The sequence below is a fragment of the Staurois parvus genome, unplaced genomic scaffold, assembly GCF_062004578.1.
Source record: "Staurois parvus isolate SC_StPar_1 unplaced genomic scaffold, SC_StPar_1.0 ptg000287l, whole genome shotgun sequence".
Classification (NCBI taxonomy): Eukaryota; Metazoa; Chordata; class Amphibia; order Anura; family Ranidae; genus Staurois; species Staurois parvus.
Window position 1 is genome coordinate 30,452,574 of NW_028318083.1, and position 264,699 is coordinate 30,717,272.

General features: G+C 40.7%; 1 protein-coding gene across 2 annotated transcripts; it reads left to right on the plus strand.

Moving 5' to 3' along the window:
- Positions 1-27,019: 27,019 nt before the first annotated feature.
- On the plus strand, positions 27,020-241,083 carry MBP (myelin basic protein). Of its 2 annotated transcripts, none has more exons than XM_089682358.1 (8): positions 27,020-27,085; positions 86,773-86,860; positions 188,600-189,018; positions 218,637-218,771; positions 219,340-219,375; positions 220,779-220,808; positions 226,766-226,897; positions 239,646-241,083. In XM_089682358.1, the coding sequence occupies exons 1-8, from the start codon at positions 27,035-27,037 to the stop codon at positions 239,688-239,690; spliced, it is 936 nt and encodes a 311-aa protein (XP_089538484.1). In that variant the 5' UTR covers positions 27,020-27,034; the 3' UTR covers positions 239,691-241,083. The 2 variants fall into 2 exon arrangements, with proteins under 2 accessions (XP_089538484.1, XP_089538485.1); XM_089682359.1 differs by having other exon boundaries at positions 188,603-189,018.
- Positions 241,084-264,699: the final 23,616 nt, after the last annotated feature.

Below are 264,699 nucleotides of genomic sequence, written 5' to 3' on the forward strand. Positions count from 1 at the left end.
TTTATGCATTGAAAGTAGCCTAAGACTGCAATACCAGTGATATACAGTGCCTTAAAAAGACATTCTTACCCCTTGAAATTTTCAACATTTTGTCATGTTACAGCCAAAAACGTAAATGTATTTTATGTGATAGACCAACGCAAAGTGGCACATAATTGTGAAATGGAAGGAAAATGATAAATGGTTTCCAAAGTTTTTACAAATATCTCTATTCAGCCCCCTGAGTCAATACTTTGTAGAACTACCCTTTTCTGTAATTCCAGCTGCAAATCTTTTTGGGTATGTCTCTTCCAGCTTTGCACATCTAGAGAGTGAAATGTTTGCCCATTCTTCTTTACAATCTGACAGAGCTTGAGCTAATTTGCATTGTCTGTGAACAGCAATTTTCAAGTATTGCCACATATTCTCAGTTGGATTTAGGTCTGAACTTTGACTGGGCCATTCTAACACATGAATATGCTTTGATCTAAACCATTCTATTATAGCTCTGGCTGTATGTCTAGGGTCATTGTCTTGCTGGAAGGTGAACCTTCACCCCAGTCTCAAGACTTTTGCAGACTCTAACAGGTTTTCTTCTAAGATTGCCCTGTATTTGGCTCCATCCATCTTCCCATCAACTCTGACCAGCTTCCCTGTCCCTGCTGAAGAAAAGCACCCCCACAACATGATGCTTCCACCACCATGGTGTGTTCAGGGTGATGTTCAGTGTTCTTTTCCGCCACACATAACATTTTTCTTTTAGGCCAAAAAGTACAATTTTGGTCTCATCTGATGAGAGCACCATCTTCCACATGTTTGCTGTGTCCCCCACATGGCTTCTGGCAAACGCTAAACGGTACTTCTTATGGCTTTCTTTCAACAATAGCTTTCTTCTTGCCACTCTTCCATAAAGCCCAAATTTGTGGAGTGTACAACTAATAGTTGTCCTGTGGACAGATTCTCCCACCTGAGCTGTGGATCTCTGCAGTTCCTCCAGAGTTATCGTGGGCCTCTTGGCTGCTTCTCTGATTAATGCTTTCATCACCCGGCCTGTCAGTTTAGGTGGACGGCCATGTCTTGGTAGGTTTGCAGTTGTGCCATACTCTTTCTATTTTTGTATGATGGATTGAACAGTGCTCCGTGAGATGTTCGAAGCTTGGGATCTTTTTTCATAACCTAACCCTGCTTTAAGCTTCTCCATATCCCTGACCTGTCTGATATTCTCCTTGGCCTTCATGATGCTGTTTGTTCACTAATGTCCTCTAACAAACCCCTGAGGGCTTCACAGAACAGCTGTGTTTATACTGAGATTAAATTACACACAGGTGAGCTCTATTAATTAGGTGACTTCTGAAGGCATTTGGTTCCACTAGATTTTAGTTAGTGTTATCAGAGTAAAGGGGGCTGAATACAAATGCATGCCACACTTTTTGGATATTTATTTGTAAAACAATTTCAAAATAACATCCTTTTCCTTCCACTTTACAGTTATGTGATACTTTATGTTGGTCTATCGCATAAAATCCCAATAAAACACATTTGTTTTTGGTTGTAACATTACAAAATGTGGAAAATTTTAAGGAATATGAATACATTTTCAAGGCATTGTTACCCTATGCTCTTTTTCCACTTTCCTCAAGATTTCCTAGATCTATCAGGGGACACAGGGTAGGAGGTGGTATTGTTCCCATTGAATTCAGACACCTGCTGCTGCAACAAGAGAATATGGAATTCAGTGGGGAGATGTTACTATTGGAGTTACCAAGAGATACAAATCTGCAGAGCCTTATTTAGCTTTCTAGATGTAGCAAAAATGTGTGTCCATTTAAATTGGTTAGTTGTTTAGCAATAACGTTTAAGTTCATGCACATAAAAGTCATGCTTTTTTAGTTTTGAAAGCCTAAGTAATTTTTAAAACAAACCTTGCAAATTTAAATGAAATACTAGGTTTGCTGTAACTACACATTCTGTGGTCTACCACAGAACAAACCTATGTTTTTATTGTTTTAAATGCTCAGATTCAACTTCTACACCATTCCACCCACTCATCAAATACTACTTATCATTGCTTACACAAACTTCTTCACAAAATTTACTACCTCAGCCTTTAAAAAACTAACAGCATTGTTGGAAGATATTATCCTCTAAAAACATTTTTTGGGGGACACAGTTTGTGTCACATAGAAAAATGACACATAGGTAGCAGGTGGATGTGGTCCTAATAAGTATGATTTATAACAACCAAAGACAATGTATTGATTGAATGAGGTATACCAAGGGCTAAACCAAAATTAGGATTATTACTGTTCTTTGTGTAGGTAGTGATATGTTGGAGAATGGGATGAACTTAAAATATATGTTACCCCAATATTTCATATTCCTGACTTGCAATCTAGTGCATTATGTACTTGTATGAAAAGGTATCCTGTTCTCTTTGTGTTTCTTGTTTGTGAAATACTTGGTGATCCTGCCAATTCCGCTGCTTTTACCATTTCAAACTGACCATGTGAGGTAGCACATCGTTCCCTGTGTGGTCAGTTTCCTTTCTTCCATTTTACTTGATAACACGGCTTGCCTGTACTCCAGTGGTCACATTTATGCTGAGGACAAAAAAATGTTAACACAGCATATATGGTAAGACTCCTACATGAGATGGAAAGAAAAAGGGAAAACTCCCCACTAAGCAATAGTGAAAACCTAAATCCGTGAAAGTGCTGCACTATTCATATGTATATGATGCAACCAAAAAAAGAAAAATATGGCACAAGTGAACAAATAAATGTGTAATGGCAATAACGTGATCACAAATGCATCAAACAGACACATAGGAAAAAAACAACGATAATGAATAATAAAATGAGTGAATCACAGCAAAAGGAAAGTGACATATATCAGCTTTATAAAAGTGACAAACCTGCCACAAAAACTAACTTAAAATTGATAAGTTCAATGTATCTCATTGGGAGTTCAATAATATGATTCCGTGCACAACTTTGATAGGTGACAGATATGGTGATCAACTTAACAAGTGTATCCATCACCGGCTAGCATGCCCGCTCACCTCCACGCTGCGACCCCTAAGGGCCAAAACACATCAAGCAAGCACTCAGCGGAGTGGTCTAAATCCTGTTGGGGCTTTTAGCAGCAATCCGGAAACCGTTAGCAATAGTGGTGGTATCCCCTCCTAGCGATGGTAAATGAAATAGCCTCTTCAGCAATCACCATTAACCAGTTGCCGCCCAGCCTATAGCCAGATGGTGGCCGGGCAAACAGCTCGTCCCTCCAAGTGGATGCTATATGGCGTCCTGTCTGGAACGCGCAGGGCCACACTGCAGTGCGATCTGTCCCCGGCCGTGTACCTCGGACACGGCCGATGACAGATCTGTGTACTGGCCCCATTGCCAGTACCATGTGACCTGCTGTGACCAATCACAGCAGGTCACATGACAGTTGTATACAATGGATGACTTCCTTTCGTGCCATCCATTGTATACAAGTGTGTCTAGCTGTGAATGGTAACAGTGGTCACATGCACAAGCTGGGCCAATCACAGCCTTGTTGTGTCATGTGATTAGCCGTGGCCAAATCGCAGCTAATCACAAAAAAAAAAAAACCCCACAATGAATCGATTTTAATTCAGTTAAATGCTTGCTTATAGCAAAGGAATTCTTTGCTATAAGCAAATTTGTGTAAAAAAAATAAAAAATAAAATATTGATCTCTTCCCCAAAGTAGTACAATGTTACTATGGTAACATTATACTACTTTGGCCATAGTGCAGTATGAAAAAAAAATCTTAAAAAAAGAGTAAGAAATTGAATAAAAAATAAAAAAAACATTTTTTTCATTCATATATATATATATATATATATATATAATTTCAAAACCTTGTGAGAAAAAACGAGATCTGCAAAATACTCACCATGCCTCTTTTTAAAGTTATGCACCTTCAAGCTTTCAAAGTGGTCAGATTCCTGTTTTTCAGACTCCTGTATGTGGCTAGGCTCCCAAAAAGTCTCACGTGGTATCCCCATACTCGGTAGAAGTAGCATAATGTATTTTGTGGTGTAATTCCACATATACCCATGGCTTGTGTGAGAAATATATAATTTAAATGACAACTTAGCATAAAAAAAAAGTGTTTTTTGTCATTTTCCAAAAACTTGTGGGAAAAAAAAATAAATCTTCCATGGACTCAATATGCCTCAAAAGTGCACAGGTTGATCAAATACCACCGAAAGAAAGCTCTATTTGTGTGATAAAAGGACGTAAATTTTGTTTGGGTACAGCATTGCATGACTGAGCAATTATCAATTGAAATACTGCAGCGCCGAATAGCAAAAAGAGGCCTGGTCATTAAGAGGGGTAAATCCTCTGGAGGGCAAGTGGTTAATAATAATATAAATAATATGTATTTGCTTTTTTTTTTTCTAAAAAATTCTTTTGCATTTACTTTTGAAAGTTTCCACCGACTGTGCTGATGCACATCCTATTCTACATGCTCCGCCTGTGTCACAAAGACCAATGGAGTCCCATAGGATTTCCCCTTTTATGTGCATGCTCCAGTTCTGTACTGCAGCGTTCAGAGCGCCACACACCAGAGGCTTAACTGGGACCTTCAGGGCCTTGGTGCAAGAAACCATAAAGGAACCCCATCTCATGGGACCTTGCCACTAGTCCCAGTGCCACTACTCCCAGAACCCTTTCCATCAGTCCCAAGGCCTTTTCTTTGGTCCCGGGGGGGGGGGTGCCTTCCCACTGATCCCAGGGCCTTTAACTCCTATCACAGGGCCCTTTCACTTGGTCTGCAGTGGCCCCCCTTCCTGCTGGTTTGGGCCCCCCACTATGGTGGCAGAATACAAGTGCGACCTTTGCAACACTGGTAGTTTACACTTAGAGGTGCTGTGTCCTTTGTCTCCACCACTGACCTTCCTATTAGTAGGGAGGCATTCTGGAGGATGTAAAGGGCACTCTGGAGGTACTAAAATAGTGCTTCCAGAGTGCCCCCTTGGTGTCTCCAGAGTGCCCCCTTAATACCCCCTTGGTGCCTCCAAAGTGCTCCTTACATCCCCCAGAGGAGTACCCCCTGACATCCCTCAGAGTGCCCCCTAGTGCCTCCAGAGTGCTCCCATAGTACAGCAGTACTAAAGGGGCACTCTGGAGGAGGATGTAGGGGGGCACTCTGGAGGTATTAGTACCTCCAGAGTGCCCCCCTACATCCTCCTCCAGAGCTCAAAAAAGAGAATCAGGAATTTGTGCTGTCAGTATGAGCAATATTAGTGGCTATATAGTCAAAAGTCCAGGCGCTCACCATTCATCTCTTTGTCACAGTTTTATTGTGGGCTTTGGCTTTCAGAGAGGCAAGCAAGTGCAGGGATTGTGTTCGGTTGGCCGCCCGCAACTCACAAGTGGCCGGGCTGGTGGTAAAGAAAACATCCTTGATGGAGACGGACAACTGCGCATGTACAGTTCCGAATTCAGACGATTAGTGTACTGCCGAGCTTGGTCTCTGCTCGTGCATTGGGGGCATGTGAATATAAGCCACAAGCTGCTGTCCAATCTGAGGCCAAGCCCGGCAATTAGCTAATCAGCTGCTTCTGGAACTGCTCATGCACAGTTCAAAGCCGCTGACAAGGACATTTTTTTACAGGCACTTTTCTCCTGTAAACAGAAAAGAGAAAAGTGCCTGTTAACACTGCACCAGACACATGTCCGTCTGGGGCCCCACCATGGTGGCGGTACACCAGGGCCCGGTCCTAAGTGTGTCCTTTGCAACCCTGGTAGTGCAAGAGGGACATGGCAATGAGTCATACAGACATTTCTTTAAAAGGTTAGAATTGCAACAGATGCTGTGAATGGTACGTTTCCTTTAAAGAGTAAAAAGTTCAGCGAGCGCTAGATAATAGAAAATGAAGCAGCAAATGCACTAAAAGGAAACCATAAAAACCTTCTAAAATACCATAAAACACAAAGCGCAGCGCTAAAATATAAAACATATAAATGAATATAAACACCTGAGGCTCAAGTGATAAACCTTAAAATAAAGGTGTACTCGATAAATAATGTCCAAACATATGCAATAAAAAGTTCAATAGTGAGTAAAAGAAGGTATGTTCAGGATGGTGACTCCAAGTAGTGACTCTAATAATCCCAGTAGGCAAATGATTGACGTGACGTGCAGACACCAGCAATGACAGCCTCTGAGATACATCTGAAGTAGCAGGAATGAACCTCGCACACCGCGATACCACAGCCGGCAGTCTCGAGGAGCGGGATTCACCTGATTTGGATGTAAATACCCTCAAATTAAAGCTGACAGTCTGCAGTTAAAGCACATCTTGTTCATTTAATTTCAAATCCATTGTGGTGGTGTATAGAGCCAAAAATTTTAGAATTGTGCCGATGTCCCAATATTTATGGACCTGACTGTAGCTCTGGTGAGTCCATTCATTTCATTTGGTGGTGGATTTTTGCACGGTGTTTTTTTTTTTATTTATTCAGGATCCAGAATTTATTATCACTTTTGATGGTGGTTGGACTTATTTAAGCATTATGGACACTATTTTGCATTTAATTATTATAGTACTTTTCTCTGTATTGTTATTTATTTAGCGCATTCCTTCATTTACTTATATCACGTACCATTTTTTTGGTTAGGATTGCAGCTTTATTTCTGATTTATTTATTGGCGCTTTTTTCTATTACCATTTCAACTTTGTGTTTTATGTTTTCTTTAACCACTTGTCTGCTGGGCGCTTATACCCCCTTCCTGCCCAGGCCAATTTTCAGCTTTCAGTGCTGTCGACAATTGCATGGTCGTGCAACACTGTACCCATATGAAATTTGTATCATTTGTTTCACACAAATAGTGTGTATTTAATTGCCACTGGATATTCTATTTTTTTGTGCTACAAACACAAAAAAGAAAAAAAAAAGTTTTTCTTTGTTTCTATTATAAAATTTTGCAAACAGGTAATTTTTCTCCTTAACTGATGTTCGTTGATTAGGCGGCACTGATGATCACGTGGTAAAAGGCTGTTGTGATTGACCGTTTACCGTATCATGTGATCAGCTGTGTCCGTAGAACACAGCGATCACTGGCATGCCGGGTGTGTGACACATGGGGCACGCAGGGGGCGTGTTCTGGAATGATGTCCATGGACATCCTCCCAGAACTAGACAACCGCGCTGTAGCTGTCTTTCGACTTTAGCGTGGTAGGAAAGAGGTTAAAACATGTGGTGATTACTACAGCATGTGTAAAGATTTAACTGTGGAGTTATCCTTCTCCAGTAGTGATCATTCAGTCTTCTGGTGGTTATGTATGATAGATTCAGAGAAAGAGGTTCTTCACATAAAGTGATAAGAAGAGCCAAAAAGAATGAGCGGTCAAAAAGAAGAGACAGTTTGATTAATTCACCTCCCCTTCCTGTAACAGGTGAGGATTTGAAGACTCCAGTTAGAATTATTACGAGGCTTGGAGCACAATGGGAACAAGTTCGGGGCATATTTACTAGGCATTGGAATGTACTTACTAATTGCTGAAATAGAAGGCACATGCCCTCAGGTGGTGGCACGACAAGCTAAAAATCTGTGGGATTCTTTTGTCCACTCAGAGTTTAGTAAAAAAACTAATAAATACCTGGCTTAATAGACTTCCCCCTCCAAAAGGTATTTACGCCTGCAGCCATTGCGCAGTCTGTAAATTTGTGGAAAAGACAGATGATCAATCAAGGCATTAGAAAATTAAAGAATTTATAAAATTGTTCAACAATGCGCCTGGTATATATGCTGGAATGCCCATGCAAAAAGTATTATATTGGAAAGACTAAGCGACAGCTTCGAACACGTATTGGTGAACACATCCGTAGTATTAAAAATACTAAAAATAGTAAAAAAAAGTGGCCTAAAAGTGAAGGCAATTTATTTAAGGTTCTAGTGCTAGACTATTGTACATTTTTCCCCTCTAGCCAAAATGTCTATTGTTCTGTGAAATACATAGTGGCCCCTTTAATGGAAGATGAAAGAATATATCTATTTTATGAATCTTTAATAGATGATTTAAAACTCTGTAGCTTGGCTCAAGGCACTGTGCATTGACAAGTGTGTGTGTAAGTGTGGATAGGCGAATGTGGGTGACATCTTGTGGCTATTTACACCACAAGGTATAAATACACTGGATTTACTGGCCCCGTCTATCCCTGAAGAATTTGGGCAAAATCGCAATGGGCCGAAACATGTAGGATTGCATGCTCTCACGTACACTACGTATGTGACGTCCCACCATTCTACACATGTGCTAACAAGCCTCCCGAGCCTCATATGCTACCGCGGACCATCCATACTTCCATTCGATGTGGACACTGCTCCAACAGGAATGGCCATACATGACGCCATCTGGCGAGTGGCGGGATTACTTCAATATTGCGAAGGACTGCCAACATGGATGAGGAACACGTTTCTGAAGGCTGGCTGAACAGTGAGCAATGACTTGCCTATATTGGTGGTGTTACAGCCCTATTATGCACTATATAGGAGGTCTCTGAGGCGATTCTACTGTGGTAATATACTGTGCACTATTAATACAGTACTCAAATACTATTCTGTATCCAGATTGCTGTTTATTCCAACAAACGTTCTGTTCAACTACAATATGGAGGCGGGCCATACATTTAGGCGTTATTTTTGACTGCATTATCTTATATGTCATTAAATTATGATGTGTCCGGCCTGACCTATACATCAGCAATTCACATTTCAGGATACGATAAAAGTGATACACCTTTATATAACCACTCTGGATGATATCCACTATTTACTGTATTGTCCTCGGAGGCCTCTAGTAGCTCTGTCATACTTTATAATACACCTTACCACCTTTCATGTATGAATGTGGCCGAGTGAGCAGCTGCTTGGGTGACAAGACAACGTTGTCTATTTCATTTAGTGTGGTGGCAGTTAGTGGTTTTAGCTCACTTTAATACAAAATGGCTTTATTGAAAAATAATAAATTATGTACAAAACTGCATGGTCTCATTTGAAACTTCCTTCCAGGGGTATCCCTTTACCTTTGATTGTTGCAGGATTCATTGACGAGTTTTGGTGACCGCACCTATTTACTTATTTTGGGTGGAGACAGCAGCAATTTGGCGCTTGATTTGATTGCAGTTATATTTGCATCTATCAATTTTCTATACTTGCTATAGAGGCCCTTGGCATACTCTTTTATAAATTGTTTGTTTAATTCTTCTGGTGCTTGGATTGTTGTCCCATAAGCTGAAAAATCTCTGTGTTGGGTAAGGCTGAGCGTGCAATAGTCAGTTACAAGGAGTGTTGCAGAAGTGTCTAATTCCTGCTTTCTGATGAACAAAGTAAGCAACAAAAGACACATGTACAGAACAGGGAGCAAGGAGTAAATGTGATATCCCCTAGTTTTATAATGTGGTATAAATAACAACAACATATTTAGTACCCTGTGTATATTGCACTACTTAAAGTGGTTGTAAACCTCAGAAATGAAACAAAACATACCTTTCTATAGTGTGTTATTGTCTCATTCCAGAGCACTAAGTGTAATTTATTTCCACTGCTTTGTTCCTCTGCTATCTGCATGAGTCACTTCTTCTGACAAGTTTTCCTGACACCAAGAGAAAAATGGTGATGGGAGAGAGCTCCTGCACAGAGCCTTTTGACAGCTTCAGCTCTGTTCCTGTGTGCTGTGTGAAGCGGGTATGTCTGTTCCCTTTGATCAGCTGTCTTCCCCCTGCTTTCTGAAAGCACAGACACGCTTTATAAATTCTAGATTTTGTACGGTTGTAGAGAGGATAATACTGCAGAGAGTCAGGCATGATTTATATAGGAGAATTTGTTTCACCTCTGTGTATCCCCTGAGGTCATTCACTTCACTGGGTTTATGTAAGAGTTTACAAACACTTTAAAGCTTAAAACTGCACAAAAACTTGCTAAGCAATCATGGGTTCTCAGAGATTAAAACTATATTTAGTTATTAATGCTATAGTGCTCTTTGCTTATATTAGCAGCTGGGCACCCACAATAAAACATAAAATAATAATATAGCTATTAACACATTTACAGCAGCATGGTGTACCAAAAAACAGACTGAAAAGTATATGGCACAAATATGCTCAGTAAGATAACTTGGCTGTGTCTTGCAATATTTCCGAATTTTCTCAAGGTTATACCGCAACGGAATTCTTGTTACTGCTCCTGTTCTGTGGAGCATAACAATGAAAAAGAAAAACGTTTGCCCACTGGATTCTAGATTGGACTGCCCAGCTCCAGAATTGTGAAATATTTTGTCCGCTTCCATAGCTTCATAATGGTGTTAACAATCTGTTTATTGGCAGAAAGTATTGTGTAATCAGAAATATTATATGTGAGATGTAGTCAGAAATATAATTCTTTACAGTATATAAAATGGAAAATGTAGGAATCAGTACATACTACTTTGAACAAGAAAAATGGTGGCACGGACCTATACAGTCACTTTGGTTATTTTCTTTTCTGTTATTTGCCGTCCCTTACTGCTATGTTTATTTTTTTTTTTTGTGTCAACAAAATACTTTTAAGGCAGTGGCTACCATTGGTTACCATGCACAGCTGCACCAGATTTTGCACTCCCCAGTTTTAGTAAATCAACCCCACTGTGTGATGCTTACGGCTATCTCATTGAAGTTATGGCCCTATACACTCGTTCCATCTAATAATACAGATGACATCATATTACATATGATGTACTGTATGTCATTTCTGCCCATATTATGACATCACTGCGCACTATTGTGCCGTTCGGAATACCTCACAAATTTGTTGGTTCTGTGAAAATTAAACAGATTATGCAAAAAAAAAAAAAAACTACAAACTACAGTTAGTCAGCAGTTTGATCAGCGGGAGGAATGTAACAATAATAAATGAAAGGCAAACCCCAGTCAGAAAAAATAAGTGTGAAAGTTTAAACTGTGTTCAATCCAAATGCAAACATTATTATATTTGAGCTTGCCAATTCCTACATGTGGTGGCTGTATTAGTTTTCTTCTGGCTTTCTTTCTCCTATTTTCACCTGTTGACCAGGCCAAGAAGCCAGGAAGCCTGTTGTTTATCAAAAGAACAAGCTGTCCTGCATTTTTAACAGTAAGAGGGTGGAGAGAAACCATTTAACAGCTTTTATTTATTTATATAAAACCTTTATCTCAAAAAGAAAAAAAAACAGCTGGAACTGCTTATGAAGTGTGAGTTGTTTTGTCTTCAAGGTGTTAATTATTATACAGGATTTATATAGCGCCAACAGTTTGCTCAGCGCTTTACAATATAAAGGGAGACAATACAGCAACAATACAGTTCAATACAAGAGGGTTAGGAGGGCCCTGATCCTGGGAGCTTACAACCTAGGAATGTATCTAAATCTGCCAGTACAACTAACACTCACCTTTCCCCAGACTGTCAGTGCTGCAGTCCAAAGGTGTCTTTTTTTTTTTTTTTTTTTTTTTTTTTTTTCTTACTATTACCTACTAGTAAATCGTTTCTGTACAGCTAGTACTTGTTAGTGGTACTCATACCATACTGCTGATTTACCCTGAAAATAGTTTGTCACGAACACTGCAGAGCCTCCATGTTCTTGTACAGCTCAGAATACACCAGACTAGATTTTTTTTCTAACATATGCATCTGTTTATTAAATGCCAAGAGCGTGTCTTCTCTTTTACCAGGCAGATAAAAATGTCAAGCCTGTACTGTTATGATAAGCGGCGTAAACTGTGTATGAATGTAATCCCTGTAATATAGTGGAAACAAAAGATTGAGAGGCCTAGTATTGTTGTGAATGATGTCAGCAGGCATACTGCTGTCATGTAGGAAATAAGCAAACGTATGGCTGGCAGTTTCTTACAAATGTAGTGATTTAAAGAGAAAAGAACTGTTCATGTAGAATACCTCATTTATCAATGTTGTATTTTACATGTGATGCCTGTTGTTTTAAAGGGTAATCGATGAATTTCATGATAACAATTTGATCTCAAGTCATTTCACTAAAGGCCCAAATACGTGGCATATTTAAAGGTACCTCCCTGTCAGTGACTGTAAATCAAACAAACTTGGGGCACCGCTCTAAGCAGTCCTGTAATGCTTTGGTGACTCACATCAATGCTGGGTGTCAGTGTTGAAAGAGCCCATCTTGGCTCAATCCACACACACAGAGAAGTGAAGATAGAACACTGCACTTCAAAAGGAAAAACTCAGATGTAAAGAAAGTGAAAGCAGCTTTAGCCCAATTCCTTCCTGGCCAAGGCTGACGTGTTTCACCTCTGCCACCAATGTCCACGAAAAACTGCCGTTTTTCATGGATTTTCCAGCATGACTGATAAAAATAAATGTGAAGATCCGTGAAAAACGGCCGACAGGCTGGCCTCACTTAGTGCTCGTTCACACTTGGCTGTTTTACCAACGCTTGCCAAACGTCTCTATAGCATTTGGCAAGCGGTGGTCCGGCGTTTGTGGAGTGTTTTTTAACGCTCGGCAAACGCTCCGCAAACGCCGCATGCGCGGTTTAGTGGCGGTTGCTAGGCGTTTGCCGAGCGTTAATAACGCCCCACAAACGCCTATAATACAGTTTGAGTGGTGTTACCGCTCCACAAACGCCCCGCAACCGCACCGCAAACGCCGGCCGGGCGTTTGCGGAGCAGCACCATGGACGAGAATAGGAGGCTTCAAAGCCTCCTGACTCGACCAGAGGCGTCCGTTTTGCCGCGACGCGATGCAAACGCTCCCGTTAGAACAGCACCATGTGCTGTAATGTGCAGAATTGGCAGAGGCGTTTGGGAAGCAGTAAAAACGCTTCCCAAATGCTTCTCTGCCGCCTGCACACAAGGCTAGTGTGAACGTAGCCTAACGGCGTGAATATCGGCCGATTTTTCATTGGGACGTAAATTTGGCCGATAAACGACCCGTCTATGGCCTGCATATGTCATAGTTGATTATCAGAATTTTTTAAAAATGGCATGAGATGCAAATGTGAACAGTGGCCGTTCTGCCTAGTATTTAGAGTGGTTCATTTAGACATTGGTGTGCTCTATCAGCCCACTGTCAATGTAATGATACAGGAACACATCTGCCGTGGATGCTGGAGCACCCACTGCAAACTCCTTGCTGTCTCTCAGACACAGAAGTCCTAATATAGAAAAAAAAATGCCAGTTTAAGTTCCTAAGAGCTCTTTATCATATGCAAGCCTTTCTTAGAAGATGGAATATGTTTGGGAACACAAAGCGGAGTGAGGGGAAGTTACACATCACAGGTTCTAGAAAGCATAATGCTACTATTACCTTACAAACACTTTATTTTACATGTTGCAAGAAAGCCAGACTTTGGGGTAACAGCTAAATACAAAGAAAAAAGCACATGTAAGAGAGCTGTTTTACCTGAACAAAAAAATTGCATTTCTGTCTATCCAGTACAGATATTTATACAGCTCTGCCATACAGCCCAGCCCCATCTGTCAGGGCAGGAAACCTGATGTTTTTCTCTGCTGTAAGGCATAACTAAAGTCAAAACCTTTTGTTTAACTGGATATGGTGGAGGGGTCTAGATGGATTAGAACAATTGTCAGGTTTTTATTGCTGTATGTGTCTCCAAAGAGAGATTCACCCTCTTTGTTTGCCCTGCTTACTGCTATCAGTGAGCATGAAAGCAAAAGAAAATGACACATTTTGGCCTGTCACCTGAAAAGGAATAGAAGGGACATATTCCAATAGGAGCACTAGTTCTGGTTACCCTGGTGACAGCCATGGATGGATTTTCTTTTACTTCTTGTTTTGGCTATGAGACAAAGTGAAGGGAAGCAGCACAACTTACAAGCCTACACTCTGCTGTACAGTACTTTGCAAGAGTACTTAGTAAGTGGTGTATTTAGATTTTGTGGTGCCCTAGGCAACACAAAAATGTTGCTTCCCCCCTCTCTCCCTCTCTTTTTCTCTTCTCTCTTTCTTCCCCCTCTCTCTCTCTTCTCCCTCTCTTTCTCTTCTCTCTCTCCCCCTCCCTCTATCTCTCTCCTCCCTCTCTCTCCTCCCTCTCCTCCCTCTCCCTCTCTCTCCTCCCTCTCTCTCCTCCCTCTCCCTCTCTCTCCCCCCTCTCCCTATCTCTCCCCCCTCTCCCTCTCTCCCCTCCCTCCCTCTCTATCCTCCCTTTCTCCCCCCCTCTCTCCTCCCCCCTCTCTCTCTCTCCTCCCCCCTCTCTCATCTCTCTCTCTCTCCTCCCTCTCTCTCCCCCTCCCTCTCTCCCCCTCCCTCTCTCCCCTCTCTCTATTTTCCTTTTTCGAACTACATTCGTCCATTCATCAAACATATTTTTCTATGAATATGCTCGTCCAAAAATACATGCGCATGTACGGTCATCATGAGAAATTTAATAGATAGATAGATATATATATATAGATATATATATATATAGATAGATATAGATATATATATAGAGAGAGAGATATAGATATATATACTAAATTTCTCATGCTGACCGTACATGTATTTTCGGACGAGAATATTTGTAGAAAAATTCTCTGTATGTTTGATGAATGGACAAATGTAGTTCCAAAATTTAATTTGCTTTTAATATTCAGTTTTAAAATGAATGTCATTTCTGAACAAAAACCACATACACTGTCTGAAAATTGGTTTGATCGAGAGAAGTTTGCTGTTCTGCTCCTTTGAATTTTCCCATCACTGTGGTCAAAAACGAACGTCCATTTGACCCAGGGGCGGACTGACAACTCATGGGGCCCCCGGGCAATAGGGGATCATGGGGCCCCTGTGTCCTTGCCCAAACTCAAAAAAGCCTATGAAAAAGGTACCAGGGGCATCTTATGGGGCCCCCTACTGACCCCGGGCCCTCGGGCAGTGCCCGAGTTTCCAAATGGTCAGTCCGCCCCTGATTTGACCCCACTAATGATTAGAAAATCAAACTTACGTTCATAAAACTAAAATTTGCTAAGGAAAAATTTGTATGGCCAGCATAAGTGACAGCAGTCGCAGGTAGCTTGTATCAAGCTTACCTGCCTATGACAAGGGAGTATGCCATGCATAATATTATATTACAGTCCTGTCTGAAAATCTGCAAAACAGTCTTTTAGATCTTTTTACTTTTTTTTCTTTAAATAAAAATTTTGATCTCTGGGTTTTATGATATGTACCAGATTCAACCTCAAAGGCCTCATGAGTGAAGTGAGTTTAGGAGCTTTTATTATTTTTTTGCCAAAGCCCCTAAACTCAACTCAAGAAAAGCCCACGTGTCAGAGTACACATAGGCTTTTACCAAAGTCCAAAGTTTAGGAGTAGCAGAGTTTATGGGCAGTTGGGCTTCATGCACACATGATCTCTCCTAGACGTTTAGCTCTTCTAGCAGCAGAAAAACGCTAAACACGGCAAAAACGCATGTACACGCGGTACCACATTTAGCACTTGGATCTTTATTCATTAGATTGGCCAGAATATTTTACATTGACATGAATAAACGGACTAGCGATAAACGTGGCTAGCATTCAGATGCGTATACATGCATTTACACATGTTTTTTTTGGCCAGAATGTGCCTCTCCTGAACATAATTCTTCAGCATTCAGGACAGGGACATTTAACTGCCCCTAAACTCTGCTGCTCCTAAAATGCCAAAACTCACATTTAGGAGCAGCAGTGTACATGATGCCTTAAATGGCCCTCTTCTGAACGCAGAAGAATCGCGATCAGGAAATACGTGTAAACGCAAGTTGCGTTTAGCACTTGTGCGTTTGTTCATGTCAGTGTAAAATACTCTGGCCAGTCAAATGAAAAAAAAGTCCAAGTGCTAAATGCGGGTAAACACGGTACTGCATTTACATGCCTTTTTTGACGTGTTTAGCATTTTTCTGCTGCCAGGAGAGCTAAATGTCTAGGGGAGTTCATGTGCACATGAGGCCTAACATATAAGCCCTGGTTCACACCAGCATGACTTGTCATGCGATTTGACAGCTTCAAATCACATGATAAGACGCACCCTATTGTCAGCAATGGAACCATTCAAATACAGTCATGGCCGAAATTGTTGGCACCCTTGATATTTTTCCTGAAAATCAAGTATTTCACACAAAAAAGGTATTGCATTAACACATGTTTTGCTATACACATGTTTATTCCCTTTGTATGTATTGGAACAAATATAAAACAGAGGCAGAAAAGCAAATATGACATAATGTCACACAAAACCCCAAAAATGGGCTGGACAAAAGTATTGGCACCCTTAACTTAATATTTGGTTGCACACCCTTTGGAAAACATAACTGAAATCAGTCGCTTCCTATAACCATCAATAAGCTTCTGACACCTCTCACCCGGAATTTTGGACCACTCTTCCTTTGCAAACAGCTCCAGGTCTCTCTTATTGGAAGGACACCTTTTCCCAACAGCAATTTTAAGATCTCTCCACAGGTGTTCAATGGGATTTAGATCTGGGCTCATTGCTGGCCACTTCAGAACTCTCCAGCGCTTCTTTGCCATCCATTTCTGAGTGCTTTTTGACGTATGTTTGGGGTCATTGTCCTGCTGGAAGACCCAGGATCTTGGACGCAAACCCAGCTTTCTGACACTGGGCCCTACAGTGCGACCCAAAATCCTTTGGTAATCCTCAGATTTCATGATGCCTTGCACACAGTCAAGGCACCCAGTGCCAGAGGCAGCAAAACAACCCCAAAACATCATTGAACCTCCACCATATTTTACCGTAGGTACTGTGTTTTGTTCTTTGTAGGCCTCATTCCGTTTTCGGTAAACAGTAGAATGATGTGCTTTACCGAAAAGCTCTATCTTGGTCTCATCTGTCCACAAGACGTTTTCCCAGAAGGCTTTTGGCTTACTCAAGTACATTTTGGCAAACTGTAGTCTTGCTTTTTTATGTCTCTGTGTCAGCAGTGGGGTCCTCCTGGGTCTCCTGCCATAGCGTTTCATTTCATTTAAATGTCGACGGATAGTTCGCGCTGACACTGATGCTCCCTGAGCCTGCAGGACAGCTTGAATGTCTTTGGAACATGTTTGGGGCTGCTTATCCACCATCCGGACTATTCTGCGTTGCAATCTTTCATCAATTTTCCTCATCCGTCCACGACCAGGGAGATTAGCTACAGTGCCATGGGTTGCAAACTTCTTGATAATGTTGCGCACTGTGGACAAAGGCAAATCTAGTTCTCTGGAGATGGACTTGTAACCTTGAGATTGTTGATATTTTGCCACAATTTTGGTTCTCAGGTCCTCAGACAGTTCTCGTCTCCTCTTTCTGTTGTCCATGCTTAGTGTGGCACAGACAGACACACAATGCAAAGGTTAAGTGAACGTCTCTCCTTTTTATCTGCTTTCAGGTGTGATTTCTATATTGCCCACACCTGTTACTTGCCCCAGGTGAGTTTACAGGAGCATCACATGCTTGTAACATTCTTATTTATCCGCAGTTGTGAAAGGGTGCCAATACTTTTGTCCAGCCCATTTTTGGAGGTTTGTGTGACATTATGTCGAATTTGCTTTCTTTCCTCCCTTTTTTTGTTTTGTCCCAATACACACAAAGGGAATAAACATGTGTATAGCAAAACATGTGTTAATGCAATACGTTTCGTGAGAAATACATGATTTCCTGGAGAAATATCAAGGGTGCCAACAATTTCGGCCATGACTGTAGGTGCAACTCCGACTTTGCGGTACTGCACCAATTTGAAAATAAAAGGTTCATGCACTATTTTTTGCAATTTCAGGTGCGACTTGCATGAAGTTGCACAGGTGTCAAGCCAGTCACACCTGAAATCGCACTGACCTGTAACTTTGAAATCCTGTGACTTCAAGTGCAGTCGGATACAGTGTGAACCTAGTGTAAATATCTCTTTTGTCTGTTATTCTCAGAGTGCCAACTAATCAATTATAAAAATAATAGTTAGTTGCAGCCCCAATCTTGTTACAAGTTTCCAATAGGTGATATGTAAAATCTTCCATTTATGTTTGGAGTCTATTATGGAGATTGTTTTTATGTATTTGGTACAATTTTTAATCTGTACAAATAAATATTGATATTTTAAACGTGGTAGGTTGCCTTCAAAATCCCAATAGAAGTACAATTGTTTGGTTTATATGATACAGGGATGGAGTCACACAAATCTATTCATACTTGCACTTTTAGCTTTTAGTGTTTTTATTGGTAATGTGATCCGATGTGTCTGGTCACCCTTTGAGCCGCGCAGGAGCCTCTGATGTGGGCTAACATACAAGTACGTTAGCCCACATTGTGCTCGGCAAAGCTTCCCATTCTCCATCTACAGGCAGTGGGCGGATAGGTAGTGGTTAAAGTGTTACTAAACCCAGGACCATTCACTATATCTGGTCTCCCACAGTGCACAGAACTTGGAAATGCAATTATTTTAGTAAATATAAACTGATAAATACCTTTTCTCATCAGCAGTTAGAGCAGTCTTGTGACTTCAGCAGAGCACTGGTTATAGCTTGTAGGAGGAGTTTTCTTTCTGCTCTAGGAGGATTTGAAAGTTCGGACCCTCTGTCTGGACATTGCTGATTGGTCCTGTGTTGATCACATGCACTCTTCCAAGAAAAAAAAAACTTCTCTAGCAATACACACCAAACTGAGCATGTGCATGTGACTACAAATTCAGTCTGTATCAGGTGGTCATTTCAACAAGAGGAGGGGCAGAGAAGAAAGGATCAAACAGCCTTTTTGCACAATGCAGAGAATTAACCCCTTAGTTTCCATAGTGAGTATAACAAGTATTACTGCATATACAGACTGTTGTGGGTTTATAACACTTTAAATGCAATATTAAATATTGTCTGTGGGCCTGATTTGAAATTGCAGTACGTGGGTTTGCAGCAGTGATCATCGTAAACTGAGTAGAACTACAGATCATTGCATTCAGCTGTGTTTAAATATAATGTTTGGAATTTATTTAAATGTATAGATGCTGCTTGGTCATGTTTTCGTTTGTCTTCTGTTCTTAATGAAGTTTGGTCAAGTTGCTTAAAATGTTTCTAAAGGTAAAACATTTTGTACTTTAATGAGTTCTCTGCATTAACCACATCCCCGCCGCTCTATAGCAGATATACTACAGGGCGGCAGGGGCGCGCAAAATCACGTGTGTGTGTGTGTGTGTATATATGTCATTTTGTGTTTCCGGGTAGGGGGCGTGCACAAGACACGTGAGTCACTGGGGATGTCAATGACACCAAGTCCTTTCCTCCCAGTATCAGAATGTCTACAGCAGTCCCGCTCAATTCGTGGGAAAAAAGGACGTAAATTTAATTTGGGTGCAGCATTGCATGACTGCGCAATTGTCAGTTAAAGTAACGCAGCGCCATAACGCTGGTCAGGAAGGGGGGTAAATCCTCAGGAGGGCAAGTGGTTAAAAGTGTAAGGGATTGTAAAGGATCACTTTTTTAAAAAAAAATTACAAACATGTTATACTTTTGTTTTGCAAAAGACTTTACAATCACTTTAAGATCTGCCTACACAGTGCAGTCATGGTTACTTATGGCAAAACTGCTGACCAGCCCCTCATAAATAAAGAGAAGAAGTAAGATTTTACAGTGCTAGAATTTCCAGAACAGAGTAGGTAAAAAAGGTAAGCTGCAATTGATAAATATTTTAGAGTAGGTGTCATCCCAACTGGGCTCCAAAAGTGAAAATACACTTTCAGCTGGACATACAGTACAGGCATCACTAAATGGCGGACCAAGGTCCGAGTCTCTGTCCCATCCGGACCCATGCAGTCCTGCCATTCAAGAGCTTTTTCTTACCCCCAGCTGTCTCGCGGTCATCACAGAGCTGACAGTGGGAGGCAGGGCAGTTCTGAATGGAGGGTGGGAGCTGCCCTAAGTTAACAAGCAGGTGATTGGTTGCTAGGATGAAGGGCAGTCCTAGCAATCAACCACTGTCTGTCAATCACTGTTTAAGGTAGGAAAGTGTGTGTGTGTGTGGGGGGGGGGGGCGAAGTTAAAGGGGCTAAGGACATTAGTGTGAAGGGGGGCCAAGGACTGACTATTGGGGGGCTGAGGACCGTGGTGTGTGGGGGCTGAGGACATTAAAGTGGGAGAGGCTGAGGACAGTAACATAGAGAGGGGCTGAGGACAGTAACTTGGGGGGGGTCTGGGGATAGTAATGTGGGGGGATGATGTAAGAAGGGGCAGAGTACTCTTCAATGAAGGGGGCAGAGGACAGTTTTGTTGGAGAGGTGGGGGGGGGGATTTTGATGTCAAGTGTGAGAACATTGCTGTGAAAGGGGTGGAGGGGGGTGATGTAAAGGGGGAGCTGAGGACGCTCATCAAGAGGGATCTTGCTGTGAATGAGGAGGGGACTGTGATGTGCAGTGGGGATTGAAGACACTGATGCAAGAACAGGTTCAGATCTGTACATGTGCCTTTGGTGCACATGTTGTGGATAGGCCAGCTGCTAGAAACCTGAAGAAGTCCCCGACCTTTTTTTTTCCAGAATTGCGCTGCAGCAATACGTGGTTTTACGCACACGAAAATGCACCACAGGGGCCTACATGAGATTTAGATCTCTGATGCATGCAAATTTTACTGCCTGGACCTTGGTGAATTTTAATTCAATACCCCTGGTATATAAGATTTCTTTTGTTCATGAAATGAACGAAATCTGATTCCTCCATCCATGCAAATGACATAGATGGACAAATCCCCTACTGAATTCTGGTAGCTACTGACATTGGCTGTCAGAATACCCAAACAATGCCTGCAGCTGTCTGCATTCCAGGCAGTGTTCCGCACTGTTCAACCAACAATTTTCAGTCCAGATTCTTTGGTTGATTGATTAGTTATCTTACAGTGCATCAAGCTGGCAGTGACACCCACCATTGGAATTTAGAGAAGATTTCTCTGAATCAGCCAAATAGGTCTTTTGTGTTAAAGGATAAGTTCACCTTTTGGAACACGTTACATGTTCCACCCGTGTTTAGGATGTAACATGTTCCAGCAGCTGCAGCCTCTACCTCTCAATGACAGCGAGGGACCTTCTCCCTGCACCTGCTGTCACTATTTGAAAATAACATGGCTGCATCATTCATTCACACTTTCCAGTGAATGACTTGAACTACAAGTACTGTTGGCCTTTGCGGCTGGCAGCTTGTAGTTTTGAATGGACTGAGGGGTCGCTGATGACTAGCCATGTAGTTCATTCACAAGCCCTGCAGCTTATAAACAGCCAGCCGCTGTGCAGATATAGGCTGAGAGCTGCGGGGCTTATCTGCAGAAGTTTGATAACGGTGCAGTGCTTTACAGGCTCCTTGGGGAAAAACATAATGAGTGCAATTTTTTTTTTTCCTGCAAAAATATGCACATTTATTGTTTCTCCCAAAAGGTGCACTTATCCTTTAAGTCACTGCCTGATACCCAGGTAGCCACTAGAAGAAAAATCTACAGTACAGTCTTGGAAATTTGCAATAGCATGCCTCTGTAATTTGAAAATCACATGAAGATTTTACTTTTAGGTAAGTGTCATAGGAAATTGAAATGTATATTCTACAGATATTTTAGTTCCCATGCTCTCAAGTGCTTAGGATCTGTGTCATGGAGCAGCTGCCGCTTGGATTTCTTAAGTGGGTCAAATAAACTGCTAACCATTGGAATACAAATGTCTCTGGTTTTACTGGTTCACCTTCAGCACTTCCCAATTCTCTCTGGGGCAGTGTTCCTTTTTATCAGGCTCATTTTGTGTGATCAACAGTCTAGATAACTATGAGCACGTTCCCTCTGAAGAGTGTCTAAAGGATCCGGCTGTTATTGGAGCATGAGCAAATCAGGGCTGACAAACCATTTGTGGTGAAAAGTGGCTTAAGCCTCTCGCCCACTGGGACTGAAACCTTAATGCAGTGTCCATAGCAACAGTCAATATGGATTGATCTATCCTAGCTGCTATAGCAACATTGTCTGCTTTATGCCAAGACCTTTGGGATGTGTGTCACTTTGTCCTGTACATTTATCACTCACTGTGCATTACATTTGCCACAAATTGTTGCTGAACCAATGTTTTACCAGCCTCAGGTCTCTCTTACTTAGATGCTTCGGATAGAAATAGGCTGGGAATTGTTTACTAAACGCTTGCTCTGATTTCAAACTGTGCTTTCTGGATTTTCTTAGTTGCCATCAGTGAGTTGTGCTAATAGCTTGAATATGCGGCATATGAGGTTTATATAATATGATGAGAGAAAAATGGTTGACCTATAATTACTAGCTTCAGGTAAGATGCATCATTTAGAATTGGCTCCTGTGACTTAAAGTATATCTGAGTAATTGTTTGTTTAATTTAATTTTTTTGCTTTCTTTGTCTCATTGAAAAGATTTTCCTTTACATCCTGTCCTGGAGACATTACAGGAAGGGAGAGGAAATTCATCCTAAGGGAGGGGAGATCCCCTTTTAGACATCACTGGGACAGGTGTCCCCAATATTCACACTCTTTGTTCTGATGAAAGCTGTAAAAGTTTGGAGTGTCCATCATTTTCTGTTTTAGTGACAATGGTCACCAGGGTTATTATTATTATAATACAGGATTTATATAGCGCCAACTGTTTACGCAGCGCTTTATAACAAAAGGGCAGACAGTACAATTACAATACAAATACAGGAGGATTCAGAGGGCCCTGCTTGTTAGAGCTTACAAACTAAGAAGGAGGGTTGAGAGACCAGGTTAGTGATGTAACTAGGGGCTGAGTTGTGGATGGCTTTATAAGTTGTTGAAATTATCCTGAATGTTATTAGTTGGGTGAGCGGGAGCCAGTGCAGGGACTGGCAAAGAGGGGTAGCAGGCACTGAACGGTTGTTAGGGTGGATGAGTCTGGCAGTAGCATTCATGATGGACTGGAGGGGGGACAGCCTATGCAAAGGCAAGCCAGTGAGGAGGGAGTTGCAGTAGTCAAGGTGGGAGATGACCAGGGAGTGAGTTAGAAACTTTGTGGTGTCATTGATTAGAAAGGGGCGTATCTTGGAGATGTTGAGGTGGCAAGCTTTGGACAGCAATTGGATGTGGGGCCGAAAGGATAGTTCAGAGTCCAGTATTACACCTAGTACCCTAGCACCTCTCTATTTTTTGGCACTGTGCTTAAAATGCGGACAGCCTAAACATTTACTGCTGCTCAGGGTCTCTGAGCTTCAGCAAATGGCACCCTCCAGGAAGAACAACAGAAATACAAGAACAATGCTGGAGGCAATTTACGGCACACACTAATTTTGGTAGCAAAATTATTCATGTGGAATGTATGTTCCATGCTAACGATTTATTTTTTATCAAGTTGTTATGGGTAGAGTTCGTCTTTAACAAGTAGAGATTATTTTGGTTTCTAGACAATAGACAGTGACCCAAGACAGTTGCCAGCACAGTTACCATTATACAGAAGTTTGCAGCTATGACAGGATCCTTCTGTAATTACGTTATCAACTAGCGTTACCAATCACAAATACGCTTAGGTCACCTTAAAAGAGAAATTTGGGTTTTTTTCCAATTATACTTACCTAACTGGATACAGCATTGATCCCTAACTGGCTCTAAGGATGAGAACTTAGAGGCACTACTGGTCACTCGGTTCTCACTGCCGCTCTGTGTAGAGAGCGGTGGCTGTCGTTCACCGCCATCTGCTCTGGCCCCCCCCCCCCCAGCGCTCAATAAAGCGGATTGCTGAGAGGCTGAGCCAGCTGCTGGTCCGGAGATCTGGGTGGATCTGGACTTTAAAATTTGGATCTTTCCCCAGCCTGGACCGGCTGAGTGATGTCAGCCAACAGTGGGCTTTAGCCTGTTGTTGGCTGAAAATGAGTCACAGAAGTGCAGAACGAACTGCACTCTTGTGATCCACAGGAGTACAGCCAAATGAACTGTGGCTGTACTTCTTTAGCCGTACATAAACATGAGATGAAAGTTGCCTGAAAAGCAATTTAATGGCCATAGTGGAATGCAGCACACTGGCTGACAGCTTTTAGGAGAAGATTCGATCGAATAGGTTAGAAAACCGGTCCTGATCTCTCTTGTTCTCTCCTGAGATATGCTATGTAAGCACACCTCACCTATTTCCTTGTGCCTTAACATAAACCTGCTGCAGCAGGTATATCAACTGTTTAACTTTTTTGAAGGGCTTTGTGGCACTATTATTTGCTGCCTTGTGCTGGCCATACACTAGGTAAAACTAGGCCATTTTATTGCTTTCAGTCACAGGAATCAGCAATCCATATGCTCCATACACACAATGAGAATATCGAACAAATGGTTGTCCATTTTTTATTTTGCATGGTAGTCTCATACCAAAAATGAAGAGATTACCAAAGTTACGGAAATTCTCGTACAACAGAATACAACTTCAGAAGCAATATAAGGTATTGTATTGCCTTTTTAATGTTTTTTATTTTTTTTATTTCCGAGAATGCGTGGTCTTGGTCTATCGATTTTTTTTCGGACAAATATTTTACTGTTTGAAAGGAAAATCTTTTGCTCTGTTGCACGAAAAAAATATTCATGCTTGTCCTTTCGGATATTGTCGCATGAACTGTCGTGATTGACTGTCAAGAGCTGTGTACTAATGATCAGATTATCATATGATCCCTCCGAAAGCGATTTTTTTACATCCAGTTTTCTGATCATGTGTACTAGGCATTAGTTTCAGTTTTCCCAGATTGGATGACCAAATTATCAAAATTGGAGGTGCCTGGAACCTGGCATGAAGCAGCTTGCTGATTCTCTGGTGGGTGCTCAGATGTGGATATGAAATGCCATGAATGCTTTGAAAGTTTAAGGTGTAGTTCCCACTGGCATTGAAAGCAGGTGTTTGATGGGGCATTTTTAACGCTCCTCAAATGCCTATGCAAATGATACTATGGGCAATACACTGTGCATTATCAAAACATGAAGTGTTAGCGTCCCTTCAAAATTGAAGCCTCATATTGAGTCAGGAGGAGTTGGAAGCCTTTCAGCGCCTTCCATTCAAGTCCATGGTAACGTTCCCCAAACACCCTGGCCGGCATTTGCAGGGCATTTGCTGTGTGGTTGCGGCTCATCAATAACATTACAGTTTATTATAAGAGTTTGCGGTGTGGCTTTAATGCTTGTAAAATGCTTAAAAACTGTACATAGGTCGTTAACGCTTGTAAAAAGCCAGTGTAACGCCCATACTAAAGCTCATTAACGCCTGTCTAATGCTCATACTAAAGCTCATTAACGCCTGTCTAATGCCCATACTATAGCTCATTAACACCTGTCTAATGCCTATACTAAAGCTAAAGGAGCTTTTAGTAAGAGGTAGAAATTTAGTCAAGTGTGAACAAGCCCTTAGGGTGTGTGGCAGAGCTTGCTGAGAGTACTCGGGACCTTGATGGAGTGTTCTCTCCATAAATGAAGCACATTATATATTCCACATGGCAGCACTGTGCATGCTGTGCTCTGTTGTATACTTTACACCTCAAATAATTACATTGTTGTAATATTAATAGAAATAATTCATACTACAGGGTCTTCCAAAGTCTACCCCATTCAGTAAACAGGCACACTTTTAATAGCTATGTAAATGGTAAAACGTATGTGGTATATTTTAGGTGTCACTAAAGTCACTACTTGAGTACGAGTCCTGCCCTGAAAATGCCTCTGATGTGTATGTACTACAGATACATTTTCCTTCATTCTGAGACGCATAAAATATCTGACCATATTTAACAACAAAGGGGATAATTTGCAGACAAAGCTGTTTCTTTTCGGTATGCTTCATAGCAAAATGATTGCTGAAGACATGGGAAACTTCTGATAGCAAGTGGAATACATACTGGAGAGATTATGAAACAAAATCCAAAGTAGAATCATGTGAAGAATTATTGAAGCCAAATGCTTTTGACCTTGAACAAGCTATCCATGAGTGCCTGAAGCAGCTAAATTGTAACTCGTATATTCCTTAAGGCAAAGATCTGTACCTGTAACATTTTGTACTGATGTGCTGCAGTCTTTACAATACTGGAAATGCAGAGCACCATTTATATGGCTAGGAAAGAAAACAGAATGAAATGAGCATTTATTCAGTGGGAACATGATTGGTCAGTGGATGTCAGTGGATAAGGCCCACTTAATAGCTGTTTCATGTAAAGGATGCGGGGTTTGTTTTTCTTTGGTACATTATGCTTGATATGTTGTAAATAAGATTGAAACAAAATAATCTGGAAGATAATCCAAGATGTTGGCTATAGCATCCAATCAAAGTTTAATTTTTCTTTTTTCACAGCATAAATTTTCTCTACTTTTCATGCAGTTATATTAAGACACATTTTACTGTGACTTTACTATAAAGGAGCCAATGTGTAAAATGTCACTTCCATCAAGAGGCAGCAATGGATTATGCTAAACACACCCTTTATAAGTAGGATAGTGTGGAGCGCTGTGCACCAGATTTGACTCTGCAGTGAAAAAAAGTATGAGGATCAGTGGGATAGCAGATGGAGCTAGCTTCTTGTCAATGTCGTTATTTTATACTTTTCTATATCTGTATTTAGAGGGGCTTCTGTGCTGCAAAAATGCAGTTTGTAGAACAGGCTACTTTCATGCATTAGTCCTAAAGTGCTCAAAGGTTTTGCTGGTCTTTTAACGTGACATTGGCAGGGAAATGACTAGAGGTTTTTTTTGTGAACTGTGAACAGTTGTATTAAAGTTCTATGGCCACGTCCCGAGTTTTCAGAAGCCAGTGGATTATTGAACCTGCTTGATTTTGCTCTAGGGTGAAATTATCCTTTAAAGTTTTATCTTTTATCGAACACCTTTTTAGAAGTCTGCATACTTTTGTTTGACATAGTATTTAACTGACCAAGAACTAAAAGCCCTGTATGAATAATATTCACCAGCATTTCCGTATGCCCTTGTACAATCAATGAACACTACTGTTTGCCCTCTTCTAAGAAAAAGGTGCAATGTTGCAACATTAGTATCCAAAATATGTGTTTGCATGTTATACTTATACTACTTTCCTCTTCCATGGAAAGGTCTTGAATTTGTTGGTGGAGCACCATGGGAAATCATGTTGGAAAAAGAGACCATAGTGATGAACAGCATGCTAAGGTAAGCTTAAATTTCACTACTCTTCCCTTAAGAATCTGAAAAACTGTAACGATCTAAGCATTTTGTAAACGTGGGCAATTATATACATTCAGGTTTTTTTAGCACCCACTCTCTACTTTTAGTTCCTAAATCCAGTGAAAAGGTCTGTGTTTCCAGCTACTGCAGCCATAATAAGCAGATCCAACTTCACCTCTTGTCTTCTGTAGAGGGGCAGAAGCGCACAAGGATATTTTTTTTCTATTTCACTAGAACGTAAAGAAGTTCTAAAGGCGGACGTTTTTTTTTTTTTTTACCGTAAAGAATTCTGTGCATTAGGGTAAAAAGCCTTCTGGGTGCAGGTCCCTTCCCCCCCCCCCCCCAGCCCTCCCCCTTTATACTTACCCAAGCCCAATCCAGCAATTTACATGAGAGTAGCACATCTCCCAGGTCTTTCTCTCCTCATTGGTTCGTGCTGCTGCCATTCACAAGGCTTGCTATTGTGAGCACTCAGCAGGGGGGAGGAGCCAGGACTGCTTGGGGGGGGGGGCCCAATTAGAAGAGGATCAGGGCTGCTCTGTGCCCAACCATTGTACAGAGCAGGTAAGTATAACATGTTTGTTATTTAACAAAAAAAACTAAAATTACGACCTTTAGAATCACTTTAATCTGTTTGGGATCTGCAATGTTTAGTCATTGTAATATTTTCATGGGTGTTTTTACAGCGCTAGGTGACAAGAAGAGAAATATTTGACAACTGTTTTCACAGGCTGTCATAGAGAAACAACTAGGAGTGGGAATTTGTCAAAAAATGGAATCTGCATTGTAGATTGTAGTATGTTTTAATAGTGCAGTCTTACTTCTCAAGGATTGGGTGCAAGTACTTTTTTTCACTTGCACTTTCTTCTTGTCAGAGAAGAAATGTCAGGCCATTTGCCATGAAGATTGACCTATCCCATGTTTAAGCTCAGGGATAATAATTGAAACTGGCTAAGCTACTGAAGGAGAGACCGATAACAAAGCCTCTAGGTTTTACTCATGCAATTCTTAGTGTCCAGGATTTATATAACACCAACAGCTCTTTACAGTACAGACAAGAGGGTTAAGAGGGCCTTGACTGTGACAGCTTAAAACCTAAAAGCAAGTGAAAAGTGATACAAAGGGTAATAACTATGTGGGGTGAGTGATGGAAGCTCAGTTAAGTGGGATAGGCTTCCCTGAAGAGATGGGTTTTCAGGGATCACATAAAGACAGACAACGTAGGAGATCGACACAGATATTGGGAGCTAAAGAGAGCTTCCGAGGATGGGCGAGGCTCTGGAGAAGTCTTGTAGGTGAGCATGGGAGGGGAGGGGGTAGATGAGATAGCTAGAGAGCAGGAGGTCTTGGGAAGAGCAAAGAGAATAATATGGGTGACATTTTGAGATGAGTGTGGTGATGCAAATCAGGGCAGAGTTGTAAATACAGTCATGGCCGAAATTGTTGGCACCCTTGATATTTTTCCTGAAAATCAAGTATTTCACACAAAAAAGGTATTGCATTAACACATGTTTTGCTATACACATGTTTATTCCCTTTGTATGTATTGGAACAAATATAAAACAGAGGCAGAAAAGCAAATATGACATAATGTCACACAAAACCCCAAAAATGGGCTGGACAAAAGTATTGGCACCCTTAACTTAATATTTGGTTGCACACCCTTTGGAAAACATAACTGAAATCAGTCGCTTCCTATAACCATCAATAAGCTTCTGACACCTCTCACCCGGAATTTTGGACCACTCTTCCTTTGCAAACAGCTCCAGGTCTCTCTTATTGGAAGGACACCTTTTCCCAACAGCAATTTTAAGATCTCTCCACAGGTGTTCAATGGGATTTAGATCTGGGCTCATTGCTGGCCACTTCAGAACTCTCCAGCGCTTCTTTGCCATCCATTTCTGAGTGCTTTTTGACGTATGTTTGGGGTCATTGTCCTGCTGGAAGACCCAGGATCTTGGACGCAAACCCAGCTTTCTGACACTGGGCCCTACAGTGCGACCCAAAATCCTTTGGTAATCCTCAGATTTCATGATGCCTTGCACACAGTCAAGGCACCCAGTGCCAGAGGCAGCAAAACAACCCCAAAACATCATTGAACCTCCACCATATTTTACCGTAGGTACTGTGTTTTGTTCTTTGTAGGCCTCATTCCGTTTTCGGTAAACAGTAGAATGATGTGCTTTACCGAAAAGCTCTATCTTGGTCTCATCTGTCCACAAGACGTTTTCCCAGAAGGCTTTTGGCTTACTCAAGTACATTTTGGCAAACTGTAGTCTTGCTTTTTTATGTCTCTGTGTCAGCAGTGGGGTCCTCCTGGGTCTCCTGCCATAGCGTTTCATTTCATTTAAATGTCGACGGATAGTTCGCGCTGACACTGATGCTCCCTGAGCCTGCAGGACAGCTTGAATGTCTTTGGAACATGTTTGGGGCTGCTTATCCACCATCCGGACTATTCTGCGTTGCAATCTTTCATCAATTTTCCTCATCCGTCCACGACCAGGGAGATTAGCTACAGTGCCATGGGTTGCAAACTTCTTGATAATGTTGCGCACTGTGGACAAAGGCAAATCTAGTTCTCTGGAGATGGACTTGTAACCTTGAGATTGTTGATATTTTGCCACAATTTTGGTTCTCAGGTCCTCAGACAGTTCTCGTCTCCTCTTTCTGTTGTCCATGCTTAGTGTGGCACAGACAGACACACAATGCAAAGGTTAAGTGAACGTCTCTCCTTTTTATCTGCTTTCAGGTGTGATTTCTATATTGCCCACACCTGTTACTTGCCCCAGGTGAGTTTACAGGAGCATCACATGCTTGTAACATTCTTATTTATCCGCAGTTGTGAAAGGGTGCCAATACTTTTGTCCAGCCCATTTTTGGAGGTTTGTGTGACATTATGTCGAATTTGCTTTCTTTCCTCCCTTTTTTTGTTTTGTCCCAATACACACAAAGGGAATAAACATGTGTATAGCAAAACATGTGTTAATGCAATACGTTTCGTGAGAAATACATGATTTCCTGGAGAAATATCAAGGGTGCCAACAATTTCGGCCATGACTGTAGCTTTGTATGTTGTTGGTACTTTGAATTTTGTTTGCTAGGTAAGCAGAAGCTAGTGAAGTGATTGGACAAGATGAATGCAGGACATTGAGCAGTTGGTGAGGAGGATGAGTCTGGCATTAGCATTCATGATAGACTGAGGGGGGATAGCCTGTGTAAAAGTAGAAGTCTTGGAGATGAGCTGGGAAGTCAAGAGATTTGGGTGTCATCAGCATAGATATGGTATTGAAAGCCATGACAGGCTATCAGCTGATCAAGGGAAGAGGTGTAGATCGAAAATAGAGTGGATCAGAGAACATAGGCTTGGCCCAATGGAAAGCGTAAGAGGAGAAGATGGAGTTATAGGTGACACTGAAAGAGCACTTAGAAAACCGTAAAGAGCAGAGTAGGCTAAGGGAATGGAATACTTTGAGGAGAAGCAGGTAGATAAAAGGCAAAAGAATGGTTTAATAGTATGAGTAGGGAATAGCGAGCATTGGTTTAAGCAGTTAGTAAGTCGTAAGAAAGATTTAAAAGGAAAGCTTCTGTGTAGAGTTGGGGGTTAAAGACAGACTGTAAAGGGTTGGGAGGCTGCAGTTCAGGCAGTTTTAGACTGTGTTCTAGGATTTTGGAGGTAAATCAGACAGAACCTTTGATGTGACTTTTTTTAATTCTGTTATTAGCGCAGAGATCAGTTAGCAAACAGGACAGTCTTCCAGCCTGACACTCAATCTAACACTTCTGCTAAGAAAGGGAGAGATTGAATTTAAAATTTAAATCATACCTGATAAAGCTATACTTTAACAGTTCAAAAGTTGTTTCCAGTTATTTCCGATGTCTATTGCAAATGGATACTCTTTGAGCTGCCTTTCTGTTTATGTGAAAGGAAAGAAGTAGGGCAGAAGAATGTCTGTACAGACAGGAAATCTTGAAAAAGAGAAAGTACCCTGTGTGATGTTCCCTGCTATAGTTGTCATCCAGCCAATGTTGCCAAACTCAAACAGACATGAGATTATTGCCCAGTCTGTGCAAAAAATGGCAACTCTCCTTTCTTATTTATGAGCAGCTTAAACAACTATGTATCTACAGATTTTGAAAGTGGCACATGACTGATTAGCCACTTTTTGCCATCAAATAAGTTTCACCATATTTGTCATGCTATGAAATCACACTCTGTGGGTACGTTTGCCTGCATGATTAATTAGTGGAGCCACATTCACTAATATGTAACCAATGTCTGGATTTCCAATTTTTCAGTGGGAAATCTAGGTCTCTGTAACATTTATAATATTTATGTTGCCTTCATAGCACCAATCATGTACATGTACAACTTCTAAAAGGGAATCCATATATTTTATTGTCAGTTTATCAATGTCTCTATTCACTGCACTTTTTTACGCACTGCAAATGACTTTGTTTTGAATTGTAAAGTCAAGTAGCACAGCTGATCACAGCTGACCTGATGTTGATTATGTTGATTATTCCGTTTTTTTATGTTTTTGAGGCAATTGCGCAGAACATCTCATAATTTTGAGGGCACGAGATCTCTAAAGGGATTTGATTAGGTGTGCATAAATGATTTTAAAAAGACCTCTAAACATATCAAAATGGCCCTCTCCTACAATAGAAATTATATTATACTCACCTCTCTGGCAGACCGTGTCTCCTACTTCCCCTGTGTTCTGTGTTTCAGCATTAGTCAGTCTGTTTGACATTCAACATTTCCTAAAGTGTTGGATGCTTATGTCACAAGATACATGTGGTGGTTTCTTCCTTCAAACTCTGTCAGACTTACTGTAGTAAAGACAGTAGTGGGGTCAAAGTAAGGAACCACCTAGGACAGTGGAGGATACAGGCAGGAAACATAAAAAAACCGACAGAGGCTGCAGTGCTGGAATTAAATAAAGGTAGGACACATGGACTGCCAGAGAACCGATTTATACTAGTTCTATTGCACAGGAGGGCAGATTTCATATGTTAAAAGACCTGACAGGGGTTCTTTTTAAACATAATTCTCTGTTAGCAGGAAGGGAAATTGACTTTTCTCTTTCTTTCATTGAAGGACAAGTGGAGATCTTTAGATCTTGACTATTGGGTTATAGCACCACTTGCTGGAGTAAAACGGTAGGCAAAAAACAAAAGCACAGCCTAGGGGTGGACCATGCTGTTGGCCACACCCCCCCATCTGCTAGAGCTGACTAAGATTTACTAAGTAGTAAGAATCTTAGAATTGCTTTGTGAATGTTGGTGATTTTCTCAGCCAGCTGGGTGCCAAACTGAGTATACCTGTATATAGTTTTGTGAAACGCATGCAGTTTCTCACCAGTCTGGCTACAACAACTCTACTCTTCAAAGGGACACATATGACCAGCTGGTGCTGACCACCCAGTTTCCTTGTTCCAGCCAGAGATCTCCCCCCCTAGCCTGGAGGTTTTGGCCACATTGAAAGCGAGGAACATTCTACAGAGGCTATCCCCCACTCCCTCCCAGGTGATATGTGCTTTTGTGTACTCTGCTGTACTGCGACCTGTTTGATTTCTTTTGGTGTTGCTCAAAGTAGAGGTGAAAGCGCATCCCTGTGTCCCAGGGCATGCAGGGTGCAGGCTTGTCCGAATACCAGTCCAGAAGGATAGTAAATATACAGAGGAAAGGAACGCTGCTACTCATTGGGTATGTAAGCCCTTGGTGGGTGGGGTGAAATGCATCAGTGTGTGTGGTTTACCCCCCCGGTCACATCAAGCCCGACTTTGAAATCGTGTGACTTACAGTGAAGTCGCACGATTTCAAAGTGTTGGGTGAAATGCCAATTTCAGATACGATTTTCAAGACATCTGACACTGATGTCTATGCAAATCGCACCAAAAGTAGTACATGTACTACTTTAGAAATTGGTGCTGTTCCGACCAAGTCGGAACTGCACCGATTTGACCACTCTAATTGCGGACAATAGGGTGCGACTTGACAGTTGCACCAGCTGCTGCCTGTGTGGTCATATTCTGAATGGGTAGCCAGGGCAGTCATATTGTGAGTGTGTGGGCAATGACACTCACCACTCTTCTACTGTTCTTGCGATGCAGGGGGCCTTCCTACTGGAGAGGACCCAGTACTCCTCAGCTCCTTTTTCTGTGTTCATTTAAGGACACAGCACCCTCCTTTCTGATTGTTAGGTCTGTAACTTGTGGTCCTGTATGTAATACTTTGTGATTAATTGAGCTGCCTTTAGCAAATGGAGAGAGCTTGTCTACCAACAGGAGCTACACCTAGGCTGTGTTTTATGTTTTGTGTCTACTGTTCTAATACTGCAGGTTGAAGTATAGTCCAACAGTCAAGATGTGCCCTTTAAAGAACGCAGGGAAAATAATTTTACAATAAGAACAAAAATAAATGTTTCCTACAAAAATGCAAGGTCTGCATATGTAGCACTGAGTTTTGGTGCTGATAACTTATGTGAATGTACATGCAGGCATTGAAGATGTCGGCATGTTTTATGGTGCTAGTTAAAGTGATACTAAACACACACTGTCTAATTTACATTGTCCATTCTCTTTCTGTATGTGCGTGATGACACTAATTATTTAAATAAAAAAACACCTAAGTACCTTTTTTCTAATCCATATACAGCTGTGACATGACCCATCTCTTTCCCAGTCTGTCTGCAGGGAAACAGTGACAGGAAGAGCTACTAATCCTCTGCTACTGGTCACATGTTCAAAATTAAATTAAAAAAAAACAGCTCACTAAAAACTGAGCATGTGCAGTAGCTGTCAACATTCACGAAATCTACAATATTGGACTGCGCCACAGATATAAATGCCAAGGGTTTCTAATTTAATGGGGAAGCAACTATTTTCTCTTTGTTGAACACCCAAAGAAACAATTGTGCAAAAAATTTTTCTAAACTGCGCTACCCAACACCCCACCAACCTGTCTTATTCAGACATAAAATATATATACCAAAAAATGTCAAGTGCTACAGTGCAAACAATGCGTCGGGAATCAACCTCAATAATTAACTCAAAGTGCTATGTGCAAACGTGGGGCCTATATGTGACGTCACCACGCACGGCAGGTTTGAGCTTGTGGCAGATTAGTGGCTGCCGGAGACGAGCCAATCCTGAGTTTTATGCTGTATACACTTGCGTCAGTGGCAACACTTGTCAATGTGAGTTGAATGTAATTGTTTTTACGAATAAATTGCTTTTAACGGTTTTACAATATGGGAGCTTCCCTTTTTTTTCCCTCCTTCTGGGGATTATATGAGTTAAGAGGAATGTCCAGTGGAAGGGGTGTCTGAGGAGGATTGTTACAACTACAGATTCATTCTCCCAGAGTCCGTGCGCTTATGCTGGTTTATCACATTACCAGCCTGGAGATCTGGTGAGTTTAATGCATCTGGTGGTGGAAGAGCACTCTTTGGTTGATATATGTTAAAAAAGACACATGAATCTAGAGATTGATTTTGTGGTGGACATTTATGCACATAGATTTATTGTTCTGCTAAATAATTGTCAGATGTTTTTTTAGTTATTTATTACCATATGAATTGGACATTTATTTCATGGCACAGTTGCACTTATTTTATATATTTTGCACATATATGAATTATTTATTTTATTGCACTATAGCACTTTTTTATATATTTATTTTGCACATAGATGTTTGCACATAGCACTTTGAGTTATGTATTGAGGTTAATTCCTGATGTATTGTTTGCACTGTAGCACTTTAATTTTTTTCGGTAATATGTTTTATGTCTGAATAAGACAGGTTGGTGAGGTGTTTGGTAACGCTGTTTAGAAAAATGTGTTTGCACAGCTGTCAACACTGGTCTGCAAAATCCCCAACTGCATAGGGGACATAAACTGAAGGTGGAGATGGAGAACAGCAGGATCAACCAGGTTTTTTGTAGAATACAGAAAACAAATCCCACAGTGACTGAGTGAGTATGAACAGCATGTAATTGAGCATTTATTGATAGCTTTTGATGATGTGGGTTTAGTGACACTTTAAGGTGATTGTTAGCTGATTTTATGCACTGACATGTTTTCTGAGTTCTGCTGAAGATACACATAAAAAATCTTTAAATATACATTGTTAATGACCAAATAAAAGTTCAGCACAGAGCTATATAAAATCTGTTATTATTCTATAACGATCTACTTCTGCTTTTTATGAGGTGACACTCCTCGTACAACTTGTTTAATGCACATGTGACATCTCTGCTTCCTGTATTACTAATTGTTGTATTAATTCATCCGTCTAGGCTTTTAGTCTCACTTTTTGCATAATCAGCTAAGCAGTTTTCCCTGCCAAACTTTGTTAGCTCACCCAGTGAAATGAGTGCAGGTGGAGCCGTTTTGCTTGGCTGCTCAATCAGTGGGCACTAGAAGCTTATCACAAACATTGTCATGCAGGTTAAGAACTATGGAGGCGGAATGTGTACATTATTGAAAGGTAACCTACACTCGGTAGGGTACATATTAGAGAGCTCTTTAGTTTGATATAAAAACCATTAAAAGTGCCATTATCTCAGTGTCTGTGTGACTCCTTAAATTATGGAATATTAGAATGAATAAAGCAAAGCATTGTACACAAACAAAAACAAATATTTACTATACGAAACACACAGATCCTACATTTTCTGGTTGGTAACTGCTATTTCAGTGCAGTTCACTTAAACATTATACCCAGTATAACAATGTTATCACTTTTTTCTAATAAGAAAGTTCAAACTGCAGTAATTAATAGCAACCAATTTTAATTCAGTTTGGCATAGTTCAGTGGTCTCCAAACTGTAGCCAGATGAGGCCCTCTACTTGTCTTTATCTGGCCCTTAAGACAATATTCTTCCCACTGACACCATTGATGGGGCACCATTTCTCCTAATGATACCAACAATGGGACAATATTCCTGTAACTAAAACCAAGGATGGGGCATTGTCTACTCCCACTGGCCACAGGCGGGCCCCCTGAAGCCAAAAGGACATAAACTTTGTTTAAAAGATTTGGAGACCCCTGCATTGTACAATGAATGCTGAAGATTTGTGGCATGGAAAAATGAGGCTCTATTCCGTTCTATAACAACGTCTAACCTTTAATTATGCAACAAAGCAATAAAAAATATAAAGACAGATTTCAGCTGGTCATATTGGCAATATGTTCAGATACAGCTGTGACAATGCAAGAACTGGACCAAAGAATGTTTATAGGATATAAAGTGGACCTGTCCGTAAACGTGTCTGCAAGAATAATATCTTGAAGTGTCACAATATACAGCAACAGGAACCTGACAGGGTGACTAACTAAAAAATAGAAATTTTTTGATTTCAGATAGGGCTATAAAGTATATCGCCCCTCATCCCCCTCTAACCCTTCCTCTTTCACTGGGCAGCCAAAACAGGTTGTACTGGTTACAGAGGCAGCCATGGACACCCAAAAGAGTGACCCAAGCAGACAGTGCCCTGGACACCTGTAAGAAGGAAATAAACAAGCCGAAGGACCCAGCTGATAACATCACAGGTCTGTGGGTTTTAAATTTCAGGTCCTGCCTCCTCATACTACAAGAGCTATCACTAAGTACTGGTGGTACTCTTCAGTGTCTCCTTTACCTGAATGTGAGTTAGGGAACTTAGATTGTAAGCTTCTTGAGGGCAGAGATTGATTTTAATGTATAATATATATATAAATTGACGGTGCTATACAAGTACCTGCAATAAATAAATGCACCTCCTTGCAGAGAAAGAAAGCAAAATCCACTGTGGACAATAGGTGAGGTAATCTTCATATAAATCTCCAGATAAAGCTCCTCCAAGTGAAAAAGACACTCATTGCTCCCACACCAGTGCCCAAATGAAACATCTACACAATCTGTACATGTGATGTCGCCACTTCACTCCACCATATACATCATCATCCACTCAGGGGAATCTAAAGCAAGCATGCATGATTATGATGAGTGGAGAGAAATTCGACCTTCATCTCCAGTGCCATTACGGGGATTGTGTGACTTGCCTGTGGTCCCAATCTGGTCAGACAGTAGGCATTGCTTGATAGCTGAATCCTGGGAAAGCCCACATTCAGGACAGGTAGCGACATTGGCCGGGTACAGGGGAAAAGGTTGGCAACAAGGAAATCCAAGATAATAGCAAATCTGGGCCAGGCAAGGAAACAATCATAAGCTATTATCATGGACTCCCTTGTTGCCAACCTTTTCCCCTGTACTCATGTTACTCTTTGGATTGCCCTCCTGGACTTTACCTTGAATAGCATACTGGACTACACTTGCGTACCACCTACCCTGACCCTGGAATTATCTATTTGATTATACTTCTTTGGTATCTGCCCTGACCTCAGAACTGTTTTTGACTATGCTTGCTTGCTACCTGTCCTGACTGTGGACTCTTCCAGGATTCCGCTACCAGCTGATGTCTACTGCCTAAAAAGCTTGGAACCAGAGGCAAGTCACATTGACATCCACTAGTAGTTGAATTCTGGGACATTCTAGAGACCTAAGAAGCTAATGAAGAACTCCGCACTGCATATTCTACCCATTACTGTTGGGTAGCCTAACCCTTTAATATAACACATTTCCCTTGAGATGATAATGATGCAGGATTTCCTCTGGAAAATAGTTGTCTTAGAGCAGCCTTTTCAACCATTTTAACACAGAGGAACCCTTGAAATAATTTTCCAGGCTCAGGGAACCCCTACTAATATTTACTATATTAAAGGTTCACAGTACACTAGTGTGATGGTCAGTTATAAGAATACTTCTTACATACAGTCAGGTCCATAAATATTGGGACATCGACACAATTCTAACATTTTTGGCTCTATACACCACCACAATGGATTTGAAATGAAACAAGATGTGCTTTAACTGCAGACTGTCAGCTTTAATTTGAGGGTATTTACATCCAAATCAGGTGAACGGTGTAGGAATTACAACAGTTTGCATATGTGCCTCCCACTTGTTAAGGGACCAAAAGTAATGGGACAATTGGCTTCTCAGCTGTTCCATGGCCAGGTGTGTGTTATTCCCTCATTATCCCAATTACAATGAGCAGATAAAAGGTCCAGAGTTAATTTCAAGTGTGCTATTTCCATTTGGAATCTGTTGCTGTCAACTCTCAAAATGAGATCCAAAGAGCTGTCACTATCAGTGAAGCAAGCCATCATTAGGCTGAAAAAAACAAAACAAACCCATCAGAGAAATAGCAAAAACATTAGGCATGGCCAAAACAACTGTTTGGAACATTCTTAAAAAGAAGGAACGCACCGGTGAGCTCAGCAACACCAAAAGACCCGGAAGACCACAGAAAACAACTGTGGTGGATGACTGAAGAATTCTTTCCCTGGTGAAGAAAACACCCTTCACAACAGTTGGCCAGATCAAGAACACTCTCCAGGAGGTATGTGTATGTGTGTCAAAGTCAACAATCAAGAGAAGACTTCACCAGAGTGAATACAGAGGGTTCACCACAAGATGGAAACCATTGGTGAGCCTCAAAAACAGGAAGGCCAGATTAGAGTTTGCCAAACGACATCTAAAAAAAGCCTTCACAGTTCTGGAACAACATCCTACAGACAGATGAGACCAAGATCAACTTGTACCAGAGTGATGGGAAGAGAAGAGTATGGAGAAGGAAAGGAACTGCTCATGATTCTAAGCATACCACCTCATCAGTGAAGCATGGTGGTGGTAGTGTCATGGCGTAGGCATGTATGGCTGCCAATGGAACTGGTTCTCTTGTATTTATTGATGATGTGACTGCTGACAAAAGCAGCAGGATGAATTCTGAAGTGTTTTGGGCAATATTATCTGCTCATATTCAGCCAAATGCTTCACAACTCATTGGACGCCGCTTCACAGTGCAGATGGACAATGACCCAAAGCATACTGCAAAAGCAACCAAAGAGTTTTTTAAGGGAAAGAAGTGGAATGTTATGCAATGGCCAAGTCAATCACCTGACCTGAATCCGATTGAGCATGCATTTCACTTGCTGAAGACAAAACTGAAGGGAAAATGCCCCAAGAACAAGCAGGAACTGAAGACAGTTGCAGTAGAGGCCTGGCAGAGCATCACCAGGGATGAAACCCAGCATCTGGTGATGTCTATGCGTTCCAGACTTCAGGCTGTAATCGACTGCAAAGGATTTGCAACCAAGTATTAAAAAATGAAAGTTTGATTTATGATTATTATTCTGTCCCATTACTTTTGGTCCCTTAACAAGTGGGAGGCACATATTCAAACTGTTGTAATTCCTACACCGTTCACCTGATTTGGATGTAAATACCCTTAAATTAAAGCTGACAGTCTACAGTTAAAGCACATCTTGTTTGTTTCATTTCAAATCCATTGTGGTGGTGTATAGAGCCAAACATTTTAGAATTGTCGATGTCCCAATATTTATGGACCTGACTGTATGTGGTCATTGGGAAAACTCTCCTGCTTACAGATAGCTAAAAAGATCATTGTTCATAGAGCTAAAAATGGCAGAAGTTGCTTACTGGTCAGGGACCCCCTACCAACCCTGAAGGAACTCTAGGGTTTGCATGGAACCCCAGTTGAGAGAGGCTGTCTTAGAGGTTAGTGGTCCCCTTAATGATCACATCTGACTTTGCTTGGGTTTTCATTCATCCATTTGGCTGATTTTGCTGCCTCACAACACAGTGACATTTCTAGGCCCAAATCATACATTTGGTAACATGCCTGCCTATATATGTGAGTTATATATTTCGGCAAGAAGCGTTCGCTAATGCACATGTCCATAAAATGTGTCCAGTCAGCTTGTGTTTATCTAATACACATGGGGTCTGTGAACCCATGTAGGTGCACTGACCCTAATTTGAGTTAATTCAGTAGGCTTGGTCTTTAACAAATGGTGTGAATTCTTTTATGAATGGTCCTTTAAAGTTTACATATACTCAGATGGTATCAGTGCTATGTTGAAGCTGAACTTCAAGCACATTCCTCAATGGCCACAAAGGGTATAAATCTGATTTGTGAGCTTCAAATGCTCTTGCAAATTCAGATATTACATTGTAAAAGTAGAAGTGACGTAGCATCATCACTGTGCGGCATAGCAGCCTACAGTGTCTCCAGCTGTCTCTCCCAGAGCAAAAAAAAGCTCTACCCTTTGGCCTGGCTAGCTCAGTTGGTAGAGCATGAGACTCTTAATCTCAGGGTGGTGGGTTTAAGCCCCGTGTTGGGTGTATGACATTGTAAAGTTTTGGGTGGAGATTATTTGTCCAGGAGAGAGAACTGATGACACTGTGGACTGCTTCAGTGAGTCATCCCAGCATGGCTACACTCATCTAGCTGCGGCAGCTGCTCTCTGTTTATTGAAGGCACATATCTCTTTCAAATTACATTGTGAGTGTAATATTTGTATTTATTAATAAAGGAAAATAATCAGTGAGCACTATGACGGTTCTTCTTTTTAGTTGAGCTTGAGGTCAAGAACCTATGTGAATCACTAAATATGAAGAGGGGCTGCTGGGGAGTGAAATCCTGAAAGGAATACTGTGTGCAGATAAAATCCATCTAGTAGAATTAGGGATTCTGTGTCCTATGTGAGTTCGACCTTTTGTAGTGAAGGTCAAACTACAAAGTCAGAGTACACCTTTGGGGGACCCATCTTGTGTTCAACTTATTGTGGCTTTTCACCCAGAGCACTGGTTATGATTATGGTGATTGTGATAATTTTTCACCATTTATTTTGCATGTTACTCTATTTATTGTGTCATCGTCACAAACTACCAAACATAACTTCATATACCGTAAATAAGGGGTGTCCAAATTGTGGCCGACATGCCAGATGTGGCCTCTTGCTTACCTTAATTCGGTCCATGGGGCACTATTCGTTCCACCGATACGAGGCACTATTCCTTCCATTGTAACCAAAGACAAAGCACTGTTCTTCCCACTGACACCAACAATGGGGCACTATTCCTCCCACTGACCCCAATGCTCCCACTGACCTCCAAGCCTATGGCATTGTTTAGTCCCACCGATGTCGGGGCATTTTCTACTCCTACTGGCCACAGTCCAGCCTCCTTAAAGTTTGAAGGGCACTAAATTGGCCTTTTGTTTCAAAAGTATGGAGACCCCCGATCTAGTGGCACAGATTAGGTTCACTTCTGCAGGGAATCGAGGGATGTCAGGTTTCATCTATGCTTTTTGTACCTTCAGGCTGCCCTTAGTGACCTCTAGAGAAAGAAGGGAGCCACACAGACACTATGGACTTTTTAGTTTTCACTTTTATTTTTAATTTTTCCAACTGAATTCTAATTAGAATATGTACTCTGCTGGAATATGGTAATGTATAGCTAAATGCAAAACCCATGAAGTTTTATGCTGTATGTGTCTCTGTTCAGGAGGTTCACCTTCTCTGTGTGTCCTGTTTACCTTCATCACTGAGAGTGTAAGTGATGTAAGTGATGAAAGAAAATTTTGGGTTTTACCCGTAACAGGTATAGAGGGGAAATAGTTCTGTTGACACTGGTAACAACCAGAATTCCTTTTCACTCCCTGTTTTGGCTTCGGGACAGGAAGTTGAACCAGGGATTCCTTTTCACTCCCTGTTTTGGCTATGGGACAGGAAGTAAAAGGGATATCCCCCCCTCCCAAGGCGACATGTAAAAAAACTGAGCTGCGTTATAACCCTCCTTTGCACCATCCACAATCCACAACATATGTTTCTCCAGGTACCCCACCCCACTTGTTTTGACTTCTGTTTTTTTTTTTTTCCCTAAGAGGTTTATTAATGGAAACAGGAGTATAACCATACAATATAGCAGACTCACAGAGTCCATGTACAAGTGTCAAAGCATAAAGATACATATTATACATTTATAAAGTCTGCGCACAAACTCAAGAAGGAACTAGTAATCAGGCGGTCAAAGAATAGCAGCAGTAAACCGAATGTAGTCAACCAAATTAAAACGAATAGTGGTATCCCATCAGAAACTCACATATACAGGACACAGGTTGATGTTACGGAGTAGAGTCACTGGCAGGAGAAATTCCGAAGAGGGAGAAAGAGATAAAAGGAGTGGAAGGTGGGGAGGGAGGGGAAGAGGAGGGTAGGGGAACGAAGGACAAGGTGTAGGGTTGAGGGTAGGGACTTGGGGTAGGAGTTACCATCTTGTTCTTTCTCCTACCCCCTGAATTTAGAAAACGGGTCAGTCCAGTTGAGTTTCAGAGTCTAAGAAGAGGGCTTCAAAGAATGCGGCAGTGATAGACCATGTGGACCCACTGCACCAGCCTGCCCCCTACTTTTGTGGGCACAGATCTTGATAAGCTGTAGCTGTTTTAAAGTGAGTCCAATAATAAAAAGTAGAAGAAATTTAGAGTCGTTTTTGCGAGATCGCAATAACTTCTCTATCTCTTCCATTTTGTCTATTCTTCGTAACCATTCCTCTATTGTTGGAGTGTTAATGGAGCACCAGTGGCAGGGAATACAGTATTTTGCTGCCATGTTCATTTACCTCTTTAGGGATTTACTGTAGATTTTCCTAGGAATAGAAGTGTAGTGCAGGAAGTATTGTGCCGGTGAGAATTCTAGTTCTGTTGCCGTGACAGTGGCTATAATTCTGTGCACTTTTTCCCAGAAGGGCTGCACTTTGAAGTACAACCACTAGACATGAAGTGTAGTTCCTTCCTCTTGCCTGCATCTCCAACAGAGATTAGATACAGTGGGGTAACACTTGTGGAGGAGCGATGGAGTCCTGTACTGACGCATGTAGATCTTATAGCTGCATTCTTGCGGGGCTATGTTCAGGGAGCCTTTGTGAAGGAAAGTACACACCGAGCCCCATTCACCGAGCCCTATTCTTCAGAAGAGAGGGAGACACTCAGGTCGACTTCTGGTTTTTTTTTGTTTTGTTTTTTTCTGTTGCATTTACAATTTTGCAATGCATTGCTCTGATAATTGTTGTTTGATTCATATCTGAAAGAAGTTCAGAATAAAGAATGTTATAATAAAATAAAAAAATGCAATTGGATAAATGTATGAATCCTGGGTGAAAGGTATCTGAAAATTATAAGTAGATACATAAGTGTAGAGCAGTACATTTTAGATGTAAACACTGCTTCCTATGGTCCCATCTGTAGAAAAGCTGTAATTTCGGTAATAGGCAACTTCCATGTCATATGCAATGACAAAACAAGTTATTTCTATGGAAAATAAAAAGCTTTGGCTCAATATAAAATTTAGCAGGTGATGTAGGAAATGAAGCAAAAATACACACAAAGCAAAATATTGTCATCAGAAAGTGTATAGACCATTCAATCCAAACTTTTCAACATTAGGACATGACAGAACATCTTTCTTAGCTAAAGGGCACAGCTCCGGGTAAAATGTAAAACAATACATTTGTAAACATGAGATGTAAATCTGAGCTATTCGGTGTTCTGCGGGGATATAGAAAATAAACAAGACACCTAAACTCTAAGTACCTTGCGGTAGCAGGAAGAGAAGTTCATCTAGGGCTACAAATCTTTCACCTGCTAATGATTAGTACATTTATCTGTTTCATCATGTCCTTCTCCTGCAGACTGGGGCGGCATGGACTTCATGCCGAATGGCTCTGCATTATATCAGTGGCTTATGTTATTTCTGTATTTTGTCTGACATCAGAGCCTGCACAAGGTCAGATAAGAACATTTTCCCTTACTCATCATCATTTTCAGAGCATTGTCTTAAAAGCAATTTACTGTAATTGTGCCCATTATTTATTTTCCTCTGTATTTTATGCAGTTTACAAAACTATGTATGTCTGTGATCGTATTTTTTATAGAAGCAAGATGATCAGATTTACAGCTTCTGTACTTATAATCATTTTTCAACACAAGGACCTTATGACGTCTCCATACATGTGTGGTTAAGCTACATTTTTACTGCCCCTTTAAGCAGCAATGGGAGCCAGGCTGGGGTGCACATATTCCACGGCCACAATTCTTTGCTTTTTGGTCATAACAAATTATCCCAGTGTGGTACTGCTCACCAAACATGACCCATTCAAGTGAATGGGGCACACCGCAACTGCCATGTGGTGTGGCATTTACAGTGTTAAAACAGGTGACGAGGAGGCAACATATTGCCTCCTCGCCACCTGTCAAACAGCTCTGCAAAGCGACCTACCTCAGACTTTCAGAGGTGTGTCAATGTTAGTTGCACATCTAAACTTAGACCAAAAGTGTACCTGTGCTTTGCCCATTTACATTGCCTGTCCCCCTCTTTCATTCTTGTATTTGTCATCCATGGAGAAGTATGGGACAAGTGTGACATTTTTAATTAATACAAGTCATTCTCTCATTGGACTAGTTGGAGATTGTGACATCACCACCCCTCCTCTCCAGCTCATCCAATCAGAGAATGCCTTATATACAACCCCAATTCCAAGAAAGTTGGGACGCTGTGTAAAATCTACATAAAATATGGGTTTATGTGATTTGCAGATCACGGCATTCTATTTTTATCAACAATCAAAATAGAAAACATATCAAATGTTTAAACCAGGAAATTTCTTTCTAACAAAAAAATAAGGTAGTTTTAAAATTGGTGGTAGTAACATGTCTCAAAAAAGTTGGGCCGGGCAACAAAAAGCTGGCAAAATACAACTCCATTTCCAAAAAAGTTGGGACAGGACCATGTTTACCATGGAGTAGCATCCCCTATTCTTTTAACCAGTTCTTGCCAGGGGTGCGCATATATGCGGCCTCTTGGTGGGTGGGTTTTACCAGTGAGCAGCCACATATATGTGTCCCTATGTAAACACATTACTGTGTTGAGAACACATTCCCTGTGCATTCCCTGCACAGTAACTGGCAGGTACCAGAAAGCTCCTGATGCATACTTGCGATCGGGACCTTTTCCAATCATGTGACCACTGTGACTGCCAGTCACCTGGTCAAATAATCGGAATGCCTACCTCCCCCTCCCGGCAGAATTAATACAATTCTGTAAACATCTGAGAATGGAGCAGACCAGTTGCTGGAGTTTTTGAAGAGGAGTGCTGTCCCATTCTTGCCTGATATAGAATTCCAACTGCTCAACAATCTTGGGTCTTCTTTGTCGTATATTTTGTTTCAGGATGGACTAATTGGTTAATGGTCTGGACTGCAGGCAAGGATGCGGTATACAGTTTAGCATTGTCCTACTGAAACTTGAAAGATGTTATCTGGATGGGAGCATATGCTGCTCTAAAACCTGGATACATCTTTCAGCATTGATGGTGCCTTTCCAGATGTGCAGGCTGTCCATTACATATACATTAATACACTCCATACCATCTGAGATGCAGGCTTTTGATCTGAGCACTAATAAACCTGAATGCCCCTCTCCTCTTTAGTCTGAATGACGCAGCACCCATGGTTACCCAAAATGATGACAAATTTCTATTCGTATGACCACAGAACAGTTTTCCACTTTGCGTCAGACCATTTTAAATAAGCTTTGGCTCAGAGAAGATGGCAGCATTTCTCGATAATGTTCAGATATGGCTTCTTCTTTGTATGATACTGTAGATCTTTAACTTGAATTTTTGGATGGCATGACTGTGTGTGTTCGCAGACAGTAAATTTCGGAAGTATTCCTGAGCCTATGCATTAATGTTCATTTTAGAATTATAAGGACATTTAAAAAGGCACCACTAACGTAGGCGCCACAGGTTAATATTCCTATACATCGTATATATATATAGCAACCAGCCCTTGTGGATCTACAGGGCTCAACAAAAGTAATTCATATGGCAATTTATAAAGCAAATACTTATAAAAACAAAGGAACTGCATTATAAAATACATGATTGACTAAAATAACATAACGATGATCACATATAGCATTCTCCTAGATAAAAATGATTTGAAGTAATCCATTATTGATGAAAACACAAATAAAAATAAAACATTGTGCACTGACATCAGTTCATTTTGGATGTGGAAATTCTATATAAAGCACAAAAAGAACACATAGGTATTGAATGAATTTATTTCCATTAAAGATGTTTTAAGGTCTGCACTTAGTCACTCCTCCTTTCTTTTGGTTGTCTGTCTCTCATGACAGAATTATGCCTGTTTTTTTAATGCAGTGCTGTCTGAGGGCCCGAAGATCACAGGCATAAAATATTGCAATTCCGCCTTGTCCCTTGCTCACAGAGATTTCTCCAGATTCTCTGAAACATTTCATGATATTATGTACTGTAGATGATATATTAGTTTTTGAAATTTTACATTGAGGAACCGAAATTGTTCAAAATTTTTTAGACACAGTTTTTCACAGATTGGTGGACATTGGTGGCCGTACTTCACTCCTTTTATTCCCAATCACGTTACTGGCCTGTTGCCAATTAACCTAATTAGTTGCAAATGTTCTTTCATCTCTTCCTTGTTAGTACCACTTACCTTGCCAGTTGTTTTTTTTTTCTTTGCCCTGCCCCAACTTTTTTGAGACCTGTTGCTGTCATCAATTTCAAAATTACCTTATTTTTTGCTTAAAATGGTACATTTTCTCAGTTTCCCAGTTCCCGATGCTGTCCAGAGCCTTTTTTCAAACATATGGTATGTTTTCTATTGTGAATAAAGTATGGGTTTATGAGATTGAAAATCATTGCATTCTGTTTTTTATGTAGATATTACAGTGTCCCAACTTTTTTTTCACTTTTTTTTTTTACTTTTTTTTTTTTTAACTCTTCCAGTTCCCGATGCTGTCCAGAGCCTTTTTTAAACATTTGGTATGTTTTCTATTGTGAATAAAATATGGCTTTATGAGACTGAAAATCATTGCATTCTGTTTTTTATGACGATTTTACAGTGTCCCAACTTTTTTTTGACTTGAGGTAGTACACTGAAAAAAATACAAAGCATTCTATGAATGGCATTGGTGTTGATTGAAAACATCCCTGTGTTCTATGTGCAGAGGGGAAGCTGCTTTTATAGAACTTAAGCAGGACATGGAAGATTGCAACTATTACTGTAGTATCACTAACTGCTATAGTGATTTCCAGCATCCCCAGCAGATCATCAGGTATGAGTAATACATACTTACATTGTGCCAAACTGTACCAATGTAAATGTGCAATAAAGATCATTCAAAGAGATCTGCTTTAAAGTGAACCTGTCAGTCACATAAAGAACTCAAGATGGATCTCACTCGCAGTAGAACAGCTCACATCTCTGTTGGACCATGTCTAATACCTTTGTTCCATTCTACCACTACAGCCTCTGTTGTACTCTTCACCATTTAACACTTCCGGTTGTGTAGGATGCTTCTGTCCACATCATATGCCAAGATTGAATTCTCTGATCCCTTCATCACTAAATAACACAGCAGTGTCACATGAATCACAGGATGGAAAAGGAAACAGGCATTTGAAACACCCAGAAGTTTAGAATGCTGGAGAGTCTGATGGAGTCTGCAGCACTGGAATGGAAGAAGTGAGGGGAGTGTAATATCTGTTCCATTGCAGTGAACCCATTTTGGATTTCTGTATGTGACTGTAAAGGTTACTTTAACCCTCTATAGGCTTTGTAAAATTATTTATATGGTTAAGTTGTGTAGAAGTGTATAGATTTAGGGCTCATGTACACTGCAGCTGATAAACTCATATTTAGGAGCTGTTCAGCGGTTTTTTCAGCAGTCCCTGAACTCTCCATAATGTTTTCCTATGTACACATCTTTGTTTACAGCCGTTTTTGCATTCAGCAGTCGATTTTATCAGCATTTCAAACGCAAAATGCTTGTAAATGCGGCAAATCGCATTTATAAGTGTTTGAGTTTGAAACATTTTTTTTAACTCTTCCAGTTCCCGATGCTGTCCAGAGCCTTTTTTCAGCATGAAAAATGCATGCAAAGCATTTTCAAGGTACTCAAATGGACAAAACACTGAACACAGGATGTTCCTACCAATCTTGTCACACATTGTAATGACCAATCACACCTCAAACCTCTCCCACCCTTAGAAACAAAAGATATGTTAATGACCATTCACACTTCAAATACCTAATGAAGACCCCCTGCCAGGTGACCTTAATGACTCACTCCACCAGACACCTTTCCCATTCTTGGAAACAAAAGAAATGTTAATGAGCAACTCACACCTAAGCTAATCTCAACACATACTGCTCTCTCTGCTTCTACTCTCTGTATTTCTCTGAAACAGTCTGAAATAGTTAATAATTTACCACTTTTCAGTGCATGCTGGGCATTTGGGAGGTCCTCCTTTGCTTATCTTTAAAAACCACTTCTAAACGCAAATGTGCATAAACGCGTTATGCAAATGCGGCTAAACAGACTTTTTTTAACCTACATTTTCCAGCAGTCCGTTTCCATCATTCAGAAGTGTCCCATGTACATGGGGCCTTAGACAGAAAGCAGAAGTATGTGTGTTTATTAAATAGGTTGAAGAATTCTACTTCAAATAAATCTTGTATGGAGTAACCTAAATACGGTTGTAACATGGTGCACAAGGTGGAGTTAGCCTTTAAGCTGTTACAGTAGAAGGTTTTTTTTTCTATTGGGATAAAGGTTTATATAAATGAATAGAAGCTGACCATTGTGAGCACCTGTCAGTGTTGAAGGGTTTGTCCAGTCTCTTTTGCTGGACAGCTTGGCCTGTTAAAGGAATCTGAAAAAAAAAAGATCTATACATGTAAGCTGGTTAATTAGGAGAGAGATGATTATTTTAATGGCTAACAGTGGCAATGACATTGGAGGCAATGTCTGTACTTGCTAGCGAAGGTTAGGCAGGTACCGGATAGGTGGGTTGGGGCATGCCTATGCAAATAACCACTTGGAGAGGGCACCATGCTGCGATGAAGTGACAGATCTTAGGATAAAAGGTATGTTTTTACAGCTTGTGCTGTCAGTTTTCTATCAAAGCTGTTAGTTTACTTGTTTAGTGTTTCCCAGAGGTCCGTCATACAAGGGAAGATCTTTTGCAAAAATAACATATAATCAATATTGCTTGTTCTCCTGACAGTTGTCAAGCACCAGTAGAAATTTCTTCAGATGCAAACTCTTTTTTATTTATCCTGGTACTCTTCAGTCAAAGTTTAAATCTTCTCTGGCTGTTTTACTATCGAACAAATGTCCAGTGATTGCTGCTTTTGCAAACTGCAATAACACTCAAGGACGCTGATCTCTCAATAGACTCAATAGACTCCACACCCAAGCAAAAAGCTTTTATTAGAAAAAAGTTTTGTAAGCAAAAAGGTTTTAAAGCCTGCAACAAAATCTGTTCAGAGAGAAAAAAACAGCTAATGTACCAGTTGAACATTCACTGAAAACACATGAAGGACATTGAACAAATAATTAAAATAACATTTTATTAATGATCTTTAAATAGCGGTTTGTATCGTTCACAAATCTAAAAGCATGATGGCATACTGCTTAGAAACACATTTGTTGGATCTTCATGATGTCCTGCATGCATTAAGGAAAAATACAGCCAAGATTAAAAATCCAGTATTTAATAACTTTAAAAAAAACGCTGATTACCTGTTTGTATTTTTAATGTATGAATAGGGTGGTTGAAATTTCTTCATAGTTGAGGGCATGACACTACCTAGCTTTAAAGCAGTAGTAAACTCCATTTTGTCACTTTTTTACCTACCTAAGCTTATAATAAATCTTACCAGTACGTAAAAGAATATCTCCTAAACGTGCACTATTTCACCTGTTTTGCAGCCGGTGACATCCCAGCTCATTTGCACTGCGCTCTGAATTGGGGGCACATTGAATGTGTCGTCAATCCAGAGTGCTGGCCACGGCTGTGGATCCCACGCGCATGCGTGGTAGTGATATCACGTTTCTGCCATTCATTTGGCCAGTGTCTACAAAACCCAGAAGGAAGACCGGGTAAAGATGGATGCCCTGACAGCAGTGACAGCACTGTGCTGAAGGAATCTGTTTTACAGATACAACTTTCAGATTGTGCTAGTATGTGATGCAAACTAGCACATTATCCCACTAAATTGCAGGGGGGGTGAGTCTTTTAGTTCAGGACTTAACTACCACTTTACCAGATCAGACAGTGCAGTTTGATTCACCAGTGAATATAACTTTCTTTACCTGAATTAAGCGTGAGGTTTGGGTTCAGTAATACTATGGTTTTGCAGCAAATCCTGTGTGTTCGAGGTTCATGGATTCGACAAACTAATGCAGGAATTCACTGGCCTGAATTCTTTGTAAATATAATGCACTGCATGGCCTTTGAATTTGAGTCAGTTGGCTTAGAAGGGCCAAAAATGTAGGCTTTATTATGGGCCAGCTCCCTCACTTCGAAAGAGTAGGCAGCCATTTGTCAGTGTTTGTTAGACTATTTTATGGAAAGCTAATAGGTGCCATACAGTGCTGTATTTTGCTAAAATTCTTTTCTTTTTTCTGCTAGGTATAAAAAAAAGTTGGGGGTTTAATGTTTCAATTTTTTTTTTTTTTGAGCATTTTATTTCATTTTATTTTGCTTTCTAATATGATTGTTTTTGTTTAATGTGAATCAAACCATTGGGCACCATTATTACCCCTAATTTTTCTGCTATTTTACTGTGGAATGGGTTAGCTGAGGATGTGATGCTAAAATTCAGCAATGTTACCCCCTGTTTGAGTCCTTGGATTCTTCCTTGGCTCTGTTAGATGTGGCCCCCTCCTCGGTTCTATCCCAGGAGGATTTTATCACAGTTATGCAGTTTTTTTATGGGAAAAATTGCAACTGTGATTGCCTCCTTGCAACAGAATAGTTCTCTGATCTGCCTGTGGTCTCTGAGCCTTCTGCCAAGAGGCTGTGTCTAGCTGACTCTCAGAAATCTTTAACAGATGAAATTGCCGTTAAGGAGTCGCAGGCCATTGCCATTACTTCCAGGCTTAAAGACTACTTCAGCCCTTATTGATATGGAACACACCACTTTTAAACCTTTTGGTCTGCCTGCACTACTTGACTGAAATCTCTTAGAAACCCTATACCTTTCCAGTGCACCTACTAGTCCAAGATGTCCTTTATGGGGATTGGGAAACTCCTGATAAACAGTTCACACCTCCAAAATCTTTGGCAGCATTAAACCCTGTGGAGGAGTCTTCTGCTAAGAAGTGGATAATTCCCAAAATGAATCCCCAAAGGCAGCCCAAAATGTGGCATTTTGTGGGGGTGCTGTGTAATAATATTTTGCCACATTTCCTAATGTTGGCAGGATCCCCTGTGATGGCCTACGTGCATTTGATCCACTGATCCCAGAAAGGAAGAGCAACAGTGGTAGTGGCTAACCCAGCGCCACTTTTAAGAGTTTTTTTAAACCACATTCAGATCTGGCTTCCTGCAGCTTTCATAGGCAGCACATGAACCACATTATTGCTGATAACTTTGGGTCCATGGCTGATGCGGGCACTTTCAGAAGTTAGGACCCCATGAATTATTGAATATCCAGGCTGAACCACTGACCCATACTTGTACAGATTGTGATGGAGATTCTGGTTTGCCCTGCAGGCATTATGGTATTTAAGATGTCCTTCAATACAGCAGGCGATTATCATACAGAGAAATGAAGCCACCTGCAGTGTGGACTGGCTGTTTTTCATTAAAATGAACCAGCCTAGGCGTATTAATGACTACAAAACCCATTCTGCTGATACTTCCTACAAAATTTTAAGTTCATTTGCACCCCCTCTCCAAATAAAAGTGCCACACAATGTTACCTCACCTTCTAAATTTCTACTATTTGCTGCAAGGTAAATCCTGCATTGTGCCTTGAAATTTGCAACCTTTTCCAGTGCTGTGACACTGTAAAGGTGCCACTCAATGTTTCTGTACGTAGACCTCAGCTGCCAAACTTCCAATGTTTGCTGCAGAATAAAACCAAAATTGCACTTTACTTTTTGCAGCCTATTCTAAGTGCTCCAGCATTCAAAAATATTTATGGCTATCATCTCAGATAATACATTGTATTTATTTCAAGATAAAAGGTGCCTTGTCTGCCTTTCTTGTCTTGCAGCCTAACCAAGCTGCTTGCTGTCTAGTTACTGAGCAATATGTCTGGTTTTTGTCTGTCAAAAATTTCAGTTTCAAGATAAAACCTGTCTTGTCTTTTTCTGTTTGCTGCCTGTTTGGGTGCTCTTCAATTGCTTCGATTCAAATGCCAATAATTTACTGTTGTTTTTTTAAAATGTCCTTATGCCTAGTACACATGATGAGAAAATCAGATGAAAAAAACTGTTTTCAAGGCAGTTCGATAATCTGATCATTAGTACACAGCTTTCGAGAGCTGAGCATAACAGTTTATGCAAAATTATCCAAAGAGACCAGCAAAAACATTTTTCTCATAAGATAACAGAACAAACGATTTCCGTTTAATCAGTACAGTATTCATCTTTAAAACTAGAATGACCAAGACTGCGCATGCTCGGAAACTAAAGAATACATTACAATACATGAGATCATCGCAGGAAGTTGTATTCTGTCTTATGAGAATTTTTGTAACTCTACTAACCTCTTTATTTTTGATATGAGACTAGTATGCAAAAAAAAAGTGGACGATCATTCGTCCAATATTCTCATTGTGTGTACTAGGCATTAATCTTCCTTTATCTGAATTAGATTGGACATGTAATTCAGAACTGGAAGAAATATACATTTTCTATACAGTATAATATGTCCTAATCTGCTTTACTGAGCTGAAGTAGCCGAAGTGATTATGTAAGAAAGTGAGGCTTTTATAAAGTAATAGGCAGCCACTTATACAGGCAGTCCCCGGGTTACGAACAAAATAGGTTCTGTAGATCTGTCCTTTAAATTGAATTTGTAGGTTGGAAAAGGTAAATTTTTTTTAAAGTGTAACTCGAGCCAAATATAAATAATTTTTCATTTTTTGGATGGCATAGGGAAGGAATAACACCCTTGTAATGTTTGTTTTGCGGTCTGTGCCCTTGTTCAGAAGACTTCAGCTCACTTTCTGTCCCTGTGACAATTGGATTTTGAAAACTCTGGGTTGTCTTGGAAACAAGGATTGGTATTAAACCTTCAGTGGAGACACCTTTTTCCCATGATAACTCTTATAGGAGTGAATTTCCCTTCCTAGGGTAGATTTGCTCTCACTCTGTTCGTAAGTGCAAGTCGTTTGTAACTTGAATGTTCGTAACTCGGAGACCGCCTGTTTATTTCTAAATGGAACGGAAACTGCTTCTATAAATATATACGGAAACCTAAATACATATTAGTGTTGCGCCTATAGCATTATCATTTTAGTTTATACGAAAATATAAACTAAAGTTGAACCTTTAGGAAATTTTAAAATCATCGCTTACTTTTGTTTACTCCTTCGTTTGCAATCACAGTGTCTCTAGTTATTAGAGTCTGCCTTACTCTTAAAAGGAAGGCTCCTGCTATCAAACTCCAGTGCGAGAGACCTATCTATAGGGCCTGAATGTTGCCACTTAAGAGGCAGTGGAGCATCCTTCCTCCCAAATAATGAAGAGGAAAATATAAGGCTAAATCCTATCAGCGAGGCACTGCCTGTTCACAAACCCACTGCAATCAGATTGCAGCTTAGTGTACAATTTTGGCACCCACTGAGAGTATTGAAGTGCACATGCATGTAGGTGACCTTATCTCAGCCCAGCTGATGAAAACAGGTGAAGATGAGTATTTGTAAAAACACTGGCCAAAGATGTCAGTAGCCAGTAAGGGTGCCCCGACACTGCAGCATTGAAGTTGTGCTAAGTATAGTTTCACTTTATGGACACATGCACCTGGGACGTTTTGGAAACTCTCCTAGAAGCTTTTCTTCCTGGCAGCAGCATTTTAGGAAAAATGCCTGACACTTGTAAAAGTATCTAATTCTTGTACAAGCTTTTGGGCACATTTACAGGCCATCGAAATGAATTATCGCTCAAGCCATAAACATATCTAGAGATAACGTGTTCAGACGCATTTAGAAACGTCAATTATTTTTGCTGCCCCTGGCTCACTGGCAGTGTTTTTTTTTTTTTTTTTTTCTTGCCTCTAAACTCTCCTGCCACTAAAAGCTGCTAAATGTCTAGGTGCGCATGGACACACAGATTATGTTAGAGGGGCATTTAGAAGCAGGGAAAAAAATGTCTGATGCCCCTAAAAGTGGCAGTAAAAAGTTTTACCTTTTGTTGTAAAGTTCTCCTAAAAATAGAGGTGCTGTTCCTGGGCCTAATCCTTCCCAGGGCCTAGGCATTCCTGTCCCTACACCCTTTTTTCTCTATATCTGTAGTGTGAGATTAAGCACTACATCTCTGACTTCTGGTCTTATGTGGAAACTTGGTAATGTGACTATTGTGCTCCTTATGGCTTGCTGATGAGAAAACTGTAGCTGATGACCTGCAGTGCAAGTATCCTTGCTTCATTTATTTTGTGAATGTCTGCTTCCTTAACCTATTCTGCTGCTTTTTAAATCTTACCCCACCAGTCATCAGATTACCATTCTTCAGGCACCTCTGACATAAGAAAGCAAAGCTCTGCCTCTATCAAGATGGACACCACTATACAGAGACCACTATACAGAGAGTGTGGAACATTGCATGGCAAGTCCTTACAGAAAAAAAGATCAGCTGCTGGAAGTCAATATGCAATACTAGTGATGTAATTTGCCCTGGGGGTTTTTTGGGCACAGCTTCCACAGTTCTTTACAAAGGCCCCACAAAGCCTTGCTGTCATGGGAATATGTTTATTAGGTTGGGACAATATGGTAATTTACTATTCCAACATTAATATGCCAGCTTGTCAAACTTTTAAAAAGGTCACATAACTTTGGTAGGAGAAGAGTGCCTATTGAAGACTTTAATTATTTGCTTTAAATAGAGCTTTATCAACGTGATTTTGTATGGTAGCAAATCATGCCTTCATTAAGACAAAATAACCTGTCAGTAAACTATGTTGGAACATTTGGAGCATGCTGTGATGAGCATGTTAATAGACGGCATTATCCTGCTAATGTGTGCTCCATGGTGTACTCATCTTCATATTTGATGCAATAATAATAGAGCCCATTTATTAACCGAAATGCATTTGTGGTAACATGTTAGTAATAATGAATGCTAATATAAAAGGTAATGTTTCTCGTTCTTTGCAGCATTAAAGAAAATAACATCAAAAGCAAAAAATATCCTAGCAACACCAGGCAACTTAAGTTCACTTGGTAATATGTTTCATGCTGATATATATTGAAAATGGACAAAATATGCACATTATAAGGGTCCCAGGACATGCTCAAAAAAGGTTTTCAGGATGCAAGTAGTCCCCTAGAGGTGTTTGTTCTATACTGAACAGTGGCCCTCGTAACATGGAAGAACAGCTTTCCTTTAAAAGAGAAGTGTGGCCAAAGCTTTTTGGCTATGCTCCTCATGTGGGTCACAGGAGTGCACTTGCTTGTGCTCTCCTTTGACCCAGAATCAGCAAACAGCGGGCTAAAGCCTGCTGTTGGCTGATGTCACAGATCTGCTGCAGATTCTGTAGGGATCTCAACATTACCCAGATGCCTTACAATCAGCAGGCTCAGTGCTGCTGAGAGCCTGAGCCAGATGTTCCTGCTCTTTAAAGCTTAATTCCAAGCACAAAAACCTTCGCTGAAAAATATTTATCAATAGCCACATTGTGTGCACCAGATTTCTTTTCATAACCAGATATTATTTAGTAAAAGTGGCAATGACTTCATTGTGCTGTACATAGCTTGTGCAGAGAGTGGCACTTTCAGAGGCACTCAGCAAGCCCTACCTACTACAGGCTGCCTGCAGAAAACTACTGGAGGTTTCTGATACAAGACCAATCACCCTGCACAAGGAAAAAGAGCAGCAGTAACCTGTCTTTATTACAGGAAGCTCCCTTTACAAAGGCAAAGTTTCAAAATACAAAGCACACCAAGATTCAAAGAAGAATACACAGGCCTCTTGTATGAAGACAATATTTCCTTATCCTAACTTTAGGTATTGATAAACTACAATACAATACATACTTTTTTTGGTTTTAATACAGCTTTAGCAACCTGTAAATGCTAGAACTCAGTTGTGCATGCAGGAATGATGCAACTGTCTTCATGCATCTGTTCTGGCCAGCTCATAATGAAACACAAGCTGTGTCCCGAGAGACTGTGTGTCAGCCGATCACGTAGGACAAGAGTGACACTGAAGACAGCAGCAGCTATGGCACATCAAGAGAAAATCATTCTTTATTGCTCTGCAGTTTTTCTTCGGTTTCTTCGGTTTCTTCTTTTTCCTCCTGGAATTTTATCTGCTCTTTCTAGCCTGCAGGCTATTCACAGCCTCTGCATTATCTCCTGGATTATACATGTATCCCCCAATCCTTATTTCCATCATAATATGGTCATATCTTCAGTGTATCATTGCACTCGGATAAGGCATTTGTCTTACACCATTTACCCACAAATCTTTTAGAGAGTGCAGGGTCTAGACTAAAACACAGCCTCAGGGTTGTGGTATTCAGAAAGTTAAGAATCTGCTCATTTCTTATTTTAACCGCTTCAGTTTTTACACCTGTACACCACCTACAAACCAGAGCACCTTTTCTGCTATGGGCCTGTTTGTGTCATTCACTTTCTCATTACCTAGCAATCCCTGCAATTCATAGACTGGCGCAGACAGATTTAGCGAATGTGTCTCGCATGCATTCTGACAGTGGTGCAGCATGAGCCAAATATATGTACCTGTCTACAACTGTCCATGCATTTGGCATATGCTGCTCCACTTTTTGAATGTATGCAAGTCACTTTTACAAAATCTGCCAGTGCCATGGTCTCTTTCTGCACCATAAGAGAGTTGGTTCTAAAGTGATATGTTTATGTGAAAGGCAATTAAAAAAAAAAAAAAGTTATTCTTACCTGCTCTTTGCAGTGGTTTTTCACAGAGCAGCCCCGATCATCCTCTTCTCAGGTCCCCCTCTGGTGCTCCTGACCCCTCCTCCTGCCGAGTGCCCCCAGAGCAAGCAGCTTGCTATGGGGACACCCAAACAGGCTCACTCCCGAGCCACTGCTGTGCTTGTTCACACACACACAGCCGAGGCTCAGCCCCGCCCCCTCTCTCTTCATTGGCTCACTGGCTGTGATTAACAGCAGCAGGAGCCAGTGGTGTCCAGTGGACAAATCACAGTGATCACAAATGAAACAAAGGCTGTATACCTGCAGTAGTTGAACTGTTTTCTGTCACAGCCTCCAATGCAGCAGTCAGTGTCCCTGATCAATAGCCACAGCAGTACAATGCTCTCCTTCATTCCTCCTACCACTCCATCCCCCACAGCCACTTCCTCCTGTACCACTACCCCCTCCCTCCCAGATTGTAAGCTCGAAAGAGTAGGGCCCTCTTACCCCTCGTGTGCTGTTCGTAGCTGCTGTAATGTTTCATGTATTGTCCCCCCCTCTATTGTACAGCGCTGAGCAAACCCTTTGGCGCTATATAAACTCAATGTAATGTAATGTAATGTAATGTCACCATAGTGATACTGATTTATTCTGGGGACAGTATGTTAAAAAGTCAGTGCTGCCAGCCATCATATCTGATCATCGCCAGTAGTTCACCAGACCAGTACAGCTAGTTAGTGTCCCCAATCACCACTGCATCAGTCACAATGTCCCTAATCTCCGCCATCCCATTCAGAGTGTCATACCATGTTCAGAATTCTCTTCAGAGAGCATTTGACAGGAGGCGAGGAGGCATTATATCACCTAATCTCTGCCTGTTTAACCCCTTAGACCCAGCACAGGCACCCGCATTCACTTGAGTGGGCCGCAGTCAGTGGACATACAGGGAGTATAAATGCTGCCAAGGCTGCAAAGCATCATCACCACAGCATGTGTTCACCCCTAGCCCCAGGTGCAGGTCGACATGGCGACTAGAACTTGCGTCCTGGTACCTGGGCTCAATGGCGTAGCGTGGGGGGGCAGCACCCGCCCGCGGATTTCACTTTTCACTGTATGGGTGGTCGCACCAGCAGGGAATTTGTGCGAGTCCTGCAGCAGCACCACCCACATAGGTGTGAACCTAGCCCTAGCCTCCATGGGAAAGTATATACCACGTAGTGTATTTATCTTTTCATGAAGATTGTCCCCATTGGCCCCACCCATACAGCATGAGAGCACCGCCCATCTTGTGTAGTTTCCTTCCAGTTCTGTTTCCCGTGAGGACTATCATCTGTAAGTATTATGGGGAATAATAATAATGAATCTCCCGCTGTCCGGTGAGAGAGTTAGACTGGGGGGGAATAAAATAAAAGCCATAAATTACTTATAATTGCCCTCCTCATGGGATGGGCAGGGTGAGCATAAGTAAATTAGAGCTTTTATTTTATTCTGCCATTTTATACTCGGTACATAAACTTCCATGCTTCCCTGTGACACATACAGGCTTACATTTAAAAGAACAGAACTTAGCATATTTAAACTGTAATAGCAGTGAGGGATAGTCAGAGACTGGAGACTGTCACTCACTTTTTCCAATTTTGAATGTACTAAGTTCTTAAGGATGTTAATAAGGTTAATAGGCAAAAGCTGAGAGGCATAACTGTGTGTAAACCTGTGCCATGCATCTGTAAAGATACACATCAGGGCTACATAAGAGAAGAGGTTTTGTCATTGAAAATAAAGCTTTGTTAGTTGAAAAAAAAATGGCTCCAAACTTTTTAAGCTCCTAGATTCAAAGCAAATTTGTTAAGCCCTGAGGTACACTGTTTTGATACAATTGGTTTATTTGTGTGATACACAGGATACAATGTCTGCTAAATAAGTCTAAACATTGAAAATGTCTCACATATGGTGTTCCCGTAATAGGAAGCAATAGCATAATGTGTTGGGATGTAATTCTAAGTATGCCTATGCTGTGCGAAAAATAGCCTATTAAATTGACATGTATAAAAAATTATTTTGTTCTTGCTGCATTTTCCAAAAACGTTGCGAAAAAATTTTCAAAAGACTCTCTATGCCTTCTGAAATAAAGCTTGGGGTGTTTATGACCTCAAATCTAGTCATTTTGTGGGTGCTTCTATCATACTGGCTCTCCAGGGCCTCCAAAAATGTGAAATATGGTTAGGAAATTAGATGTGCAATTTATGCACCCACTGTAAAGCCTAATTGCCAACATTTTAATAAGGCTTCTAGGGACACTTTTTTTTCAGTGTGGTGGAAAAACTTCTGTAGGTCGGCAGTTCCTTTAATTAGGGGCAGAGCATTTATATGTTATGGGCATGGTTGTAGCCATGGTGGAAAGTGGGAGTGGTTTAAAATATGCCAAATATTGGGCATGGCTTGGGGGGGGGGGGGGTTAAATAGAGTTTGAGATGACTTGCAGAATATGCAGAATGTGGTAATGTTAAATAGGAAATGTACAGTGCAGAATGAGGGAGGATGGAGATGACTGTGTGTGTGTTTGTATAGGATGGGAGTGGCTGCATGGTGGGCCTCTAGGCTGTAAAAATTCTCACACATGTGGTATCCCCATACTCAGGAGGAGTACCGTAGTAGAATGTGTTTTTGGTATAGTTCTAAGTATGTCCATGTTGCATGTTATAAATGTCTGATTATTTGACAAATGTGTGTAAAAACAAATAAAAATAAAAAAAAATAAATTTCTTTCCTTCAATTTCCAACTTGTACCAAAAAAAATTCAAGACACTCATTATGCTTTTCAAAAAAATAACCTGGGGTGTTTGCAATTCAAAATGTCATTTCATAGGTGTTTCTCCTGTCCTGGCACTTCAGGGATTCAAGAAATACGATAGGTAGTCAGGAAATTAGACACGTAATTTATGCTTCTTGAAAGCTCAAATGCGGTCCCTGGATTTTAGGCCCCTCTATGCATCTAGACTGTAAAAGTCTCAGATACAGGTTGTCCCTATACTCGAGAGGAGTAGCAGAATTTGCTTTGGGGTGTAGTTGTAAGTATGCCTATGCTGTGTGCAAGAACTAATTTGTTAAAATGACATCTTTGCGAAAAAAAATTGTATTTCTTTATTTTCCAAAAAATTGTGACAACAAATTACAAATTCAAAAAACTCACAATGCTGCTTGCTAAATACCTTGGATTGTCTACTTTCCAAAAACGGGTAATTTGGGGGATATGTACAGTGTATATAAAAATTCTACACACCCCTGTTAAAATGTCAAGTTTCTGTGACGAAAAAAAAAATTAGACAAATAAATAATTTCAGAACTTTTTCCACCTTTTAATGTAACCTATAAACTGTACAACACACTGAAATTTTTTAGGTGGCGGAAAGTAAAAATAAAAAACTAAAATAATATGGTTGCATAAGTGTGCACACCCTTAAACTAATACTTTTGTTGAAGCACCTTTTGATTTTATTACATCACTCAGTCTTTTTGGGTATGAGTCTATAAGCATGGCACATCTTGACTTGGCAATATTTGGCCACTCTTCCTTGCAAAAACACTCCAAATCTGTCAGATTGCAAGGGCATCTCCTGTGATCAGCCCTCTTCAAATCACCTCACAGATCAGCATGGCACATTTTTTTGTATTTCTTTTTTATTGTTATTAATTACATTATACAAATACCAATACATTACTAACACAAATCAAATAATATTCATAACAAATTTTATTTACTTTTCAACTCCCTCTCCCCCCTCACCCCCCACCATCCTTCTTCCTGCTTCCTATTCTCTTCTTATTTCAAAAATGCTCACTGATTATGATAACCTCTTCTCCCTATTTTTCCCTCTCCTTATTCCCTTTTCCCTCTTAGTTCATCAGTTCAGCGAATCTCCGTGTAGTCCTAAATTCACACCACCTTTTTCAAATTTTCATGAACTTTTCCATTTTATCTTCTCCACTGTGGTATACCTCTTCTTTCTTATAAATATGTTCTACCCTCTTTATCCAGTCTTTACCTGAGCCTTCCAAAATTTAGGGATCAATCCTTTTGCTGCAATTCAATTCTATTTTTATATTGTTTCACTGTGAGGTTGGTATTATGAAATACACACCCATGGATCCTTTATTATACTTTCTCCCGCTATTTCTGATATTTGTTGTACTATTATCTGCAAGAATACTTGTATTTTGGGCATTCCCACCATATACAGTGGGGCAAAAAAGTATTTAGTCAGCCACCAATTGTGCAAGTTCTCCCACTTAAAAAGATTAGACAGGCCTGTAATTGGCATCATAGGTAGACTTCAACTATGAGAGACAAAATGAGAAAAAAAATCCAGACAATCACATTGGCTGATTTGGAAAGAATTTATTTGCAAATTATGGTGGAAAATAAGTATTTGGTCAATATCAAAAGTTCATCTCAAAACTTTGTTATATATCCTTTGTTGGCAATGACAGAGGTCAGACGTTTCCTGTAAGTCTTCACAAGGTTGGCACACACTGTTGCTGGTATGTTGGCCCATTCCTCCGTGCAGATCTCCTCTAGAGCAGTGATGTTTTGGGGCTGTCACTGGGCAACACGGACTTTCAACTCCCTCCAAAGGTTTTCTATGGGGTTGAGATCTGGAGACTGGCTAGGCCACTCCAGAACCTTGAAATGATTCTTACGAAGCCACTCCTTCATTGCCCGGGCGGTATGTTTGGGATCATTGTCATGTTGGAAGACCCAGCCACGTGTCATCTTCAATGCCCTTGCTGATGGAAGGAGGTTTGCACTCAAAATCTCACGATACATGGCCCCATTCATTCTGTCCTGTACATGGATCAGTCGTCCTGGTCCCTTTGTGGAGAAACAGCCCCAAAGCATGATGTTGCCACCCCCATGCTTCACAGTAGGTATGGTGTTCTTTGGATGCAACTCAGCATTCTCTCTCCTCTAAACACGACGAGTTTGTGTTTCTACCAAACAGTTCTATTTTGGTTTCATCTGACCATATGACATTCTCCCAATCCTCTTCTGGATCATCCAAATGCTCTTTAGCAAACTTCAGATGGGCCCGGACATGTACTGGCTTAAGCAGGGGGACACATCTGGCACTGCAGGATCTGAGTCCCTGGCGGAGTAGTGTGTTACTGATGGTAGCCTTTGTTACGTTGGTCCCAGCTCTCTGCAGGTCATTCACTAGGTCCCCCCGTGTGGGCCTGGGATCTTTGCTCACCGTTCTTGTGATCATTTTGACCCCATGGGGTGAGATCTTGTGTGGAGCCCCAGATCGAGGGAGATTATCAGTGGTCTTGTATGTCTTCCATTTTCTAATTATTGCTCCCACAGTTGATTTCACACCAAGCTGCTTGCCTATTGCAGATTCAGTCTTCCCAGCCTGATGCAGGTCTACAATTTTGTTTCTGGTGTCCTTCGACAGCTCTTTGGTCTTCACCATAGTGGAGTTTGGAGTGTGACTGTTTGAGGTTGTGGACAGGTGTCTTTTATACTGATAACAAGTTCAAACAGGTGCCATTGATACAGGTAATGAGTGCAGGACAGAGGAGCCTCTTAAGAAGAAGGTACAGGTCTGTGAGAGCCAGAAATCTTGCTTGTTTGTAGGTGACAAATACTTATTTTCCACCATAATTTGCTAATTCTTTCCAAATCAGCCAATGTGATTGTCTGGATTTTTTTTCTCATTTTGTCTCTCATAGTTGAGGTCTACCTATGATGCCAATTACAGGCCTCTCTCATCTTTTTAAGTGGGAGAACTTGCACAATTGGTGGCTGACTAAATACTTTTTTGCCCCACTGTATGTACCAATGTACCTTTTTCTCCCACAATCTCTCCAACAAAGTGAAGAGTTCACTGAGTAATACTTATGAGCTTTACTGGGCATAACATACCATTTTATCAGGAGTTTTAATTCATCTCAACTGTGTACATATCCATTGCTCCCTGTGCAATCCTAAATATTTTCTTTTTCTGTTGCTCATTCAGTTGTGTCCCCAATTAATTTTCCCATTTCTCTATATACCCTAATGGAATCGGATATTATGGTAAGTGTCTTATACATACGTGAAGTACAATGTTTATGTATCCTTTCTAAACTCATTGAGTGATCTAGTGGGTTAACGTTTTCCATCCGTCTTATAGGCTGTGGAAGTGTTGTGAAAAAAAAATTTTAGTTGATAATACTGCCATTCATCCATCAAAGAAAACATGTTCTTTTTATGTTTCAGCTCTTGTAAGGTGCATATTTCTCCCATTTGCATAATATTTTTTAAACCTACATTCTTATCTTTTATCTACATCCCTGAAATAATACTCTTTCCTGGTGTGAAATAATTTGTTCCTACTAATCATTGCTGAATTATATTCCCACCTCATTTGTTTATATATTAAATCCCATATCCTAAAAACATTTTGTGTCAGAGTGCTAGTGTTTTCTGCAAACATACGGTATTGTTGTGGAATCCAAATAATTTTATCTAATTGTACTTCACTTAGTATTTTTTCAATCTTTACCCAACCTTTCCCATGTTCATTATATACCCATTCCATTATTCGTGATAAATCTACTGCAAAATAATAGCTTTTAAAATCCGGCATATTTAAACCCCCATCTTTTTTATTTTTACTTAGGATCTCCTGTTTTACCCTTGTTTTTTTTCCCCCATATATATATATATATATATATATATATATATATATATATATATATATTCTTTTCAATACCCCTAAATTCCCCCGTTGCAAATATATAGGCAACATTTGGAATATATATATATATATATATATATATATATATATATAAGATATTATATTTTAGGTAATATCACCATCTGAACCATATTTATTCAACCTATCCAAGAAAGTGATCCTCTTGAAAGTTTTCTCAGTTCCTCTTTTATTGTATTTATTAATGGGATATAATTTGCGTGGTATATTCCCTTCAATGATGGTGTTAACTTAACTCCTAAATAGTTTCATTCTTTATCCCACCAGGTAAAAGGGAATTTCCCTTATATAGCCTGTCTTTGTCTCTTTGGTAGATTAATATTCAATATCTCTGACTTCAAAAGATTAATCTTAAAGTTTGACAGCTCTCCGTAGTGTTTTAATACTTTCATTAAATTTGGTAATGTTAGTCTAGGATTTACCACAAAGAATAATATATCATCTGCATACGCTGCTACCTTATGCTCCACGTCTCCAATTTGAATTCCTTTTATATCTACACTATTTCGTATAGTAGCAAACAGGGGCTTTAAAGATAGTATAAACAGGAGGGGTGACAATGGCCACCCCTGCCTTGTTCCATTATGCATTATAAATGGTTGCGATAATGTACCATTAATCTTCACTGCTGCGGAGGTGTGGTTATATAGATTTTTTTTTTTACCCATCACTTCAATTTAGGTCCTAATACTTCTAGAGTACTTATCATAAATCCCCAGTCTACCCTGTCAAACGCGTTTTCAGTATCTATCGACAGGAATACCACTGGGGACCTCTCCTGGAGGACTCTTTATCCTGTGAACTCTGTAAATTTTCAGTTGTTCCGTTATAGGTCTGTCTATTAGTGGATTAAATACTTTATTCATTACATAGCCCCCGGATCCTCAGATTCTTCCTTCTAATTCTGTTCTCTTGATCTTCCATCTTACAAGACAGTCTCCTCTGTTCATGTCGCATATCCTTCAATTGGCTTTTGAGCTCTGTTATTATTTGGACCTACTTTATTCAGTTTTCCTTCCGATTCTTCAATCCGGGACAACACCTGCCCCAGATCCTTGTGTATTATTGCCATATCATTTTTTAAAGAGTATTCTAATTTTGCGTACATATCTGCTATTTCTGTTCTTGTGAGCATCAGAGTTCCTGCTCCTTGTTCTTCCGAATTCCTTATTTCCATCTCGCTTTCCATATTTAGGATCTCTTTGCGTTAATTTAAATCAGTTATTTGTATTGATCAGCTGGACTGATCTCCACTGTTGTTTCCTGATATTTGCCCTCCACTTATTCCTCTCAGGAGTCTAACTCCCTGGACTTTTCTCCTACAGAGGCATATATTTTCTTTACTGTACTATTACTTGTCTTAGGGGTTTTTATCCCTCCGCCTTTTACTGATTTGCTCTTCATAGTGTTGTTTATTACTTGTAACTTGTACTATATCTTTCTCCCCCCTTTAATTCTGCTCTCGGGCAGTATAGAGTGTGGGCAAGTGTGGCAAATAACCTTTTTCTTGAAGATAAACAACTTATATGATATCTCCTACTTTCTCTTTCCTTTTCAGTGCTCCACCAGTCTTCCAACTTTATCCTTTAGTACTCTATTTATCCTTCCCCTGTCGACCGCCACTCACTTCCGCCGATCCTCCTCTCCTTCCCACTCCGCAACACCGGACTGACACTGCTCAATCGCTCCGGGCAACCATGGGAGCACTCCCCCAGGACCGGGGAACTCCGAACAAGTCCCAAGGTACTATCAGCATGTCACATCTTGACTTTTTAGACTGATTTTAGATCGGATTCAGGTCTGGGTTCTGGCTGAGCCATTCCAAAACTTTAATCTTCTGGTGAAGCAATTCCTTTGTTGATTTGGATGTATGCTTTGGGTCGTTGTCACGCTGAAAGATGAAGTTCCTCTTCATGTTCAGCTTCCTAGCAGAAGCCTGAAGGTTTTGTGCCAATATTGACTGGTATTTGGAACTGTTCATAATTCCCTTTACCTTGACCAAGGCCCTAGTTCCAGCTGAAGAAAAACAGACCCAAAGCATGATGCTGCCACCACCATGCTTCACTGTGGGTATGGTGTTCTTTTGGTGATGTACAGTGTTGTTTTTGCGCCAAACATATCTTTTGGAATTATGGCCAAAAACTTCAACCTTGGTTTCTTCAGACCATAACAAATTTTCCCACATACTTTTGGGAGACTTCAGATATGTGTTTGCTAAATTTAACCAGGCTTGGATGTTTTTCTTCATAAGAAAAGGCTTCTGTCTTGCCACTCTACTCCATAGCCCAGACATATGAAGAATACAGGAGATTGTTATCACAAGTACCACACAGCCAGTATATGCCAGATATTCCTACAACTCTTTTAATGTTGCTGTAGGCCTCTTGGCAGCCTCCCAGACCAGTTTTCTTCTCGTCTTTTCATCAATTTTGGAGGGACGTCCAGTTCTTGGTAATGTTACTGTTGCGCTAAATTTTCTTCACTTTATGATGACTGCCTTCACTGTGTTCCATGATATATCTAATATCTTGGAAATTCTTTTGTACCCTTCTCCTGACTGATACCTTTTAACAGTGAGATCCCTCTGATGCTTTGGAAACTCTCTGCGGACCATGGCTTTTGCTGTAGGATACGACTAAGAAAATGTCAGGAAAGACCTACTAGAACTGCTGAACTTTATTTGGGGTTAAACAGAATCACTTTAAATGACGGCAGGTGTGTACTGACTCCTATTTAGCATGATTTTTAATGTGATTGCTTAATTTTGAACACAACTATATCCCCTGTTTTAAGTGGGTGTGCACACGTATGCAACCACATTATTTTAGTTTTTTATGTTTACTCCACACCCCCCCTAAAAAATTAAGTTTGTTAATCAATTGAGTTGTACAGTTCATAGGTCATTAAAGGTGGAAAAAGTTCTGAAATTATTTATCTGTCTCCTTTTTTTTTACATCACAGAAACCTGACATTTTAACGGAGGGGAGGGGGGGTGTAGACTTTTTATATTCACTGTACAATGTCCTGGCATTTTAGGGCCTCAAGAAATGGCATGGCATTCAGTACATCAAGACTGATCAATTTTCACATATACCATGGTTTGTAACCTCTGTAACCTTCACAAAGGCTAAATAATATGCAGTGATCTGTTTTTTTTCCACCAAGGAAATGTAGCAGAATACATTTTGGCCTAAATTTATGAAAAAGAAAAATATTTATTTGCAAAGTTGTGTAAAAAATAGTTTAAATATTTTCAGTCTTTTTTCCTTTATATAGCAAAAATAAAAATAAAAAAAAACAGTGGTGATTAAATAGCACAAAAAGAAAACTTCATCTGTTTAAAAAATGATATATATTTCATATGGGTACTGTGTTGCATGAGTGATTGTCTTTCAAAGTGTGACAGTGCTGAAAACGGCCTGGGTAGGAAGGGGGCTTGAATTGTTAAAAAAAAATGTTTTTTTTACTATAAATGGAAAACATACATTTTATTCTATAATTTGTCCTGTTTAAAATTACACAAAAGTATGATTCTGGTAACAAATATTGCAATGTTATTTACAAATTAAAAAAAGGTTTATTTTTTCAATGTTCGCACTGTATTTTAATGCTATTAAAAATGTGTGAAAATAATATATGAATGAAAAAAAAATTGAAATAAGAAAAATCATGAGAAAAATAATAGTGAAAGGAGAGAAGGTGTTAATTGGCGCTAAATAGGGTTAAACTAAGGCTTGGGGGGTTTAAAAAGGAACACGTTTTTTATTTAAAGAAAAAAGTGATTTCATCTTATTTTCTATCTAGTGGACTGTGGTCACAAGCACAGATATTTCAAATGGGAACACAGACACTCATGGAAACGGAGTTTTAGTAGGAAGGGTTAGGCCCTCTGTTAAGTCTTTATTTTTGTCTCCTTCAAAGTTTTCTGCTTATTTACTGTTCAGACAAAATGGTCACAGGGACATATAAAATATATTTCTCTTGTGACATGTGTGAGACTCTGTCACCAGAACCATTCATTTCAACAAAAATCTGTATGTGCATGTTAAATGAAACACAAACTCATGGTCCATGCTAGAAAAAAACATGTCCACCACTTTGTGCCCATGATGACATCATTTATAATGAAACGTAGGTAGGGTAGGACTGCAGATCGAGACATCACCATGCCTGCGTGGCCGCCAGTGGGAATCCGGGACTGTATTATTATTATTTCAGGTACTTATATAGCGCTGCCAATTTACGCAGCGCTTTACACATATATTGTACATTCACATCAGTCCCTAACCCTCAAGGGGTGTACAATGTAAGGTCCCTAACTTACATTCATACATACACATATTAGGGCCAATTTAGACAGGAGCCAATTAACCTACCAGCATGTCTTTGGAGTGTGGAAGGAAACTGGAGTACCTGGAGGAAACCCACGCAGGCACAGGGAGAACATGCAAACTCCAGGCAGGTGGTGCTGTGGCTGGGATTATTGAATGCTGTTTTCTCTCTCAGGAGAATGTGAGTGTGTTTAACCATTTTGAATAAACCTTTTTTCATTCAAATTCACACAGTTTGTTTGCTCCCTTTCTTTATATCTTTCTGAGCACTTAATAAAGCTGTCAGAGGAGTGCTGAGTGTTCATCCATGTGAGGCTCTGGAACATATAATCTTCCCATAGAGCGTGGTTTAACTTCTATGGGAAAGTGCAGAAAGGTGCCTCATTGCGGAAAGCGCATACATGTGCTTTGGTGGAAGGAGCACTTGGGTGTTTTATGTGTTGAAGAGCACCATCTTTTGGAAAGGACTACACAGTGGTGGACACATTTTTTTTCTTGCATGGACTTTGAGTTTATGTTGGACTTTCATTTATACTGATCATTTTATTCAAAAGAATTAAAAAGCCTATTTAATTCAGACTGAGCATATGGTAATGAAAAGCATAAACATAAGTTACCGTAAGTAAAGACTGCATATCAAAGCAAGTCCGTGTTCCCAGAGATATAAGTAGCTGAAGAAATAAAAAAAATTAAAAAAAAAACATGTTTTCTATAATGTTTTCTGTTAGAATGCAAACCATAGCCACTCTGTTGCTGAATATGGGAAGGCCTTCCAGAGTGGGAAGTTGCTGGAGCAAAATTCAAGATTTGCATATAATTTTAGCTGTTTCTATTGGAAGTTTTGAGATGTGGTTTTCAATAAAGCAACCAGTGCATACGCAGTTTCAAATTCTACTGTTTTTTTTTTTTTTTTTTTTGGGGGGGGGGGGGGGGTTTTACAGACTTATTTTAAAAGGATTTTGTATACTTAGCTAGAAGTTTATGCAATCCTCTGAAATTTAAATATTATGATGCCAGTTGCTACTTGAAGTGGGTTTTCAAGCTACTGCTCATGATGTTAAGTCCCTTTTTTTTTTTCCCTTTTTAGATTGTGATTTTCCCAGATGGTTGTAGGCAGCAGCTAAACGCAAACACTGTTGATGGACTTCCTATGTTTTTTATTTCTCCCTTTCAGCCAGTAAAGTGATTAAAAAACACATACCATTATCCTTTCTCTTTCTGTATGTGGACAATGGCCCTGTAATTATTTTAATTAAAAAAATATATATAAGTACCCTTTTTCTTAATTGATATACAGCTGTCATATGACTCAATGCCTTCCCAGCCTGGCTGCAGGGAAATAATGGCAGGAGAAGCTTTTAGTTCTCTGCAGCCGGTCACATGTTTAAAAAAAAAACAGCATTTGGGATACAGAGTAAAAATTAATTAAGATCAATAAACTGTTAAAGATTTGACTTCATGTGTATAACTGTTTTAACAATTTTTTAAATATTTTTTGGAAACAACATGGTGTGGGCAGATGTCTGCCAGTCACAGGCTGTGTCACACCCATCCAGCCTGTGTATTAGAATAGCAGGGAGGTGACGCCTCCATCAGTCAAGATATAATATCCCACCCCATTGTGTTTAGCTGGTTAGTGGGCAGGGAGGAGGAGTGAGGGAGTGGGTTGTCCTTTACCACTGTATTAAGTCAAATGGACTGCTCAGATATGATAGGGAGGAAATGCTCAGGGTAGAAATACATGGAAAACTGTGCATGTGCAGTAGCTGCAAACACTGCTCTACAACATCCCCAACTGCAAAGGAGACATGGACAAGAAGGGAGAGATGGAGAACAGCAGCATGAACCAGGTTTTTTGCGGGATACAGAAGATGAATCCCATAGTGACTGAGTATGAACAGCATACAGTACAGCATTTAGTGATAGTTTTTATTGATGTGGGTTTAATGACACTTCAGTGGAAATGCATCCCTAATGAGGCTGTGATCACCCTCCCACAAGCAGTGTATTTGCTATGGTAACATTTATAGGTAATTTAATGCTGTTGGGTAAAGGAGCCTACCAGGTTGGATTAAAAATTGCAGAAAATTGGTCCATTTGTTTAATCAGCTTATATCTTTATTCAAATAAAGGTAAACACAATACAGATGTCTAATGTCTAAAGCAGAGGTTCGCAAACTTATTTTGGCCTACCGCCCCCTTTTCAGAAAAAAAAGATTGTGCATACTCAGAAACTATATAATACATTACAATACATGTACAATACAATACAATACATGACATTACTTACTAAGTTGTATTCTGTCATATGAAAATTTTCATAACTTTATTAACCTCTTCATTTTCGATCTGAGACTAGCATGCAAAAAAAAAAAATGGATGACCATTTGTCCAATATTCTCATCATGTGTACGAGGCTTAAGAGAGCGCAGCAAGGGGCTGATCTGTCTAAAACATTTTGTGAACACAGCCAAGAACTACATGGGTCCAAAAATTTACAGGTACCAGAATATCAGTCCAGGACATAAAGGACATGGGCATCCCTGTTTAATCTCTGAAAAAAGATGGGGCAATCCTTATGGAATAAAAACAGATAAAGGCATTGTCAAGAGAGTGCTGTGATCTAAAGGAGACCCATACAGTTTTAAATAGGAATGAAAGGTGAAACATTTGTATATAGATATAACAAACATTATAAATACCTCTTTTTCCCTGTTTTATAAGTGATCACATAGCCTTTGTTCTCGCCTGCATAATGGAGGAGAAATACGATCACACACTGAACTTCCCAATGAATGGCTGTGTGGGGAGGAGGGGTGTCAGGACAAGTCTGATCATTGAAAGAAAGCAGGCTGAGTTCCCAGCACAGCTAGAGAACTGACCATGCTGTGCTCTCATGCCTAGTTTGGTCAGTTTTTGATAGGAAAGCAGAGGGACTGGCAGGAACACCAGGGATTTCACACAAATTACATGGTACAGCAGGAACATATCAGGAATATAAAATGTGGGGTTTACATATTCTTTAAAACATTATTTAGCATGTATGCACATAACATGAAATATATATTTGAACCTCTTAAAGCAGTATTAAACCCAACATCAAATATTTATTATGCTCCAGTTTACCAATTCTTAGATGTGGAGGCTGCATTAATTTTCTTTTTTAGGCTTTCTTTCTTTTATTTTCCCCTGGTGATCCAGCCAGTAACCTGTTGTTTATTAAAAAACAAGCTCTGTATCAGTTTACAGGGATGGGACAAACCATTTACCACTGACAGGGGTGCTTACAATGGTCATCTTTTTTTTACGTAAAATCCTAAAAGGAAAAAAACCAGTGCTTTAACGGGTTATAAAATGTGAGTTGGAGTTTGGTTTCAATTTGTAATGTATCTAAATCTGCTAGTACATGTAAAGCATACATATATTTAAAGTACCGTGTAAAACAACCAATTCAGTTTAAAATAGAAATGAAAGGCAAAACATTTATGTATAGATATCAAAAACATCATAAATATCTTTTACATGTGATCACATACCCTCTGTTCTCAGCTGCATAAGGAGATAGAGAGCCTGGGGGAGAGACAACTGATTGTCCCTGTGAATGACTGTGCAGTTGGGGGGTTTGTGAGCAGAAGTCTGATCACTGGAGAAGAGCAAGCGGAGTTCTCAGCACACCTAGACAACTGACCAGGCTGTGCTTTCATGCCTAGTGTGGTCAGTTTTTAAAAGAACAAGGGAAAAAGAGGAAAAAATTGTGCCACATCCCTAAATATAACATATGATCAAAAAGCAGAACCAATAGAGTGGGACTTTTGAGGCACATTATACAATAAAATTCATATTATATCCATATACAAAAAAATATATCATATCACAACGTGAATTTCTCTACAAATTGTTGATACAGTTTAGCATAATAAAATACATATTTTACTCAAAATGGTCAGTGGTCAGTTTTTAATAGGCAGAGGACTGGCTGGAACACCTTGGATTTCACACAAAGGAAGCAATACAAGAGAGCAGGATACCTTTTCATACAACTACATGGTACAGCAGGCACATCTCAGGAATATAAGATGTTGGGTTTACATATTCTTTAACACTACCACCAACCCCCCCCCCCCCCCCCGACTGACAATGCTACTGTCTGCTGTGCCTCCTGTACTCATTCATCCAGAGTGGGGACACTCTAATACAGGAGGTGTGTTACTGGTCAGATTGCAAGTTTAAAACAGAGGGAGAGCCTAAAAAAAGGAAACTGGTGAAGCCACCACATTTAAGGATTGATATTACATTTTTGGTTTTGGGTTTAATACTGATTTTTTTTTTCTATAATTTACTTTTTATTGATTTTTAGAATGCTTACAATAAACAGAGGCATAGAATCACAAAATAACAAGCACAAAGCAATAAGAGAACAGACAAATAGGCTCATCGGTGAGGAACATGTAGGTACATACAATGTCAGTACATATCAGCGAATTAGCCATCAATAGCAGACAATGGAGTTAACAAATCAGAATTGGAAATGGAAAGATGGATAGAGTTAGCATGCAAAGCAGCGAGGTACTCCATTCTCCTAATCTCCGTTATAACCTTCACCAATTCCGATCGTGTAGGAGGTATAGTAGAAAGCCAATGCATGGGAATGGTTCTCCTGGCTGCTGTTAAAACATTAATAGTTTCTTGGCAAATTTGGAGAGGCCTGAAAAAGGTAGTCCCAACATAAATAGATGGGCTCAAATGAAATAGGAGCCTGTAAAAGAAGCTTCAAAAGATTAAGGACCTCTCTCTCCAAAAAGGTGCAATGCGCTGGCAAGTCCAGAAAATGTGGAAGAGAGTGCCAGTTTCCTCGCCACATCGCCGGCTGGCAGAAGAAACACTCTGATTGCGAGCATGAAGAACCTCGGGTGTTTTATACCAAAACATCAGTATTTTGTGTTTTCTTTATATACTACACACATAGAAGATCTGGAGGCAGATTCCCAAATCCCACTCCATTGATCCAAAGCAATATCACAATGGAGGATCCGGGGCCATTTATGCATATAGAGGTGTGTGTCAATAGAAAAGGGGCAGGCCTCTTGAAGCAGCTTATAAGTAGAGGAAGTAGAGGCCTCTGGGACCTTGAGGGCTAATGTGGAAAATAAAGACAGCACATAACGCTGAAGATGGAAGTCAGAGACCGTTTCGGAGGTGCCACGAACCTGAAAATTCTGGCGGCGTTCCCTGTTTTCCAGGTCTTCCTGCTGGAGCTGTAACTGGGACACAGTGTTTCAGGTTTATAACATAAAAGATGCGGCGCTATAGCATAAATAAAATGTCCAAAATATCAATATGGTGATTGAGTGATTGATGTGATGATACAAACATTATATCACAAATAAAATGACATGCGGTGCAAAACCAGTCCTTGTGACAGTTATTTTCTTTCAAAGTGCTGCTTCCATGCAGTGAACGTGAAAAGGATAAGGCTGTGCACTCACCAGATGCACAGTGTAACTGCGCATTTAGAGATATATTATCTCCACTAGATCCACAAACAGCTTCAAGAGATCAGGTCAGGCCAGATATTCCTCCACCCGTTGGATGTTGCTAGTACTCCACGGTCTCTCTCTTGGGTGGCTCTATAGGTGATAAGTGACTCACCAAGGGCCACAAAGAAAGGAGACCAATAGCATGATACCGTTTTAAAAGATATTTATTATATATGCAGTATGGTAAGGTGAGGAAAACAAACAATCACTGACCATGAGGTGAATAAGCAGATGGCCGCCGGGACCTCCGTGGTGCCGGCGGCAGAGAAATAGTGACGCTGTAGCTCCTACCCTGACGCGTTTCGTGCTAACCGCACATCATCAAAGGGGATAAGCTTCAGCGTCTGCTCCTGACTGTATCCATTAAATATCGTAAATGGCGCATGCGCATTACGAACGCGCCATTTTCCATAGGAAATATGTCTCCATATCGGGCGCCATTTTGCCGGAGACCGGCCCGATCTAACATGTGCGGGCGCCATTTTTAAGACCACAGGTGTGTGTCACTAGGTCACCAGGGAAACCGAATATATAAATATGAAATGCTAAGAATTGTCATTAAAAACACCCAAATGAGCAGTGCCAGAACTCAATCCATAATAAGGTCCACACCTGAGAATGGGATTGGCAAATATCGTCAGAACGGACCACTGCGCATGTGCAGGATAATGCTGGGATATATATAGGGAACTGTTAATTCCTTATCCCCATATAAAATCGTAATAAAATCTGATGATACCCGTGACACATACTTTACAATAAGATGAATACAATCCAAACATAGGTATAAATAAACTCATGAATATAAATAAAAACAATAATATCTGCAAAACACATATTATAATCCAAATAATGATATACATGTATTGTCCCTAAATTGTAAATACAAAATATCACCACTATACATTCGATATCATAAAAACACATAAATCTTAAAATTCTAAAAATCGCAATGACCAAAAACTACATCAATATATATATTTATGTATAGGTATTTTTCAACATGATTAAACCACTTGGGGCAAATATATAAAAAATATATAAAAAAATTTTTTATTTAAAAAGGGCACAAAGATAAAATATAAAAGCATGTGAGTCCGTGTAAGTTACATATGGAAACCGATAAAGGTAAAGATAGGGAATAAAACCTGAAATCGAAAACGTGATTCAGAAGTTTCAGCTGTTGTCTATAAAACAGTTGATATCTATATCAACATTTAATCCTCGGGGATACATAGACCCCATCTCAAATATCCACTTAGTTTCTAATTGAGAAACAGCCCTTTTCTTATTAGTACCTCTCCAATGATGATGTACAACATCTATGGCTGTAAATTTAAGTGACGATGGGTCTCTATTATGGCAAAGCCTATAATGTTTTGAAAGAGAGTGTTCTTTAAATCCACGTTTTATATTATATACGTGCTCGCGTAAACGATCTCGCAATCTCCTAGTAGTGCGACCTATGTATTGTTTAGAACACGGACATTGGAGTAAGTATACAACGTATCTGGTATTACATGATATAAAGCTCTTAATATCGTATTGTTTGTTAGTGGAAGTAGAAATAAATTGATCAATTTTTCTCTTTCTATGGTCGCTACAGGTACAGATAACACATTTATTACATGGAAAGAAACCCACTAAGCCATTAAAAAACTGAATCTTGGGGGGAGGGTCAATTACATTAGGTGCTATTCTGTCTCTCAAAGGAATAGCTCTTCTGAATGTGATTTCAGGTCTTTGTGGTAAAATTTTTACAAGTGTTTGATCTGCCATAAGAATTTTCCAATTATTCCTAATGATTTTTGTAACACTTTTATATTGGGATGAAAAGGTTGTTACAAAAGGACATGCTTTAGTAGATTTATGTCCCGTGTTATTACCAAGCATCGTGTCCCTGTCCATATTGGCAACTGATGTTAAAGTGCTTGAAAGTGAGGATTCATCATAACCTTTTTCGACGAATCTCTCCTTTAGTATATCAGCTTGAGCAAAATATGTCTCAAGATCTGTGCAATTGCGACGGATCCTCAAAAACTGGCCTTTAAAAGGCCAGTTTTTGAGGATCCGTCGCAATTGCACAGATCTTGAGACATATTTTGCTCAAGCTGATATACTAAAGGAGAGATTCATCGAAAAAGGTTATGATGAATCCTCACTTTCAAGCACTTTAACATCAGTTGCCAATATGGACAGGGACACGATGCTTGGTAATAACACGGGACATAAATCTACTAAAGCATGTCCTTTTGTAACAACCTTTTCATCCCAATATAAAAGTGTTACAAAAATCATTAGGAATAATTGGAAAATTCTTATGGCAGATCAAACACTTGTAAAAATTTTACCACAAAGACCTGAAATCACATTCAGAAGAGCTATTCCTTTGAGAGACAGAATAGCGCCTAATGTAATTGACCCTCCCCCCAAGATTCAGTTTTTTAATGGCTTAGTGGGTTTCTTTCCATGTAATAAATGTGTTATCTGTACCTGTAGCGACCATAGAAAGAGAAAAATTGATCAATTTATTTCTACTTCCACTAACAAACAATACGATATTAAGAGCTTTATATCATGTAATACCAGATACGTTGTATACTTACTCCAATGTCCGTGTTCTAAACAATACATAGGTCGCACTACTAGGAGATTGCGAGATCGTTTACGCGAGCACGTATATAATATAAAACGTGGATTTAAAGAACACTCTCTTTCAAAACATTATAGGCTTTGCCATAATAGAGACCCATCGTCACTTAAATTTACAGCCATAGATGTTGTACATCATCATTGGAGAGGTACTAATAAGAAAAGGGCTGTTTCTCAATTAGAAACTAAGTGGATATTTGAGATGGGGTCTATGTATCCCCGAGGATTAAATGTTGATATAGATATCAACTGTTTTATAGACAACAGCTGAAACTTCTGAATCACGTTTTCGATTTCAGGTTTTATTCCCTATCTTTACCTTTATCGGTTTCCATATGTAACTTACACGGACTCACATGCTTTTATATTTTATCTTTGTGCCCTTTTTAAATAAAAAAATTTTTTATATATTTTTTATATATTTGCCCCAAGTGGTTTAATCATGTTGAAAAATACCTATACATAAATATATATATTGATGTAGTTTTTGGTCATTGCGATTTTTAGAATTTTAAGATTTATGTGTTTTTATGATATCGAATGTATAGTGGTGATATTTTGTATTTACAATTTAGGGACAATACATGTATATCATTATTTGGATTATAATATGTGTTTTGCAGATATTATTGTTTTTATTTATATTCATGAGTTTATTTATACCTACTGTATGTTTGGATTGTATTCATCTTATTGTAAAGTATGTGTCACGGGTATCATCAGATTTTATTACGATTTTATATGGGGATAAGGAATTAACAGTTCCCTATATATTTCCCAGCATTATCCTGCACATGCGCAGTGGTCCGTTCTGACGATATTTGCCAATCCCATTCTCAGGTGTGGACCTTATTATGGATTGAGTTCTGGCACTGCTCATTTGGGTGTTTTTAATGACAATTCTTAGCATTTCATATTTATATATTCGGTTTCCCTGGTGACCTAGTGACACACACCTGTGGTCTTAAAAATGGCGCCCGCACATGTTAGATCGGGCCGGTCTCCGGCAAAATGGCGCCCGATATGGAGACATATTTCCTATGGAAAATGGCGCGTTCGTAATGCGCATGCGCCATTTACGATATTTAATGGATACAGTCAGGAGCAGACGCTGAAGCTTATCCCCTTTGATGATGTGCGGTTAGCACGAAACGCGTCAGGGTAGGAGCTACAGCGTCACTATTTCTCTGCCGCCGGCACCACGGAGGTCCCGGCGGCCATCTGCTTATTCACCTCATGGTCAGTGATTGTTTGTTTTCCTCACCTTACCATACTGCATATATAATAAATATCTTTTAAAACGGTATCATGCTATTGGTCTCCTTTCTTTGTGGCCCTTGGTGAGTCACTTATCACCTATAGAGCCACCCAAGAGAGAGACCGTGGAGTACTAGCAACATCCAACGGGTGGAGGAATATCTGGCCTGACCTGATCTCTTGAAGCTGTTTGTGGATCTAGTGGAGATAATATATCTCTAAATGCGCAGTTACACTGTGCATCTGGTGAGTGCACAGCCTTATCCTTTTCACGTTCACTGCATGGAAGCAGCACTTTGAAAGAAAATAACTGTCACAAGGACTGGTTTTGCACCGCATGTCATTTTATTTGTGATATAATGTTTGTATCATCACATCAATCACTCAATCACCATATTGATATTTTGGACATTTTATTTATGCTATAGCGCCGCATCTTTTATGTTATATGGTCTGTAAGGTTCTTTGGTATCCTTTTTGATGCTGTGGCTGCTTTGTCTGTTTTCATAGCGCTCACAACCCCTTTTATAAGTGTTTCAGGTTTGCATTATCCTCTTCTAGGACATGGACATATTGCACCAATTCGTCAAATTTTGACTCAAGGTGATCTGTGCGGTCCCCTAATTGGGTAATCTCCCCCCTACGCTCCTGAGCAAGTTTCCCAATTTCAGCAGAAATAGTGTGGGTAATATTTTGTACTAATATTTGCAGTTTTTCCTCCGAGGTATCCAACGTCAAAGAAGGGATGGGAAGCTGAGCAGCAGGGATGTCGGTGTCCATTTCAGCGGACCCTCCGGAGCTCTCATTTGGGCCGCCGCTGCTTCTCGAGGCCAGGGATGCAGGCCTAGTGAAAAATCGATCTAGCATGGAAGGCCATGGAACCCGGAGGCAGTGGCGTGGGCAATTTCCAAAGCCCAATTTTTTTTCCCATTGAGACGTCGAGGTGTTCCTAACTTGGTAGAGGGCTCTCCCAGATCAGTAGATGCAGTAGAAGCGGAGCGGGAGGGCCGGGAAAGCTGAGGATCAACGGAGCTCACCTGTTATGCGGCCACCATCTTGGATCGCCACACATGCGCCAGTTCAATACTGATTTAAAGCTCCAAAAGAGAGTTCTTAGTGTTCACTCCTCAGCAAGATTTTTGCATTGGCTGTAATGGCTCAGTATAGATGAGCAGAATTGGCGTTGTATTGCATAGCACAGTGTCCTCTTTTAGTGCTAGTAGATAGTGTGCATACAGCACCCATGTGTGAACTTGGCTTTAAACATGCTTTCCATGGTATTTTAGTCTAGACTTGTTTAAAAAGGTTTAATCAGTGGTTTATCTTAAAGTGATCCCTTTTCCTGAGCATTGCTGTGAGGTTTTCTCTGCTTAGCTGCAGATATATCTACAGTACTTCAGGCTAGTTAGGTTTGTTCTTGTGAACACTCATTAGCTATATATAATAACAAGGTTCCTACTCCTCTTGGCTGATACAGTGAACAGATGAATATTAGAGAAATGCTTCTTCAGTCACATAAATAATATACAGATGCCCCCACATTCCTCCTCCGCTTTCCTTCTGGCATTATGCGGCTTGGCTGTAGATATAGTAAAGGTATAAAGGCAACTAGCTGAAGTTCCTAGTTTTGCTTCAGGGAAGATAAGATGATTTATGCCTGAATCTGAGAATGATTGAGTTAAATAATATCTGCTCTGATTTTAAAGTGGCATGACAATAAATCTGCCGATATATTGACCGTACCAAACTCCTGGAGGGTCTATCTTTATAATTTGTTTCCATAAAGATATGTTAAAATGTCATCTTTATTGTATAATTCCCCTATATGGAAGCTGTGTTTTGCATCTAGTCTTTACCCAGGGTGGCCTATGCTACTGTATTTATTTCTTACTCCTCTAATGCAGTTATTATTATGCATTTGTAAATACTTTGCTTATTTTGCTGAGTACACTGGTCTATTATGTTTAAAGGGAATTTTTTATTGTTTGTTTGATAAACCGCAAGTAAAATAAGTATTGAACCCATCACCATTTTTCTCAGCAAATATATTTTTCTAAAGGTGCCATTGACATGAAATTTTCACCACATGTCGGTAATAATCCATGCAATCCATACATACAAAGAAACCAAAACAAATAAGTTCAGAAATGAAGTTATATGTAGTAAAATGAAATGACACAGGGAAAAAAAGTATTGAACACATTAACTGACATTTCTTTAACAGTTCATACAAAATCCTTGGTTGGTAATGACAGCTTCTGGGGAGCCTGTTTCTCCTGTATGGAGAAACTAGTTGCATGCATTGTTCAGGTGTGATTTTGGCCCATTCTTCCACACAGTCTTCAAATCTTGAAGGTTATGTGGACCTCTTCTATGAATTCTAATGTTTTCGTTATTTCCATAGATTTCCTATTGGATTCAGGTCAGGTGATTGGCTGGGGCATTCTAGCAGCTTTATTTTCTTTCTTTGAAACTAATTGAGAGTTTCTTTGGCTTTGTGTTTGGGATCATTGTCTTGCTGAAATGTCCACCCTCGTTTCATCTTCATCTTCATTTTTCCATTCATCCTTCCTTCAATGATATAAAGTTTGCCAGTACCGTATCCTGAGAAAAAGACCCACACCATGATGTTCCCACCTCCAAACTTCACTGTTGGTATGGTGTTTTTGGGGAGATGTGCAGTGCCATTTGACCTCCAGACATGGTGTGTATTATGACATCCAAAGAGTTCAATTTTGGTATCATCTGACCAGGCTATATTTTCCAAGTATTTCACAGGCTGATCTAAATGTTGTGCAGCAAACTTTAAATGAGCTTCAACATGCTTTTTCTTCAGCAATAGAGTCTTGCGTGGTGAGTGTGCATACAGGCCATGGCAGATGAGTGCATTAATTATGGGTTTCCTTTGAAACCTGCTAATTCCAGGTCCTTCTGAAGCTCTCCACAAGTGGTTCTTGGCTCTTGGACAACTCTTCTGATAATTCTTTTCACTCCAATACAAATGCACGCCACATTTTTCAGATATTTATTTTTTTTTAAATTTGAAAACCATTTATCATTTTCCTTCCACTTCACACTTCTGTGCCACTTTATGTTTGGTGTATCACATAAAATCCCAATAAAATACACGTATGTTTTTGGTTGTAACATGACAAAAAAATGTGAAAAGGGGTATGAATACTTTTTCAAGACACTGTAATCTATCCAATAAGCCACATAACACTTCTGAGTGTAACTTTCAGTCTGTGCTATTAATTTGTGTAAACTGCAAAAAGTAGACAAAAGAACAAATGTTAAAAAGATTCAAGCTGTATTTGTAGTCTACTCTCCACCCGCTGGCTAGGTAGAAGGCTATATAATATTCATATGCAAGATTTCATATTTAGCGGTCTTAAATAGCTATTTTGCTTCTAAGTCCTGAAAAGAAAGAAAATATGTACAAAGCCACTATAGATTTTTTTTTTAAGTGGTTCTAAAGGAAAAAATGTTTTTTTTTTACCTTAGTGCATTATCAAATGCTACTTTTCCCAGCCCCTCTTTGAACACTTACCTGAGCCCAATCTTAATCCATTACTGTGCCTGTCTCCGGCAGCTATTTTCCCCTCTTTCACTTCCCACAGGAGACTTGGCAGCAGTGAAAGCCATTTACTGCTTCTGCTGTCAGTCAAATTCTGTGAGGAGGGATCAGGGTGGGGCTGAGCTAGGTTGTGTGTGTCCATGGCAGCCTGGCAAGTGAGTGAGCTCACACAAGTGCCCCCACTTCTCCGAGTGGGGGACTCAAAGAAGCTGACACTGCTGATGGGAGACCCCAGGAAAGAAGGTTTGGGGCTGTTCTGGGCAATACCGTTGCACAGAGCAGGTAAGTATGCAATGGTTATTATTTTAATTAAACAATCTAGCTTTACAATCACTTTAACCACTTCAAGTCCGGACACTTTCACCCCCTTCCTGTCCAGGCCAATTTTCAGCTTTCAGTGCTATCACACTTTGGCAATTGCGCGGTCATGCAACACTGTACCCATGTGAATTTTTTAGCATTTTTTGAGACAGATAAAACTTTATTTTAGTGGTATTTATTCACCGCTGAAATTATTTTTTTGCTATACAATTGAAAAAGTCAGAACATTTTGAAAAAAAGTATTTTTCTTATATTATTTATTTGCAAAATTGTATTTCTTCATAAATCTTGGCCAAAATGTATTCAGCTATCTTTTTGGTAAAAAACAATAACCCAAATTAGTTTATAACCAAAAATTATAATTTAAAAACATTATTTTTACATTTTTATTTTATTTTTTTATATTATTATTTGTTTTGTTTTTTGTTTTTTTAACGTACTGTCACCCTAGCAGTACAGTGTCACTATAGTGACCATGTACTACTTATGGGGGGTGATGAAGATTTGTTTTTTGTTTGTTTTTTTACACTGATTACTCCATTAAGGCTCCATTAAGGCTGTAAAAGCAATCTTTTCTCCTTCTCTCTGGCTGCATTCTTGCAGCCATTCAGAAATCCTGTGAGAGCTGTGATTGGTCACAGCTTGTCATATGGTACAAGGCTGTTGTGAATAGCCTTGTACCATGTGACCTCTGTGATCATTCACAGATTTCAGTAGTAGTAAGCAATGATGTCAGCAAGTGACATCTTGCTTACTACTATTCATGTGATCACTGATTGGTCAATCAGTGATCACATGATCGGGACCTCACACAGAGGTCCCATACAGCGATTGGTGTTCCGCTATGTCCTTCAGACTGGATCGCTGTGCCGCACAATCCCAGGGAGCGTGCAAAGGCAGGGAATGCAGGAGGATGTTTATAAACGGCCACCTGCTCCTGCGCTACTCCCGTCCGGCCGTTAATGTACATGGGCTGAACGGAAAGTGGTTAAGCTTGTCTTGGTGTTGAGTTTAGTTGTTAATTATTTTTAATTAAAACAATCAAAATGGCTATTATACAGAGAATAATGACAGAATTGGTGGTTATTTACAGTGAAAACCAAATACGCCCATACTGTATGTCTGTGATGGACAACAATAAGCTTTAACCCTACTTCTCCTTTAAGGTGTAACTGCACTTTTCCATTTTGTACTTGTACTTGCCTATAAAAACATGCCAATACGATGGGTCACCTGAAAATACAAATGCTTACAGCAATATTTCCTGCAGCCTCCTGGCTTTGGAAACATGATTTAATTTTGGGATTTTTATACTGTCATTTATGGTGGCTGCAGGGACAATTATCAGTGTATTATGTGTATTAAAAGTGTAGTTTACTTTAAATGAATCTGTCAAATTGAACTGGATGAGTATGCCTAAATACTTGGGGAAGAGTCTCTGCCAATGCTGAGCAGGGCTGGTGGCAAGCTGGTGATTAGAATAAAGGCTTTAATAAAGTTAATTTTTAAGTTAGAGAGGGCATATTAGGTATGAAGGGGTTTTCAGGAGTTGTGCAACAAAACTTCACTGTCATTGCCCCTGGCCAAGGAACAAAATCAACCTGGTCTGAAGTATTGAGGGCAAGAAAAGAGGGCATTTTCTTATGAAGTGATATTTTCAGAAACGGTAAAAATAAAATGGGAAAGTAGTAAAATAGTTCTAGATTCCAGAAGTCAGAACAGAAACAGTAAAATTTAAAATGATAAAGTTCTGTAGTTCACACAAGAAATAAGGCAAATTTACTACAAAAGTGGAAACTGCAATTATAGTTCCAATTCCATAGATACAAAATACTAATGACAGGTGGAAACTACATTGTTCAGAATTCCATTAAACCCATCCTTTTTATGATGTTCCCCTGTGGATGGCATTCTGTTACTTGTTTTTCTGCTGAATTTCAAATTCCATTTGGTATTCTTTTAACTTAAAGGAATTACAAAATAGTTTTTGATAAGTTATCTCATTCCCTAATTCCCCTACAATTGTCAGCTGTTTAAAAAAATTCCTTGAACTACCCTAATGCAGGCCATAGACAGGTCGAAAACCGGCTGTTTTTTTTTTTTTTTTTTAAATGAAAAATCGGTCGTTCAATAGGCCAACGTTATCAACAACGATAAAAAAAAATCGGCCGATTTTCGTCCCGTCTACGGCCGGCATTTAATTACTTCTGTCCCTGCAGAGAGCTCCGCTATTATAATTGACATGAAAAAGTATTGCGGTTGCAACAATGTATCTATTTGTATCCATTTCGGATACAGATGGTTTTATTCGGATACAAATAGATACATTGTTGCAACTGCAATACTTTTTCATGTCAAATATAATAGCAGACTGGAATTCTTCTTTTTCTTCTTTTTCTTCTTCTTGCAGGTCACGGCTCATGCGCAGATTTTTTTTATCGGTAAAAAGATCGGCCGATTTGCCCATCATTGCCGGGAAAATCAGCCGATCGGCATAATCGGACGATTTTTTTCTAACTTCACCGATAAAAAAAAATGTGCCAAAATCCCGAAAAACGGCTGACCAATTCACCCACTAACGGTGCAAAAATCGGCTGATTTTTCTTTCGGACGATTTTCAACACATCTATGGCCTGCATAAGCTTGATTTCACACATGTTCGGTGCGAATTGAAGCTCTGTTTTCCAAGCGAATTGACAAAGTAGTTGTTCAGCAGTTTAGAACCAGTTCAGATACGGTTCAGGACAGGATTGAAATCCTGTTCACAACTAATGACTTGTATAATGTAGAAGCGCTCCCACAGCCATCAGTGACCCTGATTTTGCACCTGAGCCTAACCACACTGCTCAGACAACCGACAACTCTTTTGCAATTCACAATGAGTCCACACTCCAGTTCCACTGCATATATGTAACCAGGCACAGTTAAAAACACAACCAATTTGCATATATATATATTGTACATTCACATCAGTCCCTAACCCTCAAGGAGTCTACAATCTAAGGTCCCTAACTCACATTCATACATACACATACTAGGGACAATTTAGACAGGATCCAATTCACCTACGAGCATGTCTTTGGAGTGTGGGAGGAAACTGGAGTTCCCAGAGGAAACCCACGCAGGCACAGGGAGAACATGCAAACTCCAGGCAGTTGGTGCCGTGGCCGGGATTCGAACCAACGACCCTAGTACTGCCAGGTGGAAGTGCTAACCATTTAGCCACTGTGCTGCCCAGTGTTATTATAGGTGTCATACAGGAGAGCATTGAGGGTTTTTCTATGAGTCTAGAAAATTCTAAACTTTATCTAAATCCCAAAACAAAATGTGATATATTGCACTTTAGCAGTTCTTGCATAAGATGGCAGCATTAGTTTTCTTTTTTTTTCCTTTATATATACCTGGGAGTATACAGACAGTATAATCAATATAGTAATTAGAGTTGGATGTTTGGTAGGAGCATTTTAATAGATATAAATTAGCAAAAATGTGTTTTTTTTTGTTTTGTGATCAATCAGACTTTCTATCAATTTGAAGTGACAAATTCCTAATCTCTTTTCTCAATCCTCATCCATTACTCAGTCTATCTACAAGCTTTGCTTGGAATTCAAAGCTGTCAGGGTAGGTGTTTACTGACAAGATTTTAAAATAGTAAATGAAAGTGACAACTTTACAGCAGCAATGTAAGGAGGATACTTGGTTCTGGAAAATGTAAATATAAGTATCTATGGCATACAGCTTGTGCTAAACCTATAGCAGTGCAGTGACATATAAGATGGATGCAGAGAGGTATGAACTGCATTGTGTATGAGTATATTAGCATTATGTGAGGTTAAAGCTCTGCACAAAGTAATTATCAGTTGCAATGATTGTGCCAGTCTGCAGCAACAATAAAGAACTGGCTCCTCCTGCTGGTGATTTAGTTTGCTGCTATGTTTATCCTCTTCAATCCAGCATTAGTGGGTATGTAACTAAGTAAATGTAGGTTGGTAAAGCAAGGCAATAGAACACACTTGGAAATTTATTTTTTTTACTGTTTACATTTTCCTAATGGGCAAAAAAGCACAGGTTTGAAGAATATCCTAAGATTTTATATTGTTTTCTTTTATTTCAACGTCGGTTAAGTACAGTAAATGTGCTATACATAAAAAGAACATGCTGTTAAAAATAAACACTGTGGTGTCATAGTTAGAGCTGCTGCCATGCGTTGTAAACTTCAGGGGTTCAGTTCCATATACGTTTTTGACTTGACTTTTTTTTTTTTCTGTATTGCATTTTATCATTTTAGGCTCCATAAATTACAGGACTCCTACATATTCAAAACCCTGGAAGCAAAATGTGGCTGCTGTACTGCATTCCAATGTTCTTTTTTTTTGGGGGGACTATATCGTTGTTTAGGCCCCATTCACACTTACGCACACCAGGAATGCACACATAAACATGTACAAAATGATCATTGCGCCTGTGGTGCCATTATCTTAATGGCATGCCAAATGTAGTTAGGAGACTCTCATTTTGTTGCTCTTCAAAATGCACATTACAAAAACTCGCAGGACTCACTGACAAAAGGAGCCTAATAACAATAAAAGTACTTTTTTTGGGGAAAAAAGTATTTAGAAGTCTTGAACCTGGAGCCATATACAGTGGATACAAAAGTCTACACACCCCTGTTAAAATGTCAGGTTTATGTGATGTAAAAAAATGAGATAAAGGTAAGTCATTTCAGAACTTTTTCCACCTTTAATGTGACCTATTAACTGTACAACTCAGTTAAACAACAGAGTGAAATCTTTTAGGTATGAGTCTATCAGCATGGCACATCTTGACTTGGCAATATTTGCCCACTCTTCCTTGCAAAAACACTCCAAATCTGCCAGATTGCGAGGGTATCTCCTGTGCACAGCCCTCTTCAGATCACCCCACAGATTTTCCATCTGATTCAGGTCTGCGGGTAAATTATGCTCTCTTTTTATTTTTTTAATATGCCAAAAGAGAGTTGGTCCTATTTAGCTCCACTTTCTTAGGATACAAACTGGCAGTATTTGTTTTTGAATTTGGCATAGACGTGCTACAGTGTGAAAGTGGCGAAAATTAGAACTACCTGAGTTTGACGCACAAGTGGCTGTCAGAACCAAAACTGTTGCAGATGGTTTTTGAATTAGGCGCAACACTTTAACAAGAGCAGTTAAGGTCAGCAAAGTTATTAGATTACCCTAATATATTTTTTTGTTTGTTTTTTTGCCTTGACATACACTTTATTAAATGAATTGAAGCTGTGTTTGCTTTAATCCTCCAATAATAGAAAAATCCTCTTTTGTGTTAAATTCCCTTATATGATATTAAAAAACCCATATATTATATATTTTTTATTTCAGAATACTGAACATCGTGTAGTTGAAGAACAAAAGCCTGTAAGTGAAGCAGCAGAACCAGCCCAGGAATGTGACGATAATGAAGTGTTTGGTATGTATCAGTCACAAACAAGAAGTAACTTGTAGTCTTTGTAGAAGTGGAGATATGCTGTAAAAATACACTAATGTAATATTTGTGCGAGGCTTTTTCTCTTCTGTGGTCTAGCAAGTTCCATCTGGCATTGTACTAAACTGAAGAAAAGCTTTAGACTTGTGAGCTACAGAATTCATTCATTCAAACAAAATAATCATTTGGCATTTTGCTGTCAGACAAATATTGCCTAAAAAAAATAAACATGCTTGCTCTCCCCTTTTTGGGTGAAGTTCCACTTTAATTTGGAAAACAAGGAACGTTAAAGTGTTACTAAACCCAGGACCCTGCATTCATTATATCTGGTCTCCCACAGTACGCAGAACATGGAAATGCAATTATTTTAGTAAATATAAACTGCTAAATAAATACCTTTTCTTATCAGCAGTTAGGGCAGTCTTGTGACTTCAGCAGAGCGCTGGTTAAAGCTTGTAGGAGGAGTTTTTTTTTCTGCTCTAGGAGGATGTGAAACACTTGACCCTCTGTCTGGACAGTGCTGATTGGCCCTTTGCTGATCACATGCATTCTCCAAGAAAAAAAAAAACCTCTCTAGCAATACACACCAAACTGAGCATGCACATTTGACTACAGATTCAGCCTGTATCAGGTGGTCATTTCACCAAGAGTTGGGGCAGAGAAGAAAGGATCAAACAGTCTTTTTACACAATGCAGAAGAATAACCCCTTAGGTTCCACAGTGAGTATAACAAGCATGCTTTACTGCATATACAGACTGATTTTACTGTTGTGGGTTTAGTAATACTTTAAGTTAGAATTGCTTATAATAAATTGTTGGTGTTCATTTTTTTCATGTACTAGTTTTTGACTTAAAGCAATATTAAACCCAAAAACAAACCTATATTATATTGCAGCTTAACAATTCTTAGATGTGATGGCTGCATTAGTTTTCATTTTTAGTCTTCCTTTCCATTATTTTCACCTGGTGATCCAACATGGGAACGCTATAGCAGAAGGTGAGCGGGGACCAAAGAGAGTGAGGACTGAATGACGGATGATAAGCAGAGCTAACAGACAGAGCAGGAGAAACTAGCAATGTCCCAAGCAGTGTGCAGCATGGGAGCAGTATAATGGAAGAGAGAGGAGGATCAGCAAACCAGAGGATCAGCAGAGCTGGGGTTACTACAGAGCGAGGGATCAGCAGAGCTGAAGGTTACTACTGAGTAGGAGATCAGCAAAGATGGGGGTACTACTGAGTGGGGGCATCAGCAGAGCTGGGGATACTACTGATCAGGGGATCTGCTAAATGAGGGTACTAATAAGCTGGGGATCTGCCGAACAGAGGTACAAATGAGCTTGGGATCTGCTTAACAGAGGTACTAATGATCTGGGGATCTGCTGAACAGAGGTACTAATGAGCTGGGGATCTGCTGAACATAGGTACTAATGAGCTGGGGATCTGCTGAACATAGGTACTAATGAGCTGGGGATCTGCTGAACAGAGGTACTAATGATCTGGGGATCTGCTGAACAGAGGTACTAATGATCTGGGGATCTGCTTAACAGAGGTACTAATGATCTGGGGATCTGCTGAACAGAGGTACTAATGAGCTGGGGATCTGCTGAACATAGGTACTAATGAGCTAGGGATCTGCTGAACATAGGTACTAATGAGCTGGGGATCTGCTTAACAGAGGTACTAATGAGCTGTGGATGCGCTGAACAGAGGTACTAATGAGCTGGGGATCTGCTGAACAGAGGTACTAATGAGCTGGGGATCTGCTGAGTGGGGTTACTGCTGAACCAGGGTTCCACTGGGCCCCTTTAAAAGAAATAGAAAATCAACACCCACGGGGCATTTGTCAAACTTCACTAAAGCTTCAAAAAGCATCACAGAAGCATCAAAAACACATAAAAAGCATGTTGCAGTGGTAGGAGCTTTATTGTGTGTTAAAGTCAAAGAAAATGTATAGGAGTCCTAATACAAGAGCTGTGTTGCTGGTAAGCTGCACTATATTACACTTTTGGTTTTGGGTTTAATACCATTTTAAAACAGAAATGTAAGCTTTGGTAATGAATTTGTGTTGAATTGTGAAAATGCTGCCCTAAAGTATAGGTAAAGGCAAAACTTTCAATTTGGACAGAGTGGAGATGGATTATAACACCTGTCAGGTTTTAATTGCTGTCTGTGCAACCCTAACACCCTGGTCACAGCAAACCCGACTTTGAAATTGTGCAGGTTACAGTGAAGTCGCACGATTTCAAAGTCGGGGACATGCTGATTTCTGACACAGATGTCTATGCAAATCGCACCAAAAGTAGTGCATGTACTACTTTAGAAATCGGTGCAGCATCGACCTAGTCGGAATTGCACCGATATGACCGGTGTAATTGCGGACAATAGGGTGCAACTTGTCATGCGATTTGCAAGTCGCATTGCATGCAAATCGCATGCAAATTTGCATCCAGTGTGATCAAGGACTTGGGGCGTATCACCTATTTGTCTATTTGTTCTGTTTATCATTATCGCCAATATTGGGTTGTCCCTAGAACAGGAATAGGGGGGAAATCTTCCAATGGGGATACTAGTTCCAAGGACCCTGGTGGCAACAAGAGATTATTTCAATATGTTATTTTCTTTCACTTCCTGTTTTGGCTATGGGATAGGAAGTGAAGGAGAATCTCCCCAATCGGACACAGATCGCAAAAAATATTTTGGACAGTGTTATAACCCTCCCTTACTCTATCCAAAATGGAAAAGAAGTTTTGCTTAAGTTTGACTTTTATACACACATCCAACTAATTATTTTTAGAGTGCATATTGCAATTAAAAACTGACAAATTCTTTCTCATTCATTTTAATAAATCTGGAGTTTTCCTTTAAAGCTCTATTGAAGTCTCATACATTTTTATCTCTTTACAGTTCTCTACCCCTGTATGTTATGATGTGCTTGAAATGCTATTACTGCTTCCTGCAGCCTTACAGCAGTGGTATGAACTGGCACAGTTGAGCAAAAGCTGCAGACGTTTACACATACAGACTTGTATTGCAGAGGCTGGCTCCATCTCTGGTGCCATTGGACTGCACAGTCCTGTTTGGACACCTTGCACAACAATGTAATTGAAAAATGCAGGTTGACTATGAAAGTGGACGTTATTATTGCAGTGTCTATCTGACTGCATATATATTTATGTGTCTTTCATTGGAAACAATGGCAGTCCCCTGAAAGAAAATAAAGGCAGCAAGCAGTTTTATTATATAGTTGTCCCTACACACTGAAGTGAGAAAATGCCTGGAAGCAAGCATTAAAAATGTCATATGTACATCTAAGGAGAGAAACAACACCCATCAGGTTTTTATTGCAACCTCTGCCTGTTAGGGAGATTCACCCTCTCTAGGTGTCCGGTTTACCATTATGATTGAAAGTAATAGAAAATCCCACATTTTGGTTTGTCCCCAGAACAGTAATGGAGGGGGAATCCTCCAACTGGCACACTAGTTTTGGTAACCTGCCCAAGAGATTCTCTTAGTTTACACAGATTTCCTCTTACTTCCTTTAGATTATGCAACAGGAAGTGATGGTAAATCTCATTGCGAAAAATATGGCAAACATTGACAGGGGTTCTAACTCTTCTTTACTCTATCCAAAATGGAAACAAATGCCCATAGTTGTACTTTTTTTTAATAATTTTTTTTCGTCATAAAAAAATAAGCACCAGCAAGCCATACATGCAATACACACCATGCAGGGCTTTAAAAAAAAAAAAGTTGTAGTTGCACTTTAAAACTTAACTGAAAGCAAACTTTTTTTTTTGCTTTTAGTTGGAGTGGAGGGGTATTAGAACACCTGTCAAGTTTTTATTGTGTCCCCATTAGGGAGGTTCACCCTGTCTATTTGTTCTGGTGACCGGTATCCCCAAAAGTGAACTGACAGAAAATTCCAAATTTTGAATGGTCACCAGAATAGGAATAGAGGGAAAACCTTCAAATAGAAACACTAGGGGTTTCCTCTCATGTCCTGTTGTTGCTATTGGTGAGGAAAGAAAAGTGAAAAAAGAAAACAGGAGTTTGAACCCTGCTGGTTTCAAGCAGATCAGAGTGGTTGACTTGCAAAGGTGATGTTTGAGTTTCTGGTGTGTTTCTGTGCCTTTGAGAAGGAAAGGGCTGCCTCCAGATGAGCCTGTGCATTGCCTAACATGTTCCCATATTTGGGAAACTCAGATTGGAGTTAGGGACCACATTTATCAGAGGCATCCTGACGGTATGCAATTGGGCTTCAATGTATAACATATGAAAATGTACAGTCAGGTCCATAAATATTGGGACATCGACACAATTCTAACATTTTTGGCTCTATACACCACCACAATGGATTTGAAATGAAATGAACAAGATGTGCTTTAACTGCAGACTGTCAGCTTTAATTTGAAGGTATTTACATCCAAATCAGGTGAACGGTGTAGGAATTACAACAGTTTGCATATGTGCCTCCCACTTGTTAAGGGACCAAAAGTAATGGGACAGAATAATAATCATAAATCAAACTTTCACTTTTTAATACTTGGTTGCAAATCCTTTGCAGTCAATTACAGCCTGAAGTCTGGAATGCATAGACATCACCAGACGCTGGGCTCTGCCAGGCCTCTACTGCAACTGTCTTCAGTTCCTGCTTGTTCTTGGGGCATTTTCCCTTCAGTTTTGTCTTCAGCAAGTGAAATGCATGCTCAATCGAATTCAGGTCGGGTGATTGACTTGGCCATTGCATAACATTCCACTTCTTTCCCTTAAAAAACTCTTTGGTTGCTTTTGCAGTATGCTTTGGGTCATTGTCCATCTGCACTGTGAAGCGGCGTCCAATGAGTTCCAATGAAGCATTTGGCTGAATATGAGCAGAAAATATTGCCCAAAACACTTCAGAATTCATCCTGCTGCTTTTGTCAGCAGTCACATCATCAATAAATACAAGAGAACCAGTTCCATCGGCAGCCATACATGCCCATGCCATGACACTACCACCACCATGCTTCACTGATGAGGTGGTATGCTTAGGATCATGAGCAGTTCCTTTCCTTCTCCATACTCTTCTCTTCCCATCACTCTGGTACAAGTTGATCTTGGTCTCATCTGTCTGTAGGATGTTGTTCCAGAACTGTGAAGGCTTTTTTAGATGTCGTTTGGCAAACTCTAATCTGGCCTTCCTGTTTTTGAGGCTCACCACTGGTTTACATCTTGTGGTGAACCCTCTGTTTTCACTCTGGTGAAGTCTTCTCTTGATTGTTGACTTTGACACACATACACCTACCTCCTGGAGAGTGTTCTTGATCTGGCCAACTGTTGTGAAGGGTGTTTTCTTCACCAGGGAAAGAATTCTTCAGTCATCCACCACAGTTGTTTTCCGTGGTCTTCCAGGTCTTTTGGTGTTGCTGAGCTCACCGGTGCGTTTCTTCTTTTTAAGAATGTTCCAAACAGTTGTTTTGGCCACGCCTAATGTTTTTTGCTATCTCTCTGATGGGTTTGTTTTGTTTTTTCAGCCTAATGATGGCTTGCTTCACTGATAGTGACAGCTCTTTAGATCTCATACTGAGAGTTGACAGCAACAGATTCCAAATGCAAATAATACACTTGAAATGAACTCTGGACTTTTTATCTGCTCATTGTAATTGGGATAATGAGGGAATAACACACACCTGGCCATGGAACAGCTGAGAAGCCAATTGTCCCATTACTTTTGGTCCCTTAACAATTGGGAGGCACATATGCAAACTATTGTAATTCCTACACCATTTACCTGATTTGGATGTAAATACCCTCAAATTAAAGCTGACAGTCTGCAGTTAAAGCACATCTTGTTCGTTTCATTTCAAATCCATTGTGGTGGTGTATAGAGCCAAAAATGTTAGAATTGTGTCGATGTCCCAATATTTATGGACCTGACTGTATGTTCCTTATATGTGTGTGTAATATATATATACTGTGTATATATATATATATGTATGTGTGTATATATGTATATGTGTGTATATATATATATATTTCTCAGCATAAATGAGTACACCCCTTTTTGTTTTACTTGTTTTTCAACTAATTTGAGTAGGGTTTTACTCAAATTAATTGTGGCAAAAATATACCCCACCCCCCCCCCCCCCCACACACACACACACACACACACACACACACACACACACACACAACAAAACCTACTACATCTATTATTTTGTATGACCTCCATGATTTGCAAGGCAGAACCAAGTCTTCTAGGCATTGAATGAACAAGTTGGCAACATATTGCAACATCTATATTTTTCCATTCTTCAAGAACGACCTCTTTCATGTGGTGCCATTGCTAACAGCATGAAATGGGAAGGGGTTGTCTTTGTTAAGTAACGCCTTTTATAATCAGCTGTCTGCTGGACACCTGTTTAATGAATAATTAGACTCACCTGTAGTTGAATTCTTGTTAATTAGGATTTTGTTGTTTAAAGTTTAGCTTTGCTCCTATGACTTTCATTGGGGTGTATTCATTTTTGCAACGTGTTCTTGAATTAATTTATTAGGAAAAATACTTTTGTGTGTGTGCAAATGAACAAATCTTGTTTGCAATCAATGGCTTGCATTTGTGGGAGTATTTTGTAGTATAGTGTCCCATATATACATAGACCAAACTACCCCCGCTATTTATGAATTTTCCTGGAAATTCTGGAGTTGCTCCCTGTGATCTTGGTAGCTTTTGCTTCCTGCATACTTAAGTGGGGGAGACTGTGCTGACATTTCTTTTGCCAGTCCCATCTCTATTACCTACTCTTTTTACACTTTTTCAGACCCTGACCCTTACCCCTTCTCCCTTTCTCATTCTATACCTGTCTCTTCTCACATTGCACTAGAGGTATTTTCCTCTTACTATTGCCATTGTATTCAGTTATCATTCTCTTTTCAAGGCCACTTTGCACATCCATCTTTACTTTTAGCTCTGTGATTACAGTTGAACAGTAAACAGTACTGTTATAAACACCATATAATCATGAGACGGGCATATGAAGTAGATTATCCTTGACATTCTCTCAGATATTGCTTAACAAATAACCTGTAAATGACTGTCTAGTCATCGGCTCATTGGCACATTGGAGAGCTTGTTCTTCTTGTATGTTGTATCTGATATTAAGCGATGGCTGTATCTTTTTTCTTTTTTTTCTTAACTTTAATAAAAATAAAAACAGAAAATATTGGCCACAAGGCATGTGTTAGTGTGCGCATAACTTGTGCCCATTGAAGTGTGTTGTGCATGCGTGCTGCAACATATTACAGTGCTTTCCTTTTTTTTTTTCTTAGCTTTACATTGTGACGCATTTTATCAAATTAGAGCAGACCCCGCAAACGCGTAACATTTCCCACTTTTTTAGTGCATTGGTGTGAACTGAAACAATTTTGCCCTGTATATTTGTTGGAAATGTGTTGGACAATGCTGCCCAGTGGGGGTTGGTGTGAAGGAACCCTTAGAGAAATATAAAGCATTTGAAATAGAGCAGTTATGTTAAAGTGATTCTAAAGGTACATTTTTTTCTATTTCCAATAGTTTTTATTGTTCCAAAAAAGTACAAAAATATCCCAAGGACCTATGGGATGAAAAGAGCATTATTCCAACAACATACATATTCAGGCACGTTATGGTGTAATAGATAGAGAAAAACACAACTATAAGATCCCTGAGTATTGCAAAATATCCAATATATCGGAACATATCTCCACCATGCTTAATAAACAAGTTGAGTATATGCGGAGAGTAAACAAACTAGAATATTCGCTGCCATTCCCAAGGAATGGCTACTTTGTTCAATTTACACCCCGCATGGCTCTGACAGCATACAACAGGTCCTCCTCCTGAACACCCCTGCTATCTTTCCTGTTGTTTGCTATGGAACCCAACATTATTAGTGTGCCTCATACAGAAGATGGTGTAGAAAGATCAAGCCCTAAGGAAAAGAGGAGAAACTAGATTAAGCGAGAAAGAAAAGCTGGAGAAAATTAGGAGAGGAAAGAGAAAAAAAGAAGAGAGAGGAGGAAGGAGGTGCACCCCATGAGATATCTTATCTATGGGTCCCAAGTTTTCTCAAAGAGGGCCACTTTGTCATGTAAGATCGCTGACAGACATTCATTTGTCATAATACATATCAACTTAGCCCTCAAAAGATGAAAAGGGATCGTGGGAGACTTCCAAGATCTCGCAATTGAGATTCTAGCTGTTGTAAAGATAAAAGTTATACCATCTCATGTGTCTTGGCACTCCATCCGCTGGACTTCCCAATAGGGCCTGTTGTGGATTTTTATTGAGATTCACCTGGGTGAGGGAATAGATCAAGTTATATGTGCAAATCCAGAACCGCCTCACTTTTGGGCATATCCACCAGATGTGGAACACTGTTCCTTCTTGATCACAGCCTCTAAAACACAGGGGAGAGGCATCTGGAATACAGGATGCTATTCTCACAGGCACCATATACCATCCTAAAAAAACCTTATAGTTTGCCTCTATTAGGGGGCATTGATAAAAGATTTAGAGGCGTATTGGACCAATTTTCCCCATTCTGCAGTGTCCATTGGCTCACCCAGGTCTTGTTTCCATTTTTCCATGTAAGGTAATTTGAAAGAGTCAGAATGTAGCAGGGTATTGATTTTGAAAATAAATATTTTATGCTTACCGTAGTTCTTGCATAAGTGTTCCATTGGGGTGGAAGTGGTCAGATCCTCCGCTCACTTAAGGGTCGCCAATAAGTGTGCTATTTGAGTATATCGATATATTTCTGTTGAAGGAAGCTGATGTTGGCCTGATAAAAATTGCATATTGGGTTGTCAGTCTGTCCCAGAGGCTGAGAGGAAATGACAATGTTGGGCATATTATAGTTCTGTACCTTGCTGTCAACCACATTAGATGGCTGATCTGCTTGTGGGGAGAAGAGAGGCCTCCAACTGCATCCATTGTGGATGGGGTAGCCTCGAGTGATGGTGGATAAGTTGTGCCACCTGGGCTACATAAAAATATTTAGCCAAGTCCGGCATACCCAAACCTCCTTTGGTTTTAGGTGTATTTGGTGTGCATTTTGTTTACCCTCGGCTTTTTGTCTCCACACACAAACTTCAGCAATTTCCTTTTTTAAAAGAGTCAGGTCAGACAGGTTCATCGCAATAGGAAGGGCTCTAAACAGGTACAGAATCCTGGGTTAAATATTCATTTAGTGCAATCTGCCGAACCAAGAAGGGGGATTGGATGTCCATCTATCAAGGTCTCCTGATAATTTTCTATACAGATGGAGAACATTTTTGTGCTGCAGTGTCTAATGAAGGGGTCAATACAATACCCAAGTAGGGAAGAGTGTCAGATTGCCATTTGAAAGGAAAAGTCTGTTGTACAGTATCCGCATTGCGGGCGTCAAGGGTCAGATTGAGTGCTATCGACTTTGCATGATTGACGCTAAGGCCTGAAATTAAGGTGAAAATCCACAATTCCGCATGCAACTTGGGGATTGATATGATAGGTGATGTGAGTAACAGTAAGAGGTAATCCATGAATAAGGCACATTTGTGTGTTCTGTCTCCACAGGGGATGCCCTGATTATTAAGATTACAATTGCAAGAAAAAGTATGTGAACCCCTTGGGTTACATACTTTTACATGTTATGTGCAATTAAACCATGGCAACATCTAATGTTTGTGTAGTATTATGTTCAGCAGACTGTGTTCTTCTATTGTTGTGACTTAGATGACGTTCAGAGCACATTTTATGCCCAATTCATGCAAAACTCCACGTAATCCCAAGGGGTTCACATACTTTTTCTTGCAACTGTATATCCCTTGACTGACAGGCGGGCCAGTGGTTTGCTGTATAAGGTATGAAGCACTTTAAGAAAGTTTGGTCCAAAACCGTAGCATTGCAGAACATTAAAAATATATTATCATGATAATTGGTCAAAAGCTATGTGCAAATCAAGGGATAATAACATACCCTCTCTAATGCCTTTATTGTCCCAATTAAATTGCAGAGCTGAAATGTCTATAAGGCATCTTGTCTGGTTGGGAGCCTGCCTATTGAGGATAAATCCCACCTGGTCAGGGTGAATGTATTGAGAAAGAAAAGTGTTTCAACTGGTTCACCAATATTTTAGTCAGTATTTTGAGATCTACATTTATAAGTAAGACTGGCGGTAATTCGCACAATCACTGGGATCTTTGCTTGGTTTGGGTATTACATGTATAAAATTGTTATTTTCAAATCTAGGTAGGGGGGTACCCTGTCTAATATCATCAAAAACAAACATAAATGAGGAGAGAGGATCTCCGCAAATTTCTTGTAGGTAGTGGCCTGAAAAACTTTGAAGGGTTGAGAGATTTTTTTGCTGTGATCACTTCAGCACAGTGAATTCCTCTTCCATGAGTTCCATGTGATCTTGAGTTACCTGTGGAAAGGGCAGATCATAAAAAAAGTTTGGGTAGTTGTGACGGGAGTGACTTTGGGTGGGGGGCCCATGGAACCCAGCTCACTTTAGAGAGGTGGGGAGACCCCTGTCTCGGCTCCCCATATCCCTCTTATGTGTAAGTCACCCTGTGCCTGTTGTTAGGGGTACAGGGTGGAATGTTCTGATATTGTGTCGACATGTATAGGTGGGGTGTGGGGGTTGTTCATTGTACTGCCATGTGGTGCATCCCATTGTTCTATTGTGTTTCTTGCTTGGGAGCAAACTATTATGGGACATATGTGTTTGTGTATTGGCTTGGTGGGGGGTGTTTCTGGCAGTCCTTCCCCCTGATGGGACTGTCTGCTGATGTGTTTCTTATTGCTAGATTTGGTTTGCCCCTGTGAAGAGAATGGGTTCCATATCATATTCTCCCCTGGGGTTGTCAGCTCTGTGGAGAGCATGTGTGATTGTGCTGGTGGGCTGCCTCGTGTTGCAGGCTTCTGGACCGGGTCCAACTTAGCTGCTGGAGACGCCTGTGAGTGAGAGGGGGACTGGCATGGGTCTGCTGTGGCAGCTGTGGAGGCTTCTTTTTGGCTCCCACCATCCTCCGGTGCATCCTGATCTCCCCAGCTCCTGGGACCTTCAGCGGGCTTCCTCCTGCACCCCAAATAGCTAATTGTAGCTTAGAAAGATTGGGGACATGCAGAAGTCAGAGCATGTTCGCTGCCACATGCGCAACTTGATATATTTGAAAAAAAAAATAATGACCATGTTATACTTACCCGCTATATACAATGGTTTTGCACAGAGCAGCCCCAATCCTCCTCTTCTTGAGTCCCCCATTGGTGCTCCTGGCTGCTCCCCTCCTGGCGAGTTCCCCCATAGCAAGCTATGGAAGCACTTGTGCATGCTCGCTCCTGAGCCGGTTGTGTGTGTGTCCATTGACCCGCCCCTTCACTCCCTCCTCACTGGCTGTGATTGACAGCGTGTGTGTTAAATAGCTCAGCATACAGTGACCCAATCATCACACTCATCGAAAAAAGCATTAGTCTCAGTTCACTACTTATTTGCCATAATAGCTGAAAGTAACAGATGTCTGAAGATAATCATTATTGGAAGTATCGCCTGTTGTAGCTTAGGGAACTGAGCCCATTGTTATTTTCGTCCAAGAAAGAAAGACTATCTAGTAGATTTTCCTCCTGTTAGTTATTTAGCTCCATAAGGCAGCTTTTTTTTTCTGATAAAAAGTCACCATGTTGATCTTTGAATGCAGTAAAACACTCAACTAATTTGTACAGATAAAGAGTTAAATCTTAGAAATTACATGTTGTTTTTCCTTATTGTTTCCATTTTGCAGCTGCCCCAGTAATCCTCCAATAATTTTTTTTCACTGCACTTCCTTGTCCTATCTCATCCATCTGTTTTTGATTATAAATATGATAAGTTAAGTGAATCATCCAGTCCTACTGTAAATTTCCATAACTATAGTTGATTAGTATATTTTTAATGTTAGCAGAAAGGAAGTTAATAAGGAAGAAATATGGAAAGCACCCAACTGTCTGGAAACATTGACTTGCTTACATAAATACTTTAAAATGTTTCAGTTGTTAATGTTACACAACTTTAAAGTAAAATAAAAATCGTCTATGTTTCAAATTAGCACTTTTTGGTCTGTCGGCAACTGTGCAATAAAATCTGTTCTATTTGGCTTTACAAGTTATTAAATGCTCTACATTTCTAGAGACATTCTTAGGTTGTATAGATTGCCTCTGGAAATGTTCCTGGATTACCTTACAAAATCCTCTAGAGTTTATAGCCTGATAATAGGTGTAAGGTTCAGTTTTCAGTTAACGATTTCCTGGATACTTAAGTTGCTCTTTATTCAGGATAAACGCTTTAAATTAAGAAAAGTATTTATATTTCACAGACATGTCAATTATGTGAATATTGGGGACTTTTAGCAAAATATTATGCATGATCACGTTTATCAGATAGGGAGCCCAACAGACAACTCTAGGCATACACATGGCAGGCTGACAACACTGCTGCTAATTGTAAGGCAGTGGCTTAGCGTTGCCAGTCTGAAACAGGAAGTGCTGTTACTGGCAGGATCTATTGGTAATAAACTTTATAACAGATTCAAATAACATGATTTGTTCAAGAAAACTGTACACATTGAGGCATGATGTCAAGCATATTGAAAATAGATTTAGGGCTCATTCAAACCACACACATTGTGCTAACACACTATGAATGCATTGGTGCACTGTGGTGCCCTTTATTGTAAACAGCACCCCAGTGCACCTCTGAAACAGACAGGCACTGCAGAGTGGCACAGCACACATTGTCCTATGCATTGCATTGTACTGTAAACAATACAGACAACGTCAATTTTTGTAGAATAATATAGTATCATTTTGAATGGATTGCCTGCCCCAGAGTGCTGCAATGCATGTCAAAGCATGAAACGACATGCATTGCAGCACACTGTATTAGGGTGTGAATGAGCTCTTAGGGATTACATACATCTTTAGCCGCTTCTCCGCAGCCCTATACTAGATGAATACCGCCCTACCCGCACTGCCATTGGCGGCTACAGATGTCAATCATCAGGTCCCAGCCAGAGATTCCCCACCGTAACCTGAGAATCGCCAAGTAACACTGACAGGGGAGAGACCTGTGTGTAAACAACACATGTCTCTCTCCTGCCAGCAATACCATGCTGCTGTGTATTTCTCTGCACAGCAGAGAAATACACAGCAGCATGTATCCCAAGTAAAGCACACACAGCACATGTTGTAAAACACAGCACACAGTTAACCCTTTGATCACCCCAGATGTTAACGCCTCCCTGCCCATTAGTCATTAGTACAATGTCAGGTCTTTTTATTAGCACTGATTACTGTATTAGTGTCATTGGGATGTCAGTGGCAATTAGTCAGTTCCTACCCAGTGTCAGAATGCCCGCCGCAGTCCTGCTATAAGTCGCTGATCGCCACCATTACTAGTATTAAAAAAAAAAATTTGAGTATACTGTATATACCGCCTAAATTAATGACGAAATTCGATTTTTAAAAATTTTTTACTGGATATGTTTTATACAAAAAGTCAAAAATATTGTTTTTTTTTTTTCAAATTTTTTTTGTTTTTAAACTCGCACAGGTGATCAGATAACCAAAAGAAAGCTCTATTTGTGGGGAAAAAAAGGATACAAATTTCATTTATGTACAGTGTTGCATGACTGCACAATTGTCAGTTAAAGTAACACAGGCTATTAACATTGTTTAGGAGTTCTGTTTAGTTAATAGGAAATTCAAGGACAATGCATTTTGATCAAGATCAGCAGATATTTTTTCTGCATTTGCATAAAACTTGGCCGCATGCTGATAGGCTGAACAAAAAAAACATAACAGATTGCTCCATCCACACTATACAGCATGGATTGATGAATTGAAGTGTCGGCTGTTGTCTGTTGACAGCCAGCACCAGCTGCTGTCAGAATATCTAAACAGCGGCTACATCTGATTGGATACAGCCACTGTTCAGTCAACAATTTTCCACCCTGTTCCTTTGATTTTTCAGCCTGACGGGACAAGAGTGGGTGCTGTCAGGGTGACCCATGAAGCAAATTTCAGCTAGTACATCAACTGGTCTAAATTCACTCACATTTATGGCAAGCTTTAGATATCATGCACTCAGGACATTTTAAATGTCACTTTTAGAGTTGTCCTGCATTTTTTTGTTCTGCCTCTAAGTGCCTTTTAAAGTTAGCCTGTGTGTACATACACACATAGGCTTTTACAGGTGTTTAGAGGCAGAAACAAAACAGGAACAGCGCTATCAGGAGAGGAGTATCTCACCATCAAAAATTGGTTGATGTGCCTAAACACATGTAAACCTGTCCTAATGTGTTTTAATACTAGGGGTATCAGGCACTTGGGTGTTCGTTCATTCCAATAGCCCAATTTCGATATTAATAAATTAATATTCTGACTAATGGAATGAACGAACACTCAAGTGCTTGATCTGCCTTAGCCTTAAAGGAGATGTATGGAGTATATGAAAAAACCTACGTACTGACCTCCATGCTGCAGCTTCAGTCTGAAGTTGCAGCTGTCCTGTTGGCTCTAAGACGGAGAACTGAGCAATTGCATGAAAGCTGATTGCTCAGTTTTTGGTCTTCTCAGAGCAGAGATCAATAACTGTCAGTCATTGCTTTCTGCACTGCTCTTTCAGCGCTGGGTGAATATGGGGCAGGCACATCTGAGAGTGGGAGCCAGCTGTCAATCAGGCATCTGGATGGCTGTGAAATCTCCAAACAAGTGCAGATCCATGCATCAAGTGCATGTGGGAATGAGAGTAAATTGCACTAACCAGATATACAGCGCTTTTGAGTAATGAAGACCACTCCTGGTCATCATCATCCTGGAGTAACCCTGGGGATCGTCTGGCAATACGTCTGCACCACAGCCTCTCCTCCACTGTCACTCTCCGGACAACAGGAAAAATTCCACTTCAAGCTTATGCACCCAATAGCAAGCACTTAAGGAATCCACCTTAATAGCTCAAAATGAATGAGCCAGAGAAGAAAGTGCTATATAGTGCAGTACGTTTATTAAATCAGTAGTAAAATAATGTATCTGAACATAAATAACGCACATCTGGACCATAGGAATGCAGCTATGGTATACAGGAATTTCAGATACATGATTTTACTACTGATTTAATAAACGTACTGCACTATATAGCACTTTCTTCTCTGGCTCATTCATTTTGAGCTATTAAGGTGGATTCCTTAAGAGCTTGTTATTGGGTGCATAAGCTTGAAGTGGAATTTTTCTGTTATCTGAAGAGTGACAGTGGAGGAGAGGCTGTGGTGCAGATGAATTGCCAGACGTTCCCCGGGGTTACTCCAGGATGATAAAGACCAGGAGTGGTCTTGATTACTCAAAAGCGCTGTATATTACGCTATCTGGTTAGTGCAATTTACTCTCATTTCCACATGCACTTGATGCACGGATTTGCACCTGTTTGGAGATTTCACTGTCACCGATACACTTTTTTGCGCCATTTTTAGACGCAAACTACACCCTTAAGAGACGCTCCCCAGAGTCTTACTATTGATATCTCTATCTGATCCCCATATTGGACTGAGCACAATTAGCTGACTTGACATGCGTTTATCTACATGCAATTTTATGTGATTTTATATATGCTTTTACATTTCATGAAGTTATATGAGGTGTATTATATCTAAGCGCTGCATTTTTAGATAATATTGTTTTATGAGGGTTAGAGGTTTAACCTTTTATGGCTGCTGCTTATATTATTTTATTTATGCATTTCTAGCGCTCAATTATTATTATTTTTTAGACATCTGGATGGATCCCAGCAATATGATCGGGTTCCTTCAGAGCCTGGAGCAACTCTGTGATGTCAGCTGACTGCAGACTTTACCCTGCTGACAGCTGATTCTGAGTCACAGGCAAGGGCGGACTGACCATTTAGAAACTCGGGCACTGACCAAGGGCCCGGGGTCAGTAGGGGGCCCCATGAGATGCCCCTGGTACCTTTTTCATAGGCTTTTTTGAGTTTGGGCAAAGACACAGGGGCCCCATGATCCCCTATTGCCCGGGGGCCCCATGAGTTGTCAGTCCGCCCCTGGTCACAGGAGAGCAAAAGTAAGCGCAACTCTGATCCACGACAGAATTACAGCTAAAAAAAGCTTTTTAAAAAGAAAACTAGTGAAGCCACCATATCTAAGGAATGGAAATCTGCAGTATTGTTCATTTTTGTTCTTCAGTTTAGATACTGGAAAACAAATGTATTAAAAATGGTATATTCCCTTAAAAATCCTTTAGCTAAAGATTAAAAACACAATTTGTTGTCATAAGGTATTATGATGGATTGAGTCCCTAATTCTTTAAAAACAGAGCATGCTTCAGCCAACTAAATGTATTTTGTAGTCTATATTCTGCCTGAGCCTCATCCATTTTGTATATGATTTGTCAAGCATTAGAAATTGTTCTGTCATGTACAATTTCTTTTCCTAATCTTAGAACAATTTCCTTTGGCTATGTGTTGTCATTTGGATCTGTCACACCTTGTGCATACGCCATTGAATCATTTTTCTTCAATGACTAATCAGACTTGGGCTATCAGCAGCTTTTCCCTTCTGTGGCATCAGAAAATCCTTCCATGTCTATTACGTGGTAGCAGGAAGTTTGTTTTCATTTAGAAGAAGCTGTGATATTGCCTCCCAGCTTCTTCACAATTTTCACAGAGGGTACAGTATATAGACAAAAACAACCCATCTTGTATTATACAGGCAGATGTTTCCACAATCCTTTATCCGGCCGTGTTGCAGTAATCATTAGATAGTGTGTCATTAAGCCAGCATCGGAGGAGAGACCAGAATTAGAGCACCAAATAGCTTTGGACATGTGCGTAGAAAAGGTCTGTGTTGGACAAATCAGGCAGATTTTATTATGCAGTGTTCATATTTTTAGCTACAATACAACAGCTGTGCAGATCCCAGGATGAGCACACGCTCCTATCAGGTCCTCAGTGCCCCTCCTCTTCCTTATTTGTGGTGTCTGTTGCTGAGAGGGAATGAAATAATTCATGCAGTGATAAAGTGATGTCATTTATCCAAGAACTCAACCACGTAGGCTATGCTTCACTTAATGTGCTCGGATTACACATTTTGTTACTTAATTGCCTTTCACTTAGCAATCCATAAAGCATTTTAACATACTCATAGTTCTTCTTTCAGAACCGCTCATCTTGTAAGGAAATAATGAAGGAATACATACTTAGTAAAGTGTGAAATGTTGTTTTGTGGTATTATTCATTACAAATTTTTAAATAGCTCCAACAATTTACGCAGTGCTTTACATACTGTACATTCACATAAGTTCCTGCCCTCAAGGAGCTTACAATCTAAGGTCCCTACCTTACATGTATACATACACATACTAGGGACCATTAACCTACCAGCATGTCTTTGGAGTGTGGGTGAAACTGAAGTCCAGAGGAAACTCATGTAAGCATCAGTGTTAACTTTGACGTCAAAGTTTGATTTAGTTTTAGATAGTCTTTTGACTAAAATTCCATTTTAGCTTTAGTCATTTTTTAGTCGACTACACTTTCCAATACATTTTAGTCAACTAAAATCTAATGAGTTTAGTTAACCACTTGCCCTCCACAGGATTTACCCCCCTTCCTGACCAGGCCATGTTTTGCGATACAGTGCTGTGTTATTTTAACTGCCAATTGCGCGATCATGCAACACTGCACCCAAATGAAATTTACGTACTTTTTTCCCCCACAAATAGAGCTTTCTTTCAATTGGTATTTGATTGCCTGTGCATTTTTGTTTTTTGCGCTATAAACAAAAGACCGACAATTCTGAGAAAAAAAACAATATTTTTTACTTTTTGCTATTAACCACTTCAAGTCCAGACACTTTCAACCCCTTCCAATCATGCAAAACCGTACCCATATGAATTTTTTCGCATTTTTTTGAGACAGATAAAACTTTGTTTTGGTGGTATTTATTCACCATTGGGATTTTTATTTTTTTGCTATATAAATCAAAGTCCAAAAATTTTGAAAAAAAAGTGCTTTTCTTATACAATTTTTCAAAAATATAATCTTTCTTCATAAATCTTGGCCAAAATATATTCATCTATCTTTTTAGTAAAAAAAAACAAAAAAAACCCAAATTAGTTTATAACCAAAAATTATAATTTTTCAAAAAAAGTTTACATTTTTATTTTTTTTTAATATTATTTATAGTTTTTCGTTTTTTTTTTATCTACTGTCACCCTAGCAGTACAGTGTCACTATAGTGACAGGGGAGAGATACTTGGTGATCACTGGGTGGCGGCGAGTAATCGCTGCCCGGGACCCGGTGATTAATAGCCAAGGCCACGAATGGTGCACCCCCTACCCAGAACTGCAAAATCATGTGTGTATATATACATGATTTTGCGCACCCATGCCGCCCTGCAGCAATATTTCTGCTATAGGGCGGGGTGGAACCGGTTAAATTGTAATGCATTATTTAAGTATTTCTCTAGAATTGCCAAACCCATTATATACTCCTAAAGTAAAAATCTAATGGCATGTTATTATTTATGGTATTAAAGTTTGAACATGCACTACAGAAAGAGATTTAGCCATTGTGATATATAACGTCTTTATAAATAAAAGTTTCATAAACAAAAATATTTCTTTTTGACAAACAGAATTGCAACTTTACAAACTTCTAAGAAAACCCAAAAAACTGTAAACTCCATTGGTTGTAATGCCATTGCACATATTACCTGAATATATTACCACCATTGAATATTAGGGGGAAAAAAAATCAGAAAGGCTTTTTTCTTAATTTTTTTTTCTTTCAGCAGCTTAATAGATGGCCCCTACTTAATCTCATGTGATAGTGCAGTGTTCATTTTGGTGTCAAATTACGATTTAGCTTTAGTCATAGTTTTTTGACTAAAATGCAATTTTAGTTTTAGTCGTTCTGAATTGTTTTCGTTTTAGTCGACTAAAATAGTGTTAATCTAACCGACGAAAGTATTTTCATTGACAAAATAACACTGGTATAGGGAGGACATGCAATCAGTGCTGCAAGGTACAAAGGTGCTAAGCATTAAAGCTGGCCATAGATGGATCAAATCTCGGCATGTTCAGCAGGAGCTGGCAGAGATTCGATCCATCTATGGGCAGGCTGGTTGTACTGAAGTTGATCCATTGTTTGACTTCAATACAATACAATCTGCCTGCAAGATTTTTTTCATGATATAGCCAGCAGTGATCATTGTGTTCAGCTGGCAGGGAAGGCTCTCAGCCTGCAGAACACAATACTTTTTTGGGAGGGATTCCCCTATCAACAATGACTGTGTTGATAAGGGAATCAAGCAGTTTTCTTTTCTTCCACTCGTGGTGAGGGATGAGGCAGCAGCAGAATCACTAAGTCAAGGGAAACCATTCCCCTAAGTGCTGGTATGGCTATTGATGGAGTGACTCAATAGGAAAAGGTAAGTGGTCTACTGGGATCTCACATGGTCATTAGGATCAGGGCAAACTATAGACACTGCACCTCACATTCCTCATTGGCCAGTTAGGCAACACACGTAGTATGCTAGCATCAGTACTTCACAAACTGTTTACAGTTGTTAGTAGATACTGGCAAGCTGAATTTCTGTACTTTCTGTGCTTGGTTTTCAGATCTTGTAATGCCTTAGTATTACAAGAGGCCTTCTGTCTACCTTGTGTTCTTCATTTGCTTGGCACTATAAAAAAAATGCAGCAAAACAGGTCAGGCAGGGAATCCGTGACAGAGACTAGAGTAAAACGATCCTGGCTCTGCAGATTTGAAAAGCAACATGAAAACATTGGATGGGTCAGTCTACTAGAATCCACCCATAAGTAACATCAAATATAGTTAGGCTGTGAATATACAGTAAATCTACCAAAGACCAGACCAGGATGCATTTTAACATATCCATTTGCTCCTTTTATCATATATTTACTTTAATTAGTATTTATTATTTAAAAGGACATCTCAATAGGTTATAGTCAACTTCGTTTTTTTTTTTAATTTATAAGATTATAATGTGATTTTATAAATAATTTTTCTAATCTGTAAAGTTGTTTTTTATTTTTTTTCTACAAAGTAACATACTGTAAATTCTTTGTTTTACAAAGTAACACAGGTGCATCTTTGCAAATCATGCTAAGCTTTCTAAGAAAGATCCGCACAACCTAAATGCTTGTTGGCTTGCTGCGTATGACTGCTTAGTCTAGGCAGCCCCAGGCTGCTTATCTAAGCAGCCCTATCTATAGAACAGAGGGAAAGATAGTGTCCATTTTCAGACTCATTCTGATTCTTCCAGCTATCCATGTTTTACAGCATAATATGTGGCTTTGCCTCCAGAAAACTGCTGCTCTTGTTTGAAGGTTTTCAGCTATCGGCTGCAGATGGAAAATATAAAATGTTTGTGTCTTGTGAATATTTCCCTAGATTCATAACAAAATCAGCATTTTTATTTTTAGTACCAAACATAATTAAGCACTGTACAGAAAGGAAATAAAAATAGTTATGTTGAGGTGCGGAGTCTAAAGGGACATTATGGTATTCACTAGGGACTCTAGCATGGGGTTTCCAACTGGGTTCTGTCCCAAGTTTCTTCCCAAGTTACTGGCAGACGTAGCAAGAAGATGTGATAGGAGCACTGGTGCAAACCGCTATGTAACTAGTGAGGCAACTAAGGAGTTGCCAAAAGCATTGAAAAGAGATGCGGGTACAAGGAGGAGCAGAGTTTACAGCACATAATTGGAGTTGCTGGACCCAGAGACAAGGAGGAGCAGTGTTTGGCATTTGAGTGCACGTGGATTGGTTGTGCCCAGCAGTGATGGCCTGGAAGAACAAAGTTGGCAACCAAGCATACCAGGAACAGTGCCAGGAGTGACTGATGGAGATTACTTCAGATAGTGAGCATACCAGGAGATATGCCTGCAGCCAGGAGCGACTGGAGAAGCATACCAGGAATAGTGCCAGAGTTACAAAGTGTAAAATAATTGTGTCTATTCTGGTCAGATGGGTTTTTGTGCCAGTTTAAGGGTTATCTATTTTGAGCAAATCACCTATTATTCATTGCATTTACTTCAGAAGTTTGGTGGCCTCGTTTCATTGCTGGAAATCAACAGGTCTCTGTAGGCTAGCAAGAATTCCAAGTGAAGGAGGTTTGCAATCCTATCCACTTCTGCCAGATTAGGAGGTATTGTACTGTATATGTAAAGCCCTTAACCTACTTGTTGCACACGTGTTCAAAGGGACTGAGGTTTGTGTGCTCAGCACAGTGATTGAGCTGTCACAGGCTCCCGCTCTCTATGTGACCAACGTAACAACCAATCATAGCGATCAAGTGGGGAAGTCCATCCCACCCTAAAGGGCCATCAGAAAGAGAGGAAAGGGTTTAACGAAATAAAACACGGTGTGACTGTGTTAATGTACTGTGTGTGATTTGTTTTTCTTTGGCCTTGATATACACTTTAAGGTGAGCTCAACTGGTGGCATTCTGTGTATTACACTTGGAAAATTGTGTATCACTGTGGAAGCATGAATATTGAAAGCCAGCATCAGGAATACTGCATACCGAGATGCAAAATGATGTCCTTTCTTTATTAAAATAGACAGCAGGAGCAAGTTCTGATGCGTTAAAGGAAGAGTATAATTTTGTATCTCGGTGTGTGGTGTTCCTGTTGCTGGTAAGGTTGACCCAGCACCTGAGATGTAGAGACTATGCAGCAAATGAGACTACAGTTGTGGCCAAAATTATTCAACCCCCAATGCTGTAAAGGGGTTTAGGGACTATAGTGTACATTTGGAATTGTATTCAGAATCAAATCCTACAAGGACGTTGTAACTACCCAAATGCAACTAAAATGACATCAATTGTTTATGTAATACAGTAGTAAATGGTTCTTATGTGGTTTCTTCATTGCCACAATTATTCAACCCCTTAAAGACTACCACTCTGAAGAACAGAGGTTCATACAGGTGCTTTCCATCAGGTATTGAAAACACCTGTGGATGTCACCGAGCAGCAATCAAGCATAATAAGCACCAATTAGGCAGCTTTAAAATGACTGTGATACTCAGCTCCTTCTAGACATTTACTGGTGTGGTTACAAACATGGTGAAGGCAAGAGAATGGTCCAGGAAGACAAGAGAAGAGGTGATTTCTCTTCACAGGAAGGGCAATGGCTATAAGAAGATTGCAAAGATGTTAAACATACCAAGAGACACCTTAGGAAGCATCATTCGCAAATTCAAGGCAAAGGGCACTGTTGAAACGCTACCTGGTCGTGGCAGAAAGAAGATGCTGACTTCGACTGCTGTGCGCTACCTGAAGCGTAGAGTGGAGAGAAGTCCCCGTGTGACTGCTGAGGAACTGAGAAAAGATTTGTCAGATGTGGGTACAGAAGTTTCAGCCCAGACAATAAGACGCACACTGCGTAATGAAGGCCTCCGTGCCAGAACTCCCAGGCGTACCCCCTTGCTGTCTCCAAAGAATAAGAAGAGTCGACTGCAGTATGCCAAAAGCCATGTGGACAAACCACAAAAGTTGTGGGATAGTGTTCTGTGGACTGATGAAACAAAATTAGAACTGTTTGGGCCCATGGATCAACGCTATGTTTGGAGGAGGAAGAACAAGGCCTATGATGAAAAGAACACCTTGCCTACTGTGAAGCATGGTGGAGGGTCAATCATGCTTTGGGGCTGTTTTGCTTCTGCAGGTACAGGGAAGCTTCAGCGTGTGCAAGGTACCATGAATTCTCTTCAGTACCAGGAGATATTGGATGGAAACGTGATGCAGTCCGTCACACACCTGAGGCTTGGGAGACGTTGGACCTTTCAACAGGACAATGATCCCAAGCATACCTCCAAGTCCACTAGAGCATGGTTGCAGAGGAAAGGCTGGAACATTTTGGAGTGGCCATCGCAGTCACCAGACTTAAATCCGATTGAGAACCTCTGGTGGGACTTAAAGAAAGCAGTTGCAGTGCGCAAGCCTAAGAATGTGACTGAACTGGAGGCCTTTGCCCATGAAGAATGGGCGAAGATACCCGTAGATCGCTGCAAGACACTTGTGTCAAGCTATGCTTCACGTTTAAAAGCTGTTATAACTGTAAAAGGATGCTGTACTAAGTACTAAGATTGAATGTCACTTGGGGGTTGAATAAAACTGATAATGCTGTGAGCACAGAAAAGACATTTGTGGTTATTTCATTATAACTGTTATGTTATATTTGTCTGACCTACAAGTGCCTCTTTAATGTAAATGTAAGCAAGATGACTGAATGATCAAAAGCAATGTCAAACTGGCCAAAACACTCAATTTCAGTGGGGGTTGAATAATTTTGGCCACAACTGTATATGATGAGGAGTAGCATGTGAAATGTTTCCTATTGAAATCCAGCAGTTTGTACCACAGTGTGATACCTGAATACTGTACACTTCAACCTACTATAAACACTGTGATGCCCATTTTTGTTTTTATCAGTCCTTTTTTTTTATAAAGCTTTGACTGGCTAGTACTAAATCCCAATAGCAGCAATTTCATTGTCACAGGTGACAAATGCCTGGTAGTTTTTATAGCATTCAACAGGGGGAGCACAAGGCTTTATTTTTCCTTCTCAGCAGTTAAACCAGTAAACCAAAGGCGCACATTATGGATGTTTCCAGGGAAGGGCGTTATTTCTACAATGCTGAAGTTTTTATTGTCCACACTTATCAATGCTGCTGTTGTTTAACAAGTTACATAAATGTGTCATAGACTCGGAGCAGCTTCTTTGTTCTCTTTTTATTTTGCCTCTTAAATGGGTATATTCTGCACTGATTTTAAGTTTATTTCAATTTGTGGTAGAGGCATTCAATGTTATTGCACATATACTTGTAACTCGTAAAGGAAAATTATAACTAATGCCATGTACTTGATGCAGAGAGATAAAAAGACATTTTTGTGCACTGAAAAAAAATTGACCATAAACTTTATTTATTCTTATTTAACATAACAGCGCTATATAAATCCTGTATTATAATAATAATAATAACAGTAAAATACTGCAATTGTATATCTGTCCTCAAGGAACACAACTAATTCCCCAGGTGAAATACACATAAGAAAGCTGTTTTACCTGCCATAGGATTTGTATTTTTGTCTATCCGGTTCTTAGATTTACACAGCTGTGCAAATGCTCCTTACATTAAAAAAATACATTTAATGATGTAATAATCTGTATAGATCTGTGTCATCTCATTATACACCCATGTAACATGAAGGGGTACACATTTTGTTATTAAAATGTTTGTGTGTGTGTATATACACTCATCAGTCACCTTGCTAGTACCAGGTTTGACCCAATTTTGCCTTCAGAAACTCCTTAATTCTTTGTTGCATAGATTCAGCAAGGTGTTGTTAACATTCCTCAGAGATTTTGGTCCATATTGACAGGATAGCATCATGTAGTTGCTGCAGATTTGTTGGCTGCACATCCATGATGCGAATCTCTCATTCCATCACACCCCAAAGGTGCTGTATTGGATTGAGATCTGGTGACTGTGGAGGCCATTGGAGTACAATGAACTCATTGTCACGTTCAAGAAACCAGTTTGAGATGATCTGAGCTTTGTGACATGGTGCATTATGCTGCTGGAAGTAGTAATCAGAAGATGGGTACACTGTAATCATAAAGGGATGGACATAGTCAGCAACAATACTCAGGTAGGCCATGACTTTTAAACAATGTTCAATTGGTAGTAAGGGGCCCAAAGTGTGCCAAGAAAATATCCCCCACGCCATTACACCACCCGCCTGAACCATCGATACAAGGCACTGCAGGGTGGATTTGATTTAAATCAAGTTGATTTAAATCACTAGTGAAAATGCTCGATTTAAATCATAATTTTTAAAGAGCAACTGTCATCTCTGTCCCACAGCGGCTCCTCCTTTGGCCCGCTGTTGACTCACCGACAGTCACCGTTCACTTTAATGGGACGGCTGGTGATGCAGCAGTGACACAACAAGGTGAGGGACGTGGCTGCAGCATGTGAATGGTTGCCCGCTAACAGGCGCTGCCATGATGGATCTAAAATGACAGGTGCTCTTTAAAGGCCAGTTCACACTACAAAATGCACTCCGGATGCATTCCGGATATGTTTTTGCTTACAGTTCACACCACACACAGTTCCGGTGCAGTTTTGATGCAGTTTGCTATGTTCCAGTATGGTTCTGTGCAGAAAAATGCAGCATGTTCTACTTTTTTTGTCTGCACCGGAAAAAGGAACGGACTGCACTGGTGTGAACCAGGGCTATTGGAATACATGGCAAACACTGTGCTTGCATTTTTTATGCAGAAAAGAACGCACTGAACTGCATCTAGTGTGAACCAGCCCTTAGGGCCGGTTCACACTATAGAAACGCAATTCAGATGCGTTCTGGATGCATTTTTTCATGCGCTTTTGTCGTGTTCCAGTACGTTTTTTATTTTAATAATTTTTTCCCCTCTTCTTTCTTCAATTTAAATAGGTACATGTGCATTCCAGTGCGGTTTAGGTGCGCTCCGGTGTGTTTTTGATGTGTGTTACCATGTTCCAGTACAATTCTGTGCAGAAAAAATGCAGCATGTTCTACTTTTTTTTTCTACAACTGGAACGCACTGGAACTGCAAGCACTGATGCGAACTATGCCATTGACAACCATATAACCTACTTTCTGTGCATTTTGGATGCAGAAAAAAAGCAACTGAAACACATGTAGTGTGAATTAATGTAAGGAATCATAGTTAGTCTGGCTGAAAAAAAGACAAAAGTTCATCCAGTTCAACCATTAAAAAAAAAAAGTTAGAATCCTATACCCACAGTTGATCCAGAGGAAGGCAAAAAAACCCCAGCAAACCATGATCCAATTTGCTCCTGCAGGGAAAAAAATTCCCTCCTGATCCCCCGAGAGGCAATCGGATATTCCCTGGATCAACTTTACCTATAAATGTTAGTATCCAGTTATATTATGTGTATCAAAAAACAATCCAGGCCTTTTTTAAAGCAATCCACTGAGCTGGCCAGAACCAACTCTTGAGGGAGTCTATTCCACATTTTCACAGCTCTCACTGTGAAGAAACCTTTCCGTGTTTGGAGATTAAATTTCTTTTCCTCCAGAGGTAAAGAGTGTCCCCTTGTCCTCTGTGATGACCTCAGGTTGAATAGCTCTACACCGAGTTCACTATATGAACCACTGATGTATTTATGTTGATTATATGTACCATTGATTCCCCCAATTGTACGCCCCCTAGTACTGTATTTTTCGCCGTATAAGACGCACTTTTTCTTCCCCAAAACTGGGGGGGGGAAGTTGGTGCGTCTTATACGACGAATAGAGAGAGAATCCGTGAGGAGCGGCCACGGCCGTAGGAAAGGCCGCGGCTTTGGCCTATCTCTGCAGCGGTCGGCCATCTTGGTACACCCGGCGGTGCGCGCTGACGTCATCACCCCCTCTGCTCGTGGATCAGCAATGGGCAAACTACGGCCCGGCGGACCTTTTAATCCGGCCCGCGGAGCGTGGCAAACATTGGCTGTCAGGATGTAGGCGGGGTAGCGTGACAAACTCCTCTCCTCTCACAGTCCGCCCTGAAGACCGGATTGGCGCGGGAACACGGCGAGAGGAACGCGCGGAGCAAAGGTAAGTGAATTGACACAATATGGGGAATGAATTACTATAGGGGGGATGAATTACTATGGGGGATGAATTACTATGGGGGATGAATTACTATATGGGGGATTAATTACTATGGGGGATGAATTACTATATGGGGGATGAATTACTATATGGGGGATGAATTACTATGGGGGATGAATTACTATGGGGGATAAATTACTATATGGGGGATGAATTACTATGGGGGATGAATTACTATGGGGGATGAATTACTATATGGGGGATGAATTACTATGGGGGATGAATTACTATATGGGGGATGAATTACTATATGTATTGGGTTCAGAATCTTTTTTTTCTAGATTTTCCTCCTTTAAAATTGGGTGCGTCTTATATTCCGGAGCGTCTTATATGGCGAAAAATACGGTATGTATGATGCATGCATATTCTTAGCCCCCGAGTGCATAACCTTACATTTATTAAGAATCCGACACGTTCTTGCTGGTAGTTAGATTCTTTAATATTTGCAAACCAAATGAAGGTTTCCTTTTTAGAATAATAAGCTCTCAGGTTAGTAAAACAGTGATATCAGAACCGATTTTAGGTTAATCACACACAGTTGGAGAACTACTCAAATTCTTTTATTTTATGGGTTTTTTTTTCTTTTGGTTACTGTGAAATTGTGTGAATGGATCAATGCAGTGCACGTTATCTCAGTTTGCAGAGCTTGAATTCATTGAATGAGTTTACCAAAAATGTAAATATTGCAGAATATACAGCCTTATGCTACATAACTAAGCTCCATTTCATGCTGAATATGCTAAATTATTAATGTATCTTAAATAGAAAACTATCTTTACATTGATTTTTACTCCTAAAGCATTTTATTAAAATAAATTTGCTAAAAATAAAAAAATCCAGTTTTAAATAAAAAAAAATCTGATTTAAATAAAAAAAAAATCATCATCAATTTTTATCCACACTGCAAGGCAGGATGGATCCATGTTTTCATGATGTTTACGCCAAATTCTGATCCTACTGTTTGAATGTTGCAGCTGAAATTGAGACCAGGCAACGTTTTTCCAATCTTCTATTGTCCAATTTTGGTGAGTCTCCATTTCATTGTAGTCTCCATTTCCTGTTCTTAGCTGACATGAATGACACCCGGTGTGGTCTTCTGCCGCTGTAGCCCATCTGCTTCAAGGTTTGACGTGTTGTGCGTTCAGAGATGTTATTCTGCATACCTTGGTTGTACCGAGTAGTTGTTGAGTTACTGTTGCCTTTCTATCATCTCGAGCCAGTCTGCCCATTCTCTGACCTCTGACATCAACCAGACATTTTCGTCCACACAACTGTGAATCCTAGAGTTGGTTGTGCATGAAAATCCCACTAGATCAGCAGTTTTTGAACTACTCAGACCAGCTCATCTGGCACTAACAACCATGCCACGTTTAAAGTCACTTAAATCCCCTTTCTTCCCCATTCTGATGCTTGGGTTTTCAGCAAGTTTTCTTCACCATGTCTAGATGCCTAAATGCATTGAGTTGCTGCCATGTGATTGGCTGATTAGCAATTTGTGTTACCAAACAGTTGAACAGATGTACCTAATAAAGTGGCTGGTGAGTGTTTGTATACATGTTCACCACACAAATTGAATTAAACATATTTTGCGTTTAAAGCAGACGTGATGTAACATCCTTTTGCTTCTGCTGTGTGATGAGACACCTAGCTAACAGGTGGGAAGCCTCACTTTCATCATTCACTGCATGCACTGCAAGTAATACGGAGTCATGTCAGAGTTTACTAAGTTTCAAAGAGGGCAAATTGTTGTTGCCCGCTTAGCTGGTGCCTCTGTGACTGAAGCTGCTAATTTATTTGCGGTTTCATGAGGTACAGTATCGAGGGCATATACAATTTCTGGAAAAATGGCGTCTGATAAGCATAAGCGCTGTCGACATGATCAGCTGCCTGAAAGAGACAAAAGGACATACAGTTGCAAGAAAAAGTATGTGAACCCCTTGGGATTACGTGGAGTTTTGCATGAATTGGGCATAAAATGTGCTCTGAACGTCATCTAAGTCACAACAATAGAAGAACACAGTCTGCCCAACATAATACTGCACAAACACTGGATGTTGCCATGGTTTAATTGCACATAACATGTAAACATTCACAGTGCAGGGAGGAAAAAGTATGTGAGGCCCTAGCTTAATGACTTCTCCCAGAGCTAATTGGAGCCAGGAGTGAGCCAACCTTGACTCCAATCAGTGTGATGATATTGGATGTGTTGCTGACAGCTGTCCTGCCCTTAAAAAACACACACCTGTTTTGGGTTTACTGGTTTCAAGAAGCACTGTCTGATGTGAACCATGCCTCGCAGAAAAGAGCTCTCAGAAGACCTGCGATCAAGAATTGTTGACTTGCATGAAGCTGGAAAGGGTTACAAAAGTATCTCCTTGAGCCTTGATGTTCATGTGTCCACGGTAAGACAGACTCTCTACAAATGGAGAAAGTTTAGCACTGTTGCTACTCTCCCTAGGCGTGGTCGTCCTGTAAAAATGACTGCAAGAGCACAGCGCAGAATGCTGCATGAGGTAAAGAAGAATCCCAGAGTGTCAGCTAAAGACCTACAGAAATCTCTGGCACATGCTAACATTTTTGTTGACACATCTACAATAAGGAAAACATTAAACAAGAATGGAGTACATAGGAGGACACCACGGAGGAAGTCATTGCTGTCCAAAAAGAATATTGCAGCACGTTTGAAGTTTGCAAAAGAGCACCTGGATGTTCCACAGCACTACTGGCAAAATATACTGTGGACATATGAAACCAAGATTGAGTTGTTTGGGAAGAACACACAACACTATGTGTGGAGAAAAAAAGGCACAGCACACCAACATCAAAACCTCATCCCCACTGTGAAACATGGCGGAGGGAGCATCATGGTTTGGGGCTGCTTTGCTGCCTCAGGGCCTGGACGGATTGTTGTCATTGATGGGAAAATTAATTCCAGAGTTTATCAAGACATTTTGCAGGAAAACGTACGACCATCTGTCCGCCAACTGAAGCTCCGCAGAGGATGGGTGATGCAACAGGACAATGACCCAAAGCATACAAGTAATTCAACAAAACAATGGCTGCAACAGCACAGAATACGCCTTCTGGAGTGGCCCAGTCAGAGTCCTGACCTCAACCCGATTGAAATGCTGTGGCATGACCTTAAGAGAGCGATTCACACCAGACATCCCAAGAATATTGCTACACTGAAACAGTTTTGTGAAGAGGAGTGGTCCAAAATGACTCCAGATCGTTGTGCAGGTCTGATCTGCAACTACAGGAAACGTTTGGTTGAGGTTATTGCTGCCAAAGGAGGGTCAACCAGTTATTAAGTCCAAAGGTTCACATACTTTCTCCTCCTTGCACTGTGAATTTTTACATGTTATGTGCAATTAAACCATGGCAACATCTAATGTTTGTGTAGTATTATGTTGGGCAGACTGTGTTCTTCTATTGTTGTGACTTAGATGACGTTCAGAGCACATTTTATGCCCAATTCATGCAAAACTCCACGTAATCCCAAGGGGTTCACATACTTTTTCTTGCAACTGTAGCACAAGAGTAAGAAAACAACTGCTGCAAAAGTGACTGCAGAGCTCAATCTCAGTCCTCCAAAGCCCATGTCCACAAAAACTGTGTGGAGGGAACTCCATAAGCAAAACATTCACAGGTGAGCTGCCAATATTAAATCTTAGAAGAGGAGAGAAAGGTGCAACACCCATAAATCGTGGACTATCGGTCATGCTTTCTTGATGACTTCTCCACAAGGCAACCCTACTTTCTCTCCTTTGAAGCACCCGCCATCATCCTTGGTGACTTTAACATACCAGTCAATGTTAACACCTCAGCCACTTCTCAACTACTTAGCTTAACCTCCTCTTTTAGCCTAACACGGTGGACACAAACCACCACTCACTCCAATGGCATCACTCTCGACCTCATATTCTCCCACCTTTGCACTCCCTCCAACCTCTCTAACACCCTTTTTCCTCTCTCTGATCACAACCTTATCATTTCACACTCTCCCTGTCTCCTACCTCCCACGCTCCAACCTGCAAATAGTCAACCGCAGGAACTTTCGCCACCTTAACCCTTCCCTATCGCAGTGCACTTTCAGTGTTACATACAACATCATCTTCTCCGCTCCTCTTCCTCTTTCTGTTGGGGTACCTCAAGGATCTGTCCTTGGGCCCCTCCTATTCTCTCTATACTTCTTCCCTGGGCCAGTTGATAACCTCCCATGGTTTCCAATACCACCTCCATACACCCAGATCTATCTCTTGACTCCTCAACTCGCCCCCTCAATCTCCTCACATATCACAGATTTAACGAGTGACATACCAGTATGGATGTCACTGACTTGTAATATGTCCTCCTCCACAATTCCCCCCACACCCATAACTTTACAATTGATCAACGGCACAATCATTGGTCTCTACACACATGCCAGGGTGTAATCCTAGACTCTGACCTCTCCTTCAGCTAGCACATCCAATCACTGGCTAAATCTTGCTGCCTTAACCTCTGCAACATTTTCAGAATTCGCCCCTTCCTGACTAACAGCACCACAAAACATATTTACTCCTTGGTTATTTTCTGCCTTTACTGATGCTACTCCCTCCTCACTGGCCTACCTTTACACAGGCTACGTTTACACAGGCTATCCTCTTTCAGTCTAATATGAATGCTGCTGCTAGACTAATGCACCTTACTAACCGATCCGTGACTGCTGCTCCTTTCTGCCAGTCTCTTCAATGCCCTATTGTATAAAATTCAGAATGCTAAGCACAATATACAGGGTCATCCACAACATTGCCACCCACCACTACAGCAACCTCTTCTGCAGATATTGCCCAAATCGTCCATTCTGCTTCTCCTAAGACCTACTGCTTTCCAGCTCCCTTGTTACCTTCTCCCACGCTTGCCTCCAGGACCTCTCCCATCCTCTGGAACTCCCTGCCACAGTATGTCTGGGCAGCTCCTACCCTATCTGTCTTTAGGCAATCCTTGAAAACTCATTTATTCAGGAAAGCCTACCCCACCTCCACCTAACAACTGTAATTGAGTCACTTCCATCAGATCATCTCTTGCATTTATTACCCTTTTTACCACCTCCCCCTCCTTTTAGATTGTAAGCTCCATGAGCAGGACCCTCCTATTCCTTCTGTATTGAACTGTATTGTAATTGTACTGTCCCCCTTTATAATGTAAAGCACTGCATAAACTGTTGGCGCTATACAAATCCTGTATAATAATAATAATAATGAAGAATGGTATCAAACTCCATTATACACCATCCAAGACTTGTACTTGTCAATTCCCAGGAGAATTCAGGCCGTCTTGGATGCCAAAGGCAGTCCCAAACCATATCCAGTAAGGATTTAATTCTTTTACCTGATGTTTCCATACTTTTGTCCAACCCCTGTTTGGTCAAGTGCCAATTGTTTCCTATTTTGCGGTGAAAGAGAATGAACTACTTACCCACAAGTAGCACACTGTGCCATGAAGAATGCCAGTGAGAACATGAGGACATTATTCATCCATGAACCACGTCAGTGTAAAAATAGCCTGTCAATGGCAAGAGTTCCATCAGCAGAGAGGTTTGACAAGTGCTTGCTAGCAATAGACCTGGGCTACCTGCTTCAGGTTGTCACGATACTGCGCTGATTCCATCAATCCATAACAAAACTGTTGTGACAGTTTTGTGATAGATGGAAATCACATTTAAGTACCCACCCTGAATTACAATCCACCAACTAAACCTCATCATCACATTTGTAAATGGCAGTACATACCAGAGATTAGCAGAAATCAGAATAAAGTATAATTTACAGTTGGACAAAGCTGGAGTAGTAATTCCCTCCCAGTGACCTGTGAATGCTAGCTCATGCATGCGGTGTAGTTCTAGAGAATAATGACATTGAGGGTTTTCAAGCATGCATGGCTGTTTAGGGTCATGCCACAGCATCTCAATTAGATTTAAGTCCGGACTTTGACTAGGCTACTCCAAAACCTTAATTTTGTTTTTATTTGAGCCATTCAGAGGTGGACTTGCTAGTTTGTTTCAGATCATTGTCCTGCTGCAAACCCAAGTGAGCTTGAGGTCACAAACTGATGGCCTTACATTCTCCTTCAGGGTTTTCTGGTAGAGCGCAGAATTCATGGTTCCATCAATTATGGCAAGTTGTCCAGGTCCTGAAGCTGCAAATCAGTCCCAGACCATCACACTAACACCACCCTGTTTGACTGTTGGTATGATGTTTCCTTTTTATGAAATGCTGTGTTAGTTTTATGCAAGATGTAATGGGATGCACACCTTCCAGAAAGTTCAGCTTTTGTCTTATCAATCCACAGAATATTAGCCCAAAAGTCTTGGGGGTAATAAAAAATGTTTTTTGTAAATGACAAGCTTTTGTGTTCTTTTTGGTTAGCAGTGACTTTCACCTTGGAACTATCCTATGGATTCCATTTTTGCACAGTCTCTTATTGTTGAATCATAAACACTTACCATAACTGAGACAAGTGTAGTCTGCAGTTCTTTAGATGTTCTGGGTTCTTGTATGACCTCCTGGATGTGTAGTCATGGTGCTCTTAGAGTTATTTTAGTAGGCCAGCCACTGCTGGGAAGCTTCACCACTGTTTCAAGTTTTCTTCATCCATGGTTTTCTGAAGTCCCAATGTCTTAGAAATGAATTTGTAACCCTATCCAGACTGATACATGTAAATTACTTTGTTTCTCATCTGTTCTAATTTCTTTAGATTGTGACATGGTGTGTTGCTTTTTGAGATCTTTTAGCATGCTTCACTTTGTCAGCTTCTATTTAAGTGATTTATTGATTCAACAGGTCTGGCAGTAATCAGGCCTTGGTGTGGCAAGTGAAATTTTACTCAGCTTTCCACAAAATGTGGTTAATCACAGGTTATTCATGATTTAGCAATTAGTTTCTCACATGGGGCCAGCAGGTGGACAGCTTTTTTCCCTTAATAAATGAAATCATCATTCAAAAACTGCATCTTGTATTTACTCAGGTTATCTTTGTGTAATATTAAATTTTGTCTGATGATCTGAATCATTAAAGCATGACAAATATGCAAAAATCAGAAAGGGACAGATCCTTTTTCATAGCTCTGTATATATTTCATCTCTGTATTTATCTTTTTGCCTGGAGTTCAGCTGCACTGGTATGCTTGCAACCTTTGCTATAAGACAGTTTTACAAATGAGCATCAAAAATAAGGCCTATTAGTAGAGACATGCATTGAAATTATGGTTGAACCTTCTTGAGTATTAATGCCTCAATCACAGTACAGCTCCTCAGTTCAAGTCACAGTGATATGTGGACCACTGTTCTGTACTTAACCTTCAGACATTCATGTTTTCATCTACGGCCTTTTCAATTATTTTCACACTGCTGCACGTAATCATTAATGAGAGGCCGTGTTTGATAACGTTCACTAATTTCTTAATTTATTGGGTTAAGTGACTGTTTTGCATATTTTATAGGCAGATGATGTTTAAACATGCACAGGTATCTTATTATGTGCCCTGAAGAGATTAGAGATTATTTTGCAAAGCAATTTCATTACTTTCACAGGAAATAGAAAAGGAAAAGGAAGCTGGAGCATTATGTAAAAATCAATAAGAGTTACATTAAGCATAAGTATGAGTGCAATTGTAGCAGCCTCCACAGCTGTGCTCCAAAGCACTTGGGACTAAAGGGATGAGGAATCCTTTTCAGGTTCCTTGTTTTGCTCTGCAAATATTCAGTATGGCTACTGAAATAAAAAGAGGTAATTTCATTATATAGACAGTGGTAATGGGTGATTTTGCTCTCCCTGCCATAAATCAGGTTTTCTGCAACCCCTATCTCATTCTTTCCCCCACTGCCTTTGTTTTTCTTTTATTATACATTTTGTTTGAGTTACATTTTGTATGAATTTTAAAGCTGAACACCAGGCAAACAAATAAGTACAAAAATGAAATACGTACATGAAGTCCCGGGACAAGGTCATCCAATGTCCAGGGCAGAGATACCAGACTGTGCCCCCTACCAAATCTTCTTTCGCAGCCATTATACCAGCTGCCGCTGTGCCTGACTGTGTGTGTGTGTGTGTGTGTATATACAGTTATGTTCAAAATAATAGCAATCAGACCTCACTAACCTGATCAATCACTGTTTTTGGTAGAAATGATATTTCTACATGGCAAATAATTTACTAGCAGGTGTAGTAGAGTAATAGAAATCCAACAGACCCAACAGTCATGACATGCATGCTGCTGATTCTGTGTAATTGAATCACTAATTGAAAGGGGCATGTTCAAAATAATACCAGTGTGGACTTCTATTAGTGAGGTCATTCATTCTTTGAAAAACAGGTGGCAATTATTGCCCTTATTTAAGGAAGGAAGGCAGCAAATGTTGTACATGCTGGTTACAGTGCATTTCTCTCTGAAATTCTGAGGAAAATGGGTCGTTCCCATTAAAACGTTGATTGGAGAGGTGAAAACATATAAAGAAGTGCAGAAAATGATAGGCTGCTCAGCTAAAATGATTGCAAATGCTTTAAAATGGCAACCAAAACCTGAAAGACGTGGAAGAAAGCAAAAAACTACCATTCGAATGGATAGAAGAATAGCCATAATGGCAAGGACTCAAAGAAGATCAAAGAAGGTCTAAAGTTACCTGTGAGTACTGTTACAATTAGAATACGCCTATGTGAAGCCATCTGCAAGAAGCCCCCGCAAAGTCCCACTGTTGAAAAAAAGATGTGCTGAAGAGGTTACAATTTGCCAAAGAGCACATTGACTGGCCTAAAGAGAAATGGCGCAACATTTTGTGGACTGATGAAAGTAAGATTGCTCTTTTTGGGTTTAGTGGCCGGAGACAGTTTGTCAGACGACCCCCAAACACTGAATTCAAGCCACAGTACACTGTGAAGACAGTGAAGGATGGTTGTGCAAGCATCATGATATGGGGATGTTTCCCATACTACAGTGTTGGGCCTATTTATCGCATACAAGGGATGATGGATCAGTTTGAATACATCAGACTACTTGAAGAGGTCATGCTGCCTTATGCTGAAGAGGAAATGCCCTTGAAATGGGTGTTCCAACAAGACAACGACCCCAAACACACCAGTAAACGTGCAACATCTTGGTTCCAGACCAACAAGATTGACGTTATGGAGTGGCCAGCCCAATCCCCGGATCTTAATCCAATAGAAAACTTGCGGGGTGACATAAAAAATGTAGTTTCTGAGGCAAAACCAAGAAATAGAGAACAACTGTGGAATGTAGTCCAATCATCCTGGGCTGGAATACCTGTTCACAGGTGCCAGAAGTTGGTTGACTCCATGCAACACAGATGTACAGCAGTTCTCAGAAACAGTGCTTATACAACTAAATATTACTTGAATCAAAGGAAAGCAAAATCTTCAAACATTTTTCAGTTTATATAGTGAATGTTTGAGTTTGTAAAGAAGAATACAAACACTGCTATTTTTTTGAACAGTCTAATATTCACTTTTCTTCAATTGTTTTAGAGGAACAACACAAATTTGATATATTTTTCTTCATGTTTTGATTTGGAATAGGATGTGTAGTGTTCCCAGTGCATTTGTGTATATGGAAATAAAAGCTATTAGAAGGATTTTGAGCTTTATTCGCTTTTTTCAACACACTGCTATTATTTTGAACATCAATCCACCATCTGAAAACAGAGAGTATGGCACAACTGCAAACCTACCAAGACATGGCCATCCACCAAAACTGACAGTCTGGGCAAGGAGAGCATTAATCAAAGAAGCAGCCAAGAGACCCATGGTAACTCTGGAGGAGCTACAGAGATCCACAGCTCAGGTGGGAGAATCTGTCCACAGGGCAACTATTAGTCATGCACTCCACAAATCTGGCCTTTATAAAAGAGTGGAAAAAAGAAAGCCATTGTTGAAAGAAAGTGATGTTTTCAGTTTGCAAGAAGTCATGTGGGGGACACAGCAGACATGTGCAAGAAGGTGCTCTGGTCAGATGAGACCAAAATTTAACTTTTTGGGCTAAAAGCAAAACACTGCACATCACCCTAAACACACCATCCCCACCGTGAAATGTGGTGGCAGCATCATGTTGTGGGGATGCTTTTGTTCAGCATGGACAGGGAAGCTGGTCAGAGTTGATATGACGATGGATGGAGTCAAATACAGGGCAATCTTAGAAGAAAACCAGTTAGAGCCTTCAAAAGACTTGAGACTGGAGCGGAGGTTCACCTTCCAGCAGGACAACAACCCTAAACATACAGCCAGAGCAACAATGGAATGGTTTAGATCAAAGCATATTCATGTTTTAGAATGGCCCAGTCAAAGTCCAGACCTAAATCCAATTGTAAAATCTTTGGCAGGACTTGAAAATTGCTATTCAGACGCTCTCCAATCTGACAGAGCTTGAGCTATTTTACAAAGAAGAATGGGCAAAAAAGTTCACTCACTAGATGTACAAAACTGGTAGAGACATAACCAAAAAGACTTACAGATGTAATTGCAGTGAAAGGTGGTTCTACAAAGTATTGACTCGGGGGCTGAATACAAATGCACGCCACACTTTTCAGATATTTATTTGTAAAAAATTTTGAAAACCATTTATCATTTTCCTTCCACTTCACAATTATGTGCCACTTTGTGTTGGTCTATCACATAACATCTAAATAAAATGCTTTTACATTTTTGGTTGTAACATGACAAAAAAACACTTTTTCAATGCAGCGTTTAATGGACCACCTGACAGCACCTCTATCAGTCCCCTGATAGAGCCTCCCCAGAGTGCGGAGTCTAAGTACAGGAGCACTTGTTCACCAGGGCCCCTGATGGTGGGGATGGACTTGGAGTGCTCCGGGACCAGGTTGCAGCTACCGGGTATCTCTACCAGAGGTAGAGGAGTCTGCCAGAGGCTCCTGTGGGTTAAGAGTCTGATGTGAGGGAGCCCGGGGATCCCTGAGGGATGGATGAGCAAGATCAAACAGGCCGTGTCGGTAACTAGCGGGTCGGTGCGGTACAAGACGATAGGCAAAGGATAGTCGGGTCACATGCAGGGTCAATACCAGAAGATCAGATCTATAAGGGAGCATCCAGGAGCAGAGTCAGGCAAGCCAAGGGGTCAGGACAGGAGAAGGCAACAAGGTCAGACAATCCAGATCAGAGTACTCACAATACAGGCAAAAGGATACACAAAGACCATTCGGCAACAAGTGTCTGTTCAGGGCTGGTTTAAGTAGCCCGCCCTGCACCTGGCAGGGGCAGCCTAGGTCCTAGTGCCTGCCCAGTACTGTCATAGATGACGGGTGCGCCTGGGTCCTAGTGCCCTGCTGCCTGCATGTCTTGACAGACACCTATGCATGTGTAGACCCATGCGTCGCGATGGTCCCTGACATTGCCCCCCCCCTATGGGCATCCTCCGGGTGCCCAACTGATCTCTCCTCCGCGGGTGGCTACGATGGAACTCCCGGATGAGTCTAGGGGCATGGACATTTTGGGCTGGTTCCCAAGAGTTCTCCTCTGGACCATAGCCTTTCCACTTAATCAAGAACTGGGTCTGGCCTCCCCTCCTTCGACAGTTTAGAATTGCTTCCACTTCAAATTCCTCTTGGTCCTCAACAGTAATGGCTTCAGGGGGTCTGGATTCCCGGTCCGGAAATGGATCTGAGACCACCGGTTTCAGCAATGAAACATGGAACACCGGGTGAATCTTAAAGGTTTCTGGAAGGACAAGCTCATAAGCCACTTTGTTAACCATGCGTTTGACCTGAAAGGGTCCTAAAAATTTTGGTCCTAGCTTCTTCGAGGGACAGAGTAGTTTCAGGTTAGTTGTTGCTAGCCAGACCTTATCCCCTGCTTGCAGCACTAGTTCCCCCCTTCGCTTCTTGTCAAACATCTCTTTGTTATCTTCCTGGGCCTTAGCCATGGCCTCCTGCAGTAGTTTGTTGTTATCAGAAAAAAAACTGACCATGCTTTGGGTGGCTGGAACTGTGCTTTCAGCAATCAGGTCAGGCATGAAGGTGGGGTGGAATCCGTAATTTGCAAAAAACGGCGATTGCCCTGTGGCTGAGTGGTTTGCGTTATTGAAAGCGAATTCAGCTAGGGGCAGGAGTGTCAGCCAGTCGTTTTGCAAAAAAGACGTGTAGCACCTCAGGTACTGCTCCAGGGTCTGGTTGGTCCTCTCTGTCTGTCCGTTGGTCTGGGGATGAAAAGCGGAGGAGAGTGATAGCTTGATACCCAGGGCCCTGCACAAGGCTCTCCAAAATTTGGAGGTAAATTGTACCCCGCGATCGGATACCACGTCTTCTGGAACCCCATGTAACCTGACCACTTCTCTGATAAAAATCCGAGCAGTCTCTATAGCCAAAGGAATACTCTTCAAGGGTACAAAATGAGCCATCTTCGACAGGCGGTCAACAATGACAAAAATTGCAGTATGACCCTGGGACGGAGGTAGCTCCACTATAAAATCCATGGCTATCAATTGCCAAGAGCGAGCTGGAATGGGTAGTGGGCGTAGCAGGCCCCAGGCCTTGTTTCTAGTTGGCTTGTTTCTCTGGCAAACAGCACAAGACTTCACGTATCGTTTACAATCTCTGTTCATGTTGGGCCACCAGAAGGTGCGTTTCAGCAGCTCCAGCGTTTTTGCCACTCCAAAATGCCCTGCCATTGGATGATCGTGACAGTGCCCCAAGACCTGCGTCTGCACCTCCTCTGGTACCACAATCAATCCCTCCTTTCGTATCAGACCTCCTTCGCGGGAGAGTGGTACTTCTGGTAAGGAAGACCATGTCCCTGATGAGTCTTGCAGTTTCACACGCAGATCACTTTGAAGGGCCAAAAAGTTCCCTGATGACAGGATGGTATCCGGCCTGAGTTCCTCCTTGGGGTCCTCAAAAATGCGCGAAAGGGCGTCTGGCTTAGTATTTTTTGAACCTGGCCTATAAGTGATGTGGAACGAAAAAAGAGAAAAGAAGAGTGCCCACCTAGCTTGTCGTGGCCTTAGGCGTTTAGCTGTTCTTAGATATTCGAGATTCTTGTGATCTGTGAAGATCAAAATCGGGTGGGCTGCTCCTTCCAGCAAGTATCTCCACTCCTCCAGAGCGGTCTTGATGGCCAGTAGCTCTCGGTCCCCAATGTCATAGTTACGCTCTGCCGGGGTGAGTTTCCTAGAGAAAAATGCCACTGGATGCAGCAGTTCTTTTCGGCCCTTTCCTCTGGGACAGAATTGATCCCACCGCGTTTTCGGATGCATCCACTTCTAGCACATATGGTAGTGCTGCGTCCGGGTGGCCCAGAATGGGAGCTGTGGTAAACAATCGTTTCAAAGTTTCAAATGCTTCCTGAGCTTCTGATGTCCATTTAAAGCGGACCCCTGACTTAGTCAGCTGCGTGATAGGGGAGACCAGACCTGAAAAATTCCTAATGAACTTCCTGTAGAAGTTGGCGAACCCAATGAATCGTTGGACGCCTTTTTTATCAGTTGGGATTGGCCATTCAAGAATTGCCGCGACTTTTTGGGAATCCATTGCGACCCCCGCAGTGGAGATGATCAGACCCAGGAAAGAAATGCTCTGCTGTTCAAAACAACACTTATCGGCCTTGGCATATAAGCCGAGTAGGCGCAAACGCTCCAGAACCTTAATCACATGAACTCTATGGGTGTCTAAGGATGGTGAGACTATCAGGATGTCATCTAGGTACACAATGACAAAAATGTCCAGGAAATCCCTGAAGACATCGTTTACAAAATGCTGGAAGGTGGCCGGAGCGTTGCAGAGTCCAAAAGGCATAACCAGATACTCGAAGTGGCCGAACCGAGTGCGGAAAGCTGTCTTCCACTCGTCCCCTTCCCGGATGCGTACCAAATTGTATGCCCCACGCAGGTCCAACTTGGTAAAGCAAACCGCCGCTCTCAGGCTTTGGAAGAGCTCTGGGACTAGCGGTAAAGGGTAGCGGTTCTTAATCGTAATTCGATTTAATTCCCGATAATCTACACAAGGCCTCAAGGTTTTATCTTTCTTTTCCACAAAGAAAATACCCGCCCCTGCCGGTGAAGTGGAAGGACGGATAAATTTCTTCCGGAGGTTCTCCTCTATATATTCCTTCAACACCCCCAATTCCACCTCAGATAACGGAAAAATGCGGCCAAAGGGAATCTCGGATCCTGGTAATAAATCAATAGGACAGTCATATGGGCGATGTGGGGGCAAGGTGTCGGCCCCACGTTTGCTAAAAACGTCAAGGTAGTCATGATATACTACTGGAACAACCTGTCTCAGACTGGAATTCTCCTCAGCACACAGGAGAATTTGGGGGGCCCCGGGCCCTGAGGCATGGCAATTTTCCCGACAATATGCCGAAGGAAAACTGAGAGAACCGGTCTCCCAGTTGATCTGGGGGTTGTGGGCTTGTAGCCACGGAAGCCCCAGGATCACTGGGAAAAGGGGTGACGCGATGGCGTCAAAACGTAACAACTCCCGGTGAAAACCCATTATGGTGGTAAGCATAGGGGGAGTCTCTTGATCTACTAATCCCGATTTAATCTGGGAACCGTCAGCTAAAAATAAGTTAAGCCCCCATTTCCTGGCCTGTAAAGGAATTTCCTGCTGACGGGCAAAGTCAAGGTCCACAAAACAACTGCAGGCCCCCGAGTCAATGATTGCTGTGGTTTCCACGATCCTTCCTGGAAGCTGAAAAAAGAGGGGCACCGCTAAATAACTGGATTGGCTTATATTTCCCATGGAACAAGAAGGAACTGAAGTTCTCGACTTACGTGCTTTCACTGGGCAAGTCCGCACGACATGTCCAGCTTCTCCACAGTAAAAACAGAGGTTCCTGGTGCGTCTTCGCTGGCGTTCCTCTGGGGTGAGGGTCTGCCGAGCCAACCCCAGCTGCATGGGTTCAGAAGTATCCATGGGAACGGATGGTAGATTATCGGAGGAGGTTACTTGACCTGTGCCCCTGGGAGGTGCCCATGTGACTCCTTGACCCTGGCCTGATCTCTCAGACCGGCGTTCCCGCAACCTGCGATCGATTTGGATCGCCAGGGCGATCAGATCTTCCAAGGACTCTGGGAGGCCAACTCGGGCTAGCTCATCCTTTAGCGCCTCCGAGAGTCCGACCCGGAATTGGTGACGCAGGGCACCGTCATTCCAACGCGTGTCCCCCATCCATCGTCTGAACTCAGAGGCATATTCCTCTGCTACTCGGCGACCCTGTCGGAGTGAGTAAAGGGTGGATTCGGCCGAAGCCACCCGTTGGGGGTCGTCGTAAAGGATGGCCATAGCTTCAAAAAATTAATCTACAGACTGTAGCTGGGAAGCCTGACTTTCCCTTAATCTATGGGCCCAGTCCTGGGGTTCATCTTGTAGTAGGGACATAATGAATCCTACTTTGACCGACTCAGTGGTGAATGTACGGGGTTGCAGGTCAAAATATAGCAGACATGCGTTTTTAAAAGACCTGAATCGTGCACGATCTCCCCGAAAACGTTCAGGCATGGGAACACGAGGTTCGGCTGGTGAAGGTGCAGCCGCAGCCCCTGTGGGAAATCCAGAGGTTCCTCCAGAGCCGATGGCTGAAGCCTGGCTCTGGGAAGGAGTCTCAGACACGGTCATGGTATCAAAACGATTTTCCAAACGTGAACATTTATCCTGAAGTGCAGTTACTGCCTGAGTCAGGGCGGATAAATGTCGGCAAATGTCCTCTAGCGGAGAGGGCCTCCGTCCAGACTCAGTCATGGCCGAATGGTACTGTAATGGACCACCTGACAGCACCTCTATCAGTCCCCTGATAGAGCCTCCCCAGAGTGCGGAGTCTAAGTACTGGAGCACTTGTTCACCAGGGCCCCTGATGGTGGGGATGGACTTGGAGCGCTCCGGGACCAGGTCGCAGCTACCGGGTATCTCTACCAGAGGTAGAGGAGTCTGCCAGAGGCTCCTGTGGGTTAAGAGTCTGATGTGAGGGAGCCCGGGGATCCCTGAGGGATGGATGAGCAAGATCAAACAGGCCGTGTCGGTAACTAGCGGGTCGGTGCGGTACAAGACGATAGGCAAAGGATAGTCGGGTCACATGCAGGGTCAATACCAGAAGATCAGATCTATAAGGGAGCATCCAGGAGCAGAGTCAGGCAAGCCAAGGGGTCAGGACAGGAGAAGGCAACAAGGTCAGACAATCCAGATCAGAGTACTCACAATACAGGCAACAGGATACACAAAGACCATTCGGCAACAAGTGTCTGTTCAGGGCTGGTTTAAGTAGCCCACCCTGCACCTGGCAGGGGCAGCCTAGGTCCTAGTGCCTGCCCAGTACTGTCATAGACGACGGGTGCGCCTGGGTCCTAGTGCCCTGCTGCCTGCATGTCTTGACAGACACCTACGCATGTGTAGACCCATGCGTCGCGATGGTCCCTGACACAGCGTGTGTGTGTGTATATATGTGTGTGTATATATATACAGTGGGGATCGAAAGTTTGGGCACCCCAGCTAAAAATTTGTATTAATGTGCATAAAGAAGCCAAGGAAAGATGGAAAAATCTCCAAAAGGCATCAAATTACAGATTAGACATTCTTATAATATGTCAACAAAAGTTAGATTTCATTTCCATCATTTACACTTTCAAAATAACAGAAAACAAAAAAATGGCGTCTGCAAAAGTTTGGGCACCCTGCAGAGTTAATATCTTGTACTGCCCCCTTTGGCAAGTATCACAGCTTGTAAACGCTTTTTGTAGCCAGCCAAGAGTCTTTCAATTCTTGTTTCAGGTATCTTTCCCCATTCTTCCTTACAAAAGTCTTCCAGTTCTTTGAGATTTCTGGGCTGTCTGTCACGCACTGCTCTTTTAAGGTCTATCCATAGATTTTCAATTATGTTGAGGTCAGGAGATTGTGAAGGCAATGGCAAAACCTTCAGTTTGCGCTGCTTGATGTAATCCCCCGTGGATTTCGAGGTGTGTTTAGGATCATTATCCATTTGTAGAAGCCATCCTCTCTTTAACTTCAGCTTTTTCACAGGTGGCATCAAGTTACCATCCAAAATTTGCTGAAATTTTCTTGAATCCATTTTTCCTTCTACTCGTGAGATGTTCCCTGTGCCACTGGCTGCAACACAACCCCAAAGCATGATTGATCCAACCCCATGCTTAACAGTTGGACAGAGGTTCTTTTCATTAAATTCTGTGCCCCTTCTTCTCCAAACGTACCTTTGCTCATTCTGGCCAAAAAGTTCAATTTTAACCTCATCGGTCCACAGAACTTGTTTCCAAAATGCATCAGGCTTGTCTATATGTTCATTTGCAAAGTTCAAACGATGATTTTTGTGGTGAGGATGTAGAAGAGGTTTTCTTCTGATGACTCTTTCATGAAGACCATATTTGTACAAGTATCTCTTTATAGTGGAATAGTGTACCACAACTCCAGTATCTGCCAGATCTTTCTGGAGGGATCGTGCAGTCAAACGTGGGTTTTGAATTGTTTTTCTCACAATCCTGCGAGCTGTTCTGTCTGATATTTTTCTTGGTCTTCCAGATCTTGCTTTAACTTCCACTGTTCCTGATGACTGCCATTTCTTAAAACAGAGGATATTGACATCTAAAAACGCTTTGCTATCTTCTTATAGCCTTCTCCAGCTTTGTGAGCGTCAACTATTTTCAGTTTCAGTTTTCTAGAAAACTGCTTAGAAGAACCCATGGTGCTGATTGTTGGGGCAAGGTCAGATGATCTGGGCATTTAAAACCTTTGAGATTGACATCACCTGGTCTTCCCAGACGATGATTGAGAACAATCCATGACACTGGCAGGTCTCAGCTTGGCAAAGGGGGCAGTGCATGCTATAAATTCTGCAGGGTGCCCAAACTTTTGCAGACGCCATTTTTTTGTTTTCTGTTATTTTGAAAGTGTAAATGATGGAAATAAAATCTAACTTTTGTTGACATATTATAAGAATGTCTAATCTGTAATTTTATGCCTTTTGGAGATTTTTCCATCTTTCCTTGGCTTCTTTATGCACATTAATACAAATTTTTAGCTGGGGTGCCCAAACTTTCGATCCCCACTGTATATATATATATATATATATATATACAGTCATGGCCGAAATTGTTGGCACCCTTGATATTTTTCCTGAAAATCAAGTATTTCACACAAAAAAGGTATTGCATTAACACATGTTTTGCTATACACATGTTTATTCCCTTTGTATGTATTGGAACAAATATAAAACAGAGGCAGAAAAGCAAATATGACATAATGTCACACAAAACCCCAAAAATGGGCTGGACAAAAGTATTGGCACCCTTAACTTAATATTTGGTTGCACACCCTTTGGAAAACATAACTGAAATCAGTCGCTTCCTATAACCATCAATAAGCTTCTGACACCTCTCACCCGGAATTTTGGACCACTCTTCCTTTGCAAACAGCTCCAGGTCTCTCTTATTGGAAGGACACCTTTTCCCAACAGCAATTTTAAGATCTCTCCACAGGTGTTCAATGGGATTTAGATCTGGGCTCATTGCTGGCCACTTCAGAACTCTCCAGCGCTTCTTTGCCATCCATTTCTGAGTGCTTTTTGACGTATGTTTGGGGTCATTGTCCTGCTGGAAGACCCAGGATCTTGGACGCAAACCCAGCTTTCTGACACTGGGCCCTACAGTGCGACCCAAAATCCTTTGGTAATCCTCAGATTTCATGATGCCTTGCACACAGTCAAGGCACCCAGTGCCAGAGGCAGCAAAACAACCCCAAAACATCATTGAACCTCCACCATATTTTACCGTAGGTACTGTGTTTTGTTCTTTGTAGGCCTCATTCCGTTTTCGGTAAACAGTAGAATGATGTGCTTTACCGAAAAGCTCTATCTTGGTCTCATCTGTCCACAAGACGTTTTCCCAGAAGGCTTTTGGCTTACTCAAGTACATTTTGGCAAACTGTAGTCTTGCTTTTTTATGTCTCTGTGTCAGCAGTGGGGTCCTCCTGGGTCTCCTGCCATAGCGTTTCATTTCATTTAAATGTCGACGGATAGTTCGCGCTGACACTGATGCTCCCTGAGCCTGCAGGACAGCTTGAATGTCTTTGGAACATGTTTGGGGCTGCTTATCCACCATCCGGACTATTCTGCGTTGCAATCTTTCATCAATTTTCCTCATCCGTCCACGACCAGGGAGATTAGCTACAGTGCCATGGGTTGCAAACTTCTTGATAATGTTGCGCACTGTGGACAAAGGCAAATCTAGTTCTCTGGAGATGGACTTGTAACCTTGAGATTGTTGATATTTTGCCACAATTTTGGTTCTCAGGTCCTCAGACAGTTCTCGTCTCCTCTTTCTGTTGTCCATGCTTAGTGTGGCACAGACAGACACACAATGCAAAGGTTAAGTGAACGTCTCTCCTTTTTATCTGCTTTCAAGTGTGATTTCTATATTGCCCACACCTGTTACTTGCCCCAGGTGAGTTTACAGGAGCATCACATGCTTGTAACATTCTTATTTATCCGCAGTTGTGAAAGGGTGCCAATACTTATGTCCAGCCCATTTTTGGAGGTTTGTGTGACATTATGTCGAATTTGCTTTCTTTCCTCCCTTTTTTTGTTTTGTCCCAATACACACAAAGGGAATAAACATGTGTATAGCAAAACATGTGTTAATGCAATACGTTTCGTGAGAAATACATGATTTCCTGGAGAAATATCAAGGGTGCCAACAATTTCGGCCATGACTGTATATATATATGTATATACTTAAAAGGTGAAACTAATATATGAGATAGACTCATTACATGCAAAGCAAGATAGTTCAATCTCAGAAAATTAGAATATTGTGAAAAGGTGCAATATTCTAGGCTCAAAGTGTCCACTCTAATCAGCTAATTAAGCCAAGTTTCTGAGCCTTTAAATGGTCTCTCAGTCTGGTTCAGTAGGAATCACAATCATAGGAGACTGCTGACTTGACAGTTGTGCAGAAAACCATCATTGACACTCTCCATAAGGAGGGAAAGCCTCAAAAGGTAATTGCAAAAGAAGTTGGATGTTCACAAAGTGCACAAGCAGCAGGGATGACCGCAGCCTGGAGAGGATTGTCAGGAAAAGGTCATTCAAACGTGTTGGGGACTTTCACAAGGAGTGGACTGAGGCTGGAGTCAGTGCATCAAGAGCCACCACACACAGACGGATCCTGGACATGGGCTTCAAATTTCGTATTCCTCTTGTCAAGCTGGTCCTGAACAACAAACAACATCAGAAGCGTCTTACCTGGGCTAAAGAAAAACAGACCTGGTCTGTTGCTCAGTGGTCCAAAGTCCTCTTTTCTGATAAGCGCAACTTTTGCATCTCATTTGGAAACCAAGGACCTAGAGTATGGAAGAAGAATGGAGAGGCACACTCTGCAAGATGCTTGAAGTCCAGTATGAAGTTTCCACAGTCTGTGTTGATTTGGGGAGCCATGTCATCTGCTGGTGTTGGTCCACTGTGCTTCATTAAGTCCAGGGTCAACGCAGCCGTCTACCAGGAGATTTTGGAGCACTTCATGCTTCCTTCCGCAGACGAGCTTTATGGGGATGGTGACTTCATTTTCCAGCAGGACTTGGCACCTGCCCACACTGCCAAAAGCACCAAAACCTGGTTCAATGACCGTGGGATTACTGTGCTTGATTGGCCAGCAAACTCGCCTGACCTGAACCCCATAGAGAATCTATGGGGCATTGCTAAGAGATAGATGAGAGACATGAGACCGAACAATTCAGAAGAGCTGAAGGCCACTATTGAAGCATCCTGGTCTTCCATAACACCTCAGCAGTGCCACAGGCTGATAGCTTCCATGCCACGCCGCATTGAGGCAGTAATTGCTGCAAAAGGGGCCCAAACCAAGTACTGAGTACTATGCATGCTTATACTTTTCAGAGTTCCGATATTGTTTTATGTACAATCCTTGTTTTATTGATTGCATGTAATATTCTAATTTTCTGAGATTGTGGATTTGGGGTTTTCATGAGCTGTAAGCCATAATCATCACAATTATGACAAATCACGGCTTGAACTATCTTGCTTTGCATGTAATGAGTCTATCTCATATATTAGTTTCACCTTTTAAGTTGCATTACTGAAATAAATGAACTTTTGCACGATATTCTAATTTTTTGAGTTTCACCTGTATGTGTATGTGTGTGTGTGTGTATATATATATATATATATATATATATATATATATATATACATACACGCACTGCTCAAAAAAATTACAGGTACACTTTTTAATTAGAGTATAGCATCAAGTCAATTAAACTCCTGGAATTATATTGATCTGGTCATTTAAGTAGCAGAGGAGATTGTTAATCAGTTTCAGTTGCTTTGGTGTTAATGAAATTAACAACAGGTGCACTAGATGGGCAACAATGAGATGACCCCCAAAACAGGAATGGTTTTACAGGTGGAGGCCACTGACATTTTTTACCTTCTCATCTTTTCTGACTTTTTTTCACTGATTTTGCATTTGCGATACCTGGACCCTACAGAGGTTGCATAGGCAGTCCAACTCCTCCAGGTTGGCACATCAATACATGCCATTGCCAGAAGGTTTGCTGTGTCTCCCAGCACAGTCTTGAGCATAAAGGAGATTCCAGGAGACAGGAAGTTAATCGAGAAGAGCTGGACAGGGCTGTAGAAGGTCCTTAACCCATCAGTAGGACAGGTATCTGCTCCTTTGTGCAAGGAGGAACAGGATGAGCACTGCCAGAGCCCTACAAAATGACCTCTAGCAAGCCACCGGTGTGAATGTCTCTGACCAAAGAATCAGAAACAGACTTCATGAGGGTGACCTGAGGGCCCAACGTCCGCTAGTGGGCCCTGTGCTCACTGCCCGGCACCATAGATCGCGACTGGCATTTGTCATTGAACACCAGAATTGGCAGGTCCGCCACTGGCACCCTGTGCTTTTCACAGGTGAGAGCAGGTTCACCCTGAGCACATTTGACAGACGTGAAAGGGTCTGGAGAAGGTGTGGAGAATGTTATGCTGCCTGTAACATCATTCAGCATGACCATTTTGGTGGTGAGTCAGTGATGGTCTAGGGAGGCATATCCATGGAGGGACACACAGACCTCTACAGGCTAGACAATAGCACCCTGACTGCCTTTAGGTATCAGGATGAAATCCTTGGACCAATTGTCAGACCCTACGCTGGTGCAGTGGGTCCTGTGTTCCTCCTGGTGCATGACAATACCTGGCTTCATGTGGCGAGTGTATGCAGGCAGTTCCTGGAAGATGAAGGAATTGATACCATTGAATGGCCCCCACACTCGCCTGACCTAAATCCAATAGAACTCCTCTGGGATATCATATTTCGGTTCATCCGACACCGCCAGGTTGCACCTCAGACTGTCCAGGAGCTCAGTGAAGCCCTGGTCCAGATCTGGGAGGAAATACCCCGGGACACCATCCGTCGTCTCATTAGGAGCATGCCCCAACATTGTCAGGCATGCATACAATAGTGGGGGCCATACAAATTACTGAGTACCATTTTGAGTTGCTGCAATGAAATTTCAGCAAAATGGACTAGCCTGCTGCATCATTTTTTCACTTTGATTTTCAGGATTTCTTTGAATTCAGTCCTCTGTAGGTTGATAATTTTCATTTCCATCAAACAATGGGGTATGCTTATGTTCCTAATATATTACCCAGTCCATATCAGCGGCTGCCCTGCGGCATTCTGAACACAGGAGGTCAGCCACTCCGGATGGGTGCCATTCAGAGAATGTTTTCCCAATGAATGCAAAGCATTCTCTGGTTTGATGAGGTGAAAAGGTGGGGCAGTGATGTTGTGATCTTCACCTAGTCCAATCAGAAAAAGCTTTGCATTCACTGAGTACATGCAAAGCAGAGCACAGCCATCCAAAGCAGTGTGCTTACAGTGAAGCACACGCACCGCCCCATAGTAAAACACACCCAGCACACAGTTAACCCTTTGATCACTCTTCATGTTAACCCCTTCCTGCCCAGTGCCAATAGTACAGTGTCAGTGCTTTTTTTTTTTTTTTTTTTAGCACTGATCATTGTGTTGATGTCACTGGGGATGTCTGTGACACCAAGTCAGTTCCCCCCAGTGTCAGAATGTCTGCCGCAGTCCGCTATAAGTCACTGATCGCCACCATTACTAGTAAAAATTAAAAATAAAAAATCCCAGTATATATAATGCCATCTCTAAATGCTATAACTTTCACCTAAACCAATTCATATACACATATTGGGATTTTTTTTAGCAAAGACATGTAGCAGAATATGTTTTGGCCTAAATGTATGACAAAATTAGTTTTTTTACATTTTTTATTGGACATGTATAATAATAAAAAGTCAAAAACGTTTTTTTTTCTCAAAATTGTCGGCTTTTTTTTTATAGTGCAAAAAATAAAAACCGCACAGGTGATCAAATACCACGCAAAGAAAACTCAATTTGTGGGAAAAAAAGGACATAAATTTCATTTGGGTGCAGTGTTGCATGATCGTGCAATTGTTAGTTTAAGTAACGCAGCGCCGTAACGTAATAAAATGGCCTGGTCAGGAAGGGGATAAATCCTCTGGAGGGCAAGTGGTTAAAGAGAGATCCTAAAATTTTAAATATACAATGATGAACATATGGTACAGCAAGCACTTTGGAATGTTAACATGAAATCAAAAGTTACTTTCAGGTAAACATTACAATAAATTATTATTATTATTATTATTATACAGTATTTATAAAGCGCCAATAGTTCGCTCAGCGCTGTACATTACAAAGGGGGATAGAACATGTGACAGAACAATACCAATACAATGCAAAACATGAGGGGATTGAGGGCCCTGCTCTTTGGAGCTTACAATCTAGGAGGGAGGGGATAGTGGTACAGGAGGAGATAGCTGTGGGGGATGGAGTGGTAGGAAGAGTGGAGGAGATCGGCAAGTTAGCAGGGGGTGGGGTAGGCTTCCCTGAAGAGATGGGTTTTCAGGGTGCGCCTAAAGGAGAGGAGAGTAGGTGATAATCTGATGGGTTGGGGCAGGGAGTTCCAGAGGATGGGTGACACCCTGGAGAAGTCCTGGAGGCGGGCATGGGAGGAGGAGACCAGGGAACTAGAGAGAAGGAGGTCTTGTGAGGAGCGGAGTGTGCGTGTTGGGCGGTACTTGGATATTAGGTAAGTGATGTAGTTCGGGGCAGTATGGTGGACAGCTTTGTACGTCAGTGTCAGGCTCCGCCCAACGGGATCTCTAGTGGTCCACGGCACGGGGTTTCCCAGGACGCGGAGTCTAAGTCCCAGTCTGCCTTTTCACCAGGGCCCCTGATGGTGGGGATGGACTTGGTGCAAGACTGAAACCAGGTCGCGTTCCTGGGCACCCCCGGCGGCGGCAGAGGGGTCCCGCTGAGGGTATGTGCCCGGGTTGAGCCTGCTGTGAAGGGGACGACAGATCCCGATCCGAGCGGGATGGATGGGATGACAGATCCCGATCCGAGCGGGATGGATGGGCGACTGTCAGGAGTAGGCGAGGTCAGACTAGTCAGGTCGGTATTGTGCGGGCAGCGTGGTACAGGGGGAGTAAGCGGAGAATGGTCGGGGTCACAAGCCAGGTTCAGCAGGTAGCGGGCAGCGTGGTACCGAGGGTCAGGCAGAGGGATGGTCAGGAACGAGCCGGAGTCAGAGCAGGAGAAGGTCAGCATAAAACAGAACAGGCAGAGTTTGGCAACAAGGAAACGTACTTCCAGGACAGGAAACAAGACCTTGCAGCAACTTGGAGATGCACAGGGCAGCTTTAAATAGAGCGCCCTGCTCTCCCATTGGTGCAGCCGCGATCGCTACTGAGCATGCGCGGCCGCCGCCGCGATCGCCGACTGGGACGGATCGGCAGTCTGCGCATGCGCGCACCGCCGAGGACCCGGGATCCCTGACATTGCCCCCCCCCTACGGGCAACCTCCGGATGCCCAACCGACCCCTACTCAACGGCTGGTTCTGAAAAAATTCCCGCACAAGCCTTGGGGCGTGCACATTTTGGGCCGGCTCCCATGAATTTTCCTCCGCCCCATATTCTTTCCATTTAACCAGAAACTGAGTTTGGCCTCCCCTCTTCCTACAATCTAAGATAGCTTCAACTTCAAATTCCTCCTCCCCATCCACATTTACTGCCTCCGGTGGTTTAGACCTTCGATCCAGGAAGGGGTCTGGAGTTGCTGGTTTCAACAGGGACACATGGAAGACCGGATGAACCTTCATAGACTCGGGCAGTGCCAGCTCGTATGCTACCTCGTTGATTTTACGTTTGACCCGAAAAGGCCCCAAGAATTTGGGAGCCAATTTCTTCGAAGGGCAGGACATTTTTAAATTTGCGGTGGACAACCAAACCTGGTCCTCTGGTCGCAAACTCAATTCCCCTCTTCTTTTCCTATCAAATGCCCTCTTATTGTCACCCTGGGCCTTTGCCATTGCTTCCTGCAATACCTTGCTATTGGTTGACAGAAAGGTCAACATATCCTGGGTGGCTGGGACTGCAACCTCCGGGATTAGATCTGGCAGGAATACAGGGTGGAACCCATAGTTCGCGAAAAACGGGGACTGTCTAGTAGCAGAGTGACTTGCATTGTTATATGCGAATTCCGCAAGTGGCAAGAGAGTAAACCAGTCATCTTGGAGGAAGGTGGTATAGCACCTGAGGTACTGCTCTAGGGTCTGGTTTGTACGCTCCGTCTGGCCATTGGTCTGTGGGTGATAAGCTGAGGAGAACGATAACTTAATTCCCAGGGTTTCACATAGAGCTTTCCAGAACCTGGACGTAAACTGAACCCCTCTGTCAGATACAATATCCCTGGGAATTCCGTGGAGTCTTACCACTTCCTTAATAAACACACGTGCTGTGTCAAGGGCCGTAGGTTTGTCCTTTAGAGGTACAAAATGGGCCATTTTGGACAGGCGGTCTACAATCACGAAGATTGCTGTGTGGTCCTGAGAGGGTGGAAGTTCCACGATAAAGTCAATGGAAATCATGGTCCATGGCCTGTCGGGTATGGGTAATGGGCGCAAGAGACCCCAAGCTTTATTCCTAGTGGGTTTGTTTCTCTGACAAACGGGACAGGTCTTTATGTAGGTTTCGCACTCTCTAGCCATATTAGGCCACCAGAAAGTACGCTGCAGCAGCTCCAAGGTCTTACGTACCCCAAAGTGCCCGGCCAGCGGGTGATCGTGGCAGTATCCTAATACCAATGTACGGGCCTCCTCAGGGACCACAATCTGATCCTCCTTCCAGAAAAGTCCTTCCCTAATTAGTAAGGGGACATCGGGTGGACCTTGCATTCCTACGGACGCGGTCTGCAGTTGAGAATGGAGCTCCGATTGGAGGACTAGGAAATTTCCTGGGGACAGGATAGTGTCTGGCTTGGGATTCTCTTCGGGATCCCCAAACATGCGGGAGAGCGCGTCTGGTTTTGTGTTCTTAGACCCTGGCCTATAGGTTATATGGAAAAAGAACTGTGAAAAGAACAGCGCCCACCTGGCTTGACGTGGCCTCAGACGTTTAGCTGTCCTCAGATATTCTAGGTTCTTATGATCCTTAAAAATCAATACTGGGTGTACCGCCCCCTCTAACAAGTATCTCCATTCCTCTAGTGCCACCTTGATCGCCAAGAGCTCCCGATCCCCGATATCATAATTCCTTTCTGCAGGAGTTAGTTTCCTGGAGAAGAAAGCCACCGGGTGCATGAGCTCTTTGATGCCCTTCCTCTGGGACAGGATCGCCCCGACCGCATTCTCGGATGCGTCCACCTCCAAGATATATGGCAAGGACGAATCAGGGTGGCTCAAAATAGGAGCTGCCGTAAACAATTCCTTTAAGGCTTTGAAAGCCTTCTGTGCCTCAGGTGTCCATTGGAAGCGAACCCCCTGCCTGGTCAGCTGGGTGATAGGGGACACTAGGCCCGAAAAGTTCTTAATGAACTTTCTGTAAAAGTTTGCGAAGCCGATGAAGCGTTGGACTGCTTTCTTATCGGTGGGGGCTGGCCAATCTAAAATGGCCGAAACCTTTTGGGGATCCATGGCTATTTCCGTGGGAGAGATGGTTAGACCCAGAAATAAAATACTACTCTGTTCAAAGCAGCACTTGTCTGCCTTGGCATATAAGCTGTGTTGGCAGAGCCGTTCTAACACGCGCCTCACGTGACCTCTATGGTCCTCCAAGGTTGGGGAAAAGATAAGGATATCGTCCAGGTATACGATGACGAAGATATCCAGGTAGTCCCTGAACACATCGTTTATGAAATGCTGGAAGGTGGCAGGGGCGTTGCATAGGCCGAAGGGCATAACCAAATATTCATAGTGTCCGAATCTGGTACGGAATGCTATCTTCCACTCGTCCCCCTCTCTGATACGAACTAAATTATAGGCACCTCTCAAGTCTAGTTTAGTGAAGACAGATGCTGACTTCAGCCTCTGAAAAAGTTTGGGGACTAGTGGTAGCGGGTAACGGTTCTTTACTGTGACTTTATTCAAGTCCCGGTAATCTACGCAGGGCCGGAGGGACTTGTCCTTTTTCTCCACAAAGAAAATGCCCACCCCGGCTGGTGACGTGGAGGGTCTAATAAACCCCTTATGGAGGTTTTCATCGATATATTCTTTTAGTACCCCTAACTCCCGTTCGGATAAGGGGAATATCCGCCCAAATGGGATTTCCGACCCTGGGAGGAGATCAATTGGGCAATCATAAGCTCGGTGCGGGGGGAGAGTGTCCGCCCCCCGCTTGCTAAACACATCCAGAAAACTATGGTAGACTGATGGAATGACTTGCGCCTGCTCCGCATCTGTCTCTAGACAAAACAAAGTCGGCGGAATCGGGGAGATCTTAGGGAGGCAATGCTGCTGGCAGTATGTGGAGAGGAACTGGATAGAACCCGCCTTCCAGTCCACCTGGGGATTATGGGCTCGTAACCACGGGAGCCCCAAAATAATTGGAAATAATGGGGATGCTATGGCGTCCAACCAAAGGAGTTCTTCATGATGGGTCGATACGGTAGTACGGATAGGTGGGGTCTCGTGGTCCACCACCCCTGACTTAATACGTGATCCATCTGCTAGAAAAATATTCAATCCCACCTCCTTGGTTTGTAGGGGAATTTGTTGCTGAACTGCAAAGTCTAAATCTATGAAGCAACTACACGCCCCAGAATCCACAATAGCCGTGGTCACCACTGTTCTCCCCGGCAGCTGAAGTGACACAGGTACCGCTAGATAACTAGTGTTGCCCACACTGTTAGAAGTGACCGTAGAGAAAACAGCGGAACACTTACCCCTCTTGGCTGGACAGGTACGTACCACATGGCCTGCTCCCCCACAGTAGAGGCAGAGATGGTTGGTAAGACGCCTCTGGCGTTCCTCAGGTGTAAGTGTCGGCCGGATCCTTCCCGATGGCCCGGTCTCGGGTGTATCCATAGCATCCTGATTCTGGCTTGCCGGCTGCAACTGGGTTGAAGCCTGAGGGGGTGTTCTAGTTGGTCCTTGTCCTTGGTTGCACCTTTCCTGCCTGCGCTCCCGCAACCGGCGGTCAATTCGAACAGTCAAAGCTATTAAGGCCTCCAAAGTGCTAGGTATGTCTATTCGGGCCAATTCGTCCTTCAGGGATTCAGCTAACCCTACGCGGAACTGGTGGTGCAGAGCCGCCTCGTTCCATTGGCTGTCACTACGCCAACGCCTGAATTCGGCGGCATAGTCCTCCACTGTCCGGTGACCCTGCCTGAGCGTATATAGGGCCCTCTCGGCCGTTGCGGTGCGCAGCGGGTCGTCATACAAGAGGGCCATAGCCTCAAAAAATACTGTCACTGACTTCAACAGTGGGTCTCGATTCTCTCGGAGCCGGTGGGCCCAGTCTTGGGGTCCCCCCTGTAGTAGGGAAATAATGAACCCTACCCTCACCAATTCGGAGAAAAAGGTCCGAGGCTGGAGGTCAAAGTATAGCTGACAGGAGTTACGAAAGGCCCTGAATCTACTTCGGTCTCCAGAAAAACGTTCCGGTGTGGGGACACAGGGTTCTGGTGCGGGTAACAACCCCGGTGTCTCACTAGTGGGTTCCCCAGACCCCCTGGTAGAGGTAGCTAAGGTCTGCATGCGACTGTCCAATTCCGTATAACCTTCCTGTTGGCCCCTAATTCCCAGTGTAAGGGTCTCCATCTGTTGGCAGATGTCGTCCAGAGGGGAAGTTCCCCTTCCAGGCTCAGTCATGGCCGCAAGGTACTGTCAGGCTCCGCCCAATGGGATCTCTAGTGGTCCACGGCACAGGGTTTCCCAGGACGCGGAGTCTAAGTCCCAGTCTGCCTTTTCACCAGGGCCCCTGATGGTAGGGATGGACTTGGTGCAAGACTGAAACCAGGTCGCGTTCCTGGGCACCCCCAGCGGCGGCAGAGGGGTCCCGCTGAGGGTATGTGCCCGGGTTGAGCCTGCTGTGAAGGGGACGACAGATCCCGATCCGAGCGGGATGGATGGGATGACAGATCCCGACCTGAGCGGGATGGATGGGCGACTGTCAGGAGTAGGCGAGGTCAGACTAGCCGGGTCGGTACTGTGCGGGCAGCGTGGTACAGGGGGAGTAAGCGGAGAATGGTCGGGGTCACAAGCCAGGTTCAGCAGGTAGAGGGCAGCGTGGTACCGAGGGTCAGGCAGAGGGATGGTCAGGAACGAGCCGGGGTCAGAGCAGGAGAAGGTCAGCATAAAACAGAACAGGCAGAGTTTGGCAACAAGGAAACGTACTTACAGGACAGGAAACAAGACCTTGCGGCAACTTGGAGATGCACAGGGCAGCTTTAAATAGAGCGCCCTGCTCTCCCATTGGTGCGGCCGCGATCGCTACTGTGCATGCGCGGCCGCCGCCGCGATCGCCGAGGACTCTGCACTCGCTGGCTGGGACGGATCGGCAGTCTGCGCATGTGCGCACCGCCGAGGACCCGGGATCCCTGACAGTCAGCATTAGGATTTTGAATTTGATCCGTTGCGCAATCGGAAGCCAGTGGAGGGATTGGCAGAGGGGGGTGGCGGAAACGGAGCGGTTGGAAAGGTGAATGAGTCTGGCAGCCGTATTCAGGATGGACTGAAGCGGGATAGCCAGTGGCGAGGCAGGCCATTGAGGAGGGAGTTGCAGTAGTCGAGTCGTGATATGATGAGGGAGTGGATGAGCTGTTTAGTGTTTTCTGGGGTTAGGAACGTGCGTATTTTGGCGATGTTGCGGAGGTGGAGTCTGCACGAGTTTGTTAAAGATTGGACTTGGGGCTGGAAGGATAGGTTGGAGTCCAGAATGACACCAAGTACGCCTGCAGGGCGGGTTTGATGGTGGCATTGTTGGATGTGATGGAGAAGTCAATGGGGGGTGGTGTCCGGGCTGGGAGGAAGACAAGAAACTCGGTTTTGGAGAGGTTCAGTTTAAGGAAGTGGAGCGACATCCAGTCTGATATGTCGCTCAGTAGGTGTGTGATTCGGGCAGAGAGTGAGGGGGTGAGATGGGGGGTTGAGAGATAGATTTGTGTGTCGTCGGCATAGAGGTGGTAGTTGAAGCCGTGAGAGTGTATGAGTTGGCCAAGGGAGGAGGTGTAGATGGAGAAGAGAAGGGGCCCAAGGACAGAGCCTTGAGGGACCTCAACAGAGAGGGGGAGTGAGGGGGAGGTGGTAGCATTATAGGTAACGCTGAAGGAGCATTGTGACAGGTAGGATGAGAGCCAGGAGAGAGCAGAATCTCTGAGGCCGAGGGAGTGTAGTTTTTTGAGGAGGAGGGGGTGGTCGACTGTGTCGAAGGCCGCAGAGAGGTCAAGGAGTAGGAGCACTGAATAGTGGCCATTAGCTTTGGCGGTTAGAAGGTCGCTGGAGAGTTTGAGTAAGGCGGTTTCGGTGGAGTGTAGGGGACGGAAGCCAGACTGTAGGGGATCGAGGAGGTGGTTGTCGTTAAGGTGAGAGCATAGGCGGGTGTAGACGAGGCGCTCGAGGAGTTTAGATGTAAATGGGAGCAGGGAGATGGGTCTGAGGTTGTTCGGGTCATTGGGGTCCAGGGAGGGCTTTTTAAGTATGGGGGTGATGTGTGCATGTTTCAGAGGGGAGGGGAAAGTGCCTGAGGAGAGGGAGAGATTGAAGATGTGGGTGAGGGAGCGTAGGATGGAGGGGGAGGGAGGTCGTAGGAGTTGTGAGGGGATAGGGTCGAGGGGGCAGGTGGTGAGGCGGGCATCAGAGAGGATCTTGGAGACTTCCTCGATGGTAGTAAGGTCAAAGGTGCGGAGTGTTGGGGGAGCTTCAGTATGAGGAATGTAGGGTGGGGTGGAAGTGGAGGTCAGAGCAGTGGTGGGGCCGTGGGAGAGGGGTGATGAGTGAGGGGGAACGGGGTTGGAGGGAGTTTGAGCAGCGACGAAGTCCCTGCGGGTTATGTCGAGGGGGAGGGGGGATGAGGGGGTAGCTGTGTGAGAGGGGACAGGTTGAGAGGCGTGTGAGTTGCGGCAATGTCCTTGCGAATTGTGTCAATCTTGTTTTTGAAGTGACTGGCAATCTCAAGGGCGGTGAGTGAGGTGCTGGGTGGAGGTGGGGGTGGAGAGAGTTGAAGGTGGAGAAGAGTCAGCGAGGATTGGAGGAGAGGGTCTTGATGTGGGTCAGGAAGTAGGCTTGTTTGGCTGCGTGGAGGGAGGAGGTGTAGGTGTGGAAAGCAGATTTGTAGCGGGCGAAGGCTTGTTGGGATTTTGTTTTGCGCCATAGTCACTCCAGGGCACGACTGTGTCGTTTGAGGGTTTTGGTGTGATCAGTCTGCCAGGGCTGGAGCGGTCGGGGTCTGATGTTACGTGTGGTTAAAGGCGCTAGTGAGTCAAGGGCTGTTGACAGCGCGTTGTTGTAGATGGTCATAGCCAAGTCGGGGCAGGACAGGGGGAGGATGCTGTCATGGAGTTGATCAGCTGCAGAGTGGAGGGGGGCAGGGTTAAGGTTGCGGAGGTTACGGCTGGTAGTAGTGTGACATTTGGAGGGGTAGGCGTTGGAGGACGAAGAGATAGAGAAGGTAATCAGGTTGTGGTCAGAGAGAGGAAAGGGGGTGTTAGTGAGGCTGTGGGGAACGCAGCGGTTGGAGAAGACAAGATCAAGAATATTACCGTTGGAGTGGGTGGTGGGTTGTATGCACTGTGCAAGTGCAAAGGAGGAGGTTAAGTGGAGGAGATGGGATGTGTCTGGGTTGTTGAGGTTGACAGGGATGTTGAAATCCCCAAGGATGATGGTGGGTAGCTCAGAGGAGAGGAAGAAGGGTAGCCAGGAGGAAAAGTCATCCAGGAAGTGGGGTATGGATCCAGGAGGCCGGTATATCACAGCAATCTTCAGGGGGGTTGGGGAGAATAGTCGGACGCAGTGGGCCTCGAAGGAGGAGAAGGATAGGGAGGGGGGGTTTAGGAGGACTCGGAAGGTGCTCTGTGGTGACAGGAGCAGACCAACCCCACCACCTTTACGACCGTTAGGCCTGGGTGAGTGGGTCCAGGTGAGACTGCCGTAGGAGAGTGCAGCAGGGGAGGTAGAGTCAGTGCGCTGGATCCAGTTTTCCGTAAATGCTAGGAGGTTGAGAGAGCGGGAAACAAAGAGGTCGTGGATGGTGGTAAGCTTGTTGCACACTGATCGGGCGTTCAGGAGTGCACATGAGAATGGGGAGGAGGTTTTAAGGAGCAGGGGGACAGATACTAATTTGCGGGGGTTGCGGTGGGACGTGGAGGCGGGAGGGTGTTGTGCGGGTGAGGGAGGTGGTGGAGGGCCAGGATTCGGGGAGATGTCCCCCGCGTTTAGGAGGAGGAGAAGGGTGAGAAAGGTGGCATGGGAGCGAGATGTGCAGGAGCATGAGAAACTACTAGTGGAGGTGTTCGGGTCAGTGGGAGAGTGGAGTAATAGGATAAATGATAATATATTGTTCTCTATAAGTCTATAAATGAGCAATTGCCTACAACAGTATATTACTTAAGAAAACTGCAAGTGTGCAGATCTTTTATGTGTCACTTTTATGATTATCGTTAGATAGAAAGCCCAACTTAGAAAAACACATTCTACTGTAGTATCCTGGTAGCGACAAGATTGCTGTTCTTGCAGTCCTCCTAGCAGAGGCTTAAACAATGAGGTCTTTATATGAGAGTACTGTACAAACAGGATCTGTCCAGTACTCTTTCTTAGTTGCATGCCCACCTACATCTAATCATTATAATGCTAGGTCACAGTCTTAGGCACGAAAGGTTATGTTCATTGCAGTTCATGAACTTCTTAATCACTACATTGTCTTCTATGTACACCATTATATTCTGCTGATGTGCAAATCTGTTTTCTGATCCACAGATTCCCTAGGCATAATCATTTGTGTAGATTTTGTTGATTTCCTATGAGGGGCACAATTGGGTTAAATACTGATTTAACCAGCGTGAGACATTCATCTGAGTAATCAGGTTCACATCTGCAGAGCAAATGCATAGTCTGGAAAGCGTTGCTTTAACAGAACCCATGCTTGTTAGCAGGCTTATTCAATTGAGGACAGAGAAGAATGGACCAGGTGACATAGAGATTTCACTATAAATTGGGAAATCACACAGGTTATTTTTCATGTCTAGATGTGTTCATTAAAAACTTTGAAATAATGCTGCCAATCACAGCCTGGAAAACACTCAATTGTCAATTCTTTTTATGTCAGAGGCTGGGAGTATTGGTTGAAGATCGAAGGTAAAGTCAAAATTTGCATATAAGTAACAACACGGTTTAGGAAGCACATTTGTATAAAAAAAAGTCAGAAGTGGTTGGGAATTTCTCCAAACGGGTCACAGGCAAAAATACATTTTCAGTAGAATGGGGAAGGGTTGGAACATCTGATAATGTTTTGTTGCTTTCTGTACAATAAAAATATCCAGAATTTGGTATAGTGACAGCAATGACTATTTAAAGAACAGGTTTAATTTGGCATTCACTCTATTCTTTTAAAGGCACAGCAACACACCAGAAGTCCAAACTCTTTCAGAGCACCTGAAGATCCACAGTGTGTATCTGCACCAAATACAAAAATCCATGCACCCTAGAGGCTTTTCTGGCAGGCACACTTCTTATGGGTATGGTTGCTGAGACATCTGAGGTCTCCAGCTGTGGAGCTGAGCTTCAGTCAGCAGTTTTTATAGCACCTATGAGCTGAAACTGGTGTTTCAGTGCCAGTGCCTAAGGCTCGGTTCACACTACTGCAATGCGACTTTGATGCAATTTACAGTGTGATTATGTGGTGCACCTTTGATGTGACTTTGCATTTTTCAATGGGACCAAGTTTTCAAGTTGGACCAAGTTGTGTGTGTGTGTTTTTTTGTTGTTGTTTTGTGTTTATTTTTTTATAGGAACATCTAAAGCAAGCCTCAAAGTAAAAAAAAAAATTGTGTTTATTTTCTATTGCTTTAATAAATATTTAGCTTTAAATTGGTAGTAAACTTGACTTTACAAATAAAAAGTCATCAGCTGCAGGGACACTGACTATCTGCTAAATGGTGCACATTTAGGAGATATTCTTTGTAGCTACAGATAAGCTATATTATACGCTTACCTGTAGGTACAAGTGTCCATTGGGTGTTTACTCACACATTAACCCCTTATAAACTTGTTTTTCCTACTTAATCCTAATTACCTCTTTCCTCTTTTCCTGATCTCCTTTACTGTATTTTTTCACCTACTGGTCGTAAGATAAAATCTTTTGTGTTTCTGTATGTTTTAATTTGTAAATTATTTTGCTATGCTTTAAACCTGAATTATAAATAAAGAGGGTATGGCTAATTAACAACTAAGCCTACCCATTGTATACTGACACACCTATATACCAATTATTCAGCACCCACATCCTTTAATTACTGTGCCACAAGCAAGAGTCTCACAGACAACCCTAACCCTCAGTACCTGAGAAGGTCAAAACAATGAAGAGTGGCTGTGACTAAATTGGCTCAACTATTGGCTGTGGCCTAGTCAAATGTGGTTAAAATATAGTGCAATCAAAGAAAAGCCCCGCTGCTCCTAACTTCAGTATCCCCACTCTTCCCAGGGGGGCTGGTGGTCCACAGGAGTACACTCTGCTCTGTATGAGCGCCACACAAACAATGAAAAGGTCATACTCCATCTACAATTTAAGCTTTAGAGGTTGAAATGTGTTGGATGCGGCATTTTTGGGTGGGAACTTCAGATTGCATTGTCTGATACAATAACGTTTCACCTGAAGGAATGTTATTGGTGTGTGACTTTTTCCTTGTTTGAATGGATAAATAGACTCTAATCAGTCCTTGTACCCACAAAATACTCCTTGAAGTAGAATTCTGGCATAACCTATTTCCTGTCTCTGTGCCTTCCATTATGCTTTGAGGTGCAAAGAGGGTACAAGCTCTAACATCATATGCCTAAAAAATGTACTAATTTACCTAACTTTGGATTAAAAACTGTACCAGCCAAGTACATGGCTTGATTAGGATAAAATGCACCTAAGCTGTTTTTTGCGCTGAGATTATTTATTTTTACAAAAGACACTTTTACAAAAGACACCTAGCCATGAAAACACCAGATAGGAGAACTTATTAATGTTTTAGGGACACTGTTTTGGCAGTAGTGTCTATTTTCTCACATTGCATCTATATCGCTTTTTAGGTAATTTTAAGGGAAATTTGCTGGCAGAGTTCAGAATTTTCTAAAAGATTCATGGAGGTATGGCCAGGTAATAAATTTTATACACCCAGACTAGGGGATGTAAACCCTAGACAGATTCTCTTAGTAGATCCCACCTGCCCTGATCATGTACTTTCCTGTATATGTATCATGCTGCCTTAAAATTAGAGATGCCAATTTCTTTCAAGTTGTTTGTGAAATTGGCAATGGGATTTAGACATTACTTTGACTAATGAAAAGAAATAAGATGTTAAAGTAATGTAATTTGTGAATTTGAGAAGCTGAATTTCAAACTAGCTGCACATTGATACCTTTTCCTTTTGCATATGGCATCTATCTCCATAGATTATTCACCAAAGTGTTGGAGAGGACAACACAGAAAGAATCACTGCACATATGTGTTGGTTCTGCTCGGTTATTAAGTATATTGGTCTAAAGTTGTGAAAGTAATATTTAATATTTCTGGTAGGGTTATTACTATGGACCCTTGGGTATATTTATTTCATGGTTCAGATGGTAAACACAAAGATTACCAAAGTAGTTTACTCCCTTTACTAAGCCCTGGTTCACACTGGATTGACTTGGAAATCGTGCGACTTCACTTGAAGTCGCATGATTTCAAAGTCTGATGGCAGTGCAACTTGATAGACATTTGTGCAACTTCATGTACAGATATCTATGAAAGTCGCACCCCAAATTTGCAAAAGTAGTACAGGAACTACTTTTCTAATCAGTGCGACTCTGACTTCGTTGGAGTCTCTCTGATTAGAATGGTTCACTTGCCATATATTGTATGCAATTTGTCGTGCAATTTGAATGGTCAAATCGCATGATACTTTGCATCAATGTGAATCAGGGCTAAATGCAGCAAAAACAATGACAGAGTCAGAGCTCAGGGTAATCAATACTCCTCTTTTTCTCTCTCTTTTTATTTATCTTTTTGTTATTCTAGTATACACTCTGCTTGATGTCTTTGTAACTTTTAGGTGATTGGAAAATATTTTTTCTTACTAATAAAAAAAGGACTTCTTGTACCTAATTCAGGCAAGCATTTACACCAGTTTTGGTAGTATTACTACTAAATTCAGGTAGTTTTAACTATTGCCAATTTAAATCCTGTCTCTATAACCGCAACAGATTCTTAAATTCCTTCCAGTTTTCCGATTCGGAAACTGGTGGTATTTAAGACCAGCTCTGAGCTGGCATACAGAAGTACACCAGTACTCAGAATGGGGCATGGCTGTGCTGGGAAGCTATCATGTATGTGACAGCTCACCACATAGTGCTTTGTTCTTGGCCACATTCAGCTGTTGTCCAGGAGATTCCTCAGCTAAAAACTAAGTTTAACCAAAATGGCCAGGGATAGTGATGATGTCACTGGGTGGGTAGAACCTAATAGGGAACTGAAAGACTAGTTCCCCATCAGTTCCAGCTTACTTTTGATTGACAGTGCATTGCACTGGGTGGATTTGGAACGTATGTGGTTCTATGTAAACTTCACATTTAGTCCTTTAAAGTTCATGTTTGGGCAAAATAGCAAAAAAATATATATTCAGTGTGTTTCTGCAATACATGCACATTTCCCTATGTTTTGTCTCTTTAAAAAAAATGCAAGCACAGAAAAATACCCTTAAATCCTGCCAGATATACACTTTACCTGCAAAACAAAATGGTGGTGAAAGACACACTGGTGTAGTACATTAAATTGCCATTTCTGTGGAAATAGCTTGGATTTAGGAATGTATTGCTCTTTCTGTTTGTAATACAAATGAATCAAATACAGTGTATAAGTGCATCTTGTTGCACTATTTTGTTTATGCGGTTGTTTTTAATCCCAGTGCTTTCACATGAGCAGCAAGGCACAGAGCAATATCATAGTATATTGAACTATCTCAACTTAGGTTTCATAGATTTTGGAGTTGTGCTATAATATCATGTTTTTACTAATAACCTATTATTTTGGCTATCTTCGCTTTGATTCACATATACATTAGTCGTGTGTTTAGCTCATCAAGTTGCTTGATTGTTTTTAGAAATTATTTATAGCCCAGAATATGCTTCCATTTTTTATGCCGGATTGCCCAGAAATGAAAACGGTCCAAATCACTATAATGTGTTAGGCAGCAACGTCTGGCAGCTGTTTTCCTCTCTGTATAGATATCATTAACATGCTCAACAATTCTCATTCTTGTGAAATTGCTTTCCTAAATAAAGTAGGCAACATGGGAACTGTGCTATGTATATAAAGAAACATCTAATCAACGAACAACGCATTCTCTTAAAATGTAACAGCCTTTTTGGCTTCCATTCGCCCCAAAGAAATACCCTCGAGCCTTATACTTATGTGTTCTTTCTCCTCCAAGATCTTCCCTGTATAGCCTGCTGGAAATTGTATAGCCACCTCTGGAAAAATCTTACAGCCAGGCCTTTTCTTCTAGCCAGCCTTTCCATAGGAATGAATGGAGATGAAGAAGAGCCTAGTTTATAGACTTCTGCAGTGCCACATGTGTGACTTCTAAGATCTCAGTGGAGGCTGAGAAAAGGTGGAAGGGGGTCTTTTAAAGCTTAACAGTATTATAAATATGGTTATCCTTAACACTATTGTATTATGTGTTGTAGATATCATAATTTTCAGCAGGGGACCAGAAAGTTAAGTCAAGGGTTCCTCTGTGTTGAAAAGGTTGAGAAAGGCTTTACTAGGATGATTGTTTCCTTCATGATTTACTTTATTGGATGCATTACGTGTAAAAATGTGGGTAGTATTGCTAAGTCAGGCTCAGATGAAACAGTGGACCAAATTGAGAGGACTAAATCCTCAAGGGGGTTGCATTATGTCTACTGAGGGCTGTGTGTCCTTTATTCTAGAAAATGGTTATGCCACTTTGAAACTGAACTTTATAATAAACTTACAATATACAACATTTTTTAATTAAAGGAATATTTTTGATTTTACTTGAGTGAAAACAAAAAAGGGTAATACTCTTCATACAAAGTTCAACATTACTGATCCATACAGTGAAGTATTGCCATACAGTAATGCTAACTGGTCATATATTTAACTCTAAAACTGGTAACCTGTATGGGCTTTTAAAGCGTCACCTGTGGATAATTTCATCTACCGTAGTGTCGCCATTCCACAGGTGTGCACAATTTTAAAGTGTGACATGTTAGGTATCTATTTATTCTGCATAATATTATGTTTCATATTTTGGAAAAAAAAATTGGTTATTGTGTTTGTGTGTTAAAATTTATGAAAGTGTATTTGATATTTTAAAAAGGCTGCACAAATATCATGTGACACAAAAAAAAACAACCAGCATTTCATTCTCCAGGGTCTCTTGTTTCAAAAATATAAGATATTTGAGGGTTGTAAGTAATTTTCTAGCAAAAAATGCAGAAGTTAGGATGTATGTGAAAACTGTCAGAATGGACCAAATTGTGAAGTGGTTAATAAGTCGAAAACCGTATGCTAGAGTACCAGGGTTTGATGATATCCAGTGATTTTCTATTACTTTTTTTTAGCATAGAATAACAAACTCAACAGGAGTTTAGTGTAGTTAGGAAAGTCGGAGTCCTCCAAGTAGCCCAATAAGCGTCTAGAGGCATTACAAATATTGGACAAATTTAGTAGTGAAATCTGTGACTGCTGACCTAAGTGTGTGAATAGTTGGCCATTCTCAGACCATATGATAAAAATCAATTTCAGATGGTAATTTAGGGCAAGAGGGAGAACGTAATTTACACATTTTAAAGACAACGTATGGGGTGTAGTGTGTGCAATGAAGAAATTATCCCTGGATCACCTTATCCCCTAACGAAATAACCAAAGACATCTGAAAGACTGGTATCTCCTGCCAGGAAATCTTGGGAAACTCAGCAATGTCTCCATGCCAAAGAGATTTGGTGTGTGTATGTCTTTTAGTTTTAATTTGTACTAACAAAGAATAGTACATAGAAACTAATTTACAGTGTCCTGGCTGGAACAGTAAATCTTCCAACTTCGTAACTAGAGATGAGCGAATCGAACCAGGCGAAGTGGAATTCGATACAAATTTCAGGAAAAATTCGATTCGCGTCGAATCCGAATATTTGCCTACTTCGGGTGCGCGAATCGGATTTTTCCCGGTCAGCCGGCAAAAGTGTCCCTGCAGAGAGCTCCGCTATTTCTGACAGTTCTCTGACAGTTCCTTCACATGTACAGCGGTTGAAACATTGTATCTATTTGTTTCCATTTAGGATACAGATATTTTTATTCGGAAACAGATGTTTCAACCGCTGTACATGTGAAGGAGCTGTCAGAGAACTGTCAGAAATAGAGGAGCTCTGCAGATACACTTTTTGCCGGCTTGGAATTCTTCTTATTTTCATCCTACTTCTTCTTCTTCTTCTTCTTCTTCCTCTTCATCCTCATCCTCTTCTTCTTCTTCTGAGGATGAGGATGAAGAAGAAGAAGTAGGATGAAAATAAGAATAATTCCAAGCCGGCAAAAAGTGTATCTGCAGAGCTCCTCTATTCTGCAGATACACTTAGAGAAGCTCTGCAGATACACTTTTTGCCGGCTTGGAATTATTCTTATTTTCATCCTACTTCTTCTTCTTCTTCATCCTCATCCTCAGAAGAAGAAGAAGAGGATGAGGATGAAGAAGAAGAAGAAGTAGGATGAAAATAAGAATAATTCCAAGCCGGCAAAAAGTGTATCTGCAGAGCTCCTCTAAGTGTATCTGCAGAATAGAGGAGCTCTGCAGATACACTTTTTGCCGGCTTGGAATTCTTCTTATTTTCATCCTACTTCTTCTTCTTCCTCTTCATCCTCATCCTCTTCTTCTTCTGAGGATGAGGATGAAGAAGAAGAAGAAGTAGGATGAAAATAAGAATAATTCCAAGCCGGCAAAAAGTGTATCTACAGAGCTCCTCTATTCTGCAGATACACTTAGAGGAGCTCTGCAGATACACTTTTTGCCGGCTTGGAATTATTCTTATTTTCATCCTACTTCTTCTTCTTCTTCATCCTCATCCTCAGAAGAAGAAGAAGAGGATGAGGATGAAGAAGAAGAAGTAGGATGAAAATAAGAATAATTCCAAGCCGGCAAAAAGTGTATCTGCAGAGCTCCTCTAAGTGTATCTGCAGAATAGAGGAGCTCTGCAGATTCACTTTTTGCCGGCTTGGAATTCTTCTTATTTTCATCCTACTTCTTCTTCTTCTTCCTCTTCATCCTCATCCTCATCCTCTTCTTCTTCTTCTGAGGATGAGGATGAAGAAGAAGAAGTAGGATGAAAATAAGAATAATTCCAAGCCGGCAAAAAGTGTATCTGCAGAGCTCCTCTATTCTGCAGATACACTTAGAGGAGCTCTGCAGATACACTTTTTGCCGGCTTGGAATTATTCTTATTTTCATCCTACTTCTTCTTCTTCTTCTTCATCCTCATCCTCAGAAGAAGAAGAAGAGGATGAGGATGAAGAAGAAGAAGAAGAAGTAGGATGAAAATAAGAATAATTCCAAGCCGGCAAAAAGTGTATCTGCAGAGCTCCGCTAAGTGTATCTGCAGAGCTCCGCTATTTCTGACAGTTCTGTGACATTCACTCCATACAGCGGTTGAAACATTGTATCTATTTGTTTCCATTTATGGAAACAAATAGATACAATGTTTCAACCGCTGTATGGAGTGAATGTTGTTGAAACCGCTGTATGGAGTGAATGTCACAGAACTGTCAGAAATAGCCTATTTCTGACAGTTCTGTGACATTCACTCCATACAGCGGTTTCAACCGCTGTATGGAGTGAATGTCACAGAACTGTCAGAAATAGCCTATTTCTGACAGTTCTGTGACATTCACTCCATACAGCGTTTGAAACATTGTATCTATTTGTTTCCATAAATGGAACCATTTATGGAAACAAATAGATACAATGTTTCAACCGCTGTATGGAGGGAATGTCACAGAACTGTCAGAAATAGGCTATTTCTGACAGTTCTGTGACATTCACTCCATACAGCGGTTGAAACATTGTATCTATTTGTTTCCATAAATGGAACCATTTATGGAAACAAATAGATACAATGTTTCAACCGCTGTATGGAGGGAATGTCACAGAACTGTCAGAAATAGGCTATTTCTGACAGTTCTGTGACATTCCCTCCATACAGCGGTTGAAACCGCTGTATGGAGTGAATGTCACAGAACTGTCTCCTTCTTCTCATCCTTCTCCTTCTCCTTCTTCTCATCCTTCTCCTTCTTCTCATCCTTCTCCTTCTTCTCATCCTTCTCCTTCTCCTTCTTCTCATCCTTCTCCTTCTCCTTCTTCTCATCCTTCTCCTTCCTCATCTCCAAAGGCATTTAAATTAAAGGTACAGTGTTCTGCACTAATTTAAAGGCTCCCTGAAGCCTAGAAACCCTTTTTATAAGTTAACTTCGTAGCGAATAAATTCGCATCGAATCGAATTTCTTCCTAAATTTCGGCGAATCGGCCGAATCTAATTTTTGAATAATTCGCTCATCTCTATTCGTAACCTTCAAATTAACATTGGTTAGACCAAACTGAGCTGCTGCTGCATGACATATTTGTAGATATCTGAAGTATATTAACAATAGAATATCATATTCCTTTTGAAAATCTGAGAAATGTTTGAAAATACACTTATGATACAAATCTGATATATATTTCACACCATTTTACACCCAAAAGAGGCCATCTATCCTCAAGGAAAATTCTCACAGCTGCGGGTTGTGTGACAAAGGGGCACTGGACATCACCTTCTGGAATAGCTAACTGGGTCATACGAAATAGAAGTAGAGTTATTTTTTATTGTCGTGTGATACAAGTTCTGCCTATGCAGATTTAATGATTCATAGGAGGTGAGGATTGTAGCTTCTAAAGCAGTGGCTGCATTATTAATCTCAGGGAAGGACCATCAGTGGGCATAGGCAACCTGTGAAGTGAAATAATAAACCTGGAGATTGGATAATTATAAACCTCCTGATATTCATAATTGTAAAATATCCTGCTTTCCCTGATGGCCCCCCCACCCTTTTCAAAGAAGTGACAATATGAGGGAGTCAGATTCTTGAAAGTACCGCTTGGGGATATAGACTGTAGAGTTACAGTTGTGTCCAAAATTATTCAACCCCCACTGAAATTGAGTGTTTTGGCCAGTTTGACATTGCTTTTGATCATTCAGTCATCTTGCTTACATTTACATTAAAGAGGCACTTGTAGGTCAGACAAATATAACATAACAGTTATAATGAAATAACCACAAATGTCTTTTCTGTGCTCACAGCATTATCAGTTTTATTCAACCCCCAAGTGACATTCAATCTTAGTACTTAGTACAGCATCCTTTTACAGTTATAACAGCTTTTAAACGTGAAGCATAGCTTGACACAAGTGTCTTGCAGCGATCTACGGGTATCTTCGCCCATTCTTCATGGGCAAAGGCCTCCAGTTCAGTCACATTCTTAGGCTTGCGCACTGCAACTGCTTTCTTTAAGTCCCACCAGAGGTTCTCAATCGGATTTAAGTCTGGTGACTGCGATGGCCACTCCAAAATGTTCCAGCCTTTCCTCTGCAACCATGCTCTAGTGGACTTGGAGGTATGCTTGGGATCATTGTCCTGTTGAAAGGTCCAACGTCTCCCAAGCCTCAGGTGTGTGACGGACTGCATCACGTTTCCATCCAATATCTCCTGGTACTGAAGAGAATTCATGGTACCTTGCACACGCTGAAGCTTCCCTGTACCTGCAGAAGCAAAACAGCCCCAAAGCATGATTGACCCTCCACCATGCTTCACAGTAGGCAAGGTGTTCTTTTCATCATAGGCCTTGTTCTTCCTCCTCCAAACATAGCGTTGATCCATGGGCCCAAACAGTTCTAATTTTGTTTCATCAGTCCACAGAACACTATCCCACAACTTTTGTGGTTTGTCCACATGGCTTTTGGCATACTGCAGTCGACTCTTCTTATTCTTTGGAGACAGCAAGGGGGTACGCCTGGGAGTTCTGGCACGGAGGCCTTCATTACGCAGTGTGCGTCTTATTGTCTGGGCTGAAACTTCTGTACCCACATCTGACAAATCTTTTCTCAGTTCCTCAGCAGTCACACGGGGACTTCTCTCCACTCTACGCTTCAGGTAGCGCACAGCAGTCGAAGTCAGCATCTTCTTTCTGCCACGACCAGGTAGCGTTTCAACAGTGCCCTTTGCCTTGAATTTGCGAATGATGCTTCCTAAGGTGTCTCTTGGTATGTTTAACATCTTTGCAATCTTCTTATAGCCATTGCCCTTCCTGTGAAGAGAAATCACCTCTTCTCTTGTCTTCCTGGACCATTCTCTTGCCTTCACCATGTTTGTAACCACACCAGTAAATGTCTAGAAGGAGCTGAGTATCACAGTCATTTTAAAGCTGCCTAATTGGTGCTTATTATGCTTGATTGCTGCTCGGTGACATCCACAGGTGTTTTCAATACCTGATGGAAAGCACCTGTATGAACCTCTGTTCTTCAGAGTGGTAGTCTTTAAGGGGTTGAATAATTGTGGCAATGAAGAAACCACATAAGAACCATTTACTACTGTATTACATAAACAATTGATGTCATTTTAGTTGCATTTGGGTAGTTACAACGTCCTTGTAGGATTTGATTCTGAATACAATTCCAAATGTACACTATAGTCCCTAAACCCCTTTACAGCATTGGGGGTTGAATAATTTTGGACACAACTGTAGAAAAGACATAAAGGAAGCGTGGTAAAAAGATCACTTTAAAAATATTTACGCTTCCTATTACAGTTAAAGGTAATTTGGACCATGTTTGAAGGGTAGTCTTAAGGTTAGCACTACGGGGGTCTAGATCATTCTCTATAAAACATTTGCTAGGTTGTTCTACAGTAATACCTAGATATCTAAACCTAGCAACAACATTTAGTGGGCAAAAGCTTAAGATGTGTAGGGAAATTCACATATCTAGAGAGAAAATGGTGGAATTTTTCCAGTTTACACAGTCCCGAGAAGTGGCCAAATTCTTGAATAGTGGTTAATCTTTGTAGGGATGACTGTAGATCTGCTAAATAAATGATCATCTCATCAGCACAAAGGGAGACTTTTTTTTACTTCAGTCCATTAATAATAAGATCCTGGAAATTTGAGTCAGAGCGTAACAGTTTCATCAGGAGCACTATCAATAGGGAAAATAGTAGGGGTGACAGAGGACAGCCCTGTCTATTGCCTCTGTGGACAATGGGTCAGAAATATAACTCTTCACGCTCAATCTAGTTTTAGGTTTACAGTACAAAAGTTTTACACATCCAATAAATGACTCTCCAAAGCCAGATTTCACTAATGCCTCTTGCGTTGAAGGCCTTATGTGTATTCTGTGTATCCATAGCCATCACTATTCTAGAAACCTATGAGTGGCCTGCATGTTAGTAAGAGTTTATAAGATAACCGTTTATCGAGGTTGATCTACCTGGAATAAACCCTGTTTGATCAGACCTAACAATATCCCAAACCATTCTATTTAGTCTGCATGCTATTACTTTTGCTAATATTTTGATTTCTGAGTTAATTAAGGAGATGGAATGATAAGATGCACAGTATAAGTGATCTTTATATGGTTTCGGGATAAGAATGATAAAGATTTTGTACTTTGAAGGGGAAGACGACCTACCTCAACAGCATAATTAAACACCTGTAGTAGGAGGGAAAGTTGAATATCTTTATGCTGAATATACCATTCTTTGTGGAATCCATCTGGCCCTGGTGTTTTAGTGAGTGCAAAGGAAAGAATGACTGCTTCTAGTTCCTTATTGGTTAAGGGTGCATCTAAAAACAAAATGTGACTTGAGGGCAAAGTAGGTCAATTTGAGAGAGACAATCGTCCAGTTCAACTATCGTATAGTGTGGTCACAATTTACAATATTTAATCCCAGAGAAAAGGGCCATAAAATATTTGGCTGCAGAATTATGTAAGGAAGTGTAACTTTTTTTTTTTTTCCTTAAACCAACAAAGGACAAAGGATAAGTGAGAGGAACACATGCAGCCTATAAACTACCAACCTGCCATGCCTATGCTAAGTGATTCAACACACAGCATTAAGTATATATACTATGGAAGAGACCATTCTATTTTGTTAAAGTGGAACTAAACCTTCAGTAAAATGGTTTTAAAAATTGCAAGAAGACAGCTTTTTATTGTAGCTTCTGCAATAAAACAAAACTCCCTGCCTGTCCGTATTTTTTTTATTTTTTTTTTTACTGTACAGTACACTGAGCTGCACAAGCCAGGTGCCAGGAGAAATTATTTTTTGTGCGCATGTGCAGGAGTCGCATCTTCCCCACCAGCCAATCAGGAGGCTGAAAGTCTGGCACCAGGAAGAAGCCTAGGGATAAGATGTCAGCAGTCAACTAGGAATTCAACAGTCGCATCGCTGTAACTGAGGGGAGTATTCTGTGCATCCCTGTTAGCCAGTAAGAATGCTCCTTATATTACAGTGTCAGAGAGGTTTTTTAGGAAAAGTCAAAATGAAATAAAAATATAATCCCTATAAACCCTAATGCAGGTAAAACATATTATACTGTATATACTATAAATTAAAATAAGTTCAAAACCTGTCCAGTTTAAAATGAAACAAAAACTCGCTGTCAAAGTTAACAAGAGGTTCAAAAATAGAGGTAGCTGAAGATTTCATTCATTGTACTACTTTGCAGAGGTAATGCTTTAATTGAATGTGATGTTCTTACATTTTGTACACAACCACATTACACTGCATTTGTTGAATGTTATATATTCCTCCCTATGAAGTGAGTTTTCAGAGTATAAAATGTTAGTGTAATTTGAGCACAAAACGTGAATAATCACACCGCACTTATTACAGAAATTGATGTGTTTTATGTTCATTACCCAGTACTTGCAATTTTTGCTTTTCATGGAAAATCACAATTCTGTCCTATATCTTGTTTTTTTTATTTTAAGTTTTAAAAATAGAGAATTACCCTTTTCTCAGAAATTCAGAAACACAAAGGATTAGGAATGTAAGTTATTGTGTAAAAGGATTAATAGCAATTTCTTTCTATGAGTCTCCCTCTGTCATTTACCATAATTATATATAGTTATACACTGAGCTAGTACCATTGTACCACATACAGTGTACACAATAACTAATCACTAATACACTAATATGTGTGTGTGTGTGTGTATATATATATATACACACACACACACACACACACACACTGCTCAAAAAAATGAAAGTAACACTTTGAAAACACATCAGATCTAAAAGGGGAAAAATATCATGTTGAATATCTATAGACTGGGTAATGTGTTAGGAACGTAATGATGCCCCATCGTTTGATGGAAATGAAAATGATCAACCTACAGAGGACTCATTTAAAAGACACCACAAAAATCAAAGTGAGGAAATGATGCAGCAGGCTAATCCATTTTGCTGAACTTTCATCGCAACAACTCAAAATCGTACTCAGTATGACCCTCAGATGCTTGTATGCATGCCTGACAACGTCAGGGCATACTCCTAATGAGATGATGGATAGTGTCCTGGGGTATTTCCTCCCAGATCTGGACCAGGGCATCTCTGAGCTCCTGGACAGTCTGAGGTGCAACCTGGCTGTGTCGGATGGAACCAAAACATGATATCCCAGAGGTGCTCTATTGGATTTAGGTCAGGCAAGTGTGGGGGCCATTCAATGGTATCAATTCCTTCATCCTTCTGGAACTGCCTGCATACTCTCACCACATGAGGCCGGGCATTGTCATGCACCAGGAGGAACCCAGGACCCACTGCGCCAGCATAGGGTCTAACAATGGGTCCAAGGATTTCATCCCGATACCTAATGACAGTCAGGGTATTGCCATTGTCATTGTCTAGCCTGTAGAGGTATGTGTGTCCCTCCATGGAAATGCCTCGCCAGACCATCACTGACCCACTACCAAAATGGTCATGCTGAACGATGTTACAGACAGCATTTCGTTCTCCACGGCTTCTCCAGACCCTTTCAAGTCTGTCACATGTGCCCAGGGTGAACCTGCTCTCATCTGTGAAAAGCACAGGACCTTCCAATTCTAGTGTTCAATGGCAAATGCTAGTCGAACTCTATGGTGCCGGGCAGTGAGCACAGGGCTACACTAGCGGATGCTGGGCCCTCAGGCCACCCTCAGGAAGTCTGTTTCTGATTGTTTGGTCAGAGACATTCACACCAGTGGCCTGCTGGAGGTCATTTTGTAGGGCTTTGGCAGTGTTCATCTTGCTGATGGGTTAAGGACCTTTTACGGCCCTGTCCAGCTCTCCTAGAGTAACTGCCTGTCTCCTGGAATCTACTCCATGCTTTTGAGACTCTACTGGGAGATACAGCAAACCTTCTGGCAATGGCACATATTGCTGTGCCACCCTGAAGGAGTTGGACTGCCTGTGCAACCTCTGTAGGGTACAGGTATCGCCTCATGCAACCATTAGTGACACTGACCCTAGCCAAATGCAAAACTAGTGAAAAATAGTCAGAAAAGATGAGTAGGGAAAAAATGTCAGTGGCCTCCACCTGTAAAAACCATTCCTGTTTTGGGGGTCATCTCATTGTTGCCCATCTAGTGCACCTGTTGTTAATTTCATTAACACAAAAGCAGCTGAAACTGATTAACAACCCCGTCCTTTACTTAACTGACCAGATCAATATCCTTAATTGACTTGATGCTATACTAATTTTTTTGAGCAGTGTGTATATGTATATATATATATATATATATATATATATATATATATATATATTTTATTATACATAGTTCAGTTATTTCTTTGATATTTTTTCAGTACAAATTTTTACTGTCACTTGAGTGGCAACAACATCCGTGATGTTAGCAAATAGCAAAAGAGGGGATGACTGGTCCTCTTTTATATCCTATCTCTGCTCTGTACTGCAGATAGAGGTCATGGATTCTGATGCTTTAGTATTTTTGTAACTTTTTCGATGTATTATATTTGTCACATTTTGCTTATTGCAGTCAAAAGGCCACATAAGAGAGTTATACTCATGACATATGTGAAATGGTCTCACAAGCTTGGCTGAGAGCAGTGGAAACCATTGGCTCCTGCTGCTGTCAGTCAAACCCTGTGAGGAGGGCGGGGCCAAGCTGTGTGTGTTAGTGGACACACACAGCCCAGCTCAGGATTGAGCCTGCATGTATGTCCCCATAGCAAGGTCTTGCTATGTAGGCACACATAGAAGAGGGAGGAAACAAAATTGATGGTGGGGAACCCCAGAAGAGAAGGCTTTGAGTTTCTCTGTGCAAAACTATTGCATTGCTCAGGTAAATATAACATGTTTATTATTTTAATTAAAAAATGCCTTTAAAACTACTGTGCTCTGTATTGATTTAAAGGATAAGCTTACCATTTGTAACATGTTACATATTCAGGGTGTAACATGTTACCTCCTTGAGCCCTGGTACCGGCTCCCCCACCCCCATGTTCCCCCGTTGTGACAGCTATCGGGGGATCTTCTCCGCCCAGCCACGTCATCCATTCACAGTGTTCTGTGAATGGGAAGACTACAAGTCCTGACAGCCTTTGCAGCTGTCGGCTTGTAGTTCTCAATGAACTACCACGGCGCTGTTGAGCGCTCTGGTAGTTCATTAATTCTTCCTTTCAGTGTAAAACTATCTGCTTGTACGAGGTACGAGCAGACAGATTACACTGACAGTCCGCAGAAGACCTGCTTGGTACCAGTGATCTGCTGCTTGCTGGTGCAATGCTTTCCAGGCTTCCAAAACAAAAAGATAGTAAATGCACATTTTTTTACCTGCAAAAAAATACATTTATTTTTTGTCAAAAGGTGAACCTATCTTTTAACAGATGACTTTTTGGTTCCTTGTAGTCCACCTCATAGTAATGTATCTGGTTTATGTTCAGTATCATGTAGTTGCATGGCCAAAATTAGTTGTGCCTACAAAGTAAGAAAGCATTTTTTAGATATACTTATTTCTTTATTGTACATCACGGGACAAAGAGGAGGCTATTCATGACTATGTTGGTTATATGTCGCCTATAGGTAAATGGACACTGGCCAACCAATCAGAGAGGAAGTCCTCCCCTATATAACCCCTCCTACACAAGAAGTACTTCAGTTTTTTCACCAGTGTCTGTAAGGTGGATGGTCACTGAAGTGTTGCATGTGCTCTTGGAACATACCTGAAGATGCATAATGGTTCCTTTGAGAATTAGCTACTTGAATCAGAGCTGTTAGTCAAAATGGATGATACCCGAGCCTCGCTGTATAAGGAGAAGAATCCTCTAGGTTTAGCCTGCAATGCAGTCTTATGGCGCTAGGCACTGCGTACCTGAACCCTGTGCAGTAAAATACTGGCCAAGGTGCTTTCTGGCAGGGTGCTGTACAGGTCCAATGGCAGTGGCCCCAGTTCAATCAGGACCACGTTCTTGAAGGTCTGCATGAAAAAGCCGTGATGGGTGAAGATTGGATTCTTGTTATGATTCAGAGTCATGTAGCAGGAATGGTAAGTTTACATTTGCAGTGTTTCTTTGAAAAATCTGACTGTCTGGTCATTCTCCCAGTGGCCACTAGGGGCAGTGTGCTCTTTGGTCTGGCTAGGCCATGCTTTGTGTGCCTTTGAAGGAGTATTGGGCTGCAGTTTCTACTCTAGCCACTGGAGGCCATGGAGTCGCTCTCTATAGCCTACACGTGTGCAGTGGAGGCAAGAAGTAGAGGGGTGGCCCTTTTATTTTGTTAGAAGTCACATGTGGTTTTTATTTTGTGAGACTCCTGAGAGATAGCAGGGACATGGAATAGTCTGTGGTTGGATGATGTGTGAATTTTACTTGTGGAGGTGCTGCATGACTGACAGGACAAGATTATACACTGGATTAGCCTGCTTAATCCCGGGGGGGACTTGGGCAACTGTTTTTAATACACCCCTGCATGGGTATCAGTACACTTAAATGAGTTGAGTCTCCAGAGTATCTTTCATTTGATCTGCAGGAGCTTGCATTTAGGCTGCACTAAAACAACATAGAGGCTTAATTCAGGCTGAGTTTGATGCATATGTGCTTGCCTAGCATGAAACCAAGTGCAATTAATTTTGACACAGTTCTTTGATGAAATGATGCACTTCTAGAAAGTGGTACAGTTGCAGCATTGTATTACATTATTGCATGCATACTGTATAATTATTTAAACTGTATAGTTGAATAAACTGCATTCGTACATGCATACTTAATGCATAAAGGGCATTCATACAAGCATACATAATGCATAGGCTGCATTCGTACATGCATACCTAATTCATAGGCTGCATTCGTACATACATACTTAATGCATAAACTCCATACATACGTGATGCTTAAACTGCATCCATATATGCATACGTACTTCATGCATAAACTGCATGCATACTTGCATAAACAGCATCCATACATGCATACATACTTGATGAATAAACTGCATACATGATGCTTAAAATGCATGCATACTTGATGCATAAACTTTATGCAAACATGCATGCATACTTGATAACTAAACTGCATGCAAACTTGCATACGTACATGCATACTTAAATACATACTTGCATAGACTGCATATTTTTCCTTGCATGAACTGCATATGCACATGCATATTTGCACAAACTGCATGTTTACATGGATACTTATATAAACTGAATATTTGTACTTGCATAATTTGCATACTTACATACCTATGTACCTGCATAGCTGCATGCTTGCTTGCCTGCGTGATTCTATAACTGTAGACCAGTATGGCTATGGACATATGTCCCTGTGGGACTGCATAGTTGAGTGACAGTATAGTTGCTGCCTTTTTGACTTAAAGGGTCCCAAAAGAGGGAGGCAATTGAGAGACAGGTGCACCTCTCGAGTTTGGGGGGTAATATGGCAGTGTTCGCATTTCACAATAAACCAGGTGTATCTGGGCCACTGTGTTTGTCTGACATTTCAGCTATTCCTGATGGCAGAGCTGCAGTGGACTACAGCCGCATCACCTTGAATGTGCCTGATCTTGTCTGAGCTTGGAAGCTAAGCTGGGTCAGCCCTGGTTAGCACTTGGAGGGGAGACTGGGAATACCAGGTGTAAGCTTTTCCCCTCCATAGTCTGAACCGGCTGTGTTTTGAGAAGTATCTCGGGCAGAGGATGCTAGGGAAGTCTCTGAGGTGATTCAACACACCTGAAGGTCTATCTTAGATCTCAAGGCACTAGACATAATAGCAGATGTCCTGCTGTTTCAGATGGGATTGGTCCTATCAGTGGTGGCTTCTCTGCAGGAGATAGATTTAGGGGGTCCATAGTTCTCAATGAAGCATATCTTTGTGTGCCAATTTTTAGACTTATCAAGGGTCTCTGATTGCTGTAAAGAATTGCCATTTTTTTTGGATTTGGGGCACTGCCCTTTGGGCTGGCTAAAGCCCTCGGAGTGTTTGCAAAGCTCCTAGCCCTGGTACTGGGCTTGCTGAAGACACGGGGTAATGTCATTCTCAGAATACCTTAATGTTCCTTTGCTCAGGGAGCAGTCGGTTACAAGTTTAAAGTGAAATATAAGAAGCAAAAGGTATTCTTCAATACGTCTTTCCATAAGGAAAAGGTATCTACGTTGAAGCAGTATCCTTTGTGCGGTTCCACTCCAGGACTTTTGTAGAGGAACATTCTATCTGTCTGGAGTATTGCAGAGTCTGAATTGGTGGTTGTTTGTTCAGTACCTGGAGAAGGGGTAATTTTCCTTCCATATGATATGAATGATAGTAACCATCGATGCCAGTCTCTCCATTTGCAAGTTGGTTTAAGATGGCTACAGTTCAGGCAAATTTGTCTTCACAGGAGAGAATACTGCCCTTCATTATCTTGGAACTTCAGGCAGTGTGCATTGCTCTGGATTATTGGACGAACCAGTTGCACGGGTTTGTGGTCAGGGTTTGGTCCGACAATGCTTTGGTAGGGGTGCATACCAAGCACTAGGGCAGCACCAGGAATTGTACAGTTCAAGAAAAGGTGAACTACTTTCTGTCTAGGGCAGAAAAGCACATGTGGTCTCTGTCAGCAGCACATATTCCAGTTATAGGAAACTGGCAGGGATTTTTTTCCCCAGAGGTCAGCGGCTGATACCGGGAGAATGATCCCTGTTATTTCAAGACTCTCTCAGCAATCTGCCAGCATTGGGGAACTCTGGATGAGGATCTACTAACTTCCAGGTTCTACAACAAGTTAGGTTGTGTCCAGGTCAAGAGTCCCACTGGCAGTAGGGGTAGATTCACTGGTAACAGCTTAGGGACCAGTTCCCTCTAATCCAGGGGTGGCTAACCTGTGGCTCTCCAGCTGTTGTGGAACTACATTTCCCATGAGGCATTGCAAAGATGGGAAGTTACTGACTTGCAGAGGCATGATGGAACTTGTAGTTCTGCAGCAGCTGGAGAGCCGCAGGTTGGCCACCCCTGCTCTAATCTATGCTTCCCCCGATTCAACTATTGCCATGTCTTTTGTGGAGTGTCCAGGAGGAGGTAACACTGATAATAGTGGTAGCCCGACCTACCCAAGAGGGCTTGATATACCGACAAAGTGTATCTGGCAGGGGATGCTCCTTGGACACGTCTGGTCTGGAATCCTGGTTTGTGCTGTCAGTAGGGCCCAGAAAGGTTGTGGGGCATCCAGGTCAACTTCTTTTTATTGGATCCACCAGTTAATGTTTCAAGCCTATGGTTTTAAGGTTAAAGTCCCACCCTTTGAGGTGAAAGCACACTGTACCAGGAGTGTGGGGGCACCTTGGGGTATCCGCCATCAGGCATCAGTTTCTCAGGGTTGCAAGGCTATTACTTTGGTTCATACATTCACATGGTTCTACCAGGTGGATGTCAGAGCCACAGTTGATTCTGCCTATGGCTAAATAGGTTCTGGGGGATTGATGGCAGTGGCTAATAGTTTGTCACCCACCCCTCAAGGTTTTTTATTGCTTTAGGACATCATACATAGTCATGAATAGCCTGCTCTGTGTCCGGTGATGTACGATAAAAAAATTGGATTGTTTTCTACATACCTACCTGTAAAATCCATTTCTTGGAGTACATCACAGGACAAAGAGGTCCCTCCTCTCTTTCTGGAATTTCATTGCTTACTACAAAAAGTACTTCCTGTGTAGGAGGGGTTATATAGGGGAGGACTTCCTCTCTGATTGGTTGGCCAGTGTCCATTCACCTATAGGTAACATATAACCCACATGAATAGCCTGCTCTGTGTCCCGTGATGTACTCCAAGAAATGGATTTTACAGGTAAGTATGTGGAAAAAATCCAATTTTTCATACATACTTTATCGATGAAAAAAAAAACCCTTGCATTGTACTGTGTCCCATTGAAACATCAGTTCACAAATAACATATTTACTAGTTGTTCAACAGGTAAGAATTGCAAATTCATTATTGCAAAGCACACAAGAGCACACTTTGTAACTGGAGATAAAGAGGTTTAACTTCTACAAGCAGATAAGGTTCTTTACTGTAAGAGCTTTAAAAATGTGGAGTAGTCTTCAACAAGATGTGGTTCTAGTCGACTCAGTAAAATGTTTTTTAAAAAGGGTATTGCCTACATTGCCACTTTCCTGCTACTATAAATGGTACAAAGAGGCTGTAAGTAAATTGTAGTGCATACAATGAAAGTTGACCATTTACCAAAGATCATGATCATAAAATACTATCCAAACTTTAAAGCGTAGCCATTGACTAGGCAGTGCCATTTTTGTAATGCAGACTGGGATTTTGCAGTAGTAGTGTGATCATTCCTTTCTGTGTCTGCTGCTGTAGCAAACACTGGCTGGTACAAGGAATGGTGCCGCTCAGAAGAATAGCATTCTCTCAAAAGCAGATATTGTGTGAAGAGCCATCGATCACTGCTGCTTTTATATACAGTTTGTCACCATTGTTCTTCGTGTAGGATTGAAGCACATTCACAGCTAAACATTGCAAGTATTCATGGAAAAAACAACAGCTTAAAATACACCATTGTTCAATAAGAATGTACTTACATGCTATGCTGATATCACTTTGCTGCTTGAGTTTTTCTATTTGCAGTTACTATAAGTCATGCTTTGAAAGCTTCCAGAATGCACTCGTATATATGCTATAAGCAATATAATTTTAGTTGTTTTCATTTTAGAAATTAAAGAGTAAATCATATAAAACAAATTTCCCTTTTGGTGGATGCATGTTGATGACCTCAGCCGTGTTGTCATCACCACCTACCACTTGCCTTTATAAAGTTATTCTCTGTGTCTGTGAAAACAAAACTTTATTTTATGCTTTTTTTTTTTTTTTTTTTTGAAGAACACACTCAATAGGTACATTTAGGGAAATCTCATTACATGCAGGGGCATTATCTACAGAGATTAACACAATATGGGCAAAAAAATACAAAACTTTCAACTGCTGGAGATATGGATATGTGTCTATTTATCAGAATAGACAAAAACTGCATTTTCATTGGGCCACAAGATTCTTGTTACTTTCTACTACCCGGAGCAGACCCTCAGTCCCTCCTTTTTTGAATTCTATTTCTGTCAAATAGCCACTCTGCTTTGATGCTGCTTTTTTACCCGAGGTCACTAATCACAGGTCAGAAATAGGCGTTTAGGACTTATGGCCCACAAAAATCAGTAGTACATGCTTGTGATTAGTTTTAAATGAATTAATTTTTTATTTCTGCTGCAATATTTTATTTTTAATGAATTGCCATTCTAAAACAGCATTATTATGCTAATTACAAATAGAAAATGTGCCTTTTACAATGTGTATATAAAAATATTAAAAGAAAAAATATTAATTTTAGCTGCTCCAAGATAAGATGCCGTATGTTCCTATTCTGAGAGATGTTATTGATGTGCATCTCTTGTGATTACTTGACAGAATCATCACAAATTGAATGAAGCCTGATCCAAGACTCTGTAACCATGATACCAATGTAGAACGTTCAATTTACACAGTGATTATGAAAAAAATGGAACCCGAGTTTTGGGGAGTCAACTGTTTTCTTTTTCTTTGCATTGACACAGAGTTCAGAGACATTTGGGTTATACTCTACCATCTATAGCAGAATTTGGACACCAGCAAAGAAAAAAGTAACCTGCCTGGTATAACCCCCTCACACTCCCAATATGCCTGTTTTTCACTAGTGTCCTAGGAGGATGAAAGTTTTGTTACTGACTGTTTTGCTAGCAATTTCTTTTTTTTGTTCAAGATGGTATTTTTTGTAGCTCGTTCTTACTAGAGTTAAATTCTTCTTTAACCACATGCTTACTGTGCTATAGCCGGATGATGGCTACAGCGCGGTTGTCCAGTTCTGGGAGAGCGTCATTTGATGTCCTCCAAGAACGTGCCCTCCCACGCACCCCCATCGGCGCACACCTGGCGCTCTCCATGATTGCTGTGTCTGTAGGACACAGCTGATCATGTGATGAAGTAAAAGGCCAATCACAGCGGCCTTTTATCACGTGATTAGCTGTGTCCAATGACACAACAGATCACCAGGTAAATACAGTTGCCGGTTATCGGCACCACTTTCCTCACGCTGTCACAGCGTGAGGAAAGTACCGCCGATAACCAGCAACTGTCATCGAGCAGATTGGCACTGATGATCAGTGCCCTGCAGTGCCACCCACCAGTGCCCAGCAGTGCCACCCACCTGTGCCCAGCAGTGCCACCCATCAGTGCTGCCTAGCAGTGCCACCTATTCGTGTCCAGAAGTGCCATCAGTCAGTGCTACCCATCAGTACCGTCTATCAGTGCAGCAACATCAGTGCCGCCTATCAGTTCCTCTTATCAGTGCTCATCTGTGCTGTCTATCTGTGCCACCTCATCAGTGCCCATCAGTGCAGCCTCATCAGTGTCCATCAGTGAAGGAGAAAAATTACCTGTTTGCAAAATTGTATAATAAAATCAAGAAAAACTTTTTTTAGTGCAAAAAATAAAACACCCAGTGGCAATTAAATACCACCAAAAGAAAGCTCTATTTGTGCGAAAAAAAGATTAAAATTTCATATGGGTACAGTGTTGCATGACCGCACAATTGACATTCAAAGTGCGACAGCACTGAAAGCTGAAAATTCACCTGGACAGGAGGGGGATATAAGTGCCCAGTAGGCAAATGGTTAAAGCCTGAGCAAAATTTAGCCTTATCCCCAGTATTGCACATTTTTTGAAAGGTCTACCATTTTCAAGGCTGCCTGCATCTGCAGCTATTTGTTCCTGCAAAACTATTATTCGGCTCCTTGTTTTAAGGAAATATCCTGGTCTTAGTTCAGAATTCTTCTTGAAACCTTCTCTATAGCTAGACTAAAGGATTTAAATAACTGTTCCCTTGCTTTATTTGAATGCTTCTTGGCTATAGAATTAGCTGGCTTACTTTTAAATGAATCAGATGACCTTATTTCAATGATCTTCCATGAACCTGGTACATCTCTATTATTGTGAAAATGCACATTTTATCCTACCAGGTCTACTGCAGCATCTAGTGCTGTTTTGTATCATTGTAAAATGCTGAACATTAAATGGATTGCTTTGTATAAGTTTACTTTTCTTTTTGGCTGTAAAGGCTTAATTTATTATTCACAAGTAGCACAGGGTGCACTCAGCAGGCTATTGGATAGATTTTATGTATGAAATGGGCAGACTCTGGCAGGTCAACCATTCTCATAGCGCTGTACCTTCTGGGTCAGATGCCCTGAAAGTGTCCATTAGAGTATCACTGATCAAAATACAGGTTATTTTTCTGCACCAGATAACATCTGTATTGCCTATATAGCCGTAAAAGCCATACACAATTCTAGTTGTGTAGCCATTAGATTTGTACCAAAATCCAACACATGAAAACACAAAGGATTCTGTTGTTGATGCATTTTTTATGCATGTCTTTTAATCACTATTTCATCAAAGACAGGACAGAAAAAACATTCTAAAGTTGTTCTGTATCCTGGTTTGGTAGAATTAATTCTATCAATATGACCTTTTTACCGAGACTCTTATACTACTTTAGGACTTTACCGATCATGGTATCCAATCGGGAACTTCTACTTTTACAAACAGCAGTCTCTAGATTTATATGGAAAGGAAAACGTCCTCGGGTTAACAAGTCAACTATATTCTCCCTAAAAAAGCATGGTGGTCTGGGACTTTCTAATCTCCAGATTTACTTTCAGGCGGCTATGTTCCCCAATGGGTTTGTATGGAGGCCTTATCTTGTCATTCTCATGCTATTGGCACTCTCATGTGGCTTCCTAATTGGTTGCATCCTCCTATCCTTTGTCCTACATTATCCTATTCCTTAACGGTGTGGGATAGATGGCAGGTGCATAAACCTCTCTGCTCTCCACATACCCCATTAGCTCCTGTCTTTTGTAACCCCGAGTTTATTCCTGGCCTATCGCCATCTGTATTCCAATGATGAATAATGGTCTTCGTCCTTGTTCTTTCTAGTACTTTTTGACAACTTTTCAGATGCCCTCCTGTGAACGGTTCCATTATCATCAGCTTATGTCCTTTATTACCAGTAAACTCAAGCTACTCACAGAGCCTTGCACACTCACCCCTCTAGAGATCTCCTGTGGGGTTACTGGGAGGATGAAGGGTCGATTATCCGCTATCTATGCCTCCCTTGTTGATCCACTCACCAAGCTATCCTATATGATTCGAGTGGAAAGGGATTTGAACAGCTCTTCAGATTTAGACACTTGGCGGACTACGGCTAATACCCTATCTAAAATTTCGATCAGTAGTACTCTTATCGAATCCAATTATAAAACATTTCTTCGTTGGTATCTAGTTCCAACACGTCTTGCCAAAATGTACCCATCCGTGTCACCTAATTGCTTTAGACACTGTGGACAGGAGGGCACTATGCTCCATGTATGGTGGAAATGTCCGGTGGTCCATAGAATTTGGATCCGAATATTTAATTTTCTTTATTCAGTAACGGAAATTAATATTCGCAGAACTCCGGTGGTAGCTCTATTTCGTCTGTTGCCCACTGTTATTCCCAAGAAATTAGTTAAATTAATTCTTTATATTTTGTTAGCAGCACGAATTACAATAGCTAGAAGTTGGAAACAGTCATCTATTCCACTAGACTAGGTCAAACAAAAACTTAATTGGATCATGATAAATGATACAAAAATACACTCCTGCGCCACAGAATGTCTACAGCCACAGGTATACAATGCTGCTGTGCACTAGTGTAAACACCAAATCAAGAAAAAAAACTAATTAAAACAGTGCAAATAATACCTAAACCAATTAAATATTCCAAACTGGATACATAAATGTGCAAAAAAAATGTGTATGTAAGTGTGACACACGTCTTCAGGCCACCCTCAGGAAGTCTGTTTCTGATTGTTTGGTCAGAGACATTCACACCAGTGGCCTGCTGGAGGTCATTTTGTAGGGCTCTGGCAGTGCTCATCCTGTTTCTTCTCGCACAAAGGAGCAGATACCGGTCCTGCTGATGGGTTAAAGACCTTCTACTGCCCTGTCCAGCTGTCCTAGAGTACCTGCGGTTCTTCTGGAATCTCATCCATGCTCTTGAGATTGTGCTGGGAGACACAGCAAACCCTCTGTTAATGGCAGGTATTGATGTGCCATCTTGGAGGAGTTGGACTGTCTGTGCAAGCTCTGTATGGTACAGGTATCGCCTCATGCAACCAGTAGTGTCACTGATCCTAGCCAAATGGAAAACAGTCAGAAAAGATGAGTAGGGAAAAATATGTCAGTGACCTCCACCTGTATAACCATTCCTGTTTTGGGGGTTGTCTCATTGTTGACCATCTAGTGCACCTGTTGTTTATTTCATTAACACCAAAGCAGCTGAAACTGATTAACAACCCCCTCTGCTACTTAACTGATCAGATCAATATCCCAGGAGTTTAATTGACTTGATGCTATACTCTGTTTAAAAAGTGTTCCTTTAATTTTTTTGAGCAGTGTACTTCTTTCTAATAAGGTTTTCTCTGTTTGTGATAGGAAAGCTGACAAAAACAAAACAGTTCTTTCCCCCATTTCTCTGTGTTTAAAGAAGATTATCTCTCTTCAACAAATCTGATGGGATTATGTTTATTTTTTGGTTTTTATCAACCAGCAGTGGCAATCTGTGAAGAAAACGGGCATTTATGCTGCTTCCTTTTCAGTTCTAACGTTCAACTAACTAAACAAAACTTTTTTTTTTCTTTTTTTGTCAATTGATAGAGATCCACAAGTAATTGTGTTACATCCCTTATACATTTTCAGTGAACAGAGGAAAGATGCTACACAGAGGTTGAATAGATTTTTGTTAAAGTAAATTCAATCAAAATCTTTGATTTGTAAAGGGGCTTAGCGTTATGCTTTGCCAGATATCCTATTTATATGTCTTTGAATGGTCAACACAACAGTAATCCTTCATATTGTTACATATTGGAAATGGCAGTTACGTCCAGTTCAATGTGCTGGTAGAAGTCAGGCATGTTATTGCACCATTAAGCACATACGGTATATCAACAGTTAAAAATAATCCACTTAAAGTGAATAATTTAATTACGTAACATACATTTGCTCTGTATATTGCTGCAGTTGTATTTCTCTCTACCATCCTGTCGAACTCTGCTTGTTTTATGTGTCCTTTATTTGGTGTATCAGTTTGGTACTGTCTCTCTCTGCTGCCGTATTTTATTTACAAAATATTTATGCAATAATCATATCGAACAAAGAGTAAAATAACCATTTGATCCCCAAGCAAAACATAACTTAGTACTTGGTGAAGAAAAGCCTTGTTGGCAAGCATAAAAATAAGACGTTTCTTGTTATTGGTTACCAGGTTTGCACACATCTCATGAGAGATTTTGGTCTACTCTTCTTTACAGATCTTCTCTAAATCTTTAAGATTTCTTGGCTGTTGCTTGGAAACTTGAAGTTTTAGCACCTTCTGTAAATTTTCTATAGCATTAAGGTCTTGAGACTGGCTAGGCCACTCCATGACTTTAATGTGCTTCTTCTTGAGCCACTCTTTTTTTGCCTTGACAGTATGTTTTGGGTCATTGTCATGCTGGAGGACCCATCCACATCCCATCTTCAGTGTTCTGGCTGAGGGAAGAAGGTTCTCATAATAGATTTTACAATACATGGCTCTGTACATTAGCCCCTCAATGCGGCAAAGTCGGCCTGTACCTTTATGTTTCCACCTCCATGCTTGACTGTAGGGATGGTGTTCTTAGGGTCACAGTCAGCATTTTTCTTACTCCAAACATGGTGAGTTGAGTTAATGCCAAAGAGCTCAATTTTGGTCTTATCTGAACACAAGCACTTTCTTCCAATCCTTCTCTGAATTATTTAGATGTTCATTGGCAAACTTCAGATGGGCCTGTACATGTGCCTTCTTGAGGAGGGGGACCTTGTGGGGGCTGCAGAATTTAAATCCATGGCAGCGTATTGTGTTACAATGGTTTGTTTGGTGACTGTGGTACAAACTATCTTGAGATCTTTCACAGGATCCTCCCATGTAGTTCTGGGCTGATCCCTCACTTTTCTCATGATCATCCTTACCCCATGAGGCGAAATCTTGCATGAAGTTTATGACCGAAGGCTGTTGATGGTTATTTTATATTTCTTACATTTATGAATAATCACTCCAACAGTTTTCTCCTCACCAAACCCGTTCCAGTCTTGTGCAGATCTATAATCTTGTCCCTGACATCTTTGACAGCTGTTTGGTCTTGCCCATGGTGGTGAGGTTTGAATGGAAGAAAGAGATTCTGTGGACAGGTGTCTTGTATACACATAATGAGTTGTCGTTAGGAGCACCTTCTTAAATTGACAGGACTAATCTGTGTACCACATGAGCACATAGCCAGTTTGTAGGAGCCGATTGTTAGTTGGTAGGGGATCAAATACGTATTTTACTCACTGAACTGCAACTCAATTTATAACATTTGTATTGTGGGTTTTTTGGGATTTTTGGTTGCTAATTCTGTGTCTATAATTTAAAATACACCTATGTTAAAAATTATAGACCCTTCATTTCTTTGTAAGTGGACAAACTTACAAAATCTGCAGAGAATCAAATAATTATTTTCCCCACTGTAAGTGCTGGATATTCCTGAATGGAATACAGTTTATTTACTACAGTTCCCCTTCCTGGAAAATAGGTATTTATGATAGCTTAACTAGTAGCCCAAGCCATCAATGGACAAATGAGCAAAGGACTGCAAAGTAAGAACATTTAAAAAATCCCATAAAGGTCATCTAAATAACACAGACTTAAGCTTCACAGGAGACTCTTACCAGGTTCTGTTCTCTTTATAATGAAGTAGACTTTTTCTGTGTACTCATTGAAATCTTTTGAAAACAGTTGCTTACTGGTAGGTCTGCATTTAGCAAAAATATATTAGCCTGAGTGTTGTAACAAGAAATAATGCACCCCAGTATCTCACCAAACATGAATTTCCCAAAGCGGTTAAAGCTAAGCACATTGCAAGGGATGTCTGTAACTTGGTCTCAAGCGCCCATCAGATTTCGAGCAGTGAAAATAAGACAAATTTTGGTAGATCTTTCTTAGAAGAGATGCAAGGGCTGCTATGTGTTTGGCTGTTATGCTGCTGGCTTCAGTAGTTTCTGAATCATTGACCCAGAACAGGTATGCAGACCAGCAAAGTCAGAGAAATGTCTATATATGCACACTGCTCTGAGTCAGGGATAACAGCACTAAGCCAGATGGTTGAAACGAAAACCAGCCATTGAGAAGGAGAGATCTGCAATGGAACCTTACGTGCTTCGTTGGCAAGGAACAGAGGTTGAGGACAAATCTTATCTACAATTTGGACCATTGGTGTCATGGTTTCAAGAGAAATTTTAAATTTATGGCAGTTACAGAAAATCATTGGAGGCTGTAACGTAAAACAAGAGCAGTCATTTTAAGCTGCTTTTAGTTACAAAATGGTCTGTGTATATTTTTTTTAACCCAGTTGAAGTCTCACATTTGTTATCTCTTTATAGTTCTGTTCCCTCATAAGTTATGATTTTGTATTGACATTTGCTGGAAAAGCTTTAAATGACCTTATTTGTCAATACAATTTCTTCTTTCTGCCCCCACATTGCAGTGGTCTGTACTGGCATAGCTGAGTAACAGACACACCCCTCAATACAAGTGCCCTCATGCATATTAATTTTGAAAAAAAAGTGAAGATACTGTATAAATGAGCAGTTGTGTATGAATTACTGAAAGCACTTGGTATTCTCTTGTGCTTATAAGACTGTACAGTCAGTGCCGGAATATCCAAATAGACAAAGTACAGTAGGTAACAGCTTATCGGCCCTATGTTGTTTAGGGCCGTGGATAAGGGGGTACCACCAGTTGTCCTTTACGGGGCCCAGGTCAGCGGGGGGCCAGGCAGCTGGGTGAATTGGATGTGAGCGGGGAGGTGATTGGCACCGGAGGGGGGCCATTACTAGAACCGATCCCCTGTATGGTTCTCTGCAGCAACTAAAAGCTGGCTTCTTCTCCTCTCCCTCCTGCTGGCTTTCAGCTGCTGCAGAGACAGTCATGCAGGGGTTTGGTTCCAGTAATTGCCCCCTGACACACCTCCCTGTGCACCATACATTTTCCCCCTGCTGCCAGCACATGTATTCCCCCACCCCACACAGTGCTGTTGGCTTCCCTGCTCTCCTTTCCACTGGCAGTAGTAAGCACACAATTGGTTCCATCAGGATCAGTAAATATACCACATTTACCAGCCCTTCCTGAGTGAATGAACACAATGAGAGATTGGTTCCACACACTGTGTTCATTCATAACAGAAGCATTGCAAACTGTTTTTTTTTTGGGGGGGGGGAGCGCCTGTCAGGTTGACTGTAAGGGGCCCCGTGATTTCTAATAGCAGCCCTGTAGGGCCCTGCAACAGCGGATCAGAATAATATTGATTTGATCTTGAAGGAAAATTACAATGATGCTTTCTTAAATTGTTTACAAAATGTAGAAAAAAAATGAATCAGCTCAAAGAAATGAAAACTTTATATTAAAGACTCTATAGATAAAACTGTATTAATGTAATATACCCAATAACTTAAAGTACTTAAACCATAGACATCAAGTTCATGTTACAGTTTGTCTCTTAAAAGCTCGACTTCTTTTAGCTGTAAGTTTGTTTTTTCAATTTGGGGCAACCTTCGTACATGGAATGTATAGTGAAAGTCTTCTCCACCTAGCAGCCGAGGTGCACACTACTTAGTTCAATGTTGTCCCATTAGAGTGCATGCATAAGAGACCTCCAGAAATTTGCAAGGGGGGCCCCAAGGTTTAGTTTATTCTGGCACTGTGTACAGTCATATTTAGGCTCCCTGTAACTACTGTAAAATAGGACTCCACAAATGGATGTTGTTAGAACAAAGTCTTTCTCACCGAATATTTCTGTGACTTCAATTGGCCTCTAAGCAACTAGAGAACAAATACATTTTGTGATAATCTGTATAAATGTATAACATAAAACATATGATTCCCTTATGCCAGATGTAATAAAAATGGGTTTAGAGAATATACTGCCTAGAGGTCATTCTCTGAAGAGATAAAAGGCTAGTTACATGAGTTACTTTTGTTGATACACAGCTATATAAGTTAATTGAAATCGTTTCAAATTAGATTATCATAAAGCTGATATACAGAAAGGAGTCCCAAAACCATATTAGGTTTATCTTAACTCAAATAAATTGACTTAAAAAGAATAATGTTTCCATGAAGATCTTGTATAGTCTACATGTCCTCGATTTGTGCATGTCTGAGACCAGTAAAATATGTATAGTTTGGGAAAACAAAGAAACAGTTTAATATTATATGGGTGGGCTGACAGAATTCATTTACTTAACAATTGGAAAAAGAAAATCTGCAGGCTGCTTTGGACAGCAGCCACATTCCTCTCATATCTGTAAAATTTCTGTCATAGCAGATCCCACTGCTAGTAAACCATGGGCCTTTTTGTTTTATCTTAGGTGCCTCTCTCATTCTAGGCAATACCAAGCATAGCCAGAAGTATTTTAACAATAAGGAGGATTTGCTGCAGGTTTGATCCCACGCTGTTTCACATAAGTGGGCTGCACCCTTGTTAAATAGCACACAGCCAATTCATTCTTTGTTGTAAGCTAAATCATTCAGAACATCTTCATTTAAAGTAAATCTTTGAGTAAACTGAAATGACAAAACTAACTAAAGCAATTGGTGTGTGGCAGCGTACATTATTAGCATGTATTCTTACTGCAAACTTTCTTACCCCAGCACCAGCTGGAGCCTTTAATGTAATTATGCGGACTGAAAATTTCTCAAAGTCGCTATGTACATAAGACCTTGTTTTTGCGCATTTGATGCACAGGTGTTCTATACATCCATGTGCAGGCAGTCAGAACGCAGCGGCTGCAAGGACAGAGCCGCTGCTCCAAATTTGACAGGCATGTAGGTATGCATGAGTGCCTGTTCCCGAACACAAACAGTGTAAGTTCAGGGACACACATGCATCGACATCCTACACCCATATGGATGTCAAATTGGGAGCAGCGGCTATGTATGTACAACTGCTGCATTCTAATTGACATGAATAGGACTGCCTGCACTCAAGTGTACAAAACACCTGTGCATTCCAGGTTGGCAAATGTAGCCTCTGCTCTGTACGCTTACGTACACTGCTGGTGATGGGGCCTAAGCACCTCCCTTAGATGACCATGCTCAGGGCACATTGCTACATTTCTGCACATTTTTTTGTTGGGTAGGGTTTGGATAATGTCTAATTTTTGCTGTGTAATGGGAAAAGGAGTGTAGGGAGCCTGAGGTGGCTTTGGGGTAAGATTCTGAAATAGGAGAAATATGTATATAATAAAAAGTGCAGTACATGATTATCACCAAAAGAAAAATGTTGAGAAAAAGTTATAGGACATATATAGTTTGTGTGTGTGTGTGTGTTGCACATGCAATCTGGGTTTCTATTATATAGTGATGCATTCTTCGCCTAATCACCACCAGTGGACAACCACACAAGATGTTATTATTGACGGTCAAAAAGCTTATAAACAGGAAGATCCAAGGAAATCAACATCCTTTATATGTTTGAAAACCAGAACACCCACTCATTTGCAGCGCAAGAAAGTGGTACCACTGGTGTCCATCTGAAGAAGAGTCGGAAAACCGTAGTGAAATATTGTTCATTTACAGATAAAAACTTTAAAATTTGTACTTGGAAATGCTCATCAGGTAATTAAAAATACTGTCAGCAAAACCTGACAGCATCAGACGTGTAAGACTACATTCCCAGTATTTATCTCAATTCTTTGCAAGCCTTGTCAGTGGAATCTGGTGATGTCATTGCCCAGGTTCTGTGTAGCGAAGTTGTTCTGGTGGCAGTTTTATTACTTAAGTAGCAATTTGCTTTTATCTTCATGTGGATGCAATTTGCTGTTTGTATATGGATCTTGCTTTAGCTTAAAGGTCTGGTTTTTGTCTGTTTTATAATTTAGAAACAGGAGGTCTTTCTTTTGTTGAGTGTTGGTCCTCAGTAGTATGCGCTTATCCACTTGGGTACAAGCAGCCTTCCCATACATGGTTCGAATCTCGGTTATGGCAAAAAAAAAAGGTTATGGCAATCCTTGATTATAAGCCTGTAATGCTTTTTGCTAAAATTGTCTAAGCCTTGTCTATTGACGTCTCTACACTGATTTTTGAGAAATAAACTGACTCTCCTTCTCCACTTGATTGCAGTCTAGAAGCAAAGAGATGTGGATCTCACAAAGGAATATTAGAGAGTGGTTGGTGAGAGTATAAGTGTTCAAAACCTGAAATCCCTGCTTGATGTATTTGAAAGGAGTCATAGGAGATGTAAGAATAATGCAACCATGTTGGGAGGTTAAAAAACTCAGTACAGCAGTGCCTTGTGAACGAAGCAGGTTTATACTTAGCTATTCAGCTGCTGCTTGCTGAAATTTTGCTTTCTTGCCCTGATACTATCCCACACTTTTGGGTATGTGGAATAGCACATACCCTGCTGGTCGGTGCAGTTCCTCTTGCAGACCCCTACATTGCTACTGTGTTGTGCAGTGAGTAGGGGTTTGAAAAAGGACACAGGGCAGCCAGTGGGGGAACACACTACTATTCAGCACACCAGTGGTGCCTGAGAGTATTGAGCACTAAAATCTCAAATAGATCTTCTGGTTTCAGCAAACCAGCCTCTGTTCGAGTATATATATTGCAAGTGCATATCATATGCACTTTAAAACCCCTGTCAGGAGTGTTTCCAGAGATGTCTGAATTGGACTTTCATTTAGTGGTGACATAATTATACCTTTCCAGTGCACCCCACAATAGGATAAAACCAGTGGGTAGTCACAGACAAGATACAGTTTTGTTATTTACCTATAATCAGATAAATTGCATAACAATTGCAGACCCTGATGTAAGTGGGAACTCTAATGTAAAGGGGAGCATTGTGATCCATTATGTAAGGGGCAATACTGCAGACTCTGATGTAAGAGGGGGGGCTCTGGTGACCAAAGACCACCTTACATCAGAATTCCCCTTTACACAGCATTCCCCCTTACATCATGGTCCGCAGCATTCCCCTTTACATCAGGGTCTGCAGAGTTCCCCCTTATACTGTGAGGGGGTACCCCATGGACACTGATGTGAAAGAGAACTTTGCAGACTGTGATGTAAAGGGGAACTCTGGAGTCTGATCTAAGGGGGAACTCTGTGGACTGTGATGTACAGGGGAGCTCTGTGAACTCTTGTGTAAGGAGGGGGAAAGCTGTGGTGACTAGAGACCTCTTACATCAGAGTTTTCCTTTACAGAGTCCGCAGCATTCCCCCTTATATCACATTCTACAGATTTCTTTTTTACATCACAGTCCCCAGTGTTTCCATTAATAGGGTCTGCAGAGGTCCCCCTTGCACTGTAAAGGGGAAATCTACAGACTGTGATGTAAGGGGGAACTCTATGCTGGGTTATATTAACCCGACCTTCATGTAAAAGGAGATATATGGGGAAGGGTCAGGTCATCCCTTTGTCAGATTTTAATCGATATCCCTGTTGTACAGAATTCCACCCACTTAAAGTGGGTAAAGGCTCAAGGTTTATTTTTACCTTCATGCATTCTATGCATGAAAGTAAAAATCCTCCTTTGTGCAGCAGTGCCCCCAGCCCCCTCAATACTTATCTGAACCCCATCGTGGTTCATTGATCTCGGCTGTCCCGAATTACTGCCTCCTCATTGGCTGAGACAGCAAGCGGGAGCCATTGGCTCCTGCTGCTGTCAATCACAGCCAGTTAGCCAATGAGGAGAGAAAGGGGGCAGGGCCAAATACAGCTCCATGTGTGAATGGACGCACGGAGCAGAGTTTTGGTAATACGCCTGCTCGGGTGCCCCAATAGCAAGCTGCTTGCTGTGGGGGAACCCGACAGAAAGGAGGAGCCAGGAGCGCCAGCAGGGGACCTGAGAAGAGGAGGATCCAGGCTGCACTGTGCAAAACCACTGCATGGAGCAGGTAAGTATAACATGTTTATTTAAAAAAAAAATTAACCTAGTATCGCTTTAAAGGTAATTTTTCTGAAACGGGTATAGTGACTGCCATTGTTGATTTATCATTCTTCAAATATTATTTGCCTGCTTGTCAAGCTGGTCCTCTGGTTTCAGTAATTTGTGTTACTGACCCTTAAGTGTGAAAATGATGAATACTGACTTTAGTCTTGCTATCCTGATATGCAAAGTGGTACCTGTCTGTGATTCAAAAAGTATGGCATGCAGGGATTCAGCATAAAAATAAATAGCATTATTCTGAGTGCTCCAGTTTTAGTAAATCTCCACCATTGCACAATCTTTGTACATTTGAATGGCACCCCAATGCACCTCAATAATGTGTCTGTGCTGTAACACACCATATGCATTCTGTTGTGCTGAACTTCAAATAAATGCACCACAGTGAACCTCAGCACATGGAAATGCATTCACTGTGGTGTTGGCGATGTACAGTATTTCTTTCTTTTCTGTTGATATTTTTGTTACATGTTTGTTCTCTGTATTTTCTTAAATTCAATAAAAGTACCTGTTAAAAAAATTAAAGCGTAAGGTTACCTTTTTACAAAAAAATTTAAAAGTTAACTAACACCCTACAACTCCCCCCACTCCCACTCCAGTCCACGCTGCACTTACTTCTGTGGGTGATTAGCTGTCAGTGCCCACACAGCCAGAGTGGTGGTCCAGGGATTTGAAATTCCTGCTCTTCTTCCCCTGCTTTTCTTAGGGTTTCTGAGAGGGATCAGAGCAATTCAGGTTGGTCAAAGTGGTCACGTTCTGGCGCTGAACAAAAGGATCACTCTGGAAAAAACTACTTGTCCAGGGACTAAATCGGTGTCCCAATCTACTTGTCCCTCATGACAATCTACTTGTCCTGATAAAAAAACAGACATTTTAACCAAAACCATATTTAAATCTGTCTGGGGCTTTTAAAAACAAAAGGGATTCTGTGGCGACCTAAACATTTAATATTTTTAACATTGCGCTGTATATCTCCTCCTCTTTTCCCTGCCTCTCTCCAGCACCGCACCCGGGACTAGCAGGGAGGAGAGACCTTGCAGTATAATGAGCACGGATTGGGTGCTCGTCAGGAAACGGGAGTGTTAGGCTTATCCTTTATCCATTTTGCTGCCAGAGCTATTTGCCAAAGGATTCCCTTGTCAGTCTATGTTAAACATTTCAGAACACATATGTCATGCAGAATGTAACATATACAAGCAAAATGATTTTATTTCTAAGTAGGTGTATGTCAAGGCAAAATTAAAATACACGTACATTTCCCCATGTGTTGTCCCCATGCTGCAATGTACAAATATAAGTGTTGGTGTGCCAGAAATATAGCGAGCTCCTACATTCCTCTTTGATATGACAACAAAATGTATTTTGGCCCTGAATTCTTATCAACCTGGTGTCAGCCGAACCTACTTCATTGCTGATGGATTACAAAAAACAAAGACCTCCCATCATCCCCCTCCCTCTTTCTCCTAATTTCCATAACCCCTCATTGTGGACGGGCAGAGAACAATGGAAATTATCTGCTCATTTTTTATTTTTTGTTAGCAAAACTAACAGGTATTTGTTTGCACATCAGACATAACAAAACACTTTCATTGCTATATTTAGCAGACCAAAGGGAGTAAATAGGTGAATTTTATTGTTCTGGTTTACATACACTTTAAATGTTGCATATATGATATACGTGTAACATGGATGTGGTGTGTGATAAGCAGCTTGTAATTGTCTTATGATTTTTGTCAAGGTAACTTGCAGTATATTAAGATTCAGATGAATTCAGTGTGTACATATCACTCATGCGCTCATAATATACCATACTTAGTGAAATAGATCCTGCCATTTCTTGGTTCATTGGTCAAGTGTCTCATCTACTTGCCATCTGATTAATATTTTACATTAATCTGCAAGTAAGGCTCGCAGTTTGAATGACACATTAAGGCAATCACCAGCAGCTCATCATCATATCGCTTATTACAACTGTCAATGGTAACAGTGTAGCGAAAGGGCACAGTGTGATGGAGAAATACTCTCAAATGTCTTTGTACTTTGAGAGCCATGGGGAGCTAAGTCCTCCAAAGGGTAGTGGATGATAAATGACATTAATGTAAATGCTCCACACATGACATTGGCTCCAACCGAGTGCCTGAACTCTATTAACTCACGCTGAATAAAAATTAAAAACTTTTGACTGGAGTATTATGTATGTTTTATAGAAGATAGATGTGTTTTGTTATACTTAATTAGCATATATTATTTAGAGCTTTACAGTTCTTTTCATTGCAAACTAAATTTATTTGTAATGGACATGAAATTTGAATGTATATAATGCTGTTTTATTGGAAATTGTGGGTGCAAACTTATTGGTAAGTCAACATCAGGTGTGGTTAAAAGAAATTTTATTTTTCTGCTTTTTTTATTTTCTACATAAAGAAAAGAGCACAACAAAAATAATTTGTACACCGCATCTCTCATACTCTATTACATGTAGTATATATCCCAGAGTGACATTTTACCCAAGCGCATCATGTAGAAATCATGCTATTTGTATTAACCCAATTGTTTTTAGGTTGGAAGCAGAACTCAGTTTATAGCTCTTCTTTAAAGAGAGGAAGAAAATGCTCTAGGGGTATAAATAATCTTTGTTAGTTAAAAATAGCTCCATGCATTAATACAAAGAGTCTGTTGTACATTATCAGCTTGCAAGAAACTATTCTATTCTTTTTTTGTATTGCACTTAAAATACAAGGGACGCTTTGTCCTCTGCTCAAATTCATCTTATGTTTTTTAGGACAGTTCTCATATTTCTGATATTTCTATTACTGAAGAGTACTCGGCTTTGCTTTGTGATCCTAAAGCAATGTACCTTCCATCCAGTGGCATGTGTATTATTGTATTTGTATCAAGGTTTTAAAAAGTTGTGCTTATTCTGCAGTCTGATAGCTATATCATATATGGTGTGCAACAATGTTCTTGAATCAGTAGAACTAGTGGGTTTGGGCAGTGATGTTCCTACTGTGGTTACAGAGGATATTAGCAATACTAATCTCAAGGGTTTAACCATGAGGCCTTTCACCACTGACCCCTGTGTGATTCTGAAAATATCTTCATATGGGTACAGAGTACATCTCTGGATCAGGACCAGCAGGGCTGAAAAAAAAAAGTGTATTGTGCCGATGCACATTCATTCATGGTTTCCTTGTATGTTGTTGGTCTTTATAGAGGGATGTAGCGTGTGTGCAGTTTATGGCTCTCCCAGTAGATGTCATGTCTTCACAAGTTTATGATCATATGAGCATCTTATTGGCTCCTATTAAACCCATAAGGATATTTGGGTGTTGTAGATCTCTGGAGGTCAGTTGCACTCACAGCTCAGTTGTAGTTGTCCAGTGCTTTATAAGTAGTGAAATCTGTTCTACAGAGTGTGCTATTTCATGTGCTGCGCTAGTTGTAGGCTTTTAGACAGTTGTAGCCTTATTTTTTCTTTTACAAAATGTAACTATGTTCAATACCACAATTAAAGTTGTGTCTGATGTCATTGTAAGCAGGGGCGGACTGACCATTTGGAAACTCAAACACTGCCCGAGGGTCCGGGGTCAGTAGGGGCCCCATGAGATGCCCCTGGTACCTTTTTCATAGGCTCTTTTGAGTTTGGGCAAGAACACAGGGGCCACATGATCCCCTATTGCCTGGGGGCCCCATGAGTTGTCAGTCCGCCCCTGATTGTAAGTTGCATTTACTGAACTTCAGGCAAGCCATTAATTACACATGTGAAAACAATATATATTTTATGTTTTACCTGCCACTGTTCAGCCAATCTTGATTTACTTACATTTTCCACACCAGACCAGTGACACATGCAGTTCACAGCTAAAGTCGACCATAGGTGGATTAAATCTTGGCTGGTTCAGCAGGGAGCGGCCGAGATTCAATCCATTAATGGGCAGACTAGTTGTACTGAAGTTGATTCATTGATCGATTCAGTACAGCCAACCTGTCAGACTTTTTTGCGTGTGATTGCTGACGGTTATAACCACCAGCAGTGATCATTGTGTTCTGCCAACAGGGAAGTCTCCTTTCCGGCAGAACACAATAGCACTGTGGGAGGGATTCCCCCCTCAACACTGATTGAATGCTAAATCAAGCAATTTTCTTACCTGCAACCCGTGGTTGCAGGAAATAAAATTGTATAATGTATGGCATGCATAAGTAATTCATCTTTTGGTTCAGCATTTCGGCTTCCTATGTCACCTCTACACCTCCAGTCCCCTAACTGTACACAATGTATCTGCATCACACCTTTGTCCCCTGAGCAAGGATCTGACCCTAGGATGCAGTGATAAACCAGGACATCCCCCGATGAGCAGAGGAGTGTGTATCACAAGAGTGGCTGAACATAATCACAGATCTTTCGACAGGTAATATAGCAAACACATAAATCTCATCCATGCATTCAGCTAAAGTACCACTGTAAGAGATTTTCATTAGCTAGTTTTAGGAATGTCAGAACCTGAGCTGGTTAAATGTTGAATTACATTTTAGCTTTTGAGATTAATCTACTTGGTAACAACCCAACGTCCAGCATTCATTGTGTCAAAAAGTGGCTGCTTTTTTTCCTTGTCATAAATATAGAACTTTATGGGAGTGAAAAATCCCAATGCCTTTTTTTGTATAAGTCTCTAAGTCATGGTTTCTCAACCAGGGTTCCATGGAACCCTGGGGTTCCTCCAGAGGTTGCTAGGGGTTCCTTGAGCAATGAGCAATTTCTGACTCTCAGCTAAAAAGATCAATCATGTCATGGGAATTTATCTATCTGTAAGGAGGTAATTATTCACAAGTGTAAGGAGCATTCTTCCCACTGATCATTATCATTACATCATTACTGATGTATCATGAATTGTAGATAGAGTAATTATTAGCCGGGGTTCCCTGAGATTAGAAAGTTTTTTTAAGGGTTCCTCTGTGTTGAAAAGATTGAGAAAGGCTGGTCTAAATATTGCAGCTCAAAGGGTTAATTGGGGTGAATATTTCCCCCAATTTATGTGAACAATCACAACTTCTTTACTATGTAAACCTCATTGCTTCTTTTGGACTGTAGATTGTCCTGAACTTAAAAAAACTCACTCCCTAGATAGTGTCATCAGTAGATCGAGTGCTTTTGTAGCTCCTGTGCCACTCATCACAACATATTTACTGAAGGTAACTTGAATCAGCCTACAAGCTACATATACTGATAATGTTCAGACACCTTCTTGTACCTGCAAGTAGATCTCTTTTGTCTTATCAGTTTCTTTATTTCTCATACATAGGGACCTTGTCTTCTACTAAAGAGGGGATAAGCCCCACATTAAACAGAGCTAGTTGTGCTGGGCTTATGTAAACAGTTGCTGGCATATCAATTACCTGACCTCATATGTTGCACACTCAGTAGCTGGAAAACAGGCTTAGAATCTGAGGTGAGGCTGTTGATGGACAGATACTTTTAGCCCTGGTTCACACTAGCGTGACTTGCCATGTGATTTGACAAGTTGCATCCTATTATCTGCAATGGAACCATTCAAATCAGTGCGACTCAGTCAGAGTTGCACCAATTTTGAAAGTGATTCCTGCACTACTTTTTGTGATTTCAGGTGCAACTTGCATAGACATGTGTGCATGAAGTTCCACAGATATCTTCCAAGTCACACCTTAAGTCGTCTGACATGCAACTTTGAAAGTATGCGAAGTGAAATTATTTGAAGTGAAGTTGCACGATTTCAAAATCGGATCAGGAGTGAGCCAGGGCTTAGAATCTGAAGGATTCATGCACTGTGTACATCTCAAACATTCACAGATGGATACACACAAGCTAAATAGGACGCAATTATTATATGTCTGTAGGTGAAGTGGTGATATGCAGAGTTCTAAGAATTGTTTTGTGGTGCTACATACTGCCTCTTCCGCAAACAAAATTGGTATATGTTGAAAAGGGAAGCTAGAGGACCTGTAGCAGAGTGATCATTAATTTCATTTTAAAATATAATTCAATACATTGCAACATAGCTGAACCATCCTTTGCTGATGACTGTCCCATGCTGGCATTGTGCTTTTCTACCCTGGAGATGGTAGTTTACTTGATTTAACCCCTAATTAATTCTTCATGTTGGCTACATTAACATTATACATTGTGCACTGTAAAAAACTGTTTTAAAATGTGATTAATGATAATACATTTGCTTTGGTCTGTACAGACAAAGGGCAGACTGTTGGCTTCTTGTGTAACAGTTATTGCAGTGATAATAATGTACACACTTAATTTACCTCTGCTTTTCTCTAGATCTAGCATTCTGTTTTGGTAGCTTTTGGTTTAATGTACAATGTTAAAAAAGCAAAAGCTAATTTGTACTTGTGTAATAAAGTCACACTTGCTTCTATCTGTTTCTACTCCAGCATACCCCCGTTCACTGTGTGTCAAAGGTTTTATCATTTTTGACAAATTGAGATTAATTGTAGATTCTCCTTTTTAATCTGATTTTATTCAGGGTTGTACTGTAACAAATAATATAAATGATAAAAAAACTCTACATACAAATCTACAGTAAACTTTGTAACTATGTTCTCTAGATTATTCTGCCTTGTGTAAGTCTTTCCTATAAAGTGCCATGAACATATACTTGGAGTTTAGCATGAAATAGCTAGATGAGGCTAGTGGAAAAAAGGAATCATTGTTTTCTTTTCACAGCCCTGCATTCACATCTCCCTCTTATTATTTGCAGCAGATGTGAACCAGAACAATGGCACCTCATCCAAGGGCACGGCGGTGACTGACTCCACAAGCACAGAAGACCCCCAGAATAATTGGAAGGAAGCCAACACAACTGACACTCGCCCACATTTGGTCCGCCTATTTTCCCGAGATGCTCCAGGAAGGGAGGACAACACCTTCAAAGATCGGCCTTCTGAGTCAGATGAGCTTCAAACCATCCCAGAGGACAGTGGAACAACTTCACCAGACACGGATTTGATGGCCTCTCAGAAACTGTCCCGCCACGGATCAAAACCAATGGCTTCAGCAAGCACCTCAGACCGCTCTAGATATGGCCATGGAGCTCACAGCAGATACAGAGACACAGGCCTTCTTGACTCCCTGGGCAGGTTCTTTGGAGGTGACAGGCATGTTCCTAGGAAGGGAAAGGTGAGCACCGAGGAATAGGCAAAAACTAACTAGAACAAACACATGGTGACACGGAGGACAAATTGCGTTAGTCTGTACCTAAGAAAAAAATATCTAAGAAACATGCTGATTTGAATAATCTTAATGCCTCCTTTACTAATCTTGTGTATTCATGTTGTATTTTAATTCTGGCATAAGTAGATAACCTGTTATTGTTTAATAAAAGAGGCAGCATTGTTTTCTTCTGACTAATACATCATCTATGCTGTGTACATGTAGATTTTTATCCAATGCATCCAGGAAAGGTACATTGATTCTTGTGCTGTGGTTGGGTGTGGCTTTAGGGGCAGTCAATCTAAAATTGACACTGGCGTTGATGTGAATTACTGATTACTCTTTGTGCAGTCCATACAATTTAAAAATGCTTCATCTAGTCTTTAATATCCAGTATGTCTTTTAAGTATTGATCCTTCTTTTCCAGTTTGGTGTAGTGCCTTATACCACAAGGGATGTGTCTGACATCTTATGTACCATCTTACTGGGAAAGCATTTTCAATAACAGCATATTGCAAAGAATGTTAGGTTATCCAAAATGTTCAGTACTACAGCCATCGGCACCAGTTTTGTTTCCCAAAATTTCATTAGTATTTTACCATTTCCTAATAAGTAGAATACCAAATATGGACCACGCTACTTGGCAAGTGTGGACTTCCGTAGACATCAGCCTAAATAATACTCACTAACAATGTACTGAAAATGTTTCATGTTATGGTACCATTAATTAATACATTGGCACAGACAAACCTACATGATTGCTACCACTTAATTGAACCATTAATTGTACATGACATTAATATAATTATGACAGTCATTTGTCACAATTTATAGATCAGAAATTCAAGGTTAACCAGTAACAGGTGACCTGCCATTTCATATGTGTGCTGGATACAATGTCTATGTGCATAACTCTATATAATGTGCAAGTAGCATAAACATATAAAGAGAGAGTCTTAGTGTCGTATTCAGTTGCAGAAAATACAAATACTCGGTACCACGTGCAGATTATATTAGTTTTTTGTGTATGTAATAGTTAAACCTCTATGCATATTGATTGCTATATTTTAATTTTAAAACCTGTACGCTGTATGTTTTTTATTATGCCAAATTTCAAAAGCTCTTTAATGAGTCAATGGCATGGCTGGACAAATCCCAGATATCAGGTAGCCATGGACCTACACATATATAGTTGATACTGAACTGACTGGATACTGAATTCTGCAGGAATTTGTCTATCCCTGGCCATTGTCATTGATTATCACTTTGGGAGCTTTTTTGCATAGTGGTATATCCTTGTTAATAAATTGTACATTGAGTCTTGGCATTGGCTTTTTCCAGTGCTTGTAATGGTATCTATTTTCAAGCCCCAAAATGATTTGTCATTGATTGCTATTGTAAAAAAAGGAGTCTTTAACTCTCTGAAATATGTTCTGTAGCCTTGAAGTTTAAAGCCTTTTTCACTCTTATTCTTAATATGAATCCATGTGAAAGAGCTTTAATATTTTTTGTACAGAAAAGAATGACATCTAAGTAGTGTCCGACATAGCAAAGACTAGATATTCAAGGGCAATAGAGGAATAATATGAGATGATACAGGTACTTGTATAGAACTGACAGACAAAAGTGCAGGTTGTACAGTAACGGAACTGGAAGACTTAGATAGGAGTACTGTTCAGTATTCTCTGAGCCAAGGTCACCACAAGGACTGAATGCGCTGTATAGAATGTTTAAAAAGATACTTATATATTGTGTATGTAGCTAGCTTTGATTTAAAAATGGACATGTGGCTGTATCATGTTACCATGAGTATTTTAAACGACTTTAGTGTATAGAAGAACATACTAGTTACATACATAATTGCCTATGTAATATACTTAGAAAAATGAATAGAGTTATTCTTCAGGTAATTTAGAACAACTGAAATAATAGAGGTTAATAAATACCAGTGGTGCTTAGGTGACCCATAGCAATCCAATAGCTTTGAACAGACTAGTGCCATTAGACTTGTAAAAGCTGATATGTGATCTGTGCGTCATTGCACAATATTTATCTTTGCATTATGTTATACAACGAAAGTCTACTGTATTAGATGTTTGTAGTGGAGCCTGTTCTTGACAAGATAACATTAGAGTTCAGATGAGAAGTTTATGTTATTGTTTTTGTTCTGTAGATACGCTGCCATTAGTATATGTAAATGGTTTATTACCTCTTTCTTGTTCACATTATGCTCCTCTGAATTGCCTCTAAGTATAGATTAAGAACATCGCTCCTTCTTCACACATTACCTGTTATTTCTTGTTAATCTTTGTTCTATGAAGGGATCAGCAGAGATCAGGATAAATAAGTAGAAGTAGCTCCTTCTTCCTCTATTCTCCTGTTCCACTTTAAGTCACAAGTAATTGAAGAAATCATTACAGTTTTGCAATGTAATTATCGCTTGGCTTTTGTTTAGATTTTGGCTAAAATGATTATGGGTACGCTAAGCACAAGCCAATCCTTTGTTTCAGCGGAACAATTGCTTGTTTATGTGTGTGGTCAATCCTACTTTTGTTTGGTGACCACTGTAAGACAGGCTTTATATAAAAAGCATAAATTCATGCTAGCTGCGTAGGCATAAATACGTCCAAAGACTACATTGTGAACGAATGTTGTTTTGCGGTACTTTTTAACATGATTGCTGCCAAATGATGGGACTCTGTAACTGTTTATTATACACCTGTTTATTATACACCTATGAACCTTAGATAAAGTGCTTTGTATAAATTCTTTCGTATGTGACAGATGGTGTTAATGAGAACTATAATGTACAATACTTTCCATTTATCCATAGCAGTCTGCACTGACAGATGACAGACATCAGAAAACAAAACAGCAGAGATAAACTCAGGACATACTTTTCCCTCAAATTGTATCATCTCAGGGCACTTTATAAACTAATGAGTAGAAGGACAATTTATTAGTATAATGAGGTGCACACAAGTGCCTGTTTTGGATGAAATGTTGGGTCCATCTTAAGCTTTCTTGTCAAGCATAGCAGACACAATTGTACTTTTCTGCTAAATTTGATCCTCAAAATTGTTCTTTAGCTTACTTTAAGATTTTAACAGATACATTTCTATTGTCTCGTTAATTGCTGTTTAATGTATTCATACGGAGTTTTTGGATCTCCACCAGTAACCTCTAATCAGAAATTTGTCGACTTCTGATGCATGGTCACTAATACATGTAGAGGTCAGAGTAGTTTGGTTGGGGTTTCCATCATTAATTTATTGGTTGTGCATTCACAGTTAATAAATAAGTTGGCTGAATCCCAACAGGCAACACTATTAGCTTGTGTCGCCAAGAGAGATAATTTAAGCCTTTCGTTACGTATAACTTTATTCTAAAAGGAGTTTTATATATCCAATTGCTGAACTATTTTAAATGTGCATTAATGAAGAGTGTAGAAACATAGACATCAGTATATCTACAAAAAAAGTGCATGCTCTGGTTTCGTGCACTAAAATCATTTTGAGGTGAGGAGTTTTTGGAAAGCACCAAGGATTTGAGGATGACAGGATAGAGGTGATAATGTTAGATTAGCCTGCTGCTCCGATCTGTTTTTGGAAAGCACCAAGGATTTGAGGATGACAGGATAGAGGTGATAATGTTAGATTAGCCGCTGCTCCGATCATTGTTTCCTTCGTGTGCAGCGGACATTAAGCAGTTAATGGATCGTATTACATGCACAAATATTTTAAAGCCTCTATTAAAGCCTTTAAAAACAATCCTTATGCTGACAAGCCAAACTGCATAATAACCTGCCTGATTTCTACAATAAAGTATGCAGTGGTAGGATGCCGTTTGTCATGTATGCAATTAGTTGATAGCGCCACGCTGTGGTTTTGACTAGAGTGTCCAGCTGTCCACAGTACTGTCTTTCATCACTCGGAGGTACTAGGCGGTTGCTCTCCTTCTATGGTACATTAAGTGATGCCTGTCTTAACTGTCTAACTTTACAGTTACAAGTCAGATAAGTTCCACCAGTGTAGGAAGTTCTGCACCAGCTTTAGGGTGGAGCACTGGCTATACTTGTATTACACACTCATTGTGAGTGTGTGCACAGTATTTTACTATGTGTATTCTCTGTACACTCTGATCCAATATGTAACATGAATTGTGGTACGTTATTTTAAAATACAGTGTTATAAAAAATCAAATATCTATACTCTATATGCTGCATAACTATAATGTTTCTTGATTGCTGTTTATATTTCACTGTAATGGCTCCCTATATCTGCAACAATGTTATATTGCTTAAAATGATACTAACTGTCACTTCTAAAAAAAAAAAAAAAGTTCAGTATATTTGATCCATGTAATATACTCTGTGTACTTTGATTTTACATGATTGTGTTCCTATTGGGCTTTGTATGTTGTATAATAAACATTTATTGATAAAGCATAAATACTAACTGCCTTTTTACTTTGCTATTATTTATTATTTTTTTGTTTACATTTGGTGGTTCCTTCTATAGGGTGTTATTGCTGGATCTGACTCTTATATAGAACACAAAGAATACAATTAAGGATTCTGAGAACAACAAGTGAAGTGCCAAACAAAAATAATAATCTCAGGGTTTTAGTTTTATGCCCCGCACATATGTCCTAACTTACTGTTTTCCATTACAAGAGTTCAACATTCCCCACCACCACCACCAAAAGCATGGTATTTGTACTCCCCCCCCCCCCCCCATCTGATTTATCACTGTAGAAAAACATGGCGGTCATATTTCTTCCTTGCCCATTGTCCTAACCTTTGCAGAGCAGAAGCATTCTAAACTTATCTATTTGCTCTCTGCCCCTTTGTGAGTTGCAGAGCGAATCCGGGAGAACCTGATTGGCTCACACTGCTGGCGCTCCCACTTTCAATCTGCATGCAAGGGAATGCACGTATAAATACAGATTTCAATTACCTTTATTAGCAATATTTCATATTACAATAACCTAGAGTTCACATTTAAAAAAAGGAGGTTCATTCCATGTCAAAGATGAGTTGTGCAAGGGAGACAAACACACCCTTACTTTTACACACCTACAAGCCTTGAATATGTGTTTCCTCCAGATACAGAACAGTGTTCAGCCCATAGCAGCAATCCTGGTGCACAAGCCTGTTGTAATGTTACAATCCTTTCCACCCCATCATGTCAATTTCAATTGTGCCCTTGCTGTCATATCATCATTATCACACACACACCACACACCCTGCTTTTGCACCAACAGAACACATTTGCATATCAGGAGTTTTGCCTTCATTTGCTTCCCAGGTCCAAACCTTCCCATTCCCTTCCCCTACTATGTCAGAACTCTCCAGTCACTAGGAAGCATAAGCTTTGCCAGTGCAAAGCTAGAGGTTTGAATAATGCCAGCCATAGATGATTAGTTTTTTTTTTTTATGCAACCTGCAGACTGAATAAAAAAAAAGGAACGGATTCCTCCATCCACACAGACATAGTGGAGGAAAGAATCTCTCCTGCCAGGACATTGAATTCTGACAATAAGACACTCCACTGTCAGAATACAGTAATCAGCTGCTGGTCGACAGAAGATTTCCAACATTCCCTTTCAACATCCACACATAGATCGAAATGTAGTCCCTGCTGAACCGGCCACATTTCAATCCATCTAGTGCCAGTTCAAGTTGGGGGCATGTAGAACCTCTACACTGCTTCCCCACAGAGTGCAAGGGTCTCTTACTCTGCAGCTGCTGGCAAAGCACAGGCTTTTTACTCAGGCTTTGGCTGCTTTAAAAAAAACAGCAAGAAACAGGTAGTGGGACATTTTCTACCTAAATGCTGAGAATGCGTGAAGGCAAAAAATGATTACACTTTATAACCATTTAACATAGCCATTTACATTGTTATTTACACAACTGGGATTACAGCTATCATATCCCCCACACACAAATTCCTCACCGACATATAAAACTCATCCTCTACAGTCTGCACACAGATTCTTTTTTTATTTCAACCTTTTCCACCACTGAACAAACTGGCACACTTACCATCATTGTTTAGTTTTATTTATTCAAAGATACATTCAGCTGAACTCTCCCACTCATTATATGGTGATTTTAGAACTATCCAACAATGGATCAGCAGAATGGGAACTGAAAATGTAGCACTTCAGAACAAGACAGCATTGTCACAAAGAAAAACCGCCCTGATCAGAAAACAGAAGTTAGCCAGAAATATTTGACTATACTATGTGGGTGCTGCGGGGGGAGAAGAGCCCTCTAATTTAGAATATTTTATAAATGGTATTTGTTAGTCCTAACTATGATCAAAAAAAATGTGTGGGGTGTGTGATTCCAATCATATTGTAGTGTGTTTTCATTTGTAACAAATACAATGCCATTTTAACCTTTTACTCTCTAGAACCTGGCTGGTGATACATTGTAAAAAAAAAAAAAAAAAAGTACATTTATAATCTCCCTGTAATATGGCAGTCACTGTTAAAACTGAATTCCAGGAATTTAGCTCCTTTGTAAAAACGTGAAGACACACTATGAGTTAAATCCAACAAGGTGCACAACATCTCCTGGACTTATCTCTATTATTTATGTCTGACAGGTTTATAGTACTCCCAGAAGATGGCTATCGCTGTATTTCCAGGAGCCCAATACTGATCCTTCTGATCACTGCATTTTCAACAGTGGAGTCACAGCAGCTGTTATGCCCACTCCTTCCCTCCTCCTGCCCAATCACATAATACCAAGGCTTCTGTGAATGGGCAGCAAAGCGGAAGGGTGTGCTTAGCTGCTCTGTGTGCTTGTACCCTTTCAGATCCCAGAGTGTCTCTCCGGCAGAGCAATAAACTTGTCAGATGTAAATAATAAAGATAAGGCTAGGGGATGTCATGCACATCATTAGACTTAACTGTGCCTTCACTTTTTACAAAGAGGCTGAATTGCTGGAATTAAGCTTTAAAGTGATTAAAAAAAATGCCTATACTTACCTGCTGTGGGGGCACCCGCTGCTCTGTGTCCATTCGCACACAGAGCCGCGGCTCGACCCCAAGCTTTCTCTCTCTTCTCATTGGCTTACTTGCTGTGATTGACAGCAGCAGGAGCCATTGGCTGTCCCAGCCAATGAGAAGATAGCCAAGACTCCAGTGCACATTGCTGGATCGAGATGGGGCTTAGGTTAATATTAGGGGGAGTTGGGGGGAAGGGATACTGCACACAGAAGGTTTTTTACCTTCATGCATAGAATGCATGAAGGTAAAAAAAACCTTCAGCCTTTGCAACCAATTTAAGTACCTAAAGCAGGAAAAAGGTGTTGGTATAAAGAAAATATGGCATGTACAAAAGACTACTCAATCCCTTAACTAATATTTGCATTCTCATTGGAGTTCAAAAGGAGCAGAGGCTGTTTATTTAGCAAAGTGAATGTTGATTTATAAGGCAAACCTGTGTTCACTTTAATTACCTAATCATGTGCAAACAAAATCCTGTTAGTGGCAAATCTGGTAATATTTGCGCTTCATAAAATCACTTTGAATGGAAAGGTAAAACGTTTGCTGTTTTAGAATATAACATAAAAAAGAATGCTTGGATACGGCTGAAAATGACCTAAGCCTGTCAATGACATGTATGCAGCTGAACATTTTTTCCCGTCATCTGCTGTTATCGGGTCCGGACTAACATTGATCAAATGTATTTCAAGCATAGAGTTATTTCAGAAAAATTCCATAAGCATAAGGTAAGTTAGTTTACTCCACTGTCTAAATAGTTCTGGAAATATTTTTTAATTACAGTAATGTGCATTCCCCAGAGCTTAGTAAAAGTGGTAAAGCCTTGCTGATTTCCATCATCCAATCATGTGCAAGCAAAAATACATTTTTTTTTATTTCCCTTGCACATGACTGGGTATCCTTTACAAAGTGAAGCGTCAGCACTTTGACATTTACCAAAAAAATAGAGTGCAGCTACACTTGCAAAGTGAACAGTCTATTTCCCTTTAGTAAATCCACCCCATTGTGCCGCTTTTTTCAACATTTAAAGTGAAGTCTTCCACACTTTGACCAAAATTATAAATTCCTAAAATAATTTTACAGTGTGCTATAGATATGCTACCCATCCATCTTTTACAACAATGCTTCTGTTGCACCAGATGCCACTAAACAACTACAACTGTGTACAGTGCATCCAGAAAGTATTCACAGCCCTTACCTTTTGCCACAATTTGTTATGTTACAGCCTTATTCAAAATGGATTAAATAATTTTTTTTCCTCAACATTTTACAAACAATACCCCATAATGACAACGTGAAAGAAGTTTATTTTGAAATCTTTGCAATTTATTAAAAATAAAAAACGAAAAAAAAAACACATGTACATAAGTATTCACAGCCTATGCTCAATACTTTGTTGGGGACAGTACAATTACAGTACAGTTCAATACAGACTAATAGGAGAGCCCTGCTCATGGTGCTTACAATCTAAGGGGAGGGGGAAATGGTACAAATGGTAAGAGCTGAAAGGGATGATCTGATAGAGGTGACCCATTTACGGATTTTTAGGTGAAGGTGGGGTAGGCTTCCATGAATAAATTAATTTTCAAAGATCACCTAAAGGCAGACAGGGTACAGAGTTCCAAAGGACGGGAGAGGTTCTGGAGAAGTCCTGGAGGCAAGCATGGGAAGAGATAACAAGGAAGCTAGAGAGCAAGACATCTTGGGAGGAGCGGAGAGGACGATTTAGGTGATATCTGCAGATGAAGTTGGTGATATAGCTGGGGAAAATGTGGTGGATGGCTTTATACATTGTGGTTAATGTTTTGAATTTTATACCTTGAGCTAGTGGAAGCCAGTGAAGAGCTTGGGAGAGAGGGGCAACAGTCATGGATCAATTAGTAAGGTGTATAAGCCTGCCAGTAGCATTCATAGGGGACAGCCTGCGTAAAGGTAAGCCAGTAAGAAGGGAGTTGCAGTAGTAAAGATGGGAAATAACCAAGGAGTGGATACGTTGTTTTGTGGTGTCGTTCATCAGGAAGGGGCAAATTCTGTAAATGTTGCGGAAGTTGAGGTGGCAAGATTTATCCAGTGATTGGATGTGAGGGCTGAAGGAGAGGTCAGAGTCTAACATTACCCCTAGCACCCTGGCATATGCAGAGGGACCAATGGTTGTACTTTTGATCTCAATGGCAAAGTTATGGGGCAGGTAGGAGGAGATATTACATTTTCTTCTAAAAAAGAGTTGGGTAGATGGATGTTTCCAAGACCGTAGCAGGCATATTGCGGTGTCTGCTGTTAGCTGTTGAAGGTAATACATAAAGCCTCATAAAGTAACCAATAAAAACTTCCTTTGCCTCCTCTGATGGAACTAAATCCTCATGTATTTGTGTCTCCCCTGCTCAGACACTGCAGCTCACAGTGGGAGGGGTTTCAGCAACAGAGGCAATGTTGACAATCCAGAAAGGAATAGGCAGGACTAGGTGTGGCCACTTACTGTATGAGCAGCTGATTGCCATGCCCCTGCAATATTATTTCCCACTGTAGTGCAAGCAGGCACAGCCTACATGAAAGTAGCAACTCAGTTCATGAGCAGTGCAATATTGTTGCCACACCCTCACAGGAAGTAACATTAGGGTAACTATAGTGGTAGACTCAACAAATATTTGTAGGACTTTGCAGGTAGACTAAAAGAAAACTGTAACAAGTGCTGCGACATATTATTTCATGGGAGGCCATAGTTCTTTATTAAATGTTTAACAAGGGGTACAGGCTCACTTTAATCACTAGTGATATGTCAAGCTTGGCAAAATGTGGTCATGTATGTGTTTAGTGTGTTTTGCAAGCCTTTGCAACCGTTGCTCATAAATATTACAACATAAGTAGAATAACGCGTATAGGCCTTTAGGGCCAACATAACCGAACATGGATATTTATGTTTCAGTTGGGCACCACTGGTTTTGATTTCCTGCTGGCTTTTTACATCCCTTGAAGACCTAAATGTTGAGCTTTCTTAAAATGTATCTAAACCAAAACTTGTATTTTTAGTTTCAGATAGAGCAGGGGAGGTAGTATCCCTTTCCATTTTTTTTGGTCTGTGTTCCCACTGGAGAGATTATCTATTTGTCCTGATGACCAGTTCAATTTTGGGCACCAATTCACAAAAAGAACATTGGGGAAATAGAGAAAGTGCAGAGAAGGGCAACCAAACTGTTAAGAGGCATGGAGGAGATCAGCTATGAGGAAAGATTAGAGGAACTGAATTTATTCTCTCTTGAGAAGAGGAAATTAATGATCAACATGTATAAATACATCAGTGGTTCATATAGTGAACTCGGTATAGACCTATTTACCCTGAGGTCATCACAGAGGACAAGGGGGCACTCTTTACGTCTGGAGGAAAAGAAATTTAATCTCCAAACACGGAAAGGTTTCTTCACAGTAAGAGCTATGAACATGTGGAATAGACTCCCTCAAGAGTTGGTTTTGGCCAACTCAGTGGATTGCTTTAAAAAAAGGCCTGGATTCTTTCTTGGATACACAGAATATAACTGGTTACTAACATTTATATGTAAAGGTGATCCAGGGAACATCCGATTGCCTCTCAGGGGATCAAGAAGGAGCAAATTGGATCAAGGAAAACGGACTATCCGGAGGAAACCAACACAGACAAAGGAAGAACGTGCAAACTCCAGGCAGGTGGTGCTGTGGTTGAGATTTAAGCCAATGACTTTAGTACTGCCAGGCAGAAGTGCTATCCATTTAGCCACTGTGCTGCTCTGAAACTGGAATAGAGGGAAGTTTTTTAATAAGGATGTTTGCTGTCTGTGGAAAAATAGAAAAATAAATTGACATGGGTTTTAATTTTCCCCCTTCCCTACTCAATCCAAAAAAAACAAAATCTGACTGTAGATAAACTTTCATAACAACTTGTGTCTGCGCTTAGTGGACCTAAACACCCCAACTACCCTGAAGGGGTAAGCATGATATCACCAGAAAACACTGTGGCCCCTGAATCCAAGACTTTATCCAGCACCTATGGATATATAGACATACAAAAACTGTGATATCAATTTTCTTGAAGGGTGTTTTTTATGGCCAAAAAACTTTTATGATGACTTTCAGTAAAAGAGCTCTCTACGACCAAACATATTTGGTGAATATTTTTTTTTTCTTTACAATATTACTGATGTCTTTAATTTAAATAATCTGATGCTTATACAACCATACATTGATAGCAATCCTTTTTTCTATTTTTTAAACAATAATAAATTGTTTAAATTATAGTTAAAACTACCTTTAAATATGCAGGCAGTCCCCGAGTTATGAACATTTGAGTTATGAATGACTTGTACTTACGAACAAGAGGAGAAACAGGAAGTGAAAGGAAATCTACCCCTAGGAAGGGAAATTTACTCCCGTAAGAGTTATCATTGGAAAAAGGTGTCTCCACTAGAGAGAGAGAGAGAGAACCTAGTACAGAATATTTTTTATTGAAGTCAGCTATATCTTACTGAAAAACAAAAGAAAAAAATTGCCTTACAGATGTCTAAAATTCTGTTTCGATAACTAAATATTATTGCTGTTTTTTTCCTGAAAGTAATACTGATGTGTTATCTGTGGTATAAGGTTAACCAATCATATATTTTTACATCTTTGTCTATATAGTACAACAAAAGCGGAATCTCTTTATTGTTTCCCTAAGCTATGGTTTCTAATGAGTATATAAGTAGCTTTTACCAAGTGCCCTTGTTAGTGCTAAGTTATGCTACACAATGAAGCAGGGTGCCACTTAGCCTTGCTTAAGTGACTCTGACAGTACTATAACTGCTTATTATCTTTGATGAAGGTCATATAACTCACATATCATACATAGTAAAGAAACATGAACCAACTTGTTCATAAAAATGAATAAAACCCTTAAGAATCTAATTTTCATATGTGAATTTTGCATGAAAATATGCATATGACCAGGATTGTTCTTTCTTTGCTTTTCTATATCAATCTATGTGAGCTAATTCATTAAGACCATACAGAAACAATTATGAGCAACAGGCTTTAACCCATTGGAATCCATTCAGTTTCTATTTTCTTGTCAGATCAAGGAGCAATTGATTTGAAAATGCAGTCTTCGATTATTCTCACCATGTATTATATATACACTGTAGTGTCCCATTGAGTGCACCTACTGCCTGAGATATAAACAGTATATATATATATATATATATATATATATATATATGTATGGCCACAGGTGTATAAAATCAAGCACCTAGGCTTGCATACTGCTTCTACAAACATTTGTGAAAGAATGGGTCGCTCTTAGGAGCTCAGTGCATTGAAGCATGGTACCGTGAAAGATTGCCACCTGTGCAATAAGTCCATCCGTGAAATTTCCTTGCTACTGAATATTACAGTCAACTGTTAGAGGTATAATAACAAAGTGGAAGCAACTGGGAACAACAGAAACTCAGCCATGAAGTGGTAGGCCATGTAAAATGACAGAGCAGGGTCAGCGCATGCTGAAGCGCACAGTGTGCAAAAGTCACCAGCTGTCTGCAGAGTCAATAGCTAAAAACCTCAAAACTTAATGTGGCCTTCAGATTAGCACAACAACAGTGCATAGAGAGCTTTATGAAATGGGTTTCCATTGCTGAACAGCTGCATCCAAGGCTTACATCACCAAGTGAAATGCAAACCATCAGATGCAGTGGCGTACAGCACGCCTTCACTGGACTCTAGAGCAGCGGAGACGTATTCTCTGGAGTGACGAATCGCGCTTCTCTGTCTAGCAATGCAATTAATGTGTCTGGGTTTGGTGGTTGCCTGACTGCATTGTGCCCAGTTTAAGGTTTGGTGGATGGGGGGGATTATGGTGTGGGGTTATTTTTCAGGGGTTGGGATTGGCCCCCTAGTTCCAGTGAAGGGAACTCTTAAGGCATCAGCATACCAAGACACTTTGGACAATTTCATGCTCCCAACTTTGGGGATGGCCCCTTCTTGTACCAACATGACTGCGCAGCAGTGCACAAAGCAAGGTCCATAAAGACTTGGATGAGCGAGTTTGGGGAGGAGGAACTTGAGTGGTCTGCACAGAGTCCTGACCTCAACCCGATAGAACACCTTTGGGATGAATTAAAGTGGAGACTGCAAGCCAGGCTTTCTCCTCCGACATCAATGCCTGACCTCACAAATGCACTTCTGGAAGAATGGTCAAACATTCCCATAGACACATTCCTGAACCTTGTGGACAGCCTTCCCAGAATAATTGAAGCTGTTATAGCTGCAAAGGGTGGGCCAACTCAATATTGAACCCTATGGACTAATACTGGGAAGCCATTGGAGTTCATGTGCGTGTAAAGGCAGGCATCCCAATACTTTTGGCAATATAGTGTATATAAGCTCTAACAAGCAGAATCCTCTGATTCCTGTACCAAATTGTATTGTAACTGCATTCATTTTGTAAAGCGCTGCACAAACTGTTGGCACTATGTAAATCCTGTATAATAATAACATATATATATATATACAGTATATATTTGGTGTGTTTTTTATCCCCATTCACAAAGACATGATGATGTAATGTTTATATGTAATATAAGAATTGGATATCCTTAAAAGAAAAGCTTAGGATTGATAAAAAAAAAAACATTCATACTTACCTAGGTGGATACAGCATTGGTCCAATCAAATACCGCTGATTGCTCAGTTCCCAGTCTTCAATGAGTAGAGAGCCCATGACTGTCAGTCACCAGCTTTCTGCTCTGCTACTCCAGTATTTACTGGAGTTGCAGGCTGTGAAGAGGTTGAGAGTGGCTGGTTCAAGCTCTCAGCAGTGCACCTAGAGGCTACGCCAGCTGCTGGTCCATGCATCTGGGTGGATTCTGACATTAAATTTGAGATATCTCCAGAGCCTGGACCAGGTGAGTGACAGCAGGCAACAGCAAGCTTTAGCCTGCTGTTAGCTGAATACAGGTCACAGAGGTGCAGAACTAGGTGCACTCCTGTGATCCCCAGGAGAAGTAGGACCAAGAAAGTTTCAGCCCTACTTGTCCTTTCATTTGTAAGCCGTGTTTGAAATAGGAATGAGAATATCATATTCCATTGCAGCAGTTTTGAGACATACCGTAGATTCATCAATGGCTTATGACAAATGTCAACTTTCATTTGATTTAACATGTCATATGAAAAACTGGCAGGGGTTACAACCATTCCTTTCTGTATCTAAAGGTCTTTGGTTAGATATTCTTTAAATTTAAGTGAATTCAAGTACCAACATCCACTGGGACTCCATAGATACACCGTGGAAGTCATACATATTGTAGAATATAAATATACAAATGGAAACTGCTAAGTATCTACAAAATGCAGGGAGCATGTACAGAATCACCCCAATAAATTGTAAATAACTTACACAAGAAGAATTCCCTATTTGTCAAAGAGTTTCCTATTTGAATGTGTCCCTGATAAAACACCTTTATTATCTCTATAGAAATGAGAAACCTGTCATCCAATATCCACAGTTTTGACCCCTGCAGGTGACAGTCAAGCTGCCAGGTAGATACAAATAGCTAAAGTAGACAGCCATGCATCATTATCAGATAAATAAAATTTATTCAACCATAATGGTTTTTCATACAGCCAATTATTTTCTTGTATGATGATAGAAATAATCCTAGTGATATGGTTTACAGCACTTTAGTGCATTAAAGCAACAACATACATAATTCCCACACTTGGTTAACAACCACCCAGCTGTGAACAGCAGAAGAGGTACAGAGATGCTATGTTTCATGTAAAATACCCTAAAATGAACAAGGATAAATAGGCTGACTTGCCATTTTGCAAAGAAATGCCTCCTTAGGGTTTCCCCAAGTTATGGCTGTATTGGTTAACATGGACAGCCCAGATATTGGTTTTCAATTTCATAGGGAGTAAACCCATTTTCTTTAAAAAAATATAATAAATATTATTAAACTGTAATGGATTTAAACAATATATCTAGAATCATTAAAGATTCTTGGAGAATAAGATCAACTTGGAACTAGAGAGTGACTGAAAAAGGGTGTTCTGCATCGCTTCCCAATCACTTCTTCATTTCCAAGTTGTAAAGATCTTGTGCTGCAGGTCAGAATGTACATTTAAGGCATGGTAAAGTGGACTAAACCACTAGTATGATTGGACAGTTTTGCATGCTTTAAGCGCCTTAAGTACCCTTCAGGGCCAGCATCTACATCTAAGATTAGATTTTCCTAAATCTGTTTTGTGCTGTAATCTCAAGATGTGTAATTAGGTATTCCAATTCTTATCTTGGACCACAGAAAAATGAGTCTCTATATTGTAAAGAATAGGTGAGGGGGAAGGTTTGATTTATTTAGCAAAAGGAAACTGGGCAGGGCTGACACCACAAAAAGGCTTCAGCTCAGAACAGGACTTAGCAAGTCGTTGAATTAGTACCAACATTTCACTGGCAAAGAATCAGCTCCTCGGATGAAATCTGCATATGAGAGCCTTATTGAGTGTTACTGCAGCAGCTCTGAGAGCTTTTAATCAAAATCAAATCTCCCACCTTTAATTCAAAGTAAAGAGACCCATGAATAAATATATTTATTTCAAGGAAAACATCAGTTATACTTCATTTCTTATGAATTAAATTATGTTTTTGTCAAAACAACATTCAATTCCTTACTTCACTGAACAGGCTTTGTAAAGGTTTTAAATGTGTTACTCAATAAAAAGTGGAAAGAAAGCTGTAAAAACTTTTCTTTTTCATCCATTTTTTTCCTCTGAACTAGAAAATAGCAAACTAATGGCCATTTCACAGCAGGAAATGTCTTGGTTTCCTTAGTTTATTATTTGATAAGAAGATAATTAGTTTAGATACAAATTTTAACTCCGAATATAACAATGCGATGCTATTTTCAAGTACTGAAATAATTTAAATGTGTTTAAAAATAATTGATATTAGATTTCAAGCAGCTATTGGCTAAGTCTGATAAATAACCAACAGACTATTCTGGCCTGGTACATTAAACATCATTAAAGCTGTATTATTAGCAGCCACAGCATGTGCCGATAATGCTTTGATTCACGAGAGAGAAAAATAACATTAAAAAATGTTTCCCATTTACTTTAGGCACCTAAGTTTTCTTTCCCGAGAATGCCTAAGGCTAGGTTAACACAGGAAATCTTAACGTACACCTGTACCTAGACCAGCAATGGGCAAACTACGGCCAGCGGGCCGTATACGGCCCGGCGGACCTTTTAATCCGGCCCGCGGAGCGTGATAAAAAAAAAAAACAGCCAGGGCAGGCAAACATTGGCTGTCAGGATGTGTGTAGGCGGGGCAGCGTGACGAACGTGAGGGGAGCTAGGCTGCTCTCACAGTCCGCCCTGAAGACCGGAATGGCGCGGGAACTCGGTGAGAGGAACGCGCGGAGCAAAGGTAAGCAAATTGACACAGAGGGGACTTGGCTTACTACTTGGGGGGGAATAGTACTATGGGGGATGAAATACTATATGAGGGATGAATTAATATGGGGGATGAATTAATATGGGGAATGAATTACTATAGGGGGGATGAATTACTATAGGGGGGATGAATTACTATAGGGGGGATGAATTACTATATGGGGGACGAATTACTATATGGGGGATGAATTACCTTATGGGGGATGAATTACTATGGGGGATGAATTACTATAGGGGGGATGAATTACTATATGGGGGATGAATTACTATGGGGGATGAATTACTATAGGGGGGATGAATTACTATATGGGGGATGAATTACTATGGGGGATGAATTACTATATGGGGGATGAATTACTATATGGGGGATTAATTACTATATGGGGGATGAATTACTATGGGGGATGAATTACTATATGGGGGATGAATTACTATGCTTACTATGGATGAATATTACTATACTTACTATGGATGGCATGGTAGTGTTTAAATTAATCTAAACATTTAATGTTACAAATTTTAATTTAATTTATATTAATTCACACATACACATCATTCATCTACTCTTGGTCCGGCCCCCAGGTCCAATATATGAACCCATTGCGGCCCTCAAGTCAAAAAGTTTGCCCACCCCTGACCTAGACTATACACATTAAAGCATGAACATATTCTAAACAAGCAATCAAAACACTTTATAACAAGCCCTGTCTAACCCCTGTAGCTATGGGCATTTTGAAAATGTAATCTTTAAATCTCGCAATAGATGCACTGAAAGTGCAGCTCTTCTCTCCTTTTTTTATAGCAGCAAAAACATGTCAACCTTCTAATGTAAATACACAAACTTTTCTCTATGCCTCACCCTCGTTCTGCTTTAAAAATGGCAACTTTTTAATCTGCTTTGCTTTTTTTCTTTGTGATGTCCCCACCCCCTGCCACCATTCTGGCTTAGACCAGAATTACATATCCTGCTCCTACAGTCCCCTGGGAAACTCCCATCACATATCCCAGGAGGCTGTGGGAGTCCATTTACAGAACGATCTGGAGATAGATCTAGTACATTGTTAGGGGCTTGGCTGTCTGAAGCTGGAAGAGGCTGCCAGCTAAAGAGGAACACATGCCTGAACAGCAGATTGCTGTAGGACATTGCTGGATTCACTGGACAGGTCAGTGTGTATTTTGAATTTTCCCCAGTATAAAATGTAAAATGGGGGGGTATAGGGGGGAGTTAAAGGCACTGTACACTTTCAAATGTTTTTGTTGTTTCAACTAGGTATTAGCATAGTTATATTTCCTGTGTCACTTGGTTGTCTTACCTTGTAATGATGGGCTCATATGTTGTGGCTGCAGGGTAGTGCCATGGCTCATCAATTCCCTCATGTCCATGCATTAATCCACCAATCTTGTCCCTAGGGACATTCAATTTCTTGTTCCGGGTCCCACAGCATCTGATGCATGCCTTGCCATTTCCTCACTGTTGTATAACAAATGTGGGACTGTAAATGATATGAACACTTGCCTGGTGATCTCTCTGTTCATTGCTCTGCATGTTTGTGTCTTTGTCAAATCTAATTACTACATAGCTCTCACCTTCAGAGCACTAGACTGAAGGACCCAGGGATTGTGGGATATGTATTTTCTTCACAGAAGATGTTATTTTTTCAGACTACATAGAGAGGTAATGATTTAACCTGTACATTGCCATGCAGCATGCCTCATATTTGAACACAAACAGAAACATCTTACATCGGAATGTAAAAATGTACTCAATTATAGGCCGTGTGCACAGGGCTACAAATGACACCATGAAACTACATGACCAATGAATGTAAACCTTAAGTGCAGATAGGAAGGTCTGTAATACCTTTACATTTCACTTTGAGAATATACAGTATAAATAAAGTGATACTAAAGTCTTAAATAGCAAACATGTTATACTTACCTGCTCTGTGCAGTTTGCACAGAGCAGCCCGGATTCTCCTCTTCTCAGGTCCCATGCCAGCGCTCCTAGCCCCTCCCTCAGTTGGGTGCCCCCATAACAAGAAGCTTCCTATGGGGGCACCTGAGCAGGCGTGCTCCTCAGCCGTGGCTCTGCATGTCTGTTCTCACACAGAGCCGTGGCTCCCCCTCCCTCTCCTGATTGACTCTCTGGCTGTGATTGACAGCAGTGAGAGCCAATGGCTCCAGCTGCTACCTCAGCCAATCAGGAGTAAGAGTCCCTGGAGAACGGAGGCTCTCATGAACATCGCTGGATTGGGATTGGGGCTCAGGTAAGTGTTGGGAGGGGGGCTGACACGCACAGAAGGTTTTTTTTACCTTCATGCATACATTTCATTAAGGTAAAAAAAAACATGAGCCTTTAGAACCACTATAGTCTGGCCACAAGTGCATTTTAATTTAGTGCTTCTGAAAGCTTTAACTACTGGCATGCAGTCACTGTAATTGCAGCCAAGTGAGTAACCCTATCAGTAGTAAGAGATTAAGGTCCCCTTCACATCTGTGCATTGCAGTCATGGATGTAATGGGTGTGTTGCTGCAATTAAAGCAGAATATTTCTTTATAAACACAGTTGTTTATGTGGAGACAGTGACTTGTATAAAACCACAGTAAATAAAATTCACAGATTTATTTGTCATTGTAATTTGTCTTTTTTTATACTGGCATACATTTAAAGGGGGAAACCTGTGATTCCAGACTTGTAGATCTACATAACGTATACTAAAGAGAGCTTCCCTTACAAGCTAAGGAGCCAGGAAATTTCTAATGGTGGCTACAAATTTATCGATATGATCATTCAAACAGTCATTCAACTAAACAAAATAAAAATCGCAAACCCCAAACCACGGGTATCAAACTGGCGGCCCTCCAGCTGTTGCCAAACTACAAGTCCCATGAGGCATTGCAAGATTGACCTTTACAAGCATGACTCACAAAGGTAGGGGCATGATGGAACTTGTAGTTTGGCAACAGCTGGAGGGCCACCAGTTTGACACCCCTGCCCTAGATCCTCCATTTTTCTTTCAATAATATTTAATATTTTAAAAACATCAGTGAAGAAAACAACATAGCATGTAAATTACAGGCATTTAAAAGATAACTAGTGATAAGTGTATGAATTGTTAACAAATAATGTCCTGTGGAAGGAAGTGAGTAAGTCATAAAAAAAACATATTCAAGGTAATAAATATAAATTCAGAAGACATTTGAATTGGGAGGGTAAATTAAAACAAATATTTTCAAATTCCTAAAGGTGTTGAAAAAAAAGGATAGGAAAAAAGGAGAAAGTATAGATCAAGAAGAGGATAATTTAAGAAAGTAGTGAAGAAGAGAATAAGTGCACAATATTCCAAATAAGTTATTATTGTTTTTGGTAAGATATTGTACCCAAGGCTTCCATGTTTCATTGAATAAAGTCATATTATTATTCTATATATCAGACAATTGTTTTGTTTATCATGATCCATGACAATCCATGACATAGACCCTCCATTTGATCAATTTATTGAGTTCTTGATCATTTTGTCATGCATGTTCCCATTAACAGCAATTATTGTCAGACTTTTGTTCGTTTCAAAACTGTTTCTCTCCACATACAAGCCTATGGAAATGAAAAAGCAGCTTGTACATGGTCAGGAGGAGGTCAACTATCAAATGCACCTGTCAAAAAATTCTAAACTGAAATTAAAAGGGTGCTGTATTTGGCCATTGAAGCCCATTGACATTGGTCCTTGATACTGACCCTTAGCCCAATGCATGCTAATGCATCAAGTTGACATCCATTGTTTTGGCTTAAGGTGCATCCACTTGCCCTCCTGAGGATTTACCCCCCTTCCTGAGCAGGCCATTTTTTGCATTACTGTGCTGTATTATTTTAGCTGACGATTGTGCGCTGCAACACTGCACCCAAATGGAATTCACATCATTTTTTGCTACAAATAGAGCTTTTATTTGGTGGTATTTGATCACCTGTGCAGTTTTTATTTTCTGCGCTATACAAAAAAAATGACCGAAAATTTTTAGAAAAAAAACAATATCTTTTACTTTTTTCTATTAAACATGTCCAGTAAAAAAATTTTGAAAATCTAATTTCATCATAAGTTTAGGCCAAAATGTATTATGCTATGTCTTTGCTAAAAAATAATCCCAATACGTGTAAATTAATTAGTTTATGTGAAAGTTATAGAGTTTACAAATGGCGATATATATATACTGGGATTTTTTTTTTCACTAGTAATGGTGGCGATCAGCGACTTATAGTAGGACTGCGGTGGGAATTCTGACACTGGGGGGAACTGACTTGGTGTCACTGACATCCCCAGTGACACCAATACAGTGACCAGTGCTAATGAAAAGCACTGACAATGTACTAATGGCACTGGGCAGGAAGGGGTTAACATGTGGGGCAATCAAAGGGTTAACTGTGTGCTGTTTTACTGTGGGCTGTGTTAGTGCTTTCAACTGTAAGCACACTGTTTTGTATGGCTCTGCTATGCAGAGCCATCCAAAGCAGTGTGCATGAGCTGACAGGGAAAACAACTCTATTGTATGGTTCTGCTATGCACAGCCATACAAAGGAGTGTGCAGGAGCTGACACGGGAGAGAACTCTATTGTTTACATACAGTTCTCTCCCTCTGTCGGTACTGCTTGGCGATCACCGGCCAGGACCTGGTGATTGATTGAGAGCCGCGGCCACGAATAGTGCCGGTGGGAAAGCGGTTAAAGCAGCCCTTTGAAATTATAGGCAAAGAATGCATTGAAGTGTTACTCAACCCACAACAGTATTATTATACAGGACATATATAGCGCCAACAGTTTGCTCAGCGCTTTACAATATAACGGGAGACAATACAGCAACAATACAGTTCAATACAAGAGGGATAGGAGGGCCTGATCCTGGGAGTTTACAACAGTAAAATTGGTCTGTATATGCAGTAAAGCATGCTTGTTATATTCACTGTGGAACCTAAGGGGTTAATCCTCCACATTGTTTAAAAAATGCTGTTTGATCCTGACTTTTCTGATCTTCCTCTTCTTCCAATGTCTCCCTCTTATCTTCTGATAAGACATATCCTGTGGAGACACTCTGCACATGCTCAGTTTAGTGTGTATTGCTAGAGTTTTTTTTTCTTGGAAGAGTGCATGTGATCAGCACAGGGCCAATCAGCACTGTCCAAAAAGAGGTCAGGGGATTTGCATCCTCCTACAGCTGAAAGTAAACTCTTCCAACAAGCTTTAACCAGTGCTTTGCTGAAGTCACAAGACTGCTCTAACTGCTGATGAGAAAAGGTATTTGGCTGCTTATATTTACTAAAATAATTGCACTTCCATGTTGTGTGTACTGTGGGAGACCAGATATAGTGAATGCAGGGTCCTGGGTTTAGTAACACTTTAAAGTAAAAAATGTTTTTAGCTGTAGAATCACTTTAACAGATGTAAAAAAACCATACTTTATGTATAGCAAGAACATGTGTAACACACATGCGTATATAAAGTGTTGACCTGAGTAAGCCTAGGGTTCATGTCTGTCTAAATATTCACATGATATTGTATAGGTAGAGAATTACATGAACTCCTGAGAAGGGACACATTCTCTATGTCAGCTAATGAATGGTTTTAGAGTGGCTGTGATCACAGGCTTGAGATCTAGGGCACACAGCAAGATGTGAAAGCTAATATCATTGATATTTTGTTTTTACCCTAGACCTCTATGTCTCCATGGTGTTTGCACAATGTGAATGAGGGAGGAAGAAAGAGATCTGCTTTCACAATAAACCAGGGCAACCCCCTGATGTGAGCACAGCTTTTATTCTTACTTTAGCCTTACTGAAGAGGAGTGACAACATTCTTTTAATTTAAATCTTTCTACATACATTTTCTTTCTCCACCGAAAGACCTATCTTTTTTTTTTATATATTGTCTTGATGGTATGCTGTATGGGCAATTTAGACACACTGAATACTTTCTAGGGTTCCTTTACACCATATGTTAATATTAATAGGGGTTGATATTAATTGGTTCAATACATAGATTATACTAATTGACAACATAAAATACCGAGAGCAACCTAAAAAATATACATAAGCTACCCTTAAAAAGTTCACATAGGATATTATTGAAAAGATAATAATTGTGTTGTTTCCTTTCTAAAATAACAATTTTTTTTTACAATTTTCAGCATCCTCAGAAGCAATCTTATTTATGCTATCACACTACACTTGGCACATGTTTAATTAATTGCTTATCCAGATATACATCTCTTGAAGAAGTTCAACCTTGAGGCCAAACTTCTAACTAGATGATGAGTCCTTTTAACATCTGTTCCTGTTCTCTTTGATAAGCTCCATGAATTTAATCTCTGTAACTCACATCTCAGTTACAAAAGGTGACACTATAACAGCGATAAAAGGACAGATCTGTCACTGACGAGTTACTCAGCTTCTGCAGCTATAATATTATAGGGCAGTTATGCAAATGTCAATAAGCAGTGCCCTTCCCCAAATTCATAACTAAATGCAATAGCAACTACGGAATGATGACTTTGCTGCCAAAAAAAGCACAAGGTCCTTGCTCTTTAGTGGGGTTAAAACATGTCCATAAGGATTGATTCTCTGATCTATCACTTTAGATTTGTCCACTATATTTGAATATAATTAACCATGGATAGCTGTCTTGACCTTAAGAAGTAACTTTACTTGAGTGCATGACAAGGTTAAACTCCATGTACAAGAGAGAATAACATTCTAAAGAAGGAAAGTGTAACCTTTATCACTCTCTTCTGCTATAATGAGCTAACAGTCATTTTGATATAAATGAAATCAAGCAAGGGGTTCAATTATTTCACATATAGAATAGTAAAATATGGCCTGCTCTTGCTTATATATTTCTTACATTTAAAAAAAAAAAATAAACACCTAAAACTTTTATAACTGAACAAATGGTTGAAATAAAAACACAGGAACTGGTAAACCTGCCAAAGGATTGGTAATCCTGATCAGCTAGAAATGTAACCAAAGTGCCCCTTGCAGACCGTGCAGCTATTTCTAAGAATTCACATTTTCTTTCTGCTGTAAAAGGGAACATGTAGTGGTTTTCTATTTGTTTTAATATTTATGGTCAAGACTAAGAATTAATATTTTTTTTTCTGTGTATACCAAGCCATCAGTTGGTGCTCTTTGCTTCCCATCATGTGTATGCAAGGCTCCCTTTATCTCTCCTTTTGAAGAAAATCCTGTTTTTTTTATTACAGGACTTGCTAGTTCAAAGTGCAATTTGCGCCTACAGCTGAATGGAGTTGATTTACTAAAGAGAAATAGGCTGTTCACTTGGTAAGGAAAGCTGGACTTGCAAGGTAATTTTCCCCAGGGCTTAGTGAATGGAGTGAAGTTCTGCTGACTTCCATTTTTCAAGCATGTGCAAGCACAAATGCTGTGTTTTTTCCCTTTCACGTGATTTGGTATTATTTGCAAAGTGAAATTTCACCACATTTACTAAGCTCTACAGAAAATTCAATTGCAAAGTGTAACTTCCCTTGAAAAGTGAACTGCCTTTTTGCTTTAGTAAAACATCCCCAATGAGTCATAGGACCCACCTCATATTACCCACTCCCTTGCTCTGTTCAGACAGCTCCTGTCAGGGCTCTGGGTATGACCAGAGGTATGTGAACTGACGCAGGGAAACACAGGCTTCAGATATGTTATAAACAATATAATTTATTAACACTAACAATACAAAACACAGTGCAATACTAAAACATAAACACAGTGCAAACGAACCAAACCAAACCACCCACAGATAACAATACATACAATGCAAGCATAGTCAGGCAGGCCGGGTCAATAACAATCGGGCAGGTAGGAACAGGAGGAGCAGGCAGAGAGTAGTCAGGTCACGAGCCGGGTACAGCAACTAACGGGCAGGTAGGTACAGGGGGTCAGGCAGAGAATGGTCGGGGGTCACAAGCCAGGGATCAAACAGGAGAAGTCTGCAGAGGTCAGGATCAAGCAGGGTCGGCAACAAGTCAGTCAGGCAGGAACAGGAACAGGAATGCAGGTAACAAGATACAGGGGCCCATGGAAAAACACACACCAAGGCCCAGACTGCAGGTCTGGCCATCCCTTAAATACACCTCTGTAATCAGCTTCAGGTGTTTGGCTGACTGCAGGGTTGAGTCTGATTGCTGAGAGCACCCGCTGGCCAACCCTGGTACTGCAGCCCACAAGGCAGGTGAGTCCCACCATTAGTGGCAAGTCCATTCCTGACAGCTCCATATTAAGTTTTGGCTTGATTTTGAATGCAAATGGCTAATACTGTTAAAACACACAACCCATGATGCACAGTAAATCCAATGCTAATATTTAAAAACATGAACAAAATGAATTGCATAAATAAAATCATACAGAAATCACTATTAAACCAGTTGTATGAATGGGTCTATGAACCATCCAGCCACTCAGCATGTTCAGACAGCACTGCGCAATGCAATAGATCCCTTCTGGTCTAGGATGACTGACCCTGCATTCCCTATCGTGAATTCATTTGTGGAATGGATTATAAGGCTAAAAGCTACAGACACACTGAATTTAGCTAATTATTGAACTATTTTTATCTTCATCTTGCCGACTTTGGGCATGCTACGGCACATCTTAAAAAAATTCAATAAAGTACCTAGCGTGTTTGCAGTACCCACTGTCCCCCCATGGCTCTTGTTCTAGCTGCTGAAGGCACTGCTGTGAAAATATCGGCTGCTGAATTATGTCTGTTCAGAAGTACTAATTAGAAATGCAATGGAACATTATGGTTACATTATATTCCTCTATTCGTCTGCAGTTCAGAGGAGTGACTTTTGAACTGCATGTGATGTCAGTAAAATGTAACTCTACCAGTAAAAAATAAATTAATAATTGTGTTCATATTTAAATCTGAGCTCCAGGAATTCAGCCACTTTGATAAATGTGCAGGCATACTAGGGGGTTGTTTTACTAAAACTGGAGAGTGCAAAATCTGGTGCAGCACTACATAAAAACCAATCAGCTTCCAGGTTTTTTGTCAAAGCTTAATTGAACAAGCTGAAGTTAGAAGCTGATTGGCTACTATGCATAGCTGCCCCAGATTTGGCACTCTGCAACTCTAAGGTTTTTTTTTGCTAAATTTTGTTTTCTATTTTTTCAACCCTTCATTTTTTTGTTTTGCCTTTAGAACATGTGCAACATTGAAAAATATTCTCCTTTATTTTATTTGTAAATAACCTTGCAATGCTACCTACCAGAGTATTCTTTGCAAAGCACAATGTACAGTAATATTTGTATTACTTTGTTACCTTAATGACATTGACAAATCAATAGGTCCATAGCTGAAATGTAAAAATTACAGGATATACAGATGTGAGAGCTGAAGTAGTAATTCCTGTAGTTCAGCTATAACAAAACACAGGTTAACAGTATCACTGTCCTAAGTCTTGAATCAACATAGTTGGGCACCAATTCACAAAAAGAACATTGGGGAACTGGAGAAAGTACAGAGAAGAGCAACCAAACTGATATGAGGCATGAGGAACTGAATTTATTCTCTCTTGAGAAGAGGAGATTAAGGGGGTTATGATCAACATGTATAAATATATCAGTGGTTCATATAGTGAACTCGGTGTAGAGCTATTCACCCTGAGGTCATCACAGAGGACAAGGGGGCACTCTTTACGTCTGGAAGAAAAGAAATGTAATCTCCAAACACGGAAAGGTTTATTCACAGTGAGAGCTGTGAAAATGTGGAATAGACTCCCTCAAGAGTTGGTTCTGGACAGCTCAGTGGATTGTTTCAGAAAAGGCCTGGATTCTTTTTTTAGATACACAGAATATAACTGGATACTAACATTTATAGGTAAAGGTGATCCAGGGAATATCTGATTGCCCCTCGGGGGATCAGGAAGGAATTTTTTTCCCTGCAGGAGGAAATTGGATCATGCTTTGCTGGATTTTTTTGCCTTCCTCTGGAACAATTGTGGGTATTGGATTATAACTTTTTTTTTTATGGTTGAACTGGATGGACTTTTGTGTTTTTCCAGCCAGACTAACTATGTAACATTATTCTTGCTGTTACATTCCTAATTTATGACCCGTTTCCCTTCGGTTAGCAGCACATAGAACTTTGAATAAATGTAAGGTTTAAAGCTGAACTCTAGACACAAAAAAACACTTATAGACCAGGCCCTTTCTGGCACTTTTTGTTTACATATAACAATCAATTTTTTTATGTCACATGATATTTGCGCATCGTTTTTTTTTGGTAAAAAAAATACACTTTTTTTATTTTAATGCAAAAAACACAATACATTACTCAATTTTGTGGTAAAATATAAAATATGATGTTACGCTGAGTAAATGGATACCAAACATGTTATGCTTTAAAATAGCGCACGCATGTGCAATGAAGACAGACTACGTCAATTTTACTATCCATAGGCGATGTTTTAAAAGCTTTTACAGATCACACTTTAGATTTCCAGAGGAGGTTTGGTGCTAGAATTACTGCCCATGATCTGACATTTGCGGTGATACCTCACATGGGTGGGACAATCACTGTTTGCGTGTGTGCAGGACCGACGCGTGTGTTAGCCTTTGCACGCAAGCACAAGGGAGTGGGGGCACATTTATTTTTCAAATTATTTTATTTATCTTTTTACACTGTCCCTGCAAAATAATTTTTTTATCACTTTTATTACTGTCACAAAGAATGTAAACATCTCTGTGACAGCAATAAGCATGTCCGATGTACTCTGTATGGAGAGATCTGGGGTCAATAAGATCCCAAATCCATCCTCCACCCTTAAAAGACTGATGTGATTAAATGCTTTTCTGTTTTAAAAATGGCACAGTTTAGTTCTAAGTAAACCGGAAGTGATTGCAGGTCATTATACATCAGGGTCATTTTATTATGACAGGGCCGAACAAAGTTTATCCAGTTTTTGCTGGGCTCTGTGACCAACTGGCAGTACAGTCAGATGGTCTATCGGGACTCCCAGTGGGATGGAGGATCCTGTTAAAGCTGCCGAATACAGCTGGAGGGGGGAGATGCCCCATTCTGCTGCTTGTAATAGCAATCAAAAGGCAAGTTATTATTATTATTATACAGCATTTGTATAAATATAAAGGGAGACAATACAGCAACAATACAGTTCAATACAAGAGGGTTAGGTGGACCCTGCTCCTTGGAGCTTACAATCTTAGCCACTCTGATTGCTATTAAAAGAGAGCTGACCGTTGGCTCTACAAAATGGTCCTGGGAAGATGCCCGTAGCTGCAGGCATCTTCCCAGTACAACCACTTGAAGTCCAGTGATGTACCAGGTAAGTGACTAGTTGGCAAGTGGTTAAATACAATCCTAAATAGCCACAAAGGCTATAAACCCACATTGTGTACACCAAACACCTTCGCAAACTCAGATATTACAATATAAACATAGCAGGTTTATCATGGCTGTGCTGTACATAGCCTGTGCAGAAAGCAGAGCTGTGGGGGGGGCTCATCAGGACCCACCCACCACAGAAAAAAATAGGAGAGGGTGGAGACAAGACCGGCCACACTGCACGAGGAGAGAGCAGCAGTGACTGGTCTTTATTACAGGAAAAGGCAAAGTACAGGAGTTGTTCAGAGGTAGATTACTGCACAGATTTGATGATGATTCAATGAAATACACAAAGCACACCAATAATCAACTAACAATACACATGCTGCCAGGGGCGGACTGACCATTTGGAAACTCGGGCACTGCCCGAGGGCCCGGGGTCAGTAGGGGGCCCCATGAGATGCCCCTGGTACCTTTTTCATAGGCTTTTTTGAGTTTGGGCAGGACACAGGGGCCCAATGATCGCCTATTGCCCGGGGGCCCCATGAGTTGTCAGTCCGCCCCTGCGTGCTACATATATTTAGACATTTGTTTTAAATGGAGTTTGGCTTTAAGGTTCAAAGAACAGACGATAGGGTAAAATGACTTGGTAATAACCTTGGTAACCACACAGCCTTCTAAATGACTTTTGTTTCACAGTTCAACTGGTATTGTATTGTTCCAATTGAGTATTATATTGAAATTGATTAAAATAAACATTTTTGTGTGTTGGCAGTAGCCAAACAGCCATAAGGTAAGATCTCTCCTAGAAATTCAACTATTATTTAGACAACATAAATAGTTGGAATAGAGATATCTATACAGGTAGTTATTTTTAGGGGTTTTTTTGGCTGAATTTAGTTTGGAAAATGTTAAATGAGACTTCTGTAGCATCTGAATGTTAAAGTGACCATGCAGACATGAGTCCACTTTGCAGCTATGAAAGGCTGATACATGAATGCCTACTTGTACAAATGCTGGTGCTTGTGTTTTCCCATACACCACACCTTGCATCTACCATCATGGTGGTGCAGTTGGAACCAGTAATCATTATTCCTGATGCTTATCCATTCATCAACAATTCTGATGCTCCAGAACTCACTGGAAATGATGTTTACTCACTGATGCTCCAGAACTCACTGGAAATGATGAATAGGACAAACATTACTAAAGGCAAATAGCCTGCTCAATCTGCAAAGAGAATTCCCCCTCAACGTAGTGAATGAGATGGTGTGCTACTGACTTCTATTATCCAGACATTTGCAACCATAAATACTTGTTTATTTTCCTTGCACTCGATTGGGTATTTGTTGCAAAGTAAACAGCTTGTTTGCCTTTAGTAAATCAATCTGTTTAGTGTAGCTGTCCTCTGTTCTTCCTCATAAAGCCAAGAGTTTCATGCATTGAGTGTTCTGATACTGACATTGTGCCCCATACTGTACGCTTTTGAACTTCTTGCCTTAACAATTCTACAGTCTTGTTAGTGCTGAAACTTATCATCTTGGTAGCAGTGATGGTACCATTTTCACAATCTGTATGGCCAATTACATTTTTGGAAATCTGTTCAAACCAAGTGTAGAAATTGATTTTTTGTGTTTTTCTGTTTATGCAATTCCATATATGCATTATATCAGCAGTAATTGGTTTCTGTTTCTTTGGACACTGAGGGTAGCATGGTCACTAACATATACAGGATATATATTTAACTATATTTTTGCTGACATTCCATAATTTTTCTTTTCAGGATGTTCACCTGTCCAGATCCCTGTCCAGATCCGGCTACCTCTCATCCTCTCCCCAGAGGTCTTACCAGAGGTCTTACTATGGCCATGGTAGATATACTGATGACAACCCCGTTGTCCACTTCTTCAGGAACATTGTAAGTGTTCAAAGAAAAAATGTCCTATCTTGTAGACAAGCCAAGAAACTATTTCAGAAATTTCTAATGAAAACAGAAAACAATCAACCGTTCTCTGAGATACCTTTCTACCTGATTTGATTTAGAATGACTCTGTAGAGACTGGTTCCTGGTTCATGCATTGGTTGGTGCCTGAGCTGTAAGCACCAGGGACAGATTTCCATCACTGAAACCCATATGTACACAACCTTTAGTGCCTAAAGCAAAACCATTTGCTAAGTTCTTGTTTTGCCTCTACCTCCTATAGGCACAGGCTTACTATGTAAGTAGATCCAGCCTTTGTAATCCCTGTGGTCTGAGAGTGGTGGTTGGCAGACACGGGAAGACATTTTGTGCCCATTACTGCTATACAAAGCATTTTATCAAACTGTAGTGAACACTGTAGGTCAGCAATGGCTGTCTGCGACTTTTTGAGATGGTATCATGTGCAATAAGTAATGTCACAACAAAGTGTTGCTCTCATTTGTTTATGTGATACTATTATAAATATATCTACCGTTATTGACTTTTATTTCATCCCCACTTCTAGGTGACACCCAGGACTCCACCACCTTCTCAACCAAAGGTAACTATTTTATCCAACAGAATCTGTTAATGTATTTATACAGTGATTATGCTGGGGTGACAACCATATATATAAAAAACAAAACAAAAAAAACAATTCAATCTGTATGCAATCTGTATTTTTATCTGTTCTTTGTTTTATGTATAATTTAGAAGGAGGCCTTTTCATATCACAGATATCATCTGCAGGGATTAGAAAGTGACTAAAGATACATCCGCCTCATACATTTTATCCATCTTTTGTCTTAAAGTCGGTTGGTTAATCTGATCTTAAAAAAAAATATGGTGTTTTTAATAATCTCATTTATTTACTTTCCAATGTATTAAGTTCAGAACAAAAACTATATTAAAAAAAAGAAAATTAGGTAAATATGAAGTATTAAACATGAATATTTCAATACCAGCAGCTAGCACTGCAAGGATCTTTTAATGCTTTCATGTTTACCTGTCCAACATTAGTTCAGTTTTCCTTTTACAGTAAAAAAAATGTAATACCTCCAAAAGAAAGTAAAATTGGCACAAACCATTAGTTCCTCTTTGCACATGTGTGTGTGTGCGAGCGTATATATATATATATTTTTTTTTTTTAATTTGTTTTTTTTTTAGGGGAACTAATAGTTTGTGCCAGCTTTCACACAATGCTCGAAACTTGATGAGAAATGTGGGTGTGTGTGTATATATTGTATATGCATTTTCATTGATTTTTCTATATTTAAACATTTTCTGTATTCTTTTGGATAGTTCAGTTATCATCTTATCTTTAATTGGTACTTTGTGTAGATGCTGATTGAATCACACATCAGGGTCAATTTACTGAAGGCAAATATACTGTGCATTGTAAGTGCAGCTGCTCCAGAGCTTAGTAAATTAGGTAAAGCTTCACTTTGCAAAGAATACCTAATCACATGCAAGGAAAATAACAAAAAGAGCATTTTTGCTTGCATGTGATTGGATGATAGAAATTAGCAGAGCGTTCTGTTATTTCAGAGCTTCCATTCAGATCTAGAGTAACTGTACTTGTGGTGTAAAGACTATTTGTCTATAGTAAATCAACCCCATAGACTCATTGAACCTGTTAGAGATTTTTGGCCTTGCGAACCCAGTCCCCCTCTCCTGCCATCACCTCCTCCTCCATCAGTTTCCAATTGCCATGGCCTGTATAATATAACGTAGATGGAAGGTGGGTATAATTGGAATTTATGTAGAAACATTTTTCAATAGGAGTTCCTGAGGGGTGTGCGAACATTTAAAAACATAAACATCATTCTACAATTCCATATACATTTTAGGTTGTGATATTCTGAATAAAGCAGTTAGACTGTATGTGAATTGTGGACTCCATATTCTTTTATTGGTCTTTGTACACAGTGATCATGTTATCATTTCTGTCTCTTCTATATGCAGAGAGGATTGTTCCCCGCCAGATTTAGCTGGGTAGGTGATAAATACATTTTCATTTTCAGCCACTCTGGTCACCTGCACCAATGCTCTGCAGTATCATTCCTTCATGCTTTTATTCCTTCTTGTTTTCTCAGTTCTATTAGGTTTTTTTATTATTATTTATTTACATATAATATAGTTGCTGCTGCACTCACAACTGCTTCCCAGCCTTGCTACCCAGCTTTCTGCTTGAGCTTTATTTACAGGAGGATGAGCCACATTGACGGAAAGACTATGGCCTATTTCAATAAAAAGTGCCAGTTTTGAGTTCTAATTTGTAAGTTCAGCAGCCCATAGTGTTGCTGCAACAAAGTAAATTGTGATTGGTTGTGCTAAACTATTGGCACTTGTTTTCTTGAGTCACAAAAAAAGTAAGTATGTGAACCAGCATTTTATGTACAAACATCACTGTAAGTTTAGAATTTTATCAAAGAGATCCAATGGCTCTATGGAACTGTTAGATCTCATTATTATAGTAATACTGGCACTCTTTTATGAATAGGTCTGCATATAAAGCTTTTTTTCTTATGTTATGATTTGCTATTTGCATGGCAAACCTATTCTTTCTCCAAAGCTCTTGGGACACTGCTAGTGCTATTCTGCTAGTTATGCTTTTTTGAGACAACAGCTTTCTTCTGTATTCAATGAAAAGAAGAAAACGTACCTATGTAGCTTTCTTATGTTTTTATATGTATTGTTATGTATGTGTTGTGTGTACACGTGGATGTGAGATTGTACAGTACATATATTGTTGAAGGGATTGGAAGACTAGTTTGTCTGTGAAGAATGGATGACCACACTAGATAATCATATGGAACGTCTGTAGTGAATTTTTGTTTGGTTTTCAACCCAAGTATGACCAGCTTTAGAGAAGTATACATTTTCCAGTTATCAATAGTTTGCTCTGATTTCTCTGTTCTCATTTCCAAACTAGACTATGACTGTATGTGTTTAGATCTTACCAACAGATGCATAAAACTTCCAGCGCATAGGCACTCTTTGAACAATTACCCACATGTATGAGTGTCAGAGCTCTTTATTTTGGCACATACTGGTATGATATCTTTCAGGACAATTGCACTATATCTGTATTCACTTTCTAGTGAGCTCCTAAGCTTTTATGGCCTATTTGACACAGAACAGTCATACTACACTAGGGCATGTAGGGGTTGATAGACTAGAACTGAAGAGTGCAAAATTGAATGCTTTTTTAAATTTGACAGTTGTATGGCACTCCTAGAGGATAGCTATCACTACCCTCCAGGGCTCTGAGAGGAGAGATGCTGTGTTCTCACACAGTATCTCTGCCTGTCCCTCCCCATTGCTGCTCATTCATAGAAGCACATAATACAAAGTGCTCTGTGATTAGGCAGGAGGAGGCTAGAGGTGGGCACAGCAGCTGCATGGGACTCTGCAGCTGAAGAAGCTAAGACCAGAAGGTTGAACATCAGAGCTCCTGAACTATAGCAATAGCTGTCCTTCAGCTCCAGAAACCTGTCAGATGTAAGTTAAAGAGATAAGTATAGGAGGTGCTATGCACCTCATTGGATTTAACTCATATGGGTTGATTTACTAAAACTGGAGAGTGCAAAATCTCGTGCAGATATGCATGGTAGCCAATAAGCCTCTAACTTCAACTTGTTCAATTAAGTTATGACAAAAAAAGCTGATTGGAAGCTCATTGGTTGGCTGCACCAGATTTTATACTCTCCGGTTTTATTAAATCAACCCCATAATGCTTTCTTATAGGTACTCTTTCCTAAGAGAAACGGAGGCTGTCATTACTGACTTCTTATTCTGCAATTGGTGCTTTCTTGGCAGTCATGCCCATGCCCTCACCCTTGCCATAATATTTTGAGTCACTGATATGGAACAATTATGCAGATAAGAACTTCTGACTTCATTCTGACTTTCCTGATCTGCATACTTGTTTCAGCTCAGTGATTCTGAAAATATTGAGGTCAGAAGTTTGGTCAACCACACAATTAGCATTTTCAGAAAGAGACAAGAAATGACAATCCCCACCTTTCCCCTAGGAAATGATGACTTTAATTACATTTTTGTGAAGCTAGACAACTTAGTACATGCAGAGGGGTTGATTTACTAAAGGAAAATAGGCGTTTCCCTGAGGTTAGTGGATGAGGCAAAGATCTGCTGACTTCCATCATACAATCATATGCAAAAAAAAAACATTAATGTGATTGGTTATCCTTTGCAAAGTGTCTTTTCACCAAATTAAGCCAAGGGAAAATTCCCTTGGAAGTGAAAATTCACTTGCAATGTGAAGTGCCTATTTGCCTTTAGTTATTCTTCCCTTTACTGTTGTATGCTTACAAGTAGTGACTAGGGAAATGATAATGAGAACAGCACTGCAATCCGCTTTCAGCTTTTTGTAGACAAAGTAGTGGAAGACACTTTCTGATTGGTTGTTGTAGGTTACTGTACCTTGTAAAGCATTATTGCGTTATACTTTCTTACTGATTGTGTTGGTGGAATTGCTCATTATCAGTTCTTCGTAAGATAGCTGTTAGTTCTTGCAGCAGTAATCTACTCAGATATATGTACACAGTAATAAAACACATTAGAACATGCAATTGGGAAGAAGCCAGTTAACTCACCATTTAGCCCCGGTTCACATATATGTGGCCATGCGGGCCGCGTTTTGCGCAGGCACGAGAGCCCATTCATTTGTGTGACACGCAAGGAAGAAGTCCCTGCACTTCTTCCAAAAACGCAGCCCGCACAGGAACCTCGGTTCCCAGTACGGTTGCATTTTCCAGTCCGGCCGGTGTGCCATTAGAACTAATGGCACCCGCCCCGCAGGTCCGCATTTCTCTGTGCAGGTGGTGCGTCTGCACGGATTTTCGTGCGGGTCCTCAGCGGTACCACCCACACAGATGTGAATGTAGCATAAAGCCCAAATTTTATTTGAGTTTTTGAATACAGCTAGGAGTTATAACCTTTCTCTGGTTTTTATTGCCATCTGTAACCCTATTTGGATGATTTCTCGTAGCTTCCCGTGTAGTGACTAGGACAAGGAATCACGGGGAATCTCACCAATCACAGCATTTGTTTTTAGCTGAGTGCGGAGGGATTAGAACTTCTATCAGTACTAGTATTGGTGTATGTGTACAGGTTTGGGTGATTCCCTAACTCCTTGTGTGGTCCCTGGGAAAGGAAGTGAGAGTAATCTCCCCAACAGGGGTACAGTCAACAATATTGCCTGATAGAGGTCTTCACTCTTTTCCATTCACCAAAAAGAAAAAGAAAAATCTTAAGCTAGTGCTGGACTTAGTATCCAATGCCGACATACTAGAACATTGATTGGTGGTTATGAGGTACATTCCAAATGTAAAACGTATTCAATAAGGCAGTGCAAGAGCAACGATAGTGTTTATAACGTTCAGTAGACTATTGACAAATCTATTATGTTGTTCTTTACTGGTTGCTACATTTCACAAATTACACTTTGCCTTATTGAATGCACATGTAGAGCAAAAACACATTATATTTGTAGCTAAATCATCAATACATATCATTTTCTATTTTTATTCCTGTTCAGAAGCATATTTGATATGTCTGTCCAAGTTGTCTTAATTTGACTGTGCTTTAAATGTTGAATATTTTTATGTTTTCATCAGAAATCTACAGCTAATTTATTGAATTTTTTAGACCTGAATCATTACTTTTGTATTATCTTTATTTCTTAATTTCAGGTGTTTTTTTCTTTCTCCAGCTCCAGTACAACCTAAATGTAATGCTAGAACATCATGTATCCCATGCATGGCCGCAGATTAAATAACTTTTGCGCAGTTCATTATAGTGACTTAATAAGGGCATAACTGAACAAAAAAGTAATAATTCTGTAAGAATGAACGAACAACACAATCATAGATGTGTGCTCAGCAAGAACGTTAGCAATCATATTGATATTGCTGATACACTATGACAACATATGTATTTATTTCCAAGTATATTCTGGTGGATTGCTAGCAAATGTCACTTGTCTTACTTGATAGACCATCTGACGCATAAATCTCCACTGGTGACCCAAATACAGGGATAAACACTGATACACTGCTGGCCAGCTAAATACATGTTTCAGTATTTTTTGATTCCTATTGGGAACAAAACATATTTCTTTGTAAATTAACAAAATAAGACTTGGTGTGAAAGTGGGACTATTTAATAGATGCCTCACACAATAAAACACATGTCCATTTTATTGCACTGTGCATGTGCAATGGGGTGCATTCACAAAATGCACAACACAACATTACCCTGCTTTGAAATGGACCTGTGCCTAGATCACGTTGATGTCTTATTTTGCCTGTATGTACACATAAACAGAATTACACAAAAAAAAAAAAGAGAGAAAGAACTTGTGTTAAGGCTTTTACTGCTTCTTATGAATATGTCATTATTTTAATGTCCAAAGTCAAATCACAGCTGCACTTTATGTTAACCGCTTCCTGACCGCCCTAGAGCAAAAATACTGCTACAGGGCGGCACGGGTGCACAACATCACACATATATATATATATATATATATATATATATATATATATACATGATTTTGCATTACCGGGTAGGGGGCGTGTGCGAGCTGCACGCGCACCCTACCCACACTGCCATTTGCTGCCGCGGCTGTCAATCACCAGGCTCCAGCCAGTAATTACTCCCCGACGCCCAGTGATTTTCAATGATCACCAACGGGAAAGGGGACTGTTTTGTTTACTAATAGTCCTCCTCCCTGTCAGCTCAGGCACACTGCTCTGGATGGCTGTGCACAGCACAGCCATTCAGAGCAGTGTGCTTACAGTGAAACACACACACACCGCCTCCTAGAAAACACTCCCTGCACATAGTTAACCCTTTGATCATGTTAACCCCTTTGTGCCCAGTGCCATTAGCACAGTGTCAGTGCTTTTTTTTTTTTAGCACTGATCACTGTATTGGTGTCACTGGGGATGTCAGTGACACCAAGTCAATTCCCCCAGTGTCAGAATGTCCACCGCAGTCCCGCTATAAGTCGTTGATTGCCAGCATTTCTACTAAAAATGAAAAAAAAAAATCACGGTATATATACACTGCCATTTGTAAACACTATAACGTTCACGTAAACCAATTAATTTACACATATTGGGATTTTTTTTATTAGCAAAGGCATGTAGCAGAATACATTTTGGCATAAATGTATGCCAAATTAGATTTTTTAAATTTTTTTACTAGACATTTTTAATAGCAAAAAGTCAAAAATATTTTCTCAAAATAGTCAGTCTTTTTTTTTATAGCGCAAAAAATAAAAAATGCACAGATGATCAAATACCACTGAAAGAAAGCTCAATTCGTGGGAAAAAAAGGACGTAAATTTAATTTGGGAGCAGCGTTGCACGACTGCGCAATTGTCAGTTAAAGTAATGCAGCGCCTTAACGCAAAAAATGGCCTGGTCAGGAAGGGGGGTAAATCCTCAGGAGGGCAAGTGGTTGCAATGACCAATGATGTTGTATAAAAAAAAAAAACCAAAGAGATGTGCCATGCACCTTAATTGATAGAGAGACAGGGTGGTGGGGCATGCTGGACCCTGTAAGTATCCCAACCTAATAAATATAGGCAGCTCTCTAGTGTGTCATAAACTTTATCTAGGGCACTAATAAACCCAGGGTGCCCTTGATATGATGGGTGTTAGTTGGGCAACCTCAAACTATAACAGATCAGAGACGGGCAGATTTTAAATACCTGTAGATTTTTATCATGTTTAATTTTCAGATTCATCTACTTTAACCAGTTTAACACACTTTATTTTCTGTTTAAGGTTTCATTATTCTCTCTTATGTTTGGAGTCAATTATTCATTTTATTTACTTAATTGGTTTCAGTTAAGCTACTAGAGTCTGGATTTGCTTATTATAAAAATGATGATTCTTATGTGTCTATTATATTGAATGTAGGGTGGAGAAGGGCATAAGACTTGCTATGGAGGATCCAGTCCTAGGTACTATGAGCACCACAAATCATCCCACAAGGGATACAAGGATGCACACAGAGATGGTCAAGGAACCCTGTCCAGGATCTTTAAACTGGTAACTACAGATATAATTATATTGCTAAGCCTGTGAACCTATTGTTTCCATATTGCCTATGTTATAAACAATCATATATTTGTCTTAGTTGCTAACACCAGAGTCAAATTATTTCTCAAGAATGATAGAGTAGATTTCTATTAGGCTATCATGTGTAATTGAGCCCTAATTTTGCCTGATTTATTAAAAAGTAAATCATTAAACAATATGCTGACCAAGTAGAACCACCAGCATAGGTAACAGAATTTTATTTATTTACTGTTTTACTTTTGTTTCGGACAGTTGGTAACTTTAACCAGCCCCACATCTTATATATGAGCAAGCACATATACATCCTATTTAATTGAAATATGAACATATAAAAAATTATCAGCAAAGAAAAAGGGACTGAAGATATTAATCTTTTGTTTAATTATTAAAAAGTACATCATTAAACAATATGCTGACCAAGTAGAACCACGTAGCATGCAACATAAATAATTGAATTTTGTTTTTTTACTTGTTTTACTTTTGTTGTAGGCCAGTTGGTAACTTTAACCAGCTACACATCTTGTATATGAGCAAGCACCTTTACATCCTATTTAATTGAAATATGAGCATATAAACACATTATCAGCAAAGGAAAAAGGAATGAAGATATTAACCCTTACTTCCTGATTGCTGTTAATGTTTTAATACATTATTAGTTATAAAAAAAACTGGCTATAAAGGCCCATCTATGCAACATTATCTTTTATGTCTTAGGAGGAGTTGGCACAGCATGGGTAAACCCTATGTGAATGAATTTAATACATTTAGGATTTAGCACAAAATCCACATAGCTGTGAAGTACAAAGCCTCTTAATCGTGTCTGTTTTATGAATAATTCAATTACCCAGTTAGACATCAGGCAAATAACTCTTCTCCACAAAGTTCACCTTTTTCAATATATCTTGGTGTCACATCCTTTAAAAAAATATTAAAACTGAATAGCTAGACCATTATACTGTATACTCTTATCTTGCTAGCAGGATAACATTGTACGTTTTTTGGAAATGTCTTTTTGCTTTGCCTCTGAGTACCTGCCAGGATGATGATAGCTTTCATATGTTTTATATTATTGTTCGATACCATTACTGGTTGGCATTCCTATCATTACTGGTTGGTATTCTCCAGGATTGCTTTTTTTCACGCTATCAAAAATGCCCTGCTGTAAAGTAATGGTGCATTTTATTATAAGGTGTGAACAGCCAAAAATGGTAAACGCTGCTTATTCAGCTGTTTTTGTGTTGTAGATGTAAAATCTTTTTTGGTATGTAAACAGAAAATATAATAAAAGCCTTTTAACGAATAGCATATTATTAAATCCCAATGGCAGTTAATTTTTTAATGTGCAATTAAAATATGCCGCAAAACAGTGTTCTGTACATGCCTTAATGATAATTTATATTCAGTTCAGCTCTAGAGACAGCAGAAAGTTCTAAGCTGGACAGCATGCTGTTGGGAGCAGTTTCTCTGCAGCAGTCCAGCACGCTCCTACTGACTCAGACCAATAACTCTGCAATCAGCAAAGCTTTTGCTCAATTTATATTTATTTATTTATTTATCACAGGTACTCAATACTGATTACAGGTCCTCTTATGGACCAGAGAAATATTTACATTTGTATATAATTTGTGATACAGGATATATATATATATATATATATATATATATATATATATATAATTGTTTAGGGGACACATACTTTCAAAATATACAGAATTTTATATATACTGTATATTTTTATGTATTATCAAGTGAGAAAGAATTAAATATTTTTCCAGTTGATGAGCGGTGGCTTGTTTTTAAAGCGTAGTTCCAGTGAAAATTAAAAAAAAAAAGTCAGCAGCTACAAAAACTGTACCTGTTGACTTTTAAAAAACAGATACGTACCTGTCCCTCAGTCCCACAGTGTTCCCCCCCGTAGCCCATTTCACCGGCTGTCCTGTGTTCCTGCTGCCGATATCTTCAGTGTGGGCACCCAGCTTGCAGCTTCACAGCCGGGTGCTCACTGAGCATGCGCGAGTAGCGCTGCGTTTTGTGAATTGTCCCTAGTCTTCCTAGTCACATGTCCCAGAGGACTATGGGTGGGGGGACGACAACTTCCGCTTCTGATTGCCTAGATGATCGCTGCGGAAGTGGAAGCGGATACCTATCAATTTTGGATACCCGCTCCCCCTCCCCCCCGATACCCAAAGGTGCCAATCCTTAACAGGGAGCGGGGACCAGTCCTTAAAATGTAACTTCCCCTTTTGGGTGGAGCTCCGCTTTAACAACTTTTTTTTTAAGTGGTGCCTCAAAAAATAAAAAACAAAACAAACAAAAAAGAAAAAAGTTTGTATACAAACAGGAAAATATGTTCAAAGTTGTAAAAACAAGGAGGGGGGATAAGGGGAGGAATGAATTAGTTAAGGAGATTAGGTAAGGATAATTATAGTTAACTATAGGTTAATGAAAGATTAAACGGGAATAAAGTGTGTCCAAAGTCTTAAAGTGGTAGTAAACTATTTTTTTTTTAATTTTACCTACAGGTAAGCTTATAATAAAGCTTATCTGTAGATAAAATGAATATCACCTATACGTGCACTGTTGAGGAGATATTCTCTCTTTTCTAAAGCTGATGCATGCGCTCTGAAGGAATGGCATACCTGTGTAGTTTCTTCGGCACTGTGTACCATGGCCCGGACTCCTGCGCACATGCGTGGGAGTAACGTTATCGCGACCCGGCTGGTCAGATGGCCAGAGATCACAACTGTGAAGATGGAAGCCTCTGCAACGGTGACAGCGTACTGCTGGAGGGCTTCGTTTTAAGGGAAGTTTTACAAAATGTTGCTGGTATGCGATGCATACTAGCACATTATATTACCTTGCAGGGGCCTTTTTTTCTTTCTTGCGGTTCATTACTGCTTTAAGTGTTAAGTTCTTAAAAGATGTGTGATTTATTATGTAGCATGTCATAGAGGAAAAATCCCAAACTCCTGTAGATATTACATGCAGGAACTCAGTAGTGCCTACACATACTTGCAGCATTCTTCCAAACCCTCCTGTCCAGATGGAATGTAGGTCATTCTAATAGGCAAAATGTCAGCAGTTCCTGACAGCACTATGGGGCCACTTTTCAGAAGTGACAATTTGTGTACTGTAGGCTTCCTGCAGCAATAAGTTCTGAAGTTGCTGGCAATTCCAAATCCTATTTTTTTAGGTTAGCTAGAAGGTTAAGCAAGTGATAGTTTCTGAAATACTTTGCATGCCTAGGGATTGCTAATCACTGTGACAGTGTAAAAAAATTAGGTGCAACCAATTATTGTCATTTCAGTGGCATAAAGGAGCCAATGCTTGCTGTCTTTACTTGTCACCAGACATTACTGATATTTTTTCCTATTATTTTAATTAATATATTTTACATATTCAGCAACATACTATTAAACAGCACTTTAGGATGGCCTTTTTATTTCAAATATGCTATTATATTTTTTTATCACTTGACAAAATCAATATCACTTGACAAAATTAAACAAAACGCTGGAAAAAATAAATGTACTTTTCTCCCTAGGATGGCAGCTAGCTGCAACAACCTTCATGTCTCCATAATAAACTTGCCTGCAACTTCATATTGGATGATGTATTGTAGGCAGTTGGTATCTGATGAAGACATGCCAGTACAGACAATGCACATGTGGTGTCTTGCCTATTGCAATCCTTATCAATGTTAATCAAAAGGATTGGTTGGCCAAATCTGATATCATGCCCAGGGCTTATGTCTTAAAGCCTAAATCTAGGAAACTTCAAAATGATCCCTTGCAGTGGGGCTGTGCCTGCACTGTAAGTATTAATTGCTTGTTTAGGTCTAAAGGAATTGTTAATGTAGATTTACTTATCCAGTCCTGCACCAGTTGCTAGACTGGTCCCCACAGAATCTTCTTCGTTATGCACCTTTCTTAGCATGGGATACCCCACAGATGCTAAAATGGCATATGTTTGCTAAACCTACACACTTTCAGTGTACACAGTGAGTCCAATATGCTCTCTAGTTTTAGCATACCTTCCATTTAAAACCATTTTCATAGCATGAAGGGGCCTGATGGCTGTTTGTACTGTACACATTTTTTTTTACAAAGAAACAAAGTGAAATAAATGTTCACATAAAAACAACATCAAAACGGTCCTTTTATACAGCATCTTTTAAGCAGTTACCTGAACCTAGAACATACCCAAACCCATGGCTTCACTAAAGAATTTCTGCTTTGGGTGCTGGCCACCACAGGCCATCTCCTCACTCCATCAAAAATATAAAACCTGTAAGCTGCACTATTGGCTATAAAGTGTTTTGGGCTTCCTCACTGGCTAATAGGAGAGAAAAAGAACAATAAGGGCTGTCGATGCAGTGCCCATGAGAGATATAAATGTAGTACCCTGGATTTAAGGAGACACATAAAGGGCAAAGTAACAGTGTCTTCTGATAGTATACCTACATCCAACATGGTATACTTACTGATCCGTGCTTCTTCCCAGCCTCCCTACTCCATCCTATCCCTTGTGAAATACCTAATATGTGAGGCTTCTGGGTATGAAGGAGTATGTGATTTTCACCAGTGTGACAGTACCTGGGCCTGAATGGCCCATGGGGGCTAGTGGCATTATCTATCTTGGTAAGCTCCGACACTGAAGCTTTACCAGGATGGACTCCCTTTAGAAGGAAAATGGTGAAGGAGCATGAACCAGTGAGTTTAGGAATATACCTTCCTGAGAGGACTATCAGTAGACACTATGGGGTAGATTTACTAAAGCTGGTGCAACTGTGCATGGTAGCCAATCAGCTTTTAACTTCAGTTTGTTCAGTTAAGCTTTGAATAACCCTAGGTTCACTCTAGTGTGGATTTCAGTGGTTTCCAGTTTGCAGAAATGCACTACAGTCCATTTAACATGATTTCCTATCTTTCAGATCTAGTTCACATCTGTGATTTTGAGCTTTTTGGAAAGGGTCAGGAACTTTTGTTTCCCACAGGAGGTTGCATTTTACATGTAATAGACGTCAGTGGACCTGCACCAAAAATGCAAGTGTTGCGTTTTTGCCGCATTTCTGCCGCATTGTTGCCACGTTTTGCTTTTTTTGCTAATAGAAAAGTATGACAGTTTTGTTCAGGTAGTGTGACTTTGATACAGCTTTGATGTGACTTTACACTCTCTGGCACTCAAGTAGCATCACAGTAGTGCAGGAACCTTTTAGGTGATCAAAGTCGCATGTCAGGGTTAGAGTTATTGGCTAGGGTTAGGGTTAAGGGCTAGAAGGGCTAGGATTAGGGTTAAATGTTAGCGTTAGAGATAGAGCTAGGGATATTGATAATTGTCGGGGGTTAAAACCCAAACCCTATCTCTAACCCTAACATTTAACCCTAACCCTAGCTCTTAACCCTAACAATTACTGGTAACCCTAGCCCTAATGATTAATGCCAAACCTAACCCTTAGTCTAACCCTAACTCTAACCCTTACCCTAATCCTAAATCGAATTCTAACCCTAACCCTTAACCCTTACCATAGCTCTTAGCCATAACTCTAGCCCTTAACTCTAACCCTAGCTCTCACCTCTAACCTTAGCTCTTAACCCAAACCCTAACACCTAACCCTAACATGCGACTTTGGTCACATAAAGGTTCCTGCGCGACTTTGATGCTATTTGAGTGCCAGAGAGTTTAAAGTTTCATTAAAGTTGCATTACATGAACAGAGCTATCATATGTTTTCATTAGCAAAAGAAAAACTCGCAACAATTACTTCAGAAACACAAAATGCACCGCAGAATGCACATGGAAGATGCATCATCCACAATCTGGATCGATGTAAACCTAGCCTAACACCTGGAAGCTGATTGGTTTCTATGCAGAGCTGCACCAGATTTTGCACTCTCTAGTGTTAGTAAATAACCCCCTGTTACTTTGGACAGGTACCTGTGCTGCAATGCCACCAGCAGTTGCCTATGGATGGAACAGGTTTGCTTTTGAAGTCAACTATACAAAAAATAAATCTTGTTTAGAAAAGTTTTCTCTTTTTCATTGTTTTCCTATCTCTGTATTATATATCATCATCATTCAACAAATGCCCACATGGTGCTAGTTTAATATTAACATTATATTTAATATAATTGAAACCTCCTTATGTCTTGTCAATCTGCTGCCATTTGTACTGGCAATACTTGTTATATTATAAATGAGCAAAACACACAAGGTCTCACTGACCAAATACTTTGCATTTTAGTAAAACAAGCTGAATTTCATAAATCACCAGCATCATTAGACCTATTTGCTGCTAACTTACTTAATATTATGTCTGTTTCACACTTTATACAAAGATTTTGTTTAAAATGTAAATTAGCACAGATGGTGCTGAGTTATTGCCTGACTGGCAGGTTCTGCCATTGGCTGTGTGTTTAAAGTACACTTGGCCAATGAAATCTGTCACTCTAAAATTCAGTATATTGTTTGGCACAGTGGCAACAGCCTATCTGTTTTAGGACATTATGTTGGAGAGAAGAAAATTTGTAAAGCAGATTTAATTAATTGTACATTGAATTATATGCAAAATACTACATGTACTCAGAAATTTGAGTAGGGCCACAATTTCAAAATGTGTCTCATTTATATATTGCAATATGTAGAATTGTGTTTTTAAGCATTAGGAATAATGACAGTTAGGAATAATGAGTGTCCATATTTAGAACACAAATTTTACATACATCCTAAAATCTTCAGTATAAAAAAAGCAAATATGATGCAATCTTCACAATGTATAAAATGGATGAGTTGTTGAGGATCAGAATCAGTAAAGGCATTTTTAGCAAAAGGTCAGTATTCATTTTTACTCTTTGATCCTCTCTGCTTTCACATACAGCAATGCAGGTGAAAAATTCATTGACAGGTTGTTTTAGTTCTGCAGAGGTGTGGATGACCTGAATCAATCACTGGCTGTTTATGTTTTTTTAGTGAATCCTACAATTAAAATATTAGGAACATAAACTTCCCTCACCCTTCTCTGTTGTGTGCAATCCCTTTTTAATCTGCTCTCTCATCAGTGATCACTTTAACAGCTTGCAGTAGTGATCTTGATAGAAACAGAGTAACTATTGTGTTATATTGTATTCAGTTGCAGTTGTTACATGTAGAGGACCAGCATCCTGTCATCTGCTGTGCAACCTCACTTGCAGAAACCTTACAAAAGTATACAAGTGGGAACATTTTACCTATTTAACCCCTAGATGACCCTACATATCCTTAATTAACTCCTTTTTGTTTTTTTTTTAAATCTTTCTTAAATGTATTTTTACTTTTTATATGGAAACTTTTTTAAAGCCAGCCCAACTTTTTAAAAAATCATATTATTTATTTTGTAAATAACTTCACCATGCTTTGTATTTGAAAACATAATCTACATTTTAAGATAAGATCGATAACATACATTTGTATCTACAATTACTCTTATCTGTTATGTTTTTCTGAAATATCACTAGTTAGATTGGAACAATGCATATCTTTTATTTCTCTTTAAAAAAAAAAAGAAAGAAATTCCACTTTAAAAATATATGGAACATATACCAGCTCTTGTAAGACAATCCCACCAAAAAATTATTTGTTTTAAATCTCAATTAATTTATTTCTGTGGCATTAATGGTAATAAACAGTGTGGTTGATATATTAAAGGCAAAAATATTTTGCTTTTAATATATCCACCAATATCATTTTGTAAATGAATACCCATTCGCATGCAAGGATAATTAAAAAACAAAAAACAGTATTTTTGCTTGCACGTGATTGGATGATGGAAGTAAATCAGGCCATAGATGGTTCAAATCTCAGCCTGTTCAGAAAGGACAAGCTGAGATTTGAACTATGTATGGGCAGGGTGAGTGTACCCAAGTTGATTGATCAGTCAACTTGGGTACAACCAGCCTGTCAGATTTTACATGCAATTATTGCTAGCGTCTATTATAGCTGCCAGCAGTAATCACTGTGTTCTCCCGGTGAGGACCACTCCCCCACCAACAGAAGACAATGGCTCTGTGGGATTGATTTAAAGAGATTTTCTATCCAGCAATCCATGGTTGCAGGAAAGAAAATCACTCCATCTATGGCTGGCTTAAGACAAGCCATAGATTATGCATTTTCGCTCGATTCTTCCATCAACACAGCCAGTGTTGATTGTGGGAATCCCTTCCGCAGAGTCATTGTCTTTTCTTGGTGGGGGGGCAGGGGGAGAAAATAATTTGCTTCCCCCATCAACACAGTCAGAGCTACTGTGTTCTCCCGACAGGAAAAAAGAGGGGTGTGGGGAGCTGTTCCTGTCGGGAGAACACAGTGATTATTGCTGGTGACTATATCCCCTGGCAATAATTGCATGCTACAAATTCGACATGCTGGTTGCACACAAGTCTATCCATCAATCAGCTTGTGTACAATCAGCTTTCCCATAGATGGATCAAATCTCATCCTGCTGAATCGGCTGGGATTCGATCCATTTATGGCCAGCTTAAGCAGAGCTTCATTACATTCACTAAGTTAATGGGAAAAATCCCTTGCAACAGCTTGATTGCCTATAGTAAATTAATACCAGTATAAGCACACAGGTTATTGTAAGCAGTGATCTAAGAAACCAAAAAAATCCTTACTATATTCAGTGTTTAATACAATAAAGCCTTCTTAAAACAGAAGGCATTCACATGTCCCATTCCATCACTTATTCCAAAAAGAAGAGTATTATGTTGAGGTCCAAGCCCTACTCTGTAGAAGCCATGGTTTTCATACTTTGCACTGATGATGGCCCAAAGAACTTGAAATAAATGGCTTTTTAATATTATAAATGAACACTCTACACCAGCAGTTCTGGATGTGCAGATGGCTGTCTGAGGCATAAGGAATAATTTACATAGCTCCACCTACTGGCCTGAAATGAGAAATAATCCTCTTTTTTGGGGATTTGTGATGGAATGAAATGTGAATACCTTGTGTCTGAAGATGGCTTCACTGTGCTAATACTGGTATGTTATAGCAAGATGTGGAAGTACATCATTTCTACAAGCAGAAACACTGGTATTTTGCAGTGGTGGCCATAGAAGAGGGAGTGATTGGGAAGCACTGGAAAAGTGAGTATATGGTGGTTTGGGTGAGGGATTTAAACATACTTTAATTTTCCCCTAAATGGCCAAGGAGAACAGCTGATACTGTATACTTATCAGGCTATAAAGTAAACTGGAGAAAAAAAACTGAGGATCAAAAGTGGAATTGTTGCCCATAGTTATTAGTTTTCTTTGCTTAAAGCCCATTTAAACGTTCAGTTGAAATCCGCTAAATGCATTTCAAGTGCTTTAAATCAACAGGTGATTCAATGTCTTACCATTTCTTTTCCTTCTAAATCAGCTACAGTAGAAAAGCCTTTCTTCTGCCAACAGCTGCAGAGTGGGATTCCTGTTCTTTTTGGGGAAGTTGTGGTCTCTCTGTAGAGGTCCGAAACTCTTCCCTACTGAATGAGACCTGCAATCAGAAAAGCTCATGTTTTGATTGGAGAGCTCTGATTCTGACTCAGCAGGGAGTTGTGTCAGACCTCTGCAGAGAGATCACTGCTTCCACATGGAGAGAAAAGGTCCCACTCTACAGCAGGTACAGGCTTTAATACTCTACTTTGGTTGATTTCTAAAGAACTCAAATTGTAAGACTTTGAAAATATTTTGTTTTCACTCACTTGTTATGTTATGTTTAATTGGGTTTTAACTTTTACTACAGAATTAAAAAATAATTATTTCTTTTATGTGCAACAACTGTACTTTCCTTTCTGATTTCCTTTCTTCTTCTTTAATAAAACCCCCTGAGAGCATTGGAGCTTTAAGCAGGCTTCAACTATGGATCAAACCTATTTAGACATGACTTTTTCTGTTAAATGGTCCAAAAATAGTTAATATCTATCCAACATGTGAATTGTTGAATGCTGTGGGGTTTTTTTTTTTTATAAAACTCTCTCTGAATAATAATAAGCTTCACTTCATTGTCTGTATTTTTATGCTGCCATTCTCCAGATAGATATACAAGAACACATTCCTTTTAAACAAAAAAAAAGGCGATGACCCTTCATAAAATGACTCACCAGAAAGCAATTACACTAAATCAGCCACTAAATGGATAGGAAAAGAACTGACATAATTAATTCAGGTTCTATAGCTGGGTCACTTGAACCAGTCTTCCATTTAGGTATCATGCTAGCTATATTGGTTTTCTTAAAGAAAACATGTCAAAGTCTTAGGCGGGAATAATTTTAATAATAACAAATATATATATATTGAATTGGAGGGAGTGAAACATGTTATTTAACTGTGTGCATAACAAAGGATACAGTTTTCTTTGACATATAGTACAACAATTTGCTATTGTCATTTATATGGCAAAAACAACCTTTAGCCTTAAAATGCATTTAAGTGTTTAGGTATCATGCACACTAGATGTTTTTAATGTGGCTCTTAGGGGTGTCTGGCGGGGGTTTTTTTCTGCCTCTAAATGCCCCTGCATTATAGCTTATGTGTCCATGCACACTTGGGAATTTAGAGGAAATTGGAGACAGGAAAAAAACACAGTGTAAACATCCATTAACGTTAGGCGCGTTTAGCACTTGAGTATTAATTCGTTTTAGTGGCCAGAATAAATGATTATTCTGGCCATTGTAATGAATTAACGCCCAGTGTTTGATGCCCCTAAACGCGTTACATGCATTTACAAGCATTGTTCATTTTTTCTGCCAAAACAGTGCTGTCAAGAGGAAGGGCATCTAGGAGAGATGGCAAAATGCCCAATGTGGATGAGACCTTAAAACTAGCATATGCTAAAAAAAAGGGGGGATTTACATGGTGCTATATAAGAAACAAAGTATGACAATAATCTTCAAAGAATATTTACAAACTACATCAAAATCTATATTTTATGAGTACATGTGAATAGTGGGCTGGTGTGTGTACAGTTAGCTATCTCTAAAAGTTTTTGGCTTATTAAACATACTGTTGCTCTGGTTGGCATCTGTGAATACCTGATTGGTTATATGAGTGCCAACTTCATATTCTCCCCATATAACTTCACTTATATTCTTTGCTCATTTCTATGGATATAGCATAAGTATTTTTGCAGTGCAGCCCATATTTAATAATTGGCAAGTGGTTAAAACACACATTACCAGTATTTTGGTATCATAGCAGTTCACAATATGTAGCTGTGAATTGAGTGGATAGTTGCCTGTTAGGAGTTCAATCATATATTCGCCAGATCATGGTCTGTTTTAGCTAATAAATATTGAACGACTATAGCTATCTCTACAGGCAGAAATAACATCCAGTCCCAGCAGTTAAAGAAAGAACATTTAGAATACTGATGGGAAAAAAAAGGAGAAGAGAAAAAAAAAGATAAATAATTTAAAATAAAGACGTGCCTTGGCTGGACCCATTTCTGCAATATTTATTAATAACCTAGAATAGAATTTCTTCATAAGATTTAGCAGTGCCACTGAGCAGCACTGATCCATCTCAGATATAATGGGGTTTATTTTCATTTTGTAAAGCGCTGCGCAAACTGTTGGCACTATATAAATCCTGTACAATAATCATTTGCTCGATATTGTGAAGGCACAGAAACTGCACCATGGTGCGAGTGTGAAAATTCATTCTACCCCTCATTCAGTAAACTTGCCAGAGGCATTCAGCACAGTAACATGCAAGAAGCTGGTTCACTTGGTCTGCATAAGAGAAGTGCACCTAAGCCAGGTATACCACGACGCAGCACAGTTTAAAAGTGAATTAGCATGCAAGTACAGACGTTTTTCAGCATGTGTTTCATACCTATATAACAGACAAGTTGAACACACATGGAGAAGTCTAAATGAAATAAAAATACAGAGTTCATAGAAAGGAGAACTGTCTGATACCTGCAGGCACTGATGGTTTTCATTTTGTAAAGCGCTGCACAAACTGTTGGCGCTATATAAATCCTGTATAATAATCATTTGCTCGATATTGTAAAGGCACAGAAACTGCACCATGGTGCAAATGTGAAAATTCATGCTACCCCTCATTCAGTAAACTTGCCAGAGGCATTCAGCACAGTAACATGCAAGAAGCTGGTTCACTTGGTCTGCATAAGAGAAGTGCACCTAAGCCAGGTATACCACGACGCAGCACAGTTTAAAAGTGAATTAGCATGCAGGTACAGACATTTTTCAGCATGTGTTTTATACCTATATAAAAGACAAATTGAACACACATGGAGAAGTCTAAATGAAATAAAAATAATAGAAAGGAGAACTGTCTGATACCTGCAGGCACCGATGGTTTTCACGCCTGATTTTAGCTCTACAATGCAACATATAATGGATTTTTTCAGTACTACAGGAACCAGCATACTTTTCACGGAGCTGCTTCTGTATTTTTCATCAGTAATGATTCACCAAGGATACTGTACAGAAGTTAAGAGTGATGTGCCCTCTAGTGGCTCCAAACCTGTATTAAAAGTAAAATTCTGAAAATATGTCTCAATAGGTACTGGAAATATAAATACATATATTTTTCCAAGAACTTCTGTATTTTCATTCCTTTCTGGCCTATTAAATTTGTATCCTAATAATATTATTTGTTTACCATTCAACTCAGCTATGAATGACACTACTTGCAGGGCACAGTGCTGACCATTTCCTCTGGTTTGTTTTCCTGCAGGGAGGAAGAGACAGCCGGTCATCTTCTCCAATGGCCAGACGCTGAAGCTACCAAGACGTCTACCAAAAGTGATATAGCCTGCCTCGTAACCTGAAGTGCCATTATCAATAACACTACTACTATTTGTAACATTGATATACATATAAACAATCTGTCACTTAGAGCCAATGAGCTGTGACCGCAGATAATTTGTGTCACCAGTACCAGATAAATAAAAATGATAAATAGGAAGATGGGAAACATGGTGAGGGACCCTGCTGTCTACATTCTAATACAAAATTAATCTTAAAGCATAGTCATTTCTACCTGAGAACCAAAATGTTATAACATCACAGTGACCACTATGAGGTTCAATGTGTTGCCTGGCCAGACAACAAGGACAACCAACAGACATACAATTAATAAGCAATATTTATCACTTTCCAGGAATTTATTAGTTTGCTTCTTGCCGCTTTGGGTTGATAGATAGGTGCATTTTATGATTTTATTTTTAGTAACATCCATTCTCTCTCACATGCATGTTTTTCTTTCATACTAGGTAGAGACAGCAGTTGGAGAGGGTTGCAGGGTGTAAGGGCAATTTTCTGCATGTGAAAATGGGAAATGGTGAGCTCATAAAGATACAAGGTGCTGGAAACTTGGACTAGAAGCTCTGTCCTTGCCGTAATATGGGAGGAGAGAAACAGTGAGAGAGACTGGGTATTTTAGGACGTTTTGAGCTATCCTGAGTACTGGATACACACACAGAGCTTACTGCTTACACTTGGAGCTTGACACAGCTCAGGCTGAAATCTATAGTCTACTCTAGAAACATTATGCAAGCAGGGCAAGTAAAAAGCAAGAGATTCAGTAACCTTCTGAAACTGCTACACTGGCATAATGTTGCCTTGCAGAAATATACTTAGACTAACTATTGTAGTTTAAATTGAGACATTTAACCAACTACTAGACATGACAACATCTCAATAGCGAGGGCACTGATAAACAGTGGTGCACCAAACAGCTCTTCTGAATTGCACTGTTTTATTTTCTCCTAATGAAGTATAAATGTACATTATATTGACCTTTATTTAATGGGGTTTCTTTATTTTTACAGCTCTTTTTTTAAAAAGAAAAAACCTTGCATATTTTAGAAAATACCAAGGTACCAGTGTTGCCATTAAAACACAGCTTGTTAATACATGCCTTAGTTAAAGTCACAACTTTTTAATATGTGATGGAATTATATACTAATGGAGTGCAATGAATCATGGGAGCTTAAACACACAATAATGTGTATGGATTTAGAAAGAAAGATAGGCATTGCAGCCCACAGCTCTCATTGCTATCATAGTCCCATTTGTTTCTCTATGTAGGTTTACCCAGCAAAAGTAGTGAACATTATTCATTTTATGGTGTTTTTAAAGATATTGAAATAAAGTAATCATATTAGAATTAATTGTGTTTGTGTGGTCTTTATTTTTATTTACGTGTGGCTGCTAATAGAATTTTAGTTTAACGGAGACAAATAATCACCAAATTGATTCAAATTGGTTGATACAGGTTATCACACTGGGAACATTATTCCTTACCTGATTAAATAAGACTGGTATAACACCTCCTGGCAAAGGATTTGTAATTCTGTTCAGCAGCTGTTGTGATTCACACATCTCTGCCATTCTGCACAGCCAAACAGGGGACACAATGTTCATTTTTCACAGCTTCTGTGTTACTTTCTGCACACTGGACATAGCTGGCAATGATAAGTAATTCTCCAATGAGAAGACTGGAGGGGGAGAGTGACACTGGAAGCTGCACAGATCTCTCGGAAAACAAGAGCTGCCACCTACTGGCTCTGCAGAGATATGTGGTTTACAAGACTAGCCGAACAGGTGAATTCTGCCCTTTTTCATCTGCTAACTTATATCATTTTCGAGCCATAGCTTCATCCATTGTTTAAAACCCATCTGCTGCAAATCTCTTCCGCACTGGCACCTACCAAGTCCAAATATTTTGTCCAATCAAGACTTTAAGGACTCACAGTTGGTGCTGAGGAGATTTTCATTGGGCAAGCTGTAAACAATGGAGCAGACTGTGGTTCTGTAAAGTGGTTAGGTGGGCAGCTTGGAAAAGCCCACCTAAATTAGTACCTGATTATTTAAAGCAATACTAAAGGTGAAAAAGTATTTATTATATTGCAGCTTACCAGTCCTTAAAGGGTAACTCCGCTTATGTGGGATAAAAATAGCAAAAAAAATATAAATATAAATATATAATTGCAGCACAAGTCATATTGTAATTAAATGTTACTTAAAATTACCTTTCCTTTTCAATCTGCAGCACTGTCACTTTCTGTAAAATGTAATGCAATATGGCTACCTGGAAGCATTCTGTACATAAATGGTGTATAGGACGCCACCCAGAAATGTCATTTCTTGCTGTGTGGTTGGCTTACTGATCTTCTCAGAAATCTGCAGTAAAATACAAGTGAGATTTATAGCATCCCCTGCAACAAAAATGTCATTTTTGATTAGATACTCCCAAAGGGAAATCACATCTAAAAGGGTGCAGACCCTGCAATTTTCCTCATTCAAGCCCTGCAGGTACAGCAGCTGATTGATAATTACAAAATCACACTGATACAGATTCACTCTGCGCACAGATACAGACAAACAAACATCTATTTCTTCTGAATAACAAAAGGTAGGAATCTGCAAACAAAGTTTGTTAAAATTCCTGCAATGTACATAGATCACGCAGAGGGGAATGTTTTTTTAATCAACAAAAGTTGAGTTACCCTCTAAGTGTGATGGTTGCATTAGATTTCTTTCTTTACTTTATTTTCACCCAATCATCCAGTCAGTTGGGCTGTGTGACAGCTCCTTCATTTGAAATCAATTGTTGAGTTGAGTATCAAGAAAAGAGTATGCTTTTATTTTTTTTGTTTTTTTATTCAGGTTTTATTTTTTTTAAGATTTTTAGTTAAAAAAAATGTTGTTAATGCTTTAATACCACAAAAACAAACCCCCACACAGGGTAGAGGAGAAATACAAAAGCAATGCACTGCACATCATCAGTAATGGGTGAACCAAGCTTGAGACATAATTGAATTACATGTGCTTGCCTGGGACTTGGTCATGTGAACAAATATTGGCCAAAGTGTCTGATATGCCAAGGCTATTTTTTAGTCTCAGTCCTGTTGTAGTTCTGTTGAGTGAATATAAGAAAATACAGTTGTACATACAGTCAGTGTCGGGACAAGTTCATCTAGCACCCAGGACAAAGATGTCAAACAGTCCCCCCAAAATTTATAAGCATTATGTGTCAGCAAATATCTCCTCCCTCCCCCCATAAAAAATTCAAGCACTATAGGGGGGCTATAGGATCACAGTGTCGGAGTCCCGCATTAGAGATGCCACTGGCTGTCAAATTGCCACTGTGTGGTGTATGCTTACCCACCCCCTACTAATAATCTTTGCTGGGAGGAGATGGGGGAGGGTAAACAAATACTGCACAGTGGCGATATGGCAGTCCCGATCCAGGACAGCTGCAGTGGCAGGAGGAGGAACTTGGGGGGGGGGGAGAGAGCACAACCCATCCCTCCTCCTAGCTCTCTGCTCCTTTCCAGATCTGGCTTGTCTCCTCTAGAGCTAAGCTGACAGGTGTATTGAAGCTGCCATCACTACTCCTGTCAGCTTGTTGGTAGGAACTCTCCATGTGGTGCCCCCCCAGCTCACATGTTACCACCAAGCCCAGGGCAGCTGCCCCTACTGCCCACCCCTTGTCCCAGCCCTGCATACAGTATATACAAGAAGAGTTTACAACCACAGCTATCACAGCATTCACATCAGACCTATGGGTCTGCCCCATGAAATGATAACATCAACATAACATTCTTACAGGCACATTATTTGTGCTGGAAGGTGAAAAGTCATTGAATATAAACTGCTATAGCTATTGAAAAATAGTTGAAAAAAATAAAAAATACAGACCCATCTCAACCTAAGAGAAAATGAGACCAGTAACATAAAATGTTCTTGCCATGTGAACCAGACAGGGACTGATACACAATGTACTAGTACAAAGTAAACACAAAGTCTAAAACCACTTACAGCAATAGAAACCTGATCTGTATACATAGAAATGCATAATACTAACCATGCAGGGAACAATCGAATGGTTATTTGTACACGGTAAAAGCAATCTAAATGGCAACTGACAGGGTGAAATGGATCACGCAGTGCATAAGAAAACATGGCAAATGTAAAATGACAGGATTATATGTAGAACATGTTCGTAGGCAAATCGGGAGAATAATGTTGCATCAAATATTAAATGCGTATGAAACAGAGCAGAGTAATCAAGAAAATCTATCATAAACTGGCATAAATCACACATCATTATGGCATCCGCTGATTAACTAACTATGGAAAATCCCCAAATGTACTCAGGACACGCACAATGAAATATGGTTAAAGTCAGAAGAAGGTATGTTAAGCCTGGTGAGAAATAAAAGTAATCTGATATAGTATAATAAAGGAAAAACTGCTGAGGATGTGATTAATGGATAAATTCATCTTTGTTGTAAAAACTGGTAACCACAACCCAGGTCTTGTTGGCCTTCTTTCCCATGCATGTGTGTTTGCCACATCCAGCCATGTGATAAATAAAGTACATCCAATGGAAAATGTTAACTTTTTTTTTAAAGCATATTTAAACAGGTGAGCACTACATCTTTCTTCAAACAGTGCCTACAGAAAAAGTGATAAACTTGAATAAGAACTTAAGACAAAGTTGCCCTTTCAATAATTTATTCAACAAAAAGTTCAATAGATGTAAGGGTGTATTGTGGAGAAAGTAGGTACACCCTTGACATCAAAAGCTTGTATTGTCTCTGTGGCAGAAATGATTTTTTGTTAGCACTTTGTATAACTGCTCACCAATCTCTGACATTTGAACTTTTCAAGCACTTCTCCATGCAATTTCAAAATGTCTTCATTTGTAAAATGTTTTTGAATTGCCATGCATGAAATGCCCATTTTAAACTCCTCCCACAACAAATCACTGTTTTGACTACAGAAGTCTTCTATTTCCTTTTTTGAGCCATTATGTAGTGGATTTGCTATTGTGCTTTGGGCCATTGTTGTTTTAAAAGGCTCATTTCCAGTTCAACTGCAACTTTTGGACAGAGAGGCTCACATACTCATGAAACACACTTTGATATGATACAGAACAATGTATCATTGACTTGATCTCTGGAGACAGTCCACAACTATGCTTCACAATTGTTATGAGGTTCTTCTTCTGAAATACTTTCTCAGTTTGTGGCAAATATGTTTACTGTGACCATACAACTCTATCTTGGCTTGAGCGGTCTTCAGCACATTGCTCCAGAAGGCCTGGTCTTTGCCTATATGTTCAGTGGCAAACTTTCCTTACTCTTACTTTTATTTTGGACAGCAGGTGCCTTTTCGTAAAGTGATTCTAAAGGATATTTTTGTTGAATAACAAACATGTTATACTTACCCACTCTGTGTGATGATTTTGCACAGAGCAAACCCAAACCTCCTCTTCTTGGGTCTCCTGACAGCAATCCTGGCTCCTCCTCCCTGCTAAGTGCCCCCATACCAAGCCACTTGCTGTGGGGGCACTTGTGCAGTCTCAATAGACACATAGAGTGGCTTGGCCCTGCCTTTAGCTCTCTTCTCACTGGCTGTGACTGACAGCAGCAGCCTCTGCTGCCTCTGTGTCCAGTGAGGAGAAAGAGAGCTGGGAGAGCAGCAGCTCCTGTGCACATCGCTGGATCAAGATCATTCTCAGGTAAGTATAAGGGAGGCTGGGGGTGAGTTTAACAGCAAATTTTTTTACCTTAGTGCATAGAATGCATTAATGTACAAAAACCTTCTGCCTTTAGAACCACTTTAACACCTCTTTCACAGGTTTATCCGGTGGAATCCAGCTCTGATTCTGGCTGCATGTGCTTTGATCTCAACTGTTGCAAGAGTTACCTGAACACCCAGCAATCAATTTTTTGGGTGATTGAAGACTTCCTTAAGTATCAAATAGTCAGATGCTGGGCTGAATTCACTGGGCTTGGCCAGTCCTGGACAAATTTGCAATTGTTTGAAACCTACACCCCTTGTAGATTATTTTCCTAACATTGGAATGATTGATTTAAAATAATTTGGATTTTAATCTTTTAAAGTCCCTTGCCAGGCTCATAGGAATCTGCAACTTTCTTTCTGAGTGTCCTAAAGAGCTCTGTTGATCTTGACATGAAACCACACATACAATACTTTTAACCACTGACCTGCAACAAGTACAGATAATGATTTCTGGCCTCCCTCTGTCTTTTCTGATCTAAATGCTTGTTCCAGGTCAGTAGCTAATCCACTGGCTTTGGTGTACTCTGAATCAGGATAGAATAAACCATATGGGGGTCGATTCACTAAAGGTTACCCCATGTGATATGAAGATCACATGGCTCATTTTTCATTATTCAGAAATATCACATGAAACAATAGAAGAGTAAATTCATCAAAGTAAAATATCGAATGTAAGGTAAATACCGCACATTTGTTAAAATAGTGAGATAAATACAGCAAAAAAAAAAAATTAGATAAATTATTGCCCTCCAGAGGATTTACCCCAATTCCTCACCAGGCCATTTTTTTGTGTTACGGAGCAGAGTTACTTTAACTGGCAATTGCGTGGTCATGCAACGCTGCACCCAACTGAAATCTCCGTCTTCCTCCCCATTGGTGATTGTCGGTAATCACCGGGTGGGACCCGGTGATTGACATCCGCGGTCACGAATGGCAGTGCGGGTATGGCATGCACGTGCCCCCTACTTGGAAATGCAAAATCAAGTATATATATATGTGACTTTGCGCACCCATGCCGCCATGTAGCAGCATATCTGCTATACGGCAGCGGGGAAGCGGTTAAATTCAATTCACTACAAAACACACCCATTTGTTATTTATCACCTGGTGTTTGCTGGTGGTGTTTTACAACATGGTACAAAATAACAATTAGAAGAACTCTGCACTGGCCAGGAATTGAAAAGTATACAATGTATCAGTGTGTAAATTTTTTCCTCTGAGCTCAGAAATGAAGTAACATTTGGTAATAAAAGCATACTAGAGTGTTTCACAGTATTGTCATGTGCCCTTGGTGCAGTGTTAGCCTTCAAAAAAGAAAGTTGCGAAAAAACAATGCCAAAAATAATGCAAAATGTAAGAGCTAAATGTTGCAAAACATAAATGTTTAAGGCATTCGGGTGAATAGTGCATGTTTCTTAGTGAAATGCCGCATGAATTACTTTAAGGTAAAAATTCATGCGGTATTTATCTCTTAGTGAATTGACCCCACTGTTTCTCATTCTTTCTATTTGCTTTAGAACTGTTAAGCTGTTTTTCTATAACAAATATGTAAAACATGTATACATATACAATATAATTGTTCTATAATATATAAATATTTTGTTCTACCCTTACTTTTTATGTTTGTTTATTCTGACCTGTGTTACTTGCATTTTGCTTTACATAGTTACATAGTTAGTCTGGCTGAAAAAAGACAAAAGTCCATACAGTTTAACTATTAAAAGAAAAAAGTTATAATCCTATACCCACAATTGATCCAGAGGAAGGAAAAAAAAAACCCCAGCAAAGCATGATCCGATTTGCTCCTGCAGGGAAAGAAATTCCTTCCTGATCCCCCGAGAGGCAATCGGATATTCCCTGGATCAACTTTACCTATAAATGTTAGTATCCAGTTATATTCTGTGTATCTAAGAAAGAATCTGGACCTTTTTTAAAGCAATTCACTGAGCTGGCCAGAACCAACTCTTGAGGGAGTCTATTCCACATTTCACAGCTCTCACTGTGAAGAAACCTTTCCATGTTTGGAGATTAAATGTATTTTTCTCCAGACGTAAAGAGTGCCCCCTTGTCCTCTGTGATGACCTCAGGGTAAATAACTCTACACCGAGTTCACTATATGAACCACTGATGTATTTATACATGTTGATCATATCCCGCCTTAATCTCCTCTTCTCAAGAGAGAATAAATTCAGTTCCTCTAATCTTTCCTCATAGCTGAGCTCCTCCATGCCTCTTATCAGTTTGGTTGCCCTTCTGTGTACTTTCTCCAGTTCCCCAATGTTCTTTTTGTGAATTGGTGCCCAAAACTGAACTGCATATTCCAGATGAGGTCTTACTAATGATATGTACAGGGGTAAAATGATATCTCTCTCTGGAGTCTGTACCTCTTTTAATACAAGAGAGGATTTTGCTCGCGTTAGAAACCGCAGCTTGGCATTGCATGTCATTATTAAGCTTGTGATCTACCAGAACTCCCAGATCCTTCTCCACCATTGATTCCCCCAGTTGTACTCCCCCTAGTATGTATGATGCATGCATATTCTTAGCCCCCAAGTGCATAACCTTACATTTATCAACATTAAACCTCATTTTCCATATAGTTGCCATTTAAACAGTGCATTGAGGTTGGCTTATAAGTTGGAGACATCCTGTAAGGACATTATTCCACTGCACAGTTTGGTGTCATCTGCTTTGCCATATTGCTACTTACAAAAGCAGGGTCATATTTTTGTTTGGTAAAGAAATCCCCTTCAATTCATACCTACTGTGATTGGTATCATACTAAATGGGGCAGAACAGTGGCTTCATGCCTTAGAGTATTGGAGTCCTCAGTTCAGACCCCAACTAGAACATTACCTGCATGGAGTGTGCATGTTCTCCCTGTATTTACTTTGGTTTCCTTCCACACCCAAAAGACATGCTGGTACATGCTGGCAAATGAATTGGTCCTTGTATATACAGTGGGGATCGAAAGTTTGGGCACCCCAGCTAAAAATTTGTATTAATGTGCATAAAGAAGCCAAGGAAAGATGGAAAAATCTCCAAAAGGCATCAAATTACAGATTAGACATTCTTATAATATGTCAACAAAAGTTAGATTTTATTTCCATCATTTACACTTTCAAAATAACAGAAAACAAAAAAATGGCGTCTGCAAAAGTTTGGGCACCCTGCAGAATTTATAGCATGCACTGCCCCCTTTGCCAAGCTGAGACCTGCCAGTGTCATGGATTGTTCTCAATCATCGTCTGGGAAGACCAGGTGATGTCAATCTCAGAGGTTTTAAATGCTCAGACTCATCTGACCTTGCCCCAACAATCAGCACCATGGGTTCTTCTAAGCAGTTGTCTAGAAAACTGAAACTGAAAATAGTTGACGCTCACAAAGCTGGAGAAGGCTATAAGAAGATAGCAAAGCGTTTTCAGATGTCAATATCCTCTGTTCGGAATGTAATTAAGAAATGGCAGTCATCAGGAACAGTGGAAATTAAAGCAAGATCTGGAAGACCAAGAAAAATATCAGACAGAACAGCTCGCAGGATTGTGAGAAAAACAATTCAAAACCCACGTTTGACTGCACGATCCCTCCAGAAAGATCTGGCAGACACTGGAGTTGTAGTACACTATTCCACTATAAAGAGATACTTGTACAAATATGGTCTTCATGGAAGAGTCATCAGAAGAAAACCTCTTCTACGTCCTCACCACAAAAATCATCGTTTGAACTTTGCAAATGAACATATAGACAAGCCTGATGCATTTTGGAAACAAGTTCTGTGGACCGATGAGGTTAAAATTGAACTTTTTGGCCGGAATGAGCAAAGGTACATTTGGAGAAGAAGGGGCACAGAATTTAATGAAAAGAACCTCTGTCCAACTGTTAAGCATGGGGTTGGATGAATCATGCTTTGGGGTTGTGTTCCAGCCAGTGGCACATGGAACATCTCATGAGTAGAAAGAAAAATGGATTCAATAAAATTTCAGCAAATTTTGGATGGTAACTTGATGCCCTCTGTGAAAAAGCTGAAGTTAAAGAGAGGATGGCTTCTACAAATGGATAATGATCCTAAACACACCTCGAAATCCACGGGGAATTACATCAAGAGGCGTAAACTGAAGGTTTTGCCATGGCCTTCACAATCTCCTGACCTCAACATAATTGAAAATCTATGGATAGACCTTAAAAGAGCAGTGCGTGACAGACAGCCCAGAAATCTCAAAGAACTGGAAGACTTTTGTAAGGAAGAATGGGCAAAGATACCTCAAACAAGAATTGAAAGACTTGGCTGGCTACAAAAAGCGTTTACAAGCTGTGATACTTGCCAAAGGGGACAGTACAAGATATTAACTCTGCAGAGTGCCCAAACTTTTGCAGACGCCATTTTTTTGTTTTCTGTTATTTTGAAAGTGTAACTGATGGAAATAAAATCTAACTTTTGTTGACATATTATAAGAATGTCTAATCTGTAATTTGATGCCTTTTGGAGATTTTTCCATCTTTCCTTGGCTTCTTTATGCACATTAATACAAATTTTTAGCTGGGGTGCCCAAACTTTCGATCCCCACTGTATTGTGAGATAGGGACCTTAGATTGTAAGCTACATGAGGGCAGGGACTGATATAAATGTACAATATGTAAAGTGATAAATACATTGTCAATGCTATATAATCACCTATAATAAATTAATATAACATGGTAAACATGAATATCTCTAAAGACTCCACTACACATATTCATGCAGCAAATGCTCAAACATAACTCATAAATAGAAGCATGAAATACACTACAATGTAAACTGTCAAAACTTGTAAGATACTGCAATAAAAGGAAATGGAAAGCTTGACTGAACATGACACAACACAGGTGGAAATGGAACTCTACAAATCCCACAACAGCTGGTAGGAAGCAGGAAGAAGAAAGCCCAGGGATGTGGCTAAATTGTTGGCGGCTCATAGCATCACGTTAGGAATTTCAGTCCAAAAACAATTTATTGTCAGGAGATCACAAAAACAAATAATCCCCGACGTGCCGAACATTACATCTCTTATTTCCCAAGAACACAGCAAGGATATTGAAAGATTGAACCAAATCCTCAAAGGAAGCACAATCAAAGAAAAGGAAATATTACGTACAGTGCAGTTTAACCAGTTCTAGACTGCTCAGTGGGTTGATATTGGATGAGAGCATTCAGGTTCATAACTGTCAAAGAAGAGCTGATGCAAGAAGTTTAAAATGTTAATGCTCACCCTTTATATCATCTTTATCTACATAATCGTATCTATCTATCTACATTGAACTCCAAATATGAGTTTCTACTGTATCTGTATTGTTGAGATACAATGACTATATGACAAGTTAGAAAAGCCCTAGTCTCCTATTGCATTAGAATCTATTTAGCCTTCAGCTAATAATGGAATCTTCTATTCCTCCTACCAGTCCATCCCCCACAGTTATTACCTTTTGCACCACCAGCCCCTCCCTCTTAGATTGTAAGTTCCAAGGAGCAGGGACCTCCTAACCCTCTTGTATTGAACTATATTGTTGCTGTATTGTCTCCCTTTATATTGTAAAGCGCTGAGCAAACTGTTGGCGCTATATAAATCCTGTATAATAATAATAATAGGTCTTACAATTACACAGTTGTAAGATCTGATTTGCAATTGGCCTTTTTTTTAAATGCAATTAACAAATCACTGATTTACTACTAGTAGACTGCACATCAATAAGAGCCATGTGGTGACAGTTGTAAATTAAACTGATATTGTCCTCCAGGTGCAAAAACTTCTCTCACTCTATGCTAATATTGTCTTATCCTAGAAATTCCATCTGGGTTATCGGAATGTGATTTGCTTTTTCCACAGCACTTCCCCAATGAATGATGGCTCACAAGGGTATAACTGTGTGCACTAAGAAATGAATCCAAGTTGTCAGCTGCATTAATGTTTTCAGTAAATAATGACAAAGCTTCTGGAAGAAATGATTGAATGTTAAACAAGGTGTGTAACAGTTTAGGTTTTCTTAAGGCTAGGTTCACACTATTGCGGGTGATTGCAGATGCGCGAATCGCAAATGTTCTCGCATACACAGCCAAAACAAGATTCTCTTCAAAAATGTGCGGGGCTGACATTTATTCTTAATGGCACCCCCACACATCTAAAAACGTAGATCACTTGCGGGTGCCGGAACCACAGGGAAATTTGCACCATGCAATTTTCCGGCCACTGTGTTTTTAAAATGCTGAATGAACCTTTTATTTGCATGAAATGCAGGCACAGCGGGCCATTCAAATAAATGGGCTGCTGTGCCCGCGCATATGTGAACCGAGCCTTAGATTAAAAACAATCAGACTGAAATTAGAGTGGAACTAAACCCCCCTATCATATACAGTCAAGGAAGCTGCCCCCTTAGCCTCTGTTTGATTTGCAGTTGGCATGGTCAGGGCTGTGAATAAGGGGGTACCACCAGTCCTCCTGTATGGGGCCCAGGCCAGCAGGGGGGCTCAAGAAACTAGGTGAATGGGATGTGGGCAGGGAGGGTAATCAGCACAGCATGGAGGGCATTTACTGGAACCAATCCCCTGTATGGCTCTCTCTACAGCAGCTTAAAGCTGGCTTCTTCTCCTCTCCCTCCCACTGGCTTTCACCTGCTGCAGCGAGAGCCATACAGGGGGAGCCATACATTGCCCCCCCACCGCACCCATCTTCCTCCCTGTGCACCATACGTTTCCCCGTGCTGCCCAAGCCCCCCTGTGTGCCCCCCACAGCTGCTGGCTTCCCTCCTTTCCTTCCCACCGCCAGCTGCACGCACACAATAGTATCATTCAGGATGGAGAGTGGGGGAAAGGACTGATAAATATGTCACATTTGGCAGCCCTTTACTTTCCCGAATGAACACAATGCGTGATCAGTACCAATCACTCTGTCAGGTTGGCTGTGTGGGGCCCTGTGGTTTCTAACAGCAGCCCTGGGCATGGTACTGCATATGTGACCAGTTATGACACCAGCAACTGTGACAGTTGTCACTACCACTACAAGGGTATCCATATTGACAGCCCTCCATGGAATCTCTCCCAGTTGTGAAAGCCATCTGAGAACTGTGATAAGCTCTTTTGATTTTACTAAATATGAGTTGTTAATTGTCTTTTTCAAATAAATGTCCCATTACCTGTTATGCTTAGTATGCGCAATCTGCTCTGTTTGTTTGTCTACAACGAGAATTAGCAGACTGTTGAGCTTATCCTTTTGTCAGTTTGCTCCCATGTGCATGCAGTAAACCACATTGGCTCCTAGTAATGCCCTCTCCTCTCCCAGTCTAAATACTTCAATACAGAGATTATAAGAGGATGATACCAAGTTAAATTCAGGTACTTACACTAGTTGGGTATCCATTTACGCGGTGTAACCTCATCTTTTATATTTTACCAAAAATGTGGGTCATTTATTGCATTTTTTTGTCCTAAACTTCACTTTAGTGTGTTCTGTGCTGAAACTTTCTTTGTCCTTTGTGGTAATATAATGTAACATATAAAATTGGAACTACCATTATTTTATTCTCTAGCGTGTCTGCTTTCAGAAAACATATAATGTTTGATGGTTTTGTGTAATCTTCAGGCCTAAAATTATTTTTTAAACGTATGCAAAAAAATGCAAAAATGGCCCTGGCTGTAAAATGGTTAAAGCTGAACTCTAGTCAGCTTAAATAAATAATTGACCATGCAATGCTGCCTACACCACTGTGCTCTCCAACACTCTTAGGATGTGGGTAGGCCTTCAACATCCTCACACACAAGGCAGAAATGCTGGTGACGTTAGATCCAGCAATCAAAGGATCAGCAAAGAGAAGAGGCTTCAAGGGACCAGTCATAGAGTAAAAGAAAGCCTGTGGGAGTGAGGACGTTATTGCTTATTCCTATCCCCCTAGACTAAGCAAACACTTCACCCTTGCAATGTGTGTGAGGAGATAGCATGGTTCATTTTAACAGCTGCCCAGTGTTGGACTTTACATCTTTTTAATGAACACATAACTGAATTAATTGGTGTCTTTTATCTGCTTGGTGTTCAGCTTCAAATTGGACAAAGTCAGCTACATCGGAATAAAAGCCAGCTGCTCCTTAGTAGAGAATATCTAGTAGGCAGATTTCACTTATCAGTAATGGAATAAAAGGGTAACCTTTGGGAATGAAGACGCTAGTCCAAATAATTACTACATCAAACAGTGTATTGTGCTAGATGATTAAGAAAAGGGGAGTTAAAAAAGAAGCTTATTGTTCTGATGCCTGTGTTATATCAGTAAACAATGCCAGAAAATATAGTATAAGTAACACCCTGCTATAAATGCTTGATGCAGGATGTTGAAGCCAACACAAGATGGCAGTGTCCTCAGAACAGTGGCCTTCTCATGCTGAAGAACAGTTCTATGGAACTTGTATGCTGAATCGCAGGACTTTAGTGAGGAGAAATGCAATTAGAAACTACATTTCCCAGAGGAGCTGGCGTGTGGGCATGAGTATATATATATATGTGAAATCCCGGGAGAGAAGTGAGAGATCTAGAGAGAGGAGTGTGTTGATTGTAGAAGAGCGGGACCAGGCTGCAGGAGGAGAAGGAAGGGAGGCAAAGAGAATGTGCTGATCACCGACACAGCGCTGAATGCAAGCCTGGAGAGTTTGGGTGGGTCCCATCTGGACAGAGGGAAAGACCACAATCCACCAGCTGCCATCCATTGGGTAAGAGAGTACCAAGCCTTGCCTAGGAAAAGGAACACTGAACACTTTGACCACATTTGACACAGCATTGACACCAGCACTAAAAGCAGGACAGCCATCCTGCAGACCAAATCACGGCCGTGTCACTATCATCATCAAATTTTCCCTTTTAAAGAGACCTTTTCCTATTGTGCCAATAGTCTTGCAGTCTAGAGAGGAGCTACCCTATAACAACAGCCACTTCTGCCAGCTCAACATCCTTTTTTCTTCAAAGCTACTTATGACCAGTGCACTTAAAGGGATATTACACCAGTCCACTGCCATTTTCAGGGGAAGTGCTGTTCCTCTTTTACTTTATTGCATTGTTCTTCAGAGAATGGATGCTGTTACTGTTACTTAAAGTTGACAAGAGTGATTATACTTGTTGCATATGCCAAGGCTATTTTGTGCTTCTTTGACCAAACTATTTTCACATTCAATATAAACCTAATATTGATATACACTAACTTGCATGAGTCCATTTTACAGTGATAACTTATTCTGGTCACAAGAGTACGGTGGTGACAGCAGAGGTTGGGCTTTCAGAAGGAGGTCCAGATTGACGGGGAACCCAAAAATTACTAAGCAACCGTTAATGGGATATCTCTGTTCATAGAATCTGTGAACCCCAGAAGAAAGAAAGCTTGGAACCCTCTCAAATCACTGCCTGGTGTCAAGAGGAAAATGGGAGACCAGAACGGTGTGTGGTGCTGAACCTCCCTGGAGATGACTGGACTGAAGAGTGGATTGAGCAGATGCTGACAACCTGTATCCCTGATCAGAGAGTATCTTTGACATCAGAAGTGATCCCGATGTTCCTAATGTGTTGATATTGACTGAATGGGAAAAAGGGATTTTTCCTCCACTTGAACAAGAGAACGTTGTAGAAAACATACTGGCTCCAGCTTTGGACATTGTATGAAATCTGAAATGGGATAAACCAGGCTGTACTGCCCAGGAGTGCCTTGAGGCCTTGCAAGAAGTATTTGGGCAAGTCAAGATTTGCATGGAACTGACCAAGCTGTTCAAACACACGTATCAATGAGAAGGAGAGAAATTATCTGACTATGTGCAAAGGCTGGACAAGATTCTGCATCAGGTGATTGTTCAGGGAGGAGCAAGGGTGGAAGGTGCCAGTGAGGACCTCTGTACTCAAGTACAGAAGGGGACCCAACCACTCGACCCAGTTGCATAGAAGCTCAGAGTCAGTTACCCATATGGTGTGTTGACATATTTCAAACTGTGAAGATTATCATGAAGGATGAACACTTGATGGCGGCCACAGCCAGGAAGGCAGACATTCAGGGTGGAACCCGGCCCAAGGCTTCCTCTGGTGTCACTCAAGCTATTCTGACCATAGAGGGAGTACATGAGGTGCAGGCTAAGGCTTCAATGGAAGGCATAGTGCAGACCCTGTCTCAGCTGGCTCAGGCTCAAGCCATGATTCAACAGTCCTCCTGTGAGGTCCAGAAGACAGTAGGACAGGTTATAGAGGATCACATTGCCATGCAGAAATCCATGTCAGAAATGGGACAAACAGTATCAGTAATGGCGGCTAGCAAAGGAAATCCAACCCTGTGTGCTACAGACACTGTTTTCAGTGTGGAGAACCAGGACAATTTTGGGCTCAATGCCCACATAGGTGGCAGAAAACTTCAGGGGGGCCTCAGTGAAGGAGCCAGCTGAGGGCCCTAAGAATATTTTGAGATCCAGTTCTCAAGGAACACAGACTGTAGAGACTAAAACTACTCAGACTTCCACTAGCAGCTGGGACTCTGACTCAGGAGATTGATACACACCACTCCAGAAAGCTGGAAAGAACAGAGGCGAACAAATCAATCTGGGGAAGATCTGAACAGAAGTGCAAAATCTCAACCTGAAAGTCTTCCAGATGAGTTATAATAAATAAAACAGCCGACACAAAGATGTACCTCACCCAAGGATGGGAGGTCAAATTGTTAAGGTGGGTCACCGACTCACCAAAAGTTTAAACGATGGGGTCTTCCATAGCCTAGATCATATCAAAGGAAAATGTAATAGGGTCAAGGCAATGTTCCCAATAAAAGAGGATTAAAGGAGAACCAACCGCAGTGTAACCAAATTAAACAACTTTATTGAGATCAAACCAATATAAAATTAGGCCAAGTGGCCAACGATCCTCCAGACACTTTAAAATAAGATAGGATAATGTTATCACCTTAAAAAAACAAGCCTGGGCATCTGCTCATCCACACACAGATGCTGCAAAGTATAAACTGGGTCTCATAGAGAGCATAGACTTTCAGGCCAGCGGTCTACAGACTGGAAAATTAGTCAGTGCTGCTGAATTATTATTATTATACAGTATTTATATAGCGCCAACAGTTCGCTCAGCGCTGTACATTACAATGGGGACAATACATGAGACAGTACAATAACAATAAAGTGCGAAACACTAGGGGCCCTGCTCCTTGGAGCTTACAATCTAGGAGGGAGGGGATAATGGTACGGGAGGAAAAGCTGTGAGGGATGGAGTGGTAGGAAGAGTGGAGGAGATTGGCAGTTAGCAGAGGGTAGGGTAGGCTTCCCTGAAGAGGTGGGTTTTTAGGGTGCGCCTAAAGGAGAGGAGAGTGGGTGATAGTCTGATGGATTGGGGTAGGGAGTTCCAGAGGATGGGTGATGCCCTGGAGAAGTCCTGGAGGCTGGCATGGGAGGAGGAGATCAGGGAACTAGAGAGAAGGAGGTCTTGTGATGAGCGGAAAGTGCGTTTTGGGTGGTATTTGGATATTAGGTCGTGATGTAGCTTGGGGCAGAATTATGGACAGCTTTGTACGTCAGTGTTAGCAGATTGAATTTGATCCATTGGGCAATCGGAAGCCAGTGGAGGGATTGGCAGAGGGGGGTGGCGGAAACGGAGTGGTTGGTAAGGTGGATGAATCTGGCCGCCGTATTCAGGATCGACTGGAGTGGGGATAGCCTGTGGTGAGGCAGGCCAGTGAGGAGGGAGTTGCAGTAATCGAGTCGTGATATGATGAGGGAGTGGATGAGTTGCTTAGTAGTTTCAGGGACTAGGAATGGGCGTATTTTGGTGATGTTGCAGAGGTGGAGTCTGCATGAGTTTGTTAGCGATTGGACTTGGGGCTGGAAGGATAGATTGGAGTCTAGTATGACACCAGGTACTCTGGCTTGCGGGGTGGGCTTGATGGTGGCATGTTTGGACATGATGAAGAAGTCAGTGGGGGGGGGTGCGGGCTGGGGGGAAGACTAGGAGCTCGGTTTTAGAGAGGTTCAGTTTAAGGAAGTGGAGCGACATCCAATCTGATATGCCGTTCAGTAGGTTGGTGATTCAGGTGGAGACTGAAGGGGTGAGGCGAGGGGTCGAGAGATAGATTTGCGTGTCGTCGGCATAGAGGTGGTAGTTGAAGCCGTGAGAGTTGGCCAAGAGATCAGTTGGCCAAGGGAGGAGGTGTAGATGGAGAAGAGAAGGGGTCCGAGGACAGAGCCTTGAGGGACCCCAACAGAGAGGGGGAGTGGGGGGGAGGTGGTAGTGTTATAGGTCACGCTGACGGAGCCTCACCTATAATAGAATAGAATGCGGTATTGGAGCAATTAAGCTAGCACTCATAGAGTGATATGGTGACTAAAGTCTGAGAATGGTGGCCTGATGTTTAGACAATAACAGCATGCTTCTCATATCCTGCAAATCAAATCAAAGGCACTAGATACAAAAATTGGTATGTCCCCAGTGAGGTAGAACAGACAACATAGATAGTTGTAAATCTATATTAGACAATGGTGCAACAGAGAAAATTCAATTCCCCTTAAGGAAGTACTGATGGGTAGGGCAGGCTGTTGGCCCACTGCATGGGCTTGATAGTGTTGGTTAATTGGATGAAATTAGCATCTATGTCCAAGTATAGCCAATGCTCTGTGCATCTAGCACAATTGTCACAAACAGTCAACAGACAGCAAGGGAATGATCTAAAGTAATTCAGTAAATTATGAGTAAAGTGCAACCTTAATATTGTGGAGAGTGCAATGACCAATGATTTTGTTTGGTGATGTAATCAGCACGGTCGCAGCAACATCGCATAAATGTGCCCGTGAGCTCTCACCAATACAGCGTACAGGTCAGGCTACCCTCAGTGATGTCCAGCCCTTCACACAGGGGATATAGCAAGTTGGAAGTAAATGTAGTGCTTTTGGTGGCCAATGTCTTCCAGTTGATAGCCTCCTTATGCCAGCCAAAGGTTCCAGGATAACATGCTGCCAAGCGGTAGCTCTTTAGAGGGATCCAATAGCGGTTGGTGAGCAGGAAATCCGCAATTCATGGTGCTAGTGATGGGCGGCTAGGAACATCGCCGCTGGGGGGGGCGGTACCCGGCTAGTTGACGCTGCCTACGCATTTTGCCCGCGTGACCATCAGCTTTGTCAGGATGGATTAGTTAATCTGCCCATTCCCAGTGGTCTCCATTCAAGTGGAGGGAGTCTGCACTTGCTGGATACAGGAGCCCAAGTGTCCCTACTTTACAGGGATTTCTATGACAAGCACTTAAAACACATACCGCTACGGAAGTTAGAAGACCTAGAGATTTGGGCAATTGGGAGACAGAATTTGCCTAGTGTTCAGCCCAACCTTGACGGGTAAAACCAAGACCTTTGATATCCTGCTGATAGTCTGTCCTAGACCTTCAGGGATAAAGCAGTGCTCTTTACTATTTGGGACCAATACCAACTTAGTTCGGTGGCTACTTACTCCACTGGCCAAACAGAACACTGTACCCATAGATAGCATTAACCCACAATTATGTCGAGTTTATCAAAGAGTTGTCAGGTAGCTGAGGGCTCCAGAAGAGGACATGGGGAAGGTTTGGAAGAATGGGCCTGAAGCAACAGTGTTCCAGCCAGCAGCAGTCACCTGTTTGAAAGCCTGAGTTAAACTGAGCTGGGACCAGTGCAATAGCGCCTGCCACTTTCCAGAGGCTGATGGAGTGCATGGCAGGGGACATGAATTTGATCAAGGTCTTAGTTTACCTGGATGACATAATGTGTCAAAGTGTGCGGGAGAACCTTGGAAGAGCATGAAGAGCAGTTGGAGACGGTGTTCCAGAGGAATGACAATTCTATCAGAATTCCGTTACTTATTTGGGGCATGTAGGCTCTGAAGATGGGGTAGCCACTTATCCCAGCAAGATTGAAGCTCTGACTACCTGGCAGTCATTCTTGGGATTCTGTTCATACTACCATCGGTTCATGGAGGGATTCGCTAAGACCCTCACTGACCTTCCAAAGAATATGGAAGGGGGCACTAGTGAATCAAACAATGGTCCTCTGAAGAAAGAACCCGGGAATCCATCAGCGGCCAGTGTGAGCAGGGTTTTATCAAGCTGAAACAGTGCTTGACGCAAGCTGCCATGTTGGCCTATGCTGACCCCTTAAAACCCTACAAGTCTATGTAGATGCCAGCAAAGAAGGCTTGGGGAAGTTCTGTAGCAGGAACACACTGGGCTACTAAGGCCAATAGTGTTTGTGGAGCCTCTCCCCTGCTGAAGGGAGTTACCTGGCACACAAGCTGGAATTCCTTGCTTTGAAGTGGGCAGTGGTGGATAAGTTGAAGGACTACAGGGGTGTGGAAGTTTAATCTACTTATTCAGGGACAAAATTGGTGTCCCAATGTACTTGTCCTTCATGACAATCTACATGTCCAGATAAAAAATAAATACATTTTAACCAAAACCATGTTTAAATCGGAGGTGATTTTAGGAATGTCTGAGGCTTTATGGCAAATTAAACGTGTAATAATTTTAAAATTTTTGCCATCGATCTCCCCTTCCCCTCCCTGCCTGTCTCCAGCACCACACCCAGGGACTAGCAGGGAGGGGAGAGACCTTGCAGTGTATTGAGCATCGATTGGGTGCTTGTCAGGAAAGGGAAGTGTCCAGCTTATCCTTTATCCCTTTCGCTGCCAGAGCCGTTTTTTGCATCTTTTCCACACATTTAAAAAAATAATTTATGGCAGGAAGATTATGCAAAACTCCAAAACATTACATATTTTCTGAAATCAGAGATCCTAGAGAATAAAATACTGGTAGTTCCAATTTTTTATGTTGCATGATATTACCACAAAATGTCAGTAAAAAATACAAGTAAGTTAATTTTAGGGCACACAAAAAGCAACAAATTACCCTATTTTTTAAAAATATAAAAGATGAGGTTGTACTGAGTAAATAGATATCCAACATGTCAAACCTTAAATTTGCGTGCGCTCGTGAAATGGCGACGAACTTCAGTATCCTATATTTTCTATAGGTGACGCTTTTAAAGCTTCTCATAGGTCATAAGTGTTACGGAGGAGGTCTGGTGCTGGAGTTTTTGCCCTCATTCTGGCATGCGCGGCGATATGTAACGTGTACCACAATCAATGTTTTCATGGGTAGGCGCCCCAGCATGTGCTTTTACATTTGTATGTGCCTATATGTGGGGGTGGCATCAATTTTTTTGAGGGAGGGGATGTTATGTGCTTGGGTGTAACTTTCATTTTTTACAATACAAAAACCTCTTTTTTTTTCATCACATAGGGGACAAAGTCCCCTATGTGATGATTTTTAGTGACAGGTTCTCTTTATTGAGGCATCCAGGGTCTAAAAGACCCTGGATGTCTCCTCTGTGCTCCTCTAAATGTAATGCAGTGCACATCCCACCACATTACATTCTTTCCCAGCCTCCATGGCCAGGAATCTCTCAACAGGGACCTGGAAGTGACATCATAACGCCACTTCCGGATCAGGACAAGAAGGGGAGGGGAGTGGACGTGTCCGCTCTGCTCTCTACCTTGCAGCTGACTGCAGTGAGCCGGTCCCGGGCCCACAGATGGGCAAGCATAGCCCGGGAGAGCTCACTTGAGGGGTGGTTCACACGGGGGAGAGAGGCTGGCACTGTGTGCAAGCAATCAGGTGGCAATGCAGCCACCCGACTGCTTCCACCTGACAGCTGGGCCCTGCTGCTTGTCCACAGCAGGGCTAAAGATTAAAGAAAAACCACCTGCCTGGAACCCTGAACTACATGTCCTGGGCGATATAAATTCAACATCCCTGGACTATCTCTATGGGGCTGAGCTTCTGGTGAAGACAGAAAACAACCAACTAACTTACATACTCACCACCACCAAGCTAGACACCACTGGGAATCGGTGGCTGGCTGCCCTGTCTTGATTCCACTTCAACCTGAAGTATCGACCTGGAATAGAAAACAGAGATGTGGATGCCCTGTCTAGAAGGCCCCGTCTAAAAGGCCCCAAACTCGAAAAAGCATATGAAAAATGTACCAGGGGCATCTCATGGGGCCCCCTACTGACTCCGGGCCCTCGGGCAGTGCCCGAGTTTCCAAATGGTCAGTCCGCCCCTGGGACGGGGGAAGCCTATGTGGCCGAGTCCTTACAGTAGAAGGTATATTTGGCAGTGGTGGGATTCGCACAGCATCAAACAGTGGTAAAAGGTGATTTCAGTGCCAAGACTTCACTGGACCTTTGTTCCTTTCTGGGCAGATCTGATAGGAAAATCCAGCAGCTTCTGACAGATGACATATGGCAAAGATTTTTAGCAAACTGCTGTTTTATCTTTCCCTGGAACCCCAAAGTTTCTTAACAGCATCCGATCCCCTGGCTGTAAATCCTGTAGTTTCACCTTGGAATCATAGCACTGTTTATTCCTTTCTCCTGCAGACTGTGAAATCTGCTTGGCCTTCTCATAAGCATTCTCCAAGTGGTCAGTCCGCCCCTGGTGTTTAATTTCTTTATCAAATGTAAATATAATTATGCCAAACGTTGAAAGATTGTCTCCCTTATTTGGGGGGACTGTCTTGTTTCTCCTTGCCGATAAGCAGGTGCTGGTCGTCATCCATTAGCATTCTTATATTGGCTTGTGCTGTATCTAATCACAGCACAGCCGTGTTACACGTGCCCTCTACCCAGCAGTGCAGGATCACATACTAGGTATGTGATCCAGCACAGGAGTGCCTATTCTGCCGCTGTATAACTAGGTTATGCGGTTGGCAAGTGGCTACACATCCATGGGATTATGGTTTTGTTTGAGATTTTAAATGTCTGTAGAAGTATAATATGGTTTCTTTTGATTTTAATATATTTTTGTATAATAAAGATTTAGTATGATTAGCTCATATTTGGAAACTGCGTATGGATTATATTTCTTTCTTGAGACACAACAGGAAATTAAAGGGAATCTCCCTAACACAAGTTTGCACTAGAATATTTGTACCTATTGGATTTTTCCCTTCACCTCTTGCTCTGTTGAAAACTAAATTTGTGCATGTTTCCTCTCCTTCTGTCTCAGTGAAAATAGTCACCAAGGGATGAATTTTCCCAGCAAGGGAACAGACAGCAATTAAAAATAACTTCACAGATGCTCTCCCTGCAACCTGCTACCAGCTCGAGAGATGTTACAAACCGATTTCCAGGGAACCACAACTTCATTTGTACTAATCTGTGCTACACCATTTATTTCTAATACTGTACTCTATTATTATGTTAATGTGCTGCCGTCTAGTGGTCAAGTGAAGAAACTAATCCTACACATCCCTGTTACCGAGATAGCTTAATTGATTGTAAATCTTTGTTCAACACTATTACATCTTCCTTCCATTTTATTTGTATTATCAATCCACCCCATGAATTGATAGTACAGACACAGATAATACATACAGTAAACATCAAGTTGCACATTGCTATTTGCCCGATTCCATTACATATGACTGACCATCACAAACAGGATTCAAACCTATCTGGGTACACCCCAGAGGGTAACAGACAGCCTACCTACCACATCTGTAACTATAACTCACTTGTTCATGGTACAAACTTGATGATTAGATCAGAAGATTGTAGAGTTTTATCCATACATATGGGTTTCCTTCTGCTTAGCAGGTAGATCTGGATATTAACACCTTAGAGGGGGAAACGAGGATGTTAATCCAGCACCTCCTGGCAGAGGTCATTCCCTAGACAAGATAGTCAGCTGCCTGGAAGCAGTGTACAGCTAGATAGTAGTGTTAGTGGCCCTCTGGGCTCGCATTATGAGCAGGAGAAGCCATTCTGTAATATGCCCTGAAACAGCAAGATATAGCTGCAGAGATCGGCCATAAGGAAAGGGTCGTGAAGGATGGATCGGCTAGGGTGACACATATGGCTGAAGGAACAGTTCAAGGATGAACCACTGTCCAATATGGTCAGAGAAATTTTCCAGGAAAAAGACAGTAGCAACCCAAGTTTGAATTTCTATGAACTATTACAGGCCACCATATTTTACTCCGATCACAGAAATGCAAGTGCAGAGCTACCCATTGCCGCCACAGTCTAAAAACCATTGGACCCACCAGAAATTGAACAGACAGCTCCATGGGAGACAATCATCCAGAAATTGCTGGAAAGTATGGCAGAGCTACAGACAGAACTATCTGCATTGAGGTGCAGGCAGGAATACCTTGAGTGTCAAAGAGTGAACACCTCTTCATGGAGAAAGTGAACAAAGCCTTGGACATGATTGAGGAAAGTGATGTCACCACCCCCCCATGCTGGTGCTGCCAAGAGATAAGCAATTGCCGGAAGAACAGCCCTAACCAAATACAGAGGAAACTGTTAAACTACAACGTCCCATTGCTAGGAATCAAGGGATGGGCTAACCTAGCAAAATGACTCCTCACTCTTGCATGGAAGACATGGTGGTCAATTGCAGTGCCTCTTTGGTACTGGATGACACATCACTACCGTGCCAGAACCCCTGTTCCAGCAATATTTCCCCAAGAAGAAAATTAGCCTAAATACCCCATGGATCTTGCTTACAGCCACCAATTAACTTTCTATAGAAGTGATCTGGATTACCTGGATGAAAGTATAACTATCGGCACATGATCTTGGTCAGAATGACATTGTGGTCATAATCACATCCTGTAGAGGACAGCCACCGATGACACTGTGCATGAATATTATCTAAGGACTGCAAACGGAGTTTGTTGAAAAGGAAACGTACGCACCTGGGTTCACCTAAGGAAATTAAACAACTGCTTCATGCCTAAAAAAAATGCTTGAGGGCTCTCCCATCCAGCTGAGATACCAAAGCATACCTCCCCACCTCTAGCAACAAATTAAGCAGATGCTCATACAGGTGATATCAGAAGTAATTAGGGAGAGCAAAAGGCCATGGACAACTCTATCATCTTGATGTGGAACGAGGATAGCATCCTCTTTCTTTATGAAGCACCAGAACCAGCATGAGAACCAGAACAACAGAAAGTGTTTGTCTTTTTTAAACAACAGTTGTTGGTCCCAGAACTGACGTTTGCTGACATCTCCCTCCCATTCTGGCTAGGAACTGATGCATATACACAGAGCCTAGGGTTTGTGCTCTTGCAAATGCAAGTTAAGGAAAGGGTCATAACCTTTGCCAGTTGCAGCCTA

Bases quoted from the DNA above. Each gene is read 5' to 3' on its own strand.
- MBP (XM_089682358.1), top strand. From the start codon at position 27,035: ATGGGAAATCATGTTGGAAAAAGAGACCATAGTGATGAACAGCATGCT. The intron at 86,861-188,599 runs GTATGTATCAGT...TATTATTTGCAG, and splicing joins TGACGATAATGAAGTGTTTG to CAGATGTGAACCAGAACAAT. The intron at 189,019-218,636 runs GTGAGCACCGAG...TTTTCTTTTCAG, and splicing joins ATGTTCCTAGGAAGGGAAAG to GATGTTCACCTGTCCAGATC.